The sequence below is a fragment of the Aquarana catesbeiana genome, linkage group LG13 (genome assembly GCF_042186555.1).
Source record: "Aquarana catesbeiana isolate 2022-GZ linkage group LG13, ASM4218655v1, whole genome shotgun sequence".
Taxonomy (NCBI): Eukaryota; Metazoa; Chordata; class Amphibia; order Anura; family Ranidae; genus Aquarana; species Aquarana catesbeiana.
Genome location: NC_133336.1, coordinates 96,047,467 through 96,335,824, shown reverse-complemented (window position 1 = coordinate 96,335,824; position 288,358 = coordinate 96,047,467). Strand labels below are relative to the sequence as shown.

At 43.5% G+C, this 288,358-nt stretch overlaps 3 protein-coding genes across 7 annotated transcripts in view; 2 read left to right on the top strand and 1 right to left on the bottom strand.

Annotated features, from left to right (window-relative positions):
- Positions 1 to 32,737, bottom strand: part of SRP54 (signal recognition particle 54) — a 39,993-nt gene extending 7,256 nt beyond the window's left edge. Inside the window, exons 1-13 of the mRNA XM_073610650.1 lie at positions 32,538 to 32,737; positions 16,317 to 16,423; positions 13,511 to 13,602; positions 12,849 to 12,933; positions 12,075 to 12,179; positions 11,871 to 11,937; positions 10,306 to 10,363; positions 6,751 to 6,901; positions 4,460 to 4,608; positions 3,071 to 3,171; positions 2,830 to 2,916; positions 2,251 to 2,324; positions 1,627 to 1,735 (exon numbers count right to left, since the gene is read on the bottom strand). Of these exons, the coding sequence (XP_073466751.1) occupies positions 1,627 to 1,735; positions 2,251 to 2,324; positions 2,830 to 2,916; positions 3,071 to 3,171; positions 4,460 to 4,608; positions 6,751 to 6,901; positions 10,306 to 10,363; positions 11,871 to 11,937; positions 12,075 to 12,179; positions 12,849 to 12,933; positions 13,511 to 13,602; positions 16,317 to 16,394 (1,156 nt within the window). The 5' untranslated portion in view covers positions 16,395 to 16,423; positions 32,538 to 32,737. The remainder of the gene's footprint in view (positions 1 to 1,626; positions 1,736 to 2,250; positions 2,325 to 2,829; positions 2,917 to 3,070; positions 3,172 to 4,459; positions 4,609 to 6,750; positions 6,902 to 10,305; positions 10,364 to 11,870; positions 11,938 to 12,074; positions 12,180 to 12,848; positions 12,934 to 13,510; positions 13,603 to 16,316; positions 16,424 to 32,537) is intronic.
- Positions 32,738 to 32,760: 23 nt separating this feature from the next.
- On the top strand, positions 32,761 to 101,955 carry LOC141117682 (uncharacterized). 5 transcript variants are annotated; one of them, XM_073610653.1, is made up of 8 exons: positions 32,762 to 32,976; positions 55,247 to 55,368; positions 55,564 to 55,741; positions 61,179 to 61,300; positions 74,290 to 74,400; positions 79,171 to 79,277; positions 94,291 to 94,381; positions 94,683 to 94,834. In XM_073610653.1, exons 1-8 carry the CDS (start codon positions 32,880 to 32,882, stop codon positions 94,743 to 94,745), a joined length of 891 nt encoding a protein of 296 aa, XP_073466754.1. In that variant the 5' UTR covers positions 32,762 to 32,879; the 3' UTR covers positions 94,746 to 94,834. The 5 variants fall into 5 exon arrangements, with proteins under 5 accessions (XP_073466756.1, XP_073466754.1, XP_073466757.1 ...); XM_073610651.1 differs by lacking the exon at positions 94,683 to 94,834 and adding an exon at positions 100,798 to 101,955 and having other exon boundaries at positions 32,763 to 32,976; XM_073610652.1 differs by lacking the exon at positions 94,683 to 94,834 and adding an exon at positions 100,798 to 101,955 and having other exon boundaries at positions 32,766 to 32,976; positions 55,564 to 55,702.
- A 36,168-nt stretch (positions 101,956 to 138,123) lies between these two features.
- BAZ1A (bromodomain adjacent to zinc finger domain 1A) lies at positions 138,124 to 264,878 on the top strand. The gene is made up of 28 exons (XM_073609139.1): positions 138,124 to 138,296; positions 138,401 to 138,517; positions 150,679 to 150,957; positions 154,636 to 154,767; positions 156,628 to 156,729; positions 157,690 to 157,777; positions 157,873 to 157,980; positions 161,535 to 161,625; positions 178,296 to 178,462; positions 181,445 to 181,540; positions 185,099 to 185,237; positions 185,486 to 185,632; positions 189,146 to 189,241; positions 191,595 to 191,819; positions 198,596 to 198,761; positions 207,819 to 207,920; positions 208,119 to 208,234; positions 212,399 to 212,947; positions 219,085 to 219,248; positions 223,384 to 223,529; positions 227,264 to 227,412; positions 228,519 to 228,611; positions 236,426 to 236,673; positions 241,795 to 241,979; positions 246,650 to 247,116; positions 252,899 to 253,044; positions 260,733 to 260,820; positions 263,793 to 264,878. Exons 2-28 carry the CDS (start codon positions 138,405 to 138,407, stop codon positions 263,981 to 263,983), a joined length of 4,593 nt encoding a protein of 1,530 aa, XP_073465240.1. The 5' UTR covers positions 138,124 to 138,296; positions 138,401 to 138,404; the 3' UTR covers positions 263,984 to 264,878.
- Positions 264,879 to 288,358: the final 23,480 nt, after the last annotated feature.

Below are 288,358 nucleotides of genomic sequence, written 5' to 3'. Positions count from 1 at the left end.
ACCCATACTAGACTGAAGGGGAGGGGGGAACCCATGTCGTTTTTTTATTTGGCGTGGAGTTCCCCTTCAAGATTATCAGAGCACAAGTCGCATGCTAAAGTCAGATCAGTTAAGACGGCGATCTGACTTCAGTAATATTCAATGGGCCCCCCGATGAAGTATTTGGTCAGTTTCAAAAAAACGGATGTTGACGGATGCGGATGTAAACTGATGTAAATGAATGATCATCCATTTACATCCGTTTTTCCATAGAAAAGCAACCCAGGTTTTATTATCAAAATGTAATTGATCAAGCTGAATTTAGAAGCCGATTGGCTACCATGCACAGCTACACCAGATTTTGCACTCCAGTTTTACTAAATCAAAATGATAGAGACAGCTAGACTGGTACATAATAAGATAAGTTTTGCTATAGTGCACAGTTGTATAGGTGATCACATAGGTTCTGTTTTATTTATATTCATATTTTGGACTTTTCCTTTCAACATCCTCTTGCCTAATAAATAAGACTTACAGGCTGTAGTCTTTTCCTCTGTTTGTCGGTCTTATAGCTGCACCATCTCTGCCCCCCCCCCCCCCGTCCATGTTTGTTTACATATAAATTTGTCTGCCTGTACCTCTGGAAACACGGACCATAATGACCGGCAGTTTCTTCAGCAGCTAATCTCTGCTTATGCTTAGTTTCATCATATGCTCAATCTGATCCAGGTACAGTTTGTAAACAGGTCTACTTTAAAAGTGGAGTTCCACCCAAAAATGGAACTTCCGCTTTAAGTGCAGTGACCCCCCCGACATGCCACATATGGCATGTCATTTTTTTGGGGGGAGCCCGTTTTTAGAGGCACCCAGCTCCCACTTCCTCCCCTGGCGCTGGAAGATCACCTCTCCCCCCCTGCAATCTTCTAGGACACGTCACAGGTCCCAGAAGATTGCCCGGCCATTCACAGCGCGGCTCGTGTGTGTGCAGTGCGCGCCCGGCTGTGAAGCTACAGCCGGGCGCCAACAGTTAGAATGCCGGCACCGAGGAGGGGGAGAGGAGCGAGGCTTGCTGGACCATGGGACAGGTGATTGTCTGACTTTCAAAAGGGATGGAACTCCGCTCTAAGCTCCAGTGTTATCTACAGATGTTCCTGTTAACTGACTCCAAATAGATTGAATTTCTTTTTTAAATGACCCTGTCACACTGTAGCTAGAGCACAGAAAAGTCAAGTATTTTAAATGCTTGCAGTATTTTTTCCATTAGTTATTCACTTACGAACGTGCCATGAGAAACTGCAAGAAAATCTTACTAATCCAGAAAGAGTCATTCTTTTTCACAGCAGCTTCACAGAGAACCAGAAGCCATTAACCCCTGCAGCTCCATAAGTTCACCAGCAGGAAGAGTACCAGGCATCCCTGCACAGAAGATTTCTATAGGATCCAGCTGCCTGCACAACGTGGGACATACTTTATTACAGATAAAGTAGCTCACTAAAGCCATAGGGGTTTTTATGGCTAAACCTCAGCTTTAAAAACATGAAGTGTTCATAAAATACTGTTTGGCTACACAAACTACATTACTGTTCGTGTAAGTAACTGCATATTTACTATATATGTTAACAATAACAAAGGCTAATGAGGACTTACCCTGGTCATTCATGCTGTCCATTATGGTCATAAGCTTCTTCAGACGAGCCATTGACTCCTGCTCATTGCCCTTACTCATAAAATCTTGTCCAAAGCCAGGAATCATTCCCTGTCAACACAAATGAGAGATCTTTTTGAATACCACCATTAAGTACAACCAATGTGTATCTACTATCCTACAATAATAAATTCAAAATAACCATCATGGGGCATAGCCATCTTTACCTAAAGACGAAAAACACACAAGAATTTTATGGAGTAAGCAGTTCAGACACTCTAAAGCAGTGGTTCTCAACCCCTGTCCTCAGGACCCACTAACAGGCCAGGTTTGCAAGATAACTAAAATATCAGATGATATCATTTGCTGCTCAGTGATTGCAGTATTCTAGTCTGCATCTCCCCAAGGTAATACTTAAAATCTGTCCTGTTAGTGGTTCCCGAGGACAGGAGTTGAGAACCACTGCTGTGAAGGCTTATTCACATTGCAGCAGTTTTGACTCCCAGCCTACCAGGGTATATATACTGCATATTGCAGTAAATGTATAAGTAATGGAAAGAACATGTATTGTTACTCTTCATTCACAGAAAGTAGTATGTAAATCCGTGTAGGCATAACACACTTACCAATATCTGGCTAAAAGGACCCATTTTCATGATATTCTGAAACTGCTCATACATATCTCTCAGTGTGAACTGACCTTAATTGTAAAAAAAATAAAATAAAGTACACATCAAATATAATTCAGATTTACATAACTTTATACCAAAATGCAACAACACTCTTTTGCTACGTATAATTAATACTGCATTAATATTGCAAACTTTCACTATTAATTCATAAGAATAACTTTCTACAGAACATGCATGAACTTCTACAGTGAGAGGCATCATGGAGATATATTACAAGGTTACAGCCCCAAACCCTTGCCTTGGCTGCAACTGAATTAAACCTGATCCCGACCATTTATTTTGGCATGTTTAGAGTGTAACTTTACTTCTCATCAAATCTGTCTTTGGACTTTGCAAACTGTCACACTTGGTTTCCCAGAAATACAGGTCTATAAGCCTGGCTCAGACTTGGCTTAGGAGATGCAACCCGATTTGCAACTACCTGTGTTGCTAATTTGTTTGATACATTTCCCTCATGATGTATATAGATCCCAGATAAAAAAAGCCTCCATGTTAACATGCACATGTACTTACCATGTTTTAATTTCTCTATAAGAGCTTCATTGTCATCCAGTTTCAACTCATTCACTTTATCGATCAGCCCTTCAATGTCTCCCATTCCTAAAAAACATACGCAGATTGATCATTTCTAAGCCAATAAGAAAAATCTGAACAGATGTAGGACATATTACAATTTCATTAAAACACGTTAGACAGCTTAATGTACAAAGTTTACAGATTGTGTATAAACACTCATTTTGCAGTTAGCACTTACCCAGGAGTTTGCTGATAAAAGGCTGTGTTTTAAATGGTTCAAAATCATCTATGTGTTCTCCAGTTCCAATGAAAATGATGGGACTCTTTGTTGCAGCAACCCTGTGGATAGTTGATTATATAAGTTTTAAGATGACACAAATGTAATGTTTATTTAGTAATGTCATTTTGTAGTCATGTGTTCACTAGAATTTAGTATGGTTCTAAGCAAAGTCTCTTCTAAAAGAACTGATGTAAATGGGAAATTTAAAAGAGAAGTATGGGTTAAATAAATAAATAAATTTACCTAGATAGATGCAGCATCTATCTGATGATGCATCTGTTTCTGTCCCCAGCTGCTTCTAAGACTGATAACTAAGCGATCAAAGACCGTTGATCAGCGAGTTCTCAGCCTTCAGTGAGCAGAGAGCCAGTCACTGTCAGTCACCAGCTCCCTGCCCCTCTAGCACTCACAGGAGCGCCAGTCTGTGGAGGGGCGGGAGCGGATGGCTCAGTTGAGAGGCAGATCCAGCTGCCGATCCAGGCATCTGGGTGGATCCTGACTGTAAAGTCAGGATCCATCAAGAGCCAGGACCGGCTGAGCGACATCAGCCGGCAGCATGTTTCAGCCTGCTGTTGGCTGAAAACGGATCACAGGATTGCAGAACAAACTGCACTCCTGTGATCTCCAGAACTACAGCCAAAATAGCTTTGGCTATAGTTCTCTTTTAACATTCTCAGTGTAGGAAAATAGAATGATCTTTTTTCTCTATGTATATTACCATTATTAGTTGAACTGAGTACATTCATTTCAGTCATTGCTAAAACTTTCAAAATGATTCTGAAAAGGTTGTAACATCAGATTGCCCAGCAGATGGAGCTGGAAGGAACGCTAAATGTGTGACTCCTCATTTTCCAAAAACAAGAAGTGACATCTTAAGCCGGCTCAACAGGGACCGGTCAAGATTCAATCTATAGGCAGACTGGGTGTACTAAAGTTGATCCCTCGATTAACTTCAGCCCAACCAGCCTGTCAGATATTTTGCATGTCATCATTGCTGGCGGCTATAGCAGCTGACAGTGATCATAGCGTTCTACCGGCAGGGAAAAAAAAAACCCCACTGGCATAATACAATAGCGCAGCAGGAGGGATTCCTCCATCAACACAGTCAATCACACAATTTTCTTTCCTTCCACCTGTGGTGGAAGGAAGTAAAATCGTATAATCCATGGTTTGTTTTAAACAGTAGTGATGCACTGTAAAAATTTGCAATCTAAGCACTAATGAGTTTAGCTTGTAAAAACAGGGTAAATTTTAGGTAGACTTCATATATTTTTGTGACATCTATGCCATTTCACACAGGCCATTGGATGGGTGTGTGTACAGTTATGATATAAACAGCATACTTACGCACTAAGAGCTCCTCCTCCTTTTGCATGACCATCCAACTTGGTTACAATGACTGATGCTACATCTACTTTATCCTTAAAGGCTTTAGCTTGGGATTCACAGGCTTGACCAATGGATGCATCCATGACATAGACAATATTATCTGGTTGCTGAAATGCAAATATAAAATTATGTACACATAGATGTTGAAAATAGATTCCTTTATTTTCTTCACCTCCTCTTCTTAACATATACGTAATTGTCCTTCTTTCTTCCCTCCACGACAATACTCTTGACTGGCCTGATTATGACACTGCGCATTTTTGTCTGACTAACCATAATCCTTTTTTATTTCCTGTACAACATTCACTGTTAAAGATATTTATATACATACCTGTACCATCATTGTAATTGTTTTATACCTTGACCTTTTACATAATAAAAATTGTTTATAAACAAGAAAATAGATTTCTTACCCTAACTTTATACCATAAAACAAGAATGCGCACAGGCAACCTCGTACACATGTCTGACCTCCCTCCATTGTCCAGCACAAGTTTTAGGTTTGGTTCACACTGGTGCGCTGTGTGATATCGCATGTTATTCGCACGGCACTGCAAATCACATGTGATGTCTGTGCGATGCAATTTCAGCCATACAGATAGTACGGCTAAATTTGCATCGCATTCGGACCAAACTCGCACAGGACAATTTTTTTTGGTCAGCACCAGATTCAGATTGCATGGGTGTTCACACCCATGTGATTTGATTCAGGTCCCAACTGACAGTTTGCACTGCGATATGTGAACCGATCTGGGGGTGTCATTAACGTTCTATTGACAGCGGTTCGCATAAGGCAGTATAAACTGCCTTGCGAGTCAGATGTGATGCGGGAACACGCAGTGGATTCGCAGGGTTCCTGCATCGCACCAGTGTGAACCGAGCCTCAAAGTGGAGGAAGACCTAAGGGCAGCTACTCACTCAGTTTGTATACAGATATGAACATAAACATGTGTTTTATAACACATATGGTCACATGTGTACGTGCATAGGAGACAGCATTGTTCCCAACTTGGGGAAAGCAAAAGTATTAACAACCACCTTCCTACCGGCCACTGTATGTATATATGTGTATATATATATATATATATATATATATATATATATATATATATATATATATATATATATATATATATATACATATACACATACACACACACACACACACACACACACACCCTGGTAGGAAAGTGGTTGTACCGGGATTATGGTTGAGGCTACAACCATGATCCCGGTGTCATTTTTTACAGCCAGTGATTCTTTTTCATTTAAAAAGTATTCCCAATCGGCTGGGCAGCCACTGGGATACTTTTACACCACCGCCACCACGCTCTCCGGAGCAATGTGACTGGTGGCATCCATACAGTGAGAGGAACTGGAGCTGTTCCTCCCACTGTGTGACACAAGAACCGGCGAGCGTCGACCATGTCGTCACTTCCGGTTGCAGGCTGTTTTATTGTCCGCATAGCGGCCAGTAAAGCAGCCGATCAGACCGATCTGTGTCTGATCGGCTGCACTGGAGCCCAAAGGAGAGATGGGAAGGTCCAATTCACTGAGAGGTGGATGGTGGAGGTTTATTTGCACATCCATTGATTTGTGGCACGGAATGTATCACATACTTGCAAGAGTGAGGGACATTCACTAATTTTTGAATCATCACAAGTGTTGGACTTTTATTCACTATATTTTATTGGTTGGAGTTTTTGATGATACTCACTTTTATGTCATAATATTTCTGCCTTAGTTGTTTAGACAGATTATTTATATATCATACGATTCATTTACTGCTGAATAAGCGCACCATTATTTGCATATTTTATTTTTAGGAGTGTGAGTTCATTGAATGGTAGCAGCTGTTCTACTTTGTTCACATTAATTTTCTCATAGCAGCGCACAAGATCTTTATCATATGTTAGGTATCTATTTACTCGGCATAACATCATCATTTACATTATACAAAAAATGGGCTAACTTTAAACATTTTTTGACCCTCCTCCGAAGGCCTATTGGCCCGAGGCGATTTACTGAGAACAAAAAGAATCCATACACCAATGCTATTTGATCCTGTCAAAATTGGCAATATAAGTGATTATTTAATAACTAATACGTACACCGAAAAAAAAAAAAAAAAAAAAAAAGGAAGGAGCATAGTGCTGAGCTTTGGTTTACCTTGTAAGAAGCCCCGCACTGACTACATGCCTAGTATACAATAATGCGCTAATAATGATGGGTAAGGAAGGCTTGCTTACTATAGCATTAGAAACTTGAAGCATTTCTTCAAACAATGAATCTTCCTGCTTGTGTCGACCACTTGTGTCTACAATAATGATTTCAAAGTTTTCATTCTTAAATTTCTCAACACCTTCATATGCAATGTTCACAGGATCCATCTCTGTGTAGCTGTATGAGAAGACATTTCAAACACATAAAATGTTACACACACACACACAAGAAAACGCAGAGTCCAGAGCACAAATTAGCATTCCATATAAATAAAGTAACAGCTAAAATGCCTACTAACACGTATCCCAGCTTCAGAATTTAAGATGAAAGTGCTCATGGACAACAAACCGTTTAGCCAATAGAAATAATAGTACTTAAAGTGGTTGTATTGTCCGCTTGGTGATTTTTACCCACAGGGGCAAATATTAAGTAAAAAATTAATATCTCCTAAACCTGCACGATTTAGGAAATAATTACCCTGCATGCAGCTGCTGACATCAGTGGCGCATGCACTCTGAAGGTCCGGCGTATCGTGCCTGAACTTTAGAGCTCCTTGCCGGAACAGAGGGCTCCAACGCACATGCGTAGGAGTGACGTCATTACGGCTCCGGCCACTCACGTCAGCGCCTGCGAACCCGGAAGAATGCGCCAAGGGAACATGTCAGCTCCCTCAGCGGTGACTGGGCGCCGCTGTGGGGGCTTCGTTCTAAGGTATTTCATAATGTGCTAGTCTTCTTTCTAAGGTATTTCATAATATGCTAGTATGTGATGCATACTAGCACATTATGCTATTGTCTTGTTTTTTTTTTTTTTCAGCGGTTTACTAGGGCTTTAAGAGAAATTATGTATTTACAAATGGGCAACAAATAATCAGGAATTGACAAATCTTAGGAGTCAGGAAAAGCCAATCTGCCAAAGAGAATTACATTGGTCAGCTAAAATTTATTTATTTATTAAGTATTTTTTATTCCTAGTGGTATGTGTTCTCTGGTTATTTTAGAACTGGAATAGCTGGCCAGCTGCACTCACAGACTCGGTTGTCAAACAATTAATTTCAACAAAAAAGAAGTATCCCGTAGAATTATATGTACTTTTATTGTATTTTATGCATGTTATTAACCTGTAAAGCCTCCCTTGTGTAGACATCTAAAAGCCCCAAGATTACTGCTGCTAGCGCTGCCATCTTGGATGTGATGCAATAGTATTCCTCTTCACTACTACCCCAGCAGGGAGGGTGGTAAGGAAGTGAAGGGCCTCCTTTTAAACCTGCTGCTGTTTACGATTAACATCTAGTATGTAATTAACTGCACTGACAAACTACGGTTGTGTTCTTTCCCTGCTTCCTGTATGAAACCCAAGCATTTTGTATTGTCTTAGTCAATCTGTATGCTTTGTCTTGCTCGTTTTGACAATAAAGCACCTTTGTACAAAAAAAAAAAAAAAAAAAAAAAAAAAAAGGAAGTGAAGGGCAGAGGAGCAGGGCTAACACAGATAATAGTTAGATACTCCCAGAAAAAGAGAGGGTTATGATGTGCATGGAGGGGGAGGGTTGTACTAGGGAATTGACTCTTCCTGGGAGTAGCTACATTTTGTGGCGAGTACACATGAACAGTTAGACCCCTTTCACACTGAGCCGCCCGGGCGTCGGCATTAAATCGAGGCTATTCTTACCATCGCTTTACCGTCGTTTTAGCAGCGCTATTCGGCCGGTAGCGGGACGGTTTTAACCCCTGCTAGCGGCCGAAGGGGTTAAAGCCGCCCACAAAACGCAGCTGCGTCGGCGAATTGCCGGCGGTATAGCAGCGCTGCCCCATTGTTTTCAATGGGCAGGAGCGGTGGAGGAGTGGAGTATTCACCGCTGCAAAGAAGCTGCTGGCAGGACTTTTTGTGACGCCCTGCCAGCGCAGCACCCCAGTATGAAAGCACTCGGGCTTCCACAATGGGTTTGCAGCTGAGGCTTTTTTTAGGCGCTATTTTTAGCGCTGTAGCGCCTGAAAAACGCCTCAGTGTGAAAGGGGTCTTAATAGAAATTCATTTATGGAAAGGAAAACATTGCAAGTAAGTAAGAAGTTTGTGATAGGGTCCCTTCAACTACATTCACGTATCTAAGCCATGGAGAACTTTCCTAAATTCTACAAGCCATAACATATATATAAAAACACCAATCATTGTTTGAACACTCACCACAAGTATGGAAAAATCAATAGAGCAGCTTATCCTTGATGGTCTTATATCTATGCACTCATCTTTTTAGAAAAATATAGTCAAACTCAAGTTGTGAGTCTTTACACTACGAATTCCCAAAGCACTCTTTGAATAGCATATCTTTTAGGCCTCATTCAAGCATCCGATTAGGAGCCAGGTGTGGCAAATATCGCCGTAAATCTGCAGGGGGGGGGGGAATCATAGGTGTGGGTGATCTGCTGTGGCCAGGAAGTCATCATACTTGCTGTACCACGGCCCACCATGTGAATGAGGCCTGTATCTACTCTTATGCCGCGTACACACGAGCGGACTTTACGGCAGACTTTGCCCGGCGGACTTTTCGAAGGACTTTCTGAATGAACGGACTTGCCTACACACAATCAACCAAAGTCTGTCGAATTCGTACGTGATGACAGTAGCCAATAGCTGCCCTAGCGTGGCTTTTTGTCCGTCGAACTAGCATACACACGAGCTGACTTTTCGACCGGACTCGAGTCCGTCGGATAGATTTGAAACATGTTTCAAATCTAAGTCCGTCCAACTTTTGAGAAAAAGTCCGCTGGAGCCCACACACGGTTGAATTGTCAGACGAAATCCCGTCCGCCGGGCAAAGTCTGCCGTAAAGTCCACTCGTGTGTACGCGGCATTAGTCTTTCTGGAACTTGGTTTTCAACTTGACTACCTGCAAAATCACTGGTTGTAACATGTATCTGATTAACCTGCCACAGATTATCTGGCTAGAAAATGACCAAAGACATATCATACCTGGCTTCTGAAAGTAAGGCTGGTATCAACACCAAAATAAGATTCCATGAATTGGAGTAGATTACTAGAAGTCTTTAGTCAAATAAGCACCTTACAGCAGCAAACGCTATGACGCTTGGTCATAGGGCTATAATTATTGAGCCTTATGACCAAGCATTGCCATAAGGTGGGCAAAAGCTGGTGAGTCAGAACTAAGGTAGTGTGGATGAAGGCTGATATGCAGGAAGCAGCACTGTGCATTTGTGTAAATTGGCATAAAGTTCCATCAATCATCAGGTCTTCAACTTATAATTAAAACTGAACTAGTATTACTAGGGGAACTCAGGAAAGCTGTTACATTGAACATGTGACTACAAGTTTATACATATTTCTGAAGTATAGGCTGTGCCCTATGAGCTGAGCTTTGTTACACAGGATATCTGGAGATTGTGACTGCACAGCCAAGAATCGCCCCTGCTCTCCATTGGCCAACTAGTGTTTTTTCAACAATTAACTACTACACTGGAAGTTAGGTGTAATATATTCCCAATTTGCACTGTTCACTACAGTCCTAAAAGATGTTTTACAGATTTTACTACTGAATGATGCAAAGCATATAGGAAACACCATACCTGCCATAGAATGGTATTCTGGCTTTTGTAGCATTCTGTTTCAATTGATCGAAGGCTCCTGTAAATGCACAACAATGTACAGGTTAGGTTTACCAACAGAGCTGTGTATTAGGGCTGGTTCACACCAAGAATCACACATGAAGAAGCTGTGCATTCCTGTACGATTCACATGCAGTTCTGTACAGTGTGATTTCAGCCCATTCATTTTGAATGGCGTTTAAAATTGCAACACACTGTACCATGCGATCCATTAGAGGGCCATATTGATCTGTTTGTGAACTACGCTGGAGGTACCATTAACTTAATATTGACACCCGTTGCAGTGCGCTCTGAACGCAGTGCAGAAAATGCGCACGGAATGCAGTTTTTCATCACCACGTTCTGGTGTGAACTGGCCCTTAAATAATGTAGCTACAAATGTTAATGAACATATAGAAGACTTATTATGTCTATTTAATGTTAACACTATCTTCAGGGAGCTGCGGTTTTCTGCACTGGATAAACACAGGTCACCCACTGGGACACATGGAAAATAGTTTTCCATGTGCCCCATGCACATTCCAATACTGGTGGACTGCAGTATGGGGAAAAACAGCAGGTCTGCAATTTTTCACAGCACACTGGATGGCACCATATGTTACCGCACAGCAGCGCAACACACCGCCTAGCTGTGCAAAGACATGAATGAAGTGTCACTATGTAATAGTTAATAAAGTTAAAAAAACAAGTAAGCATTGTGATGTTCCAAGACGAGCACTGGACCACTCCTAGCCAGAGCGGACATGGATAGTAGCCAGTTGCAGGCTATTGTGAACCTATCCAAAGCCAACATTTTTGCAAGTGTTAGAGCCCAGTTACATTTTGTTGGTGCTTTAACATGCATTACTTTTTTTTTTAATCAGATTTTATTCTTGAATGTTTTAATATAACAAATTACAGACAGGACAGATATTAAACAACAAGAACAAAAAAAGAAAAAGAAAATCTACAATATTTTAATAATAAATTCCCTTTTCCTTCTCTCTTCCTTCCCTTTAAGCAAACATATCAGCAACATTATATTTCTTGAAAACCATACATGTCACAAAATGTGAATCACAACACACTGTAATGCACTATGGTAAGTTGCAGCATGTTGCAACCCATATGCATTCAAAATTAATGGCCGTTGTTGCACACTACCGCAACACGATCAGGTAAATGGGCCCCTATGGAAACAGAGGAAGTGGTAAAACCCCTGTCGGGTTATTACTTCTGTGTCCCTACTGGGAAGAGCGATGGTGAATCTAACATTCTGCAGTTGTCACTAAAAGAGGTAAGGATAACTCTTCCAATAAGGACACCCTTTTAAAAGAAGATTTCCCCTATATTTTCTGCTATATTTGTAGGACTGGAAGTATAGGGGGTTTTAAACATTTTGCTATGCTATCCAAAACGGGAAAATAAATAAATAAAATGTTCTGGCTTAAGCTGTATATATTACAATACAATTACAAGCCCATTCTAATCTTCTTCACCAGTGAGAAGGATTGATGTGGTATATAATCTTCTTTACAGACACTTACCAGCTCTAAATGTGTCAGCACAAATTAAACATGTTTTCCATCCTTTCCTCTGATAATAGTAGGCCAGCTGTAACAAAATAAAGGCAATGTGTTTGTCTGTGTTAGTCTAATATAAAACATGTCCACATTACACAGTGCAGATATCAGTAGGAATGATTAGCTGCACTTAAGCCAGGAGGGCCAAAGCAGTACATTCTACATTACCTTTGAACAGGTGGTTGTTTTCCCACTTCCTTGTAACCCTACAAACATTATGACATTTGGCTTTCCTTTAGTAGGTGTCCATGCCTTTACTCCTGGATCCACCAGCTGCAGGAGACAGAAAATTGGCCATAAGCATATCATCATTTCAATGTACATTTTAGTTTAGTAAAACAACATCAGCATAAATGGTCAGCAGATCTAAAGCAGTGAAAAAATTTGAATCACTGAGTATAAGTATAGAGGTGAGGACATATTCTGATCTGCATACTTGTTCTTGGTCCATGATAAAGTGGGTGGGTTAGTACAAGAGCATTACTAGCAGTCTAGGGAGGTGGTCAGAAATGGCAACCCTTCAAATTCTCTCATTACAGGTTTACTTTAAATCTGAAGTTTTATCTGCTTAGATTTGTACTTACCTGGTTCCTCCACTCTCCTTTATCAACATGCCAATTCAATTTTTGGCTTCCTGAAAACAGCAGACTGCCCTAGGTTAAGCCCACATATGACCCAGAGCTTCCAGGATCAAAAGAACTGAAATTAAAATTAATAAAAGGGGTGAAGCAAGGACCAATCATATATGGAGGGAAAAGCTAGGATGCTGGATGTCCTTTAGCCTGGAAATGAGACGGGCTTTGTCTGAGATGCTACAGCTTGAAATGCACACTTGTAAAGCTCACAGTGTGCAGGGACAATGGAGGAATTAGGAGCCTGTACAGCTGTGTAAGAATGACAGCAAGGCTGAAGTTCAACTTTAAAGCAAAAACACCAACATACCTTGACCAGCTCCTTGAAGACAGCATGCTGAATCATTTTTCTCTTATTGAGACCAGATGCCATTTCTTCCAGATCAATTGCAGACCTGCAGAAAAAAAAAAAAAAAAAAAAAAACACACACACATGGTTTTGCTTTAATATATGCTCCCTTTATTGCATGATATCAAAGGGGAAGGTATATTGTTTTTTGGGCAATTTCTGCTATCTTTTATTCCAATAGAGAGGATTTTTCTCACTTCCTTTTGGGGCGATAGTGATCACAGACAAAGGATCTAAGCAGAAATCTTGCCAACAGTGACAGGAAAAGCAATATGAACAGTTTTATTAGACAGGGAAAGACTTAGAAATGTTATTAGGTTTTCTTTTTGTCTGCATCTTTTCACATCCTGTCCCATAGATTGTGGTCTACCACACTGGAAATGAGGAAAACCCTTCCCAATTGGGATATAGACAGCAATTCTTTTCCAGTCTAGATTAGAAATTAAATAAATGTTTTGGGTGAAGATTTGTTTAGAATCAGTTTTATATAACGATTTTGTTCGTATAAAATCTTCACAGTACAATAATATTATAATAAGATGGCTTCCATGACACTCATCTTGCACAGTATGTTTGGTATAAAGCAGAACAAAGTTCCTTGTCTGTGTTAAGAACACACTTACTTGACATTTTCTCTTAGTTGCTTTACAAGCTTAATGTTGACATCTGCTTCTAGTAGGGCTGTACATACTTCTTTCAGCATAGCACTGAGCACCTGCAAAGAAAACAGACAAAAATGGTCCTTATAAATGCCAGCTCACATTGCCTACTGGAACAAGGCTGCAAATAGCTGATCGACTCACACTCTATGCAAGTCATATAATACCTCTTTCAGAGGAATATTGGGAGAGGAGGATTAATGGTTGCAAACCTCAGACACAAAATATGAACAAAGTATATCCCTCTATAGTGTAGTGTATAGTCCCAATTAAGAGCACTAAGTGTCATTTCTGTCCACTGCTTTGTTCCTCTGCTATCAGCATGAGTCACTTCTGACAAATTTTCCTGGCACCAAGAGAAAAATGGTGACGAGAGGGACCTCCAGCAGATTGACAGCCTCAGCTCTGTTCCTGTGTGAATGGGGACGTGTCTCTTCCTTCCAATCAGCTCTCAGAGCTCTCCTCATTGAGCTCTGCAGAGTGTAACTTCAACTCTCCGCCACCTTTTTCCTGAACTCTCAGACAAGCTTATAAATTCAGCACTTTGAACGGATGAAGAAAACAGAGGGCTGCAGATAGACAGGTACAACATACATAGGAGGATTTGTTTCATTTCTGTGTATCACATGAGGATAGTGCCTTCACTGGGTATATGTAGGGGTTTACAACCACTTTAAGGTGAATTTGAACTGCCTAAAACATTTCCAAGGTGAAGTGAGGACACTACACCTGTGATAGTCTTCAACTTAGGCCACATGTCCCTTTTGGAGCCCTTTCAATCTCTGGCCAAGGTTGTGCATTGGGCTTCATTCGCTGCTCAAGTAAAAATTAGGGCCATACCTTTTTTATCCAATGGCAAAACTTCAACAGTAAGACTATGCCCTGGCATTTGACAGTTAAAGAGGAAGTAAACTCCCATGCATAGTTTGTACCTATAGGTGAGCCTATAAAATGGCTTACCTATAGGTACTGTAAATATCTCCTAAACATACATTGTTTAGGAGCTACTTACTATATATGCAGCCAATCAGGTCATCGAGGCATGCGTTCTGAAGGAACGGCCACCCATCACGCAGCTGGAGTCCATGGACCCGGAAGGAAAATGGGTGAAGATGGATTCTGCCTCCAGCTTGGTTTTCAGGTAAGTTTCACATAATGTGCTAGTATGCGATGCATACTAGCACGTTATGCCTTTACCTTGCAGGTCCGAAAAAAACCCCCTAAACAAACAACTAGCGGTTTACAACGGCTTTAAACAACATGATTTGGGTTCAGTGGTTGGAAGGGACAGAACTTAACCTCCACTTGAGCAGAAGTCAAGTCCCCATTTGTATAGTCTGGGCCCAGGACCCATGGGACCCTACAGGGATAAAGGCATCCATCCTGCAACTTACATAGGAACTTGATGGAACCAAAGGGCCTGCACTTCAGCACTGTTGTCAAGCTTGGAATAACTTTAGGCTAGTCTGGTTCGCTTCAAAATGTTCAGGGTCTTAGAACCATATTCTGAACAAGAACTGTTCCATTTATGCACTTATATATGAGTAGTTAATCAGTTTTGACAAGAATATCTATCAAAACAGTTTAGAAGATACAGAAGATACAAATGTACAAAAGCATTTTGTTAAAGGATAAGTTCACCTTTGGGAACATGTAACATGTTCCCGCTGCTCTCTGATCACCACCCCCCAGTTAAATGATTCTTCCTGTCATTGTATAATTGCCTGCCCAAATGAGCAGACAGCTTACACTGACAGTCTGCAGGAGCACTGCACTGCACTAGCTATCTTCTGATCATGGATGCAATACATTCCAGGCTCCTACAAAAAATAAAAAAATACATTTTTTTTTTTTTTTGCAGGTAAAAAAAAAATGGAAAAGTGCATTTATTATTTATTTGGTAAAGTGAACCTATCCTTTAATCCAGTGAGCAAATAAACCAGTGATAATAATCGGGGTATTTACCCCACTAAACAGTCAAATTCCTTGTTGCCGCAGCTTACCGTGGAATAAAAGACAAAACCTAACTGGTTACTTTTTTTTTTTACCTTATTCTCTTCCTCAATTCTTTTATATTTTCAGTGTAACCAATCAGAGCTCACTCAGCTGAAGCCAAAACCATACATGATAGGTTCTGATTGGTTGCTATGAGCTCCTGCACTAAAGAATTCACACTCTTAATGGTGGTATAAGACCATCCAACAGGAAATGTTAGTAAGGATGGGCAAACAAACGCAGACACAGAAGACAATTACTTCATTTAATGTATTAGAAGAGTAAAAAATCCAGCACCAGTGCAGCTTGAAATATACACTTTTACTTTATTTCAACCATTTAAATATAAAAAGGAACCATTCCTGTTACAGGAATTGATTTACTTTATTTCATCCATCAAAACAAAAAACAAATCAATTCCAAGAACAGGAATTGATTCCCTTTTATGTTTCGATTGATAAATAAAGTAACAGTTTTTATTTCAAGATGCCCTGGTGCCGGATTTTTTACTTTTCTATTGAATATTTGGACATCTAGTACTACGCGAGTCCGAGCACAGATGTCTTGATCTCATCCTGCTAACCTTCACGGAATTTTGCGACTGTAGCACTTTCCCACTTATTAAATTGAATGTACGTACTTTAATTTGCTGCATTAATAAAAGGCTAAAACCTGCTGGGTACACCAACTACTGTGCCTGGTTACTGGGGTTTTCTGGCAATGAAGAAAAATACCAAAACTCTAGAGGACAAATATTATTTTAGGAAAATCTTACCTCCTCATTAATGATTGTGGCATTGCTCAAAGAGCGTAGCGCCGATGTGATCTTCCGTCCAAGGTCGGCTAAAACCATTTTGGCTCTTTTCTGTAACGCACTTTACCCTAGAACAAAAATACACAAGGCAAAAATAAGTATACTGGGGCTTTCCATAGGATCACACAATTTCCAATGTAAGGGTCAGAGTAATTCATCTGCTGTTACATTTTACCAACCCTTGCATGGAAGAACCGCTTAGTGAGTCATTGACCCAGGACAAGCATGTGCATGTTCAGTGCACTCACCGGCCAGTAAAAGAGGGAGAACAATAATAGCAATGCAGATAGTACCTTCACAAATAAGTCAGCAATGGACTCTATAGATCAGTGGTTCTCAACCTGGGGGTCAAATGACAATTTGCCAGGGGTCACCAAATCCTGGGCTGTTCCTGAAGCCTGCACCACTCTCCCAGCCGTTTCGCAGCCACCCAGCAGCCTTGCCATGGAGCCTGTGGAAGCCCAGCTGGGCCGTTCCTGGAGCCCGCGGCCGGCCGCCCACTCAGCCTTTTTACCAGCCATTAATTCAGTTCATGGCATGCCTTGGGGAGCAGAGACAGGAGGTCAGCTGAAAGGTGAGAAATGTGAAGTGGGAGGGGCTGGAGGAGACCCTATCTCCTGATTTCTGCATAGGTGTCACTGCTGCGAGACACCACAGAGCTGGAGACACAGTGAGTCACACTACCTGTGATTAGAGTTGCCATTAAAAGTCCCCACTACAGTTCTCAGATCAGCAGATGACCTTGATCAAGAGCACCTAAGTTGGCTGATCAGAACTCCCCGCCAGCACTGCCACTCATCCCAATTCCCATCACCTCCCAAGGTGTAAGAGAAGGAATAAAAATAGAGAATACATGAAAAGGAAAGGAAAAGAGGGCGAGGAACAAAGAAAAAGGGAGAGAAAGAATAAGAAAAAGACAGCTAGAGAGAGGAATGGGGGGAAAAAAAAACAAGAAATTAGGATAGAGAGAGATAAAAAGGAAAGAAAGGAGAACACAGAAAGAGTGGTACATCCTTAAATTGTACCATAAGGGGTTTTAATACTGTACAAGTGGAAAGGACTCAGGAAGCGCTAAATGTCCGTGGGTTAGGGTCACAAATTCGTTGTCTTGCCTTGGGTACTGACAACCCACGCTACGAAAATAATTTTACTGTTAGGGGTCCCCACAACTTGGGAAATGTTATCAAGGGGTCACGGCACTAGAAAGGTTGAGAACCACTGCTAGAGAGTCTTTTCACCTATCTTCCTATGACTTGTGTGGGCTTGGAAAAGTTTATCTGATGCAGCCATGACCTTCTGCCTTAGCTGCAATTGTTAGGGTGGGTATGTCACACTAGAAACGTTGTAGCAGCTACAAGTGTCCATTTTCTCTGGTGATTTGTAGCAGTATACAGAGTTGCTGCTATACAATTGGCTACAATGCTTCTCTGGGTAGCTACAGATCACTGGTCTATCAGTCATGAGATTTTGTGATACTGAAGCTGGTCATTCTGTAGCTTGCTCCAAATGCTTCATGAAGTCAATCATCCTGTGATCAGATGTTCCAAGTGATTCATTACCTAGTAAATGATTTTGACTGCAATTGATTTGTAGCAAATAAATAAATAAATAATAAAAAAAAAAAATCTGCCCTCCTTTTCTCACTGAGAATAGAATGATTTGTGATTGGCCACCAACTAATTATTGTTCTAGATAATATCTGCAATCAATCCGGCATTCTTACTTTCTCCCCTCTACAACCTCTTTTTCTCAAGCAATGCTAGAATCAGTTACACAGCATAAGTCAGAAACTGCAGGGCTAGAATAAAAGCAATCATACTGTACAGGATATTTCCAAGTGATAAAACAGATTTGGGCACCACCTAAAGTATATAGTGTATGCTTAAAGTGGTTGTAAACCTTTACAGACCACTTTAACCTACAGGTAAGCCTAGATTAAGGCTTACCTGTAGGTGCAAGAAATATCTCCTTAACCTACACGGTTAAGGAGACATTTTCCTAAAAACGGGCACGGCGCAGGCGCACTGAGCTAGTGAAGGTGATCATGCCGTCACTGGCGGCGCATGCGCCGGAGTGACATCATTGTTGCTCCGGCCAGTCAAAGCAGCGATACCCGGAAGTCACTCCGGGTATCATGGCGGTGACGGAGGGGTTGAACGAGGGTCGCTTCGGGGGCTTCGATCTCAGGTAAGTAATTCATAATGAGCTACTATGCTATGCATACTAGTTCATTATGCCTTTGTCCTGCAGGGTGTGTTTTTTTTTTTTTAGAGAGGGTTTACTTCCTCTTTAAGGCCCCATGTACAGGGGGGACGATGCTAAACGCATGTTCAGAGGCAGTTGGACGCTTTTTTCAACTGCCCTGAACTCATTCAATGTTATCCTATGTGACCATGTACACAGTCTTGTTTATTGCCGTTTCTTCGAAAGCGAAAAAATGGGTTCAGATGCTGAAGTTTCCGACGTTTCAGGCGCCAAATGCATCTAAATGCGACAACCCGCGTTTTGTTTATAGGCCTTTTTCGCCATTTAAAAAAAAAAATTAGAAACGCTTCTAAACGCGGCTAAACGCCACTAAACGCAGCATGTAAACGCGGCAAAACGGACGTTTTAAACGTGGGTTACTATCTGTCAAGTTAACTCGTTCAGGAGAGGTTAAAAAAATGTCCCGTGTACATTACGCCTTATGCCCCGTACACACAATCCGATTATCGTACGTCAGATCGTCTGACTTTTGTTGCATAGAAATAATATCGAATACAACAGTGCAAAATGTGCTCTATTTAGTTACGATTTTTGACCTACGATTCCGGAAAAACCTTCCGGTGTGCGTAGCTACGTATCAGAAATTATATCAAATACGTGTGACCCTAAAATATTCTGCAAGCTTTATTATTAATAATATTATTCCTATTTTCAAGGAATATCCTGATAAATAATTAACTACAATATTATCATCTGATTGATTCTTGACGAATATTATGATCGACTACAGGCGAGTTTCTGTTCCTATATAGGAGTATTTTCGCAGTACAAACATTGTTTACGGTCACCCATCTCCTTCCGGGTTATTTTCGTGTTTCCGATCATGCGTGGTGTTTGTCTATCGACTTTTAGCGGACACATACTGTACTGATTACACGATTGTCATAGGATGGGCTGTCGTCCGAGCAAAGTTTTCGTGTTTGTCCCTTAGGATTTGGTTGAACGGACTGGCGTAATCGTCTGTCGAAAGTAGGGCTGGGAGATTTTCTTAGAAAAAAAATCTTCGATTCCCTTAAAAAAAAAAAAATTCGATTCACGATTCGAATCGATTTTTTTTTTTTCCTTTGGAAACCGCGCCGGTCCTGAGGCGCTGCGGGCATGAGCTTTTAGGCAAGGCCGCAGCTTCGGCCTAGTCCGTGGCGTCCGGCCTCGCGGACTAGGCCGAAGCCGTGGCCTCACCTAAAAACTCCTTGCCCGCAGCTCTTCAGGCCCGGCGCGGTGTCAGCGCCAGTCCGGAGGCGCTGCGGGCATGAGTTTTTAAGCGAGGCCGCGGCTTCGGCCTAGTCCGTGGCGTCCAGCCGTAGCCGCGGCCTCGCCTAAAAACTCGTGCCCGCAACGCCTCGGGACCGGCGCACTGAAAAAAGAAAAATCTAAAAAAATCGATTTGCTTACATTTTGAATCGATTTGACCTTTTTTTTTTTTTTTTTTTTTTTTTTTATTGAAAGAATGAATACAACAGTATATACTGAGTAAAAAATACAACTACAAAACAGAAACAATCTGTGACACGGTAATAACAGAGGAATGTTGGGATTTTTTACAAACTACTACTTGTACTAAAATAGAATTTTTATAACAGCTTACCTGTAAAATCCTTTTCTTGGAGTACATTATGGGACACAGAGCCTTAAGTATTACTTAATGGGTTATGGGCCACCTTTAGGTGTTGACACTGGTATACCCAATCAAGGAAGTTTACTCCCTATATAACCCCTCCTCCTTCCAGGAGCACATAAGATTTGTAGCAAAGCAATATACTTAAATCCTAAAAAAGGGAGGAGGGAATTCTGTGTCCCATGATGTACTCCAAGAAAAGGATTTTTTACAGGTAAGCTGTTATAAAAATCCTATTTTCTTTATCGTACATCATGGGATACAGAGCCTTAAAGCAGGGTTCCCATTTAAAAAAATAAAATAAAAGTCAGCAGCTACAAATACAGCAGCTGCTGACTTTTAATCGGACACTCACCTGTCCAGCGATGCGGGGGATCGAAGCCCCGCTAGTCCCCCCCCTCCGCTTGGCGGCGCCAGCATTTTAACTGTGGGTGCACAGCTGTGGCTTCACAGCCAGGCACTCACTGCGCATGCGTGAGCTACGCCACACGCTGTCACTGGCCCCGCAATCATCTGGGACCGGTCACGTGTCCCAGATGATTGACAAGAGGGAGGGTGGAGAGGCGATCTCCCTTCCTGCACCGAGGGAAGTGACGTCAGGAGCCCAGGCACCGAAGGAGGCAGACTACGAGGGACCCCCTAGCAATAGGCATTTAGAGGTGAGTAAAAAAAAAAAAAAAAATTTTCTCCAAATGTTTTTTTGACATTTTTTTTAAGCACATTACTAATTTTTTTTTTTTTTTTTTTTGGGGTGGAACTCCACTTTAAGGAATTACTTAATGGGACGTCCCATAGCAATGCTACTTGAGGGGAGGGAGACACAACCCGCAGGGTACCTCCAGACTTGAGGATCTATACTGCCTACAGCACACTGCGCCGAAGGCGAAATCCTCATACCTCCTTACATTCACCTGATAAAATTTTGTGAATGTATGCACTGAAGACCAAGTTGCAGCCTTACAGATCTGAGCCATGGAGGCCTGGTGACGCACTGCCCAAAAAGCATTAACTGACCTGCTAGAGTGCGCCTTAACTTCAAAAGGGGGAATCTTACCCCTTAAATCATAAGTTTGAATTATAACTTGTCGAATCCACTTAGCAACAGTGGATTTTGATGCTGCCTGTCCTTTTTTAGGACCCTCTGGCGGAATAAATAAGATATCAGTCTTACAAATCTGAGCAGTTGCCTTTAAAAAGATTTTCACTGCTCTCACCACATCAAGACAATGTAATGACCTTTCTTCCCTGGGACATGGTTTTGGAAAAAACGATGGCAGGACAATATCCTGGTTCAGGTGAAAACCTGAGACCACTTTTGGCACAAAGCCTGGACGAGGGCTTAAAGCAGTTGTATAGTCTTTTTTTTAACTTTTACCTACAGGTAAGCCTATAATAAGGCTTACCTGTAGGTAAAAAAAATATCTCCTAAATCTGTACGGTTTAGGAGATATTCCCCTTGCTATGAGCCGCTGACTGCAGCGGCGCATGCGCACAGGGGATTCTCGGCTGAAGGCCCGGCAACTGCCGGACCTTGCCGGGAAAGAAATCTCCTGCGCGCACGCGCGGGAGTGATGACATCGCGGCTCCAGCCACTCACAGCGCTGGAACCGCTATACCCGGAAGACACGACGAGGCAGCATGTCAGCTACCTCGGCGTGGACCAGGTAAGATACCGACGCCTCGTTTTAAGGTAAGTATTTCATAATGAGCTAGTATGCGGTGCATACTAGCTCATTATGCCTTTTGCTTTACAGGGGTAAAGAAAAAAAAAAAAAATTTTCAGCGGGTATACAACCGCTTTAACACCACTCTGTATTCATGAAAAATCAAATATGGCTATTTACAAGAAAGAGCAGCCAATTCCGAAACCCTCCTTGCTAAGGATATAGCAACCAAAAATACCAACTTCCTTGTCAAAAGGACTAATGCCGTGTACACGCGGTCGGACTTTTCGACTACAAAAGTCCGACAGCCCGTCCGACAGATTTTCGGCGGACTTTCAACAGACTTTCTAACGACCGGACTTGCCTACACACGATCACACAAAAGTCCGACGGATTCGTACGTGATGACGCACACCGGACTACAATAAGGAAGTTGATAGCCAGTAGCCAATAGCTGCCCTAGTGTCGGTTTTTGTCCGTCGGACTAGCATACAGACGAGCGGATTTCTGGGTCCGGCGGAGTTACAACCTAAAGATTTGAAGCATGTTCCAAATCTAAAGTCCGTCAGATTTGTGGCTGGAAAAGTCCGCTGAAAGTCCGGGGAAGCCCACACACGATCGGATTGTCCGTCGGACTTTTGTAGCCGAAAAGTCCGACCGTGTGTACGCGGCATAAGGGAATATGTTGTATCGGTTCAAATGGCTGTTTTTGTAACACAGACAAAACTAAGTTTAGGACCCAAGGGTTCAAGTGAGGTTTGACGGGCAGATTAAGCCGCGTTACCCCTTGTATAAAACCCCAGACTAAAGAATGAGTAGCAAGTGGTCTTTTAAAAAAAAGACTGATAAACCTGAGACTTGGCCTTTAATAGTACTCAAGGCCAATTTCATTTCTACCCCTAATTGTTGAAAGGCAAGAATTCTGCCTATGATATATCTCTGACGGTGCCAACCCTTGGATTCACACCAGGAAACATAAGCCCTCCAGACTCTATAATATATAGTTCTGGAAGTTGGCTTCCTTGCATTAATCAGGGTAGAGAGAACTGACCCGGAAAGCCCACGTTTCTTCAGAATGTGGGTTTCAATAGCCAAGCCGTTAGAGACCGTAAGGAAGGAAGGATGGAATATCGGTGCCTGAGAGAGCAGATCTGGCCATAGTGGGAGGGACCATGGGCCCGCCACTGCCATCTTTATGATTTCTGCATACCATGAGCTTCTGGGCCATGCTGGTGCCACCAGAATTACTGGCTTTCTTTCCAGCCTGATCCTGCAAAGAAGTCGTGGCAGCAACTGAACAGGGGGGAATGAATAGATCAGTGAGAACTCATCCCTTCGGGTCACCAACACATCCGTTCCACATGCGAATGGATCCCTTGTTCTGGCCACAAAATTGACTAACTTCATGTTGAACCTGGACGCTAGAAGATCTAAGTCCGGAGTCCCCCATCTTTAGCAAAGAGCCTGAAATATGTCAGGGTGAAGAGACCATTTCCCTGGGAATAACTGCTGGTGACTTAAGTAGTCTGCCTGCCAATTCTCTACTCCCGGAATGAAGACTGCCAAAAGGCACGGAACATTCCTTTCTGTCCAAGTTAGAATATGGTTCACCTCTCTCTGCGCTGAGAGACTTTTGGTGCCCCCCTGGTGATTGATATAGGCCACAGCTGTGGCATTGTCGGATTGAATCCTGACAGGACAATCCCGTAACCTGAAAGTCCAGGCCTTTAGAGCCAGACGTACTGTCCGAATCTCTAGAATATTGAAGGGCAGGGTTCTTTCGGTTCTTGACCACTGTCCCTGGACAGTTGTCTTTTCTAGTACTGCTCCCCAGCCTGAAAGGCTAGCATCCGTTGTTACCACTTTCCAGATGACTGGTCTGAAGTATTTTCCTTTCAGCAGATTCTGGGTTAGTAACCACCAAGTGAGGCTTTGGGACACTCTTGGGGACAGCTGCATTGGCAAGTCTAAAGCTTGAATTGTTTTGTTCCAAGCAGACAGGATACTGTTTTGCAACAGTCTTGAATGAAACTGGGCATAGGGAACTGCTTCGAATGAAGCCACCATGGTTCCTAGCAACCTCATGCAAAGGCGAATGGAGGGATCGCCATTTGACCTGACCATCTGCACCAGCTCTCTTATGGAGTTGATCTTTGCCGGAGGCAAGAACATCCTTTCCTGGGCTGTGTCTAGGATCAGACCCAAGTACTGCGGTATTAAGGAAGATTTCTCTAGGTTGAGAATGCAACCCAAACTTTTCAGATAGTTGGTTGTAGTGCGAACCCTTTGCTCCAAATGAGCCACTGACTGATCTATTAGCAATAGATTGTCTAGGTACGCTACGACTGTTATGCTCTGTGCCCTTAACCTGGCTAGAGGTGAAGCCAGCACTTTGGTGAAAACCCGGGGTGCTGTGGCTAGCTCGAAGGGCAGGGCTACAAACTGGAAATGCTGCTGTACTAACTCGAACAGCAGAAACTTTTGATGAGTGGGAAATATAGGGAAATGCAGATATGCATCCCTAATGTCGATTGATGCCAGAAGATCTCCTCCTTGAAGGATAGAAACTACTGACCTGATCATCTCCATGCGAAAGGAGCGGATCTTTAGGAACCGATTTAGATTTCTTAGATCTAGAATGGGTCGGACGTCTCCATTTGGTTTTGGTACCATGAAAAGATTTGAATAAAACCCCAGACCTTGCTCTTTTGTGGGGATCTGTATGATCACCCTTTGAGATCTTAATCGGTCTAGTGCCTGAAACAGGGATTGTCTCTTCTCTGGATCTTTGGGAACGCTGGACCTCAGGAAGCAAGACGGTGGAAAGTCCCGAAATTCCAGCTTGTACCCCAGCGTTACCGTGGAGATGACCCATCTGTCATGAATGTACTCTTTCCAGACTTCTGAAAACTGCAGAAGTCTTCCCCCCAATTTGGTGAGGGGGGGTTGCCTCTTCATGATGAGGCTTTAGGATTCTGCTTTGCAGGTTTCCGACCCCAGGACTTCTTTTGAGCCTAGGTTTGACCCTGAGGTTTTCGTCTAGAGTCTGACAGCAGAAGCCGTTGCCACTGCCTAGAGGCGGAAGCCCCTGGCGCAGGGGAAAGAGCCGTTTAAATGAAGGGCGTTTATACTTTTTTTGACTGGCAAAAGAGTACTTTTCCCACTAGAAATTGTTTGGATATATTTATCAAAGTCTTCTCCAAATAGAAGTTCCACATGAAAGGGGAACCCAGTTAGGAGGTTTTTACATGGTGCTTCAGCTGACCAATTTTTTAACCACAGGATTCTACGCATATGCACGAGCATAAGCGTAAGGCGGGACGCCTGGTGAATAGAATCTTTAATGGCATCTATGGCAAAGCATAATGCTTTTGGAGGTTCAGCCAAATCCCAAGCTTGTTGTGCAGGAAGCTCTCTAAGGGCCTGTTTAAATTGGTCCTTTAGGGATTGGCAGACACTTATTGCAGCGACTGCAGGCTGAGTAACGGCAAATGCCAAGGAAAAGGCAGACTTTAGCAGGGATTCCAACTTTTTAGCTGTTGGATCCTTAAGCATCTGTGCATTGTCTACAGGACAAGTTAGGCTATTATTCACATTGGAAATCGCAGCGTCAATTGCTGGTACTTTCCATCTTTTGGAGAATTTCTCCTCCAGAGGATAGAGAATTTAAAATCTCTTAGGAGGGAAAAAATGCTTATCCGGGTGATCCCATTCAGCAAAAATAAGCTGTTCTAGTAATGCATGTGCAGGAAACGCATGCAAAGGATGAGATGGTTTTAAGGAACCCAAGGAAGAAGCCGAGCTTTCAGGAGACTCCGTTAGGGGTAGCATGAAAGTAGAACGAACCACCTCTGTAAGAGTTTGTATCAGCAATTTCTCAGATTGAGAGACTGAAAAAGGTTCATCTACCGTTGTTTCCTCCGCAGAGGAATCATCGGTTTGCTTTTCCTGCTGATCGACTGAGGGTAACACCTCATCCTGTGCCCACTGTTCCCCTTGAAAAGGTTCTGAAGTGGGGGAATGGGATCTAGCATGCTTCCTATCCATTTGAATGGAGGATGCAATTAAAGCCGCTAATCTTTCTTCCATACCCTGCAGGGAGGAGGAAAGGGCATCTTCAGTCATGTATACAGGGGCTGAGATGTGAGAAGCAGCTGCACCATCAATTTGTTCCAATGGCTCACCCTGGCTTGCCATAACTGGTAATTCAGGAGAGGATGACAGCGTGGAAATGCAACTCGAGATCCTAACACCTGGGGGTGAAACCTTTAGTATCTTTTTGGTTTTTGTAGGGTCTGTTTTGGCAGGCATAGTCCTAAGTACAAAAACAGAGGCACTATACAAATTTGCACTTAATTGCTGAAAATAGTCATGACTTTTAAAGCCACTATAAAGTTGAGCCTAGTGCTGGGAAAAAGGTGTCGTTCCTGTATTAGGAATTCCAGTTTTGCAACCCATACGTGTCCCACAGCTCCTGTGTCCCTGTGTTGCAGGCTGCTTGTCTCTTCCTCATCAGTCGAGGAGAGACTGTAACAGCTGTGGTATTTATCTGTTTTTAGCCTGCCGTGTGTCCTCGTGGACGTTCACGTTTAGGCCCCGCCCCCTCTGAGAAAAAATTCTGCCCCTTTTTCTATTTAAAATGTTCTCGCACCTGTGCGCTGTGTTTTTCGGATTCCAGACCTAACATGGGGGGGGGGGTCGTCTTATACGCCGGGTATGAAGCGGGGGTCGTCTTATACACCAGCCGCCGGATGCTCACTGAATGTGCGGTAATAGTGTATACATACACTCGCGGTAATAGTGCATACATGACTGCCCGGTGACCCTGCCCCAGGCCAATATAAGTAGTGGCATACCGCGCACCCGGCATTAGATCGGGAGAGAGCGTCGAGTCAACATCAGAAGAACAGGAGGGAGAAGACAGTGAAGACCCAGCAAAAGAGCTAGAAGATAGCGGAGAAGACAGCAGACAGAGGGAGAAGAACTGGAGAGGGCTAGAAGACATCAGCGGAGAAGACCTGCAGAGGGGGGAAGAACCAGCAGAGCCAGAAGACGTCAGTGGAGGAGGCAGAAGAGCCGGAGAGGGATGAAGAGATCGGAAGAGATGACAACACTGTCTTAATAAATTAATTTAAAAACCTATGTAATGTGTTTTATTTTTGACATTTTTTTTTTTTTTTAGGTGAATGGGTAGGGGTACAATGTACCCCATACTCATTCACATATGGTGGGGGGCCAGAATCTGGGGGCCCCCTTGTTAAAGGGGACTTCCAGATTCCGATAAGCCCCTGCCCACAAACCCCAATAGCCAGGGTTGTCGGGAAGAGGCCCTGGTCCTCATCAACATGGGGACAGGGTGCTTTGGGGTGGGGGGCGCCCCAAAGCACCCACCCCCCATCTTGAGGGCATGCGGCCTGGTACGGTTCGGGGGGGGGGGCGCTCGCTTGTCCCCACCCACTTTCCTGACCTGCCGGGCTGCGTGCTCGGATAAGGGTCTGGATTCTGAGGGGCCGTTTTTTCGGCGTGGGGGTTCCCCTGAAAATCCATACCAGACCAAAGGATCTGGTATGCCCTTGGAGGGGGAACCCATGCTGGTTATTTTTTTTTAAATTTGGCGTGGAGTTCCTATTCAAGATCCTCAGAGCACAAGTCGCATGCCAAAGTCGGGTCAGTTAAGACAGTGATCCGACTTCAGTGATATTCAATGGGCTGAAGTAGGATCAAAGTCGGACCAAAGTAGTGCAGGGAGCATTTTCAAAGTCGGACCAACTTGTCGGACCAGTCAGACTTGTCGACTGCCGGACCAGTTAAGACGGCTCCCATAGGGAAACATTGATTTTCATACGTCATGAGCTCCCAATATCAGAGCGTTTGTCGTACTAGTGTGAACCCGGGCCTAAGGCCGGGTACACACTGGTACGTCACGACTGTTGTACGAGTGTTATCCTACTTTGCCCTGCGACATCGCTCCAACATCGGTCCTACTTCCATCCTACTTGAATGAACAAGATAAGATTTTGCTCCGACTTTGAGATAGCACGACTTGTCCTTTGACCAGTCAAAACAATCCCAGTGAGACATATATTCCTTTTACTGCTGCTGTAATCACCATGTCGGATGTCACAAGTCAGATGGTAAGGATAAGGATCTTACTTTGATCTGACTTCAATGATATTCAATGGGCTAAAGTAGGATCAAAGTCGGAACAAAGTAGTGCAGGGAGCATTTTCAAAGTCGGACCAACTTGTGTCAGACCAGTTAAGACTTCTCTCATAGGGAAAGATTGATTTTCACGCATCATGCGACATGAGCTCCCAATGTTGGAGCGTTTGTCGTACAAGTGTGAACCTGGCCTTTGGCCCCTTTCACACGAGCTTTCGGATCACGTCTGCCTGTCAGTTTTTCAGGCGGAACTGAACGGACACTCCATTCACCCATATGGGGCAACGGATGTCAGCTGTGACTCTGACAGGTCCCTCTCAGCACAGTGGGCGGAGAGGGACCTGTCATCTGCCTGCTCAGCGGATCGATGCCCCGCTGAGCAAGGGGAGTTCACCAAATGAACAAGTCCGTGTGAAAGGACCCCAAAGCCTGGTACATACGTTAAGCTTTCTTTCATTTAACCCAGCGAGCTGAATGAAAAAAACTGAGAGGTCACCATACTAACTATGCAAAGTTAGTACAGCGGTCTCCCCCACTGTGCTATTGTGTTCTGACAGGAGTACCAACAGGAATACCAACCCCCACGAGAACACAACAGTCAGCGCTTAAGTGAGGCTAGTCACTTATGGTGCCCTCCGACTGTACACAGATTGCACACTTTTTTTTAAAGTTAGCCATATACATTAGATTTTTTTTACAATCTGGCTTTCAGACATACAAAAACAATGTAATACGAAGGCCTTCTTAAACAGCCCAATCAGCAAGGCTCTTGAGATACAGAATTGTTGGTGGAAGGCAAAGGGAGATTGTACAGTTAGACTGAGGTCACTTTGCCTACAGACACCAAGAAATAGATATAATCTCTATCTATATATATATATCTCCATTCCCTGCCTGGAGAAGAGTTCGCCGTTTGCTGATCACCACTCCCCACCTGAAAGATGCTGCTGTCAAGAGATCTTCTCCCTATAGACATGTACTGTATGTATTTTAGAATCACAAGCTTCCAGTAGAAGTACCGTACATACTTGAGTATAAGTCATTCCGAGTATAAGTCGAGGCCCTAATTTACCACAAAAAAAAAAAAAAAAAAATGGGAAAAACGTATCGACCCGAGTATAAGACGAGGGTGAGAAATGCACAGCTACTGAAAGTGGAAAAGAGGGTCAACAATGCCCATTTGCAGCCTCCCTGTGCCCATTTGCATGCCTCACTGTGCCCATTTGCAGCCATAGGTCCCCCGAACTTCAAACTCGGTAGTTAAGGGTTCCTAGATGCCCCCTAGCTTCAGCCAAAATTTGGGGTCTCTGAACCCAAAGGGTCCCAAAATGACATTGCTGCAGATGGACACAGTTGACCGAATTTGGGGCCCCGTATCTTGGGGCCACTTAGTGCTAAGAACCCCAATTTGGTGTGCAAACCCAGTGGAACTAGCACCATAAAATATCCAAAGCTGGGGTTTCTAGCACCAAGTGGCCCCGAGATACAGGGCTCCAAAAATCGGTTCAGAAAATGTCAAGCACTTTTCTGCAGCAGAGAATGACATTTTCCGAACCGATTTTGGGGCCCCGTATCTCGGGGCCACTTAGTGCTAGGAACTTCATCTTTGGATATTTTGTGGTACCAGTTCCACTGGGTTTGCACACCAAATTTGGGGTTCCTAGCATTTTTTGCTGCAGAAAAGTGCTTGACTCGAGTATAAGTCGAGGGGGGCACTTTCAGCACAAAAAAATGTGCTGAAAAACTCGACTTATACTCGAGTATATACGGTACTGTGTGTGATCTGGGAGACACATGCTCTGTTTATCTTGCCCTGTCTGCCATGTATGATCAGCCTAAAAATATATCGAAAGCCAAAACTTATTTTGTTTTAGATTAGGGAAGGGTTAGAGCCTCTGCCGAGTTTTTATTTCTTGCTGTGAAGATTCATACTTCTATTTGTCCCAGTAAGAGGAAATTTAAACATTCTGAGCTGTCATCAGAGCAAGGAGAAAGGGAAAAATCTTCCAATGGGGACACATGCTCCTGTGATAACTTTGTAAGATGGGAATTTACTTTGAGAGTAACTGCAGTCCCCTTGATTCTGGTCCCCCCCCCAGGGCCCAGGATCTTCTTAAAGGAGAAGTACAGCCAAAGCTCATTTGGCTGTAATCCTATGGATCACAGGAGTGTAGTTCGTTCTGCACTCCTGTGACCCATTTTCAGCAGACTGAAGTCCGTGTCTACTAATGTCACAGAGCCGGTCCAGGCTTGGGTAAGACAACATGGAGTCGGGATCCGCCAGGTGCCTGGACCAGCAACCAGCTCAGCCTCTCATCGAGCCGATGAGAACCTGAGCCGGCTGCTCCCGCCCCCTCAACAGCCCAGCACTCCAGTGAGTGAGGAGGGGCAGAGCAGAGAGCCAGAGACTGACAGTCACCAGCTCTCTGCTCATGGAGCTCTGAGAACCGAGCGATCAGCGGTGTTAGATCACTCGGCTCTCAGTGTTGGAGTCCACGGGGGACTGATGCTGCATCCACCCAGGCAAGTATGATTCTGAAAAAAAAGTCCCATAATCTCTTTAAACCGCTTGCCGACCGGCTCACGCTGCTATACGTTGGCAGAAGGGCACGTACAGGCAGATTAACGTACCTGTACGTTGCCCTTTAAGAAGTGGTTTGCAGCGGCGAGCGCGCGGTCCCGCGGACCCAATGTCTGCGGGGATACCCGCGATCATCTCATGGAGAGGAGGAACGGGGAAATGCTAATGTAAACAAGCATTTCCCCATTCTGCCTATGGACAGGACACTGATCACAGCTCTCTGTAATCAGGAGCAGAGATCAGTGTCGTGTCACACATAGCCACACCCCCCAGTTAGAATCACTCCCTAGGACACACTTAACCCCTTCACTGCCAGTCACATTTACACAGTAATCAATGCATTTTTAATTGCACTGATCGCTGTATAAATGTGAATGGTCCCAAAATCGCACCAAAAGTGTCCGCCATATTGTCGTAGTCACAAAAAAAAAAACGCTGAACGCCGACAATACTGGTAAAAAAAAAAAAATAATATTAATAAAAATGCCATAAAACTATCCTCTATTTTGTAGACGCTATAACTTTTGCGAAAACCAATCAATAAACGCTTATTGCAATTTTTTTACCAAAAATATGTAGAATAAACTGAGGGAAAAAAAAAATTTATATATTTTTTGGGGATATTTATTATAGCAAAAAGTAAAAAATAATGTGTTTTTTCCAAAATTGGCACTATTTTTTGGTTTATAGCGCAAAAAATAAAAACCGCAGAGGTGATCAAATACCACCAAAAGAAAGCTCTATTTGTGGGGAAAAAAAGGACGTCAATTCTGTTTGGGAGCCACGTTGCACGACTGCACAATTGTCAGTTAAGGCAACGCAGTGCCGAATCACAAAAAGTGCTCTGGTCTTTGGCCAGCCAAATGGTCCGGGGCTTAAGTGGTTAAATGTGATTATTGTGCATGCATGAGGGAAAATTGGCACATCTGCAGATAAGCCAAAGGTCTCTGCTGGGTCCCAAAAGAAAGAGCCCTTCAGCACAAGTGGAATTTAGTGCAACAGCATTCTTGCCTAGGTGAGTAAGGAGGAAGAGCTATAGGAAGTAGGATGAAATATCCTCCAGCAGGACAGACAACACAAGATAATAAGATGGGGGGGCTAACTCTTTCATACGCAAAAGGGAAAAATAAAAAAAAAATATAAAAGTTTTGCCTTTACTGCACTTTAAAATATATCTAGAACCAAAATGTTTAGTTTTGGATAGGGTAGTGTGGGGTTTCAGTAAAACTCAAAACAGAATTTTTTTTTTTCGTGGTTGGAACCCCTGTTAGATTTTATTGCGGTCTGTGTCGCTGTTAGGAAGAGTCATTCTATCTGTTATAACTAAAAGTGAAAGAAAATCCGACATTTGGAGTTGTCATCAGCACAGGACTAGAAGGGACATTTTTCCAATGGGGGAAACAATTTTTCCCTTCTCACTTCCTGATTTGGCTATGAGGCAGGAAGTGAAGGGAAGTCTCTCCAATGGGACAAAGATGGTAAAAAACATGACAGTGGTCATAGCCTTCCCTTACCCTATCCAAAATAAAAAAAAAGTTTTGGCTTTAGTTCCACTTAAAAAAGCCCTGCCAAGCTTTTGCTGTCTGTATTCCACAAACAGCATAGAAAGTGAGAGGAAATCAATTGCCATCCTATTCTTGCTGTGGTGACAACGATAAAAGTCTGGCTGACCAATCCCTCTGTCTCTGATCACCAGGAGAAATGAGGGGAGGGTGAGACTACTAGAACCCTTCACAGAACCTCTCTCACCACTCCACAGATTAGGGTTGGGGTACAGGAGGCTGCTGGTCCCAGTCTCATAGGGGAGTGCAGACATGATGCTCTCCAGGGTCCTCTGAGACTCGAGGTTCCTCAGCAGCTGGGAATGATTAGGCGGTCAGGACGGTCCATATTACCCGGAGAAGTCTCTTCAGCCCCGGGCGGGACCGCTCAGTCCGGCGCCTCTCCTCCCTCCTCCAATGGGGAAATCCGGAGACCCCCTTCTACAGAACCCCCAACACAGCCGAGCTTTCCAGCAACAGCAACTTCCGCTCCCTAGGAAACGTCACCATTTCCAGGTGACCTCTGACCCCATGCTGCTTTCTCTTTCCGGAACCGCGTCTATACCATAGAAAGCCTAGTGACTGGCCAGAGGGCGGTCCTTCCTTCGATAGTCTCGATGGTGAGGACGCCATCTTGGTACACCCAGAGTGGGAAACTGTTGGTACACCCAGAGTGGGAAACGCGAAAGGTGGGAGATGGACCTGGATCAGGCTCAGCGAGCTGTACTCAACGTGCTGGCTCAGGTGTCTGCGGATGTCCTACCCAGGGTTATCCAGTGGATGAGACATAGCAGTAAGCTGACACAGTGCCCAATCATTGCTGGGAGAGCCATGTGTTTATGTTGTGTTTTCGTATTTCTTCTCTTATTATTGCAGTGTTTCACTTAGGGCTCTTCCAACGCAATCTCTGCGTCCGCTGTGCATTTCTGCACATTTATTTACTTTACTACGTTGTGTTTTCACACGTGCATGCATGTATGCAGTACATCTGTGTGCGTTTATATGTGTTTATCGGTTTATGTGTTAATTTTGTTGACTAATACATTTCCATCTTCTATTAATACTATTTTAGTCGACTAAAATACAACCAAAACTAAAACAATTGAGATGACTAAAATATGACTAAAACTAAAATGTCATTTTAGTCAAAAGAGTATGACTAAAACTAAATTAAAATTTGACGTCAAAATTAACACTGGTCTGCAGTGCATGTCCAAGTCTTTATATAATAAATAACATATTCGATTTTTCACTCTAGGAGTATATAATGAGTTTGGAAATTGAAGAGAAATGCTTAAATAATGCATTACAATTTAATTACACCCATTAAATGTTAGTCGACTAAAATTACTTTAGTCGACTAAAATGTACTGGAGATCTAGTCAACTAAATACGACTAAAACAATTGCAGAAGACTAAAATGCGACTAAAACTAAAATGCCATTTTAGTCAAAAGACTAAAACTAAATCGAAATTTGCTGCCAAAATTAACACTGGTGGTGCGTTCCAGTGCAGAAAAGTGCAGCATGCTGATGCTTTTTTTTTTTAAATGCACATGAATGCACTGCAGTGGTGTAAACGCAGCTTATTTGAATATGTTCATTCGTCTTGCATATGCGTTCATTCTGCATTTAAAAATGCATCTGACTGACTGCATCTGGTGTAGATGTGCCCTAAGTGCTGGGTAACACCAGCCACTGCATTGAAGTGCGATCCGGATGAGATCAGCACAGTGAAGATGCTCTGAGCTTGGCGGATCACACTGTTTCCTGTTTTTTTTTTTTTTAATCTAAGCAAACTTTATTGAGATGTCACAAAGATATATCATAAAGTTTAATTGCCAGCCGTGCAGCGCGAGGCAGTGGATTGCCTCTCATTGCACTGTGCAGATAAAGACCTTTGCTCAGCGCACCGTGCCCACACATCACCGCAGTTCAGTGGTGTGAACCGGCACATGTGAGACCAGGCATTTTGCCTTGTCCATGCAGTGGCACTGTGCTGGAATAACAGCCCATTGCAGTCACACCGCATCTGGTGTAATAAAATATACTCTTAAGGCTCGTACACAAGATCGGATTATCGACAGACAAAACTTCTGACTTTTGTCCAAAGGGCGTTGGCCAGGATCTTGTCTTGCATACAAATGGCAAGGAATTGTCGGCCAACAAACACGAACGTAGTGACGTACTACATGGTTTTTCAGCTCTTTAGCGCCACCCTTTTGGCTTCTTCTGCTTATTACGTTTTAGAAGAAGTTTGGTGGGTGTTGATTCACGCTTTTCATTTCGTGCTTTTCAGTTTGCGCTTTTCAGTTCGTTTCTGAACGGCGTTCGTCAACCAGACATGTTGCGGAATTGGAGGAGATAACGTGTTATTTATTATTGGCCTTGGAGTTATTGTTTTGACTCAAGTCCAGTCCAGGAACAGGAGGAGGAGGAGGATTTCTTGGACCAAAAATTGGTTGCTTTATTAATCGTGACCAATTATGTCATATGCCTTTGCTGCGGGAGCTCCAGGAGAATAATCCAGATGATTTTCGGAATTATCTCCGGATGTCGGACCCCTGCTTTCACCAACTCTTCGCATTGCTGACCCCCTATATTAAGAAGCAGGACACATGCATGAGGCTTTTATTTTATTTTTTGGTTGAATAATAATGATTTGATTTGGTATATTTTCTATATTTTTGGATGCATAGAATGCACTTTTTGGTTAAATTCTATTGGCAGATAGCGTGTCTAATTTTATTTGTTTTCTTTTTTTAATGCACAATAAAAATATTGTGTAGAATAATACTTGGCTATGTGTTTTACTTCAAATGACAGTTTGGGAGTAGGCAGTTACATTTTAAAAAATACGTATGTAAAATTGACAAGGGACACCAACATAGTTGTATCTTTGTTCTTAAAAACTACGGGATAATAGTGTTGTAACTTGCACCAAATAATAATGCTATTCTTGATATCACTAGAAAAAAAAAACCTTTGAAAATTTGTTTGTAATAACTCCATCAGTATCACCAGCAAAGCAGCTTCATTATTATCCCATTAAAGAAGAAAAGAATTGTGCGCTGCATTTCGAGATTGTATAATTTGCCACGTCACAAATGTTAATTCTCCATAATGAACGCTAGTTTACAAGACCGACAGCTTCTGCTTCCGAGCATGCGTGTTTGTACTTTGGACTTTTGTCCGACAGACTTGTGTACACACGCTTGGAAAATCCGACAACAGACATTTGTCCACAGAAAATTTTAAAGCCTGCCATCCAACATTTGTCTGCAGAAAATCCATCAACAATTGTCCGATGGAGCGTACAAGCGCTCGGATTTTCCGCCAACAGCCTGTCATCACACAATTCCCTTCGGAAGCAGGTTTACACCAAGAGGAGGTTTACACCAGTTTGCTGCAGTTTGGGTGAAGGATGTGTTTTACACGCATTTTTTTGACACATTTTTCTGCACCCCAGTTCCTATGTTTGCACACTTAGTTGAGTCTCTTAACCTTGTTTCCATGTCCTATGCACGAAAACATAGGAACTGGAGTGCAGAAAAATTGCAGCAGGTGCTCTTGAATGATGAGTCAAAATTAGAATTATTTGGCTGTAGCAGGGGGCAGTTTGTTTGCGAAAGACTGGAGAGCAGTATATTAATAAGTGTCTGCTGGCAACAGTGAAGCATGGTGGAGGTTCCTTGCAAGTTTGGGGCTGCATTTCTGCAAATGCAATTGGAGATTTGGTCAGGATCAATGGTGTCTTCAATGCTGAGAAATACAGGCAGATACTTATCCATCATGCCATATAATCAGGGAGGTGTGTGACCATTCTGCTGCAGGACAATGACACCAAACATGCAGCCAATGCCATTAAGAACTATCTTCAGTGTAAAGAACAACAAGGAGACCTGGAAGTGATGGTTTGGCCCTCACAGAGCCCTGATCTCAACATTGAGTCTGCCTGGGATCAAATGAAGAGACAGAAGGATTTGAGGCAGCATACATCCACAGATCTGTGGTTAGTTCTCCAAGATGTTTGGAACAACCTACCTGCCGAGTTTCTTCAAAAACTGTGTGCGAATGTACCAAGAAGAATTGATGCTCTTTTGAAAGCAAGGAAGGTCACGCTAAATATTGATTTGATTTGGATTTTGCTTCTGTTCATTTACTTTCCGTTTTGGTAGTTGATAAAAAATAAACTTAACATTTCTATTTCTGAAATCATTCTTAATTCACAGCAATTTTTCAGACCTGCATAAAACCTTTACACAATACTGTACTTGAAGTAATTGTAAAGCGATCAGGCACATCGTGGGTAAGGCTGCATTGGAAGGGATCACGGTCGGAGGAAGCCTACAGAGGGAATGGATGTAGTCACTGACAGCAGCGGTGTGGGACACAGGGAGCCGCTGTGAAGCCGGCGTTGTCAGCATGTAAAGACGGCGAACCCGGAAGTGATGTCATCCGCTGAGCGGCTCTGTAACCAGCCTGAACCGCAAGCAAACAGCCAGAGAGGGGATGTGATGTCATCAATAAGGGACGCGTTTCGGAACCGTCAATCGTTCCTTTTTCTTTTTTTTTTTTTCAAATATAAAGTTTATTAACCTCCAAACATGGGCGGAGATCCCACCGATACAAGCAATTATACAGAGAAAAACCATGTTACAATTGTGGTATATAGAAGAAAAGTATGCATTTCGAACGCCAAGTAGGTTTACAAAACTTAAAGTACATAAACAGATGGCTTGTCTACCGTTAAGGTACATTCTATGGAAATTCTCATCTCGTATTGGGCTTAAAGTCATCTATTTATGGTGGTCCGCCCCCAATTTCCACTTTACTCTAAAAAGAAACTAAAGTATCCGAAGGTTAGCAAGAAGATGTAGAAAGAGCGAAAAAGGAGAGGTGTGTAAGGGGGGTGAAGTGGGGAGGGGAGAGAACAAGGGAGAAAGGGGAGGAAAAGGGAGGGGGGGACAAAGACATGACGGTAGATAGGTCTACTCTTAAAATCTGGCTAAGAAGACGAGGTCCACCTATTCAACTCAAGAGTCGTTGACCTTCATCCGAGAATATGAACATATTCCAATTGTCCCATGTCTGTTTAAACGTCTCTTGCTTATGTTGTTCTGTCAAAATCAAGTCCTCCATCCGCTTAATTTCCTCCACTCTTTGGAGCCAGAGTTTTATAGGGGGAGGGAGGGTCTGCTTCCAGAAAATGGGGATGCATCCCTTTGCTGCATTGAGTAGATGTCGCACAAGTGATTTTTTATATGTCTTAATGGGTACCGAGGAGAGGTGGAGAAGGAAAAAGGCGGGGTCTTCTGGGACTATGTACTCAGTAAATTTTTGTGTAATTCTCCTAACTTCACCCCAGAAAGGCTGTATCTTAGGGCATGTCCAAAAGACATGGATCAGAGTTCCCTCCTCCTCTTCACATCGCCAGCATAACCCAGAGGAGTCCGGGAAGCATTTTTTTAGTCTAGATGGTGTCATGTACCACCTAGTGAGCAGTTTAAAGTTGGATTCTTGTATCTTGGCGCATAGCGAGGATTTGAGGGAGAGGGTAATGATCCGAGCCCTTTGTGAGGGTGAAAAGGTACAGTGTAGGTCTTTTTCCCAACTGGTAAGACAAGTCAAATGCGGTTGCTTCGTTGGTGTATTTAGGAGGGAGTACGTTTGTGATAAAATATGGGCCAATGGGGTGTCCTCAGAACATAGTGCCTCAAATGGTGTTAGGTCTCGGGTAAAGTTATGCGGGTCTGGGAGTGAGCGGAGAAAGTGGTGTAGTTGCAGTGCTTTCCAGAAAGAGAGACGGTACATACCCGTTGGGTTAGAGAGTTCTGCTAGAGTCGGCCATTTCCCACCGCTAATGAATTTGATTGCGCAATCCCTCCCTGTTTCTCCAAGAGACGTTATTTCCCTTGCTTCCATACCTGGTTCAAATTTTGGGTTGCCCAAAACTGGAAATAGGGGTGAGGTCTTTGATGTGAGAGCTGTGTGGAAGGCAATTTGGTGACTGTTCCTCAGGGTGGTTCCTATAAGAGGGTGAGTTTTCAGAGTGTTTGGGAGATCGCCTACACACCACAGTGCCCCCCCAAGAGGCACACTCGACTGTGATTGTTCGAGGTTGATCCATAATTTGGAGGTACTATTTCTCCTCCAGTCGAGTATACGACCCAGGTGCGAGGCCATGCAGTACAAGCGAATATCGGGCATTGCCAATCCCCCATGTTGTTTGGGTAGGGTTAGCTGTAGGCGGCGTAAGCGAGGTCTTTTGTGTGCCCATATGAATCTTGTAAAGAGTGCGTGGGTCTGTTTAAAGAAAGAGGACGGGATATGAATTGGTAAGGCTTGAATAAGGTAAATGAATTTCGGTAAAATACTCATTTTGAGCAAATTGCATCTCCCGAACCAGGAGCGGAAGCCCGAATGCCATCTATCTAACAATGCCCGGGTCTTTGCCAATAGTGGAGGAAAGTTTAGATCAAATGTTCTTGTTACATCTGGAGGGATGAGTGTGCCCAGATACTTTAGTGCTGATGAGGTCCATTTAAATTTAAAGTTTGACTGGAGGTCAGTTAGTATGCTGGGGGGGGACTGAAACACCCATAGCTTCAGATTTAGTGAAGTTTATTTTTAAATTTGAGATTTCCCCATATGTTTTGAACTCTCGCATTAGATTGGGGAGGGAAATTTTAGGATTTGTTAGGGAGAACAAAAGATCATCAGCGTAAGCTGAGATCTTGTAGTGTGTGTTACCTACTTGAAGTCCTGTTATGTCCGGGTGCGACCTAATTCTGCATAGGAAGGGCTCAAGGGAAAGGGCAAATATTCCTAATGGGGAAGGGGCGTGAGAGTACACCATTGGCCTTCACTTGTGCTGATGGAATCGAGTAGATGCTACCAATCCATTTCATCATTCTGTCTCCTAAGCCGACCTGACGGAGCACCGAGAACATATAGTTCCAGTGCACCCTGTCGAAGGCCTTTTCTGCGTCGGTACTAACAAAAATGCTGGGGATTTTCTTAGTCTTAGCTACATGGACAAGGTTAAGGACCTTAATGGTATTATCCCTGGCCTCTCTGGTAGGGATAAATCCCACTTGATCTAGGTGGATCAGGGAATTGAGATGTGACGCCAATCTAGTTGCTATGATTTTAGAGAATAATTTAAGGTCGATGTTTAGAAGAGATATGGGTCGATAGCTCCCACATGAGCATGGATCTTTCCCCTCTTTGTGAATTAGAGAAATATGAGCTTTAAGAGTATCGTTAGGGAAGTTAGAACTCGTCCCTAGTGTGTTGAAAAATGTCACGAGTCGTGGGCCTAATACCGATAAGAAAGTCTTGTAGTATTGGACTATATAGCCGTCCGGACCTGGTGCTTTACCTATTTTCATGGATTTGACTGCCGTTTGTAATTCTTGTAATGTGATTGGTTCCTCTAACAGGGACTGGGTTTCCTCAGGTAGTGAGGGCACTCGGGCTTCCGAAATGTATTTTTCAATATCCGCTAGACTGGAGGGAGGAGAGGGGAGATTGTATAGGTCAGAATAAAAGGTTTCAAAGCCCTGTGCGATTTGCTTTGGCAAGGTGGCCTTTCTACCATTTGGTAATGTTATCTGCGGAATGTACGAGGCTGCCTTAATTTCCTTTACCGATCTGGCCAACAGCTTACCACATTTCTCCCCCGACTCATAAGACCTCTTGCGGCAAAACTGCAGAGCAGCTTTTGCTTTATAGAGAAGTAGGTCTGTAATTTGTGCTCGCAAAGTCCCCAATTTCAGTTCAAGGTCTCGATTGGGCAACTGTTTATGTTGCAATTCCAATGCAGATAGGTCAGAGAGTAACTTGGTAAGCCGTGCGTTCCTCTCTTTTTTGATAGTGGCCCCATGTTTAATGAGTATACCCCGTATCACACACTTGTGCGCTTCCCACAAAATACCGGGGTCACAGTCCTGGGAATCGTTTTCCTGAAAATATGTATCTATGGCTTTGGACACATCTCCCAGCACCTCCGGAATCTGCAGCAAGCTCTCATTTAAGCGCCAGAAGAGAGACCTCGGGGATGGACTCTCGGTGAGTGTGTATGTGAGGTGGATTGGCGCATGGTCTGACCATGTAATCTGACCAATTGTGGATGTTTCCACCAGGTGTAGTTGGTCATGTGGCAGCAGGAATAGATCTATTCTGGAGTATACTTTGTGAGGGGAGGAGAAGAAGGTGTAATCCCTCTCTCCCGAATGTTGGAGTCTCCAAATATCAATTAGATGGGCCTCGTGCATAGATTGTTTAATACATTTTCGGTGAGACTGTGACAAAGAGGAAGTGCCAGAAGACGTGTCCACTGAGGGATCTAGGGGTGCATTAAAATCTCCCCCCAGGATCAGCTGACCTGCTTTGTATTCCATCAGTTTCTTGATTGTTTTCCTAATAAAGCTTGCCTGCTGCTCATTGGGGGCATAAAGGGTGGCCAGCGTAAACTGAGCCTCTCCCACATGTCCCTTTAGGAATAGGTAGCGACCCTCGGGGTCTGCTAACTTCTCCTGGAGTCGCCAAGGCAGCCTACTAGAGACTAAGATCGACACCCCCCTGGATTTGGCATTGCAGTTTGTAGAGTGATAGACATATGGGAAGGTCCTATTCTGGAGTGCAGGGGATTTATTTGTTTTGAAGTGGGTCTCCTGAATAAGCGCAATGTCTGTGTGCGCTTTTTTAAGATCATGTAGTAATATGCGTCTCTTTTCCGGGGTGTTGAGGCCTTTAGCATTAAGACAGGTTACATTAAAAGTGTCCACCGCCATGTCTTCGGGGAAGGTAAAGGGAAGGATTAACAATCGTTCCTTTTTCAACCTATGTTGGGGCATTAAAATTGTTTATCTTCTGCACTTAGAGGCGCCTTTGTTTGTTTTTTGTGTCATTATAGATCCTGCTTCAGTCTTTTAAAGCTGCAGCCCTTTTTGCTGAAGATCACCATCCCACCATCCTCATCATCCTTACCAACACTCTCCTTTTTATTTTGGACTGCCGATCTCTAATAGAGACATTATCTGGACTACGTTAGTCCTGTGCGCCCTATACACTTTTCTACTTCCATGTTATACTTACCTCCTCTGTGTAAGGGTTTTGCGCAGAGTGGCCACGATCCTCCTTTTCTTGGGTCCCCCCACGGTGCTCCTGGCTCCTCCTCTTCTCGAGTGCCCCCACAGAGAGCCGTTTTCCATGGGGGCACTCGTGCGGGCGCGCATCCGAGTCCTGCTGCTGCGTCCATTGACACAGACAGCAGGAGTTGGCCCCGCCCCCAGCTCCCGTGTCACTGGATTTGATTGAGAGCAGTGGGAGCCAATGGCAGTGGGTGGGGGGAAGTACTGGAATATGTTATATGTTACACCCAAATATGGGGTTAACATGCAACATGGTTAAAAGGTGAGCTTAGACTTTAAATAATCCCAGGCAACCTAAGAAAAGGAAAAATGCAGCTGTTCCTGGTGGCAACCAGTTTGCTATTTATCTTTTAACCTTCATTAGGTAAATGATAGCTGGAATATTTTTGCTCTGCATGCACTTCTAATTTAAAATGCACTTGTGCCCAGACTATAGATATTACATTATAAATCCCTTCATGAGCAAAAAAAAAGTCTAATAAATGTACCTGCATACCTTACATCACCATTGTTTGCCTTCCCTTTTTTGTGCAATCTTTACAGTATAATCAGTATTTGAAATCTAGTGTGTGGAGTTTCTGCCTATAGGCTGCATGTACACTGGGCAGTTTTAAAGAGGAACTACAGTCTGCTGACATTATTTGTAATAAAAGCATCTTTGCCATTCTGAAGCTTCCCTCCAACCACTTTGCATATTATTTTATATATACTGTGATTCTGTACTTGCCAAACATGCTGCAGAAATCTCCCTCCACTGAGTCTGAATGCATCCATTTTAACTGTGGGCAGCTGAAACTGCTGCCTGTTCACTTACTGGATTTACACAGAGGCACACCTCCAGCTCTGCAGTCCTTCAGCTCTCATTGGCACTCTTATGACTCATCAATCCCTTCCCTTCCTGGCAAACTCTCACGAGAGTGAGAGAGAGAGCTGTACATGTTGTCACAAGATTAGAACAGAGTCGTGCATAATATTAACACAAAGATCTAGCCATAAAACCTCTCAGCATGTGCATCAATTTGTCCAATGTTACAAGTCCTCCATATTGGAAAAGAGGTTTACAAAAACATATATAACGTAAATATCTAGTATAGCACAGTCCTGTATGGAGAGGAAAAAAGGGGGTGCAATACCAGAGTGAACAAAGACAAGAGTATCACGATTTTAGACTTTTAGTCCGTATGCAGCCTCTTATGCCGCGTACCCACGAGCAGACTTTTCGACCTGAACCGAATCCGGCGGACAATCCGACCGTGTGTGGGCTCCATCGGACCTGCAGTGGACTTTTTCGGTCGAAAATCTGACGGACTTTAGATTTGGAACATGTTTCAAATTTGTCAGATGGACTCGAGCCCAGTCAAAAAATCAGCTCGTCTGTATGCTAGTCCAACGGACAAAAACCGACGCTAGGGCAGCTATTGGCTACTGGCTATCAACTTCCTTATTTTAGTTTGGGTGTACGTCATCACGTACGAATCCGTCGGCTTTTGGTGTGATCGTGTGTAGGCAAGTCCGTTTGTTAGAAAGTCCGTTGAAAGTCCGTCGTAACTCCGTGGAAAGACTGTCGGACCTTTTGATGCCGAAAAGTCCGCCTGTGTGTACAGGGCATTAGGCACACTCTAATCTCTTTGAGTCCTTTGTATTGTTGACACCATATGTGACCACCACTGGCAGTAAGGAATACCTGCTTACCAGATGCACTGGGCCTATAAAAAGGTCAGTGACGCTTGTGGCTGATTACCCTGCCAGGGCCTTTAGACTGTGATCTGGTCGGCGATCAGTGGTCCTGCAGTCTCGATCTCTCATACCAGCTGTCCCGAGGTGTCCCGCTGAGGCCTGGACACGGCGCTACATTAGAGTTGCTACTGTTTTACTTGTGATTTATCTCAATTTTAATTGTTTGGAAGCGCGTTTTTTCCCCCATATACATGATGTCATAAGCCTAGGCTAGTGACCAGACAAGAAACAGGAAATGGCTGTATAAGGGTATTTACTGCCAGAAAAAAAATGTTTTACTATCCAAAGTTAAAACAACAAGGGCAGAAGATTTAATAAATGGAAAGATGAAAAAATGACTGAAGGTCCGCGTTAACTCGGCTCTTAGGGGTGTCTGGTGTTTTTTTTTTTCTGCCTTTAAACACCCCTGCATGTTAGCCTGTGTGTCCATGCACATGAGCGTTTAGAGTATTTAAGAGGCAGGGGTGTTTAGAGGCAGAAAAACAACACACTGCCAGGGCGTCCAGGAGCAGTGGCATTTAAAAAAAAAAAAAAAAAAACTTCCACTAGGAAGGCAATCCGAGCGGCACTGGGAGCAGGTACCTGTCAAAACCAGATCCCCGCTCCCCCCCAAAAAAACCCCATAAATATGTGCACATCTGCCACATCTTTACCAACGCAAATCTGCCACATCTGTCTGTGATTATCTGCCACATCTGGCCCAGTGCACCTCTGCACACATCTGTTTCAGTGCACATCTGCACACATCTGTCCGTGATCATCTGCCACATCTGTCCGTGATCATCTGCCCAGTGCACATCTGCACACATTTGTCCCAGTGCACATCTGCACACATCTGTCTGTGATCATTTGCCACATCTGTCCCAGTGCACATCTGCACATCGGTCCCTGATCATCTGCTACATCTGTCCCAGTGCACATCTGCACACATCTGTCCGTCATCATCTGTCACATTAGTCCCAGTGCACATCTGCACACATCTGTCCGTGATCATCTGCTACATCTGTCCCAGTGCACATCTGCCCATGATCATCTGCAAAAATCTGTCCCAGTGATCAATATCTGTCACACATCTGACACATCTGTCTCACTAATCTGTTAACATGGCTAAAAAATTATTCAGCAGCGAGGAGGTTTTTCATATACTCCAGAGTAGGTTGGACTAGAGTAGCGGGGAACTCTCTTTGTCAGATTCGGATAGCAACTATGAGCCAGTAGAAAGCAGTGGCTCTGAAATGGAATCTGAGGAGGACAGAATCCTAACAAAAAGGTTCAGGAGCCTTCAAAAATGTGATAGGTAGTCAGGAAATTAAATATATAATTTATGCCTTTAGAATGCCTGATGGTGCTACTTGAATGTTGGGCCTCTGTATGTGGCCAGGCTGTGGAAAAGTCTCATGCATGTGGTATTGCCATACTCAGGAGGAGTAGCAGAATGTATTTTGGGGTGTAAATTTTGCTATGTACATGCTATGTGATAGAAATATCTTATAAATTGACAACTTTGTGTAAAAAAATAAGTTTTCATTTTTTTACCACATTTTCCAAAAACTTGTGGAAAAAAAGACATGTTCAAAAAACTAATTATGCCTCATAGAATATACATTGCTTGCTTTTCGAAATGGGGTCATTTTGTGGGTAATTCCACTGTCCTGGTGCTCCAGGGCCTTCAAAAATATGATAGGTAGTCAGGAAACTAAATGTGTAATTTATGCTCCTAGAACACCTGACGGGGCTCCCTGCATGTTGGGCCTCTGTATGTGGCCAGGCTGTAGAAAAGTCTCACACATGTGGTATCGCCATACTCAGGAGGAGTAGCAGAATATATTTTGGGGTGTAATTGCAAGTTTACCTATGCCATGTGTAAGAAATAACCTAAAATATAATCTTAATTTTCCAAACAATTGTGGGCAAAAAATTGCATCTTCAAAAAACTCACTCTGCCTCCTACTCAATACCTTGGACTGTCATCTTTACAAAAAGGGGTCATTTGGGGGGGGGGGGGGGGGGGGTATTTGTACTGTCCTGACATTTTAGGGCCTCAGGAAATGAGATAGGCCGTCAGTACATCAGGATTGATCAATTTTCAGTGATACATAGCATAGCATAACTTTCTTTTTTTTTTTTATTGGGAAAACAAACTTTATTGAAATTAGGCAGAATTTATACAGCAAATTTGAGGTCTATATGTAAGTACATACAATACAGTCACAAGTGGTACGTTTACATACATTAGCACCTTGTGAGGCTGGCATTACATAACAAAGGCATACCAATTGTTATTAATCAGGTAAAGATCTTACAGTCGGGTCTGGGTTACTTAATATATGGTTGTGTTTTTAGTTGCTGGGTGCTGATAGACTTATTTTCACGCATTACTATACACATATCTCCCCGTCTCCCAACCACCCATCCCAAATCCTTGAGTATTTGTGGCTGTTTCCCCTGTGTTTGTAAATCAGTGGTTTGTATGGGAGGGAATTATTAACATCTCTCTTCCAACTTGCTATGGTGGGGGTTACGTTCTGCATCCAAGTTTTGGCAATTACTTTTCTGGCCAAAAATAGAACTTCAGATATAAATATGGCTTGGTATTTATCAATATCCGCGTCCGGAAGGAGACCCAGTATACAAAGCTTTGGATCTAGTACTACAGGGGAGCCATTTGGTCGTGTAAGAACTTAATCACTTGACTCCAGTATGTTTGAAGGATAGTGCATTCCCAAATTAAGTGATAGAAACTACCCACCTCGCCCAAACAGTGAGGACACAATATATTGCGTGTGGGTTGAAACTTCCTTAGTTTGTTGGGTGTCAGGTACGCTTGATGAATTATATATATCTGCGTTAATCTATCAGACAGTTTTGGAGATGTTGTTTTTACATTTTCTAGTATTTCCTCCCAATCTGAGTCACTAACGGCTCCTATATCACTTTCCCACCTTATTTTGGCTTTTTGTACCACTTCTTTGATTCTGGGTATCCTTATAGAGTAATACAGATTAGATATCAGTTTTTGTGATTCGGCTCCCATTATTATATCTAAGATTTGGGGATATTCCAGGTTACAACTTTCATTCCTAAATTGAGAGCGTAAGGCATGCCGGAGTTGTAAATACTTGAACAATAATTGTTGCGGAATGGAGTATTCTTCCTTAACCACTTGCCGACCGCCTAACGTATATATACGTCGGCAGAATGGCACGGGCAGGCAGAATCACGTACCTGTACGTGATCTGCCTCCCGCGGGCGGGGGGTCCGATCGGACCCCCCCCCCCGGTGCCAGCGGCGGTCGGCATTTGACTGGGAGCGTCGGGAGGCGAGGGGGAGACCATCCGATCGTGGCCCCCCCCTTGCGATCGCTCCCAGCCAATCGGAATCCTCCCCTGCCTGTGTGTAGTTTCACACAGGCAGAGGATGTGATGTCATCTCTCCTCGGCTTGGCAGTTTCCGTCCCAGCGCCGAGGAGAGAAGACATGTAAGTGCACAACACACACACACACAGTAGAACATGCCAGGCATACTTTACACCCCCGATCCCCCCCCAATCACCCCCCCCCCGTCACAAACTGACAGCAAGCAGTATTTTTTTTTTTTTTTTTTCTGATTACTGCATGGTGTCAGTTTGTGACAGTTACAGTGTTAGGGCAGTGAGTATTACCCCCCTGTAGGTCTAGGATACCCCCCTAACCCCCCCTAATAAAGTTTTAACCCCTTGATCACCCCCTGTCACCAGTGTCACTAAGCGATCATTTTTCTGATCGCTGTATTAGTGTCGCTGGTGACGCTAGTTAGGAACGTAAATATTTAGGTTCGCCGTCAGCGTTTTATAGTGACAGGGACCCCCATACACTATCTAATAAATGTTTTAACCCCTTGATTGCCCCCTAGTTAACCCTTTCACCACTGATCACCGTATAACCGTTACGGGTGACGCTGGTTAGTTCGTTTATTTTTTATAGTGTCAGGGGACCCGCCGTTTATTACCTAATAAAGGTTTAGCCCCTGATCGCCCGGCGGTGATATGCGTCGCCCCAGGCAGCGTCAGATTAGCGCCAGTACCGCTAACACCCACGCACGCAGCATACGCCTCCCTTAGTGGTATAGTATCTGTACGGATCAATATCTGATCCGATCAGATCTATACTAGTGTCCCCAGCAGTTTAGGGTTCCCAAAAACGCAGTGTTAGCGGGATAAGCCCAGATACCCGCTAGCACCTGCGTTCTTCCCCTCCGCCCGGCCCAGCCCAAGTGCAATATCGATCGATCACTGACACTTACAAAACACTAAACGCATAACTGCAGCGTTCGCAGAGTCAGGCCTGATCCCTGCGATCGCTAACAGTTTTTTTGGTAGCGTTTTGGTGAACTGGCAAGCACCAGCCCCAGGCAGCGTCAGGTTAGCGCCAGTACCGCTAACACCCACGCACGCACCGTACACCTCCCTTAGTGGTATAGTATCTGATCGGATCAATATCTGATCTGATCAGATCTATACTAGCGTCCCCAGCAGTTTAGGGTTCCCACAAACGCAGTGTTAGCGGGATCAGCCCAGATACCTGCTAGCACCTGCGTTTTGCCCCTCCGCCCGGCCCAGCCCAGCCCACCCAAGTGCAGTATCGATCGATCACTGTCACTTACAAAACACTAAATGCATAACTGCAGCGTTCTCAGAGTCAGGCCTGATCCCTGCGATCGCTAACAGTTTTTTTGGTAGCGTTTTGGTGAACTGGCAAGCGCCAGCGGCCTAGTACACCCCGGTCGTAGTCAAACCAGCACTGCAGTAACACTTGGTGACGTGGCGAGTCCCATAAGTGCAGTTCAAGCTGGTCAGGTGGCAAGCACAAGTAGTGTCCCGCTGCCACCAAGAAGACAAACACAGGCCCGTCGTGTCCATAGTGCCCTTCCTGCTGCATTCGCCAATCCTAATTGGGAACCCACCGCTTCTGCAGCGCCCGTACTTCCCCCATTCACATCCCCAACCAAATGCAGTCGGCTGCATGAGAGGCATTTTCTTTATGTCCTCCCGAGTACCCCTACCCAGCGAACCCCCCCAAAAAAGATGTTGTGTCTGCAGCAAGCACGGATATAGGCGTGACACCCGCTATTATTGTCTCTCCTGTCCTGACAATCCTGGTCTTTGCATTGGTGAATGTTTTGAACGCTACCATTCACTAGTTGAGTATTAGCGTAGGGTACAGCATTGCACAGACTAGGCACACTTTCACAGGGTCTCCCAAGATGCCATCGCATTTTGAGAGACCCGAACCTGGAACCGGTTACAGTTATAAAAGTTAGTTACAAAAAAAAGTGTAAAAAAAAAAAAAAAAAACACAAACAAAAATATAAAATAAAAAAAAAAATAGTTGTCGTTTTATTGTTCTCTCTCTCTCTATTCTCTCTCTATTGTTCTGCTCTTTTTTACTGTATTCTATTCTGCAATGTTTTATTGTTGTTATGTTTTATCATGCTTGCTTTTCAGATATGCAATTTTTTATACCTTACCGTTTACTGTGCTTTATTGTTAACCATTTTTTTGTCTTCAGGTACGCCATTCACGACTTTGAGTGGTTATACCAGAATGATGCCTGCAGGTTTAGGTATCATCTTGGTATCATTCTTTTCAGCCAGCGATTGGCTTTCATGTAAAAGCAATCCTAGCAGCTAATTAGCCTCTAGACTGCTTTTACAAGCAGTGGGAGGGAATGCCCCCCCCCCCCCCCCAACGTCTTCCGTGTTTTTCTCTGGCTCTCCTGTCTCAACAGGGAACCTGAGAATGCAGCCGGTGATTCAGCCAGCTGACCATAGAGCTGATCAGAGACCAGAGTGGCTCCAAACATCTCTATGGCCTAAGAAACCGGAAGCTACGAGCATTTTATGACTTAGATTTAGCCGGATGTAAACAGCGCCATTGGGAAATTGGGAAGGCATTTTATCACACGATCTTGGTGTGGTCAGATGCTTTGAGGGCAGAGGAGAAATCTAGGGTCTAATAGACCCCAATTTTTGCAAAAAAGAGTACCTGTCACTACCTATTGCTATGATAGGGGATATTTACATTCCCTGAGAACAATAAAAATGATTTAAAAAAAAAAAATGAAAGGAACAGTTTAAAAATAAGATAAAAAAATAATAATAATAAAGAAAAAAAAAAAAAAAAAAAAAGCACCCCTGTCCCCCCTGCTCTTGCGCTAAGGCGAACGCAAGCGTCGGTCTGGCGTCAAATGTAAACAGCAATTGCACCATGCATGTGAGGTATCACCGCGAACGTCAGATCGAGGGCAGTAATTTTAGCAGTAGACCTCCTCTGTAAATCTAAAGTGGTAACCTGTAAAGGCTTTTAAAGGCTTTTAAAAATGTATTTAGTTTGTCGCCACTGCACGTTTGTGCGCAATTTTAAAGCATGTCATGTTTGGTATCCATGTACTAGGCCTAAGATCATCTTTTTTATTTCATCAAACATTTGGGCAATATAGTGTGTTTTAGTGCATTAAAATTTTAAAAAGTGTGTTTTTTTCCCCAAAAAATGCGTTTAAAAAATCGCTGCGCAAATACTGTGTGAAAAAAAAAATGAAACACCCACCATTTTAATCTGTAGGGCATTTGCTTTAAAAAAATATATAATGTTTGGGGGTTCAAAGTAATTTTCTTGCAAAAAAAAAATATTTTTTTATGTAATCAAAAAGTGTCAGAAAGGGCTTTGTCTTCAAGTGGTTAGAAGAGTGGGTGATGTGTGACATAAGCTTCTAGATGTTGTGCATAAAATGCCAGGACAGTTCAAACCCCCCCCAAATGACCCCATTTTGGAAAGTAGACACCCCAAGCTATTTGCTGAGAGGCATGTCGAGTCCATGGAATATTTTATATTGTGACACAAGTTGCGGGAAAGAGACAATTTTTTATTTTTTTTATTTTTTTTTGCGCAAAGTTGTCACTAAATGATATATTGCTCAAATATGCCATGGGAATATGTGAAATTACACCCCAAAATACATTCTGTTGCTTCTCCTGAGTACGGGGATACCACATGTGTGAGACTTTTTGGGAGCCTAGCCGCGTACGGGACCCCGAAAACCAAGCACCGCCTTCAGGCTTTCTAAGGCCGTAAATTTTTGATTTCACTCTTCACTGCCTATCACAGTCTCGGAGGCCATGGAATGCCCAGGTGGCAAAAAACCCCCCCAAATGACCCAATTTTGGAAAGTAGATGAGAGGTATAGTGAGTATTTTGCACTATCATTATTCAAAAAAAATGAATATTCAATGGGCTCAACATGCCTCTCAGCAAATTCCTTGGGGTGTCTACTTTCCAAAATGGGGTCATTTGTGGGGGTTTTGTACTGCCCTGCCATTTTAGCACCTCAAGAAACGACATAGGCAGTCATAAATTAAAGGCTGTGTAAATTCCAGAAAATGTACCCTAGTTTGTAGGCGCTATAACTTTTGCGCAAACCAATAAATATACACTTATTGACATTTTTTCTACCAAAGACATGTGGCCGAATACATTTTGGCCTAAATGTATGACTAAAATTGAGTTTATTGGATTTTTTTTAGAACAAAAAGTAGAAAATATCATTTTTTTTCAAAATTTTCGGTCTTTTTCCGTGTATAGTGCAAAAAATAAAAACGGCAGAGGTGATCAAATACCATCAAAAGAAAGCTCTATTTGTGGGAAGAAAAGGACGCAAATTTCGTTTGGGTACAGCATTGCATGACCGCGCAATTAGCAGTTAAAGCGACGCAGTGCCGAATTGTAAAAAGTGCTCTGGTCAGGAAGGGGGTAAAACCTTCCGGGGCTGAAGTGGTTAAGAGTTTGAAATGCTTTAGGCCTAGAATCTGTCATTACTTGGTGTAGGTATATAATTCCATATTTAGCCCATAAATTAGGGTCTGGTATTTTTTTAAGCTCCGCTAACTGGTTGTTGGCCCATAAAGGAGTGTGGGAGTGGATGTACCCTATTCTAAGTTTTTTCTGGGCTATTCCCCATATTTTTTGGTGATGATTGAGTACCCCGTCGTTAAATTGTGGACCTTTCCTATTAACCTGACCTCCCCGTAGTATAACTTGAAGTGGGGTAGTTAAGGGGCTGTCTGGGATACTAGATACTAGTGTACTATACCGCTGTTTTTCATTGTTATGGTAGTGGTGCATGTGTGACAGCTGTGCCGCTATATAATATTCCTGCAGATCCGGTAGAGATGTTCCCCCCATGTCTGCAGGGTTTTTAAGGACATGCCAAGCTACCTTATGTCTTTGATGTCCCCAAACAAAGGTGTTCAAAATAGATTCCATTTTTTAAAATATCCCAGTAGGTACATATAGTGGGGCGTGCCATACCATGTATAGGATCTTGGGCAGGATAATCATTTTTATGATGTTTATCCTCCCCATTACTCCCAGTGGTAGTTTGGACCAGGCTTGCGTTTTTGTTTTTATCATGGCAAACAGAGGTTCTATGTTGTTGTGTACTCGCGTAGGTCCCTTGTAACTAGTACCCCTAGATATTTAATAGTGTTTACCCTGACTAATGGTAGGTCTGGATGTATATTGGTTGGAGGAAACTGGTCTATGGGGAGTATCTGTGATTTTTCCCAATTTATACGTAGGCCTGAGAATTTTCCCATTTTATCTATAGTGTCCAAAGCCGCTTGTAGCGACGGGCCTTGATCAGCTAGATAGAGTATCGTGTCATCTGCGTATAGTCCGATCTTTTCGATGTAGTTACCTAATCTTAGTCCAACTATGTCAGTGTCACCTCTTATGGCTATGGCCAATGGCTCGGCTGCCAGGGCATATAGCAGTGGGGAAAGGGGACATCCCTGGCGTGTGCCTCTTTCAAGAGGAAATTGCCCTGACATGCAGCCATTAACGAAGACCCGTGCTTTTGGTGATTGATAGAGAATTTGTACCCACTGTATAAAATTTGGACCAAACCCATATTCTCGTAGGCACTCCCATAAAAAAGACCATTCCACTGAATCAAAGGCCTTTGCTGTGTCTAGGGCCACCACTACTCTGGTACCTGGATTGTCGTGCTGCGCTTGGAGATTTAAAAAAAAGTCTTCTTATATTCATGGCCGTATTTTTTCCGGGCATAAAGCCTGTCTGGTCAGGGTGAATTAGTGATAGTATGACTTTATTTAGACGGGATGCTAGGATTTTGGCCAATATTTTAATATCTACTTGAAGTAGCGAGATTGGACGGTAGGACTCGGGATATCTAGGGTCTTTTCCTGGTTTGGGTAGAACTATTATCTGTGCTTCTTGCATTGATGGAGGGAGTGTTTTATGTTTAAATATTTGTTGATAGAATTTTTGCAATTTCGGGATTAGAATGTCAGGGAATGCAGTGTAGAATTCTAGTGGTAGGCCATCCAGACCAGGTGCCTTAGATTTAGCTAGCTGGGATAGTGCTTCAGATATATCCTCTTAGCTAATGGGGGCGTCCAGTAGCTTGACCTGTTCTGTGGTGAGTCTAGGAAACTGAATACTGTGTAAGTGATTTTTAATTTCTTGCGTGGAGTGTGTACTCTGAGTTTTGTATAAATTCCTATAAAAGTTTAGGAAGATGTCTGTTACTTGGTGTGGGTCGGTCACCGAGTCTCCCTGTTGGGTAGCCAGGGACACCACCACTGGGGATTTTTCATTTAAATGAGCTAAATATGCCAGTAGTCTACCTGCTTGCTCACCGTGTTCAAAAATTCTTTGTTTTTTGAAAAAAACCTGTTGTTTGGCTTTCTCTGTATGCATTTGGGTTACTGCTCTGGATTGCAATTGTACTTTATGAAGATTGTCAGTACTGGGATCTTGTGCGTATACCTGTTCTAATTCCTGCAGTTTGTCAGAGGTCATTTGTAATAACAGTTTAGAGGAACTTTTGAATCTGTTTATTCTTGATGATATTAGTCTACTAGCTTGATTTTTAAAGTTATCCCAGACTGCAGTGTCTGAATCTGTAAATCTTAAGTTGCTTAGGATATATTGTAGCTCTTGCCCTATACTCTCGAGATCAGGCAGGACCGACAACCAGAATGGATTCAGCCTCCAAGTAGAGGTGGGTGTTGCTTTTAATAGAGATGCTGTTATCCAGCAGGGTGAATGGTCTGATAGAGCTCTTAGAGCCATACCCGACCCTGTAATTTTGGGCAGTAGTGAGTTTGAGACCAATATAAAATCAATTCTGGACATCGTATCACAGCCTACCGAGTGACATGTGTATGCTTTTTTAGTCGGGTTTTGCCATCTCCATACGTCTGTGAGGGCAAATTCTGTAAATAGTCTACAGAGCCTGGTTTGGTGAGGTAGAACCCCGGGTGTATCCCCCTGGCCTGGTCTGTCCATGTTTGGACTCATGGTTTGGTTAAAGTCACCCATCCAAACCGCTGGAACTGATGGGTTCTGGGCCATGAATGCCAGTCCCTTCAACACCACTTCAATCGAAAAAGGGGGGGGGGGGGGGTGTAACACGCCAAAATCAATAGGGAGTTGCCTCCCATGGTAGCATGCAGGAAGATATATCTTCCTAATCTATCCGATTCTAGTGTGATTAACTCAAAGGGCACTCTTTTGGCGATCAATATCGATACCCCCCTTGATTGATTCATAGCATAACTTTCACACAAACCAATTATCATACACTTATCGGGATTTTTTTTTTTACCAAAGACATGTAGCAGAATACATTCTGGCCTAAATTTATGACGAAATTAGATTTTATTGGATTTCTTTTAAAACAGAAAATACAAAATATTGTTTTTTTTTTCAAAAGTTTTGCTCTTTTTTCGCTAAATATATATCGCAAAAAATGAAAAACCCAGTGGTGAATTGGTGTGTAAAAATGTAATTTGGGTACAGTGTAGCATGACTGAGTAATTGTCATTCAAAGTGCAAGAGCACAGAAAGCTGCAAATTGGTCTGGGAAGGAAGAGGGTGAAAGTGTCCAGTATTGAGGTAGTTAAATCAAGACCTCACTGGCCTCTCTAGCTGCTTATACTGTAAAATAATTCAATCTTAAAAATTCAAAAAGAATACAGAAACGTTAGCTCTAGTAATAGAATGAGCATGTAGATCTGTTTAGTAGCAGTTCTGGTTAACCACTTGCCGACCGTGTCACGCAGATATACTGCAGCACAGTGGCTCTCCTGGGCGAAATCCTGTACGGGTACGTCCTACCCTTTTTCAGCCACCAAAGGGAACGTGCGCACCGCCGCATGGCAGGGGACCCGATGCGTGTGGCCAGCAGGAGCTCGCATGCACGAGCGTCAGCACGGGGATTTGTGTGTGTAAACACACAAATCCCTGTGCTGTCAGAGGAGAGGAGCCATATTGTTTGTTCCTACTAAGTAGGGAAAATTATATGGCTCCTCTCCTAGTCAATTCTATCCCCATACAGTTAGAACACAGTGAGGGAACACACAATTAACCCCTTGATCGCCCCTAGTGTTAACCCCTTCCCTGCCAGTTACATTTACACAGTAATCAGTGCATTTTTATAGCACTGATTGCTGTATAAATGCCAATGGTCCCAAAAAAAGTGTCAAAAGTCTACGATCTGTCCATCGTAGTACTGCTAAATATCGCAGATCACCACCATTACTAGTAAAAAAAAAAAATATAATAATAATAATGCCATAAATCTTTCCCATAGTTTACAGACACTATAACTTTTCCGCAAACCAATCAATATACGCTTATTGCGATTTTCTTTACCAAAAAATGTAGAAGAATATATATTGGCCTAAACTGATAAAGAAATTTGTTTTTTTTTTAAAGTTTTGGGGATATTTATTATAGCAAAAAGTAAAAAATATTGTTTTTGTTTTCAAAATTGTCGCTCTTTTTTTTGTTTATAGCGCAAAAAATAAAAACCGCAGAGGTGATCAAATACCACCAAAAGAAAGCTCTATTTGTGGGAAAAAAAGGACACAAATTTGTTTTGGGTACAGCGTTGAACGACTGCGCGATTTTCAATTAAAGCGACGCAGTGCCAAATTGTAAAACGTGCTCTGGTCAGGAAGGGGGTAAAATTTTCTGGGGTTGAAGCGGTTAATGTAGATTCAACAAAGAGCGAAAAAAAAAGTTGCTGTTAACATATTGAAAGAGCTTTTATACTTGTAAGCCTCTTTTGAGCGATGAGTGAAATTAATATTTTAAATTGTATTGTAGGTGAAATAGAAGATTTACTCAGAAGTAACGCTGATGTGCTTCTAAACTGTATTGCTGATGACTTACGAAGCATTCTGCCACTGGAAGCCATGGTTGGATCAGAGAACCAAGTGATAGACATTGTGAGATTTCTAGACATTCAGATCTTCTTTATGACTGTATCTGATTGGCTACTGTGTGTAAATACAGATAATCTCTAGAAGATGCATGCATCTCCTCCATTTATCATTTGGGTTATTTTAATGACCCTATCCATATCCATCCATCCATTCTCCCCGACCTTACATGCACTAATTATCTTCTGTGTTTATTTACAGATTCAGAGTCTTCAGAGGCCAACCCTTCATGTAGATGCTTTCCTTTATGATGATGATACTGTTGATGCATTATGTGAGGAGGGGAAGATGAGTCGTAATTACTGTATGTCATGTGGATCCAGAAAAACTGCTCCTTTAGGTGAGCCCTACACTAAACACATTTCACGATTTCCTCCAGGTATTTTCTTTTTTTTAACCCACTAAATGTATGACCTAATCAAAGTCCGTAAATAAAAATAATCACTGCTTAAAAAAATTTATAAAATTCGTTAACAATCCCAAAAGCATAAACTGTAAACGCACTCCTGTTTGTAATGATGCATGTACATGAGTGTTAAAACACAGTAACTGCTGCAACAGTTACAAACGTATCTGTTAGTGCTACACAGGAATAAGGCTGCATTCGCATGGGTGACTAACATCCATGTGAATGACTATGGCAGGAATCTGCTGATTCCTGCAGCCATTTTTGGCACCTGTAAGTGGCTGTTTGTGGCTAATCACAGTCACACTTTGTGCGCATCCAGCAACAATCACCGCAGGTAATCACTGTCCCTCCAAACAGCAATAGATAGCTGTGGTCACCACCAACCTGTCATTAGTATGTATGAGCTCAGCAGCTGCAGATATTTACTCACAGCTGTAGAAATCAGTAGATTCCCGCTGCTGTAATTTGCACCGGTGCTAGTTGTCCATGCGAATGTAGCTTGGGGCTAGGTACACACAGGGCGAACATCGCCCGAAAACAGCGGTTGCGCAGGAATCGTTCTGTTGAACAAGCATGCTGGAAAACCGCCATCCGATCAGCACTTACAGCCAATGGTTGTGAGCAATGATCAGTGTGTTTTGGCAGGGGGGCAGTCCACCTGTCAGAACACAATAGCCCAGCGGGGAGATTGCCACACTAACATCGCTTGTGTTAGTACGGTGATCTGTAAGTTTTTTTTTTTTTTCGTTCAGTCTGCTGGGTTGTGTGTACCTGGCTTGAATGTAGAAAACTCACCCACTTGCTATCAATTTCTTGATCACGATTAAGGCCCCTTTCACACTTATTCGACTTGTCCCACGATTTTGTACTGCAAAATCGTATGACAAGTCATTCTCCATGATTTTCAATGACTACCATTCATATTGGCACGACTTTAAGTCGTGCCGACTTCAGAGTCGTCCCTGCACTACTTTGGTCCAACTTCCATGCGAGTTGATGTTCATAGACCTCAATGTTAAACCCTCAAGTAGCATGCAAATCATACTTGAATAATATAGACACGATTTCAGTACGACTTTGTAAGCACAAGCTGTAAGCACATGCAGCTTTTGTAAACCCCAACCCTGTAAAGTCGTACAAAGTAGTACTGATCCCAAAGCGCGGCAAAATCATGCAAAATCACGGTAAAATCATGGCAAAATCACGGCCACTAAATCATGGTAAAATCGTGCGACTTTGAAGTCGCACAAGTGTGAAAGGGGCCTAATGCCGCGTACACACGGGCGTACTTTTCGACCGGACTACGACGGGATGAATCCGTTGGACAATCCGACCGTGTGTGGGCTTCATCGGACCTGCAGCGGACTTTTTTGGTCGAAAATCAGACGGACTTTAGATTTGGAACATGTTTCAAATCTTTCTGAATCCGCTCGTCTATATGTTAGTCCGACGGACGAAAACTGACGCTAGGGCAGCTATTGGCTACTGGCTATGCGCTTCCTTATTTTAGTCCGGTCGTACGTCATCACGTTCAAATCCGTCGGACTTTGGTGCGATCGTGTGTGTGCAAGTCCGTTCGTTCGAAAGTCCGTCGGAAAGACCGTCGGACCTTTGATGCCGAAAAGTTTGCCTGTGTGTACACGGCATAAGGCCGGGTTCACACTGATACGACACGACTGTTGTATGACTATCATCCTACTTTGCCCTGCTACATCTGTCCTACATCGGTCATACTTCAGTCCTACTTCCATACGACTTGAATGAACAAGATACGATTTTGCTCCTACCTTGAGGTAGTACGACTTGTCCTTTGACCAATCAAAACAATCCCAGAGTGACATAAATTCCTTTTACTGCTGTTGTAATCACCATGTTGGATGTCACAAGTCAGATGGTAAGGACAAGGATCCTACTTTGATCCAACTTCAATGATATTCAATAGGCTAAAGTAGGATCAAAGTCGGACCAAAGTAGTGCAGGGAGCATTTTCAAAGTCGGACCGACTTGTGTCGGACCAGTTAAGACGGCTCTCATAGTGAATCATTGTTTTACACACGTCATGCGACATGAGCTCCCAATGTTGTTGTACCAGTGTGAACCTGGCCTAATAGTATCCATTATTTTATTTGGCTGAAAAACTAGATACTGTTTGAACAAGAGATGGACAGCAGCATGTTTGTTACATTCATTCTTGTGTAGCACTACCAGATAGATCAGTGGTTCTCAACCATTCTAGTGTCGTGACCCCTTGATAAAATTCCCCAAGTTGTGGGGACCCCTAACAGTAAAATTATTTTCATAGCGTGGGTTGTCGGCACCCAAGGCAAGACAAGTGATTTGCGCCCCTAACCCATGGACATTTAGCGCTCCCTGGGTCCCTTCCGCTCGTACAGTATTAAAACCCCTTATGGTACATTTAAGAATGTACCACTCTTTCTCTTTGTTCTCCTTTCTTTCCCTTTTATGTCTTCCTATCCCAATTTCTTGATTTTTTTTTTCCTTTTCCCTCTCTCTAGCCGTCGTTCTTGTTCTCTTATTCTTTCTCTCCCTTTTCTTTGTTCCTCCCCCTCTTTTCCTCTCCATTCCATGTATTCTCTATTTTTATTCCTTCTCTTACTCCTTGGGATGGGATGAGTGGCAGTGCTGGCGGGGAGTTGAACGAGTGTCAGTGCTGGTGGGTGATGGCATCAGTGGCAGTGCTGGGGGGAGTTCTGATCAGCCAACTTAGGTTCTCTTGATCAAGGTCATCTGCTGATCTGAGAACTGTAGTGGGGACTTTTAATGGCAACTATAATCACAGGTAGTGTTACTCACTGTGTCTCCAACTTTGTGGTTACTCGCAGCAGTGACACTCTTGCTGAAATCAGGATATAAGGTCTCCTCCAGCCTCTCCCACTTCACATTCCCCACCAGTCAGCTGACCTTTAGTCTCTGCCCCCCAGCCATGCTGTGAACTGAATGGGCGGCTGTGAAGAGGCTGAGTGGGCGGTGACGGGCTCCAGGAACCACTCAGCTATGCGGCCACGAAAAGGCTGGGAGAGCGGTGCGGGATTCAGGAACAGCCCAGGATTCGGTGACCCCTGGCAAATCGTCATTTGACCCCCGGGGGGGTCCCGACCCCCAGGTTGAGAACCACTGAGATAGATAGTTTTGTAACTGGTACAGTGTTTACTGCATTTTAACATTCATATGCATGCATCATTACAATAGGAGTGAATTTAAAAATTGATGCTTTTGGGATTAATGGGTAAATGTATGCATTTTTTGTGAGCACTAATTGAATTTTACATACTTGTCCAATTCAGTGCAACTCCTGCAATCTTGCTTTCAGAGTTTTGTTCCTCTTTCTTGTGCTGTAGGAATATTATTTTTTTTATCTGCTAATTAAAGACAGTATGTAGTGACATTTAATGATGTATCATAGCCCCAACCTTTGTAGGCGGTAGGAAGAGTGCTCTTTGTAGCCTCTTATGGTAGCCATACACATAGCAATTTGTGATTGATCTAGGAAAAAGCAAGGAATTGATTGATCTAGGAAAAGTGATCTGTCATTGAGTAAAAATATCAAACAATGTATCTTGTAAAAGAAAAATATCAAACAATGTAACACACACAATATTGTTCGGCACTTTACGATCAAATTAAAATATGATCTATCAGTCATAAATTTATTCCAAACAATTTTTTACAATGTTTATTATGTTCAGTTCTCCAATACACATGGAGCTATTTATTTGATCAGTCAGCAGGGCGTCTTGTCGCAGTGCCCAGGGGCCCCAGGTGCAGTTTACCCCCATAGTTTTCAGTGCTTTGCATGGGTTAAGGGAGAACCCCAAAGCAGAACAACTTACTAATGTCGCTGCTTGTGTGGACAGCATGTGTACAGCTCCGATTCCTGCCGACCCTCCTTTCCTATTCATCCCATGTGATCAGAGCAGTACAGATCCTGCCTACACAAGCAGCTGCAGTACTATGCATTCTTCCTTAAAGAGGTTGTAAACCCTCAAGACTTTTCACCTTAATGCATAGTATGCATTAAGGTGAAAAACCTCCTGTGATGCAGCAGTTCCCCAGAGCCCCCCTTTTACTTACCTGAACCCAGTCTTTCCAGCGACGGGGACGAGCACACCAGCTCCAGTAAGTGTCTTGTGTCCTGTTTGGATAGACTGATAGCAGCACAGTCATTAGCACAGTCATTAGCTCCTGCTGCTGTCAATCAAATCCAGTGACGCGGGGGGGCGGGGCTGAGTCCTGCTGTCTGTGTCAATGCACGCAGCAGCAGGACACGGGAGTGCGCCTGCACGAGTGCCCCAAGGGAGAGCGGCTTTTCAATGGGGCACTCGAGAAGAGGAGGAGCCAGGAGCACTGCTGAGGGACCGCAGAAGAATATTGTTTGGATATTTGTGTTGATTGGTCTTTTTGATTTATGGAATTTTTTCTTATTGTTTAAAACCAATTTTAGAGAAAATACAAATAAATGTATGTTTAATTCTACCAACTGCGTTGATAGGGGCAGGCTGGTAGGGGCCCCAGTGCATTAATTTACCCAGGGGTCCATGATGCTATTAAGATGCCCCTGTCAGTCAGAAGCAATAATTAAAACTCTGCTGTGGTTGATGGAGTTGGCGGAGTTGAAATCTATTGAATAGAGGGTCTCAGGTTTGCAACACTTATTTACTTTGATCAGTTTAATCACATTGTATGATCATGTTGAAGTGTGTGGCTACCATTAGAGTTCGAAACCTGAGGCAAGGCTTATATTTATCTCACCACAGGAACTGGCATTATAGGCAATATATGATAAAACTGTCCTCACATGTGTTTGATTTTAAGATCAACTGCAACCAATTACTTTTTTCTAGTTTTGGGAATCAAGAAGAATTGTTAGAACTTCTGTTCTGTTTATGTTGTGTAGATTGTGGGAGAGATTTTTCTATGCTTTTTTTTAGTGCTTTCTTTGCCCCATCAAGAAAATTGACCTGAATCATTATACAACGTAGTTTTCCTTTATCGGTCAGAGACATTTCTGTCATTCACATTGGGATATGGCCTGACTGATGGGGCTATATACCCTAGGTTTAGGAGGTTGTTCCCTCTTATGGGCTGTACCCCAGCACATTCAGAGACAATGAATTTGCATAAAGCAAAATGCAGCATTTGTTGTATAACTGTAGGTTAGTAGCAGGACTTCCATCTTGTTGATCTCAGTACTGAAGTCCTGGATTTGAAGAAGATCTTGCTATTATCATTAGCATGCCACATCCCATATTATTCTGTATGTACAGTGTATGGAGGAATAGGAGTTTACTTGATGACAGACTCTTGTGAGAGCAAGCATGCTCTAGTAAATTGCATAAATTCAGGATTTCGTTGGCCATTGTCTTTTTTGTTTTGTTTTTGTTTACAGACTTTATTTCACATTCTTTTTCTCTCGTGGAACTCAAGTTTCTATTCCAGAAAATGTTGCCTGATCTGAGTGGGAAAACACTAGTAGATGTGGGTTCCAGACTTGGAGCTGTTCTGTATGCGGTAAAACAGAGTTGCATATATTTTTTTAAGCATGATATTGTGTCTTCATCAACCAAGGCTAAAGAAAGTTTGAGATCGCTTACTTTGTATATGAGAAAATTGCCGATTGAAAAGCATCCACAGATGTGAAATTGTTGTTCAAAACAGCCTGATTGGGTGACTTCCTTTTTGTGTGTGTATAGGGTAGCTATCCTGGGAGGCTTAGGTGCACAACCCTTCTGGTGCAGTGTATTTATTTGCACCATTGATTGGCTAAGTAAAAAAATTTCAAGCCTCTGATCACCCCAACTACAAAATCCAGGATGCTTTACATGCAGAGAGATGTGCACCTAAGGGATGCCATTTGTTCAGAATGATCTGCAGTTGTGTGCAAACCCAAGCTTATTCTGAAACATACTACTTAAAACAGGTTAATAACATTAAAGCAGATTTCTGACAGTACATACAGTGGGGCAAAAAAGTATTTAGTCAGCCACCAATTGTGCAAGTTCTCCCATTTGAAAAGATGAGAGAGGCCTGTAATTGTCATCATAGGTATACCTCAACTATGAGAGACAAAATGTGGAAACAAATCCAGACAATCACATGTCTGATTTTTGAAAGAATTTATTTGCAAATTATGGTGGAAAATAAGTATTTGGTCAATATCAAAAGTTCATCTCAATACTTTGTTATATATCCTTTGTTGGCAATGACAGAGGTCAAACGTTTTCTGTAAGTCTTAACAAGGTTGTCACACACTGTTGCTGGTATGTTGGCCCATTCCTCCATGCAGATCTCCTCTAGAGCAGTGATGTTTTGGGGCTGTCGCTGGGCAACACGGACTTTCAACTCCCTCCAAAGGTTTTCTATGGTGTTGAGATCTGGAGACTGGCTAGGCCACTCCAGGACCTTGAAATGCTTCTTACGGAGCCACTCCTTCATTGCCCGGGCTGTGTTTGGGATCATTGTCATGCTGAAAGACCCAGCCACGTTTCATCTTCAATGCCCTTGCTGATGGGAGGAGGTTTGCATTCAAAATCTCACGATACATGGCCCCATTCATTCTTTCATGTACACGGATCAGTCGTCCTGTTCCCTTTGCAGAGAAACAGCCCCAAAGCATGATGTTGCCACCCCCATGCTTCACAGTAGGTATGGTGTTCTTTGGTTGCAACTCAGCATTCTCTCTCCTCCAAACACGACGAGTTGTGTTTCTACCAAACAGTTCTACTTTGGTTTCATCTGACCATATGACATTCTCCCAATCCTCTTCTGGATCATCCAAATGCTCTCTAGCAAACCTCAGTCGGGCCCAGACATGTACTGGCTTAAGCAGGAGGACACGTGTGGCACTGCAGGATCTGAGTCCCTGGCGGCGTAGTGTGTTACTGATGGTAGCCTTTGTTACGTTGGTCCCAGCTCTCTGCAGGTCATTCACTAGGACCCCCCGTGTGGTTCTGGGATTTTTGCTCACCGTTCTTGTGATCATTTTGACCCCACGGGGTGAGATCTTGCGTGGAGCCCCAGATCGAGGGAGATTATCAGTGGTCTTGTATGTCTTCCTTATTCTAATTATAGGCTGCTTGCCTATTGCAGATTCAGTCTTCCCAGCCTGGTGCAGGTCTACAATTTTGTTTCTGGTGTTCTTCGACAGCTCTTTGGTCTTCACCATAGTGGAGTTTGGAGTGTGACTGTTTGAGGTTGTGGACAGGTGTCTTTTATACTGATAACCAGGGGCGTTGCTAGGTCTGCAAAAGATCTGGGGCTAGAGCCCATAGCAGCAGTCACCAACCTTTTTGTAGGCCCGGGGGAGGGGGGGCTGGTGGCAAGCAATTTTATGCGGGCAAAGGCTGGTGTTGGCGTTTCAATCATCATGACACCATGGTTGATATGTGGTCGGGGTGATAGAGGTGCATTGTTTCTATTGTTACATTCTAATATATAATAAAGTGGTTCAACTCACCATAATGCAGAATCAGTGGGAGCCCTGGGTTTGTCACTTGCCACATCTCCTGCCACCAGATGCATCATGTTACTTCCCACCATCGCCTGTCAGCAGATGCAGCTTTTTAACTTGCTACCATCACCTGCCACTAGATGTGGATTGTCGCTTGCCATGTCGCCTGCCACCAGATGTGGATTGTCACTTGTCACATCACCTGCCACAATTTGCAGATTGACACTTGCCACGTCACCTGCCACCATTTGCAGATTGTCACTTGCCACGTCACCTGCCACCATTTGCAGATTGTCACTTGCCACCATTTGCAGATTGTCACTTGCTTTGTCACCTGCCACCTGATGCGGATTGTCGCTTGCCACGTCACTTGCCACCATTTGCAGACTGTCACTTGCCACGTCACCTGCCACTAGATGTGGGTTGCCACTTGCCAACTGATGTGGATTGACACTTGCCATGCCAGCCAGTGCCACCAAATGTGCATTGTCGCTGCATTGGTGGCAGGCTGGCAGCACTGGTCCATTTAGTGAGGGCAGGAGAGCGGTGATGCGGGGCGGGCAGTGAGAGATAATGTAATCTCTCTGATCCCCGCCGCACCTCTGACATTGAAGAGGTCTGTGCTGTGAGGGCGGAAGAGCGCTGATGTGTGGCGGGCAGTGGGAGATGATGTCATCTGTCTGCTCCCCGCCGCACATCGCTCCCACATTGAAGTGGCCTGGCTGTAAGGGTGGAGGAGCGGTGGAGCGGGCGGAGAGAGATGATGTCATCTCTGCCCATCCGCCTGCTCATTTCTCTCCTCCACCTCTAATGCAGTCCGCCGCAGCCACGACCCTGTGGCATACCTCCCAACTTTTGAACTTCAGAATGAGGGACACTTGAGGGAGGAAGCAACCAGTGGCACGCTACGTGAACACGCTATGCGCACTACAGCATAAGTGGGTGTGGTCAAACTTAACAGTGGGAGGGGCTTAATGGACATGGTTAAACAAAAGGTTAATGCAAAAGTTGACCCCCCTACTACCACCTGCCACTTCCACCGCATGCCAAAATACTCCAAGTGGCTAAAGAATAATTTCAGATCTTTATTTAGATATTGAGAGGATCATTCAAAAGAATTTGGAGGAACAGTATGTCAAAATGTGGACAGATTCTCCAAAATCTTTTGACTACTCTGGAGCAGGGGTAGGCAACAGATCAATCTGAACAAAATGAAAAAGATCACCGGGGTTTGGTGCCCTTTTTTTTTTTTTTTTTTTTTAGAAATTACCCAGCAAGGCCTAAAATAGGGAAAAAAATATAATAAAACAAAATATCATGGTTAAAATATAAAGTTAGCCTACCATAAAGGACAGTGTCAGAAGGGGAGAGGACGGTGTCAGTAGGGCAGTGGACGGTGTCAGTAGGGCAGAGGACGGGGTCAGTAGGGCAGTGGACGGTGTCAGTAGGGCAGTGGACGGTGTCAGTAGGGCAGTGGACGGTGTCAGTAGGGCAGTGGACGGTGTCAGTAGGGCAGTGGACGGTGTCAGTAGGGCAGTGGACGGTGTCAGTAGGGCAGTGGACGGTGTCAGTAGGGCAGTGGACGGTGTCAGTAGGGCAGTGGACGGTGTCAGTAGGGCAGAGGACGGTGTCAGTAGGGCAGAGGACGGTGTCAGTAGGGCAGAGGACGGTGTCAGTAGGGCAGTGGACGGTGTCAGTAGGGCAGTGGAGTAGGGCAGAGGACGGTGTCAGTAGGGCAGAGGACGGTGTCAGTAGGGCAGTGGACGGTGTCAGTAGGGCAGAGGACGGTGTCAGTAGGGCAGAGGACGGTGTCAGTAGGGCAGAGGACGGTGTCAGTAGGGCAGAGGACGGTGTCAGTAGGGCAGTGGACGGTGTCAGTAGGGCAGTGGACGGTGTCAGTAGGGCAGAGGACGGTGTCAGTAGGGCAGAGGACGGTGTCAGTAGGGCAGAGGACGGTGTCAGTAGGGCAGAGGACGGTGTCAGTAGGGCAGAGGACGGTGTCAGTAGGGCAGAGGACGGTGTCAGTAGGGCAGAGGACGGTGTCAGTAGGGCAGTGGACGGTGTCAGTAGGGCAGTGAACGGTGTCAGTAGGGCAGAGGTTGGAGGTAGGCAAGTGTACACAGACACAAATCCGTTTACATCTGCAGCTCCATAGAAGTGAATGGAGGGTGCGATTGGGTCCACCTGAAAAACAGACAGGCGGACCCGATTGGACTGATCGTATGAAAAGGGCCTAAGGCTGCTTTCACATTGATGCACTGTGATTGACACACACCGTGGGTGCAGCGCAGTGTACCGGTGGCTTTCCTGCAGGTTAGTTGCCATAGAATTCTATTATATACTGCAGATGTGATGGATGCACTTTGTGAAAGCGCACCAAACCTGCAGGTAATAACAGAAGTCTATGGCTCAGTGCAGGCAACCCGCAGCTGCACCTGTGGATGAGTTTGAAAGCAGCCCAGTGTAGAAAACAGACATGTCCATTGCTATTTGATTTTATAAAAAACTGACCTTAATCTTCATGGCTGCTGCTGTCCTCCAGGGCGGGTATGGCTGGCGGCTGCTGCTGTCCTCCAGGGCGGGTATGGCTGGTGGCTGCTGCGGTCCCCCAGGGCGGGTATGGCTGGTGGCTGCTGCTGTCCCCCAGGGCGGGTATGCCTGGCGGCTGCTGCTGCTGTCCCCCAGGGCGGGTATGGCTGGCGGCAGCTGCTGCTGTCCCCCAGGGCGGGTATGGCTGGCGGCAGCTGCTGCTGTCCCCCAGGGCGGGTATGGCTGGCAGGAGCTGCTGCTGTCCCCAGGGCGGGTATGGCTGGCGCATGCTGCTGTCCCCCGGGCGGGTATGGCTGGTGCATGCTGCTGTCCCCCAGGGCGGGTATGGCTGGCGCATGCTGCTGTCCCCCAGGGCGGGTATGGCTGGCGCATGCTGCTGTCCCCCAGGGCGGGTATGGCTGGCGCATGCTGCTGTCCCCCAGGGCGGGTATGGCTGGCGGCTGCTGCTGTCCCCCAGGGCGGGTATGGCTGGCGGCTGCTGCTGTCCCCCAGGGCGGGTATGGCTGGCGGCTGCTGCTGTCCCCCAGGGCGGGTATGGCTGGCGGCTGCTGCTGTCCCCCAGGGCGGGTATGGCTGGCGGCTGCTGCTGTCCCCCAGGGCGGGTATGGCTGGCGGCTGCTGCTGTCCCCCAGGGCGGGTATGGCTGGCTGTCCTCCAGGGCAGGTATGGCTGGTGGCTGCTGCTGTCCCCCAGGGCGGGTATGGCTGGCGGCTGCTGCTGTCCCCCAGGCAGTTATAACCACCCTGGGGGACAGCAAGCCAGCCAGCTATACCCACATGTGGCCCGCGGGCCAGCAGCTGAGCACCCCTAACATAATGTGACAGGGAGGTGGAACAGGCTCCTGGAGCATGGGCCCAGCATTATGCCATTATGTCCACAGAAGTCCGACTGCTGCCTGCACACTACAAGTCCCAGCATGTTCAGAACTTATCCCTTCCACATGCTGGCTCCTGTCACTCCAGGGGCAATCCAGGGAAGTCTCAGTCCTCCTCACTTTTAATAGAAGCCCCCAGCCCTGTCAGTTTCCTGGACAGTAGAATGTACTCAGTCACCCCAATCCTCTGCTCTCACCATAAACATGCTTGCTTGTAGAATCTACTGCACCCGCTTAGAGAGCATTTCCCCCGGCCGGACCCTTGCCATTACTGAGGACAGGTGGGGGGTGAGAGGGAAAGAACAAAGCCAGGAGAGATCAGCAGGGAATGAATTGGAGCGAAAAGTGAGGAGACCAGCGAGAAGGCAGGACCAGCTCACGGAGGGGGCGGGGCCAAATCACGGAGGGGCGTGGCCAATTCACGGAGGTGCATGGATAGGGAGGACAGGTGGTTGGGAGGCAGTGTCATTCTAATCAAGAGAACAGCACCTTAGCAGATGACCCGCCTCCTCCACTCAGCAGCGTTCCAATGGCACTTGTGTGCAGGAGAGGGGAGTGGTCTGTCCTATGACATACTGACCCTCATGCGAGCCCGCTACCCACACACACAGCAGTGACATAAAACCAAATGTAACAGGGAGCCATACAGCTCCCCTGAAGCATGGGCGGGGTCACAGTTGCAGCTCCTCACGCTACGCCCTTTGTCCCAGCCATCAATGTATGAATGCCGCTTCTCCACTGGTTGGATGACAGAGGGGCGGGTCTGGGTAGCAGTCCCGCCCATACCTGACATCACACTCTCAGTTTGACAGGTGAAGTCTTCCTTTCTGACTGCACAGTGTACATCCAGACAGCTTGTCCATCAATCCCTGGCTGTGCTGGATGATCACACTGCTGCAGGTCCTACTGAGCCAAAACCTATCACATAATCAACAAACTTATGCGGACAATGCACCTGCAGGGTGGGACAGAGACTCGGGGCTATGGGCTCCAGATTCAGGGCTCCAGCCTCGATAGCCACCCCCTGGCGACGCCTATGCTGATAACAAGTTCAAATAGGTGCCATTAATACAGGTAATGAGTGCAGGACAGAGGAGCCTCTTAAAGAAGAAGATACAGGTCTGTGAGAGACAGAAATCTTGCTTGTTTGTAGGTGACCAAATACTTATTTTCCACCATAATTTGCAAATAAATTCTTTCAAAAATCAGACAATGTGATTGTCTGGATTTGTTTCCACATTTTGTCTCTCATAGTTGAGCTATACCTATTATGACCATTACAGGCCTCTCTCATCTTTTTAAGTGTGGGAACTTGCACAATTGGTGGCTGACTAAATACTTTTTTGCCCCACAGTATTTCTTTATTCTGTATTGAAAATTGTCAAAAGTTTTTATTATTTATGAGGTCAATACAAAATTATGCAATAAGCCCTGGTTCACATTTGTGCAATTTGACATGCGATTTAACATGTTAAATCACATGTCAAATCAGTGGCAATTGCTGGCAGTGGCACAGTCCTAATCGGTGCGACGTCGCAATTGTGGCACCACACCGATTTCAAAAAGTGGTTTCTGTACTACTTTTTGCGATTTCGGGGTGCGATTTCCATTGACATCTGTGCAGAAACCTGCACAGATGTCTGTGAAATCACAGCCAAAATCGAGACTGAAATGCGGGAGAGAAATCGTGCGAGTTCAGCTGAACTCGCACGGCTTCATTCCTGCAGCTCAGTGTGAACCTGGGCTAACTGTGGAACCTAAGATTGGTTCCTACAACCGTGCAATTAGTGACTTAATCCAAATGTGAAACAAACTTACAGTATAGCCTTAATGGCTAGTGCTGTGTCCAAAACATCAAGAAAAAAATGTGGTAAATAAATAATATTCAGATAGTTACGGAGCTGCCCGTTATAAGATGTAGCAACTACCTAGAAAATTGGAAATATTAACGGTAACTGCGCTTCCACTTAATGATATAACATATAGCATCTGCAAACCTATGCCGAGTTACAGTTCGGTCCATATACGTATTTATCGGCGTATAACACGCACTTTTTTCTCCTTAAAATCAGGGGAAAATCGTGGATGCGTGTTATACACCGATCCCCGCCGATTGTGAGGAGAGGAGCGAGTGGAGCCGACATACACAAAGCCGAGTGTACTTCGGCTGGACTCGGCTCCTCTCACAGTCCCGCCCCTGACTGTGAGCAGAGCCGAGTCTAGCCGAAGTACACTCGGCTTTGTGTATCTTGATCAGCACCAATTTTAAAAGACACGAGGCTGCAATGACACAGGAAAGGCTGCAATGACACAGGAAAGGCTGCAATACACAGGCTGCAATGAAACAGGGAAGGCTGCAGATGGACACTGATAACGCTGCATTGATGGGCATTTAAATGTAAGTTTTTTTTCCTTAAACTTCCCTCCTAAAAGTTTTTTTCCTTAAAATTCCCTCCAAAACTTGGGGTGCGTGTTATACGCAGGCGCGAGTTATACGCCGATAAATACGGTATTTACACACAGGCACAATAGTTTTCTCAGGTATTTACCATAACATATTCAAGCTATAGTTATATAATAGATATGAGATGAAAGTGCACACTCTCAGGTTTAATTTGAGGGTATGTACATCCAAATCAGAGGAAGGGTTTAGGAATTATAGCTCTTAAGAATAGCCACCCCCCTCCTTTTTTCAAGGGACCAAAAGTAATTGGACAATTGAATCAAAAGCTGTTTGATGGCCAGGTGTGGGCTACTCCTTTTGTTATTACTTCATCAATTAAGCGGGTAAAAGGTCTGGAGTTGATTCTGTGATATTTGCATTTGGAATCTATTGCTGTGAACCTACATCATTCGTTCAAGGATCTGTCCATGCAAGTGAAACAGGCCATTGTTAAGGCCCGTACACACGATCGGACTTTTTGACAACAAACATGCAAATTAGCTGTTTTGGAGCAAAGTCTGACCGTGTGTACGCTCCATCGGACAAACTTTTTCTGTTTCCATCGGACTTTTGTTGGCTGTGCGAACGCACAAACATTCCGGCAACAAAAGTCAGATGGAGCAAAGTCCGATTGTGTGTACACAAAACCATCGGACTTTTGTACAAACTACAGTACGCAGCCGCGAGACTGTTTCCAGCGCGATCCCATCGCGCTGGTTCTCGGCGACAGGGTACTGTACATCTTGCGCTGGCTGCAATAGGAAAAACACATTTTCCTACTGCGGCAGGCGCGAGAGGGAATTCCCCTCTGGGGGAATACCAGGCCCTGCGGCCCCCCCACCCCAAAGCACCTTGTCCCCATGTTGATCAGGACAAGGGCCTCTTCCCGACAACCCTGGCCGTTGATTGTCAGGGTCTGCGGGCAAGGGGCTTATCAGAATCCGGGAGCCCCCTTTAATAAGGGGGCCCCCAGATCCCGGCCCCCCACCCTATGTGAATGAGTATGGGGTACATCGTACCCCTACCCATTCACCTAGGGAAAAAAGTGTCAATAAAAAAAACACACTACACAGGTTTTTAAAGTAATTTATTAGACAGCTCTGGGGTTCTTCTTTCGACTTCGGGGGTCTCTCCAGCCTCTTCTCCCGGTGTCCAGTTCTTCTCCGCTCTCTCCGGCCTCTTCTCCCGGTGTTCGGCCTCTTCTCCAGCTGTCCGGTTCTTCTGCCGGGCTCCTCCGCTATCTTCTGCTCTTTTGCCGCTCTTTTGCTAGCGGTGGCCTGGTCTTCTGCATCTTCTTCCGATGTTGACACGACGCTCTCTCCCGCTTTAATGCTGTGTGCGCGCCTCGCAATGACTTATATAGGCATGCCCCGGGACTGTGACGTCATAAGGGGGCGGGATCACCGGATGAAATCACCCGGTGACCACGCCCTATGCCTATATAAGTCATTGTGCGGCGCTCACACAGCATTACAGCGGGAGAGAGCGTTGTGTCAACATCGGAAGAAGATGACGCAGAAGACTGGGCCACTGCTAGCAAAAGAGCGGCAAAAGAGCAGAAGATAGCGGAGGAGCCCGGCAGAAGAACCGGACGGTGGGAGAAGAGGCCGAACACCGGGAGAAGAGGCCGGAGAGAGCGGAGAAGAACCGGACACCGGGAGAAGAGGCCAGAGAGACCCCCGAAGTCGGAAGAAGACCCCCGGAGCTGCCTAATAAATTACTTTAAAAACCTGTGTAATGTGTTTTTTTATTGACACTTTTTTCCCTAGGTGAATGGGTAGGGGTACGATGTACCCCATACTCATTCACACCCCCCACCTGTATACTTCACACCCCCACCCCCACCTGTATACTGCACACCCCCCACCTGTATACTGCACACCCCCCACCTGTATACTGCACACCCCCACCCCCCACCTATATACTGCATACCCCCAGCTGTAAATTTCACACCCACCCCCACCTGTATACTGCACCCCCACCTGTATACTGCACCCCCCCACCTGTATACTGCATACCCCCACCTGTATACTGCATACCCCCACCTGTATACTGCACACCCCCCACCTGTATACTGCACCCCCCCCCACCTGTATACTTCACACCCCCCACCTGTATACTGCACCCCCCCACCTGTATACTGCATACCCCCAGCTGTAAATTTCACCCCCACCCCCACCTGTATACTGCACCCCCACCTGTATACTGCACCCCCACCTGTATACTGCACACTCCCACCCCCTACCTGTATACTGCATACCCCCACCTGTATACTGCATACCCCCACCTGTATACTGCATACCCCCCACCTGTATACTGCACACCCCCCACCTATATACTGCACACCCCCTACCTGTATACTGCACACCCCCACCTGTATACTGCACACCCCCACCTGTATACTGCACACCCCCTACCTGTATACTGCACACCCCCACCTGTATACTGCACACCTCCACCCCCACCTGTATACTGCACCCCCACCTGTATACTGCACCCCCACCTGTATACTGCACACTCCCACCCCCTACCTGTATACTGCATACCCCCACCTGTATACTGCACACCCCCCACCTGTATACTGCACACCCCCACCTGTATACTGCACACCCCCCCACCTATATACTGCACACCCCCCACCTGTATACTGCACACCCCCACCTGTATACTGCACACCTCCACCCCCACCTGTATACTGCACACCCCCCCACCTGTATACTGCACACCTCCAGCCCCCACCTGTATACTGCACACCTCCAGCCCCCACCTGTATACTGCACACCCCCCACCTGTATACTGCACACCACCACCTGTATACTCCTGCCCCCATCTGTATACTGTACATTGGGGGCATTACACAGGGGGCTTACATTGGGGGTATTGCACTGAGGTGATTACATTTGGGGGATTACAGAAAATCGCTACCTCCACCGTATACATGGGCAGGGCAAAGGGGGTGGAGTCGGAGCGGAGTTGGGGCGGAGCCAAGGGGGCGGCAAAATGAGGTTTCGCCTAGGGTGTCAAAAATCCTTGCACCAGCCCTGTATAAATATTCTGTAGCCTTTTATCCTGCCATTAGGTTGATCTTCAGTCTCCTTTTTTCACTATTAACCTGATTACTTTTCATTTGGATAGAAAATGCCCCTTGCTTACAAAACTAAAATGGGTCAGAACATTGATTCATTCCTTGTAAGGGGGCTATGAGATTTCCATCAAAGGGAGTTGCTGGGCAAACTTAGTTTGCTGTGCTGTCAATTTAGATAACCCATGTTGCTCTGGTAACCCTTTTCACATTTATTTGATTCTTGTTAACAAGGACTGTATACAAATATTGGGGGGAAAACACTTCAAAACCATTTTTATAGTTAAAAAACAACCGTTCTTCAATGAAATGTCTCAAATTAGACAGCCTCTATGCTTACAGAAGTGTGCATGCATTGAGGCTGACTAGTACTGGCTGACCACCTTTCTGGGATCACAGGTAGCCGAGACCCTGATAAAGCTTCCATGTTATTGGCTGGTGACCACTGTCTTATGTAAACAGCAGTTTCAGGATGGGCTTTTGCCTTGTGCTTTTTACTAAGAAAACCCCACAAGATATCTGTTGTATATAAGAACATAATTCCCCGTCACTGCTCTCCAGATACAGTGAGAGTAAATGTGTTCTATACTTTGCCTAAGAACAACATGATATTGATTTTTAGCCTTGAGATGCTCTATTTCATATGGCTGATTAAGGGGCAGTTCACACTACATGCAGTCCAATGTGTTTTTTTTCTGCATCAAAAATGCATGGAAAGTAGGTTATATGGTTTCCAATGGCATAGTTCACACCGGTGCAGTCAGTTCCAGGGCTTTCCAGTTCCAGAAAAAAAAAAGTAGAACATGCTGCATTTTTCCTACACTGGACTGTACTGGAATGCAGTAAAACGCATCAAAAACGCACTGTAATGCACTTGAACGCATCAAAAACGCACTGGACCCTAGTATAGTAAAAAATTAGCAGGGAAAAAAAAAGAAGAAAAGCACCTGGAATGCATCACGAAACACACCAGAAACAAACTGAAACGCGTCAAAAACGCTCATGCAGAAACGCTTCCGGAACGGATCTGGAGCAGTCTTAGCAGTATAAAAAATTTGTCAGATTGTTTCTTTTGTATCAGGCCAATACTGAAAGTAGATTATTTAAAGTGGTATTAAAACCAAAAATGTAATATATTGCAGCTTACCAATCCTTAGATGTGCTGGCTGCACACAGCTCCTTTTTTAGAGTGCGCCCACTCTGGATGAAGGAGCACAGGGGCACCTTTGGAATGCAGCATTGTTAGTCTGAGGGGGAGGGGAATGTTTAGACATACTAGCAGATTTAGATACACTAACAAATTGAAGCCAAACCCCATCTCACGCTGCAGTTACACAAGCAGTTACAGCAATAGTTATTTTTTTCTTTTGGCCCCTTTCACACAGATTTTTCCTGCGACTTTGGACACAAGAGTCACATGCCAAGACGTACCCCATGATTCCCAATGATAACCATTCATATCTGTGCGACTTTAAGTCGCATCGACTTCAAAGTAGTCCTTGTACTACTTTGGTCTGACTTTGATGCGAGTTGAGGTCCATAGACCTCATGTTTACACAGGCATTCCTTAAAATTGTGGCAAAAACGCGCGACTTTCAAGTCGTGGCAGTGTGAAAGGGGCCTTTGGGATAAAGGTTTTACATGAATAAATAAAAGCTGACCATTGTAAGCACCCCTGTCAGTGGTAACTGGTTTATCTCAACACTAACTGCTACGTTTGCAGGAAAGCTAGTTCTGTTGAAAAACAACAGACTTACTGGCCAGATCACCAGGTAAAAATAAAGGAAACATAAGCTAAAAAAGAAAACTAATGCAGCCAATACATCTAAGAATTGGTAAGCTGCAATATACTGTTTGGTTTTGGGTTTAATACTGCTTTAAGAGAGGCCAGTTTTAGTCTTCCAAACTACAATATTACCTTTTATGGACCTTTTCATAGCTGTAAATTGGATTGTTCATGCATTCTTAATTCAGCTATTTAACTAAATATGAATCGGGCAGTTTGGGGACCTCTAAGAAAACCAAAAAATGTTTGTATGGATTTAAAAGTCCTGTATTAGAGATGTATAAAATCCTTTTGTCTTTGTTTGCTTTAATATAGGGTTGTGTGTACAGTTCAGCTAGTAAATTACAAGGTGTGGAAATCAATGCAGAATTCTGCCAGTTACAAGAAAAGATCATAAAGAAGTATGACTTCACAGCCAGAATTCAGGTATGGCATGTTTGTTATGCCTTGTGTACAATTAAAGGATTTATAGAGTTTAAGACCGAGATGCAGAAACTTTTGGTAAGTGTCTGGAAATGAAGAGATCACACTAATGCCCCGTACACACGGTCGGATTTTCCGATGGAAAATGTGTGATAGGACCTTGTTGTCGGAAATTCCAACTGTGTGTAGGCTCCATCACACATTTTTCATCGGAATTTCCGACACACATAGTTTGAGAGCTTGCTATAAAATTTTTCAACAACAAAATCCGTTGTCGGAAATTCCGTTCGTGTGTACACAAATCTGACACACAAAGTGCCACGCATGCTCAGAATAAATTAAGAGACGAAAGCTATTGGCTACTGCCCCGTTTATAGTCCCGACGTACGTGTTTTATGTCACTGTGTTCAGAACGATCGGATTTTCCGACAGCTTTGTGTGACCGTGTGTACAGGGCATAAGACTAAAAATCAGAGGTAATTTACATACACCTAACAAGCGTGTGAAATGTTATATTATATTATAGCTGCTTTTGTAATTTGCCAATTTGCCAGAAGATGACGGTGTAGTCAAACACTAGTTAATATGTTAATGGAAATGGTCACCATGAGTAAGGATATGTGAAACCATCCCTTTTGGATGGAAGTATTACTTGAAATGTAATAGTTATACGTACACATTGGCTTGATAGGTTATATACTAATGTAAGGACAGACACCCAAATAATCTTTAAATACTTTGTCTGCTACAAATATGTGTACCATTTGTGGAATATTATCAACCCACAGATATCATTGGACGTGAACCATAGTGGACATTGAACCACTTTATCATCATATGTTGGTGTTGTGTTTACCCTAAATACTTGTATTTGATTGTACATTCCTTTTGTATGATTGTCATGTGAAGATAGCTTAATATATACTGTACATTGATTAGCCATAACTTTGTGACCACCCACCTAATATTAAGTAGGTTCCCCTTTTGCCGCCAAAACAGCCCTGACCTGTCAAGGCATGAACGCCACCAGACTTCTGAAGGTATGTTGAGGTACCTGGCACCAAACTGTCAGTAGCAGATCCTTTAAGTCCTGTAAACTACGTAGTGGGGCCTCCATGAATCAGAGTTGTTTTTCTAGCACATCCACAGATGCTTGATTGTATTGAGATCTGGAGAATCTGAAGGCCAAGACCTCAACTCATTTTTTTCCCTCAAACCATTCTTGAACAATTTTTGCAGATTGGCTGGGTGCATTATCCTGCTAAATAAGGCCACTGCCATCAGGGAATATAGTTTCCTTGCAGGGGGGTACTTAGTCAGAAACAAGGTAGGTGGTACGAGTCATGTAACATCCACATGAACGGCAGGACCAGGGTTTCCTAGTAGAACATTGCCCAGAGCATCACACTGCCTCCTGGTGTCATGTCTTCCCCAGGTAAGCGATGAACCCACACGATGTAAAAGTGAAAACCTGACTCGTCAAACCAGAGGGTGGTTATCAAAATGTGTGGGGATTGGAAGTAAACTTTTCCTCCAAGATTCAGATTCCAGTCTCTGTTGCAATTGGGAAAGGGGAGTGAAGCCAGAGATTACACAACATCTCCAGGGGTGGAGAAGTGGTGTTGGGACCTAGAAGGGGAAGTTATCCTACCTGAGAACATGATTCTTTTCCCTGCTATTGCTGTGGAGGAGGGGATGTGGATCCAAAGACTGCATTATTACTTACATGGCAACAAGGGGAGATGGAGAAATTGTTTAAAGACCTAGGAGTGGAAGTCTTCTTTTCTGAAACTATGATTCTTCTATCTATCCTTGCTGTGGAGGGAGGACAGGAACCAATGAACCTCATTACTTTCATGGTCATAAGCAAGATAGGGAAGCAGTGTCAAAATCTAGAGGAAAAGAGGGTCTCTTTCCATCTGGGGTCACAGTTCCTTTCTCTGCTGTGGCTGTGAAAATAACAATTTTGTACTTAGGCAGGCCATACATTATACAATTTTCTTATTTATTTATTTCAGGTACTTGTATAGCGCCGTCAGTGTACGCAGCGCTTTACACATATATATTGCATGTTCACATCAGTCCCTGCCCTCAAGAAACTTACAATCTAAGGTCCCTAACTCACATTCATACATACACATACTAGGGCCAATTTAGACAGGAGCCAATTAACCTACCAGCATGTCTTTGGAGTGTGTGAGAAAACCGGCATACCCAGAGGAAACCCACACAGGCACAGGGTTCAATTTCCTTTAGCTTTACCTTCAACTATGTAGTACAAGGGCCTGCCTGATTGCATACAAATTGAAAGTGTTTAGGTTTGACCTCATATTATATGGTTTGGATAAATCTAAAGGAAAATTGTATAATTTATGGCCAGCCTTACTGTAAAATCATTTTCCCAATGAGGGACACAAGGATTCTGATATTAGTCAGGTTATACTGCTGCCTACAGGAGGTTGGGACACTGGCAAACAGACACATTGCACGCCACTCCTTGTATAATCCCTCCTTTACCCATCATGCCTCAGTTTTGTGGGAAAGCTGTTCCAATGGACAGCAAAAAACAGGGGGAGATTTTACAGTAAGTACAAAAATCTTATTTTCTTTCTAGTCCATTTAAGGACACTGGAATTCTGATACAGTTGGGATGTCCAAAAGCAGTCCAACTGATGGGTGGGCAACAGCCACTGACATATCCAAGAAAGGATTGGGACCATCTGCAGCTCAAGACCATCTGAAAGATCTACGCTCACATCTAAGCAGGATGAGGAAAAGTGCTCTGTAACATTGGGGAATTGTTAAGCGAGGCATCAGATGATCAACAGATGGAGGCAACAGATGATAGACCAGGACAGAAGAGAAGGCAGCCAAGGAAATGCCCAACTATGTCCTTTCCACCCAGGGCATAGTTCATAGAAGCTCCATTTATAAGAGTCATACGACCGCCTCTGAATGACATGTGATTATGATTGGAGGACAGACACATGATTATAATGTCCCCTCAATTCACAGATCACTTTTCATTCATAGAAGCTATAGTACTGCTTCTGTCAGTGGAGCAGCTGGGCAGAAAGGACAGGCATAATCATGCACTCTTGATGAGAAGCCTGTGGCAGCTTCCATAGTTCCTGTTAACCCCCTCAGCAATGGTACGGAGGGGGGGGGGGGGCATGGACAGAGGTGGATTTTACCTAACTGAAGAGCCATCAGCACAAGTGACACTGCAAAATAGGTCCCTTGTGCTGATTTTTGTGTTTTATACTTTAGCTGCACTTAGGCTTTAGGTGAGTTATCAGATGGGGGCATGCCTGGGATTGTGACATGGCTCTGGACTTAAAAAGCAGTTTGTTGCTATCTAATACAGTACACTAAGCCCCTGTTCACACCAGTGCGACTTGTCATGCAATTTGACAGTTCCAAATCGCATGACAAGTTGCACCCCATTGCCAGCAATTGAACCGTTCATATCGCCGCGACTCATGTCACAGCGATTATGAAAAAGGTTACTGTACTACTTTTTGCCTATTTCATTGTGACTTGCATAGACTTCTGTTAAATGAAGTCACAAGCTGCAATGAAATCGGCAGTACAAATCGCACTAATGTGTTGCTTTTAAATCGCAATGAAGTAGCGCGATTTAAAAGCTGCACCAGTGTGAATGGGGGCAAAGGACTGGAAAGCACCACAATGCTTAGCCCAGCATCTGAAGGTCACATTGCAGCCTAGCAATGTCCAGTCCAACGGGGTCCGGGTATAACCTCCAAGGCTCAAGCATACAGTCACTTCCAGCGCTATGAGTTGCTCTGTGGTTGGATGCAAAAGAACAAGCAAATCCAAATGCTTGGCGGATGCAACCCTATTCAGACAGGGTAATCCAAAGTACAAGCTACAAGACAAAGGACAAGAAGACACAAGCATCTAGTGCATCACCAAAACATTTATTGGCGATATAAAAAAACTGCTACAAATAGATACTTACAAAGTAGCAACTGGTAAAAGCCAATGATCCACAAGATGCCATACAGTGTGGATGCATGTACTCCAATTACACCAAGTAGGGGTGTAAAGTTGACACGTTTCGGGGGTGCACCCCCTTCCTCAGAGCTAGGCTATCTCCAAGGGTGTTATCAAGGATACTACGATCTGGGAAGCTGCTATGCAGAAACCAGCTCAAGCACTGGTGTAGTGAGGAATCTTGATTGAAGGCACCAAAGAAAAAAAATCCACAAAGCCGAAAAAGGCTAGCATAAAATAGTTAGACTTTGTGCAGCAAAGCTAAAGAAAAAGTGTCCAATCTCCTAGTACACTAACACAAACTGAGGCATGCTGGGTAGAGGGGTTATACAGGGTTAGCAATTGTTCTGCTTGTCAGTGTCCCAACCTCCTGCATGCAGCAATATAACCCAGCTGTATCAGAATTCCTATATCCTCAAAGGACAAAAAAAAGAGATTTTTTTTTTCTTTGGATAAAAGCTAGATAACATTGCTCCTATAGGTTGGTGAAGCAGCAATGTCAGTACCTAAAGGGGATGCCATGCTTATTTTGTGATTCTTCTCCCAAATATTGCTGTGAAAATAGAGTGCAGCCAGCAATGATACCACTGCTCTCATGATGAAGATGGAAAGCTGGATCATGTACATGGGTAGATTATAGTTTTGTTTAGCTACAGAATCATCATAAATAACATTATTTTATTTCCTGTGGTGTGTAGAAGAGTGTCTGTGCAATATACCTGTCCCGGTTATCAATTATTCTGTATTTCCTCACAGGTTTACCATTCAGATATTTGCTGTCAGCCATCCTTACTGCACTATGCTGATGTGGTAGTTCTACATAACGTATTTGAATACTTCCTGGACAAAGAGAAGCAAATAAAGTAATGTATATCTCTGATTCCTGTGACGTAGTGGCAACAATACTTAGTCAGACCTGGGCAAATTGTAGCCCCCGGGTTACATCCAGCCCTTTGGCTGTCCCTATCTGGCCCTCGATGCTTTCACTGACAGTGTTCCCCTCTGAGTCTGTCAGCTTCCGCACCTGGGGGGGTTCCTTAAAAACTCTGCTCAGCCCCCATTCCCCACCCCCCCCCCGACTGCTCGTCTTCAAGAGACATTTTTCATGAACAGTTCACATATACTGGTAATGCCCCATACACACAGTCGGACTTTGTTCGGACATTCCGACAACAAAATCCTAGGATTTTTTCAGACAGATGTTGGCTCAAACTTGTCTTGCATACACACGGTCACACAAAGTTGTCAGAAAATCCGATCATTCTGAACGCGGTGACGTAAAACACGTACGTCGGGACTATAAACGAGGCAGTAGCCAATAGCTTTCATCTCTTTATTTATTCTGAGCATGCGTGGCACTTTGTGCGTCGGATTTGTGTACACACGATCGGAAATTCCGACAACGGATTTTGTTGTTGGAAAATTTTATAGCAAGCTCTCAAACTTTGTGTGTCGGAAAATCCGATGGAAAATGTGTGATGGAGCCCACACACGGTCGGAATTTCCGACAACAAGGTCCTATCACACATTTTCTGTCGGTAAATCCGACCGTGTGTACGGGGCATAATTCTTAGCACCTGGTGTTTGTTTTTTTATATGTTTATGTACTTGTGGACCTTCCCAAGTCCAAAATTAATATTTGAGCAAAATTTTGTTTGGCCCTCAACAGTCCTAATTTCTCATGTGGCCCCTTCAAAAAATGAATTGCCCACCCCTGGGGGATCAAGCATGACATAGTAAATGTTTTTATGTTGAGTGCATGCATACTATGCAAGTAATGTGTAACACTTCCAGGTTAGAGAGATCACAGTACTGCCCCTGACAACGCCTACATCCATTTTTTAAATTAGATGGTGCTATCTTTTTTTCAAGAATCAGCCAGAGTCAGAATCTATTTCATGGATTGAGATGCCACCTCTTAAATTACACAATCGCATATATCCTAATGCCTGTGCAGTTTTTTGATTGTGTTCACAAATGTCTTAACACATATCAGTATCAGCTCACTGCTTCAGCCTCACACCTTGTGACTTGCTACAATGTTGCAGTCAGATCACTAGGGGAGAGAAGAAATGCCTCCCCTCCTGCCCAGTGTTAATTTTGTCGAATAAAACGACTAAAACATTTTAGTCAACTAAATGAATGCTATTTTAGTCGACTAAAATATGACTAAAACGAAAACAATTGAGATGACTAAAATATGACTAAAGTTAAATGGCATTTTAGGCAAAAGACTAATGCCCTGTACACACGGTCGGACTTTCCGACGGAATATGTGCGATCGGAGCTTGTTGTCGGAAATTCCGACTGTGTGGGGCTCCATCGGACTTTTTCCATCAGAATTTCCAACACACAAAGTTTGAGAGCAGGCTATAAAATTTTCCGACAACAAAATACGTTCCCGTAAATTCCAACCATGTGTGGACAATTCCAACGCACAAAGTGCCACGCATGCTCAGAATAAATTAAGAGATGAAAGCTATTGGCTACTGCCCCGTTTATAGTCCTGACTTACGTGTTTTACGTCACCGCGTTCAGAACGATCGGATTTTCCGACAACTTTGTGCGACAGTGTGTATGCAAAACAAGTTTGAACCAACATCCGTCGGAAAAAAATCGATGGATTTTGTTGTCGGAATGTCCGATCAATGTCCGATTGTGTGTACAGGGCCATGTGTATGCAAGACAAGTTTGAGCCAACATCCGTCAGAAATAAATCCAGGATTTTGTTGTCGGAATGTCCGATCGTGTGTACGCGGCATAAGACTAAAACTGAATCGAAATTTGCTGCCAAAATTAACACTGCTCCTGCCTGCAGCAGACTGATCACATCTTTCCAGCCCAAAGTTGACTGAAGCTGAAGGAGTGTTGAATAATATACATGTTCTTAAAAAAAATGGAATTGTTGCTGTATTTTGTACCATGTCAGAAACGTGTTCATGCAAACTTGCAGTTACTGAAAGTTCCAACTTCATGTCTTAAGCTGGATACACACTATACAATTTTCTTTAGGTTTTTTTTCCTTTAGATTTACCAAAACCATATAACATGAGGTCAAACCTAAACACTTTCAATTTGTATGCAATCAGGCAGGCCCTTGTACTACAAAGGTGAAGGTTAAGCTAAAGGAAATTGAACAACAAAAGTTGTATAGTGTGTATCTAGCACTTCCGGACCGCCCGCTATCGTTATACGTCGGTACTTTGACGCTGAGTACCATGGTTATGGCAGCAGATAGCGGTCCGCTTTCGGATAAAAGTGGTCTCTGCACCTCATTCACCACAAGATCACATTTATCGGCAGCGGGAGAGGTGCCCACCAACCTCCCGCCGCGTCCCGATCATCCCCGCTGCTTACCGTAGCCGTCGGTAGCTGCGGAGACGATTCGATCCTTTCCCCTCAGAGGCATGAAGTCGAGTGAGGGAATGATGGCCCTCACTCGACTCCATACCATTGGATGAAGGAAGCAACGTCAAACGTCACATCCGTCCAATGGTCTTAAAGGGGAAATTTTTTTTTTACTGAAAAAAAAAAAAAAAAAAAAAAAAGACTATTTTTTTAATTACATTTAAGTGTAAATATGAGATTTGAGGTCTTTTTGACCCCAGATCTCACGTTAAAGAGGTACTGTCATGCTTTTTTTCTATTACAAGGGATGTTTACATTCCTTGTAATAGGAATAAAAGTGATCCAAATTTTTTTTTTTTTTTTTAAAGGGACAGTGTAAAAAAAAAAAAAAAAAATTAAATAAATAAAAAAAAAATTCAAAGCGCTCGTCCCACCGTGGTCACGCCCAGAAGCAAACGCATATGTAAGTCGCGCCTGTATATGTAAACGGTTTTCAAACCACACATGTGAGGTATCGACACAATCGTTACAGCGAGCGCAATTATTCTAGCAAAAGACCTCTGCAAGAGTCAGAGTTTGTCATAATTCCACGAGGGGCTGCAATTTTGAAGCATAACATGTTGGGTATCAATTTACTCAGCATAACATTATCTTTCATAATATAAAAAATAAAAATTGGGCTAACTTTATGGTTCTCTTGTGTATTTTTCTCCCCAAAAATTGCATTTGTAAGACCGCTGCGCAAATACGGTGTGAAATAAAGTATTGCAACGACCGCCATTTTATTCTCTAGGGTGTCTGAAAAAATATATATATAATGTTTGGGGGTCTAAGTAATTTTCCTGACAGGCTCCATGGCAGCATACGTGTGGGTTGACCCCGCCTCCATAACTACCCAATAGGACCCCTCCCTATAAATTTCAGCTGTGGGCTCTCAGCCGTGTTCCTTTTTTGTCCTCCTCCGTAGGACCTTATGTTTGGTTCTCCTACCTGAATACGATGTCCTGCGATCGTATCGGCCGACCGATGTGATGTCTCATCCCTCCAATAAGCCTTGACTGTTAGCAGGGTATGGAGTGTATTGCAGAGTAAGCGCTGAAGAGCTGGAGTCATTTGGAATGAAAAGCGCGCACAGGCCGATCGCCTAGCAGTATGCAGGTGGCCATTATCTGCCAAAAAGCCGGTGTGTGTGTATGGTCGTTTCCGGCCGAGTCGATCGTAGGTGGTGGTGAGCATGTATCGCCTTCATGGCAGCAGTGTGTATATTTGTTGTTGTTTGTTTTTTCTCTCTATGTGCCCCTTGTTAAAATTGCCTATGCAGCGGCTGGTTCCCTGTGCGTTCCAGCCGCCGCTCCCTCTACTTCCGGGTTCCGTCTGCGTTCTGCGCAGGCGCAGTCCCGGATCGAAAGCGAGGCCTGGTTTCGCGCATGCGCACGAGGACCGTGGGCCTGGCGCGGCCGTGACGTCACGCGGCGCCAATTTTAAAAGCCTGGGGAGGCTTGCAGAGCTCGGGAATGATCGTGGGCATAGCGGCGACTTCCCTGAGCACCTGCAGAGCCTTCCCCAGGTAAGTGCAGTACAGATGGGTCTGTGCTTGCTGTTTTGCTTTCTGGTATATCTGATGTACTCTGTGTTCACCTGCAGTGATTCCCAGCATCAGCCATGGACTCTTCACTGCCTCCTGGTGGCCAGTCCTCTCGCAGCAGGTAGGATTTGAAAGTATTTTTCTTTACTTGCCTGCTGGGGGGAAGAGAGCGGAGTGTAGGGCATTATTCTGACTTTGTGCCTTTCTCTTTCTCTATTCCTGTCTTCCTTCTTTCCTTAGCCCTTCTAGGTCTGACCAAAGACAAAGTAGTTCCCGCAGAAGGAGCGGGTCGTCTAAATCACACCACCGGCATTCCTCCTCTGGCTCTAGACACCATGGTTCATCCTCTAAGTCTAAAGACCACAGTAGAGGCTCTCCTCACCCCCCCTCATCTCATAATAGGGGACCGGAGAAAACATGTTGGGGATGCAGGGCCCCAGTTCCTGCCAGCAAGTCTCTCTGTGACCGCTGTTTCTCTAAAGCAGCTAATGAGAGGGAAGGTGCAGACCAACACCTGGAAACACTAATCAAGCGAGTCGTGAAAGAATCGCTGCAGGAGAGAGACGCTGCAAAGCCTCATGATTCTCCTCCAGATCCACTGATTCCCCTGTCAGAAGAGGGTCCAGTCCATTAAACGTGGGAGTCTTCTCAACCTAGTCACCAGTCAGCTCCTCCTTCAGATAGTGGGTCAGAAGCAGATGATCCTGGGATGGACTTTGAGTATGCCCTGGTTCCTTCTCTGGTGAAAGCTGTTAAAGACGCTTTGGTTTGGGAAGACCCAGTTATTTCTCCTGCTAAACAGAGAAAGTTTTTCAAACAACTCAGCAAGGAGCGTCATTATTTTCCTTTCCTCACGGAAGTAGGAGCTATAATATTTGAAGAATGGGGCAAGATGGATAGAAAAAGCTCTATGCAGTCTAAAGTCTCAAAACTATACCCTTTCAAGGAAGAAGAGGTTAAACACCTTGAGTCAGCTCCCTTGGTAGATGCTGCATTAATGAGGCTTGTGAGGTATGTGACTCTGCCTCTTGAAGATACAGTCTCATTTAAAGATCTGCTGGAGAGACGGATCGATGCCGACCTAAAAAGGATTTATCTGACAGCAGGCACAGTGTGCAAACCCGCTCTGGCCTTAGCAGCAGTCTCTAAAGCTTTAGAGGCATGGTCAGACAATGTGAATGATTCTCTTAGAGGTATCTCTGAAGAAGCGGCTAAGAGCTCCCCTATTCAGGAAATCAGGCTTGCCTCTGCCTTTCTGGGGGAGGTCTCTATTGACATTATTCGCCTAGTGGCTCGGGTGATGTTGTCATCGGTCACCGCCCGTCGGGCCTTGTGGCTGCGACCCTGGTTGGCGGATCCAGCCTCTAAGCAGGCTTGGTGCCGTATTCCATTTGAGGGTTCATCCCTCTTCGGCAACAAGCTTGATAGCGCCATTACCCGGACTACGGGTGGTAAATCGGGTTCCTCCCTCAAGACAGGCGTTTACAGATCCAAAAACGCACCTTTTCAAGATCGCAGAACACCGACCGTGCAAGGGAAGCACGTAGTTATAGGCCTGGTCGGGAATTTTCTAGATCCTGGAAATCCAGGCAGTCCTCTTTTAAAAAGCCCACAAAAGGGGCTTCTACTAGTAACCAGGACCCCACTAAGTCCTTTTGAAATTGGGCCCGCTCAAACATGTCAGGTGGGGGCTCGTCTGCTCCACTTCAGACATGTTTGGGCGGCCTCAATTCGGGATTTCTGGACGGTCAAAACAGTGTCCTCAGGCCACACCTGGGTCTTCAACAGCACTCCCAGACTAAGATTCATACCAACAAATCTTCCAAGTTCAGGGGAGAAGAGGCAAGTTCTTTTAGCTTACATAAGCTCTTTATTAACTCAAAACGCAGCCATTCCTGTTCCAGATGGCGAACATGGAGAAGGCATGTATTCCCCTCTGTTTCTAGTACAGAAGAAGAACGGCACATGGAGGCCTGTTATAGACCTGACTCATCTCAACCGGTTTATCCGAAAGGAAAAATTCAAGATGGAGTCACTATTAACGATTCAACAATCGGTTCATCTAGGAGACTGGTTGGTGTCAATAGACTTGAAAGACGCCTACTTTCATGTCCTAGTGGCAGCAGACTTCCAAAAGTTCCTTCGCTTTGCTGTAGGCGATCAACACTTACAGTTTACCTGCCTTCCATTTGGTCTCACGACATCACCTCGGGTGTTTTCCAAGGTTCTGCTGGCTATTGTTGCTCTGCTCCGAGTCAAAGGAGTTCGTCTACACCACTATCTAGACGACCTCCTCCTTCTAGCCCAAGATGGGTCAGCTTCTAGAGCACAGGAGTCTAGTAATTGCCACTCTCCAAGAGTTTGGGTGGCTCCTGAATTTGGAGAAAAGTCACAGTCTCTTATATTTCTAGGTGCCCATTTCAACACACTAGAAGGCACCATCTCGCTACCCGAGGAGAAGATTGTGGTGATCCGGGACAGGATCCGTTCAACACTTCCTTCATCTCACCTATCCGCTCTTCAATGTCTGAAGGTGATTGGCACAATGCCAGTCACCATTCCCATGGTGAAGTGGGCTCAATGGCACACTCACCCATTCCAGAAAGGGTTTCTCCAACAATGGGATTCTCCCAGCAAGAATCAGCGCATCCTCCTCACTCCATCCATGAGAGAGTCTCTCCTTTGGTGGCTCCAAGGGAAGAATCTCCGCAATTGCCATTCAATTCTCCCCATCACATGGGTCACAGTGACCTCAGATGCCAGCAATCGGGGCTGGGGTGCTCATTGCCTGTCAGAAGTGGCTCAGGGCAGATGGAACTCTCCATCTCAGAAGACTGTATCCAACATTCTGGAACTTCGAGCGGCCTTTCAGGCGCTCAGATCCTTCTACCATCTGATAAAGAACTCCTCAGTGATGCTCCGGTTGGACAACACAACCGCTGTGGCCTATATAAGGAAACAAGGTGGGACTCGCAGCCGGTCCCTCCTACGGGAGGTGGAGCCAATCGTGAACTGGGCTCAGAAGAATCTGTCCAACATTTCGGCAGTCTACATTCCGGGGGTCCAGAATGTTCAGGCGGACTATCTGTCCCGTGTTCAAATGGACAACAACGAGTGGTCCCTGCACAAAGAGGTGTTCGAGTGGCTCCTGACACTGGGAGTGTCTCCAGAAGTGGATCTGTTTGCATCCCCATGCAATTACAAACTCACCAAGTATTACTCGAGGTTCCGGGATCCCCAAGCATATGGGGTAGATGCCCTCACGGATCGGTGGAGGTTCAACAAGGCGTATGCCTTCCCTCCGGTACCTGTGATACTCCAGTTTCTCCACAGGCTCAGAACAGAGGAAGCGGAAGTCATGGAAGTAATACAGTTTTGGCCCAACAGGCCATGGTTTCCCCTCTTAACTCTCCTCAGTTATCGGGAGTCAATCCCTCTACCTCTCAGGGCGGATTTTCTGTCCCAAGGTTCTATCCTGCATCCATGCCCTGCTCATCTACATCTCAGGGTTTGGTTTTTGAGAGTGGAAGGCTTGAAGCCTTAGGTTGTCCAGAAGAAGCCATCCCGACGCTTCTGAATGCCAGACGGAAGAGCACTAATAGAGTTTATGAACGTATCTGGTCCAAGTTCACAGAGCACATGGCCTCTAGACCTAATCCTTGTGGTTCTCCAAAAGTCCAGGATATCCTCAGCTTTCTGCAAACAGGGTTGGATTTGCCTCTGGCAGTAAGTTCCCTTTGTGTGCAAATATCAGCCATCTCGGCATTTACAGGAATTTCATGGGCTAACCACGCCCTGGTTCGCCAATTCTTCAAGGGTGCTATCAGGCTAAGACCTCAAAGGAAACCGAGATTCCCTAAATGGGATCTTCCCCTTGTTCTAGATTTTCTTTCCACGCTTGGAACAGATCCTGCAAATCCTCTATCAGTTAAAGACCTCACACACTCAAGACCGTCTTCCTGGTGGCAGTAACTTCAGCCAAAAGAGTGTCTGAAATCAGGAACTTAGGTTCCAAAGAGCCTTTCCTGACCTTTTTTCCGGATAGAGCAGTATTAATTTCCATGTTGGGCTCAAACCCTAAAGTGACATCTATTTTTCATGAAAATCAGGAAATTGTGTTGCCTACCTTTAGCACAACAGAAGGTCAAGATGTCCATCCCCTTGATGTGGGACATACTTTGAGTCAATACTTGGAAGCTACAGAATCGTTTAGACAGACGGATTTTCTTTTCATTCTTCTACAGGGAAAAAATAGAGGAAAACGGGCCTCAATCAGATCCATCGCTGCTTGGATAGTACAGACCATTCAAAGGGCTTATAAAGCGAAGGGCTTGGCTCCTCCAGAGGCAGTGACGGCACACTCAACTCGGAGTATTTCAACCTCGTGGGCGGCTTCTCTTCATGTCGCACCCGTTATATGTAGAGCGGCTTCTTGGTCATCTATCAATACGTTTGTTTCCCACTATTGCGTTGAACCAGCCGCTTTGTCATCCATTAATTTTGGTTTGAAGGTGCTGTCAGTGGACAGTGTTAAATAAATTTATTTACTTGCTCAGCATTGTGCCCACCCGGGTGTGTTTGGCGAGTTATTTCCCACACGTATGCTGCCATGGAGCCTGTCAGGAAAACAGAAAATTTATATCAAATACTTACCGTAATTTTCCTTTCCTGATAGGCTCCATGGCAGCAGGAGTCCCTCCCAATGCTTGGAGTAGGCTAGTTACGAAACACGGCTGAGAGCCCACAGCTGAAATTTATAGGGAGGGGTCCTATTGGGTAGTTATGGAGGCGGGGTCAACCCACACGTATGCTGCCATGGAGCCTATCAGGAAAGGAAAATTACGGTAAGTATTTGATATAAATTTTCCGTTTTCTAGCAAAAAAAATGATTTTAACTTGTAAACACCAATTGTAAAAAATAGGCCCGGTTCTTAAGTGGTTTTAACCCCTTCCTGACCAGAGCACTTTTGACAATTTGGCACTGTGTAATTTTAACTGGTAATTGCGCGGTCATGGAATATTGTACCCAAACTAAATTTGCGTCCTTTTTTTCCCCACAAATAGAGCTTTCTTTTGGTGCTATTTGATCACATCTGTGGTTTTTATTTTTTGCGCTATAAACAAAAAAGAGCGACAATTTATATATCCTCAAAAATATCCCAAAAATGTTTTTAAAAAAACTTTCTTCATCAGTTTAGGCCAATATATATTCTTCTACAAATTTTTGGTATAAAAAAAAAAAAAAAAAAAATCGCAATAAGCATATACAGTCATGGCCGAAATTGTTGGCACCCCAGAAATTTTTCCAGAAAAAAAAAAAGTATTTCTCACAGAAAAGTATTGCAGTAACACATGTTTTGCTATACACGTTTATTCCCTTTGTGTGTATTGGAACAAAACAAAAAAGGGAGGAAAAAAGCAAATTGGACATAATGTCACACAAAATTCCAAAAATGGGCTGGTCAAAATTCTTGGCACCCTTTCAAAATTGTGGATAAATAAGATTGTTTCAAGCATGTGATTCTCCTTTAAACTCACCTGGGGCAAGTAACAGGTGTGGGCAATATAAAAATCACACCTGAAAGCAGATAAAAGCAGTCTTTGCATTGTGTGTCTCACACTAAGCATGGACAACAGGAAGAGGAGAAGAGAACTGTCTGAGGACTTGAGAACCAAAATTGTGGAAAAATATCAACAATCTCAAGGTTACAAGTCCATCTCCAGAGATCTAGATTTGCCTTCGTCCACAGTGCGCAACATTATCAAGAAGTATGCAACCCATGGCACTGTAGCTAATCTGTAGCTCTCTGGGCGTGGACGGAAGAGAAAAATTGATGAAAGGTTGCAACGCAGGTTAGTCCGGATGGTGCATAAGCAGCCCCAAACAAGTTTCAAAGAAATTAAAGTTGTCCTGCAGGCCCAGGGAGCATAATTTTCAGCACGAACTATCCTTCGACATTTAAATGAAATGAAACGCTATGGCAGGAGACCCAGGAGGACCCCACTGTTGTCACAGAGACATAAAAAAGAAAGACTACAGTTTGCCAAAAAGTACTTGAGTAAGCCAAAATCCTTCTGGGAAAATATCTTGTGGACAGATGAGACCAAGATAGAGCTTTCTGATAAAGCACATCATTCTATTGTTTACCGAAAACGGAATGAGGTCTACAAAGAAAAGAACACAGTACCTACAGTAAAATATGGTGGAGGTTCAATGATGTTTTGGGGTTGTTTTGCTGCCTCTGGCACTGGGTTCCTTGAATCTGTGCAAGGCATCATGAAATCTGAGGATTACCAAAGGATTTTGGGTCGCACTGTAGAGCCCAGTGTCAGAAAGCTGTGTTTGCGTCCGAGATCTTGGGTCTTACAGCAGGACAATGACCCTAAACATACGTCAAAAACCACCCAGAAATGGATGGTAACAAAGCGCTGGAGAGTTCTAAAGTGGCCAGCAATGAGTCCAAATCTAAATCCCATTGAACACTTGTGGAGAGATCTTAAAATTGCTGTTGGGAAAAGGCGCCCTTCCAATAAGAGAGACCTGGAGCAGTTTGCAAAGGAAGAGTGGTCCAAAATTCCGAGTGAAAGGTGTAAGAAGCCTATTGATGGTTAAAGGAAGCGACTGATTTCAGTTATTTTTTCCAAAGGGTGTGCAACCAAATATTAAGTTAAGGGTGCCAAGAATTTTGACCAGCCCATTTCTGGAGTTTTGTGTGACATTATGTCCAATTTGCTTTTTTTGTTTTGTTCCAATACACACAAAGGGAATAAGGGAAATGCTTGATTTTCTGGAAAAATTTCTGGGGTGCCAACAATTTCGGCCATGACTGTATTGATTAGTTTGCGCAAAAGTTATAGCGTCTACAAAGTATGGGAATGATTTATGGCATTTTTATGGCATTTTTTTTTTTTTTAACTAGTAATGGCGGTGAGTTGCGATTTTTAGCGGTATTGCGACATTGTCACGGACAGATCGGACACTTTTGACATATTTTTGGGACCATTGACATTTATACAGCAATCAGTGCTATAAAAATGCACTGATTACTGAGTAAATGTCACTGGTAGGGAAGGGGTTAACACTAGGGGGCAATCAACAGGGCTAAATGTGTGTTCTAACTGTATGGGGATACGAGTAGGAGAGGAGGCATATCGCTGTTCCTACTTACTAGGAACAAACGACATGTCTCCTCTCCTCTGACAGCAAAGGGATTTCTGTGTTTACACACAGAAATCCCCATGCCAGCCACGCTCATCGGGTCCTCGCCATGCAGCGTGCGTGCGCCCTCTGGCGGCTCTTAAAGGAAGCCCACTTTGGGTACGGGGTTTAGCACAGGGGTGCCATTCTGCCCCCGTTAATAGACGTGAGCCGGTCAGGAACTGAGCAGGGATTAATAGGATAAGTCCACTTGTACTGCCCTTTTTTACTGATTTAACACATCTAGGGCAGTTAATTATGAAAACCCTTGTTACCAGAGGTGGCACTGTCCAGCCGATGTAATGCCTTCTGTCTTGGTCATATACAGTGTATCCAGAAACTAATCACAGCGCTTCACCTTTTCCACATTATGTTATGTTACAGCCTTATTCTAAAATGGATTAAATTCATTATTTTCCTCAAAATTCTACAAACAATACCCCATAATGACAACGTGAAAGAAGTTTGTTTGAAATCTTTTCAAAATAAAAAAATCCCATGTACATAAGTATTCACAGCCTTTGTCATGACACTCAAAAATGAGCTCAGGTGCATCCTGTTTCCACTGATCATCCTTGATATGTTTCTACAACTTGATTGGAAATTCAGTTGGTTGGACATGATTTGGAAAGGAATACCACTAAGGTCCCACTGTTAACAGTGCATGTCAGAGCACAAACCAAGCCATGAAGTCCAAGGAATTGTCTGTAGACCTCCGAGACAGGATTGTATTGAGGCACAGATATGGAGAAGGGTACAGAAAAATTTCTGCAGCATTGAAGGTCCCAATGAGCACAGTGGCCTCCATCATCTGTAACCACCAGGACTCTTCCTAGAACGGGCCGCCCAGCCAAACTGAGCGATCGGGGAAGAAGGGCCTTAGTCAGGGAGGTGATCAAGAACTCGATGGTCACTCTGAGCTCCAACGTTTCTCTGTGGAGAGAGGAGAACCTTCCAAAAGAACAACCACCTCTGCAGCACTCCACCAATCAGGCCTGTATGGTAGAGTGGCCAGATGGAAGACACTCCTTAGTAAAAGGCACATGACAGCCCATGCTGTGGGGATGATTTTCAGCGGCAGGAACTGGGAGACTAGTCAGGATTAAGGGAAAGATGAATGCAGCAATGTACAGAGACATCTATGAGGAAAACTTGCTTTAGAGCACTCTGGACCTCAGACTGGGGTGAAGGTTTTATCTTCCAACAGGACAAATGACCCTAAGCACACAGCCAAGATAACAGAGTGGCTATGGGACAACTCTGTGACTGTCCTTGAGTGTCCCAGCCAGAGCCCAGACTTGAACACGATTGAACATGTCTGGAGAGATCTGAAAATGTCTGTGCACCGACGCTCCTCATCCAACCTGATGGTGCTTGAAAGGTCCTGCAAAGAAGAATGGGGGAAGTGCCCAAAAATAGGCATGCCAATCTTGTAGCATCATACTCAAAAAAACTTGAGGCTGCAATTGGTGCCAAAGGTGGTTCAACAAAGTATTGAGCAGTGGCGGCCCACCCATAGGGGGTGCAGGGGCGCCACCGTCCTAAAGCTACTCATCATAAAAAAATAAAATAATAATAATAATACTGGCCTTTTATATGTGTGCGTGATGCCGGACACACAGGTATATAGGAAACATGACGTGCTGCAATCACCAATTGAAAAAAAAAAAAAATGACTTTTTGAGTGTGTGCAGGACACACAGCTGCTATGGGAAGCATGACATGTTTGCAGTCACGTTATTACAAACAAGAAGCTCTATTGGCTTCCTTTAGAAAGTCCTTGGGGCGCTGAACTCTGCGCCCTGAACACTCCATCTATCATTGTTCCCTGCTGTGGTGTATGATTGGCGGGTCCTGTGCCTTCACTTCCAGTTTTTTTGACTCATCCCGGTTGGTCCGACGGTAGATGGAGATGAACTTGCTGTGAGTACGAGGGGGGGAGAGGGGGGACATCTGATGTAAAGGAGGACTGTGATGGGGATATCTAATGTAAAAGAGAAATTTGATGGTGACATCTAATGTAAAAGAGGACTCTGATGGGACATCTAATGTAAGGGAGGACTCTGATGGGGACATCTAATGTAAAGGAGGACTCTGATGGGGACATCTAATGTAAAGGAGGACTCTGATGGTGATAGCTAATGTAAAGGGGGGGCTCTGATGGGGACATCTAATGTAAAGGGGGGCTCTGATGGGGACACCTGATGTAAAGGAGGACTCTGATGTGGACACGTGATGTAAAGGAGGACTCTGATGGGAACACCTGATGTAAAGAGGAACTCTGGCAAAAACACCTTATATATAGGGGGATGCTGATGGGGACACCTGTTGTAAAGGGGGACTCTGAATAGGACACCTGATGTAAAGGGGGGCACCTGCTGTAAAGGGGGACTCTGATTGGGACACCTGATTTATAGGGGGACTCTGATGGGGACACCTGATTTATAGGGGGGTGCTGATGGGGACACCTGTTGTAAAGGGGAACTATGATTGGGACACCTGATGTAAAGGAGGACTCCGATGTGGACACGTGATATAAAGGAGGACTCTGATGGGAACACCTGATGTAAAGAAGAACTCTGGCAAAAACACCTCATATATAGGGGGATGCTGATGGGGACACCTGTTGTAAAGGGGGACTCTGATTAGGACACCTGATGTAAAGGGGGGCATCTGCTGTAAAGGGGGACTCAGATTGTGACATCTAATGTAAAGAAGGACTCTGATGGTGACAGCTAATGTAAGGGAGGACTCTGATGGGGACATCTAATGTAAGGGAGGACTCTGATGGGGACATCTAATGTAAGGGGGGACTCTGATGGGGACATCTAATGTAAGGGAGGACTCTGATGGGGACATCTAATGTAAAGGAGGACCCTGATAGGGACACCTAATGTAAAGGAGGACCCTGATAGGGACATCTGATGTAAAGGGGGACTCTGATGGGGACATCTGATGTAAAGGGGGACATCTGATGTAAAGAAGGACATCTGAAGGGGACACCTGATGTAAAGAGGAACTCTGATGAAAACACCTGATATATAGGGGGATGCTGATGGGGACACCTGTTGTAAAGGGGGGCACCTGCTGTAAAGGGGGACTCTGATTGGGACACCTGATGTATAGGGGGATGCTGATGGGGACACCTGTTGTAAAGGGTTACTCTGATTGGGACACCTGATGTAAAAGGGGGCTCTGATGAGGACACCTTATGTTAAGTGATTTTATTTTATCATACTTGAAATGTGGATGTGATTGGCCTACTGTGACGAGCACAGCAAGGCTGCATATGATGGGCACAGTGAGGCTGCATTTGATGGGCACAGTTTTATCAAGCAGTAATGATAAATAATCACCTGATAAATGGCTATTTACAGTCCTGCATTACTAACAGTTAAGTTTTTCAGTTTGTTTCCACCTCCCTCAAAAATTTTGAGCACTAGCCGCCACTGGTATTGAGCAAAGACTGTGAATACTTATGTACATGTGATTTTTTTTTTTTTTTGTTTTTTTATTTTTAATACATTTGCAAAAATCTCAAACAAACTTCTTTCACATTGTGATTATGGGGTATTGTTTTTCGAATTTTGAAAATAATGAATTTAAATCTATTTTGGAATAGGGCTGTAACATAACAAAATGTGAAAAAAGTGAAGCACTGTAAATACTTCCCAGATGCATTATATATTTTACTGTATATGTGTAAATTTGTTTTGGTATTTTTAAATATTCCATTGTATTTTAGAGCCTGGACAATTGTAATGGAAAACGTAAGGAAGACAGGAAGCCTCGTAGTTGCTGTACCAAGCCTAGAGGAATCATTAGACAAACTTCAGGTCAGTATTTTTACCCACTTTAATTGATCATCCATAATAGGAAAGTATTTGAATTAGAGCAGTGGTTCTCAACCCTGTCCTCAAGAACCCCCAACAGGCCATGTTTGTAGATTTTCCTTTATCTTGCACAGGTGCTTTAAACCAGAGACAATGGCTTGGTATTTTGGACAGCTATTTTATCTAAGAGAAATTCCCAAAACATGGCCTGTTGGGGGTACTTGAGGACTGAGGCTGAGAACCGCTGCATTGGAGAAAACAATAAATATCTATGCATTTTTTATTTTATTTTTTTGTCAAACAGCCTCTACAGTCCAAGTACTGTATCCTTGATAACCCAACTCACACATCTAGTGTAGAATTTTAGAGCCAGGTGTTCCTTGGAAGAACTACATGGAATATGGGGACAGCAAAGGTGAAAGTTTGCCACTGGAGTCAAGAGAGGTTGCTGTCAGTAAAAGATGTTTAAGGGAAAAAAAAATCAGTGCAGCTGAATAAGCTTCATATGTATGATTGCCACACAAATCATTTTGCAGTTTTATGTTATTAAAATTACTTTTCAATTTCTATCTGTAGCCACTGTGACTCTCTAAAACCCCTTCCACATGGGGTGGACTACATTGGATTCCACCTGCTCAGCGGGGAGTCTGTCCATTGACCTTCGCTGAGCAGGCGAATGGCTGGCCCCTCTCCGCTCTGTCTATCCCAAGCGGCCACAGCATGCTCTCCTCTATGGGCAGTAAGATGTAAACGGATTGTCTGTCTGTTTTATAGCTGACTGCCATCTGATCGAAATCGCCAGATGGATGGGGAACTGATCCCCATCCATCTGTTTTTATTGGATCGGATGTCAGCGGACACATGTCCGTTGACACCCACTGCTCCATAGAGGAGACTGTAGGGTCTGATCTGTCCTCCTGTGTAAAAGGGTTCTAAAAGTGTCAAATCAGTTTTGCTTTGTTTCAGCTTGGCAAACTGGAGAAGTTCTATACAGTGTTTTTGGAACAAATTCCCCAGAAATCTTATTACCTGCTTGTGCGACTGCTCATTGCTTTTCTCAGAAGTCTGCACTGAGCTATAAGCCAAATGTGTCCTAAGACTTTTACACAGTTAAAGGGATGCAGATGATACTTTCTTTTTATTACAGCACTGAGACTGCTCAAATGGTGATATTGAAGGCAGATCCTCTCACACAGTTTGATAAAAGGACATTTTTGTTGAGATACATTACATTCTGTTGCTCATCCAGACCTAAAGCAATGCAGATATGGTGGACTTTCAAATAATAGGATTGTTTACGTGGTGGCAGAATACAGCCATGTCAGAACCTTCCATTTACAAATGATTTTGAGAGAATACATGGTAACATAAGCAGCAGTTCCCTCGGAACATACAACCTCCATTTTTCAGAGTACAAACCAGGTGTGCTACTGTGACCTGGCAAAGTGTGTGACTCTCACAGCCTCTTTTGAAAAATGGTTAGTCCAAAAACAAAACATATCTCTGAATAAAAGCGGTATAGCATCCCACTCACAGTCCCCCAACTAGTGCCACCATTGGCTGAAACAGTAGGTGGCAAGCTGTAATGCTCTGTGAGTGGGAGCAGCACATAGACTCTGGACAGTAGCTGTAGGTTGTATACCATGGCAGTTTATACAACATACCTGTTCCCCATGTTTAGGTTCTTAACTTTAGCTTCTTTTAAAAGAGAAATATGGGAATCGCAAAAACAAAAAAATTTTACTCGTCTAGATGGCTACAGCACCAATCTGCCCTCGCTCCCTGGCAGCTGTGCCCTGCCGCCTCTAAGACTGAGAACTGAACCATCAAACACCGCTGATCGCTCAGCTCTCAGGTCCTCGGCCTGAGTCACAAGCTCTCTGCTCTGCCCCTCCAGCTCTTACTGGAGTGCAGAGCTGTGGAGGAGGTGGGAGTGGCTGGCTCAGGCTTTCAGCAGGTCACTGCGAGGCTGAGCCAGGTTTTGGTCCAGGTTTTAGGTGGATCCCCACCATATGGTCAGGATCTTTTCAGAGCCTGGACTGGCTCTGTGACATCAGCTGACAGCGGGCTTAACAGGTCACAGGAGTGCAGAACTAACTGCATTCCTGTGACCCACAGGAGAAGTTAGGCCAAAAATGCTTTGGCCATACTTCTCCTTTGAGATTTTAAATCTGTCTGCTGTAAAGGGAAAATATAATGCTTTGGATCAGTTTTATTTATTTAAAATTTAAGGTTTTAAGCTGATGTTTTGTCAAGCATGCCTGTAGCTGGGGGGGGGTTCAATCAAGCAGCAATTAGGCAAATCCTCACTGACCATTGTTGTAGCTGCGGGCACCTTGGAGCAATTAAAGTGATTGTAAGGTCCCGTGTTTTTCTTTTTCCTACAAAAATAACAAACATGTTATACTTACCTCATCTGTGCAGTGGATTTGCACTGAGAAGCCTGAATCCTCCTCTTCTCGGGTGCCTCTTTTGTGCTCCTGACCCCTCCCTCTTGCTGAGTGCCCCCACAGCAAGCAGCTTGCTATGGGGGCACCCGAGCCGAGACACAGCTCCCTGTGTCCATTCAGACATGGATCTGTGGCCCGGCCTGCCCCTCTCTCTCTCCTGATTGGCTAGCCGACTTCGATTGACAGCAGCGGGAGCCAATGGCACCGCTGCTGTGTCTCAGCCAATCTTGGATGGCTGAGACACTCGTGGACATCACTGGACAGAGATGGGGTTTAGGTAAGTATTAGGGGGGCCGCTGCACACAGAAGGCTTTTTATCTTAATGCATAGAATGCATTAAGATAATAAACCTTCTGACTTTACAACCCGTTTCATTTTCAAAGTACAACAGATGCACTGAAGTTCTTAAGTTATTTTCTCAGCAGCTTAGCTCACTCTGCTTCTGTCTACCAGCAGTGACTCACATTGTTCCCTCACACCTCCCAGCAGTGACTCAGCTCACCCTGCTACTCCATCCCAGAAGCAATTCTGTTTTCCCTGCTCCCGCTAGCAGCAGTGACTGAGCAGCCTTCCAAGCTCTTAGGTTGATTTACTAAAACTGTAGAGTGCAAAATCTGGTGCAGCTCTGCATAGAAACCAATCAGCTTCCAAGTTTTTTTGTCAAAGCTTAAATGAACAAGTTAGAAGCTGATTGGCTACCATGCACAGCTGCACCAGATTTTGCACTCTCCTGTTTTAATAAATCAACCCATTATGTCTGTCCTACTTTAAAGTTTCATACCTGTCTGTCCACACTTACATAGAGTTGCACACATTCAGCTCATTGTACAATTTTGGTATCTACCAAGATGAATGAACTCCTGCGCATGCAAGATCAGAAATCCAGAAGAAGACCAGTCAAAGATGGCTGTGGCCGCGAAGACACCCTGGAGCACCACATATAGTATATTATCAAAAGTATTGGGACACCCACCTTTACACGCACATGAACTTTAATGGCATCCCAGTCTTAGTCTGTAGGGTTCAATATTGAGTTGGCCCACCCTTTGCAGCTATAACAGCTTCAACGCTTCTGGGAAGGCTGTCCACAATGTTTAGGAGTGTGCCTATGGGAACATTTGACCATTCTTCCTGTCAGAAACCATGAATCAGACTGAGACAGAAGTACAGTTAAATCTCACTTGTTTAATAATAATAAAAAAAGGTAAACAGAGTAAAAGTAGTCAAAATATAGCCAGAGTTCAGGAACCGGAACGGATAGTCAGACAAGCCAAAACGTCAGAGAGCCAGAGATAGGCGTAGTAAAACAGCAAACAGGATCTGGAGCCAGAAGTAATGTCAGCCAAGCAAGTCTTTAACAGCAACATAGGTGAGCGTCTCTAGAGATGTAACTAAGGCAAAGGCAGAGATCATCTGGGCTGGATGGCTTAAGTAGGCAGGACTGACGAGCAGGATATCATCAACAGGTGAGTCACTGTGGAGAGATAGGGGCTGGCAATTAGCCGACAGCTGAGCGGCCAGCTCAGAGAAGTAAGGGCTGAGCCCAGCCCTGACATTTCCAGAAGCGCATTTGTGAGGTCAGGCACTTATGTTGGACGAGAAGGCCTGGCTCGCAGTCTCTGCTCTTTTCGCTCTTGATTGCTCTTTTAAAGATTTTTTTCAATTGGTCGGTGACGATTTCGATCAGCGAACGCTGTTTCATTGGTCGTTCCTGCTATAAGACTGGAGACTGCAAAATATGGTGCAGCTGTGCGTGGTAGCCAATCGGCTTCTAATTTCAGCTTGTTCAATTAAGGTTTGGCAATGAAACCTGGAAGCTGATTGGTTTCTATGCAGAGCTGCACCAGATTTTGCACTTTCCAGTTTTAGTAATTCAACCTCACTGTTGGTTAGACTATAGCTATGTGCCAGAATCTCAATCCAAAGAATAAATCTATCCTGTTGCAAGAAGACAAAAAGCTCAAATATCGGGTTATGGCCGGGTTCACACTGGTGCGACAAACGCTCCGACATTGGCAGCTCATATCTCATAACGTGTGAAAATCAATGTTTCCCTATGGGAGCCGTCTTAACTGGTCCGACACAAGTCGTTCGGACTTTGGAAATGCTTCCTGTACTACTTTGGTCTGACTTTGATCCTACTTCAGCCCATTGACTATCATTGAAGTCGGATCAAAGTCGGATCGCCGTCTTGCATGATCCGACTTTGGCATGCGACTTGTGCTCTGATGATTTTGAGGGGGAACTCCACGCCAAAGTTTAAATAAAAAACCGGCATGGGTTCCCTCTCCAAGAGCATACCAGGCCATTCGGTCTGGTATGGATTTTAAGGGGCACCCCCTATGCTGACAAAACGACGTGGGGGTCCCCCCAAAATCCATGCCAGACCCTTACTCAAGCACGCAGCCCGGAACGTCAGGAAAAGGGGTGGGGCCTCTTCCTGACAACCCTGGCCGTTGGTTGTAGGGGTCTGCGGGCAGGGGGCTTATCGGAATCCGGGAGCCCCCTTTAATAAGGGGGGGCCCAAATCCCGGCCCCCCACACTATGTGAATGAATATGGGGTACATTGTACCCCTACCCATTCACCTTAAAAAAAAAAATAAAACACATTACATAGGTTTTTAAATTAATTTATTAAGGCAGTGTTGTCATCTCTTCCGATCTCTTCATCCCTCTCCGGCTCTTCTGCCTCCTCCACTGACCCATTCACCTAGGAAAAAAAAAGTGTCAATAAAAAAAACACACTAGACAGGTTTTTAAAGTAATTTATTAGGCAGCTCCCGGGGTCTCTTCCTTCTTCTCTGTACTCTCCAGCCTCTTCTCCACGCTCTCCGGTTCTTCTCCCGCTTTCCGGTATCTCCTGCCGGGCTCCTCCGGTGACTCCGCCCCTTATGACCTCACCACTCGTGGCATGATGGGACGGTGATGTCATACGGGGCGGAGTCATCGGATGACATCACCCGTTACCACGCCCCATGCCTATATAAGTCGTTGCGCACCGTGCACACTGCATTACAGCGGGAGAGAGCATTGTGTCAACATCGGAAGAAGAGAAGAGGGAAGAAGACGACAGTGAAGACCGGGCCACTGCTAGCAAAAGAGCAGAAGATAGTGAAGGAGCCCGGCAGAAGATACCGGAGAGCGGGAGAAGAACCGGAGAGAGCAGAGAAGAAGTCGGGAAAAGACCCCGGAGCTGCCTAATAAATTACTTTAAAAACCTGTCTAGTGTGTTTTTTTATTGACACTTTTTTCCTAGGTGAATGGGTAGGGGTACGATGTACCCCATGCTCATTCACATAGGGTGGGGGCCCGGGATCTGGGGGCCCCCTTATTAAAGGGGGCTCCTGGATTCCGATAAGCCCCCCGCCCGCAAACCCCGACAACCAACGGCCAGGGTTGTCGGGAAGAGGCCCTTGTCCTCATCAACATGGGGACAAGGTGCTTTGGGTGGGGGGGGGCGCAGTGCGCCCCCCTGCCCCAAAGCACCCACCTCCCCATGTTGAGGGCATGCGGCCTGGTACGGTTCAGGAGGGGGGGCGCTCGTCCCCATCCCTTTTCCTGACCGGCCGGGCTGCGTGCTCAGATAAGGGCCTGGTATGCTCTTGGAGGGGGAACCCATGCCGTTTTTTTTTATTTAAAATTTGACGTGGAGTTTCCCCTCAAGATTCATACCAAACACAGTGCCTGGTATTGGCGGGACCTAAGTCAGGTCCCCGTTCACTGAAAGTCTGACGTATGTCAGCTTCAAGTCGCAGGGCAAAGTCGGATCCAAAGTAGGACGGCTGTCGTGTCGCACCAGTGTGAACCCGGCCTTAGATCAATTCCAGTATTAAACACTAGAAAACAAATGTACATTTTTAATCGTAAATTGTTTTTCCAGCATGAAATTTAAAGAAAACAATAGTCCTTTTGCTGTGAATATGAATTTTCCATGCCAAGCCTACTAGAATTATGCTTCTTTTCTCCAGATGAATATACAACTCGATAAATGGGTGGAAAAAGTCAAGCTCAATCCAGACATCTACACTGGGTCAGAAACTGATGAAGAGACTATTCGTCAAATCCATTTGTACAGAGTTCTGTAGAAGAATCCACAATGAGTTTCTTAAATTCATTTTCCACGTTGCATGATGAAGAATTTATTATTATTTTTAGAAGCAGCCTGGTCATGTGACTGTCAGGCTTTGCTCAAAGTAGCATCTCATCAGATATAGTAGGAAAGAACTATCTCTTCTTTTTATTTATTGGTTTGATACCTAGCTATATATTTTATTTTATGTATTTAACTTGCTGATACTTTTAAAAAAAAATAATACAAAAAAAATAAAATAAATAAAACAGCTTTGAAAACACCCCCAGAAATGAGGAGGTACTTAATTATTAGATTTGCATGAGGCAGATTTCAGTTCTTTATACCACAAGGTCTTTTTTAGGATGCATGCACACATTTGTTTTCATATGTTTAAAACACGAGGAGTTAAGCACTTCAGCTCCGGAAGATTTTTCCCCTTTCATAACCAGGCTGTTTGTTATTCAGCACTGTACTACTTTAACTGGAAATTGCACGGTCATGCAACATTATACTCAAACAAAATTTATATCATTTTTTTACCCAAAAAATAGAGCTTTCATTTGGTGATATTTGATCACCACTGGGTTTTTTATTATATAAACGTAAAAAAAAAAAAAAAAACAACAATATTTTTTACTGTCTGCTATAAAACATATCCAATAAATAAATAAAAAAATTCTTCATGAATTTAGGCCAAAGTGTTTTCTGCTACGTGCCTTTGGTAAATTAAAAAAAAAAAAAATTGCAGTTATCTGTAGAGAGCCCTCTGTTGTTTACCAACAGAGGACTCTCTTCAGTCATTCGCTCAGCCGATCAGTGGGTGCCAGCCAATGGGTGAGTTTGAAAGGTGGTGCCACCTGTTAAACTTGGTAAGCTAAGTTAAATTGGCTAATGCGCAGATCTCTTCAAATGCCATATCCACTTGTAGGTGGGCAGTTTGGGGGATCAACGACTTGTTTTTGCCATCCTCTGACTTATCTGTGTGAAAGAGGCCTATAGGACTTTATGATTTTTTTTTCTTTTTTTCAATAAATGGCTATGCTTTTTGTTTTTATGTCTTTTGAATTTTATTTGTGCATTGCTGTTAAGGGACCATTCACAAAGTGTTAGGGTTATGCATGGTAAATAGTGCATTTCACCCCAGAATATGTTAACTCAAAATACAATTTTGCATAGCTGTTCCATTTTATTAGCAGCCTAAGGCTACTTTCACACTGGGGTGGGTGGGCGCCGGCGCTGCAGCGGCACTTTGCCGGCGGGTTTGCAGCGCTGCCCCATTGTTTTCAATGGGAAGGGGTGCTTTAGGAGCGGTGAATACACCGCTCCTATAGCGCTGCAAAGATGCGGCTTGCAGGACTTTTTTGACCGTCCTGCAAGTGCACCGCTCAAGTGTGAAAGCCCACTTTGGAGTGAATTGAGCGGCTCTTTCCAGGCACTTTGCAGGCGCTATTTTTAGCACTTTAGCGCCTGCAAAGCGCATCAGTGTGAAAGTAGCCTAATATTCAGTAGCGGCCAATGCACCTGCAGTAAAACTCAAATGCTTTTTCAGCCTAATCAGAATGTATAGGCTGACTTTACACAGTGCACCTTTCCGCTTGTTAATGCAATATGTGTGGATTGGCCCAGCAGGTTCACTGCAGACGAGAATTATTCTGGGTGTCTGGTATAGGAGATCAATTAATTTGTGTATTAACAGCCCTTTCAGTTTCTGAAACTGGAGCAACATTTATAAGGCTTTGAATAGAGATCTAGACATCCTAATCCCAAACTGATCCTTCCATCCTAAAAAATTTCATTAAAGACAGTAGGGTCCAGATATTGCAAGTAATGAGTTAACGCAGCTGCTGATACCCCAGCCCCTGATGTGATGAAGTAGACTTGCAGCTATTGTTCCTGCTTGGACCAAAGCCAAGGCTCTGCACATCACAAACCAAATCCCGTTCTGCAAAACAATAGTAAAATATAGAGAGACTACTGTCATGCTGTAAAGAAGATTCTATAAAGCAAACAGGGACTGATGGTAGATAACAAAATAAAATGGATTTTAGATAAATACTAAATTCAGGGGAAAAAAATGTAAATTTGACCAAAAAGCGGATCATTTTACGTTACATCTTTCCAAAATGTCCCACAGCAGTAAAATGTTTGAACTATAAACTAGGATATTTGCTGAATGAACCACTTGTTTTGGCAGGCACAGTTCAGTATCTTTGCACAAGTTGAATACATTGATGTAGGAGGTCTGTATGTGATTAATACAGTTAACACTTAAAGCTCACTGTATGGAAAAAAAGGTTCATTATAAACTACATAACTATTTAAGCTTGTTACTGGGAATTTGACTGGGCCATTCTAACACATGAACATGCTTTGATCCAAACTATTTCATTGTAGCTCTGGATGTACGTTTAGGGTCGTTGTTATGCTGGAAGGTGAACCTCCGCCCCCGTTTCGAGTCCTTTTCAGACTCTAATGCCGTGTACACACGACCGGACTTTCCGGCAGAAAAGGTCAGACGAAAAACAAATCAGTCGGACATTCCGATCGTGTGTGGGCTTCATTGGACCTTTTCTGTCGAAAAATCTGACGGACCTTAGAAATAAAACATGTTTCAAATCTTTCCGACGGACTCGATTCCTATCGAACAAAACGTTCGTCTGTATGTTAGTCAGACGGACCGAAAACGACGCAAGGGCAGCTATTGGCTACTGGCTATTGAACTTTCTTTTCTAGTCCGGTCATATGTCATCACATTCGAAACTATCGGATTTTGGTGGGATCGTGTGTAGGCAAGTCTGTTTTGTCGGAACTCCGTTGAAAAGTCCTTCGGAGTTCAGTCCGACGAGAAGTCCGCTCGTGTGTACGCGGCATAACAGGTCTTCTTCTAATGCCGCGTACAAACGGCCGCACTTCCCGACAGAAAAAGTCCAATGGGAGCTTTGGTTCGGACATTCCGACCGTGTGTATGCCCCATCTGACTTTTTCTGTCGGCATTTCCGAAGGACTCAGATATAGAACATGTTCTAAATCTTTCCGTCGGAAATGCCGACAGATTTTAGCCCGTTGGCAAGTCCGGCCGTGTGTAAGATTGCCCTGTATTTGGCTCTGTTTATCTTCCCATCAACTCTGACCAGCTTCCCTGTCCCTGCTGAAGAAAAGCATCCCCACAACATGATGCGCAGTGTTAGTTTTCCGCCACACATGGGGTTTTGCTTCTCATCTGACCAGAGCACCTTCTTCCACATGTTTGCTGTGTCCCCCACATGGCTTCTCACAAACTGCAAATGGGGCTTCTTATGGCTTTCCTCTTGCCACTGTTCCATAAAGACCAGATTTGTGAAGTGCCTAATAGTTGTCCTGTGGACAGATTCTCCCACCTGAGCTGTGGATCTCTGCAGCTTCTCCAGAGTTACCATGGGCCTCTTGGCTGCTTTTCTAATTAATGCTCTTCTCGCCCGGCCTGTCAGTTTAGGTGGACGGCCATGTCTTGGTAGGTTTGCAGTTGTGCCGTACTCTTTCCATTTTTGGATGATGGATTGAACAGTGCTCTGTGAGATGTTCAAAGCTTGTGATATATTTTTATAATCTAACCCTGCTTTAAACTTCTCCACAACTTTATCCCTGACCTGTCTAGTGCATTCCTTGGCCTTCATGATGCTGTTTATTCACTAAGGTTCTCTAACAAACCTCTGAGGGCTTCCCAGAACAGCTGCATTTATACTGAGATTAATTTACACACAGGTGGACTCTAATTACTGATTAGGTGACTTCTGAAGGCAATTTGTTCCACTAGATTTTAGTATCAGAGTAAAGGGGGCTGAATACAAATGCACGCCACACTTTTCAGATATTTATTTGTAAAAAAAAAATTTTTAAAAACCATTTATCATTTTTCTTCCACTTCACAATTATGTGCCTCTTTGTGTTGGTCTATCACATACAGTGCCTTGCAAAAGTATTCCCCCCCCCCCCGGCATTTTTCGTGTTTTGTTGCCTCACAACCTGGAATTAACATGGATTGTTATTGACGATTTGCATCATTTAATTTACAGCACATGCCCAACTTTGAAGATTTTTTTTTCATTGTGAAGCAAACAAATAGGACAAATTAACAGAAAAAGTCAATGTGCATAACTATTCACCCCTAAAGTCAGTACTTTGTAGGGCCACCTTTTGCGGCTATCACAGCTCCTCCAAGTCGCTTTGCATAAATCTCTATGAGCTTGCCACATCTTACCACTGGGATTTTTGCCCATTCCTCCTTGCAAAACTGCTCCAGCTCCTTCAAGTTGGATGGTTTGCGCTTGTGAACAGCAATCTTTAAGTCTGACCACAGATTTTCTATTGGATTGAAGTCTGGGCTTTGACTATGCCATTCCAACACATTTACATGTTTCCCCTTAAACCACTCAAGTGTTGCTTTAGCAGTGTGTTTGGGGTCATTGCCCTGCTGGAAGGTGAACCTCTGTCCTAGCCTCAAATCACACACAGAGTGGTACAGGTTTTGCTCAAGAATATCCCTGTATTTAGCACCATCCATCTTTCCTTCAACTCTGACCAGTTTCCCAGTCCTGACTGCTGAAAAACATCCCCACAGCATGATACTGCCACCACCATGTTTCACTGTGGGGATGGTGTTCTTTGGGTGATGTGTTGGGTTTGCTCCAGGCATAGCATTTTCTTTGATGGCCAAAAAGTTCAATTTTAGTTGCATCAGACCACACCACCGTCCTCCATACATTTTGGGAGTCTCCCACATGCCTTTTCACAAACCCAAAACGTGCCATTTTGTTTTTTGCTGAAAGTAATGACTTTCTTCTAGCCACTCTGCCATAAAGCCCAACTCTATGGAGCGTACGGCTTATTGTCATCCTATGTACAGATACTCCAGTCTCTGCTGTGGAACTCTGCAGCTCCTCCAGGATTACCGTAGGTCTCTGTGCTGCCTCTCTGATTAATGCCCTCCTTGCCCGGTCCGTGAGTTTTGGTGTGCGGCCGTCTCTTGGCAGGTTTGCTGTTGTGCCATATTCTTTCCATTTGGTTATGATAGGTTTGATGGTGCTCCTAGGGATCATCAAAGATTTGGATATTTTTTTATAACCTATCCCTGACTTGTACTTCTCAACAACATTGTCCCTTACTTGTTTGGAGAGTTCCTTGGTCTTCATGGCAGTGTTTGGTTAGTGGTGCCTCCTGCTTAGGTGTTGCAGCCTCTGGGGCCTTTCAAAATGGTGTGCATATGTAATGACAGATCATGTGACACTTAGATTGCACACAGGTGGACATCATTTCACTAATTATGTGACTTCTGAAGGTAATTGGTTGCACCAGAGCTTTTTATGGGCTTCATAACAAAGAGGGTGAATACATACGCACATGACAATTATCAGTTTTTTATTTCTGAAAAATAGTTTTATGTATACATTTTTCTAATTTTACTTCACCAACTAAGACTATTGTGTTCTGCTCCATCACATATAATTCAGATTAACCACTTGCTTACTAGGCACTTAAACCCCCCTCCTATCCAGACCAATTTTCAGCTTTCAGTGCTCTCACACTTTGAATGACAATTACTCAGTCATGCAACACTGTACCCAAATGATTTTTTTGTCCTTTTTTTCATACAAATAGAGCTTTATTTTGGTGGTATTTGATCACCTCTGGGTTTTTTATTTTTTGCGCTATAAATGAAAAAAGACCGAAAATTTTGAAAAAAAGCACATTTTTCCTAATTTCTGTGATAAAATTTTGCAAATTCGTAATTTTTCTTCATAAATTTTGGCCACAATTTATACTGCTACATATCTTTGGTAAAAATAACCAAAAATTTGTGGAAATTATTTGGTCTGTGTGAAAGTTTTAGAGTCTACAAGCTATGATGCAAATCATAAAAAAATTATCACATCTGATGTACTGAGGCCTATCTCATTTCCTGAGACCCTAACAAGCCAGGAAAGTACAAATGCCCCCCAAATAACCCCCTTTTTGGAAAGTAGACATTTCAATGTATTTAGTTAGAGGCATGGTGAGTTATTTGAAGTTGTATTTTTTTCCCACAATTCTTTGCAAAATTGAGATTTTTTTTTTTCCCCACAAAATTGTCATTGTAATAGCTTATTTCTCTCACATGGCATGTGTATACCACAAATGACACCCCAAAATACATTCTGCTACTCCTCCTGAGTATTACGATACCACATGTGTGGGACTTTTTCACTGCCTGGCCACATACAGAGGCCCAACATGCATGGAGCACCATCAGGTGTTCTAGGAGCATAAATTACACATCACATTTCTCAACCACCTATTACACTTTTGAAGGCCCTGGAGCACCGGGACAATGGAAACACCCACAAAATGACCCCATTTTGGAAAGCTAACACCCCAACGTATATTCTACGAGGCATAATGAGTCTTTTGAACGGTTCATTTTTTTCCAGAAGTTTTTGAAAAATGTGGAAAAAAAATGAAAACGCATTTTTTTTTACACAAAGTTGTCCGTTTATAAGATATTTCCAACACATAGCATTTGGATAGCAAAAATGACACCCCAAAATACATTCTGCTATTCCTCCTGAGTATGGCGATACCACATGTGTGAGACTTCTACATAGCCTGGCCACATACAGAGATCCAACATGCAAGGAACACCGTTAGGTGTTCCAGGGACACATAGCATGCACATACCAAGAATTACACCCCAAAATACATTATGCTGAGCAAAGCGTAAACAAAAAAGATTACCTATAGTTGTAGTAGCGCAGTTGTACACAGGAGGATAGCACTGGTCCAGGCAGCAGGCAGGGACTTGGTCAGCAGCGGCGAACACAATTGTCCAGGCAGCAGGCAGGGTTACTGTCCATATAAAGTCCAGGGTCAGTGCAGGCAGAGATATTGTCCGCAGTGCCAAAAATATTGGTCCTGGTAGTAGGCAGGTCCATGTGGTGTGGTCAGTGCAACAGGCAGAGGCATGAGGGCAGTAAGTCCTACAGGCAGAAGTAGGGCCTCGTTCAGGACAGAATGGGGACAGGGGTAGAGGCTTCTCCCACCCAAATCTCTTTGAAGCCTCTGAGTCTCCAGACCCTAATCTAGGATTCAGAAAACAAAAAAAATAGTTTTCTTCATCCAGAAAAACAATTCTGGAGCCCCTCACATATGTGAGACCCCTGTGTTGAATCCCACTAGTCCAGTTGCAGGGTACAAGATCAGTCCAAGAGGCAGGCAAATATCATGGTCAAACAGTCCAAGGTCAGTTCCAGATCAGGCAGAGGTATGTACAGAATCGTTGGGCAGAAGCATGGTCGAATAACAGTCCAGGGTCAGTTCCAGATCAGGCAGAGGTATGTGCAGAATCGTTAGACAGAAGCGTGGTCAAATAACAAGCCAATGTCAGTTACAGAGGAGGCAGTGGCATAAGGGGTGTGAGGGTAAATTGCAGGAACGTAGGCTTACGTTTACCATACTTCACTAATAATTTTGTGAAGTATGGTAACGACAAAAACATTCACCTACGCAGAGGCCTGGTTCAGAAGGACATTGTGCACAATAATAAGATGTGTCTCTTCTGAATCCAGCTCTGGTACACACCTTACATTTTTTTTGCCGTCGTTGGCCTATTGGTTTGGGGGGATCTTATCTGGAAAGTGGCGTTCGGAGAGTCGACTTAGAACATCAGATCAGATATTTTCTGGGGGGCCGTTCGGGAATGTAAGGGCAGTGAAAACTTCCTCCTGGTAGCCAAGGAAGCGTTTGGGGTTTTGGGTGGAGTTATGATAAATGACATAAGAATTGTAGATGGCCAAATGAAAAAAATAATTTGCGACTTTCTTACACCAATAGTATGTCCGTCTTGTAGCAAGGTACGGTTCCTGCATCTGGTCATTCAAGTCGACTCCCCCCATAAACAAATTATAGTCAAAGATGCATTTAGGTTTCTGTATGGGGCCATTTCTTCTGGGGATTTCCATGAAGGTATCATCGTGGATTGAAGACAACATGTACACATCTCTTTTGTCTCTCCACTTTACTGCCAAAATCTCGTTGTTTCGTAGACTCGCCGTTTCTCCTTTTCTCAATTTTTTATTGACCAGACTTTGAGGAAAGCCCTTCCGGTTATTCTTGATGGTACCACATGCAGGCGTCTTCTTCCGATGCAGGTTGTGGAACAGGGGCAGAGATGTGTAGAAGTTATCTACGTACAGGTGGTAGCTTTTCTCCAGTAGGGGGTATGTGAGATCCCAAACAATTTTCCCACTTGATCCCAAGTAGTCTGGGCAATTAGGGGGTTGCAGCTGGGTGTCCTTCCCTTCATACACTTTGAAGGCATACAAGTAACCTGTGACTCGGTCACATAATTTGTATACCTTCACCCCGTAACGGGCCCTTTTACTGGGAATATATTGCTTTATTTTAAGCCTGCCACTAAACTTAAGAAGGGACTCATCCACACATATGTTTTTGTCTGGGGTAAACAGCAGGGGGAATAGTGCAGAAAAATAATTTAAAAGTGGCCAAATTTTGAAAAGTCTATCATAGTTTGGGTCATTTCGGGGAGGGCACTGGGTATTGTCGTTGAAATGAAGAAACCTCAATATCATGAGGTATCTGTTTCTGGGCATTACCTTGGAGTATACTGGCATGTGTTGGAGGGGGTGGGTTGACCAATAGGACAGCAAAGTGTTTTTTTTCGTGAGTCCCATGTTAAATGTGAGCCCTAAAAAAACCTTCAACTCCTCCACCGTTAGGTCTCTCCATTCGTAGGGACGGGCATAGTAGGACGTTGGATTATTCGCAATGAATTGCTGTGCATAAAGGTTGCACTGGGCCACAATACTTGACAGCATGTCCTCGGTAAAAATTAAATAAAAAAAATCTATTGGGGAAAAATTCTCCGTGTTCACCTGGACTCCTGGCTGGGCAGTGAAAGGGGGAATGTTGGCTTCTCCTGAATTAGGAGGAAGCCACAAGGGGTTCTGCAGGGCATAGGGAAGGCTGGCATGGGTCCTTGGCCTTTCTTGCCGAGGCACTGCGGTGCTGGCGGAACGGGACTGCCGTGCTGGTGGACGGGACTGCCGTGCTGGTGGATGGGACTGCGGTGCTGGTAGATGCCACTGCCTCCCCACCAGAACGCCTTCGTTTGGCGGGCCGAATCTCTTCCTCCTCTGAGTCACTCAGTGTTTCACTACTGAGGACTGGCTCATAATTTATGTCCGACTCGGAATCGGAAAGGGAATCTGAAAAAGAGAGCTCCCCGTTGCTCTCGTCGGCCTGGGACAGTATTTGGTACGCCTCCTCGGCGGAAAAGCTTCTTTTGGCCATGGTTGCTAAGCCTGCACTGATGGGCACTGATGAGCACAGATGGGCACTGAGGTGGCACAGAGGGGCACTGATGAGGTGGAACAGATGTGCACTGATGAGGTGGAACAGATGTGCACTAATGAGGTGGAACAGATGTGCAGATGTGCACTGATGAGGTGGCACAGGTGGGCACTGATGAGGTGGCACAGGTGGGCACTGATGAGGCGGCACTGATGAGGCGGCACAGGTGGGCACTGATGAGGTGGAACAGATGTGCACTGAGATTGCACAGATGTGCACTTATGAGGTGGCACAGCTGGGCACTGATGGGACGGCACAGATGGGGCGGCACAGATGGGGCGGCACAGATGGGCACTGATGAGGCGGCACAGATGTGCACTGAGGCGGCACAGATGTGCACTGAGGCAGCACAGATGGGCACTGATTGGCACAGGTGGGCACTGATGAGGTGGCACAGGTGGGCACAGATGGGGCGGCACAGATGGGGCGGCACAGATGGGGCGGCACAGATGGGGCGGCACAGATTGAGCGGCACAGATGGGGCGGCACAGATGTGCACTGAGGCAGCACAGATGTGCACTGAGGCAGCACAGATGGGCACTGATTGGCACAGGTGGGCACTGATTGGCACAGGTGGGCACTGATGAGGTGGCACAGGTGGGCACTGATGAGGTGGCACAGGTGGGCACTGATTGTGCAGATGTGCAGCTGGACACTGATCACCGCTGGGCAGACAGGTGGGCACCGATTGGCACAGGTGGGCACCGATTGGCACTGTACTGATGGGGCACTGTATTGATGGGGCACTGTGGGCACTGTAGGCACAGTAAATAACAAACGAACACTCACAGAAGGCTGACAGATCTCTCTCTCCTCACACGCTGTCTCTGTGTGAGGAGAGAGAGCCGGCAATGAGAGATGATCTCAATTGTTTACATTTCAGATCATCTCTCATTGGAGGCAGCGATCGCGCTGTAAACGGCCACTGTGATTGGCCGTTTACAGCGATCTGTGATTGGCTGTGTCCAAGGGAGCGAGGAAAGGGGAGGCTGTCATATGATGGCCTCCCGGGAATTGACATCCGCGCTGAAGCCGTCATTCGGCTACGGCCGGATGTCAGGAGGTTAAAAAATACATTGAACTAAAGGCTGCAATGTAACAAAATAGGTAAAAAGCCAAGGAGGGTGAATACTTTTGAAAGGCACTGTAAAATGCCAATAAAATACATTTACATTTTTGGCTGTAACATGATAAAATGTGGAAAATATCAAGGGAAAGAAAAATGATTAATGCGCTACCTTAAAAAAGACCAAAAAGCTGCTACAAACCATGTGACCAAAATGTGTACCAATATTCAATAAATTGTAGCGCTAAAGAACACGTGTCATAAAAACAAAATGTCTCTGTAAACATAAACTAGTGTCCCAATAGTGACATATAGTCAAAGAAAAAGCGTGATAATCCGCAGTAGATAAATGTGAACGGTGTAACAGTCCCTTCTGCTTCCCAAATCTCAGATGTCATCAAACTCATGAAAGGATGGGGTACGCTTACCGGAACTGTTGGATTCTACTGCCATAAGCATAGAATCAATTGAGCTGTGTGCCACCCTGGGCAGGTGAGTGAAGTAGTTGAAGGCAGATGGAGCCTCTATGAGGCCTGGATGTCACCTCAGGATACACGAGAAATGGGCCAAAACCTGGTTCCAAGGTTGAAGATGTTTTCTCAATTCCCGAAGATATATGGAAAAGAAGAGGGATGCCTCCACATGGTGTAAATCAGGCTATTTTATTTACTAAAAAACCGCTATACATAAAAGTGATCACAAGTATAAAAAAGGCAGTGTACAGGGTATAAAAACTGCCCTACGCGTTTCGATCAAAAGACCTTCAACAGGGGCCGCCCTCTTCTCCCACCACTGTCTTCTCCCTCTGCTGTCTTCTTCCTTGCCGCCGGTTACCCGCAAAAAAAAAAAAGCCTCTGTTGCTCTGTGGCTGTCTTCCTCCGTTGTGTTGTCGCTCGCTGTCTGACATCTGTTATATAGACATGGGGCGTGGCCATCAGATGACATCACCCAGAGAGCCCGCCCTTGTGACATCACAAGGGTCGGGCTCTCCAGGTGACGTCATCTGATGGGCACGCCCCATGGCTATACAACAGATGTCAGACAGTGAGCGACAACACAACGGAGGCAGCAGCAGGCTTCCCGGCCCGCTCCTTAGCAACCAGCTATATACAGTGTGTTTAACCACTTGACGACCGCCTCACGCCGATTTACGTCGGCAAGGTGGCACGGACAGGCAAAATCACGTACATATACGTGATTTGCCTTCCGCGGGTGGGGGGTCCGATCGGACCCCCCCCGGTGCCCGAGGCGGTCATCTTTTGTCCCACGGCGATCGGAGATGAGGGGGAGGCCATCCGTTCGTGGCCCCTCCCTCGCGATCGCCGCCGGCCAATCACATCATTCCTTTGCTGCTGTATGCTAAACAGCAGCAAAGGAAATGATGTCATCTCTCCTCGGCTCGGTAATTTCCGTTCCGGCCCGAGGAGAGAAGACAGGTATGTGAGTGCACAACACTACACACACAGAGTAGAACATGCCAGGCACACAAAACACCCCGATCCCCCCCCCCCCGATCGCCCCCCGATCCCCCCCCAATCACCCCCCCCCCCTGTCACAAACTGACACCAGCAGTTTTTTTTTTTTCTGATTACTGCATTGGTGTCAGTTTGTGACAGTTACAGTGTTGGGACAGTGAGTATTACCCCCCTGTAGGTCTAGGATACCCCCCTAACCCCCCCTAATAAAGTTTTAACCCCTTGATCACCCCCTGTCACCAGTGTCGCTAAGCGATCATTTTTCTGATCGCTGTATTAGTGTCGCTGGTGACGCTAGTTAGGGACCTAAATATTTAGGTTCGCCGTCAGCGTTTTATAGCGACAGGGACCCCCATATACTACCGAATAAATGTTTTAACCCCTTGATGGCCCCCTAGTTAACCCTTTCACCACTGATCACCATATAACTGTTACGGGTGACGCTGGTTAGTTTGTTTATTTTTTATAGTGTCAGGGCACCCACCGTTTATTACCGAATAAAGGTTTAGCCCCATGATCGCCCGGCGGTGATATGCGTCGCCCCAGGCAGCGTCAGATTAGCGCCAGTACCGCTAACACCCACGCACGTAGCATACGCCTCCCTTAGTGGTATAGTATCTGATCGGATCAATATCTGATCCGATCAGATCTATACTAGCGTCCCCAGCAGTTTAGGGTTCCCAAAAACACAGTGTTAGCGGGATCAGCCCAGATACCTGCTAGCACCTGCGTTTTGCCCCTCCGCCCGGCCCAGCCCAAGTGCAGTATCGATCGATCACTGTCACTTACAAAACACTAAACGCATAACTGCAGCGTTCGCAGAGTCAGGCCTGATCCCTGCGATCGCTAACAGTTTTTTTTGGTAGTATTTTGGTGAACTGGCAAGCACCAGCCCCAGGCAGCGTCAGGTTAGCGCCAGTAGCGCTAACACCCACGCACGCACCGTACAGCTCCCTTAGTGGTATAGTATCTGATCGGATCAATATCTGATCCGATCAGATCTATACTAGCGTCCCCAGCAGTTTAGGGTTCCCAAAAACGCAGTGTTAGCGGGATCAGCCCAGATACCTGCTAGCACCTGCGTTTTGCCCCTCCGCCCGGCCCAGCCCAGCCCACCCAAGTGCAGCATCGATCGATCACTGACACTTACAAAACACTAAATGCATAACTGCAGCGTTCGCAGAGTCAGGCCTGATCCCTGCGATCACTAACAGTTTTTTTTGGTAGTATTTTGGTGAACTGGCAAACACCAGCCCCAAGCAGCGTCAGATTAGCGCCAGTACCGCTAACACCCACGCACGCACCGTACACCTCCCTTAGTGGTATAGTATCTGAACGGATCAATATCTGATCCGATCAGATCTATACTGGCGTCCCCAGCAGTTTAGGGTTCCCAAAAACGCAGTGTTAGCGGGATCAGCCCAGATACCTGCTAGCACCTGCATTTTGTCCCTCCGCCCGGCCCAGCCCACCCAAGTGCAGTATCGATCGATCACTGTCACTTACAAAACACTTAACGCATAACTGCAGCATTCGCAGAGTCAGGCCTGATCCCTGCGATCGCTAACAGTTTTTTTGGTAGCTTTTTATTGAACTGGCAAGCGCCAGCGGCCTAGTACACCCCGGTCGTAGTCAAACCAGCACTGCAGTAACACTTGGTGACGTGGCGAGTCCCATAAGTGCAGTTCAAGCTGGTGAGGTGGCAAGCACAAGTAGTGTCCCGCTGCCACCAAGAAGACAAACACAGGCCCGTCATGCCCATAATGCCCTTCCTGCAGCATTCGCCAATCCTAATTGGGAACCCACCGCTTCTGCAGCGCCCGTACTTCCCCCATTCACATCCCCAACCAAATGCAGTCGGCTGCATGAGAGGCATTTTCTTTATGTCCTCCCGAGTACCCCTACCCAACGAACCCCCAAAAAAGATGTCGTGTCTGCAGCAAGCGCGAATATAGGCGTGACACCCTCTATTATTGTCCCTCCTGTCCTGACAATCCTGGTCTTTGCATTGGTGAATGTTTTGAACGCTACCATTCATTAGTTGAGTATTAGCGTAGGGTACAGCATTGCACAGACTAGGCACACTTTCACAGGGTCTCCCAAGATGCCATCACATTTTGAGAGACCCGAACCTGGAACCGGTTACCGTTATAAAAGTTAGTTACAAAAAAAGTGTAAAAAAAAAAGAAATATATAAAATAAAAAAAAATAGTTGTCGTTTTATTGTTCTCTCTCTCTCTATTCTCTCTCTCTTGTTCTGCTCTTTTTTACTGTATTCTATTCTGCAATGTTTTATTGTTATTATGTTTTATCATGTTTGCTTTTCAGGTATGCAATTTTTTATACTTTACCGTTTACTGTGCTTTATTGTTAACCATTTTTCTGTCTTCAGGTACGCCATTCACGACTTTGAATGGTTATACCAGAATGATGCCTACAGGTTTAGGTATCATCTTGGTATCATTCTTTTCAGCCAGCGGTCGGCTTTCATGTAAAAGCAATCCTAGTGGCTAATTAGCCTCTAGACTGCTTTTACAAGCCGTGGGAGGGAATGCCCCCCCCCCACCGTCTTCCGTGTTTTTCTCTGGCTCTCCTGTCTCAACAGGGAACCTGAGAATGCAGCCGGTGATTCAGCCAGCTGTTCATAGAGCTGATCAGAGACCAGAGTGGCTCCAAACATCTCTATGGCCTAAGAAACCGGAAGCTACGAGCATTTTATGACTTAGATTTCGCCGGATGTAAATAGCGCCATTGGGAAATTGGGGAAGCATTTTATCACACCGATCTTGGTGTCATCAGATGCTTTGAGGGCAGAGGAGAGATCTAGGGTCTAATAGACCCCAATTTTTTCAAAAAAAGAGTACCTGTCACTACCTATTGCTATCATAGGGGATATTTACATTCCCCGACAATAAAAATGATTAAAAAAAAATAAAAAATAAAAGGAACAGTTTAAAAATAAGATAAAAAAGCAAAAAAATAATAAAGAAAAAAAAAAAAAAAAAAAACACCCCTGTCGCCCCCTGCTCTCGCGCTAAGGCGAACGCAAGCGGCGGTCTGTCGTCAAACGTAAACAGCAATTGCACCATGCATGTGAGGTATCGCCGCGAAGGTCAGATCGAGGGCAGTAATTTTTGCAGTAGACCTCCTCTGTAAATCTAAAGTGGTAACCTGTAAAGGCTTTTAAAAATGTATTTATTTTGTTGCCACTGCACGTTTGTGCGCAATTTTAAAGCATGTCATGTTTGGTATCCATGTACTTGGCCTAAGATCATCTTTTTTATTTCATCAAACATTTGGGCAATATAGTGTGTTTTAGTGCATTAAAATTTAAAAAAGTGTGTTTTTTCCCCAAAAAATGCGTTTGAAAAATCGCTGCGCAAATACTGTGTGAAAAAAAAAAAATGAAACACCCACCATTTTAATCTGTAGGGCATTTGCTTTAAAAAAATATATAATGTTTGGGGGTTCAAAGTAATTTTTTTGCAAAAAAAAATAACTTTTTCATGTAAACAATGAGTGTCAGAAAGGGCTTTGTCTTCAAGTGGTTAGAAGAGTTGGTGATGTGTGACATAAGCTTCTAAATGTTGTGCATAAAATGCCAGGACAGTTCAAAACCCCCCCAAATGACCCCATTTTGGAAAGTAGACACCCCAAGCTATTTGCTGAGAGGCATGTCGAGTCCATGGAATATTTTATATTGCGACACAAGTTGCGGGAAAGAGACAAATTTTTTTTTTTTTTTTGCACAAAGTTGTCACTAAATGATATATTGCTCAAACATGTCATGGGAATATGTGAAATTACACCCCAAAATACATTCTGCTGCTTCTCCTGAGTACGGAGATACCACATGTGTGAGACTTTTTGGGAGCCTAGCCGCGTACGGGACCCCGAAAACCAAGCACCGCCTTCAGGCTTTCTAAGGGCGTGAATTTTTGATTTCACTCTTCACTGCCTATCACAGTTTCGGAGGCCATGGAATGCCCAGGTGGCACAAACCCCCCCCCCCAAATGACCCCATTTTGGAAAGTAGACACCCAAAGCTATTTGCTGAGAGGTATAGTGAGTATTTTGCAGACCTCACTTTTTGTCACAAAGTTTTGAAAATTGAAAAAAGAAAAAAAAAAAAGTTTTTTCTTGTCTTTCTTCATTTTCAAAAACAAATGAGAGCTGCAAAATACTCACCATGCCTCTCAGCAAATAGCTTGGGGTGTCTACTTTCCAAAATGGGGTCATTTGGGGGGGTTTTGTGCCACCTGGGCATTTCATGGCCTCCGAAACTGTGATAGGCAGTGAAGAGTGAAATCAAAAATTTTTTTTTTGCGCAAACCAATAAATATATGCTTATTGACATTTTTTTTACCAAAGACATGTGGCCGAATACATTTTGGCCTAAATGTATGACTAAAATTTAGTTTATTGGATTTTTTTTATAACAAAAAGTAGAAAATATCATTTTTTTTCAAAATTTTCGGTCTTTTTCCGTTTATAGCGCAAAAAATAAAAACTGCAGAGGTGATCAAATACCATCAAAAGAAAGCTCTATTTGTGGGAAAAAAAGGACGCAAATTTCGTTTGGGTACAGCATTGCATGACCGCGCAATTAGCAGTTAAAGCGACGCAGTGCCAAATTGGAAAAAGACCTCTGGTCCTTAGGCAGCATAATGGTCCGGGACTCAAGTGGTTAATGAGGGGGAAAAAAAAGGGTTTAAAAAACGAATGTTAGTGGATCGTCTGCTAACATCCCTTTTTCGTCCGTTCCGTTTTTTTTAATGGGAGAAAAATAGGGTTTTCTTTTGTCTTAAAAAACGGAGCTTAGCGGAGACGGATGTCAGCGGATGATCATCTGCTAACGTCCGATATCCCATAGAGATACATGTATGTCCGTTTTTCATCAGTCAACCGATGGAGGAAAAACTGACATACGGGACACCCGTGTGAAAGGACCCTTATATTGTAGTAATTCGTTAACACTTTGTAAGACATTGAAAGTAAACACCCGTGATAGGAGAAATATTCCAAAATCGTGTTCCACTCTGCCTTCCCCACATGCAGTGCAGACTCACCAGAAGGCATGTGCTTCCATACAATATGCAGCTAACACACACAGTACAGATGGATGGATCATTGAGCAATACACCGTATCCTCTGTTAGGGATACGGTGTGTTGCTTAAATTTTGAAGCGGGAGTGTTTACAACTATGGGCTGAAGGAATGAGTCAATATATTCCCCCACTCTCACTGTAAGGGACCCAATCCCTCTAATTATGGGTCCCTATTTTTCTATTCAAAACTTATTAAAAGCAGAGTTTCACCGAAAAGGGGAAGCTCAGCTTTAATGCCTCGCCCCCCCCCGCTCCTTTTTAACAAATGGCACATTTGGGCGAGCAGGTACTGGCTTTTGACAGTTACCCACTGCCACTTTCGTTCGAATTGTCTAAGTCCCCCCCCCCCACCACCACCACCACTTCCTGCAGTTTTCTGAGACACGTCCCAGAAGACTGCAGGATCATTCACAATGAGCAGCTTACACATGCGCAGTGGGTAGCTGGCTGAGAAGCCACAAGCTGTCACAGACGGGTTCCCAAAGTTAAGATGCCAGCACCAGGGACTGAAGACCGGTGGAAGAAACGGCTCATGTGAGCACAGGGCTGGATCCTGGGACAGGTGAGTGTTTGTTCTACTCAAAGTCAACAGCTACAGTTTTTGTAGCTGCTGACTTTTAATTTTTAGAAATATGACTTGAGCTACTCTTTAATATCTGAGAAAACCTTTTTCTTAGCCAAGCTAAGAGGAGCTTCCTTCATTTTACTAGCACGTTTGAGGATCTTCGATGCAATATACCCTCATCTATTGTCCTTACTTTATAAACTTCCTATTGCCCCACCAGAGGATTATGTACCACATTTTTATCTGGAAATGTGAGTCCAATATGCAAACTAATTTCACCAAAGCCCACCTGGAGGTGCTTGAATCCATCAGCACATTTTTTGGCACTGCCCACAAATTTGTCCATTTTGGACCCAAGTTAGTAAAATCTGTTCACTCTATGTGTGACGCACAGAAGCAAGAGCGTGCATTCCCACTACGCAAAGTGAATGGGGCCTTACATAAAGCTATGTTTGTTCTGCACAGACCACTAAATTAGAGATAGAAGAGATAGCTTCATATTTCCTGAACTGTAAAAGGTCTTCTGACTCCTCTGAACATCCCTTAAACCTCTTCCCACTACAGATCTTGTACCAGATCTACCTACCTGTAGAGGGGGCCAGAACAAAAATCAGGAAAACAGTATCAAAACATTTAGAGGGTTGAGGCTTGCTCTCTAACCCCTCTGTTCTAAGCTTACTGACCTAAAAATACCTTGCGATAACTACAGCATATGTATGGTAACTGTATACAGTATGGTTGACAATGAGCTACTGTAGCTGCTGACTTTTAAAACTCGGGTACTTACCAGTGTCTGGAGTCCAGCTCTGCCTTCCCACAGCTGGCTCTTTTCATTCCTGCGGGTCCCTGGCACAGACATCTTGGATTTGAGAGCAGGCTGTGAGGCTATGTTCACACTGGCATTAAAGCAGGCGTTTTAGAGGCGTTAAAAATGCCCCTCAAACGCCTATGCAAATGATACAATGGACAGCACACAGTGCTGTTCACGCTATCAAAACATGAAGCGTTAGCATTGCGTCGCTTCAAAATTGAAGCCTCATGTCGAGGCAGTCTGGCAGGCGGTTGGGGAGAGTTAAGATTCGTTTATTTCCTGTAAAGGAATATGTATTTGTGGAGCAGTTTTAACGCACCTGAACGCTCATCAAATGCTTCAAAACTGCCGCTAAAGCATTTGGGGAGCATTTCCACTAGTAAAACCCCAGTCTAACACCCATACAGTACTAAAGCTCATTAACGCGAGTCTAACGCCCATACTAACGCTATAGGAGCGTTTGTTATGCGTTAGAAATTTAGTGTGAAAGTGTGAACAGGCCCTGACTCCCCACCGTGCACGCATGAGATTACACAGTGATGTTGGACTTGTGTGCAGCCTCACCGCCCTTAACACAAAAGTGGGTCAGGGGAAGGGTGGAAGGATTCCAGCACTTTTGCATGAAGGTCCACTTTAAATCACCCACCTTTTATTATCATATAAGGGGGCTTTGCATCCTGACACAGGTCTATAAAAGATGCAATACCCACTTGAAGCCTATACAGGTCAAAAGGAGGTGAGCTGCAGGTTCAATGCTCCTGTCAGTGAATTCTGCATGATCTCATATATGTCCCAAAACGATACCATCGACACAGGTCTGATGACACTCATGATCATGAGGGAATTAAGAAAGGGTGGTGTATGCATAAAGCCTGCACTACTTGTGTAAACTGAGAAAATGGAGCAGATCCTGCCTCTAATTAACAGAAGAAACCCCAGCCCCTTCGGTAATTAGAAGCGATTTGCCTAATTTTCTGTGACAGAATAAAGTGCAGGAGAGTTTAACCACTTGCCAACCAGCCGCCGTCATTATACAGCGGCAGGTCGGCACATTCCCGCGAATCATTGTAGCTGTACGTCAGCCCTTTAACCACTTCAATACCAGGCACTTTCGCCCCTTCCTACCCAGGACAATTTTCAGCTTTCAGCTCTGTCGGACTTTGAATGACAATTGCGCGGTCATGCTACACTGTACCCAAACAAAATTTACAATTTTGTTACCACAAATAGAGCTTTCTTTTGGTGGTATTTGATCACCTCTGTGGTTTTTATTTTTTGCTAAACTAAAAAAGAACAAAATTTTTGAAAAAAAAAAAGTTTTTCTTTGTTTCGGTTATAAAATTTTGTTTTCTCCTTCACTGATGGGCACTGATGAGGCGGCATTGATGAGCACTGATGAGTTGGCACTGATGAGGATGCACTGATATGTAGAATTGATGGGCACTGATATGCAGCACTGATGGGCAGCACTGATGTTGAGGTACTAACAGGTTTTACTGCTGGGCACTGAGATGAGCACTGATTAGCACTGATATGGGCACTGATTGGCACTTTGATGGGCACTGTGAGCTGTGATTTTATGAAGCACTGACCGACAGCTTATGGGCACATTTTAAAAGGTGTTGTGGCACATCTGAGGGTGCTGTGCTGATAATCAATGTGCTGATCATAAGCACAGACACCCCCTCTGACAGGGAGAGCCGCCGATCGGCTCTCCCTGTCAGCGCGAACTGAGAAATGCCGTTTACCGGCACTTCCTGGTTAACACGATGATCAGCTGTGATTGGTCACAGCTGATCACATGGTAAGAAGCCTCTGACAGAGGCTTCTTATCACGATCGGAGATGCGAGTGTCAGACTGAAATGCCACACTCGTGATCGCCGCGCTGTGTGCCCCCACGGGCACGCGCCGGCATGTTATCCTGCTGGACGTCATATGATGTACAGTCAGGATAACAGAGCCACTTCCCGGCCGCCATTCTGCAAACGGCGGGCGGGAAGTGGTTAAACAGCTCCAGCAGGCACCCCTGCGTCCGCTGCACGGCGGGGGACACTATGTGCGATGTTCGCTGGGCACGAGAGCCAGAACCCCATTCTGTCGGGAGAAGAGAGACAGATCATGTGTTCCTACTAAGTAGGAACAGCGATCTGGCTCCTCCTCTAGTAAGTTCCATCCCCACACAGTTAGAAACACTTAGCAGGGAACACATTTAACCCCTTGATCACCCCTAGTGTTAACCCCTTCCCTGCCAGTGACATATACACAGAAATCAGTGCATTTTTAAAGCACTGATGGCTATATAACTGTCAATGGTCCCAAAACTTGTGTCACAAGTGTCCGATCTGTCTGACGCAATGTCGCAGTCCCGATAAAGGAGGAAGGAGCATTTCCTGTATCAGGGTCACATGGCCGCATTGCACAGCCGCTCACCTATACTCTACCAAGCATCCAGAAGCACAATACAGCTGTAGCTTAGTAGGAGACAATATACAGCCACAGTGCAGGTGAATCGCTCGACATGGATACCCACGTGTAGATCCTTGGCTACAATACCCGGAATCAACCACCGGGGTTCCAAGACCACCAACAACAACAAACAGACGACCCTATATGTATACACCATTCCTACGGTGCTGAGGGTTCCAAGACCACCAACAACATACAGACGACCCTATATGTATACACCATTCCTACGGTGCTGAGAGTGCTGTGATGTAGAAAGATAACTCCTACAGGGAAAGAGAATCCCCCCGCAAAACTATACCACCTATGTAGTGTTACACTACCATCCAGCCTCTTCTATCTATTTTTATACATTTTAAAACACAGATTAGATTTGGCTCTCTAAGGCTCTGATGAAGAGGAAAACCCTTGAAACGCGTTATCCAATCACTTGAGTATCCCTTGTGTGGATAACACCATATATCAATATACCAAGTGTCCAACATTGTTTTTTATTCATATATATGAATATGTAGTATCTTCTTGTATATACTCATTTTGTTTATAATAAACTCCTTGTTTCAATGATTCATGCATCAGTCCATGCGCCTTTCTTTTCCTGCTTTACATAACATTTTGGACTTCCTCTAGTCGGCATAGGCAGCGGGGCTTGCATGATCTCTTCACGTATACACCATTAATAAATGCTACCACCCTTACTAAGGCCCTCTGCACCAGCGCAGGAGAATATCTTTTCTGTTTATACATTTACTGTCTGCAGCAATGTGGCAGTCCCGATAAAAATCGCAGATCGCTGCCATTACTAGTAAAAAAAAAAAATAATAATAATAAAAATGCCATAAATCTATTCCATATTTTGTAGACGCTATAACTTTTGCACAAACCAATCAATATACGCTTATTGCAATTTTTTTACCAATATATCGGCCTAAATTGAGGAAAAAATGAGTTTATTTGATATCTTTTGGGGGGATATTTATTATAGCAAAAAGTAAAAAATATTGCTTTTTTTTTTTAAATGGTCGCTCTTTTTTTGTTTATAGCGCAAAAAATAAAAAACGCAGAGATGATCAAATGCCACCAAAAGAAAGCTCTATTTATGGGGAAAAAAGGACATCAATTTTGTTTGGGCACAGCGTCGCATGACAGCGCAATTGTCAGTTAAAACGATCGCAAAAAATGGCCTGGTCATTAAGGGGGAAATTCTTCCGGTCCTTAAGTGGTTAATTTTATGAATTGAGCCTTTTGTTTTGATGCACCCGGAATGTATTTAGCTCATTTGAATTGAAAGTTCAGTGGGGGGTTTTTTAAGTATAATTAAGGCCCCTTTCACACTTGTGCGACCTGAAATTCACGTGATTTTGATATGACTTGAAGCATCTCTATCCCAGATAGTATGAGAAGGGATATTATATGATGGAGCTTGTGCTCAGGTCACAGTGTGGAGAGGGGAAATCAAGTGGACTGGCCTATGTCGTAGTAAGATACAGGAAGAGGAAAAGCCGGAATAGGAAACGATAGAGAACAGAGGTAGCCGAGAGGAGAAGGGGAAGAGGGGTTCTAGAGCAGTGGTTCTCAACCTCAATCCTCAAGTACCCCCAACAGACCATATTTGCAGGTTTTCCTTTATCTTGCACAGGTGCTTTAAATCCGAGTCAATGGCTTGCTTTTTGGACAGTTACTTTATCTAAGGGCTCTTTTACACGGTCCTGTGCGTGTACGTACTCCGCTTTGCTCAGCGAGGGAACGCTCCGCCGATCACTGCTGAGCAGGCAGATGACAGGTCTGTCTCTGCACACTGTGCAGGGACCGACCTGTCAGAGTGCTGCTCTCCTCTATGGGGGATCGGATGAAGACGGACCGTAGAGTCCATTTTTATCCGATGTCGGAGGGAAAAGTAGGGTTTTCCTCCATCACACTTTAGCGCAGGGGTCCTCAAACTTTTTAAACAGGGGGCCAGTTCACTGTCCCTCAGACCTTTAGAGGGCCGGATTATAGTTTAAAATAAAAAAAAAAACTTTGAACAAATTCCTATGCAAATTGATAGTGTCGACACAAATTGTATTCTTTGAACACTGACACTATATTCTGGCATATGAGACACACAGCTCTTTCCTTGTACTGCATGAAAAAGTAATCAAAAATCCACTGTTCTTTGAATATCCTACACTCAGAGTCAATTTTTCTTTTTCTTGACATCATTGTTTCCTAGGGTTTCCAAACATCTATTAGTAAAATACCAATATATATATATATATATATATATATATATATATATATATATATATATATATATATATATATATATATATATATATATACAGTGCTACAAAAACAATATACCAGCAATAACTTTGCCCACACAGAGACATACAGACTGCACTGCCCATCAATGCAGTCTGATCAGTGCCCATCAATGCTCACCAATGCAGCCCAATCAGTGCCTGCCTCACCATCAGTGCAAGCACCCCCCTCACCATCATTGCAAGCCCCCCTCACAGCCTTACTGTGCCAAACAATGTCTCACCAGTCAGTGTGTGTGCACATCGAGCATCTCCTGCTGCTGTGTCACGGCTCACTGTGAAAAGTTTGGGCGCGCTGTGATAAAAGTCCCGCCTTCCTCTTACCTAAACCAGCCCGTGTGATAGACAGAACACTGCCATTATCACACAAGCTGGTCTAGGTGGAGGGCGGGACTTTTATCACAGCGTGCCCAAACTTTTAACAGTGAGCTCCGTGACAGAGCAGTCTCCTGCTGTGTTACAACCAGCCCGGCCTGTCGGGAATCCGGCCCTGGGTGAGGTGGGCCAGATAAATGTCCTCGGCGGGCCGCAGTTTGATGACCCCTGCTTTAGCAGATCGGAGCAGGTCGGATGTCAGCGGACATGTCACCGCTGAATCCGTCGCTCCATAGACCTGTATGGAGTGTCCGTTCAGGTCCGCCTAAAAAACTGACAGCCGGACCTAAACGGTCCGCCCGTGTGAAAGGGGCCTAAGAGAAATTCCCAAAACATGGCCTGTTGGGGGTACTTGAGGACTAAGGTTGAGAACCACTGCTCTAGAGGGATCTTCTTTCCTACAAAGCCAAACCTGTGTGGCGAAGGGTTTGGGAAAGCAGTGCAGGCAGTCCCCTAGTTACAAACATCCGACTTACAAACGACTCCTACTTACAAACGGAGGGAGACAACAGGAAGTGAGAGGAAATCTACCCCTAGGAAGGGAAATTCACTCCTGTAAGAGTTATTACGGGAAAAAGGTGTCTCCACAGATGCTTTATCACCAAGGCTTCCACAACAACCCAAAATTTTCAAAATCCAATTGTCATTGGGACAGAAAGTGAGGTGAAATCTTCTGAACAGGGGCACAGACATAAAAACAAACATTACAGGGGTGATAACCCTTCCTTATGCTATCCAAAAAGCTTAAAAATATTTTTTTTGGCTGGAGCTACACTTAAAAAATTTTTACCTGTTCCAACTTACAAACAGATTCAACAAACCTACAGTCCCTATCTTGTTTGTAACCCGGGGACCGCCTGTACAGAGATGGTTTCCTAGTGGTTACAATCAGGTTGAGAGTAAAAAATGGGGGGAAACTGCTGCGCCCACGTGATATATTAAGCAGCCAATCTTTTTATAATCAGGTTGAGAGGACATGATAGGTGTCATCTCCCGTAGGTATGTCTCCAAAGACTTAAACTATACTCTTTGCATCCAGGTGGTTTGGAATTTTTTTTCAGTGTTTTAAACATGGCCATTACGTCTTTCATTTCGTGATTATTGTTTATCAATTTGAACCAAAGTTGTTTGGTTGTGGTGCAGGCCTGCCTCCATAACAGTGAGATGCTTGTTCTTCCACATTGAGAAGGTGGGTGTTTAACCACTTGCCGCCCGCCCACCCTCAAATGATAGAGGGACTCGTTCTGGATGGACATCATATGATCGTACCCCAGAGTGGCTGCTGGCGCGCAGTTGCCTCGCCGTGTTGCTAGGACACGGCGCGACTCCAATCTCTGTAAAGAGCTGCGTACGCGGCTCTTTAACCATGTGATAAGCTGTGTCCAATCACAGTCGGTCACATGTAAATACGGAAGTGCTGCAAATTGGCTCTCCTCGCCTCACATTGACAGAGTGTGTGGCGAGGAGTGCCGATCAGCGGTATCTCCTTGCAGGGGAAACCTGGGCCGGTAATCAAGACACTGATCATCAGTGCCCTGATTCCAGGAAAGCCCCAGCAGTGCCACCAATCAGTGCCTATAAGTGATGCCAATAAGTGCAGCCTATCAGTGCCCACCACTGCCACCTATCAGTGCTGCATATCAGTCCCACCTATCAGTGTGGCATATTAGTGCCTCCTCATCAGTGCCACCTAATCAGTGCCGTCTCATCAGTGCAGCCTATCAGTGCCCATCAGTGCCACCTCATCAGTGCACATCGGTGAAGGAGAAAAATTACTCATTTACAAAATTTGCTGTCAGAAACTAAGAAAAACCAAGTTAGACTTACCGGTAACTTGTTTTCCAGAAGTCTTTCAGGACAGCACCTGAGAGATAGCGACTCCACCCACCGGAACAGGAAACACCTTCTTCCTCCAAACTTTAAAGGGAGGCGCCTCCCCACCATACCTCAGTTGTAGTAGAGAAGACCTCCGGCCCCGGCTGGAACACATAAACACATACGTTAGTCACAGCATAGTATATACAATACAATAGGGCGGGATGTTGCTGTCCTGAAAGACTTCTGGAAAACAAGTTACCGGTAAGTCTAACTTGGTTTTTCCCAAGGCGTCTTTCAGGACAGCACCTGAGAGGATAACAGAGACTTACCCCCTTAGGGCGGGACAACAGCTTGCAGGACCTTTCTGCCAAACGCCTGATCATTAGCAGATGTGAGGTCCAGCCTGTAATGTTTCACGAATGTGTGAAAACTCGACCATGTTGCCGCCTTGCAGATTTGTTCAGGGGTGGCACCAGCTCTCTCTGCCCAAGTGGCCGCTAATGCTCTTGTTGAGTGTGCAGAAATTCCTGCTGGAGGAGACACACCTGCATGCGAATAAGCCTCTGAAATGGCTAACTTCAGCCACCTTGCTAAAGAGATTTTAGAAGCCTGGCAACCTTTCCTGTTGCCCGAAAATAGCACAAAGAGAGAATCTGAACGTCTAAAGAGCTTTGTCCTTTCCAAGTAACATAACAAAACTCTTCTAGAAAACAAGTCTCCTTCTCCCCTACTGGGTTGGGGCAGAAGGTCGGAAGTACAATGTCCTGAACACGATTTTGTACTGAAGCTACCTTTGGTAAGAATTTCTGATCTGTTCTAAGTATAACCCTATCTGGGAAGATAAATAGGGTTCCTTAACTGATAAAGCATTAAGCTCACTGATCCTTCGTGCAGAGACCATGGCAATCAGAAACACAGACTTAAAAGTGAGATATCTAAGTGGCGCTTCTTCCAAAGGTTCAAAAGGACTCCTTGTTAGAGCCTGGAGGACTATCGACAGATCCCATTTCGGAAACAACTTAAGTGGTGCTGGTCTGGATCTCGTAAGGGATCTGAAAAATCTGGTTACCAACGGATCTGAGGCCACCGATTTTTCTAGGAACACTGCTATCGCAGCTACCTGCACCTTCAAGGTACTAACTGCTAGTCCCTTGTCAGCACCAACCTGTAAAAATTCCAGAATGGAAACAAGACTCCCTGGGTCATGGTCAGATGAATTACACCATGTATTGTAAACCTTCCAGACCTTGGAATAGATATTTCTAGTCACCCTTTTCCTACTGGATAATAGCATAGAGATTAACCGGTTGGAAAAACCTTTGCTCCTTAAGAGCTGCTCTTCAGATACCAGGCTGTGAGCGCCAAAGTGGCTACCTCTGGGTGATTTACTGGCCCCTGAAATAGTAAATCGTGCCTGAGGGGCAGATGCCAACAAGGCCTGACCGCCATTTTCAGAACGGTTGAAAACCAAGCCCTTCTTGGCCAAAAAGGCGTGATTAGGATAACCGGTACTGTTTCCCCCTGAATCTTTCTTAAAACTAAGGGAATTAACTGGAATGGGGGGAAAGCGTAGCAGAGATGGAATCTCCATGGATACGCCAAGGCATCTGTTCCTAGTGACCCATCGTGATTGCTTAGGGAAAAAAATTGCGGAACCAAGGCATTCTCCTTTGAGGCGAACAGGTCCACCTCTGGCAGCCCCCACTTCTCGACAATCATGGCGAAAACCTCTGGGTTCAGCGACCATTCTGCTTCCCGAATGGGGTTTCTGCTCAGGAAATCCGCTACCCCGTTCAGGGATCCCTTTAGATGGACTGCTGATAAAGACAGCAGGTGTCCTTCTGCCCAACGGAGAGTGCTCATGGCTAGTACTTGCAGCGATTTGCTCCTTGTACCTCCTTGCCTGTTTATGTAAGCCACGGCCGTGGCATTGTCTGTTAGTATTTGAACATGCTGGGCCCGAAGCCCCTGAGCAAATGACTTCAGAGCCAAGTCGATCGCCTTGAGCTCTCTCCAGTTTGAGGACTTGGTCGCCTCTTTCCTGGACCAGTTTCCCTGAGTGAAACCCTTTTCTAGGTGGGCTCCCCAACCCCAGGAACTGGCATCGGTTGTCAGCCTTTTTTCGATTGGAAAGGCCCAGACTAACCCCTCCGATAGGATATCCTGCCTTTTCCACCACCATAGTGACCTCTTCACTTGGGTTGGAACTCTTACCTCTGAATCTAGGGATTCCAAATTGTGATCCCAAGATCTCAGAAGAAAGGCCTGCAGATGTCTGAAGTGCAGTCTTGCCCACTGAACAGCTGGCATTGACGAAGTCAGAACACCCAGGGCTGACATGACCAACCTTACCGTCAGCTGCTGGTTGGTCTGCAAAAAGGACACTGTATCCTGGATTTTTCCTTTCTTCTCTAAAGGAAGAAAAATTCTTTGGCTTACCGAATTTATTATATACCCTAGAAAGCGAATCTCCTGAGATGGTTCCAGGGAAGATTTTTGGAGATTTAGGATCCAACCTAGAGACTCCAGATGGCTGCATGCTCTGCTTAAATTGCTCCTCAACTCCTCTCTTGAGGGGGCGAAAAATAGCAGATCGTCTAAGTAAGGAATTACTGCGATTCCCTGAAGACGCAGCGGAGCTAGAGCTTCTGCCATTATTTTGGTAAAAATTCGGGGTGCGGATGATAGCCCGAAGGGGAGGGCTCTGAATTGCAGATGCTGAATTCTGCCTTCCAACCTTACCGCCAACCTGAGAAACCTCTGGGACTGGGATGAGATTGGAATATGCAGGTATGCATCCTTAAAAACCACTGACGCCATGAAACAACCTGGAGTCAGAAGATTTCTGGCGGTGAAAATTGAGTCCATCTTGAACCTTCTGTATTTGATGGCTCTGTTTAGTGGCTTTAAATTTAGAATTAAACGAAATCTTCCTGTTGGTTTTTTTACCAGGAAGACATGAGAATAGAAACCCTCGTGCCATTCCTCTGGTGGCACCGGGATTACTACACCCTGTTGCATCAGTTCCTCCAGAGAGGATTTCATGGCCAGGGCCCTTAATGGATCTCGAGGAGCATTTGTTACCAGAAACCTTCTTGGGGGGCTTCTGGAAAACTCGAGAGTATAACCCTGCGAGAGAGTGGTCAGAATAAACTGATTTGTAGTTATCACTGACCACTGCGGAAGAAACTCTCGTAATCTTCCACCGACCCGCAGAGATGCGTCATAGTGAGTTTTCGGCCTGTGAAGGAGGACGGAAGAGAATTCCGCCTTTGCCCTTCGCCTTTTGCGCGGACCAATTTTTTCTCCTGCCCTGAAACTTATTTTCCTGCTGTTGCTGTTGAGTTTTTTGAGGTCGAAAAAGACGTTTTGGGGGTCTGCTTTTTCTTTTTGACCGGAAAGGACTTCTTCTTATCGGCAGTTCTGTCTAGGATATTATCTAGATCAGGGCCAAAAAGAAGGTCACCTGAAAAGGGAATACCACAAAGTTTACTCTTTGAAGCTGTATCACCTGGCCAGGTTTTTAGCCATAAAGCTCTTCTCGCAGCATTTGCTAAAGCTGCAGACCTAGCTGACATTTTGATAGCTTCAGCCGAAGCATCAGCAATATAAGCAACAGCAGAAATCAGGGTAGGAAAGGAATCTAAGATCTCCTGCTTGGGGGAATCTGCCACTATATGAGATCTAAGTTGGTTCACCCAGTATTCCAGATTCCTGGCTACACAGGTTGTGGCCATTGCTGGTTTTAAATTGCTCATGATTGATTGCCATGATCTCTTGAGCAAAAGATCCATGCGTTTGTCCATTGGATCCCTTAGAACACCCATGTCTTCAAAAGACAGGTCTGTGGATCTTGAGACCTGTGAAAAGGCCGCATCCAACCTGGGCACCTTATTCCACACCGCAGAAGGGTCCTCCTCAAAAGGGAATCGCCTTTTGTGGGCTCTGGAAAAAAAGGGCTTTTTCTCTGGATCTTGCCATTCCTTAGTAATGGCGTCAGAAATGACCGAATGAACCGGAAATGTTCGCCCCTTAGGCTCATTTAACCCTGCATACATGCGGTCATGAAGAGATAACTCCTTCTTTTCCTCACTTAAGCCAAGTGTAACATGGATAGCCTTAAGGAGTCCGTCTACCTCCTCTAGGGAAAGCTTAAATTTGGAAGGAGCCACCTCCGCTTCCTCACCCTCCTCCTCCGAATCTTTAACGGAAGGAGTAGGGGACTGCTCTTCCCTGATAGAGGGGCCTTCAGGTAAAGCTTCTACCATGGGGAAAGAAAAAGAACCCTGGGAAGCCTCAGAAGTGGATGGCTGACTAGCAGCTGGATTAACTAAAGAGTCACGAAAAGTCTGAATCGTGGCGTATAGTTCCTTCTTTACAGAGGCAACCAGATCATCACAAACCGAAGCTGATTCCTCCTTAACTAAAGAAGTGATGCATGTACTGCATAAGGCTTTTTTCCAATTTTCTCCCATTTTGGCCCTGCAAGAAGGACATCTCTTTTTTGGGTCAGAGCTTTTAGCCTGTGAGAGAAAAAACAAAAAAGGGAAAAAAACCAGGGGACCTTTTAGTGAGACCCGGTCTCAGCTACACAAGAATCACCCACAGGTGCACTAAGAAGAAACCAGTCAGCCTCTAGTGCCCAGACAGGCCCCTTGCCACTAGGGGGTAAGAAAAAAGAAAATAGACCAAACCCAGGAAAGGAAGAAAGGCAGACTTAAACTGCTGCTCCTACCTGAGCTTTACTGGCGCCTGTGCCTGTCCCCACCGCTGCAGACGCTGAGTCCTCCATCTCTGGTGTGCAGCTCCTCACTTGTGGCTTTATAAGCCGCTTCCGGACTCCCATAGTGCATCTGCACCGGACCGGAAGCGGAAGTAGGCGCCAGTTCCTGTCCTCCCTCCTCCCCCTTGCATCCACGCCGGAAATGACGCTTCTGCTGACCCAGCGACCCCGCCATGTCACTTCCGCCGCGCCTGCCGGCCAAAAAACATGGCGGCGGCGCACGCGCACCGCCGCCCTATGACCGCGCGGATCACCGGGTCTACGGCTCTCACCGAGCACCAGGAGGGGAAGAGGAGCCCGTTTGCTACCACTGCCGAGGCTTGGGTAGGCCGGGAGGACAGCGGGTCCCTGAAGGAGGAAAAAAAGAAAGGAAGCCCCGTCTCCCAGGAGCACCTGAGAGAACCTGCTCCCCCTCAAAAGATGTTCCCTCCAGGCCGGAGGAAACACAAAAACTGAGGTATGGTGGGGAGGCGCCTCCCTTTAAAGTTTGGAGGAAGAAGGTGTTTCCTGTTCCGGTGGGTGGAGTCGCTATCTCTCAGGTGCTGTCCTGAAAGACGCCTTGGGAAAAACTGTATTTTTTCCAAACATTTTGGTCTTTCTTTTTTTTTTTTGTAAAAAATCAAAAAATCCCAGCAGTAATTAAATACCACCAAAAGAATGTGTGAAGAAAAAGATAAACAAATTAATTTGGGTACAGTGTTGTTTGACCGCACAATTGTCATTCAAAGTGCAACAGCGCTGAAAAATGGCCTGGGCAGGAAGGGGGTGAAAGTACCCTGTATTGAGGTGGTTAAGGAATAGAGGTGAGCTTGGATGTGTTTGAGTGCTCTTTCAAACCCATGTGGCTGAGCTTTCAAGAAAGCGGTCTCCTATAATGGGCGAAACATCAGCCGCCAAGGCATTACACTCCCTGCATCTGCAGCACAACACCTCTTGTATATGCGCGGATGCCGGCCTGGGAATGCCCCTGCAGCAGATGATTGGTCCATTATAGGCGACAGGTTCCTGGTGGGCTTGGCCACGTGGGATCAGAAGTACCGAGTACGCCCAAGCTCATCTTTTACTGGGAGATGGGCCTGCCTCTCATATGAAGTAAGCATAAGGCCAGGTTATGTGCCAGGTACACCATTGTAAACTGGTTATCTATGGAATGTACTGTATCCCAGAAAAGTCTTATTCTGGCACCAAGAAAAATTTTTTAGTGGTGAATGAAACGCAGTTAAGCCCCTTTTACACATGGGAACCGTTCAGGTCTGCCTGTCAGTTTTTTAGGCGGACCTGAACGGGCGCTTCACACAGTTCTATGGAGCGACGGATGTCAGCGGTGACATGTCCGCTGACATCCGATCCGCTAAATCTAGACGGACGGAAACCCTATTTTCCATCAGTCTGGTGGATCGGATGAAAATGGACAGGCGGATCCGTTTTCATCTGATCCCCCATAGCGGAGATCTGACAGGTCTGTCTCTCCACAGTGAGCAGAGACGGACCTGTCATCTGCCGGCTCAGCGGAGATCAACAGAGCAATCCCTGCTGAGCAAGAAGAGTCCATCAAAAACGGACATTATGTGTGAAAGAGCCCTTTACACAGAAAGATTGTGGACTTTGTAATGTTGTATTTATTTGTAGCACACATTTCAACTTTAGTGCTAGCTGTGAATGTGGATAAAATAGAACAGACTTGTATAGAACACCTATTCTGACTAACCTGTGTAAGAAAGAAAAGACTTGTATACTTACCTATTTTCAGGTTGCTCTGGTTCGGTTGTGTGTTCCTCTGTATCACCCAGTGCTGGCTCCAGGGGAGAGGACAGAGAGCTCCGACAACGGCTAGTATTGCCTGCAGTGGTGAAGAGCTGTTGAGAGCTCTTGTAGTTCACAGAGGTGTCCGTTTATGAAGCAGTGAAATCTATTCACTGCTTCGTTCTCCGGCATTCACAGTGAAGATTTTTCTCCTCTGTGTGCCAGTTTATGAAGCTTTGTAGATCGCTTCACCTTTGGAGGAGTGAAGAGATCTACAAATGCTTTCAACAGTGGAGAACGGCCCCTGATACTGGAATCTCGTGAGACTTTACGAGATTACAGCACCAGAAATACAGAGATGTCAGTTTATTAAGCAGTGATAAATTATCACCGCTCAATACACGGACGATTAATGTTAATAAAATAATGAGTCCCCCTACATTATATACATATGTATACACACACACACACACATTATATATACATGTATATACACATACATTATATATATATACATATACACATTATATGTATATATGTATATATATGTATACACATAAATATGACAGGGGGACATGGTTACAGTGTTGGGGGGTCTGAACGAGGCATAAGGAAGTTAAAAATCTTCCTCCTTCCCCCTCAGATCCCCCCAGATTTCCTCTTCACTTCCCGATTCACCACCTCTGAGCTGGTGAACCTGGGAGTGTGAATTCTGACTCAGATCGCCAGTGAAGCGGTGAGATCACCGCTTCATAAACTGGCCCTTTCTGTGTCATTCATGAGGATTCTCCGTGTGTAGAGATAATCAGCGGGAGAACAAGTTCAAACATGTTCTCCCCCGATTATCACTGTTTCATAAACTGTTTATGGACTGTGATCAGCGGCGATCCTCTGGATCACCGCTGATCACTGCTTCATAAACGGACACCTGAGTCTTCCTGTCAGTGTGTAAATGCTTGCCTGTAACCGAGGAATGGGCAGACAGCTATAATGACAGTCTGCAGGACTGTGGCATTACACAATCTTCTGATCATGGGTGCAATGCTTTAAAAGGTAAAATACATATTTTTTACCTGCAAAAAAATTTGCATTATTTTTTTTTTTTTTTCGGAAAGGTGAACTTATCCTTTAGGAGCAGGTTTTTAGCAGGTGGTGAAAAGGTGATGTTTTGCAACAGGGGGTTTAATTCCTGCTGCAGAGTGTGTACTTCTCCAATTGCTGCCTTTGCAGCTTAACCACTTGCTGCCCACCCACCATCAAACGATGGCGGGGCAGCTCTTGTTCTGGTTGCACATCATATATTGGCGCACCAGAACGGCCGTTCTCACACGCCCACAGCCCGGCGATCGCAGTCGCACCGTGTTGCTAGGACACGGCACAACCCCAGTCTCTGTAAAGAGCTGCTGATGCGGCTCTTTGACCATGTGATCGGCCATGTCCATCACAGCCGGTCACATGTAAATGCGGACATGCTGTAAATTGGCTCTCCTCACCTCACACTGACAGCGGCATCTCCTCACAGGGGAATCAGTGCCCTGATTACAGTAAAGCTGCAGCAGTGCCACCAATCAGTGCCAATAAATGCCACCAATCAGTGCCCATTACTGGTGCAAGTCAGTGCTGCCTTTTAGTGCCCATTAGTGCCTGCTCATCAGTGCTGCCTATCAGTGCCCACCAGTGCAGCCGATCAGTGCCCACCAGTGCAGCCGATCAGTGCCCACCAGTGCAGCCGATCAGTGCCCACCAGTGCAGCCGATCAGTGCGGCATAATAGTGCCTCCTCATCAGTGCTACAAGTGCCGCCTCATCAGTGCCACCTCATCAGTGTAGCCTATCAGTGCCCATCAGAAGGAAACAAGGAGAACCCCCCTAGGTGGGACTTTGAATGGCAACTGCACTACAAATTGTATTAAAATTAATATTTATTGAAAAATAAGATAAAAATCGATCACACATGTGATGATAATTAAGACATACATCAGGAATCTTCAAACGACGGCTCTCCAGCTGTTGCGGAACTACACATCCCATGAGGCATTGTAAAACTCTGACATTCACAGACATGACTAGGCATGATGGGAATTGTAGTTCCTGAACAACTGGAGAGCCGTAGTTTGAAGACCCCTGACATACATGAACAATTAACAATCAGTGCCGCATCATCAGTGCACATCAGTGAAGGAGAAAAAGTATTTGTTTAAAAAATTTACTGACAGAAACTAAGAAAACTTTTTTTTTTTTCCATATTTTCGGTCTTTTTTCTTTAGTAAAAAACAAAAAACCCAGCAGTGATTAAATACCATCTAAAGAAAGCTCTATTTGTGTGAAGAAAATTATTAAAAATTAATTTGGGTACAGCGTTGCATGATCGCGCAATTGTCATTCAAAGTGCGACAGGGGGTGAAAGGGCCCTGTATTGAGGTGGTTAAGGGGGAGCGGTTGGAGGTGGTAAAAATACAGCTCAGCTGTGTGGTTTTTTTTTACCTCCTCCTAACCCCAAGTCAGGTGTAAATGAACCCTTAGATTTACCAAAATCAAGTAACATGAAGGACTACCTGAACAGCCAAATGAGTCTGAATGCCGTCAGGCAGGCCTATACATTCCAAAGCTGTTGATAGATCTATAGCAGATGTGTGGACTTGTGTCTGTTGTGTTGCAGCGGTGGGACAATACAACACAAGGCATTGTTTAGTTTTGTGAACTTTATTGAAATATCAGTTCCATTTTCTGAATTGCTATGCACTGCTGCTGTGGTGTGAAAAGGGACAGTTCTCCTCAGGTGAACTCCAGGGAGCGATGTGGGGGAACTCCGGAGTGATGTGGGGAACTCCAGGGAGCGATGTGGGGAACTCCAGGGAGAGATTGTGGGTGAACTCCGGAGCGATGTGGGGGAACTCCATGGACCGATGTGGGGGAACTCCGGAGTGATGTGGGGAACTCCAGGGAGCGATGTGGGGAACTCCAGGGAGAGATTGTGGGTGAACTCCGGAGCGATGTGGGGGAACTCCATGGACCGATGTGGGTGAACTCCGGAGAGATGTGGGTGAACTCCGGAGCGATGTGGGTGAACTCCAGGGAGCGATGTGGGTGAACTCCAGGGAGCGATGTGGGTGAACTCCAGGGAGCGATGTGGGTGAACTCCAGGGAGCGATGTGGGTGAACTCCAGGGAGCGATGTGGGTGAACTCCAGGGAGCGATGTGGGTGAACTCCAGGGAGCGATGTGGGTGAACTCCGGAGAGATGTGGGGAACTCCAGGGAGCGATGTGGGTGAACTCCGGAGAGATGTGTGTGAACTCCAGGGAGAGATTGTGGGTGAACTCCGGAGCGATGTGGGTGAACTCCGGAGAGATGTGTGTGAACTCCAGGGAGAGATTGTGGGTGAACTCCGGAGCGATGTGGGTGAACTCCGGAGCGATGTGGGTGAACTCCGGAGCGATGTGGGTGAACTCCAGGGAGAGATTGTGGGTGAACTCCGGAGAGATGTGTGTGAACTCCAGGGAGAGATTGTGGGTGAACTCCGGAGCGATGTGGGTGAACTCCGGAGCGATGTGGGGGAACTCCAGGGAGCGATGTGGGGGAACTCCAGGGAGCGATGTGGGGGAACTCCAGGGAGCGATGTGGGGGAACTCCAGGGAGCGATGTGGGGGAACTCCAGGGAGCGATGTGGGGGAACTCCAGGGAGCGATGTGGGGGAACTCCAGGGAGAGATTGTGGGTGAACTCCAGGGAGAGATTGTGGGTGAACTCCGGAGCGATGTGGGTGAACTCCGGAGCGATGTAGGTGAACTCCGGAGCGATGTAGGTGAACTCCGGAGCGATGTAGGTGAACTCCGGAGCGATGTAGGTGAACTCCAGGGAGCGATGTGGGTGAACTCCGGAGAGATTGTGGGTGAACTCCGGAGCGATGTGGGTGAACTCCGGAGCGATGTAGGTGAACTCCGGAGCGATGTAGGTGAACTCCGGAGCGATGTAGGTGAACTCCAGGGAGCGATGTGGGTGAACTCCGGAGAGATTGTGGGTGAACTCCAGGGAGAGATTGTGGGTGAACTCCGGAGCGATGTGGGTGAACTCCGGAGCGATGTAGGTGAACTCCGGAGCGATGTAGGTGAACTCCGGAGCGATGTAGGTGAACTCCGGAGCGATGTGGGTGAACTCCGGAGCGATGTGGGTGAACTCTGGAGAGATGTGGGTGAACTCCAGAGAGATGTGGGTGAATGAAGCGTGTCTGTAGTTTTCCACAACGCACTGCGTCAGGGTTGCCAACCTTCCACAGCATTTTTTACTGACAAAATGTAGAAAATTTACTGCCAGAACACAATTTTTCTTGAAAAATGACAGAACTCCTATTAAAAACGAGGGCAATCAATATTTAAACAGTATAAACACAATATGGAAACCCTGACAATACACATAGCAAATCATTTGCCTGATTAAGACCTCTTTCACACCGAGGGCGTTTTGCAGGCGCTATAGCATTAAAAATAGCGCCTGCAATCCGCCCTCAAACAGCTGCAGCACTGTCTCCAGTGTGAACGCCCGAGGGCTTTCACACCGGAGTGCTGCGCTGGCAGGACGTCAGGAAAAGTCCTGTCAGCAGCTTCTTTGGAGCGGTATGTTTACCTCCACCGCTGTTCTCCATTGAAATCAATGGGGCAGCGCTGGGATACCGCCGGCAAAACGCTGCTATTGTGGGCAGTTTTAACCCTTTCTCGGCCACTAGCGGGGGGTAAAAGGCGTTTTATAGGCTCGGTGTGAAAGGGGTCTTACACTTACAAAAGTCAACAGAGCACCACAAAATAGCTGCTGACAGTCAGAAAAGTTACTGATTTTTACAAACTGTCTGTAAATTTACTGACAGTTGGCAGCCTTGCACTGCGGCCCACCTGAGGGCAGCGTTGTTTTACATTGGCTTTGTATGTCACCTTGTGGAGATTGGTGAAGGATGCCAGTCACCACATACAGTGTGAACAGGCCTGAGGTGGAGGGGAATCCCATGGAACAAAAATAAAAGAAATGTCATGCAATGTTTTTGGTGTAAAACTTCAACTGAACAGTTTGATTTGCATTGTGGAAGATCTAAAGCAATCATGTGATCTTATAAATGAATGTCTATAGAATACTATAGTCATGACCACATAGAAAGAATATAGATCAGCCTGAGTGCAGTAACCCATAGCAACCAATTAAAATCCACGTGGCGTCTATCTGCAACGAACAGAGGCTCCCGGTTGGTTGCTATGGGTTACAGCACTCATGGATGAGGCCTCAGGCAGAGCCACCAATCGGAGAGGGCCGTGCTGTCAGCACACAATAGGGGAAGATCCGGATCAGCTTTCCTCTCCCGCCAGCGGCAACCGAAACAACAACACAGCCCGCCACCTCCATCTATTCCCGCCTACCGGACCTCCTCCAGCTGCTCGCTACCGGAAGTGCCCGGCGGGACTGGCTCAGCGCGATCCCCGGCGAGCTTTCTAACAGAACGAGGACTACCGGAGATCACATGGGTACCGAGCTTTTATCACACCGGAGCACCGCCCTCGTGGCGGCCTGCTCCTCCCGGTGGTCGCCATGATAAGTTGTGTAATTGTGTGTTGTTGTGTCTCCTCAGTGCCATGCCGCTACTACACCGGAAACCGTTCACCCGGACCCCGCTACCTGCCGACCTGGACCCGACCGAGAGACTCTTCTACTGCCGGGTCACCAACGAGGTGTTCAGGGACTACGAGTGAGTGAGAGGCCGGCCCCGGGCTTTGTTGTCCGGCCATTGTATTCTTCCCCCGGCACATGTCACTGTGTGAGGGGACCGACCAGTCTGTGTACTCCCCCATATAATATACAGACTGTGTACTCCCCTCATATAATATACACTCTGTGTACTCCCCCCATATAATATACACTCTGTGTACTCCCCCCATATAATATACACTCTGTGTACTCCCCCCATATAATATACACTCTGTGTACTCCCCCCATATACTATACACTCTGTGTACTCCCCCCATATAATATACACTCTGTGTACTCCCCCCATATAATATACACTCTGTGTACTCCCCCCATATAATATACACTCTGTGTACTCCCCCCATATAATATACACTCTGTGTACCCCCCCCATATAATATACAGACTGTGTACTCCCCCCATATAAATATACACTCTGTGTACTCCCCCCATATAATATACACTCTGTGTACTCCCCCCATATAATATACAGACTGTGTACTCCCCCCATATAAATATACACTCTGTGTACTCCCCCCATATAATATACACTCTGTGTACTCCCCCCATATAATATACACTCTGTGTACTCCCCCCATATAATATACACTCTGTGTACCCCCCCCATATAATATACACTCTGTGTACTCCCCCCATATAATATACACTCTGTGTACTCCCCCCCATATAATATACACTCTGTGTACTCCCCCCCATATAATATACACTCTGTGTACTCCCCCCCCATATAATATACACTCTGTGTACTCCCCCCATATAATATACACTCTGTGTACTCCCCCCATATAATATACACTCTGTGTACTCCCCCCATATAATATACAGACTGTGTACTCCCCCCATATAATATACACTCTGTGTACTCCCCCCCCCCATATAATATACACTCTGTGTACTCCCCCCCCCCATATAATATACACTCTGTGTACTCCCCCCCCCATATAATATACACTCTGTGTACTCCCCCCCCCATATAATATACACTCTGTGTACTCCCACCCCATATAATATACACTCTGTGTACTCCCCCCCCATATAATATACACTCTGTGTACTCCCCCCCCCCCCCATATAATATACACTCTGTGTACTCCCCCCATATAATATACAGACTGTGTACCCCCCCCATATAATAGACTGTATACTCCCCCCATGTAATATACAGTCTGTGTACCCCCCCCATATAATAGACTGTATACTCCCCCCCCATGTAATATACAGTCTGTGTACTCCCCCCACATAATATACACTCTGTGTACTCCCCCCCCCCATATAATATACACTCTGTGTACTCCCCCCCATATAATATACACTCTGTGTACTCCCCCCCCATATAATATACACCCCCAATAATGTACAGTTTGCGTACTTTACCCCCCCATAGTATATAGTCTGTGCACTCCCCCCCCCCCCCTTAGTAATACAGTCTGTGTACTCCTCCCCCCCAATAGTATACAGTCTGTGTACTCCCCCATATAATATACAGTCTGTGTACTTCCCTCCCCATAGCACCATAGCATACAGTCTGTGTACCCCACCCCCCATAATATACAATCTGTGTACCTCCCACATATCTATAGTATACAGTCTGTGTACCCCACCCCTCATAATATACAGTCTGTGATCTCCACCCATAGTATACAGTCTGCGTACTCACTCCCCATATCTATAATATACAGTCTGTGTATTCCCCCCCCCATATGTATACAGTCTGTGTATTCCCCCCCCATATGTATACAGTCTGTGTATTCCCCCCCCCATATGTATACAGTCTGTGTATTCCCCCCCCCATATGTATACAGTCTGTGTATTCCCCCCCCACATATGTATACAGTCTGTGTATTCCCCCCCCCCATATGTATACAGTCTGTGTATCCCCCCCCCATATGTATACAGTCTGTGTATTCCCCCCCATATGTATACAGTCTGTGTATTCCCCCCCCCCATATGTATACAGTCTGTGTATTCCCCCCCCCCATATGTATACAGTCTGTGTATTCCCCCCCCCATATGTATACAGTCTGTGTATTCCCCCCCCCATATGTATACAGTCTGTGTATTCCCCCCCCCATATGTATACAGTCTGTGTATTCCCCCCCCCCCCATATGTATACAGTCTGTGTATTCCCCCCCCATATGTATACAGTCTGTGTATTCCCCCCCCCCCCCATATGTATACAGTCTGTGTATTCCCCCCCCCCCCCATATGTATACAGTTTGTGTATTCCCCCCCCCCCCATATGTATACAGTTTGTGTATTCCCCCCCCCCCATATGTATACAGTTTGTGTATTCCCCCCCCCATATGTATACAGTCTGTGTATTCCCCCCCCCCCCATATTTATACAGTCTGTGTATTCCCCCCCCCATATGTATACAGTCTGTGTATTCCCCCCCCCATATGTATACAGTCTGTGTATTTCCCCCCCCCCATATGTATACAGTCTGTGTATTTCCCCCCCCCCATATGTATACAGTCTGTGTATTTCCCCCCCCCCATATGTATACAGTCTGTGTATTCCCCCCCCCCATATGTATACAGTCTGTGTATTCCCCCCCCCCATATGTATACAGTCTGTGTATTCCCCCCCCCCCCCATATGTATACAGTCTGTGTATTCCCCCCCCCATATGTATACAGTCTGTGTATCCCCCCCCCATATGTATACAGTCTGTGTACTTCCCACCCCCCCCATTGTATACAGTCTGTGTACCCCCCCATAGTATACAGTCTGTACTCCCGCCCCCCCCCCCCCCATATTATACAGCCTGTGTTTGTGTACCCCCCCCCATAGCATACGGTCTGTGTATAATGCTAACATGCATTATAACCCTGCTGACATGCATTTAGGTGCTTTTCCATTGATTTAATTTGGAGGATGCATGGGGGGAAACTTATAGATGAGTATCCAGCTTTAGTGAGGGGGAAATCTCTCTGTGCCTCAGCTAGAAGTAAAAACCCATCTGGTGGTTTAATTCTTTCACACTTTGTCGATTCAAAACTAAAATAAATGCTAAGACATGCTTTTAGTAAAGGACAGATTTTCACACGGGAATGTAAACAAAACAAAAGAGCTTGGGACCATCATTTCTTCTTGCTGTTACTAGATCTTCTAATGTAATATGCTAGAATAAGCTCAAAGTGGATCTGTCATAAAAAGAAAATGTTAGTTGACTGGCTGTTATGACATTAGTGGGACTGGATGGGATTGATCTGTCATTATTGTAATTGAAAAATCCCAAGTATGCTGCTGACAATGAAAACAGTACGCTATGCAACTCTATTGATTAGGGAGCTATGGATGATTGGGTAACATTAGGAGGCCAAGTGGGTGCAAACAATGAACAAAGTACAGCAGGAAATTGCAATTTGACATCTTTTGCGTACTTGTGTGAGATGAGGGAGGATTAATCTGTCTTTACTGTACTTTAAAAATGCAAAGTATAGCTCTAAAGTGCAGCATTCTAAAAAAGCCAATAGATCTAATTGGTGGGATATGCAAACAATGCACAAAGTATGACCATGAAGTGTGCCTTGATAACACAGCATTTAGATATGACAGGCAGGATGACAACAATTTTTTTCATGGTTATTATGTAGATACTCATTTCTTCTTGCTGTTACTAAATCTTCTAATGTAATATGCTAGAATAAGCTCAAAGTGGATCTGTCATAAAAAGAAAATGTTAGTTGACTGGCTGTTATGATGACCAGGGGCAAGTATGGATGTCAGAACAGTCAGAGGTCGTCATCTGCGCATTAGGATCGGTTCAGTGACTCGGGGTAAGGAACCAAGGGGGCTAGTATGACATTTAGGATTTTCCAGAAAGAGAGGACAACAGTTGTAGCCTTTGACAGGTTTCTTATGTCAGTGCTGTGGGACTTGATGGCAAGGTGGTTGTCATCAGCTGTTGCTTGAAGTCCAGTAGAGTTTGAAATTTCTTTGTTCTTGTTTTTCATTGGCTTCAGTTGTCTGATTTGCAGTCTCTGTAAAGTTTGTCATTGTGCACCTTCATAAAACCACAGCTTGGTAGGCATTGTACCTTCCCTGTTCTCATTCACGCATGCGGCTAAACATTTGTTTTTGTACTTTATATCTTTCGTTGGCGACTTCTTTCTGTAGTTGTTTTTTTTTTCTTTAATGCTCAGTCAGATAATAAATTGCTGGATGTAACTTTTTAGAGTTTGCAATCCTGTGTGATTTCATTCTAGCCATCTTCTTCCTCTTTGTTTTCAGCAGCTTTTGTGTGAGACAGACACAATTCCATGACTGTTGTTCCCTTTGAGGACGGCAGACATGCAGAGAGCCTGGTGCAGCTGAGTTGTTGGTTGCAGTGAAATGCATCTGAAGACACAAAGCCTGTGTGTAATCTGAGAGCTTGGCGATATGTATTGTACAACTGAAAGTTATTGTTCTGGGAGCAATCTACCCACATGTGCTTTTTCTAAGTTAAAACTTTATCATATCCATGTTTAGATATTTTTACTGCTGATTTGCTACAATCTTACAATCCCAAGTAAAAATCGTTTTGGACTTTTTGGTAGAAAATGTTAAGCTTTGCAATTTGTTTTTTGCATACCTTTTAATTTATGGTTGTAGCTCGCGTAGTGTTTAATTGTTAAATGTAGAGGTCCCAATTTAACAGAGAACTAAGCCACATGTAGACAACTAGCTCTCTTGTAAATCTTACATGGTCAGACAAGGGTTTTTATGTTGTACTCCAGCCAAAACTTCCAAGTTTTGGGGAAAAAGTTAGTAATTATATAAGATCTTTTATTGCTTTTTCGTTTGCATTGAGGGATTTCTTTTCACTTCCTGTGTGGTCAATGGGGTGTAAAGAGTATAGAAAGGATTATTTATTTTTGCCTGGAGTACCATCTTATTTCTGCTGTTTTTGGCCTCATTCACACAGGCTTCCTTTGTTTTTCAACCCCATTTCCAAAAGGTTGGGGTGCTGTGTAAACTCTACATAAACCTAATGCAATGATTTGTCATATGTCATAACCCCATATTTTATTCAGAATGGAAAACTTCTCAAATGTTTAAAAAGAAAGTTGTACCTATTTAAGAAAAGAAAAAAAATAAGGTTGTTTTGAAATTGATGGCAGCAACAGAAAGAGTTGGGACAGAGTAACAAAAAGCTGGCAAAGTGGTACTAACAAGGAAGAGCTGGAACAACATTTTGCAACTAATTTGGTTAATTGGCACCAGGTCAGTAACATAATGGGTATAAAAAGAGCATCCTAGAGAGTCTCAGAAGCTGGGCAGAGGTTCATTAGTCTGTGAAAAGCTGCGTCTAAAAATTGTCAGTTTCAGAGTAATGTTCCATGATATTAAAGTCTTTGCAATTTTACATTATCAAACGTTTCTGAGAATCTGGAGAAATCTGTGTGCAAGGGACAAGGCTGAAATGCAATATTTGTTGCCTGTGATCATCAGGCCCTTAGATGGCACTGCATAAAAACCAGGCATTATTCTGGGAGACACATCACTGCATGGGCCCAGGAGTACTACCAAAAATCACTGTCTGTGAACTGTTTGCCGTGTTATCCAAAAAATGTAAATTAAAGCTCTGTCATGCAAAAGACATGCTGGTAGGTTAATTGGATCCTGTCTAAATTGGCCCTAGTATAGGTATGAATGTGAGTTAGGGACCTTAGATTGTAAGCTCCTTGAGGGTATAGGGACTGATGTGAATGTATAATTATATATATATGTAAAGCGCTGCATAAATTGATGGCGCTATATAAGTACCTGAAATAAAATAATAAATAAGAAGCAATATCTGAGCATGATCCAGAAACACTGCCATCTTCTCAGGGCCAAGACCCTTTAAAATTTTTTTTTTTTTTTTTTTTTTTTGCGAAGTGGAAAACTTTGCTGTGGTCAGATGAACCCAAATTTGACATTCTCTTTGGCAACCATGGGTTCCGCGTCTTCCGGACTAAAGAGGAGAGGGATCTTCTGGCTTGTTATCAGCGCTCCAGTTCAAAAGTCTGCAGCTGATGGTATGGGGGGCATTACTGTGTACGGAATGGGCGGCTTGCACATCTGCAAAGGCGCCATCAATGCTGAAAGATGTATCCAGGTTTTAGAGCAGCAGCTCCCATCCAAATGGCGTCTTTTTCATACAGATTTCAGTACAATGCTAAACTGCATACTGCATCTGTGACAACAGCATGGCTTCATAGTAGAAGAGTCCAGGCGCTTAACTGGCCTGCCTGCAGTCCAGACCTTTCACCAATTGAAAATATTTGGCACATCTTGTCAAAGACCACCCAAGACTGCTGAGCAGTTAGAATCCTATGTCGGGTAAGAATGGAACAACATCCTCTCCCAAAATTCCAGTAACTGGTCTCCTCAGTTCCCAGACGTTTAGAGTGTTGTTAAAAGAAGACTGGATGCTACCCCGTGGTAAACATGGCCCTGTTCCAACTTTTTTGAGTCGTGTTGCTACCATCAATTTTAAAATTACCTTATTATTTTATTAATATAGTTCATTTTCATAGTTTAAACTTTTGAGGTTTTCTGATGTGAAAAAAAATATGGGTTTGTGAGATATGAAAATCATTGCATTCCATTTTTATGTAGATTTCTCACAGCATCCCAACTTTTTTGGAGTTGAGCTTGTATTCAAACACCGGAGAAATTGATCTGAAGTGGTATACTTTTTGTTTTGCATTTATACTTATCCGTCCAAACTCATGTGTTTACATGCATATAGAGCATTCAATCTGCTTCTGAACGCACAGATTTCTATTTTTTTCTAAACAAGATTTGACTAACTTTTGAATGCAAGAAACTGTGCATTCTACCATATCAAATCATTACATGCATATACAGTATCTCACAAAAGTGAGTACACAACTCACATTTTTGTAATTATTTTATTATCTTTTCATGTGACAACTGAAGAAATTACACTTTGCTACAATGTAAAGTAGTGAGTGTACAGCTTGTATAACAGTGTATGTTTACTGCCCCCTCAAAATAACTCAACACACAGCCATTAATGTCTAAACCACTGGCAACAAAGGTGAATGCACACCTAAGTGAAAATGTCCAAATTGGGCCCCATGTGTCAATATTTTGTGTGGCCACCATTAGTTTCCAGCACTGCCTTAACCCTCTTGGGCATGGAGTTCACCAGAGCATCACAGGTTGCCACTGGAGTCCTCATCCACTCCTCCATGACGACATAGTTACATAGTAGGTGAGGTTGAAAAAAGACACAAGTCCATCAAGTCCAACCTATGTGTGTGACATCACGAAACTGGTGGATGTTAGAGACCTTGCGCTCCTCCACCTTCTATTTGAGGATGCCCCACAGATGCTCCATAGGGTTTAGGTCTGGAGACATGCTTGGCCAGTCCATCACCTTTACCCTCAGCTTCTTTAGCAAGGCAGTGGTCGTCTTGGAGGTGTGTTTGGGGTCGTCGTCATGTTGGAATACTGCCCTGCGGCCCCGTCTCCGAAGGGTGGGGATCATGCTCTGCTTCAGTATGTCACAGTACATGTTGGCATTCATGGCTCCCTCAATGAACTGTAGCTCCCCAGTGCCGGCAGCACTCATGCAGCCCCAGACCATGACACTCCCACCACCATGCTTGTTTGTAGGCAAGACACACTTGTCTTTGTACTCCTCACCTGGTTGCCGCCACACACGCTTGACACCATCCGAACCAAATAAGTTTATCTTGGTCTCATCAGACCACAGGACATGGTTCCAGTAATCCATGTCCTTAGTCTGCTTGTCTTCAGCAAACTGTGGGCTTTCTTGTGCATCATCTTTATAAGAGGCTTCCTTCTGGGACGACAGCCATGCAGACCAATTTGATGCAGTGTGCAGCGTATGGTCTGAGCACTGACAGATTTTCAAACAGAACTGTAATATATTATATGCTGGCCATACAAAAACAATGTCTTCCTTTAAAATAAAAAAATTTACTTTTAAGAACGTTTGTTCGATTTTTGAATTGTTAGTGGGGTCAAATCGACATTCGTTTTCAACCACAGTGATAGGAAATTAATTTTAAAACAATGTTAAAAGCAAGTGAAAATTTCAATCAACATTCTTTCATTTAGCGAATGTACAGAGATTTTTCATATGAATATTCTCATCTGAAAAGTTATCCGTGTGGCCAGCGTAAGGCTCGGTACACACCTATGCAGTTTGCTTTTGATCTGTTTTTACAATGCTATTTGCTGTGCGTTAAGTACAGTATAGAGTGCCCCAATAGCAAGCTAAAGAAACCTTCTGCCTTTATAACCGCTCACTTCCTGCCCAGGACTACATGTCTCATGAGGCATTGCTCCTCACACATTCACAAGTTCTCAGGCACTTACTGACATGTATGGACGGTGTACTGAGCTGTATGTGTGCTACACTGTATTTTCTGATATGTAAACAAATAATGCATTCTGTATGCAGGCAAACTAATCGGCTGGCCGATTGATTATAAAAACAGTAATCGATTCATTTCATAATCGATTAGTTGTTTCAGCCCTAGTCTTGGCCACCATGCTGCAGCTCAGTTTCAGGGTAATGTAGAGCAAAATTCTTTTTTTCAGATCCCCAGAGATTTCTTTGCCATGAGGTGCCATGTTGAACTTCCAGTGACCAGTATGAGAGAGTGAGAACGATAACGCCAAATTTAACACACCTGCTCCCCATTCACACCTGAGACCTTGTAACACTAACAAGTCACATGGCACAGTGGAGGGAAAATGGCTAATTGGGCCCATTTTGGACATTTCCACTTAGGTGTGTACTCACTTTTGTTGCCAGCGGTTTAGATATTAATGGCTGTGTGAGTTATTTTGAAGAGACAGCAAATGTACACTGTTATACAAGCAGTACGCTCACTATTTTACATTGTAGCAAAGTGTCATTTCTTCAGTGTTGTCACATGAAAAGATATAATAAAATATTTACAAAAGTGTGAGGGGTGTACTCACTTTTGTGAGATACTGTACATATATAAAATAAGGCAAAGTGAGCGCTTAAGAGGGGAAGCTGCTAGCACAAGGGTGACAACCCTATGATCCAAATCAGTAGTATACAAAAAGTGCAGCGCTGCACTTTTTGTATACTACTGACATATACATCTTTTTAGAATTGGAAGAAAAATGATAAATGGTTTTCAAAATGTTCTGCAAATATCTAAAAAGTGTGGCGTGCATTTGTATTCAGCCCCCTTTACTCTGATACCCCTAACTAAACTCTAGTGGAACCAATTGCCTTCAGAAGTCACCTAATTAGTAAATAGAGTCCACCTGTGTGAAATTTAAGCTCAGTATAAATACAGCTGTTCTGTGGAGCCCTCAGAGGTTTGTTAGAGAACCTTGGTGAACAAACAGCATCATGAAGGCCAAGGAACACACCAGACAGGTCAGGGATAAAGTTGTGAAGAAGTTTAATGCAGGGTTAGGTTATTAAAAAAAAAGTGAAAAAAATATCCCAAGCTTTGAACATTCACAAAGCACTGTTCAATCCATCATTTGAAAATGGAAAGAGTATGACACAACTGCAAAGCTACTAAGGCATGGCCGTCCACTGACAGGCCAGGCAAGGAGAGCATTAATCAGAGAAATAGTCAAGAGGCCCATAGTAACTGGAGGAGCTGCAGAGATCTGCAGCTCAGGTGGGAGAATGTGTTCACAGCACAACTATTAGTTTTGCACTCCACAAATCTGGCCTTTATGGAAGAGTGGCAAGAAGAAAGCCATTGTTGAAAGAAAGCCATAAGAAGCCCCGTTTGCAGTTTGCGAGAAGACATGTGCAGTACAGAGCAAACATGTGGAAGAAGACGCTCTGGTATGAGACCAAAATGTAACTTTTTAGCCTAAAACCAAAACGCTGTGTGTGGCGGAAAAACGAAAGCCTCGTACACCTGATTGGACTTTCCGATGGGAAATGTTTGACAGGCTGTTGCCGGAAAAATCGCACCGTGTGTATGCTCCATCAGACGATTGTCGAATTTTCCTCGGACAAATGTTGGCTAGCATGTTTTAAAATTTTCTGCAAACAAATGTCTGTTGTTGGATTTTCCGAGCGTGTGTACACAAGTCAGTCGGACAAAAGTAAGGACGAGCCAGAAGCGGTCGGTCTTGTAAATTAGCGTTCATAATGGAGAGTTAACATTTGTGACTTGGCAAATTATGAAATCTCGAAATGCAGCGCACATTCTCTTCTTATATAATGGGATAATAATGAGGCTGCTCAACTGGTGATACTGATGGAGTTATTGCAAGCAAATTTTCAAAGGCTTTTTTTTTTTTTTTTGTTGGTGTCCCTTGTCAATTTTACATTTGTTTTTTTTTTTTAAATGTGACTTCCTACTCCAAAACTGTCATTTGAAGTCAAACACATAGCCAAGTATTATTCTACACACTTATTTTATTGTGCATTAAAAAAATAAAACAAATAAAATTAGACATGCTATCTGCCAATAGAACTTAACCAAAAAGTGCATTCTATGCATATAATACAAAAACACTGCGTTTACTAAGATGACAATAACGGAAAAGCGGCTACATACGTTTTGACAAAAAAACAATAAAGGGAAAAAGTGTAAATGCAGCGCTAGGTGAAAAAAATGGAAAAAATTAACAACAATTATTATCAAGTCCACATATCTTTGGATACAATAGTGCGTGAAATGTTAAATAAATCATGAAGTCTCAAAGTGAGGGATTGTGAAATGTGTCCAATAGTATCAGAACACGGAAGGGGTCAATTCTTAATGGTAGATGGCAGGCGTGGGCTGGCAAAGTGGTATGAATCCGTGGAGGAAACCGACATCAATAGTACTCAATAACGGTGAATGAGAAAAGATGGGTACTCTTACCGGATAGGGATGACTCCCCTGTCAGCGACATGGAGTCAATCAGGCGGTAAGCCCGGCTGGGCAAAGGAAAGGATTTCCGGAGGGGAGAGCTGTTGGGATGAACTTCAAACGAATCTCCAGGGGTCATCAACCGAACCTCAAGGAATCTTCCAGGTAGGTCATCCAAGTGAGGGTTCCGAACTCCAGGTTCCAGAGGCAGGGTATGCCACAAATGGCCCAAAATCGCTCACATCCAGGTAGGTATGTAAGAAAAAATTTAAAACTACCGCATAGTGCAGGTAAAAAAAGAGAGGTTTTTTATTTATTAAAAAACTCTACACGTAAAATCGTGATCACATAGAGAACAAAGAGCTCTTTGTTCTCTATGTTATCTATGTGAGCTTCTACGGAGCCCGCCTCATTCCGTCGGCTCAGCGGGAGATCTCTCCGTTGATCTCCGCTGAGCCGGCGGATGACAGGTCCCTCTCTGCTCACTGAGCGGGGAGGGGCTTGTCAGGCGCCGCTGCTGCCTATGGAGAGATCGGATGAAAACGGACAGCATGTCTGTTTTTCATCAGATTTCACCCGATCCGCCAGCGACTGATCCGGACGTAGGGCCATCCGTCTGCTTTTTGAGGATTGGACCGGGTCGGATGTCAGCGGACATGTCTCCGCTGACATCCGTCGCTCCATAGGCTAACATGGAGCGCCCGTTCAGGTCCGCCGTCAAAACTGACAGGCAGACCTGAACGGTCCGATTGTGTGAAAGGGGCCTTAGTGAAGTTAATAGTTTGTTTTGACTATCTTGGTCTAAACAAACTATTTAAAGTTCACAAAAATCTGGAGATCGGCTTTAAAATCCTAACTTCAGTAAACCGTTTTTAAGCAGTTACAAGCAACATTTGTTTTTTGTTTTTTGGGATAAAGATTTTAACTATTCTTATGAATAAAAGCTGACCATTGTAAGCACTCCTGTCAGTTTTTTTAAATGGTTTGTCGCAATCCTCTAACGTCCACATTTGCTGGAAAGCTTGGTCTGTTAAAGTTGAAAAAAAAGATTGACTGGCCAGGTTATCAGGAAATAAAACTGTTACAAGGCAATATGGAAAAACAAAAAAAAGGCTACGGTGTTAATGCTAGTGACAGACTGTTCCACTTTAAACATATTACTGTGTGAGCAAGAATGTCTATTGTCAAACATCTGGTATAACTGGCTTATCTTATTTGATGTTTTAGCTTTAATGTTTTCTATATTTCCAGACCTCATATACAGAAAGTTTAAACATTTTCCCCCCTTCTCTTTTTAACACAGTGAGTTTTTTGAGCGCACTATCCTGTGCAACAGCCTTGTATGGAGCTGCTCCTTCACTGGAAAGTCTGGGCTTACCTATCAAGAAGCGCTTGAATCTGAGAAGAAAGTAAAGAAGAGTTTGCAGAATTTCCCCGAGTCCGTGGCGGTTCCAGTGCTCTATTTGTCTACACTTGCCAGCCATCAGAAATTATCAGACCTGTGCGATGATGTATATGAGTATGTGAAGGATCGCTTCTTTGTTGGTGAAACTGTTACCGTTGTGAGAAACAGCGGTGCAAGGTAATTTCTATAGATTATGGTACAGGCGCGTTTAGTCGCGTCCGCGTCTAGGAGCGTTTATTTAAGATAACATCATAAGACCCTCCCAAAGCACAAAAAACAGTATTATTTAACTATTTCAGCCATTTTGTGAGACCAGAGTGAGTAGCAGCAGCTGAGAGAGCAGCAGTGTACTTGTATCTACTTAAATTTCTGTACTTTTACTATGGATCCCATAATGAGCATATGTGAGGAAATTAAAAAAGCCAGATATTAAATTTCATGCAACTATGTTTGATCAAGTGGGGGGGTCAAGCTCAATGGTGGGGGTCATCTAGTTCAAATTTAACAACATATAGTTCAAATTCCAATTCTACTTTGGCTAACAGCAATGCTAGTGGTGTATTGGATTGGATCATGGGCTCATTAGGGGTATATAAATGTTCTATGAAGCATTGCAAGCAATTACAATTTTTTAAATATTTTTTTTTTAGTGGTTTTTTATCATTTGCTATCATTTTTAAGTTTTGTAATGTAAAAAAAAATAGGCAACTTTAACCACTTGCCGCCCGCCTTATAGCAAAATTACGTCGGCAAAGTGGTTGTGTTATCCTGACATGACGTCTTTGAGAAAAACAAGTTGCTGCGCGCCCCCAGGGGCGTGCATCACGGCGATCGTTGTGGTCTGTCAGTCTGACACACCGAAACTCCGATCTAGGTAAAGAGTCTCTGGCGGAGACTCTTTACCACGTGATCAGCTGTGTCCAATCACAGCTGATAACAATGTAAACAGGAAGAGCCGTTGATCGGCTTTTCCTCACTCGCGTCTGTTTTTAGATGCGAGTAGAGGAGAACCGATCAGCTGCTCTTCTGACGGAGGGGGGTCCTGTGCTGATTATCAGCGCAGCCACCCCTGAGGATGCCACCAGGACCATCAGGGATGCCCATCACTAGTCACCACCAGGTATGCCACCCATGGCCACCAAGATGCCAATCAGTGCCCACAATGGGCATCACTGATTGGCAGGCATTGTTTGGCACTGATTGGCATCCATCGGTACCATCCTTTAGTGTACATCAGTGCCCATCCATGCCAACTATCAGTGCCGCCTATATGTGCATATCAGTGCCACCTCATTGGTGACAGTCAGTGCCCATCAGTGAAGGAGAAAACTTACTTATTTGCAAAGTTTTGTACCAGAAACGAAAGAAAGTTTTTTTTTTTTTTCCAAAATTTTCTGTCTTTTTTTTTTTTTTGTTATTTAGTAGCAAATAAAAATCCCAGAGGTGATTAAATACCACCAAAAGAAAGCTCTATTTGTGGGAACAAAATAATAAAAAGTTTGTTTGGGTACAGTGTAGCACGACCACACAATTGTCATTCAAAGTGCGACAGCTGACAATTGGTCTGGGCAGGAAGGTGTATAAGTGCCCAGTATTGAAGTGGTTAAAAACGCTTCTAAACCTAAATGCCGGTACCGCGTTTAGCCGTGTTTGCCGTCTGAACTAATTTTTTTGCCTTCAAAGAAAAGCCTCTAAACGCAACTGCCTAAAAACGACATTAAATGAACCTGTGTACATGTACACATAAGATAACATTGGATGAGTTCAGGGGCAGCTGAAAAAAAGCATCCAACTGCCTCTGAACGTCCAGTGTACATGAGGCCTAGTACTCCTAAGGGTTCATGCACACGAGACGCCAGTGCAAACTCTGCTGAACACATGTTTTTAAAAGCTGAAACCAGTGTTTAGAAACATCCGTTTTACCGCGTTTGCGTCTAGAAGCGTTTAGTTAAGATAACACAGACCCTCCCCAAGCTCATAAATTTTAACTGCTGCAGAGCAGAGAATGACATTTTGCGAACCGAATTTGGAGCGCCGTATCTCAGAGCCACTTGCTGCTAGGAACCCCAACTTTGGATGTGTTGTAGTGCTAGTTCAAAAATGTCATTCTCTGCTGCAGAAAAGTACTGTATTTATCGACGTATAACACACGCCTGCGTATAACACGCACCCCAAGTTTAGGAGGGAATTTTAAGGAAAAAAACTTACATTTAAATGCCCATCAATGCAGCGTTATCATTGTCCATCTGCAGCCTTTCCTGCGTCATTGCAGCCTCGTTTCTCTTAAAATTGGCGCCGATCGAGATACACAAAGCCGAGTGTACTGTGGCTAGACTCGGCTCTGCTCACAGTCAGGGGCGGGACTGCGAGAGGAGAGAAACGAGCGCTGCCGACATTCACAAAGCCGAGTGTACTTCGGCTAGACTTGGCTCTGCTCACAGTCAGTCACTGCGAGAGGAGCCGAGTCCAGCCGAAGTACACTCGGCTTTGTGTATGTCGGCGGCGCTCGCCTCTCTCCTTTCGCAATCAGTGGAGATGGGCGGGACTGCAAGAGGAGCCGAGCCCAGCCAAAGTACACTCGGATTTGTGTATGTCGGCTCCGCTCGCTCCTCTCCTCACAATCAGCGGGGATCGGCGTAAACACGCACCCACTATTTTCCCCTGATTTTAACGGGAAAAAAGTGCGTGTTATACGCCGATAAATAAGGTACTTGACATTTTGCGACCCGACTTTGGTGCCTCGTATCTCGGGGACACTTGGTGCTAGGAACCCCAACTTTGGTTGTAGTGCTAGTCCCACTGTGTTTGCACACCAAATTTGGGGTTCCTAGCACCAAGTGGCACTGAGATATGGGGCCCCAAAGTCAGGTCACAAAATGTAATTCTCTGCTGCAGTTTACCATCATATTTCTGTGTTTTCTTGTCCAAAAATAGGGTTCCTTTAAAAACCCTTATAAACGCAAACGAGGCTAAACGCGGTACCGGCGTTTAGCGTGTGAAACGTGGAAAACTTTTGCGTCTGAACCCATTTTTTGCTTCTGGAAGAACGAGGTTAAACGCAACTGCCTAAAAACGCCAAAAAACTAGACTGTGTACATGGACACATAGGATAATATTGAATGAGTTCGGGGGCAGTTGAAAAAAGTGTCTAACTGCCTCTGAACGCGCGTTTAACAGCGTCTTGTGTGCATGAGGCCTAAAAGCTACTAAAACACTACTACAAGCTGGCACAAAAATCATATTATCAGCATTTTTCATCTAGTGTTTTTTTCTAGCATTTTTTTGAGCTTATAAAAAACACCAGTGTATAAACTGAGGGCTTTGGAGCCATAGGCTGTTGCTGCTATCAGCCAAACTCCTGTGAGGAGGGAGTAGGGGCTTGGCTTACTGGTGCTGTGTGCATCCGTACATGCATGGGACGGCACACAGACTGGAGCCTCCTCAACAGCACCTGCAGGGACTGGCAGAAAAGGGGGGGGGGGGAGGATGCCTTTCTGTGAAACATAGTTGTATGGAGCAGTTAAGTACAGTATAACCTTTTTTAATTAAATTTGTACTAAAGGTATTTTTTTTAAGGTATAAGTCTCTTTAAGGCAGTTTATGTGTATGTAATAATAATAAAAATAATGTATAATTGGCTCAGTAATTTTTTCTAAAATGTTTGCTCTTTTCTATGAAAAGAAGCCTTTGTCCTTGGCTTTGCTGATTGACAGATGGAAGACAATGGAAGGATCTGCAGCTTGATTTGAAGTGTGTTTTGTTAGTTTGAATATATCTTTTAAAGCAGTATCAGCATGTACAAACTTGTATATCCTTCGTGTGATTATATGTGCCTTTCTTTATATTTTGTATCAGGTTGGAGTGCACAGTTTTGGAGATCAAAGCTCCTCCACAACAGAATGGCATGACGAATGGTAATAACATTGACAATGACACAATTGTCATCAGTGATAGTGATGATGACGAGCCTCCTGTACCAGATAGCTGGTAAGCAGAACGTAAAAAATTAAATCTTTTGTTTTTTGCATATTTGTTAAAACCCTAGCTTATTCTGCATCGTCTGTGTTAAAGCTGAACTCCATGTATAGGTTTCATTGAATAGTTACATTAGTCCAGCATGGAAGTCTTCTCCCTGTCTGTTAAGAAATGTTCCTTTTTGTATCTTTGACTCCCTCAGACTTCTCAAAGAATCACTCCAAGCTTGTCTGCCTATCCACCCACAAGTGTCCATCTAGCACACAGTCTGCCAAATCCTCAGACAAGCCTTCCTCTGCGTCAAGGTGCACCCTCACTTTTCAAATTGGGAGGCATTTGTTAACCTTTGTGTATACTTGAACAGCTTGCTTATGACATTTGGATGCAGGAGGGGGTATCCCAGGGATTCAAATTGGAATTCACTCCCTTACCCCTTCAAATTTTGTGTCACTACTCAGATTAGCAGGTCTCCATCAATCTCTGTTGGGTCATTTTGGATCAAGATATCATTCCCCTGGTTCTTGTGGTAGAGAAGTTCCAGGGGTTTTAATGCAATCTGCTCACTGTTCCCAAGCCCAAAGACATTCACCCCATTCTGGATCTCAAAGTTCCTGAATGTTTAAAATCTGCTACAAAAATCGCTCAGGGAATCCCTGTCATCGCCTTCCTTCGCCAGGGAGATCTTCTGGTTTCTGTCGACATTAAAGATGCTTACCTACATGTCCTTATCGTGCCAGGATATCAATGATTCATTCCTAAGCTTTGCTGTGGGTGTATGTTGACTTGGTAAGGCTTCTAGGGGAAGGGCACTGCCAGATCTTCAAGATCTTTTGCACCAAGGACCAAGTTGCCATCGCGCTTCACGATTTCTGGCTATAATGGTATAACTGTTGAATCCCAGTTTCTTTAAGTCCTTTTCCTATGATAATAAGAGTTAGGCAGTCTACTTGCCTACAAGGTCTATTGTACATTCAAGTTATATTTCACTTCTTGTGAGTCTGAGGGCTACCACTCCAGGGCTTAATCTGTGGGACAAAATCTCTTTCCTGCGGAGTCTGGAGCAGTGTTTGGTTCTCTGCACAATCAAGTGATAGGTTTCTTCTGCCCGTTCTATCCTAGTTTCAGAGACCATTGGCCTCTCAAAGACCTTTGTACAAGGAGTATCACATGGCTACCTATATAGTTTAGAAATGTTTTACATTTTACATCCCATGATTAGAAGCGGTTACAAAACTTCAAATGTTATAAATGTTGGAAAACCGCTTTCCTTCAGTGCTTTTTGGTGTGTGTGTGTGTGTGTGTGTGTGTGTGTGTGTGTGTGTGTGTGTGAGATGTTGTGACTTGGTAACTGAAAGCAAAGTAAGATAATTTCTGTAGAGCAGGGACCTTGAAGTGCCTGCTGCTACCTTCACCATGCTCCCCAGAAATCATACACAACATCCTTACATTGGTATGTACATACAGCTACTCAAACCTCCTTATGTGACTGCTCTCTGCCTGGCAATAGGTTGCTTAGTCACTGAGCAGTGATTGCGACACGTGGAGGCATTGTGCACATATGTCCTGTAGCTGCATGTTTGGGTTATTTGTTGGGCCTCCAGTGGTGATATAATCCAGTAGATCATTGCAAATGTGTGAGTATAAAAATTAAACCTCTTGTTAAGCTAAGTATGACTCAAGTTCTGATTTTCAGCCAGTATTGCTCATCTGTATGACTACATTTGTGGTTCACCCATTTGTTGAGAGTTTAGTGAAAATTGTCAAGCACTTATGCACTACACATTTTTACAATCTAAATACTGTCTGGTTTACGATTTTTAGGCGAAAAGGAATTGGCCTCATTTGCACCTTTTTTAAATTTGTCTCCTCTAGGAAGAAAATAGAACCAATCGACCCAACTTTATTCAAGTACAAAGTGAAGCCTGTTGTAGAAGCAATGTACGAATCTGTTACCGTTCGTCAGTGCCAAGTCAGGTATGCATAGGAACTATGGCTCTTGCAAAGCAACAAGAATAATGCAGCATTAGGTAAGACAATGATTCAGTGGAATTTTGGAAAAAAGCTGCAGGACTGGTGCTTTTATTTGCAGTGTAACTGAAAGGGCAGCACAGTGGTGTAGTGGTTAGCACTTTCACTTAGCAGTAAAAAGGGTCGCTGGTTCGAATCCTGACCATGACACCATCTGCCTGGAGTTTGCATGTTCTCCCTGTGCCTGCGTGGGTTTCCTCCGGGTCCTCCGTTTTACTCCCACACTCTAAAAACATGCTGGTGGGTTAATTGGATCCTGTCTACCATGGCTCTAGTATGTATGAATGTGAGTTAGGGACCTTAGGTTGCAAGCTCCTTGAGGGCAGGGACTGATGTGAATGTACAATGTATATGTAAAGTGCTGCGTAAATTGACAGTGCTATATAAGTACCTAAAATAAAAATAAAAAAGGGAGGCAACTGTCAGAACATGTAATTGCCTTTTTGTTTCTGTATCAATATAAAGTGTAACTACTGAAATCTTAAATCCCCACTTCCACTCCCCAATTTAATTACTTAAAGTAGACCTCCAGCCACATTTGTTTCTTCCTTTGATTAGAGTGGGGGTATGCTAGAAATCTTTCATTATCCCCTCATCTTATAACATTAGTGTGTGTGTGGTTGTTGGGGGTTTTTGTTTTTTTTTTTTTTTTTTTTTTTTTGTCTTATGTACATTTTTAAACACTAGTACAGTACGCACTTTTATATCACTATTTGAATCAAGAAAGATTAGCATCATATCTCGTGTTTTTGGAGGCTTTATGGATCTGGCTATCAGAATTAAAGATGCACTAATCCTTTTAGATGGCCTTTTTATTTATTTTAGGAAAACTTATCTTGGCTAGCTTGGCATACACAACACAGTTTAGTGGATTGACCTTTGACCATCTTCTTTATCTTTCTCTAGTCGAAAGTCTTCCATATTTTCTAAAGACAGACTGAAATATTTCTTGAAGCTGCACTGTGAAATACAGAATGGTTTTGTTAAAGCTAAGGTAAAGAGGGCTGGAAATGTGTATATTAGAGGACATGTAAATCTAGACAACATGATTCCACTAACTCCACTTTTTTTCCTCCTTTTAATTTTAAGGCAAGTACAATTTCAAAGTACCAGATCTTGGAAAAGAATTATTTCCGTTATTTTCCTGATGAGCCTCCTAGGTTTGAGCCTTCAGCAGACAGAAAACCTGTGCTAAGGGTACGTTACAACACACATCTGGACAAAGGGTGTTGGAGAGTTGCACTGACATCCTGGAGTGTTGCTCCATCTGAATCTGTAAGCCTAATGTTGTATTGGATTGTGTAGAAGAGGAAATGAGATGAAATCATCTCAGTAATTGTAACATAGGCAAGAAAAACAAATTTCTAGTAAATCACAGAAGTTTTTAGAACCTCCTGGAAATTGTATTGTTGGTTTTCAAATGATGGAGATTTTGTCTTCAGGTGTGGGTGTCAGAACAGGGAGGGAGTAAACATCTCCTGTCTAGTTTTTAAAAGCTTTCCCTCCATAGAGGAGATCTAACCAATTATACACTATGCAAAACTAAAGATGGTCTGGAGTTGGGCTTTCAAGCACAGCTAGCACAAAAAGTTTTCTTTTTATGTTTATTGATGGACACAGCTCTTCTATTCTTGACCATAGAGTTATATCACCACCTAAAACAGTAGGACACTAAGCAAAAAAAAAAAATAGCACTGCCTGTGGGTAGTTACCCCCCTTTCTGCACTTTCTGCTGTAGGCAAGCCAGTTATATCTGCCTAGTGTTTCAGAAGTGAGAACTTGGTTTCCCTCTGGGACCTGTAGTTCCATAGCTTTTTTTTTTTTTTTTTTTTTTTTGCCGTTTCTTGGGATTTTTCCCTGCGTAGACCAGCCGGGCTGGATAGTTTAGATCCATTGGTCACCCAGTCTGGCCAACGAGTGCAGGCAGGCCTTTAGCTATGCGCTGGGTCGGCTTAGACAGACCCATCCTGGAACAGGGCGGCCAGCGGACATCTCACGGGGACGCATAATTGGGTGCCTGCAGTCCGTGTCAGTGTTACCCTGGCAGCCCCCACTTCAGTGGAGAGGAGAATCTGTCATGGGCGCCTTATCTGCATGCTAAACTGATTTGGTAAGTAGATGTCCCCTCCCTGGATGTGGTGTGGGATGCAGGTACTCCCTGGGGTGGTTGGTCCTGTGGGGTTCTCCACCTACAGGCCCAGGCTCCTGTACCTGACCCCCCTCCTTCCCCTTTGGGGCCAGAGTACCTTCATGTGTCAGGTAGCCCTACCTGTTTTCCCGGGCAGTTCAGTGCCCCCCTTGGTTTCCGCCAGAGGAGGTCTGCCAGTGTCTTGGTGACTGGTGGGCGTTGGGCTGTCCTGGACCCCTTACCCCCCCACATGGCCAGGTAGGGGAGTCCAGTACAGCCCCCCCACCCAGCAAGTGGCAAAAAGTAAATTAAATCTCACCAAGCGCTAGGAAAGCGCTACTAGAACAGCTGAACTTTATTTGGGGTTAATAAGAGGCATGTTAAAGTGATTGTAAACCCTCTGGGACCACTTTTACCTACAGGTAAGCCTAGATTAAGGCTTACCTGTAGGTGCAACAAATATCTCCTAAACCTACACGGTTTAGGAGATGTTTGCAAAAGACTGACAACGATGTCTACGGCGTATGCGCCGTAGACAACAGCGCGCAGGCGCACTGAGCATGCCGCTGCTAACGGCGATCATGCTGTTAGTGGTGGCTCCCTCGCGCATGCGCGGGAGTGACGTCATCGCGGCTCCGGCCAGTCACATCGCCGGAGCCGCGATACCCGGAAGTCACTCCGGGATAGATGGCGGCGATGAAGGAGGGTCGCTTCGGGGGCTTCCATCTCAGGTAAGTTATTCATAATGAGCTATACTAGCTTAGCATACTAGCTCATTATGCCTTTGCCTTACAGGGTGTGTGTTTTTTTTTTTTTTTTCCTGCCTTTACTTCCTCTTTAAATGATAGGTGTGTACGGACTCCTATTTAACATGCGTTTGAATGTGATCGCTTCATTTTGAACACCGCTACATCCCCCGGAATAAGGGGGTGTGCACACTTATGCAACCACATTATTTTAGTTTTTTTATTTTAAACCCCCCTAAAAGATTTCAGTTTGTTTTTCAATCGAGTTGTACAGTTTATAGATCACATTAAAGGTGGAAAAACTTCTGAAATTATTTATCTTTGTCTCTTTTTTTTACATCACAGAAATTTGACATTTTAACAAGGGTGTGTAGACTTTTTATATCTACTGTATTTGCTGGCCGTTGTGCTGCCATCGTTCCCGCATAGGAATAAGCACTGGTAGCTGTTCCATGTAAGGTGGTGCTGGGAACATTACTGATTATAGTTCTGGGGTGGCCGTGGCTGTCCCCTATGGTGCCCACATGCTGGCTTGCTCAGCCCTGCGTACCTTGATAAAATCATCTACAAGAATAGCCAAAACGTCCTTTCATGGTCCCTTTACGTTTTTTGATACGTTACACCTTGAGGAGGTTTCTGTTGTGGTGAAATGGGTCCAAAACTTTGAGTACATCGCTACAGCAATTAGCAACATTTTGGAGCTTTGCAGGACCCCTTCATCGGGCAAGATGAAAGGGTCCTGCGAGGCTCTGAAACTTTGCTATTTGTGTAAACGATGTGATCAAAGCTTTGGACTCCCTTTGGAGATTCTATTGTGTGCTGGTGACATTCTCTTGCTCTGACTATTCACGGTACCAGCCGGTGGTCGCTTCAGCACCCACTTTGTATGCACAGCCATTTCTACAGGAACACGTGAGTTGGAATCGGATTGCAAGGTGGCTACCTGATCGTCTGTGCATACCTTTCCCTTACAAAGTTGATATGTCTGCATTTTCGGATGCTTGTTTGGCCACAAACATTCGAGAGCTGTTTGAAAAAAAGTTTATTATCAGACAAAGAGAATTACAAACCATGTCAAAGATCAATTCACATAAGGTACATCAGTAGTAAATATACAAAATGCCAGGATTAACGCCAACGTCTTCTATACATGAAATAAACCCTACAGGTATTTCTCCGTCAAAAGCAGACTAGACGCCCTATCCCTCTGAGTCTGATATACAGCTTATGCAGCCGAGAACAGAGGGAATGTTATCACTTATAAAAAAAGATAAATTTTTTATTTATTTTTTTTTAATCCAAACACGTTTTGTCTTCTATTTTAAACTGAATTGGTTGTTTGACAAGGTGATTGTTTACAATCACTTTAATGTTTTTTGTCCCTTCTTTGGGGGGGAAGGGGTTTGTGTGGGATGTTTGAGTCCATCCCTCATTGTGGCACTGCTTTGGGATGTCGCTATGGTCAAGAATAGGAGAGCTGTGTCCATCAATGAACATAAGAGAAAAATCCCTTTCTCTGAGTTCATTGACTGACATGGCACCCTTCCCTCTTCTTGGGTGTTTTTTTTTCTATCATTTTTACACTGCTGTGTGAATAACCGGCTTGCCTATGGCAGAGAAGGTGTTTATACTAGCTAGGACTGCCGATAGGCAGCTCTGTGCTCTTTTTCTGGCTAGTGTCCTACTCCTGTGCATGGTGATATAACCCTATGGTCCATAATAGAAGGGCTGTCGATTAACTCAGAGAAACGGATTTTACAGTGAGTAACAAAAAAATCCCATTTTTCTTGTCCTTATTTTCTAACTTTGTTAATGTTTAGAAATGTCCCTCATCAAATTTGTAATATTTTTGCTAATGTAGCTGATTACTGTTGTAGGAAAACGGGCTCACACCCAGACAAAGCCTGCTCGCTGCTGCAAAGGAAAGGGAGAGAATCGAGCAGCACAGGAGAGAGCTCAGAGCAATGGGTAAGATCATTTTGAACTGGAGGAACAGTGGGGGGATTTCGTTGTAGTATCATTGTTTCTCTGTTGTTCATTAAGAGTTGCAGCTTTGGTTGATCAAACAGAACTAGTGGGTATCTACATTAAAGCAGAGTTCCAGCCGAAATATGACTTTTAAGATAAAAATACCCCTAGAATACTCATGCCTCGTGCAATGTAACAAAGGTATGCTGTAAACCAGAAATATGCAATTAGTGGACCTCCAGCAGTTGCAGAACTACAAGTCCCTTCATGCTCTGCCTCTGAGTGTCATCTTGTGGCTGTCAGTCTTGCTATGCCTCATGGGACTTGTAGTTCTGCAACAGCTGGAGGCCCGCTAATTGCATATCCCTGCTGTAAACTATGCCCAGTTTTCTATCTGTGAAGCATTGTTTTCCTTCTTTGTGAGTGAAGTTTCTGCACAGTGCGGCCATCTCCAGTGTGGGAATCTGAAGTCAGTGTCCTCCTTCCTGGATTCTCTGCATACTGGCTACCCAGCATGCACCTACCGAACTCGTGCACATGCATTGCGGTGCAGTTTTGGTCAGCTTAGCATGGCACAGCCAAGCTGACCTAGATTTTTCATAGACGCCAATGTTAAATATTATTGAAGCCGTGCAATGTCAAGCTGGCCAAGAATTTCCTTAGACGCCATGCCAAGCTGACCAAGATCTCCCAGGAGCCAATACAAAACCAGAAATGACGTCCGCAGCCCCCTAAAGGAGGAAGTGAAATTAGATATAGGCATAAATCAGGCAAGTGAACAGAAAAAAAATAAATAAATTGCCAATTCATTTTAAGGATGCACATTATTGCTGCATGGTGAGGAGTGAAAAATGTGGGTGGAACTTCGCTTTAAGTGCTTATATAAAACTACTGTCCTGTGACTTAAAGGAGAAGTTCATCTTTTATAACATGTTACTTACAGTGCAGTAGGAAAGTATTCACAGTACTTCACTTTTTACGCATTTTATGTAACAGCCTTATTCCAAAATGGATTAAATTCATTATTATCCTCAAAATTCTACAAACAATACCCCATAATGACAACGTGAAAGTTGTTTGTTTGAAATCTTTGCAAATTTATTCACAGCCTTTGCTCAATACTTTTGTTGAAGCACCTTTGGCACCAATTACAGCCTCAAGTCTTTTTGAGCATTTTGCTACAAGCTTGGCAAACCTATTTTTGGGGAGTTTCTCCCATTCTTCTTTGCAGGACCTCTCAAGCTCCATCAGGTTGTATGGGGAGCGTCGGTGCACAGCCATTTTCAGATCTCTGGGCTCTGGCTGGGCCACTCAAGGATATTCACAGAGTTATCCCATAGCCACTCCTTTTTGTTATCTTGGCTGTGTGCTTAAGGTCGTTGTACTGTTGGAAGATTAACCTTCACCCCAGTCTGAGGTCCAGAGCTCTCTGGAGCAGGTTATCATCAAGTATGTCTCAGTACATTAATGCATTCATCTTTCCCTCGATCCAGACTAGTCTCCCAGTTCCTGCGCTGAAAAACATCCCCACAGCATGATGCTGCCACCAACATGCTTCACTGTAGGCATGGTATTGGCCCGGTGATGAGCACTCTGTGAATCTAAATCTGCTGCAACAACCCTGCCTTTGTGTTTTGCATTCGGTAGAAGTAAGGCATGGGATAGATGTTCTCAGTCAGATCTTAATCACTTCAGCCCTGGAAGATTTGGCCACTGAATGACCAGGCCATTTTTTGCGATTCGGCATTGTGTCGCTTTAAGTGACAATTGCACGGTCATGCGACGCTGCACCTAAACAAAATGTCCTTTTTTCCCCCCACAAATAGAGCTTTCTATTGGTGGTATTTGATCGCCTACCGTTTGTATTCTTGATCCCAAACGGTTGCCAAGACTACATGTTTCGGAGGCGTGGCCTCCTTCAGGTCCTGATTCAGGACCTGAAACATGTAGTCTTGGCAACCGTTTTTTGTTAGCTAAAGAGGAGACATCTCACTCACCTTGTCCTTCCTCTCCGGCCGCAAGTAACTTCAGTTGTTTGTTTCCTCTGGTGGGAGGACACTGTGGACAGACATTGGACAAGGCAGTAGCCTCTCTCCAAAACAATCAGCAGGTCTCTATAAGGTCAGCAATGTCAACTCTGGGTCTGCTAACGTCAACCATCCCAGCAGTTCAGTGGGCAGGGCTACATTTTCGTCCCCTGCAAGCCTTTGTCCTAAAAGTGTGGGATCACAGCCAGGAGTTGTTAGATACCTTACTATGCGTTCCACCTCAGGTAAAAAGATCCATCTGGTGGTTGAGAAAAATGGTAAACCTGTCGCAGGGGTGTCTGTGGCTTATACCGGTCTCCAGGGTGGTAACCACGGACACAAACGGCAAAGGCGCACACTTGGAAACCCTACTGGCACAGGGCACCTGGAGGGACGAGGAGCTCAAAAGGTCATCCATATGGAAGGAACTAAAAGCCATTCGGTTGGCCGTTCAAGGCCTTCAGGAGGGAACTTCAGGGCCACCATATTCAAGTGCGCTCAGACAACTCCGTCGTCGCTTATGTAAACAAGCAAGGCGGCACAAGGAGCAGAATCCTGTTGGCCCTAGCAACAGAAGTCCTGAGCTGGGCAGAGGCCAACGCACTCTCCCTATCGGCTATGTTTCTAAAAGGGGAAAAGAATGTGGTGGTGGACTTTCTCAGCAGAAAGCGATTGGGTCCTCAACCAGGAAGTCTTTAGCCTTATATCCAAAAGATTGGTACCCACGGAGGTGGACCTCTTTGCATCAAAGGACGTTGCAAAAAACACCTGTCTTTTTTTTTTTCTCTAAACAGGTGGGAAAACGCTCTAGGGGTAGATGCGCTAACGCAGAGCTGGCGTTTCAAAAAATGCTATGCCTTCCCGCCCCCAGTCTTGCTTCTGGCTGTGGTGAGAATTTCAGACAGAGAACACCTCTCTAATCTTGGTTGCACCACATTGGCCCAAAAGGGCTTGGTTCTCGATCTTCAAACAGTTAGCAGTAGAACCTCCTTGGTTCCTACCACTTTGGGAGGATCTCCTTTCACAGGGCCCGGTCCTCTGTCCCCAAGTGCACCGTTGGAACTTAGCAGCCTGGCTACTGAGACTGGAATATTAAAAACCAAGGGATTTTCAGAAAGGCTGATGGCCACTCTCCTCAATAGCAGAAAGGAGGAGATGCGCCGGATCTACAAAAAGGTCTGGGTTCGCTTTAACGAGTGGTGCATAGGAAACTCCAATGTGCAGAGCCCCATAACAGTTTTGGTATTTTTGCAGTGCAGGGCAGATAAAGGGTTAGCCATCAGTACCCTTAAGAGCCAGGTATCAGCGCTTAGCGCATATTTGGTAAAACCTCTGGCCACCGACCCTTGGGTGGTCAGATTGCTGACCAGCCGCCATATAATGACCGTGGCTGGTCGGCAAGTGGTTAAATGATGCTCAATTGGTACTATGGGGCCAAAAGTGTGCCAAGAAAATATCCCCCACACCATTATACCACCAGCCTGAACCGTTGATACAAATCAGGATGGATTCTTGCTTTCTTGTTTACACCAAATTCTGACCCTACCATCTGAATGTCACAGCTGAAAGCGAGACTCGACTCGTTTTTCCAATCTTCTATTGTCCAATTTTGAGGCTGTGCAAATTGTAGCCTCAGTTTCCTGTTCTTAGCTGACAGGAATGGCACCCGGTGTGGTCTTTTGCTGCTGTAGCCCATCTGCATCAAGGTACGATGTGTTGTGCGTTCAGAGATGGTAGTCTGCATACCCTGGTTGTAACTAGTGGTTACTTGAGTTACTGTTGCCTTTCTACCATCTCGAACCAGTCTGCCCATTCTCCTCTGACCTCAGACATCAACAAGGCATTTTCGTCCACACAACTGCTGCTCACTGGATATTTTCTTTTATTCTCTGTAAACCCTAGAGATTGTTGTGTGTGAAAATCCCAGTAGATCAGCAGTTTTTGAAATGCTCACACCAGCTTGTGTGGTACCAACAACCATGCCATGTTTAACCACCTCAATACAGGGCACTTACACCCCCTTCCTGCCCAAGCCATTTTTCAGTTTTCAGCGCTGTCGCACTTTGAATGACAATTGCGCGGTCGTGTTACACTGCACCTTAATTAAATTTTAATCATTTTTTTCCCACAAATAGAGCTTTCTTTTGGTGGTATTTGATCACCTCTGCGGTTTTTATTTCTTGCGCTATAAACAAAAGAAGAGGGACAATTTTGAAAAAACACAATATTTTTTACTTTTTGCTATAATAAATATCCAATTTTTTTTTTTTTTTAACAAATTTTTTCCTCAGTTTAGGCCGATACGTATTCTTCTACATATTTTTGGTAAAAAAAAATTGCGATAAGCGTATATTGATTGATTGGTTTGCGCAAAAGTTATAGCGTCTACAAAATACGGGATAGATTTATAGCATTTTTATTATTTATTTATTTTTTACTAGTAATGGCGGCGATCTGCAATTTTTATTGTGACTGAGATATTGCGGCGGACACATCGGACACTTTTGACACATTTTTGGGACCATTCACATTTATACAGCGATCAATGCTATAAAATTGCATTGATTACTGTGTAAATGTGACTGGGGTTAATGTATTACCTAAGGAGGTGATTCTAACTGTGGGGGGAGGGGACTGACTGGGGGAGGTGACCGATCGCTGTCCCTATGTACAAGGGACACGCCATCGGTCTCCTCTCCTCTCTGACAGGACGTGGATCTGTGTTTACATGCACAGATCCACGCTCCTGCTGTGTTACCCGGCAATCGCGGGTGCCCGGCGGACATCGCGGCCGCCGGGCACGCGCACCGGGTCCCGAGTGACACAGCGGGCGCGCGCGCGCCCCCTAGTGGCTCGGGAAGGCGAGGACGTCATATGACGTCCTCCCAGAATAACAGAAGCCTCGTCCAGCCGTCATATGACGGTGGGCGGTGGCTTAGTGGTTAAAGTCACTTACAGTGGGGGAAAATAATAATTATTTGATCCCCTGCAGATTTTGTAAGTTTGCCCACTTAAAAAGAAATGAAGGGTCTATAATTTTTGTCATAGATGTATTTTAAATTCTAGAGACAGAGTATCAATCAAAAATCCAGAAAAACACATGATACAAATGTTATAAATTGATTTGTGGTTCAATGAGTAAAAAAGGGTATTTGATCGCCTACCAACAAACAATAATTCTGGCTCCCACAGACTGGCTACAGTATGTGCTCATGTGGTACACAGATTAGTCCTGTCAATTTAGGAAGGTGCTCCTAACGACTCACTCTGCGTATAAAAGACACCTGTCCACAGAATCTTGCTACAGGATTGTAGACCTGCACAAGGCTGGAATAGGCTACAAGACCATCAGCAAGAAGCTTGGTGAGGAGACAACTGTGGGATCAATTATTCGCAAATGGACGAAATACAAAATAACCATCAATTGCCCTTGGTCTGGAGCTCGATGCAAGATTTCACCTCATTGGGTAAGGATGATCATGAGAAAAATGAGGGATCAGCCTAGAACTACACGAGAGGAGCTTGTGAGTGATCTCAAGGCAGTTGGGACCACAGTCACCAAACAAACCATTGGTAACACAATACACTCCATGGATTGAAATCCTGCTGCGCCCCCAAGGTCCCTTCCTCAAGAAAGCACATGTAAAGGTCCGTCTGAAGTTTACCAATGAACATCTAAATGATTCAGAGAAGGATTGGGAGAAAGTGCTGTGGTCAGATGAGACCAGAATTTAGCTCTTTGGCATTAACTCGACTTGGGGGCCATGTATTGTAAAATCTTGGATAAGAACCTTCTTCCCTCAGCCAGAACACTGAAGATGGGTCGTAAATACGTCTTCCAACATGACAATGACCCAAAACATACTGCCAGGGCAACAAAGAAGTGGCTTCAGAAGAAGCACATTAAGGCCATGGAGTGGCCTAGCCATTCTCCAGACCTTAATCCTATAGAAAATGTAAGGAGGGAGCTGATACTTTGAGTTGCCAAGCGACAGCCAAGAAACCTTAAGGATTTAGAGACGATCTGTAAAGAGTGCTAACCTTCAGACCCTTAATATCTGAGTTCGTACGTACAGAGTGTAATAAAGGCTCCAGTACCAAGGAAGAAAGGGGGCACCCTTGTCTCGTGCCATTCCTGTGTGAGAATCGGGAGGAAAGAACCCAATTTACCTGAACCTGCGCACTAGGAGTGAAATATAAGGCCATAATTGATGTCAACATACGTGGTCCTACCCCAGGGCCTCTAGCACCGCTCACAGGTAGACCAATCAACACGGTCTAATGCTTTTTCTGCATCCCTTGATAAAATTTATATAAAGCCGAGGATCCTGACAGTTACGGGCCCAGAGAATAAGTTGGATCTCTCTAATAGTTATCTCTACTTCCCTTCTTGTTTCAACCTGTTTGCTAAAATTTTTGCCATCATTTTAATGTCTACGTTAAGGAGGGATATGGGGCGATAACTTTGGGGGGACAGTAGGGTCCTTGCCTTCCTTTGGAAGTACAGAGATATGTGCCATCAGCACCTCTGGGGGAATAGTGTTGCCCCCAGCTATGGAGTTAACATAACTACATAACTACACACAGGTTTCACCAAGAGGGAGAGAAAAAACTTTTCATTTGAAGTGTGCATGTATATGTATGTATGTGATATATGTATGTATGTGTTAAATAGGACGGAAAGTATTCAGACCCCCTTAAATTTTTCACTCTTTGTTATATTGCAGCCATTTGCTAAAATCGTTTAAGTTCTATATTTCCTCATTCATGTACACACAGCACCCCATGTTGACATTTTTGCAGATTTATTAAAAAAGAAAAACTGAAATATCACATGGTCCTAAGTATTCAGACCCTTTGATGTGACACTCATATATTTAACTCAGGTGCTGTCCATTTCTTCTGATCATCCTTAACCACTTCAGCCCCGGAAGGATTTACCCCCTTCCTGACCAGAGCACTTTTTACAATTTGGCACTGCGTCGCTTTAACTGCTAATTGCGCGGTCACGGAAAAAGACCGAAAATTTTGAAAAAAAAATGATATTTTCTACTTTTTGTTCTAAAAAAAATCCAATAAACTCAATTTTAGTCCTACATTTAGGCCAAAATGTATTCGGCCATATGTCTTTGGTAAAAAAAAATGTCAATAAGTGTATATTTATTGGTTTGCGCAAAAGTGATAGCGCCTACAAACTAGGGTACATTTTCTGGAATTTACACAGCTTTTAGTTTATGACTGCCTATGTCGTTTCTTGAGGTGCTAAAATGGCAGGGCAGTACAAAACCCCCACAAATGACCCCATTTTGGAAAGTAGACACCCCAAGGAAATTGCTGAGAGGCATGTTGAGCCCATTGAATATTCATTTTTTTTGTCCCAAGTGATTAATGACAAAAAAAAAAAAAAAAAAATTACAAAAAGTTGTCACTAAATGATATATTGCTCACACAGGCCATGGGCATATGTGGAATTGCACCCCAAAATACATTTAGCTGCTTCTCCTGGGTATGGGGATACCACATGTGTGGGACTTTTTAGGAGCCTAGCCGCGTACGGGGCCCCGAAAACCAATCACCGCCTTTAGGATTTCTAAGGGTGTAAATTTTTGATTTCACTCTTCACTGCCTATCACAGTTTCGGAGGCCATGGAATGCCCAGGTGGCACAACCCCCCCCCCCCCCCCCCCAAATGACCCCATTTTGGAAAGTAGACACCCCAAGCTATTTGCTGAGAGGCATGGTGAGTATTTTGCAGCTCTCATTTGTTTTTGAAAATGAAGAAAGACAAGAAAAAAAAAAATTTTTTTTTTCAAAACTTTGTGACAAAAAGTGAGGTCTGCAAAATACTCACTATACCGCTCAGCAAATAGCTTGGGGTGTCTACTTTCCAAAAGTGCTTGGTTTTCAGGGTCCCGTGCGCGGCTAGGCTCCCAAAAAGTCCCACACATGTGGTATCCCCATACTCAGGAGAAGCAACAGAATGTATTTTGGGGTGTAATTTCACATATTCCCATGGCATGTTTGAGCAATATATCATTTAGTGACAACTTTGTGCAAAAAAAAAAAAAAAAAAAAATTGTCTCTTTCCCGCAACTTGTGTCACAATATAAAATATTCCATGGACTCGACATGCATCTCAGCAAATAGCTTGGGGTGTCTACTTTCCAAAATGGGGTCATTTGGGGGGGGTTTTGAACTGTCCTGGCATTTTATGCACAACATTTAGAAGCTTATGTCACACATCACCCACTCTTCTAACCACTTGAAGACAAAGCCCTTTCAGACACTTTTTGATTACATGAAAAAATTATTTTTTTTTGCAAGAAAATTACTTTGAACCCCCAAACATTATATATTTTTTTAAAGCAAATGCCCTACAGATTAAAATGGTGGGGTTTTTCTTTTTTTTTTTTTTTTCACACAGTATTTGCGCAGCGATTTTTCAAACGCATTTTTTGGGGAAAAAACACACTTTTTAAAATTTTAATGCACTAAAACACACTATATTGCCCAAATGTTTCATGAAATAAAAAAGATGATCTTAGGCCGAGTACATGGATACCAAACATGACATGCTTTACAATTGCGCACAAACGTGCAGTGGCAACAAAATTAATACATTTTTAAAAGCCTTTACAGGTTACCACTTTAGATCTACAGAGGAGGTCTACTGCTAAAATTACTGCCCTCGATCTGACCTTCGCGGTGATACCTCACATGCATGGTGCAATTGCTGTTTACATTTGACGCCAGACCGACGCTTGCGTTCGCCTTAGCGCGAGAGCAGGGGGGACAGGGGTGCTTTTTTTTTTTTTTCTCTTTATTATTTTTTTGCTTTTATCTTATTTTTAAACTGTTCCTTTCATTTTTTTTTTAAATCATTTTTATTGTTATCTCAAGGAATGTAAATATCCCCTATGATAGCAATAGGTAGTGACAGGTACTCTTTTTTTGAAAAAATTGGGGTCTATTAGACCCTAGATTTCTCCTCTGCCCTCAAAGCATCTGACCACACCAATTTCCCAATGGCGCTGTTTACATCCGGCGAAATCTAAGTCATAAAATGCTCGTAGCTTCCGGTTTCTTAGGCCATAGAGATGTTTGGAGCCACTCTGGTCTCTGACCAGCTCTATGGTCAGCTGGCTGAATCACCGGCTGCATTCTCAGGTTCCCTGTTGAGACAGGAGAGCCAGAGAAAAACACGGAAGACGGTTGGGGGGGGGGGCATTCCCTCCCACTGCTTGTAAAAGCAGTCTAGAGGCTAATTAGCGGCTAGGATTGCTTTAACATGAAAGCCGACTGTTGGCTGAAAAGAATGATACCAAGATGATACCTAAACCTGCAGGCATCATTCTGGTATAACCACTCAAATTCGTGAATGGCGTACCTGAAGACAAAAAAAATGGTTAACAATAAAGCACAGTAAACGGTAAAGTATAAAAAATTGCATACCTGAAAAGCAAACATGATAAAACATAATAACAATAAAACATTGCAGAATAGAATACAGTAAAAAAGAGCAGAACAATAGAGAGAGAGAGAGAGAACAATAAAACGACAACTATTTTTTTTTATTTTATATTTTTGTTTGTGTTGTTTTTTGTTTTTTTTTTTTTTTTTTTTACACTTTTTTTTGTAACTGTAACTTTTATAACTGTAACCGGTTCCAGGTGGAACCTTGGGAGACCCTGTGAAAGTGTGCCTAGTCTGTGCAATGCTGTACCCTACGCTTGGGAGATGGCATCTTGGGAGACCCTGTGAAAGTGTGCCTAGTCTGTGCAATGCTGTACCCTACGCTAATACTCAACTAGTGTATGGTAGCGTTCAAAACATTCACCAATGCAAAGACCAGGATTGTCAGGACAGGAGGGACAATAATAGCGGGTGTCACACCTATATCCACGCTTGCTGCAGACACAACATCTTTTTTGAGGGGGTTTGTTGGGTAGGGGTACTCGGAGGACATAAAGAAAATGCCTCTCATGCAGCCGACTGCATTTGGTTGGGGATGTGAATGGGGGAAGTACGGGCGCTGCAGAAGTGGTGGGTTCCCAATTAGGATTGGCGAATGCAGCAGGAAGGGCATTATGGGCACCATGGGCCTGTGTTTGTCTTCTTCTTGGTGGCAGCGGGACACTAATTGTGCTTGCCACCTCACCAGCTTGAACTGCACTTATGGAACTCGCCACGTCACCAAGTGTTACTGCAGTGCTGGTTTCACTAAGACCGGGGTGTACTAGGCCGCTGGTGCTTGCCAGTTCACCAAAACGCTACCAAAAAAACTGTTAGCGATCGCAGGGATCAGGCCTGACTCTGCGAACACTGCAGTTATGTGTTTAGTGTTTTGTAAGTGACAGTGCATTTTTGGGAACCCTAAACTGCTGGGGACGCCAGTATAGATCTGATCGGATCAGATATTGATCTGTTCAGATACTATACCACTAAGGGAGGTGTACGCTGCGTGCGTGGGTGTTAGCGGTACTGGCACTAACCTGACACTGCCTGGGGCTGGTGCTTGCCAGTTCACCAAAACGCTACCAAAAAAACTGTTAGCGATCGCAGGGATCAGGCCTGACTCTGCGAACGCTGCAGTTATGCGTTTAGTGTTTTGTAAGTGACAGTGATCGATCGATACTGCACTTGGGTGGGCTGGGCTGGGCCGGGCGGAGGGGCAAAAAGCAGGTGCTAGCAGGTATCTGGGCTGATCCCGCTAACACTGCGTTTTTGGGAACCCTAAACTGCTGGGGATGCTAGTATAGATCTGATCGGATCAGATATTGATGCTTTCAGATACTATACCACTAAAGGAGGCATATGCTGCGTGCATGGGTGTTAGCGATACTGGCGCTAATCTGACGCTGCCTGGGGCGACGCATATCACCGCCGGGCGATCAGGGGGCTAAACCTTTATTAGGTAATAAACGGCGGGTACCCTGACACTATAAAAAATAAACGAACTAACCAGCGTCACCCGTAACGGTTATACGGTGATCAGTGGTGAAAGGGTTAACTAGGGGGCAATCAAGGGGTTAAAACATTTATTAGATAGTATATTGGGGTCCCTGTCGCTATAAAACGCTGACGGCGAACCTAAATATTTACGTCCCTAACTAGCGTCGCCAGTGACACTAATACAGCGATCAGAAAAATGATCGCTTAGCGACACTGGTGACGGGGGGTGATCAAGGGGTTAAAACTTTATTAGGGGGGGGGGTAGGAGGGTATCCTAGACCTACAGGGGGCTAATACTAACTGCCCTAACACTTCTAACTGTCACAAACTGACACCATGCAGTAATCAGAAAAAAAAATAAAATACTGCTTGGTGTCAGTGTGACATAGGGGGGGGGAGGGGTGATGGGGGGTGATCGGGGGGTGGATTGGGGGTGTTATGTGTGGCTGGCATGTTCTACACTATGTGTGTGTTCACTCACTGTGAAGTCTTCTCTCCTCGGCGCCGGAACGGAAACTGCCGAGCCGAGGAGAGATGACATCACATCCTCTGCCTGTGTGTACAGGCAGAGGGGATGTTTCTCATTGGCTGGGAGCGATCGCGAGGTGGGGGGGGGCCACGATCGGATGGCCTCCCCCTCGCCTCTCAACGCTCCCAGACAAATGCCAACCGCCGCTGGCACCGGGGGCGTGTCTGATAGGACCCCCTGCCCGCGGGAAGGCAATCACGTACCAGGTACGTGATTTTGCCTGCCCGTGTCATTCTGCTCACGTATATAGGCGTGAGGCGGTCGGCAAGTGGTTAAGATGGTTCTACACCTTCATTTGTGTCCAGCTGTGTTTGATTATACTGATTGGACTTGATTAGGAAAGCTGCACACCTGTCTATATAAGACCTTACAGCTCACAAGGCATGTCAGAGCAAATGAGAATCAGGAGGTCGAAGGAACTGCCTGAAGAGCTCAGAGACAGAATTGTGGCAGGGCACAGATCTGGCCAAGGTTACAAAAAAAATTCTGCTGCACTTAAGGTTCCTAAGAGCACAGTGGCCTCCATAAACCTTAAATGGAAGATGTTTGGGACGACCAGAACCCTTCCTAGAGCTGGCCGTCCAGCCAAACTGAGCTGTCGGGAGAGAAGAGCCTTGGTGAGAGAGGTAAAGAAGAACCCAAAGATCACTGTGGCTGAGCTCCAGAGATGCAGTCGGGAGATGGGAGAAAGTTGTAGAAAGCCAAACATCACTGCAGCCCTCCACCAGTCGGGGCTTTATGGCAGAGTGGCCCGACGGAAGCCTCTCCTCAGTGCAAGACACATGTAAGCCTGCATGGAGTTTCCTAAAAAAAAAAACACCTGAAGGACTCCAAGATGGTGAGAAATAAGATTCTTTGGTCTGATGAGACCGAGAGAACTTTTTGGCCTTAATTGTAAGCGGTATGTGTGGAGAAAACCAGGCACTGCTCATCACCTGTCCAATACAGTCCCAACAGTGAAGCATGGTGGTGGCAGCATCATGCTGTGGGGGTGTTTTTCAGGTGCAGGGACAGGACTACTGGTTTCAATCGAGGGAAAGATGAATGCGGCCAAGTACAGGGATATCCTGGATGAATACCTTCTCCAGAGTGCTTAGGACCTCAGACTGGGTCGAAGGTTTACCTTCCAACAAGATAATGACCCTAAGCACATAGCTAAAATAAGGAAGGAGTGGCTTCACAACAACTCCGTGACTGTTCTTGAATGGCCCAGCCAGAGCCCTGACTTAAACCCAATTGAGCATCTCTGGAGAGACCTAAAAATGGCTGTCCACCAGCGTTTACCATCCAACCTAACAGAACTGGAGAGGATCTGCAAGGAGGAATGCAGAGGATCCCCAAATCTAGGTGTGAAAAACTTGTTGCATCTTTCCCAAAAAGACTCATGGCTGTATTAGATCAAAAGGGTGCTTCTACTAAATACTGAGCAAAGGGTCTGAATACTTAGGACCATGTGATATTTCAGTTTTTCTTTTTTAATAAATCTGCAAAAATGTCAACAATTCTGTGTTTTTCTGTCAATATGGGGTGCTGTGTGTACATTAATGAGGAAAAAAAATGAACTTAAATGATTTTAGCAAATGGCTGCAATATAACAGAGTGAAAAATTTAAGGGGGTCTGAATACTTTCCGTCCCCACTGTGTGTATATATGTATGTGTGTTGCATTGAACTGCGCACATAAATGCATGAAGGGCAAGAATACTTGTATACCTGCATGTTTGGGTATAGTACCTGTGTACTTCCATACCTAATGGAGATGCATGGTGGTAGACCAACGTAGTTTTAGGCCTGCATCCTTGGGGGACTACGTATTATTATATTATATATATTGCTAATATAGTTGCTATAGATTTACCTGTAATTCCAGCTTAAATGACTGTAAAAGGGAGAGGCAGCCGGGGGAGGCAGGTCCACCCCTTTCAGGTTCAGTGAAATGTGGGAGTTATTTTCCTTTCTCCAATCAGGAAGGGAAGTGAGATTGGCCTTAAGTAACATTAAGGGTCAGATTCATCCCTAGCCATTTTTTTTTCTAGGGGCTGTTGTTTCTCACTCCTTGATTCATACTTCATACAGGGTGTAACACAGACAGTCCTGCCTGTCAGCCCACCCTTGTGTCCTTGGGACTTGCATTTGCCCTTGACTGTCCTTGCAGAGGCCACCTTTTGAACCAGAGGCCACCTTTTTTAACTTTTTCCTTTGACTCGGAAGGTGGCTTCTTTGGTTGCTATCACTTCAGCAAGTGGAGTGTCAGAGCTGGTGGCTCTTTTTTGTAAGGAGCCGTTCTTGGTCTTGCATCATTTGGCACTTTTTTGCTGGTGCCGCTTCTTCCCTTCCTTTGAGAGCGTCAAAAGTGTGGTTTCTTGCAAGCCCTTTTGAGCCAAGTTCCATCCTCGGGGGAGGTGGTTGATGATTGTGGAGACCTTTGGATCATCCAACAGTTTTTTTAAAAATTCTGGTTATAGGATCATTCATTCCATTCTTCAGCAGTAAATATAGCACTATTATGCAAATGCCTAACTGCTCCTAAACGTCCGTTTTACCAGTAGCAGTGTACATGAGGCCTAAATCCTTCTCTGGTGGCAGCTTTCTGTGATGTCTCCCTCCTCTCAAGGGCATTGCTTTAGGACATCCCAAATAGTTATGAATATAACCGGTTCTGTGTCCTGTGATGTACGATAAAGAAAATTGGATTTTTCCTACATCTTAAATCCTTTTCTTCGAGTACATCACAGGACACCAAGGTCCCTCCCCTCTTTTTGTGAATTTATTGCTTGTTACAAAACTGAAGTACTTCCTTTTATAGGAGTGGTTATATAGGGGAGGACTTCCTTTTTGATCTACCAGTGTCCATTTACCTATAGGTGGCGTATAACCCAAATAGTTATGAATATACCGTATGTCTTTGTCCTGTGATGTACTCCAAGAAAAGGATTTTACAAGTAAGATGTAGGAAAAATCCAAATTTCTCCTCTGGGCTGGAAGTAGTTAATTAGGAACTGGGCCACTGGTTGGAGGGAGGCCTGTGTTCAGTAAATACCTCACAACAGTCAGTGAGCAGGTATAAAAAAAAGTTTTTAGTGCAAACAAATTTTTTATTTTTCCTATAATTTATTACTTAATCACTGCTGCAACACTACCACTGCAGTACCTTTGGTTAGGGGTGTCTTAGTAAAAATGCCTTTTTACTGCCTGGGAGCTGGTTGGTATCTTTTTTTTTTTTTTTTGGTGCACATAGCTTATGTGTTGTGTTAGTCACTGCTGCACACTTGGTACACTGTGTCACCTGTTAGCCAAATATTGGACACAAAACAAGGTCTGATCTTTTTACCAGTGCTTGACCTGATTAGGCATAGTGCTTTTTGAGCATGCACTAGTTGTCATGTAAAATATCAGTGTATTCTTACAGTCGAGTAGTTCCTCATTTGTGTAGATGGAGTATTCTGTTTTGTTTGTGGCGTAGAAGAAGGCCTTAGAGCCAGCCTTCACTACACGGAATGGTAACGGAGCAATGTGTTTGCAGACGACCTCCTGACAAAGTGGGCTACCCTTTGGATTGTGGACCCACCTGCTTGGAAGCTAGACAAGACAACAGTCATTCCAGAGAAAAAGGTCCTTCCTTTATGGAATCGACTAATGGGCAAAAGCAGTCAGTATTATGATTCTTATCCTGTCTGTTTTCCAGTTAAAGCCAGTTTTGGCTTTAGCCTTGCTGTCCTAGACAATTTGTGGCAGGCTAGGGTTTTGAACTAGTCATGAAATGGTCTCCTTTGGGCCAGATTGATCTGATAGGTTAGATGGTACTTAAGCGTTTTGGGGCTTTAGGAGCAAGACCTCCAAGAAGACCATGGCTAATCTTACCTTTTTGAGAATTTACCTTTTTGGCACAATTCTGTACAAGATCATAAAGAACATTATTGGGAGCAAGAGTAGTTTTTTTTACTTTGGGGCCCCTTGATTGGTGCAGTTACTATCTGCAAGGTAGATCCATAGTCAGGCTGACGTCGGGTAGATCATATGCTTTACTAGCCATGTCCCCTCGAGAGTCTGCCTCCAGCAACATGGTGCCGTGCTATCCCCTGCCGCCTACGTCACCGGTAGGCAACAACAGGCACAGAGGAAGTGACGCGCACCGCGCCTCTTCCTCCTGCCTGGAACGCAAACACACTGGCGTGCGTTCCAGCACGGATACAATACCCGGAAATGATTGGCGAGCCGCTCGCATATACAGAGATCGGACACTGAAGGTACAGTGTCCATTTGCATACGCTAGCCCGCTAACCATATGGCTCTTTTCCCTTTTAACAGGTGTACATAGCCCATGCCACTCTGCACCTTTCTGTGCTCAACATTTTATCATCTATCACTGTGTGTATGTCATGTTCACCCATGGTTAGCCCTTGTCTTCGGTAGCATTCAACCACACTGATACCCATATATATTCTGTATTCATCTATATTCATTCATTCATTTATTTATTTTCTACTAATTTTTATATATCCACTTGTACAAGTGAGGAGCCTAGGAGGGAGGGATCCACTGAGGGGGAGGGGCCCCATGTGCCCTCCCTAACCCATTGACTGTGCCTTTTGGCACACTTTATATACAGGGACCACTGAAGGAGGGTTCACTGCTGAGCTCTGATGAAGAAGGGACGTGCCCTTTGAAATGCGTTAGCTGGTAGTGATGCCTGTATGTTCCTCTAAGACCTTTGGAAGGCTTCGCTCATCATTATAACCGCTTGCTGCCAGTCGGCGTTTGAGTTTTACGGCACCTGGTTTACAACTGCTTGTGAGTAATTTCTTTGATCATTTTATTCCATAAATATTTTACAAAGGATAATGCACATGGCCAGTGCGCCCCTCTCTCTTTTTATTTCCTCGTACTGTAAGCATAAGGATGTCAAATGGAAGCTTATGCATTTTGTTAGTACATATTGCGTTTTAAATGCAAAATATGCAACACAAGATTTTTGTGTGTTGTGATTTTTTTTTATTTCCCCCCTGCCTAGGGGGTGCGGTGGTTTCCTCCTTTGATCTTTATCAGGAGATTGTGCTTCCTCTGTTTTCTTTTCCTATCGATCAAAGGCTATTTCTCTTAGTGAACTCAGAGAAAATAATGTTACAACAATTCTATTTATGGTGTGTTTCTTTTTTCCTTTAGAGCTAGAAAAAGAGAGAATAAGACGTATACGTGCTGAACGTATAAAATCCAGAGCCAGAGAAAGACAAGAACAAATACATCAAAAAGAGGAAGTCAAGAAGATTGCTGAAGTTGAAAGACTTAAAAAAAGAGAAGAGCGAGAAAGCATTAAGTTAGAAAGAGACAAGGTAATTGTTTTGCTGAGGCTGGGACATTGTATCTGATGTCATGTAGGCCAGTTATTTTGGCTTGGCTATGTGCAATTTTATGAAATTAATTTACCACAAAATATCGGCTTCCAACAAAAGTTGTTTTATTTAAAAAAAACTTAATTTTGTTATACTCTTACTTTGTAATGTGAAGCAATTGCCTGAGCAAATAGAGAGGGTGAATCTTTATAACAGTGTCGCACAGCAAAAACCAGACAGGGGCTTGTTACTCTTCCTTACTCTTTTAACTTTAAAAACATTTTGGCATTATTTATGAAGGTGAATATTGTGTTATATCGTATTGATTTTGTTTTTTTTTTGCTTTTAAATAGAGCAAGGGAGGGTTATAACCACTGTAAGGTTTATTTTTGACGTGTCCCATTGGGCAGACTTCCCTTCACTTCCTGTCCCATAGCCCAAACAGGAAGTTAGAGAAGTCGTCACCAAAACTAGCATCCCCATTGGGAAATATCCCCACTATTCCTGTTCTGGGGACAACCCAAAACGTGATATTTTTGTTTACTTTCACTTTCTTTGACAATAGTAAACAGGACTAATAGAGCAGGTGAATCTCTCTCTCTCTCTCTCTCTCTCTCTCTCTGTCTCTCTCTCTCTCTCTCTCTGTCTCTGTCTCTCTCTCTCTCTCTGTCTCTGTCTCTCTCTGTCTCTCTCTCTCTCTCGTGTTTTTTTGCTTTTAGTTCTACTTTAAGTAATTGCTCATGGTGACAGCTGCGATTCATAATTGCTCTATAAGTTGAAAGGTGAAACCTGATTGATTCAATAAATTTAATTATGTGTTTCTGTTTTTTTTTTTTTTTTCTCCAGTTTTAATACATCAGACCCCTTAAAAACAAGTTAAAATTAAATCTAAAATACTTCTAATTTGCATATTCATATTAAACCTAGAGAGAGTTGGGTGGGTTGAGCTGTGAGAATAGATCAGGAAAGATATAAGAAAAGCATTTGTGCTGTTTATTAGCAGCTGCCTATATTTGTTGTTTAGGCATCTATATACAGCTTGGCCTGTCTCTGGATATTCCATACTGGTGTTTTTTTTTTTTTTTCTTTTTACATTTTTCTTATTTTAAATCAATATCCAGCTTTTTAATTAAACCAGACATTTTGAGTAAATATTTCACATACACCTTCAGTCTCCTTGGGGTTTATAGCGGCAACCTCCAGTGTACTTGGGTCTTGAAAATGTAATTTGTGTTAAAATTCATTAAAATAAGTATCAATTATACATCACACCAGATACATAATGCTGTTGTGTTATAGACCTTGGTTCATGCATTGTTTGTTTTTACTTGCTTGACTACCCACTCAAGTTTAAAGTGACACTAAACACAATTATTTTTTTAATATCAATTGTTCTAAAATTCTAAATAAAAACTCTGCGCTTAGTGTAACAAATTGTACTTAAATTTTAAAAGGACAGAAGCATTGAATAATTGCCAAATTACAGCAGCTAGATGAAAATAGATTAAAATAGTTGCACTGTCCCTTTTTAAAAGTCAACCAAAAAAGATTGTGAATGATTGAACCACCATAAAACCTTAATCAAAGTGCAACAAATATGTGAAATTAAAGTGTTGTCCAATAACTGTTCCACCTTTTTTATATAAATTTCAAGTGACTTAAATAAAACATAAAGGGGGTGAAGATGTGATAATCAAACTGTACTGACTGAACTCATGGTTGAGACATGAAAGGTTATGAGAACTACACTGGTAGACTATATCTACTTTATCTTTTCCTTTAGTTACTTGTTAGGTTAATTCAATACGACTCAATAATAGAGACACTGAACGGTGTAAGTTTGTACTTTAATGCATAAGGGAATGTTCCATGCTTTATGTTCATTTTTTTTCTTTCTCTTTTTGGACACATTCCTGTACACTGTATGTTTTATTTTATGTACTGTGCAAGACAAAAATACAATTTTTCTGATTTAAAAAATAAAATAAAACCTAAAACAAATAAAGTGCAGCCACTATAAAGTCCACATATCCTGTGACCAAAAAACAACTGCACCATCTCTTTGAACAATAGCAATATCTCAATGATAATAAATATGAAAGTGTTACTAAAGGAATTTTTAATTTTTTTATTAAAATAATAAACATGTTATACTTACCTGCTCTTTTTAAAAGTTTTGCACAGAGCAGCCGGTATCCTCCTCATCAGCGATCTTTGCTGCTCCACTTCTTCATGTGCCTTCATAGTAAGCCGCTTGCTATGGTGGTGGTGGGGGGACACACAGTGCATGCTCGCTCCCGAGCAGTGTGCGTCTATGGAACTGTGCTTCATTGACACACTTACAATGGGGATTAGCCCCACACCCTGCTTCCTCCCCACTGTATTTGATTGACAGCAGCAGGAGCTAATGACTTCTGCTGCTGCCTGAGTAGGTGTGAAGAGGAAGAGAGGGGAGAAGAGATGCAGCCATGCACAGTGCTGGATCTCTTTTCCCCTTCACAAAGGGAAGAGGATGGACAGTAAGCTATAAAACATTTCTTACCCTAATGCAGGGTATGCATTAAGGTCAATTTTTTGGCTTTAGAACCACTTTAAATATATAAAAACAACATTAGTGAAAATAAATGCAGTAAACTTAACTGAAACATTTAGAAGCATAGTACATGTGTTGAGAGAAATTCAAGTGTTAATAATGTCCAATCGTCATCCTCCTTCATAGCAAGGAAGGATTTCTCAATGCTGTGCTATTGTATTCTAACTGCGGGACTCCTCTGGCCGAATACACTGATCAGGGCTGCCACTGCTGATTGAATGAAATTATTAGATTGACTTCGGTTGAGCAGGAATGGCCATAGATGTGTTAAAATTTGTCTGTTCCCTGCTGAACCAGCCGAATTTCGATCCATTTATGACCAGTCTAACTCAGGATAAGTCCCAGTGCAGATGGATGTAGTGAATCATTTTTGTTGGTCTATATTTTAGGAGAGGGAGAAAATTCGTGAAGAGAAACGAAAATATGCAGAACGCTTAAAAATGTGGAGTAAACGACGGGAGGATATGGAGTGTGATGACCTTAAGGTCAGTATGTTACTGGAAGTGCTAGACTGCTTGTTGCATGGGTAAATAATACAGGGAATATGTACTGGTTTTGTATTTTTTTTTTTTTTCTTTTTTTAAATTCTGATTGGAATAGAAAGTTTTTTTGATAATATGAAATATAGCATGTGAATATCATCACATAGTCTTTAATCCAGCCAGCTGGTAAGGCTATTTTTTTTGCTCTTCTACCACCTGCTGAAAATTGCCTATTGTTTACAGAAATTGAAGTGACATCTTCACTCAGAACTAGATGAGTTAATACAATTATATAGAAAGTAAATCAGTGCGATAGTGCTAAATATAATTCAGCAGCTGAACACCAGGGTCAAAAATCGAATCCCTAAAGCAATATTATAAACAGATGGTGCAGCGCTAATAGGAGACAGATTAGTATATAATCAATATATACAGAGCACTGTAATTATCAAATATCTCAAAGTTCATAAAAACGTAGAAAAGTCCATGATGATCCAATACTCGTGTATGATCTAACAGCATGCTGAAAAGGGTGACAAATCGATGAGCCCACCACCAATATTCAGAATGGCCTCTCACCTGATGAAATGGACCCTTTAATTACAGAGGGTCATTAAAGGCATTCCCTTAGGGTCAGTTGGATATAAACGATTCAGCATACACAGACTTCCGTCAGAACACTGGGTCAGGATACTCGGACAATGCAGTGCATATGAAATAAAAAATGGCAAAAAATAGTGCTCTCTGTATCGATAACCATTTAATGTGAAAAGAGGTTAAAATACAACACTTACAGACGGAGCACTCAACCAGTGCTAGTATACAAGCTCGAACGGTAAATGCGAAGCAGTGAGAATGCGCGATGGTCACGGGTGACGTCACGACGTATCCTCATTCTGGACGCGTAGCGTCCCAGTGGGCGGGGACTTCTTCAGCAGAATTCAGAAGTCCCCGCCCACTGCGACGCGTCCAGAATGAGGATACGTCGTGACGTCACCCGCGGCCATCGCGCATCCTCACTGCTTCGCATTTACCGTTCGAGCTTGTATACTAGCACTGGTTGAGTGCTCTGTCTGTAAGTGTTGTATTTTAACCTCTTTTCACATTAAATGGTTATCGATACAGAGAGCACTATTTTTTGCCATTTTTTATTTCATATGCACTGCATTGTCTGAGTATCCTGACCCAGTGTTCTGACGGAAGTCTGTGTATGCTGAATCGTTGATATCCAACTGACCCTAAGGGAATGCCTTTAATGACCCTCTGTAATTAAAGGGTCCATTTCATCAGGTGAGAGGCCATTCTGAATATTGGTGGTGGGCTCATCGATTTGTCACCCTTTTCAGCATGCTGTTTGATCATACACGAGTATTGGATTATCTATGGACTTTTCTACGTTTTTATGAACTTTGAGATATTTGATTATTACTGTGCTCTGTATATATTGATTATATACTAATCTGTCTCCTATTAGCGCTGCACCATCTGTTTATAATATTGCTTTAGGGAGTTAATACAATTACTCATCTCTTATTAGACATTGCAAGCTTCATTGGGAGATGTGTCTGAAACAGTGCTATTTGTGCTTTTCTGTCTCTTTAGCTAACCCATTGTGATCTGGGAATCCTTTTGTTATACATTTAATATGTATTTGTAAAGCTGACTATACATCAGAAATTCAGTTCAGTAGGGACTGGCCCAATTTCCATCCTTGTATTGGCAGGCTGGTTGTACACAAGTCAAGCTATCAATTTGACTTGTGTGAAACCAGCCTGTCAGGTTTTTTTTCCTCAAATGTTCAGTGACATTCGCTAAAGCCAGCAATGCCAATCTTTGTTTTCTGACAGCGGGGAAGGCTTCCAGCTGTCACAAATCAATACTAAAGTGGGAAGGCGTCTCCCATCCACATCGAATGTGTGGATGGTGGGAATCAGATAATTTTTTTTTTTTTTAGTTTAACCCACTGGTTAAAAAAAAAGTAAATGTGTAGGCTGGCTAAATTTCACTTGTCTTTTTCTCACCCTACCTGCTTGTTCTGTTCAGATGGGCTTTTCAAGGTTCAGTTCGAGATAGTCCAGCCTTGCTTCTGCCGTACTATCTTTTGAGATTTCATAATTTCTGTGGGAGTCCCATGTCAAAGGTGTATCCAGTATTAAATGTTTATAGTAGAAATTAGATTTTAAATACATGGTAAAAAAAGTCACCTATTGTGCTGAGACTCCTTTTGTCCTCTTAAATGTGTATTTCTAAAATATAAATTGTATATGGATAGTAAAAAACAGTTAAAACTTCGGTTTAAAAAGTAAATTTAAAGCTGTACTCCAGGAAATCCCTAATTAGACTGATAAAAATACATATAAGGACGTTTTTACCTGTCCAATTATATGTATTTCTGTTTATCCAGTCCTGCAATTTATACAGCTGTGCCAGATATCCCTGACTGGTGGGAAGGGAGGCAGGGTTTTTTTCTCAGCTGTAGTATAGTAATACATATAGGTCACCCCCACCCTGTGACTGGAAAGTGAAGGGTAAGGGCTGAGTGAAATAGCAGACAGATGAGCTAATCTTTAACTCTGCCCTCTCCTTCCATCAGCATTCTCCTTGCACTGCAGCACAACTATTTCCTTGTGCTGGTTCTTCATCTCTTAGTTTGAGCTCTGCTAGACAGGGACTGCAAGAGTCTGGTACCAAGTCAAATTCCGGTACTTATATGGCTTGCCTTTTAAAAAATTAATACATTTTTTGAATGTATTAACTAATACAGGGCTACATGTATTTGTCTTTATATCTGCCTGCAGTTCAGCTTTATCCACTTGCCTACTGGACACTTTTACCCCCTTCCTACCCAGGCCAATTTTCACATTTCAGTGCTGTCACACTTTGAATGACTTGCACGGTCATGCAACACTTACCCAAACGAAATGTGTACCTTTTTTTTGAGATCGAACTTTCTTTTGGTGGTATTTGATCACCACTGGGTTTTTTATTTTCTGCTAAACAAATAAAAAAGAACAACAATTTTGAAAATAAATAGTTTTTTCTTAGTTTCTGTTATAAAACTTTGTAAATAAATGTTTTCTCCTTCACTGATGTGCGCTGATGCAGCTGCACTTTTAGGTGGCACTGTTGGGGCTGCACGGATTATCCGTGTAGACTGCCAATATAACCGGCAAATCCTGTTTACACAGCGATCAGCTGTGATTGGACACAGCTGATCACGTGGTAAAGAGCCGCTGTGATTGGCTCTTTACCATGATCTGTGATCAGCTGTGTCCCAAGGACACAGCGATCATAGATACCTGTGGATACGCAAGAAGTGTAATCACGTGAGGACACCATTAGCTGCCCTCCCTGCAATGTGCCTCTGCGCTGTAGCCGTTATTCGGCTATAGCACGGTCGTGAAGAAGTTAAAGATGGCCTAGAGTGATTTTGTGTTTTTTTTTGTTTGTTTGTTTGTTTGTTTTATATGGTAATTGTGTAAATTGTGTAAAATTTTCAGTTTAGTAGGTATTGGTTATTTTGGAGCTTTTACTAAACAATAATAATCATGTCTGTTTTAGGAGCTTCCTGCAGCCACGCCTGTAAAAACCAGACTTCCCCCTGAGTGCTTTGGGGATGCTCTTATGGTTTCAGAGTTCCTTCATGCATTTGGGGACCTGTTTGACCTTAAGGATGAGTTTCCAGAGGGAATGTCCTTTGGTATGTGTGTGTCTTTTTGATTTATTTTTATTGCTGCTATAAAATGCTCACACTGTATAAATGTGTGGGCTTCATTTTCCAGCAGTGTTTGATGTCATACCCGTGTGTGTATATATATATATATATATATATATATATATATATATATATATATATATATATATATATATATATATATATATATATATATATATATATATATATATATATTAAATATTAAATAATTACAAATTTTTAATTTTTTTCAGACATGCTTGAAGATGCTTTGGTTGGCAGTGACCCGGAAGGCCCACTGTGTGAACTGCTTTTCTTTTTCTTAAGTGCGATTTTCCAGGCCATGTGTGAAGAAGAGGAAGAAGCGGCAAAAGATCAGATAACAGAGGCTGAAGCCAAAAGTTGGTTTTCCTTTTTAAAATAAAAAGTTATTTTAGGGCTATACAATTGATTGTGTAGCTTTCAAACTGCGTATGATGAATTAATGCCATGGAGAAACTTAATTTTTATTTAAAGAGATGAGACTGGTTGGAAAGTATTTTTTTTTTTTTATTTGTTTTTCTCTTTACCTGTGGTGCATCAGAAGCTAATTGAAATGATTTAGTGCCTGGCTTCTCGCTAGCAAAAATAAGTAGATGTACCAAATCAGATGTACTGTACCTGTTGCTTATACAGGGAAAAGTGACAGTGTCTCTACATGGGCCCCTTTAAATCGCCTTGCCTGCACTCCTTTGGCTGTCTGAGCAGCTAGCGCTGAAATCAGTAGTGTTGGCAACCATGGGTAGTGTCATCTTCATGATTATGTGGTGTTAACCCTAGTGATTGGTTGCCAGGCCTGAACACTATCACAGGAGAGGATGTTACATGCTCTCCCATACAACAAGATTTGGTGAAGGATAGCAGGCAAGATGAGTTAGCAGGGGGGCTATTCCAGCTAGTCTCACCGCAAGAAAAGGCAAAATACCTGTGTCCTTTGTGCTCAGTTCACATGACCAGCAGACCATACTTTTTTTTTCAGTGTGGCACAGTGTAAGGCAGACCACTGCTTTGCATGACACAGCTTAATGAAATGTCTCTGTGTGACACTTCAGCTTTTTTTTTTTTATGCTTTTTATTGAAAAGTTTCAACTTTTACAAAACGCACATAAAAGTAAGAAAAGAGGGAGAAAAAAAGTATACATAGAATATCCGTGACATTTCAATAAAGTTGGCTTTTGAAATAAATATTTGAACAGTGTGATGTTCCACAATCGGTGCACCTGCAGTGATCTTACTGAATCACACCGCACACCAGCCCTAAGGGCCTTGTTCACACCAGCAGACACACATTATGTTGAATGTGTTTTTATTAGGTTTTAAACAGTATCAGACAATATAGAATATAAACATGAGTGCGTCAGCTCAATTTCAGTAGATGCACAAGTATACATTAAAATCATATTAGGTAAATTATCACATGTATATGATAAGACATAGGACACTAAGGCATGGTAAAAGGAGCATAGTAACTGCAGAGAAATTAAATCAACCAGTAGACCATCAGGAGCCGAGTTGTAACAACAAAAATGCTCCACAAATACGGCATGAAAATGTAATGGTGCTACAGTTAGAATAACCATAACCTCATGTTCATAGAAGTGAAAGAAGGTTAGAGGGGAGAGCAAGAAACAAACCGAAAAGGGGGGGGGGGTTGGAAGAGGGATAAGGGAGAGTAAAGGAAGGATAAAGCTAAAATGAGGGAGGGAAGGGGAGGAGGTAGCAATCTATAAATGGGAGGGCCCCGGAGAGGCATTATTGAACCTATCTGCTACAAGAACATCAAAATCAGAGGAAAACCGGAAGTGCAACCATACGGTCCACATAATGGTGTGGGATTCACTCTTATCAGCATCCCATAGTATCATCTGTCCACTTCACTAGCCCAGTCCGCCAAAGAAGGGACCGCAGATTGGTGCCAGGATCTAGCGATAACAGAACTAACAGCGTTCAGAAAATGACAAACTAAGCTCTTCTTTATTTGCTTATGGGAGCCTGGCAACATAGATAATATAGTTATGCGAGGTTCGTTTGGAAATTTGTCCCCAACTAATTTGTCATAGAGATGGAGAATTTTATCCCAGATTGGGGTAATTCGCAGGCATGTACCCCATATGTGCGTCATGGTGCCAGGGGCATCTCCAGCACGTGTCTGGTACTTTAGTAACAATCTTATGTAAAATAGTAGGGCATCAATACCACCTAGACACAATTTGCTGATTTCTTTGGTGGGCATTGGATGAAATAGACAGTTTAAAGGACAGTGTCAGTGTTTTGCTCCATTCCATAACATCATGGGATATGTTCATTTCCTGTTCCCAATCTGAAATGAATGGTGGTGGATCTGGGTATGAGACATGAACCAAAATCTGATAGATTTGGGATAGCGAGTGCTGCGGTCTGCCAGACTGGGATAACAATGACAAAGGCTGTCTGTGGTCTATTCAATTCGTCAATGCTCGGTAATTTGTTCAGAAAGTGTGTCAATTGAGCATGTTCAAGCCAGAAGGGTTATGGCAGGTGGAAAGTATGCGGGATAAGGGAAGGAGTTTTCCAGCAGTTTTCTATGCATTAAGGTGAAAAACCTTTTGTGCTGCAGCAGAACACCCCCCCACCCCCACCCCCACCTTTGCTTACCTGAGCCCGATCGTTCCAGCGAGAGGGACGAGCACAGCAGCTCCAGACGCTGTCTCGATAGATTCTCATTGGATAGATTGATAGCAACAGGAGCCAATGGCTCCCACTGCGGTCAATCAAATCCAGTAACACTGGGGGCGAGTCCGAGTCCTGCAGTCTGTGTCAATGGACACAGCAGCATGATTTGGGAGCGCGCCCGCACGAGTGCCCCCATGGAAAGCATCTCTCTGTGGGGGCACTCAAAGAGGAGGAGCCAGGAGCGCCGCGGGGGGACCCCAGAAAAGGAGGATCAGGGCCACTGTGCAGAACCCTTGCACAGAGGAGGTAAGTATAACTTGTTTGATATTTAAAATAAAAAACAAAGCTTTACAATCACTTTAACTGACATTTGTGTGGCTGTGCAACACTGTACCAAAATAAAATTTGACATTTTTTTACCCACAAATAGAGCTTTCTTTTGGTGGTATTTGATCACCACTTTTTTTTTTTTGAGCTATAAACTTTTGATAAAAAATTTGATTAAAAAAACAATATTTTTTACTGCTATAAAACACATCCAAATTTAAAAAAATCTAATTTCTTAATAAATTTAGGCCAATATGTATTCTGCTACGTTTTTTGAAAAAAAAAAAAAAAAACCCAATAAGTGTATATTGATTGGTTTACGCTAACGTTATAGCGTCTACAAACTATAGGCTATATTTATGGAAGTTTTATTTATTTCATTTTTTTTTTTTTTTTTATACTGGTTATGGCAGTGATCGGTGCGGGACTGTGATATTGCGGCAGACTCGGAACATTAATACTTTTGACACTGCGGGAACCAGTGACACTAATACAGTGATCAGTGCTAAAAAATATACACCGTCACTGTACTAAAGACACTGGCTGGGAAGGAGTTAAACATCTAGGGCGATCAAAGGGTTAACTGTGTGCCTAGCCAGTGTTTTGTGTACACAGTGTGGTGCTTTCACTAGGGGAAGATATTGATTCTAGTCTCTGCTAGACACAGGATCGTCGTTCCCCCCCCCCCCCGTCAGAGCTGAGATGAGCATGGTTTAATTAGGCATATCTGTTCTCCGTGTTTTTTTAATGATTGGCGGGTGCTGGAGGACATCAAACCCCCCCGGGACCCACAGATCAGCATCTGTTGTAAATTATTACGGCAAGTGGTTTAACATGTTTGGATAACAGTGAAATGAATTGATTAGTTTTACAATGCTTATAATTTTGTTTTACAGGATTGAAAGAAGCTTTAGGTGAAGGTACAGACTCGGCAAATTATGCCCTCTTTGCTGTAGCCTCTTTGGCAGCAGCTTGGCCACAGTTAAATCATGGTATGATTTTATTTGTATTTATGGGTGTATGAGTGAGATTATTACATTTTGAAAACCCTGCTGGTGTTTGGAAGTGGCGTGTAATTAGTGAGCATGATGAACTTTGATTGCACATGTTACCTGAGTTTGCATGGCATTGAAACTCAGAAGAAAGTTCTGTGAAGCCTTGTTTGTCTATTCAATTGAATTCAGAGTTTTTAAAGTTGAGAAGTACAGTGCATCCGGAAAGTATTCGCAGCTTTTCACTTTTTCCACATTGTTATGTTACAGCCTTATTCCAAAATGGATTCATTTAATTATTTCCCCCAAAAATCTACAAGCAATACCCCATGACAGCGTAAAAGAAGTTTGTTTGAAATCTTTGCAAATTTTTTAAAAGATAAACGAAAAAATTACATGTACATAAGTATTCACAGCCTTTGCCATGACACTCAAAGTTGAGCTCAGGTGCATCCTGTTTACACCTATCACCCTTGAGCTGTTTCTACAACTTGATTGGAGTCCACCTGTGGTAAATTCAGTTGATTGGACACGATTTGGAAAGGCACACACCTGTCTATATATAGGTCACAGTTAACAGTGCATATCAGAGCACAAACCAAGCCATGAATTCCAAGGAATTGTCTGTAGACCTCCAAGACAGGATTGTATCAAGGCACAGATCTGGGGAAGGGTACAGAAAAGTTTTTGTAGCATTGAAGGCCCCAATGAGCACAGTGGCCTCCATCATCCGTAAATAGAAGAAGTTTGTAACCACCGGGACTCTTCCTAGAGCGGGCCGCCTGGCCAAACTGAGTGATCTGGGGACAAGGGCCTTAGTCGGGGAGGTGGACAAGCACCCCGATGGTCACTGACCGAGCTCCAGCGTTTCTCTGTGGAGAGAGGAGAACCTTCCAGATGAACAACCATCTCTGCAGCACTCCACCAATCAGGCCTGTATGGTAGAGTGGCCAGACAGAAGCCACTAAAATGACAGCCTGCCTGGAGTTTGCCAAAGGGCACCTGAAGGACTCTGACCATGATAAACAAAATTCTCTGGTCGGATGAAACAAAGATTGAACTCTGACCTGAATGGCAAGCGTCATGTCTGGAGGAAACCAGGCACCGCTCATCACCTGGCCGATACCGTCCCTTCAGTGAAGCATGGTGGTGGCAGCGTCATGCTGCGGGGATGTTCAGCGGCAGGAACTGGGATACTAGTTGGGATCAATGGAAAGATGAATGCAGCAATGTACAGAGACATCCTTGATGAAAACCTGCTCCAGAGCACTCTGGACCTCAGACTGGGGCGAAGGTTTATCTTCCAACAGGACAATGACCCTAAGCGCACAGCCAAGATAACAAAGGAGTGGCTACTTGACAACTCTGAATGTCCTTGAGTGGCCCAGACTGGAAAATCTCTGAAGAGATCTGAAAATGTCCGTGCACCGATGCTCCCATCCAACCTGATGGCGTTTGAGAGGTCCTGCAAAGAAGAATGGGAGATGCTGGCCAAAAATAGGTGTGCCAAGCTTGTAGCAACATACTCGCAAAGACTTGAGGCTGTATTGAGCAGACTGTGAATACTTATGCACATGTGATTTTTTTTTTTTTTTTTTTTTTTTTTTAAGTTGCAGAAAATTTCAAACCAACTTCTTTCATATTATCATTATGGGGTATTGTTTGTAGAATTTTGAGGAAAATAATGAATTTAATCAATTTTGGAATAAGGCTGTAACATAAAATGTGAAAAAAGTGATGCACTGAATACTTTCCGGATGCATTGTACATCTGGGCAGTGAGCAACTGCGTTTGTTGATTACTCTGTGACAGATTAATGGTTCTCTTCATTCTCGCGCTTTCTCTCACTCTTGTTCTCACGCTTTCTCTCATTCTCGCTCTTTTTTCGCTTGCTCTCTCCCTCGTTCTCTCGCTCGCTCTCTCGTTTATTATCTCTCTCTTGTTTGTTCGTTCGCCATCTCTCTCTCGTTTGTTCGCATTTGCAGCCCATTCATTTTGAACCGCACTGCACCAAAAGTAGTGTGTGCACTACTTTTGGAATCTCTGCAACCAGATCACACAGTACTTCTGTACCATGTTATCCGGTGTGGACAGGAACACTGCGTTTGGGTGTTGGTAACTTAATATTGACATCTGCTGCAGAATGCAACTGTAGTGCGTTTTGAACTTGGTACAAAAAATGTGCACGGAACAAGCGTTTCCGGCACAACATTCTAGTGTGAATGAGCCCTTAGGCTCTATAAGCAAAGGTCTTCTTTCAGCAAAGATGAAGAGCAGCAGAGTACAACGCTTAACATGTTGAAAGGCAGGGCTTGGGTATGTAGTTGATTATCTGTTGTCTGTTTTCTTGCAGGCTGCAGTCTGAAGGAGCTAAATCTGGATAGCTGCACTCTTTCAGAGATTCTTCGTCTTCATATTTTGTCTTCGGGAGCTGACTCAAACTCAGCCAGTGCCAAATATCGATATCAAAAACAGGGAGGCTTTGTAGCCACGGATGATGCTTGTATGGAGCTTCGTCTCAATCACCCTGCAATCCTGAAGAAATTGACTACTACTTCTGTATATTCCTTGTCCCCTGGTAAGAAAAGCTAATTCGGACACCATATGAATGTAAAAATCCTACCCAGCAAATGTTTTACTATAACATATATATCGTTAACCACATACAGAGATGAAGAAATCGCTTGTTTAAACTTATGAAATTCCTTTAAAGGAAACTTGTCAAGTTCATTAACTTTCTAACCAAATAACCAGACATAAAAAATGTGCAAGCGGATACCTCCCTTATTAGCCAAATTGTTTCTGAAAGAAACTTTCACTAGAACAGAATGGAATGATCCATCCCAGCAAATATCCTACCTCTGTACCATGTTGCTCTGTTGTCTGCAGATCCTCTGATATTCTGGGTTTAGTTGGGGCTTTGTACCATGTGACACTCTGTATATCCTGCTGATAGACTTTGTCCCTTCCACAGCCACTTCCTGCAGCAGCTGGAATATGTACACTTCCCTTTGTAGTCTTTCAGACTCTGCAAATGATGTAACTTCCTTCACAGCTCTGATGGTGGGTGGGATTGAATACATCTCAATGAGCATTTAATCCCGCCCAGTCACACTTGCAGGAAGAGTCCAAACCTCCCAAGTCTCGCCTCACGGATCACAGCATTATTCAATAAGGAAACCCCTTCGTATAGTATAGCTGTGCTGCTGCTAGGCAGGATTGAACGGATCACAATTAGTATTCAATCCTGCCCAGTAAAATATGCTGACCAGTGTGAACAGGGAGAGACCCACCCCTCAGATCCTGCCCTCCCAGAGCCCTGCTCTCTGTGAAGTGATTAATTTACATATAAAGGAAACACCTTCATAATAACCTCCTATAGCCCTTCTTCTGTAGTCTTGCAGTAAGCCATTATTCTTTGGCATGCTGCAAGAAACAAACGACACAGGAGGAGGTATGAAACCTTTCACCACCCACATGAAGGTGACAGTAACCCTAGGACCCACCCACATCAACTCCCAGAACTGGTACAAGTGACTCCCATAGCCCGCCCTGAAACTACAGAGGCTCAAAGGATAATGGGTCATGTAGTATCAGGGCTGGAAAAGGAAGCAAATAGGAAGTTAGAGAACTTAGAAATTCAGCCAGGAGGAGGACGTGACATCAGACACAGAATCCTGCTGTATACAGCTAATAGAAGTAAGTTATACACAAAGTGACAGCGGGGTTGTGACTCATTTACATGCACAATGCATCTTTTGTTTTGAGGACAAAAAGCTAGAGTTTTACTTTAAACACTTGATCCTGGGAGCACTCTAAAGTGAAACCTCAATTTCCTAAACGTCTTTCAGGACAGCACCTGAGAGAGTGGCTCTTCCCACTTTGCAACAGGAAACACCACTTCCGCCAAAGTTTATAAGGAGGCTTCTCCCCACTGGGATGTTTTTTGTATTTTTTTTTGGTCGTTTTTGGCAAGCTAAGAGCTCTGACCAGGCAGTTAAAAAAAATAGTGTCCTTCATGTAAAACTTACCTGAAGGATGGAAGAAGACTTTGTGTCAAACGTGCATTGACTCCCTGGTTAAGGAAGAAGCTTCTTCTGCATGCAGCAATTTATTCTTAAGAAAGCGCTGGATGCTACCATTTTAATCTTTTCGCTCTTCTTACGAATCCATCCCTGAGTCAGCCATCTACCTCAGGATCCTCTCAGGGCTCACAGCTAATTCCGACGGTGGAGGCTGAGGTTGGTCCTCCTACTCAAAGGGAACATTCCCCCCCTCACTCCAAAGAGGATTCGGAGGAGGAAGGGGCAGAAGATGCACCCTCAAAATACAAACTGTCTTTAGAACAAGTAGATGGTCTGTTAAAGGCAGTTTATGGCACATTGGGTTTAGGCGAAGAGAAAAAAGATTTGTGAGCCAAAAAGTCCCACTTTTCCAGTACATTCAGTAATCTCTGAGGCCATTAAAAAAGAATGGGCAGAACCAGAGAGCCTTTTTTCCCTAAAGCACATAAAAGGCGTTTTTCCTTTTTGATGATGACCCAGCGGCACTTTGGGATAAGGTAATTAAACTGGATGCAGCCTTTTCCCAAGTATCCAGATCAACTGACCCGGCATTTGAGGACATGGGAATACTAAAAAGATGACAAAAGGATAGATCAACAACTTAGAAGGGCTTGGCAATCCTTCATGAGCAATCTTAAACCAGCTATGGCTATTACTTACGTATCTTGAAAAATGGAGTACTGGGTAAACCAGCTAAAAGCCCACATTATACCGTTTTCACCCAAGCAAGAAATCCTTGATTCTTTCTCATCCCTGTCAGTGGCTGTAGCTTACATTGCAGATGCATCTGCAGAACTGATAAGGATGACAGGAAGATCTGCAGCCTTAACTAACACAGCCAGGAGAGCCATGTGGTTGAAGACCTGGCCAGGGGATGTGACATCCAAGAGTAAACTGTGTGATATTCCGTTTATGGGAGATCTTTTATTCGGTCCTGATCTAGATTCGGTTCTAGATAGGACAGCTGACAAAAAGATCTTTTCCCATTAAGAAGGAAAAGCAACCAGATAAACGTCTTTTTCAACCTAAAAGGGCTCAGGAACAAGGCAGTAAGCCACAGGAGAAAATAAATTGGTCAGCGCAGAAGAGCAAAGTTAGAGGGAATGTCCTTTCCCATTCTCCTGCGCCAGCCAATAAAACGCAATGGCGCTTCATTGCCAGTGGGAGGAATGCTTCGAGAATTCCTGCCTCACTGGGCAAGTGTTACAGAAAACCAATATATTCTAGGCATGCTGTCCCAAGGATACAAAATAGTTATCAGATCCTCCTTTCGGATACTTTGCAATAAACCTATCAAGGGACATAACAAAAGCCCTAGCTATGAAAAACCTGTTAAAGGATCTGATGCAACGGGGGTTGTGATTCATTGATCTCCAGAGGAACGTCATCAGGGTTTCTATTACCTTATTTTTCTGGTAAAGAAACCATCTGGAAGCTTCCGTCTCATTCTCAACTTGAAACCATTAAACAAGTCAGTCCTATACAGAAGATTTCACATGGACTCGATCTTCACGGGTCATAAATCTGTTAACCAAGGAATGCTTCATAGCATCAATCGATTTAGGAGATGCATATCTGCATGTTCCTATAGCCTCTCAGTCCCAAAAGTTCCTCAGGCTGGCAGTAAATATGGGGAAAGGAGGTGCTGCATCTACAATTCAAGGCCCTCCCTTTTTGGTCTTTCATCCGCCCCACGATTGTTTACAAAAATAATGGCGGAAGCCCTCGCCCATCTCCGTCTTCAGGAAATTGTGGTAATCCCTGACCCCCTCTTCTTTGCCCCTTTCAGGGAGAAATTGCAGGAAGACCTGGGCAAGGCCCGCAGTCATTTGAAAGCTTTGGGTTGGGTTGTGAACCTTCAAAAATCAAACTTCAATCCGGCTCAGCAGGTTCAATTTCTAGGTTACCAAATAAATTTAGTAGAGCAAAGAATCTTTATTCCAGAAGAGAAGAAAAACAAGGTCAGAAATGTAGCAGCTATGCTACAGACAAATCAGGAGGTATCTATCGGAAAGGTTATGTCAGCCCTGGGAACCTTAACCTCAACAATGCTGGTCATTCAATGGGCGAGGCTCCATTTCAGGCCTCAAGAGTTTTCTCTTAAGAGTTTGGGACCACAGTCCAGAAACCTTAGACACAAAAGTAAAGCCCCCCCACCAGGGTCAAGAGGACCCTTTGGTGGTGGAAAAGTCAGTCAATTTTGTCAAAAGGCTTACTATGTTCTTTTCCGACCGAAAGAAGAGTGACGACAGATGCCAGCAGTTGGGGATCAGCATGTAGCACAAGGCGTTTGTTCTCAAACCGAGGCAGGAAAGTCCTAAAACTGGAGGGAATTAAAGGCAGTCACCTTAGCATTGGCTGCCTTCTCTCCAAACCTCCACGGGTCCCATGTGCAGATTTTATCAGACAACGCCACTACCGTAGCATACCTGAACTAACAGAAGGACACAAGAAGCAAGTGTCTTCAGTTGCTGTCAGTAGAAATCCTGGAGTGGGCAGAGAACCATTTATTAACCTCAAAGGCACACTAAACTAAGTAGCAGACTTTTTGAGCAGACAGCAAATTCAGGAAGCAGAGTGGAGCTTGAATCCAGAAGTTTTTTAATCGATCACCAAGTTGTGGGGGCATCCACAAGTGGACCTGTTTGCATTGAAATAAAATGCACAGCTCCCTCAGTTCTTTTCTCTTCACAGAGATAGCGGGTCTCTAGGGATAGATGCCTTAGCACATCCCTTGAACTTTCAGCTGGGCTATGCCTTTCCCCCCTTTCCAGCTAATTCCATTGGTATTAAGGAAAATACAAAATGAAAGAGTATTACAAAAAAGAAGAGGAATTAAAATTTGGGACTTTAAATGAGGAAATGGCCTGGTAAGGTCAAATACCTCCATCCCTGTCGCTGTGAAAGAAATTGGGGGGGGATCCCCCCCTTTCCCCCCCTTTTCCCCCCCTTTTCCCCCCAAAACGAAACAGTGTCGATAATTCTGTCCGAAAAGAGCTTGCTTCTCCACCATTCTACAAATGGCAGTCAAACTGTTCTGGCAGCTTCCTCTCAAACAGGATTTACTGGTTCAAGGCTCAGTGTATTTCCCGGATGTAGCCAGGTTAAGCCTCATCGCCTGGTATCTGAGGAGCAGCTATTAAGCAACAAGGGATTGTCGGAACCTCTAGTAACCACTTTACTCTTTAGTAGGAAGAAAGTGACTAGAGCTATTTACGCTAAGGTTTGGAGGGTATACAATACTTGGTGTCGTTCGACAAACCGAACCTTTGAAGACATTATGTCCATTTTGGAATTCCTACAAAGTGGCGCAGACAAAGGTCTTGCAATTAGCACTCTTATGCACGACACACGATCAGACATTGATCAGACATTCCGACAACAAAATCCATGGATTTTTTTCTGACGGATGTTGGCTAAAACTTGTCTTGCATGCACACGGTCACACAAAGTTGGTTGGAAATTCCAAACGTCAAGAACGCGGTGACGTACAACACGTACGACGAGCCGAGAAAAATGACGTTGAATAGCCAGTGCGGCTCTTCTGCTTGATTCCGAGGATGCGTGGAACTTTGTGCGTCAGAATTGTGTACACACGATCGGAATTTCCGGCAACGGATCTGAAATTTTGTGTGACGGAAATTCCTATGGAAAATGTGTGATGGAGCCTACACACGGTCGGAATTTCCGACAACAAGGTCCCATCGAACATTTTCCGTAGGAAAATCCGACCTTGTGTAAGGTGCAAGTGGCTACCCTGGGAGTATACCTAGAGAGACCAATTTCCTCAGTATCTTTGGTTGCAAGATTTTTTAAGGCACTTGCTAGACCTAGATCAGCTCCTACTAAACATTTTCCTAGGTGGGATTTTCTGTTAAGAAATCTAACTCTCAAGACAGTGTTTTTAGTTTACATCCACAAGAAGAATCCGTGAACTGTACACTCTATCACTAAAATAACCTTTTTTGTCAGTTTACCCAAATAGGATCATACTAAAAACAGATCCAGGCTTTTTGGCCAAAAGTAGCAGCAATTTATAACCGGTCGCAGGAAATTATCCTGCCAACTTTTTGTTCAAACCCTTCTGGGAAAGAGGGAGAGTCTATTTCACAATTTGGATGTGAGAAGAATTCTGTTGCATTACCTGGAAAGTAACAAGGGACTTTAGGTCTTCGGACTCTTTGTTCTTTTTTTTTTTTCTGGCAACAAGAAGGGCTGCCAAGCATCAAAGGTGTCAATTGCTAGATGGCTAAAAGCAGCTATTTTGGAAGCTTGCTCCCAGATGGGTTTGTCTCCCCCCGCTGGGAATTCAAGCACACTCTACTAGAGCTCTGGCCACTACATGGGCAGAAAAAGCTGGTACCACCCCAGATCAAATTTGTAAGGCGGCTACGTGGTCAAGTTATCTAACATTTTTCCATCATTAGACTGGATATTCTGTCAGCAGGTGATGAGGAATTTGGCAGGAAGGTATTGCAGGCTGTTGTCCCTCCCTAGTTGGTAAGTCTCGTTTATCCTCTCAGGTGCTGTCGTGAAAGACGTTTAACGAAAATTCAAGTTAGACTAGCAGGTAACTTGTTTTCCAAGAGTCTTTCAGGACAGCAATGACCCGCCCTTGTTTTATGCTATGGCTAACAATATTTTGTTTATGTGTTCCAGCTTGGGCCGGAGGTACTCTGCTACAACTGATGAGCTGTGGGGAGAAGCCTCCTTTTAAACTTTGGTGAAAGTGGTGTTTCCTGTTGCGAAGTGGGAGGAGCCACTTTCTCAGGTGCTTTCCTGAAAGACTCTTGGAAAACAAGTTACCAGTAAGTCTAACTTAAATTTTCAGCTCTTCTCGACTCAGCCTTACATTTCCCAGTGAGCGTGCCATGGTAGCCAATAACGACCCCTTTTGGGTGTGTGAGAGGTGTGGCAGGGCTCCTAGGTGATAAGTTGGGACAAGTAAGGACTTGGTGGTATTTAGGATGCACTCAGGATTGTGAACTGTGTGCAGTAAAATAGGTAATGGCCAAAACATGTGGTGCCTGCTCTTTATTGTAGTGAATAGGATACAACAAACCAATTTCAGGTCCCTTTTATCCCCCCCCCCCAAAAAAAAAAAAAAATATCCAGCTTCAAAATTGCTTGTTTGGGACTCATTACTCTTGCAACTGAGAGTCTCAAAAAGAGAAATGAAAGCTGTTCTGTAATTTGCATGCTGGGATTTATTCTTCTCATCTCAGCATGAGAATAATGGGGGTGTACAGGTAATTTAACCTTGGTGCCTTATCTTTCACTGTGCCTTTAGATGAGAAGCTGAAGATTCTTCATGCCCTATGCGGCAAGCTGCTCACACTAGTGTCCACGAGAGACTACATTGAAGATTCTGTGGAAGAGCTGAGACAAGCAAAGCAAGAGTTCAGAGAGCTGAAAGCCGGACAAAACCGCAAAGAGCGTGAAGAGGCTGCTGCCAGGTTTGTATATAATTCTCTAACAAAACTTCACATTTGTATAAAAAAGATCTTAATGTTCATGGATAAATCAGTAGATTTGTGAGTTAATCAGGACTGAATACATGTAAAATAACATAGTTGGAAGCAATTCTTCTCGGAACATGCAGTAAATTCTGATAGTTTTATAAACATCAGATGTATACTGTATTTCATTGGGTCTCACAGCAGAGTCTGAGGGTGTACGCTTTGCCAGCAGGCTTTGGGACTTTAAGGTTTTCTTGTTTTAGAGAAATCTTAGCCATTGTACTAGGCTGGCATGGCACTAGGCGTCTGTCCTCATTTAGGGTCGTTTTGAGACTTTATGACTAAGCCCCGGTCATGGGTTAAAATGAGTCAGTGGTGTGGTCTGTGGAGCAGCGTTGGCAGAGGCTGCTACATATGTACAGTGACACAGATCGGGCTGGGTGCGTGGCGGTTCCTTTATCTGACACTTCTGAAAAGGTGATTTGTTACATCCCCACTTCTGAGCACCAGTGACAACACAGTTCACTCCTGCTTAGAGCGGCTCTAGAACTCAAACGCAGGTTCTTCTGAGATGGATTCAATTTATTTTTTTTTTCTTTTCCTTGGCAACAAGACATAAATATTGTTTAATTATTTTGCGGATCTTTTTATGGTTCAATAAGATTTTATTGTTTTCAACAAATATTTAAACATATAAAAACAGAAGGAAAAAGTATAGACAGTGCCAGTTGCCTGACAACAGGCCTCCTGGTATACAGATAGTTTATACAAATGCTGAAATAGTGCAATCGTGTACAAGTGCAAAGGTCACTTTAAATAAAGCTTTACGTTAAACCCGTAAACGTGTGTCTGTTGACATGTAAACATTATTTACCCTGGTCTTGGGTGCCCCATTGGGAACCTGCTGCACCCAGAGGCTCAGAGAATCTGGAAAGTTAAACTAAAACATAAATTGTCAGGAGTATTTTCAGTGACAAGATTCCTGAACTCTATTAAGGAGAAATCTTGTGAGGTGTATTGCATCTAAGGGAAGACATAGGAGACATAGAAGAAGAAGAAGATGAAAATAACAGAGTAGAAGAGGGGAGAATAAGTGTAGGGTAGATTGTAGAAGAATAGGAGGGAGGGGGAGGGGGTAGGGAGACAGCGAACCTCAGTCTATAGATATGACCATAGCTCAAGGCTATGGTCCGGTGGGTGGGATATTTTTAGCTCTTAAGTGGAATTCTTCCCCAAGAGTCTCTGTTTGAGTTTGTCTGAAGTAGAGTAATTCCTCCAGATACTCCAGACAAAAGAAAACTTAGCTTGTTTGTCCAGGGCTTTGGCCTGCATTTCTTCCATGAGCATAATATTGTTTACCTCACTTACCCATTCTATTAGAGAGGGGGGTGTAGTGATTTTCCAATGCCTGGGTATGAGTTGCCTTCCTGCACTAACAAAAAATTTCAGTAGGCTATTTTTTTTGCGACTTGATGGTCCCTGGTAAGATGGATAGGAGGGCAATGGAGGGTGATGGCATCAGTGGCTTATCATAAATGTCTGTATAGATCTGGAAGATTTGTGTCCAAAATGGGAGAAGCACATCGCATTCCCACCAGATATGGATATATGTACCTTTCATTGAGTTGCATCTCCAGCACGTGTCTGAATTGGACGGAAACATGACCCTGAGGGTTGTTGGGACCCGATACCACCTTGATAAGAGTTTATAGTTTTTTTCCTGTGTGTAGCTTGAAATGGAGGTCTTGTTCGTAAAAAGAAAAGCTTTACTCCACTCTGCCTCAGTTATCTCTTTCCCAACCTCCAGTGACCATTTTGTAGTATAGTTAGGTAGGGCTTCGTGAGTGTGGTCTAAGATTGATTTATATATCAGTGATAAGGTGTGTCGTGGAGTCTCAGAGAGTATGCATAGTTGTTTGAACTTGGTCAGGGGTCAGTGAATTTGTCTAGAGTTGTGAAGTTTCTTGCAATAAGAATTCAGGTGTCCACGAGTGAGCCACGTCACCTTGGAAGTAACGTCTGTTGGGGTGGATATGAATGTGCCTAGGGTGTTGTCAACAAATTGATGTGCCGTGGGCCAGAAGTCTCTGTTATAGATGTCTATAGAGTGGGTTGAGTGGCCTTCTGGGAAATTTGGATTATCAAACAAAGGGGTGAGGGGGCTAGGTTCAGAGGATAATGAGTGGCTATCTCTCCTATGGTACCAGATCGCCAGGGCGTCTCTAGTAAGGGGGGACAGTGTTGATAGTGATTTGTATGACTTATCGTAGCCCCAAAGAAGCGCTCGTAGATCATGTGTAGATAGGTCTTGTTCCACGTACGTGGTGGCTTTGGTGGCTTTGGTCACAGGGCGAGAGAACCACTCAAGGATATGAGATACGACTGCCGACGTGTGATATAGCTCAAAGTCAGGTAGGCCTAACCCGCCCTTTGTGATAGGAGAGCATAAGAGTTTATGTTTCAGTCTCGGGTGGTTGCCCCTCCAAACAAATCTGATAGCCATAGATCGAAGGGTGCGGAAATACGCAGAAGGAAGGGCGATGGGTAGGGCCTGGAATAGGTATAGTAGCTTAGGGAGTATATCCATTTTTAATGTGTTAATACGTCCTACCCAGGACAAAGGCAAATCTATCCGTTCCTCCGTCAAGTGTCTGAGTTTTTGGAGTAGGGGGCTAAAATTCGGGGGATATATATCTGAGGTTTGTTTAGGTATGGCCGTACCTAGATAAGAGATAGAATTCGGTCGCCATTGAAATGAAAAGTTGTATTGAAGGGAGGAGAGTGTAGTGTGTGATAGCGAAAGGTTTAGGGCTTCCGTTTTAGAGATATTTAGTTTATAATTACTAAAACGACCGAATCTGTCTATCTCTGCCAGTATAGAGGGTATGCTAATTACGTAAAGGAGGAGATCGTCTGCGTATAAGGAGAGTTTACAGTGGGATGATGGGGGCCTGTATGCCCTGTATGTTGGGATTGGATCTATTGGCTTGGGCCAGATGTTCAATTACCAGGGCGAACAGGAGAGGGGAGAGAGGACAGCCCTGCCTGGTGCCATTAGTGATCATAAATTTTTCTGATTGAATGCCATTTACCAGAAACGTGGCAGAGGGCGCGGTGTAGAGAGACATAATACGCGTCAACATTCTTGGGCCGAGACCTAATTGGGAGAGGGTGGCTTGGAGAAAAGACCAGCTGACCCTATCAAAAGCCTTCTCTGCATCACAGGAGAGAAGGCAGACTGGTATATGATGGCAGTGAGCATATGTGATTTAAGTGTATGGTCTTGGTGGTGTCTCTGGCCTCGCGGCCAGGAACAAAGCCCACCTGGTCTTTATGTATGGTTTGTGGTAGCAGAGGGGAGAGACGGTTCGCGAGGATCTTAGCGTACAGCTTTAGATCTATATTTAGAAGGGATATCGGTCTGTAGTTGGGGCAAATGGAGGGGTCTTTACCAGATTTGGGGATGACAACTATTTGGGCTTGGAGTATAGAAGAGGAAAGGGCAATGTTCTCATCAATGGCATTAAAGGCCCTCACTAGCAGTGGGGAAAGTTGTGGTGCGAACATTTTGTAAAAGCGGGGAGAAAATCCATCTGGACCTGGGCTCTTGCCATTTTTGAGATTTTTTTATAGCGGTTAGGAATTCCGCTTCAGACAGAGAGGCCTCCAGATCTTCCGTTCCATTTCGTAAGTGGGTTAGTGGTGTCGTAGGCATGATCCGAAACAAAGTGTTTAATGGTCTGTATAATGTCCTGAGAGCATACTGAATCAGATAATAAATTATCGTTTAGCCTCCAAGAAGAGTTCCGTTTATGTGTAGGGATATGTCCTAAGCTCATGTGTATGGGGGCATGGTCTGACCAAAGAGTGAGACCAATAGAGGCGGAAGGTGAGTAATCTAATAGTGATTGGGAAACAAGGAGGTAGTCCAGTCTGCTGTAAGAGGTATGTGCGGGGGAATAAAAAGTATAGTCCTTAGTGTTAGGATGTAGTATCCTCCATATATCCACAAGGGATAAATCAGATATGAGTGTTCTCATTTTGGTCAGGGAGGTCGGGGAAATCGAGGACTTACCAGTGGAAGAAACAAGACGAGGTATCAAGGTGGCATTAAGGTCCCCTCCCAGGATCATGTTGATTGTGCAGAATCTTTTCAGACGGGAGATCACAGAGGAGAGGAATTGTTGTTGGTTCTGGTTAGGAGAATATATGTTAATAACAGTGTAAATGACATTCAGGTAAGACAATTTAAGAAAGAGATACCTGCCTAAAGGGTCGATATAAGTATCAAGGACATCTGGAGTAAATGATGCGTGACATGCTATAGAAACCCCTTTAGATTTTGCAGAGGGATTGGTACTATGAAACCAAACAGGGTATTGTTTATGAAGAAATTGTGGACATTTGTCAGTTCTAAAGTGAGTTTCCTGCAGAAGAAGGATTTGGGTCTGCAATTTGTGAAAATGATATAGTATTTGCCGTCTCTTCTCTGGGACGTTAAGACCCCTGCAATTCAGCGAGGAGACTCTTAAGGAGGTTTGTACTGCCAAATGAAGACAGGTTTATTTTGCGTATGAGAATAGACACAAGGGAGGTTCGCTGATTCAAAAGTATGGGAGGAGGGGGAGAAGGAGTGAGAGGAGGGACCTCTAGTGGTGGGATGAGAAAAGGAAAGTATGTGAAGAAATGAGAAAGAAAAACAGAAGTAGAGAGAGGAGATCAAGGCCGAAACAGCCTCACTAGTAGTGTTGTGAACAACATTTCAGCTAAGACCGCTATGGGCGCTGAAGAGCCTAAGTGGGGGGACAGTGGTCAATGCACAGAGGAGCCCGCGCACGCCGGGCAACAACTATTGAGAAAACAAAATTTGAAAACTATGAACATAACATCTCAGAGCTCCGCTATGCTGTGTGGGTGATAAATTGCTACACATATTATCCTGAAAGGGTATATCTCAAAAGACATCCCAAGATATGAACAGCCTGCAGAGCTTTTTTACCCAGCAACAAGTCATCAACATTTTTGATAGGGGATGAAGAGGGGGAGGGGAGGGATGGGATGAGACAAGGTTAGGGATAAGCGAGCAATCAAGATGTATGTTGCCTGTATTACAAGCAGTCATGCATCAAAAGGATGAAACATTAATATAAATCCTGTATTAAGGAAATAAGAAAATGGGTTAGTAATATAATGTCCCAACAGAACTGCAATCGGGGACGTCTCCGCTGGTCAGGAACCTGAGAGAAAAAGAAATAGTGGTCAAATGTCAAAAGGCGGGGTTCAGCTATCCATTGCAGTGGAGAAGTCTGACTTGGATCGTTTGTTCATCTTCGTTCGTTTCTGCCATCCTGTTGCAGCCTTGAAGCCAGGAGTGGCTGCATGAAGTGGCCAGTCTGGAATGGAGATCTGTGGCAGTCCAAAAGTCCCGAGGAACTTGGGGAGATCGCCTAGAGTGCGAAACGTCGCCGACTTCCCTTCATGCGATGCAAACAGATAAAAGGGGAAACCCCAGCGTTACTTGATCTGTTTTGCTTGGAGGGCTCCAGTCAGGGGTTTTAGGGCACGCCGCATGTCCAGAGTCATTTTGGAGATGTCAGGAATCAGAGATACAGCGGTGCCATTGAAGTATATGGCAGATTGAGAGCGTGCAGCTTGCATGATGGCGTCTTTGACTGCATAGAAGTGTACCCTGCAGATCACATCTCTAGGGTGTTCTAAATTCGGATTCTTTGGTTTCAACAGATTCAGGGAGGCTGCGTATGCGTATATTGTTACGTCTGGCCCTGTTTTCCTGGTCGTTCTGATGGTACATCAGTTGCTGGATCTGGAGGGTGTGTTCGTGCAAAATAGTGTCATGCGCTTGCAGGGTGGACGCAGTCTCCTCCATGTTATGTTCCGCATGTGTGCCTGGGGTCCGGGCCAGCGCCATCTTGGACCGGGGGGGGGGGGGGGGGTCGGAGCGATTATGGCCCAGATGGGTGAAAAAACGATCTATATCCCCTGCAGGGTGTGGATCGGGGGTACAGTGTCTGTCTCCCCCACCTCTTCTCCCCATAACAGACCTTAATTCCTGTGCTGGGAAGCGCTAAGAGCTTTGGTAGGTCCGGCGTGTGTGGGAGCTCCGGGAGAGATGTATGTATTATAATAAAACCTTTGCTTTAGGTTTGCATGTTATAGAGGACACTTGCAGTGAGAGTGCTTGTTTTAGTGTATGCTTATGGTAAGAGAGCTATTAAGGTGGGATTAGAAGAGACAGCACAGGATAGTAGTAATCAGTATGGTGATGATCCCAATTAGTCCAGAGATCAGACCGATGATAGGAGTGGACAGTCTGTGGAATTTCAGCCTCAGAAATGTTCTTGTGTTATGCCATGAAGCACAGCATGGATAGATGGCAAGAGTACAGTATCTCAAAAGTGAGTACACCCCTCACATTTTTGTAAATATTTTATTATATTTTTTCATGTGACAACACTGAAGAAATTACACTTTGCTACAATGTAAAGTAGTGAGTGTACAGCTTGTATAACAGTGTAAATTTGCTGTCCCCTCTAAATAACTCAACACAAAGCCATTAATGTCTAAACCGCTGGCAACAAAAATGAGTACACCCCTAAGTGGAAATGTTTAAATTGGGCCCAATTAGCCATTTTCCCTCCCTGGTGTCATGTGACTCATTAGTGTTACAAGGTCTCAGGTGTGAATGGGGAGCAGGTGTGTTAAATTTGGTGTTTATCGCTCTCACTCTCTCATACTGATCACTGAAGTTCAACATGGCACCTCATGGCAAAGAACTCTGAGGATCTAAGAAAAATAATTTTTGCTTTATATAAAGATGGCCTAGGTTATAAGAAGATTGCCAAGACCCTGAAACTAAGCTGCAGCACGGTGGCCAAGACCATACAGTGTTTTAACAAGACAGGTTCCACTCAGAACAGGCCTCGCCATGGTCGACCAAAGAAGTTGAGTTATTTTGAGGTGACCACAAATTTACACAGTTATACAAGCTGTACACTCACTACTTTACATAGTAGCAAAGTGTGTCACATGAAAAGATATAATAAAATATTTACTTCACTTTTGTGAGATACTGTATATTTGTTTGCAAAGGTTTTTAGCGTGTAAAATTATTCCAATGTGTGTTTCAGCTTTGTTTTTCACTTTAGTTTCTCCTAAAGTGATTGTAAAGGTTATTTTTTATTTTATACAAATACAAATACAAATAGAGCTTTCTTTTGTTGGTATTTGATCACCTTAGCCTTTTTTTTTATTTGTGCTATAAACAAAAAACAGACAATTTTGAAAACAAAAACTTTTTTATTTTCTGCTATAAAATCTATCAAAAAAAAAATTTAAAAAATAAAATGTATTCATCAATTTGGGCCAATATGTATTCTGCTACATATTTTTGATTTAAAAAAATCCCAAAAAACGTTTGGTTTGCACAAAAGTCTTCAAACTATGGGTTATTCTCTTCTTTTTTTTTTTTTTTTTTTTTTACTAGTATTGGTGGCGATCAGCGACCTTTAGCGAGGCTGCTATATTGCAGTGGACATGCAAACACTAACTGACACTTTTTGGAGACCAGTGACACTAATACAGTGATCAGTGCTAAAAATATGTGCTATCATTGTACTAATGACACTCGCTGGGAAGTGGTTAACATAAGGGGCATTCAAAGGGTTAACTATGTGCCTAGCTAGTGTGTTTGTGTACTGTGGGAGGTTTTTTTACTAGGGGAAGGCACAGATTCATGTCCCTGCTTTGCAGGATCAGTGCCTTCCCTACTGACAATGGCGATCTGCCTTGTTTACATAGGCAGATCACTGTTATGGCTCTCTGCCGAACGATCAACGGGTGCCAGCAGACATAGTCTGCAGTACCAGTAGATCAGCTCCCGCTGTGTATAAACACAAAGGGAGCAGATCGCTGGTAGTGCACATGCACGCCCCAGAACCGGAAGTGTCAGATCACGTACTTGGTACGTGATGCAGTGCAGCAGTTGCCACCTTGCCATAGTATAAGTATGTTATACTGGCGACAAGTGGTTTAACATGGTATGCTTACCTGCTCTGTGCAATGGTATTACACAGAGTGGCCCCGAACCTCCTTTTCTCAAGTTCCCCATCGACGATCCTTGGTCTGCCTCTTCTAGGTGGGCCCCATAGAAAGCTGCTTTCTATGGGGGGCCCACCTGTAGGCTCACTCTGGAGTAGCTCGGCCCTCCTTCCTCGACACAGGATTTGACTGACAGCAGCAGAGGCCAATGGCTCCAGCTGCTGCTCTTGTCATCTATGAAAGTAGGAGGAGAGGAGAGCGGGGCTTCAAATGGTGACAGCGCTGGATTGAGTGGTGTCGGGTAAGTGTTTGGGGTGAAAGGGAGAGAGAATGCACATACAAAGGATTTTTACCATATCGCAGAGAGCACATTAAAGTGGAATTACACTTCACCTGCGCACCACAAACCCAAAAGCGATATTTAATTATTTTTTAATATTTAGCACAAACTCCCCCACCCATCCATGTCTCTATGCTTTTTGTTCAGAAATTACTTTGAAAAACACTCCTCGTATTTCTGACCGTGGATTTGTGTAGCATTTACTTCCTGGAATCTTCCTGCCCTTGGCTCAGGCATGCAAGCAAAAGGGGGTATGCTTAGTTGAGAGAGCCCCCCCCTCCCCTACTGTAGTCTCCTGGGATGTATGACATAATTTGCCTAGGCGTGGAAACCAGAAAGTACCTGAAGAAATGTAGGGAAAAAAAGTTTTAAATAAGAAAATATGATCTACTTTCTTATCCATTTGCTAATGTTAGCAGCAGAAGGATTAAAAATAGTCCATGTTGATTGAGGGAGGGAAGTTCTGCTTTAGGATAAAACATTTTTTTGCCTTACATCCACTTTGGCCCTTAAAAGGTTAAAATATTTTTGTATGATGGTATATATGCAATTAGATAATGTACAGTTTCAGGAAGTATATGCAGTTCTGTAAATGCGATTGGAACCATTCACTTAGAGGATTTTCTTTTCCCTGCCTGTGTTATGGTAAAATCCAGGATCCGTAAACGAAAAGAGGAGAAGCTGAAGGAACAAGAGCTGAAGATGAAAGATAAAGAAGATCAACTGAGAGAAGATAATGATGTGCCTAAAGCAGCAGGGTAGAATGTTGTGTTTTTTTTTTTTTTTTTTTTTTTTTTTTTTTTTTTAATACTAACTGGACTATAACAGCTGGTGTGATAGAAGCTCAGTATAGGTTTTATGTTTTGGTATGACTGTATACTTGTTACTGTATTCCTGTTACCTCACCATATTAGGCTCTCTTCAGTTATTCATATGTGCTTGCCACATATTTTCAGAAATGAAGAGCAGGAGAATTTGCAGGTCGGGAATGAGAATAAGGATACTGAGCAGAAAGAGCAGGATGCTGCCGCTGAAGATGAAGAGATGCCGCCTCCTAGCAAGAAAAGGAGAGGTACCTGTTGTAATGTGAACTTCTGATATTCATATTTTTTTTTTTTTACCCCAATGAAACCTCAAAACCAAACTTTGATTGTGCATGAGTGTATATAATGCAAGCGATTTGGTATATTCAAATGTAAGCTGAAGTATGGGCATTACAAACATTTTGCAAAAAAATTTAAAGCGGGACTCCACCCAAAAATGGAACTTCCGCTTTAAGGCATGTCATTTTTTTGGGGGGGGTCCCAGCTTCCGCTTCCCACTTCCTGCCGGCACACCGTAGCACCGGAAGGGAGATCACCTCTCCCCCCTCCCTCTCGGCAATCATCTGGGACAGGTCACAGTCCCAGATGATTGCCCAGCCAGTCACGGTGCGGCTCGCGCATGTGCAGTGGGTGCCCGGCTGTGCAGCCACAGCCGGGCGCCCACACTTACAATGCCGGTGCCGCAGAGAGGAGGGTGAGACGAGCGGTGCTAAGCTCCCCCGTATCGCTGGACCCTGGGACATGTAAGTGTCTGATTTATTAAAAGTCAGCAGCTGCAGTATTTGTAGCTGCTAACTTTTATTTTTTTATTTTTTTTTTTAGCAGAACTTCGCTTTAAGTATACATTTTTTTTTTTTTTTTTTTTTTTCCTGGAGTGATCACCACCTACTCATCTGGTGGTGGTGTTCCTTACATCAGCACAGTACAGTACTTACAGCTCACATAATCACAACTGCACTTAGACCAAGTGGCCAGAATCAGCCTGAGGACATTTTGATGCATAAAAACAGTAGCTTCAGCCGAATGACGGCTACAGCGCGGACCTTCTTTGCCAGGAGTACATCAATAGACATCTTCCCATGCCCGAGCGGCCTGCACTCCCCCTGCAGGGTGCGCGTGGCGCGCTCTGTGATCAGCGAGTCTATCAATCCTCACCCCTTACCACGTGATCAGCTGTCAGCCAATGACAGCTGATCATGTGATATAAACACAGCTGGTAATCGGCTATTTTTTCTCCTCGCACTGATAGCGTGAGGAGAAAAAAAAAGCCGTTCACAGGTGTCTCTCATCGGTCCCAATCAAGGAGGGGTGCCGCCTACCAATGCCCACAGTGCCACCTATCAGTGCCTCATCAACAGTGCTGCCCATCAGTCTCACCTACCATTGCCCCTCATCAGTGCCATCTTATCTGTGGCCATCAGTGCCGCCTTATCTGTGCCTATCAGTTCCCATCAGTGCCGCCTCCTCAGCGCATATCAATAAAGGAGAAAAATTATCTGTTTGCAAAATTTTATAACAAGCTATAAAACATGATGATTTTTTTTTTTTCAGAATTTTCCATCTTTTTTTGTTTAGCAAAAAATAAAAGCCCCAGCTGTGATTAAATACCACCGAAAGAAAGCTCTATTTGTGTGAAAAAAATGATAAAAATTTAATTTGCGTACAGCGTTGTATGACTGTGCAATTATCATTCAAAGTGCGTCAGCTTTGAAAATTGGTCTGGGCAGAAGGGGGGGTTTAAGTGCCCAGTAAGCAAGGCGAGTATTGCAGCAAATGCTTTTTTTTTTATTTAGTGGGATACAATATTTTTGTAAGGCTAGGTGTCGGTTTTAAAGTTTATGTCAAGGCAACAAAGTGTGTGCATATTTCCCCATTTTTATCTCTTTAATGACCCTGCAAACAGACAAATGCCTAATAATCTGCCATAAATGCACTCCTCTCCACTTCTGTTGTGGCCAGGAACACACAGCATTTTGTTGACCAGTTGCTGTCAGCCCTACCCAATTTTCTTTAAACCCTAAACTAGGGATCGACCAATAATGCTTTTTTTCGGTGCTGATACGATACCGATATTTCGGCCACCTCTCAGGCCGATAGCTGATATTGTGTGCCAATATTCTGTACATTTAAAAAATGTATTTTTTAAGCTTTTTTTTTTTCTTTTAATCACTGTTATTGCTGTCACAAGGGATGTAAACATCCCTTGTGGCAGTGACAGGTACTCTTTTGGAGGGATCGGGGGTTTTAAAACTGGCACCTTTAAGATGCCTGTAATCCGTGAAGTGATGTAAGTGTTGTTATTACAATAAAGCCGTCCGTCCGCTCTAAAGAACGGTACCGGGGTGATTGGGTACGTTTTTACCCGATACGTAAAAAAAAAAGTGAATATCGGCCACCGATAATCGGTCGATTCCCTACTCTAAACCCCTCTCCTAATCTTATTTTCCACACCTTAAAGACTAAAGCTGGCCATACATTATAGAATGCTTTTTTTCTCTTACGTTCATTGACGAACACAGCTGTTTCTTCTTTATCCATGACCAAACAGGGTTTTATAGTCCCACCTACAGGAGTAGGACACTAGGCAAACAAAAACTCGGCACCTCCTATGGGTAGTCCTCTCTGGGCATAAAACCCCTTCTACTATAGGCCTCCAGTCATTCTGCCTAGTGTCTTCAGGAGTATGGACATGTTTTTATGCTGGGACTTATGTTCCCATAGCTTTTTTTTCTCTTCTCTTCTTTTTCCCAGGGATTTTTGCATTTTTCCTGCGATCTTCTATCAATAGTCGAGCTGGGCGACGGACTAGATAATCTAGATCCAGTGGTCAGCCTAGTCTGACCAGCGAGCGCGCACAAGCCAGTAGCTCCGCGCTAGGTCGGCCGCGACAATGCCCTATCCTGGACCGTGGCAGCCAGCGAATTAAACATCTTGCATGGACACACACGACCGGGCTGTCAGCTGGGTTGGCGGCCCCTGGGTTTTTACTAGGGGGTCCGCTGATACTGGGGTACACCTGTTAGTCAGTTTTCCCCTTTTCCAAACCTGAGTGTGCCTGGCAGTCGTCGGGGGTAGGGTGTATGAGCACGTTTGCTCGTCTCCCTAGGGCTGTGCCTGTATGATGCCTGACAGTTGCACTGCCTCAGGTAGCGGGATGATTGGGTTACACTTGCTGCCTGAGTGGGACTTGCTTGGTGAGCAGTGTTTGCAGAGCAGTCTGGCTTGCATTGGGCTGGCTTGCTCGCGGCTCTGGCAGCCAGGTGCTGGGCAGCCTGTAATGCCGCTCTCCTGCCTTCGGGCGTCATTCAAAAAAAAAAATAGTACCTCACTGTGACTGCACTCTGTGGGGGAGATAGGCATATTGCTGTGCCCACTGTCGCCTTCATGAGGGGGGGGGGTTGCTCCATCTACTGCTTCAGTGGGCAATGTGACAGTGTAGTGGCCTGTTCTATTTCCTGAGGCACCATCTTGCTGGTGCCTCCCTTCCATAGTGGGCTTCTCGGGGGGGGGGGGGGGGGGGGGGGCTGGCTGGCTATCATAAGGGGTGACCAAGCCCCTTATAATAGCTTTAGGCAGTGACAGCAACGACCTGAAACTGGTAATATTAAAATTCTTGCCTTCTTGCACATGAAAGGGGAACTTCAGTTCCCCCTAATTATTTTTTTATTTTTTATTTAACTTTCGCTTACCTGTTATGCAGAGTTTTCCAGGTTAAGGCAGCTGGTCCACGTTGACACATGCCATGTTTGCTGCTTGGTGTCTCTACTCCTGCAGCCTCCTGAGATATGTGACTAGGTTATCCAAGGAGGCTGCAGGAATGGAGAAATGTCATTTTTCCTTAGGAAACTGAGCAAAAAAAAAAAAAAAAAAAAAAAAAGCTGTTTTATATTGTGGAGGGGAGGAGTGCAGGAACCTTAAGTCACCCAGGAGAGTGAAGGCATTATTTTTTCTAAGCTTTTTCCATTTTTTTACCTGGTGACCCTTCCAGTAATACTTTTTTTTTTTTATCTTGGAGTGACCATGCTTCCTCACCCAACTGTATCTACTAAGGAGTAGCATTGTCACTCTAGGCTGCTGTTATGATTTGGACTGCAAACACTCTTCTATCTCCTTATCTTTTACATAGGCCGTGTTGTGAAGTTCACAGAAAATGGCTGGAAAGGCAGATAACTTGATTGTTTGAGATTTTAGTTCACTCCACAGGAGGTTACAAGAACACGTGATTTCTGGCAGGATCAACTGATTTTTCTGTCCTTGCAGAAAATGTTTTTAGCTTAAATAAAGGAAACTAATGCAGCTACCACATCTAAGGACTGCTAAGCTGCTATATACTACATTTTTGTTCTTTGCTTTATATACGCTCTAAATGTGTGTTGGAAATTGGTTTGAATTTTGTAATTTCTATTACATAGGCATGAGAAGGCAGAATGGCTCCAAAGACAACATAAATAATCTGGATAATAAGGAAACAGACCCCGTAGATGAGGAAGAACGGAAACAGAAACAGAAAAATGAGCAACGAGAGCAAGAGTTAATAGAGAAGATCCAGCAAGTCACAGCCTGCACGAACATCATCCCTCTAGGCCGAGACCGCTGGTACAGGCGGTTCTGGACTTTTTTTTCTATTCCGGGACTGTTTGTGGAAGAGGACTATTCTGGGATTACTGAAGACATGCTGCAGCCTCGTCCTGCCTCACATCGAGAACCAGAAACAAAACCTATAGTCAATGGCCATGATGATTCTGTGGAGGATATAAAGGAGGAATCAGAGGCCTCTAAACCTGTGAACAAACCAAATCGCTGGTGTTACTACAGCTCCGTGGAACAGCTGGAACAGCTGATTGGTAGTTTGAACACACGGGGATACAGAGAGAGCACGTTAAAGGAAGCATTAGTACAGGAGAAATCAAGAATATGCCAAAAACTGAATAATTTTCCTGCTGAATGCTTCAATGTTTCAGGTATTTCCTAAAAATATGTTAGATGATGTGGTACGGTTTGGGTGCAGTGCGATTGCGCATTTTACCCGTGGTTTTAGGTGCTATATCTTTGATTTCTGTTCATTTTCATTAAAGTGCATCAAAGTCCTGTATGCAGCATCCTTGATGCGCTTTCAGAAAACGCACGGTCTAATATAAGTTAATGGGATCGCACCTAAAGCCATGTGTAAACCGTGCATACTGGTACACCGTGCCCTTATCGCAGTACGCTAGTGTGAACCCGCTCTTAAACATTACAATCCTACAACGTTCGGTTTTCTACAGATGCCATTTAAATGGTTAATTTAAAATTAAGGGTATACCCAGGCCTGGACGCTCCCAGGAGCCTGGTAACCAGTGCCCCTAAAGTTATAATAACATTACCCTTGCATTTCATGGGAGAGTCCTTGCCAATTTTTGTCTAGCGTATTATTAAAAAACTGTTTTACTAGCTTATCCCTCGATCTCCCAGCAGCTTTCGCTCTCCTCCTGTGACACTCTGGGTTGTGGGCGGGCCTGCTGCTGCTCATGCTCTGTACAAAATAACGTTTGAGTGCCTGTGACCATCCGACACTGAAGAGAAGTGGCCCTGGGGAACCAGTCATGTGGAGTTAAGAGAGCCGAGTGTTAAAGCGGAGTTCTGCCTGCACAAAAAAAAAATTAAGTCAACAGCTACAAATACTGCAGCTGTGACTTTTAAAATAAGGACACTTACCTGTCCGGGGCGCCCCCAATGTCCACCCAAAGCTGACCCATCCCTTGGCTCTGGGTGAAGGCGCCGGCAGGGGGGGAGGAACTGGATAACTGGATAAGTTCCATTACTGGGTGGAACCCTGCTTTAAGTAAAAGTGCTGTACAGAACAGGAGACATATATAGTCATAGAACAGCTATATATTCATAGACACTGGGTTATAGGGTGCTACCTTCCGGCGATTGGACACGCCCCCTTCCGGCATACCCCCATAACCAGCCCTATTTCTTGCTGGTGTCCTATAGGTGATGGGCCACATCACTCTTATGAATTTGTTTCTATACTTAACTAGTTCTTCTTTACTTCAAATACTTTACCACTTCCATACCGGGCTTATTTTGGTACTCCTCTCCTACATGTAAATATCATTATTTTTTTGCTAGAAAATTACTCAGAACCCTCAAACATTATTATATATATATATATATATATATATATATATATATATATATATATATATATATATATATATATATATATATATATATATATATATATATATATATATATATTTTTTAGCAGACACCCTAGGGAATAAAATGGCGGTCGTTGCAGCTTTTTATGTCGCACGATATTTGCACAACAATTTTTCATATTTTTCAAATGCGTTTTTTGGGAAAAAAGCTTTCATGAATTAAAAATAACAAAACAGTAGAGTTAGACCAGTTTTTTGTATAATGTGAAAGATGATGTTACGCCGAGTAAATCGATACCCAACATATCACGCTTTAAAATTGCGCACACTCGTGGAATGGCACCAAACTTTGGTACTTAAAAATCTCCATAGGTGACGCTTTAATTTTTTTTACAGGTTACCAGTTTAGAGTTACAGAGGAAGTCTAGTGCAAGAATTGTTGTTCTCACTCTAACGCACGTGGCGATAATTTGCATGTGTGGTTTGAATGCCGCTTGCATATGTGGGCGCGACTTGCATGTGCGTTTGCTTCTGTGCGCAAGCACTCGGGGATGGGGGCACTTAAAAAGAAAAAAATGTATTGTTTTACCTAATTTTTTTTTAAATTATACGCTTTCTCTTAAATTGTTTTTTGATCACTTTTATTCCTATTACAAGGAATGTAAACATCTCTTGTAATAGGAATGGTGTATGACAGGTCCTCTTTATGGAGAGATATGGGGTCTATAAGACCTCACATCTCTCCTCCAGGCTGGAAAGCATCAGATCAAAAAAAAAAAAACACTCCCATGCTTTCCAGGCGAGATCGTAGCTGTTTACAACCGCGGCCCAGACGTGGAGTCATAGCGTTGCACCCGGGCCTCCGACAGTCATAGAGATGGTCATCAGAAATCTCTATGCTCTTCATCCGGCGGCAGCAGATTCTTTCTCTGGGTCCCCGATGGCACGGGAGAGCCCGGAGAAGCACCGGATGGCGGCGGGGGGGGGGGGGCTGGGTTAAGATCAAAGCATTTAATGTGGAATATCCTCCTTTTTGTGACAGTTTAGCTCTAATCACTGGTAGAAGGGATTTTCACTCTCAATACATTTTTTGAAAAAAATTGAGATACAAAGTTATCCAGGTAATTTTGCGGCAGTCCCGAAAAACAATAAGCAGATCAGAACATCAACTTTCGTCTAGCAGTAAGAAGGGTCGCTGGTTCGAATCCCAACCACAACACTACCTGCCCTGGAGTTTGCATGTTCTCCCTGTGCCTGCGTGGGTTTTCTCTGGGTACTCCGGTTTCCTCCCACACTCCAAAGACATGCTGGTAGGTTAATTGGATCATGTCTAAATTGTCCCTAGTATGTATGAATGTGAGTTAGGGACCTTAGATTGTAAGCTCCTTGAGGGTAGAGACTGATGTGACTGTACAATGTATATGTAAAGCGCTGCGTAAATTGACGGCGCTATATAAGTACCTAAAATAAATAAATAATAAGTGTGAACAAACAACATGATCTGCAGCAAATAAGAGAGAAGGAAAGAGAAAGGAAGGATGTCCACAGTAGGAAGGTGGGATGGGGGAGGGGGGGGTGTAGTAAACGTTAAGAATGGCCAAAACTGGACTGCTATAATGAAGTATAGCTCTCCATGGGCAGTGATGGATGGGCGTGTTGTATCTATGGGGTCCATATCTGAGAAAATGTGTCTTGCGTGTTCAGCAGGATGCTGGTCAGTTTCTCATTGAAGAACCCGTCAACCTGCGAACTAACTTTCTTAAAGGAGACAAGGCTTTGGCAATAGTCTGTTTAATAACAAAATGTAGGCTGCCAGTATGACTTGGGGTTTAGTAAAATCAGGGGGTTTAAGGTATAATAAGACATACCAAAGATTTCTGAGGAAAGGACGGTTGAACACGGAATGTATGAGCTTTCAGCTTTAAGACCTTGATCCATGGCACATGTGCACCATGTATGTAAAATGTCACCCAGCAGCCACGAAAGTGTAGGCCAGTATGCGAGGGCTGTAGATGGGCTACATGTGATGGGACCCGGTACCATCTGGTAACTGTTTTGAATGCAGACTCGATTTGTGTTTACATTAATAGAGCCAGTAGCCTATCGTGGCCCAGATTTGAAACCAGTCTTCCCTATTTCTGGCGTGCTGGAGATCTGTCTCCCACTTGGAAACGTAAGCTTGATCGTTTACATCTGGGTCCCCAGAGAGCCTCCCCCTTACATCAGGGTCCCCAGAGAGCCCTCCCCCTTACATCAGGGTCCCCAGAGAGCCCTCCCCCTTACATCAGGGTCCCCAGAGAGCCCTCCCCCTTACATCAGGGTCCCCAGAGAGCCCTCCCCCTTACATCAGGGTCCCCAGAGAGCCCTCCCCCTTACATCAGGGTCCCCAGAGAGCCCTCCCCCTTACATCAGGGTCCCCAGAGAGCCCTCCCCCTTACATCAGGGTCCCCAGAGAGATATAATGAAAACTCTCTGCTGCCCGCAGCTGCATAGTGACGGCGGAACAGCTGGGATGCAGTGCGGGTGGTGAGAGATGTCATCTCTCTGCTTTCTCGCCCGCCCGCCGTTTAGCCGACTCTCCTGTGCTGCCTGTCTGCTTTCCAGGGCAGACTGGACATAAAAAGCCAGCCCTGGAAAAAATTATTACACTAGCCCAACAGCAAACGTCATTATTTTCTTGTTCATAAAAGGGAAAACCATACATTTTAAAGCACAGAGATCACCTACCGCAGAAAGAATACACTACGGTAAGGGGGTGGGGTGGGGTTACTGATATAAGGGGGAAACCTTTATATCCGTGCCCCCTTACATTATTGTATTCACTCCCCCTTACACCGTGCAGGGATCAGTCAGATGGCTCCAGGTTGGCGACTCTGGATTTTATCCTAAAGTCAACTCTCCACAGTCCATACATGGCTGACTTCTCCCATGACCCCCATCCTGGTGGCACTCCCACTCTTGACTCCTCTCCAGACTCCCTCAGAGACTGCAGACGTGATACAGGAGATAGTCAGAGACTGTGGACATGATGCAGGAGATGGTCAGAGACTGCGGACATACTACAAGAGATGGTTAGACTGCAGACATGGAAACGGAGATGGTCAGAGACTGCCCATCAAATCAATTGAATCAGTGTTTCGTCTATCACAATTTAGGAGGCGGGGCTCTGTTACAGTGAGTGGATGACCGCCGAACAGTTCAGACCCCAGCTCCATGAAAACAGGAGATACCCGCTGTGTGTGATTACAAAAGCGGAGGGAGAGGACCTCTCCCGTTCTGCCTGTCAGCTCTCCCGTGCCGCCCATTGTTTGGCCGGCTCTCTCGTGCAGCTTGTCCGCTCTCCAGTGCTGCCTGTTCTGCCTGCCGGCTCTGTCATGTGGCCCAGCTGCAGAGAGGTTGGGGGCCCCAGATTCTGGGCTATAGCCCCAGTAGCCACACCCGAGCAACGCCACTGACATGCACATTTGCTGACAAGAATTATGCTGATAGGAGAATATAGAATGAGCTAAAGGATGAGCTCTTTTAACACCTGGCCTATAGTAAAATGACTACCAGGTGGGAGCACTGTTCTGGGACGACGTCATATTGGGCTGTACGATCTGTCGCTGGCTGTGTCCCCCAGACACAGCCGATGACTGATCACTGCCCTGGCCTGCTGCCAGTGTCATGTGATTGCTGTGACCAATCACAGCAGGTGACATGACAATTGTAAACAATCAGTGGCTTCCTTTCATTCCATCCATTGTATACAATTGTGTTGCTAGCTGTGATTGGTCACAGTGATCACATGGTACAGACGGGGCCAATTTGCTTTGCCCAATCACAGCTAATCACAAAACACTGAACCAGTTTCATTTATTAAAAATGGTTGCTTGTACCAATGAAATTCATTGGTATATGCAATCATAATGTGTAAAGAAAAAGAAAAAAATCCTTATCACTTACCCAGAGTGGTAACACTGTATTGCTCTGGTCACAGTCTGAAAAAAATCAAGTTATTTTAAATTGTTATTTTTTGTCACAATCATTTGAAAAATGAAGAAATAAATAAAAAATAAAAAAACACACTTTTTTTTACGTACTGTCACCAGTGGCCACACCAGTTATATGATAACTCTGTACTGCAGTGGTGACCGTATGTTAAAAACTTTTTTTTTTTTTTTTGATTTATTCATTTTTTTAAATAATTGTGCCAAAAAAATTACAACTTCAAAAAACGCGCTATGCCTCCTTACTAAATACCTCGGACTGTCTACTTTACAAAAAGGGGTTATTTGGAGGTATTTGTACTGTCCTGGCATTTTCAGGCCTTAAGAAATGCGATAGGGTACATCAGGATTGATCAATTTTCAGACAGATACCATAGTTTGTGGACTCTCTAACTTTCACCAAATGTAGCAGAATACATTTTCACCTACGTTTATGAAGAAAGAATATTTGCTAAATTGTATAACTGAAAAGAAGAAAAATGTGTGTTTTTTTTCTAAATTTACTGACTTTATTTTATTTAGCAAAAAATAAAAAACCCAGTAGTGATTAAATATTACCAAAGGAAAGCTCTATTTGTGTGAAAAAAAAATATTTCTTATGGGTACAGTGTTGCATGACCGTGCAATTGTCATTTATCAGCATTGAAAGCTGAAAATTGGCCTGGGCAGGAAGTGGATAAAAGTGGCCAGCATTGAAGTGGTTAATGTGCTGCTAATTATTTGCCCAGTTGCTGGCTGTATGTCCTAAAGCTGTATTGCTTAATGGCAGTAGATAAAAATCGGGGTCACAATCTAACTGTGCTGTGTGGCAGGAATGTGCAAATCTCAGAAGTGAATTGACAAATATTGACATACTTTGGCAGGTGTATTTAGCGGTTTGTCTGCAGTTCAGATTTTACGTTCCTGTAAACTTGTATACACTATAGTACTGTTAAATCTCAAGACCATATATTGTTTACATAGAAAATCCACCATCCCCTGAAGAAACAAAACCTGGACGGGGAAGATCATTAAATGCACTTGGTTCCACCCCAATCTCAGGAGAGAAGCAGCTAGAACTGCGGCTGTGTGAGCTTTTGCTGGACATTGAAGATCGCATCTACCAAGGCAGTCTTGGTACTGTAAAGGTATGTAGTCAGAGCCTGAAGATAAAGCCTTCAGGCATTACCACAGCACTGTATACTGCACTCTGGCTGCTTAGAATAGATATTCTGTCATTTGGTGATTGAATATATTTGTATAGGGATGAGCTGTAAATCAGTAGATGTGGTCATAGTCTATATTATGTGTCTGCTTTCTCATGTGCCTGCGGGTCTCTGGTAACATCTGTTCATTTTTGTAACGGACAGCCCACTATAACATCCTAATTTGATCTTATCACTTGGTTTTAAAAAATATATATATTTTTTTATAGTGTAGCACCTGTTGCTTTTTTTGAATTGGTTGCTGCATGCTCTAAATGGTTATCAGAGATGAGCCATTAATTCCTCGTCTCTACTTCCAGGTCTGTGACTTTTTTGAAAGTATTTAAGTGTAGCATCAACATGACGTACAGTTGCCATTCTCAGAAATGACAATTTACATGATTATTTATTGATAGGTGCTCTTTAACCACAGTAAAGCATAATGGTTGTGTAGCACTGTATATGTCATGAGCAAATATGGCTGTCCCATGTGCATTCATAATTGTGTTATTTTTTTTTTTTTAATAAGTTTATTTACAAAAATGTAATACTTCCTAAAGCAGATGTCCTGTAGAGTTGGTAGTTTACACATTTCTTTAGTTGAACTATGCTTGTGTAACTGTTTTCAAACTGATATTTTCCATGTAAAATACACTAAAATTAATCTTAGTGCACACAAACAATAGAAGTGAAAGGGCGACTTTGCAGCTGCATGATCACATCTACAGTACATAGCCTGCTGTTCAATTTTAGGTTTAATATGTATTTTATTAATTTTCATCAGAAAAAAAAAAAAAAGAAGAAATCGCAACAATTCAGGGGACAGAAACAGGAAAAAAAAAGGGGGGGGGGGGGTGTAAAGATTTTCATCATAGTGCAATATGGTTTCACAATTTACAATGGAAAGGAAATCCAAATAAAAGGCTCTATTCGTGAACCATCACACAGTTAAAATGCAAGTGAGAGAAGTAAAAAGTGGAAAGGGAAGAAGAAAAAAAGAGAAGACTGATTAAACCAGATTAAAATTAAATCAAGACTGAATCCTTACGGTGTAAATAGCAGAAAACATATTATTTCTCGATAGCAATTCTGTATAAAGGAGATCCAAGAAGTCAAGAAAGGACAGAAGGGAAGGCTTCATGAGGAAGTACAATCTATTTGTAAAGTTTCTACAGAACTTATCAGAAGTTGAGTAATGTATCCATATGTACCACAATTTATTATGTTCTGTCCATTTCTTAGGCTTGCTTTCTCTCCATAAGCATGAAGTCATTCATGAGGTCCACCCAAGCGTTTTGAGAAGGGGAAACTGTAATCTCCCAGAATCAGGGAATGAGCTGCCTAGCAGTTGATAGGAAAAATCATCGAAGATTCGATTTTTGGGACCTAATCGATTCTGGAAGGATAGATAGGAGTGCTATCTTAGGAGAAGGGGTTAGAGAATCATTGTACATTTCGCTATGTTTGGAAGACCCGTTTCCAACATGAGCGGTTACAGTCACACTCCCAGACCCGCCAGATATGCAGATGTGCCCCTTGCTCCGTTGCAGCACCAGCATAGATCCGAAGAATTAGGAAAGATCTGACTTATGCCGCATACACACGATCAGAATTTCCGACAACAAATGTTCGATGTGAGGTTGCTGTCGGAAGTTCCGATTGTCTGTAGGCTCCATCGGACATTTCCAGTCGGAATTTCTGACAACAGATATTTGAGAGCTGGATCTCAAATTTTCCGACAACAAACAAAATCCGTTGTCGTAAATTCAGAGCGTGTGTACACAATTCCGACGCACCAAATTCCACGCATGCTCGGAATCAAGCAGAAGAGCCGGACTGGCCATTGGACTTCATTTTTCTTGGCTTGTCGTACGTGTTGTATGTCACTGCGTTCTTGACGTTCGGAATTTCCGACATTATTTGTGCGACCATGTGTATGCAAGACAAGTTTCAGCCAACATCCGTCGGAAATAAATCCACGGTTTGGTTGTTGGAAATTCCGATCGTCTGTACACGGCATTAGAGTGACGGGGTCACGGTATCATCTGGAAAATATTTTGAAGTTTTTCCTCTGAGTATAGCAGGAGATTGAGGATTTGTATGAGCATGAAAGCAGTATACCATTCCTCAGGGGATATCTCCATCTCCAGTTCCCTTGCCCACACCTTTTGTATACGTAGGTAGCGCGCATGTGTGTGAGATAGAATCTCTTTATCGATTTGGGATAATGTATGGCGAGGAACCCTCTGAACAATGCACATTCCCTCAAAAGCATTCAAGGGCATATGTGTGTGCCCAGAAGCGTGTAACGTGTTACAGTATTTTGTCAAACTCAGGGCAGTTAGCCAATCTGTAGGAGCTATTGTATCAGTCGTGCGTGCCTGAAAGAGGCCAGATGTGGGATGTATAAACTTATGGGCAGTGGGCCAGGAGGATCTTCCATAGGTGGCAAAAGTCAAGGAATGACTACCATCCGGATGGATCTGTTTATATAGGGATGTCGGTAAAATTCCATTCTCTCACTGATCAGTCAACTCCGGTCATGTTGATTAGAAGACAGATTTATTACAAATGTACCGGTACATAGGGATGAGCTCTGTACATAGCAAGTAGATTCAACAGAGTCACACAGAACCCTTTTACACATGTCATTTTATAACAGTATTTGGCAAGCTACCATTGGCTAAGGCACACTGGTGACTCATGGTGCATCGTCAGCTTTATTGTCAAAAACAGTGTCCTTTACACAATATGCCCTAATATGGTAAACTTTTGCTAGTTCTTTAAATATTGTTGTAGGTGTTGGTCGGAACTAAGCAGATTGCATAAACAATAAGTCAGCACCATTTTAGCTAGGAAAAAAGCATATAAGGAACAAGGCAAATATCGATATCACTTGTAATTCTTTGCATATTTCTTATCAAGGGACCAAGCAGACCAAATGACTGAGAGAAGTTGGGGAAATAGAATTGCTGTTTCGCTGGTGTTGGCAGTGCCTGCTCCAGCTTTTTCCTTTTCATCACCTCTTCATAGTATTGCTGTGAACACATGGGTCTCTTGGGCATTTATGTTTAGGCTGCATCTACAGCCATCTAGAGATAATACTATAGTGTTTGGACATCCAGCTGTTCTCTGATGTCTGTGGGCAGCTTTGGAGACTGAGCTCTGCATTGAAAATTCAGTTGTAACTAGTTGGCTCTTTACTTAAAATGTATATATGGCATCTCCCCAATCCCAAGATGTAGTGGCTTCATATGTTTTTCTTTTTTAGGCTTTTTCCCTTTATTTTTACTTGATCTGACCAAAAAGACCTATTCTGTCTTAGCCTCAGTCCTCACCGGTTCGGCTTTGAAAACACACTACTTCAACGCAATTTCAAGACCGCACATTGGTGCGATTTGCACTGCTGATTTCATTAATTTATTGCAATGGGTAAAAAGTAGTGCAGGAACCTTTTTTCATAATTGCTTCAACATGAGTCACAGCAATATGAACAGTTCCATTGCCAGCAATGGCATGCGACCTATGTAATTTGGAACTGTCAAATCGCATGACAAGTCGCACTCATGTGAACCGGGACGGTTGGTACAATGGAGACAACTTTGGACAGCAGCATTTACAGTGTAGAGAGAGTAGCGTTAGATGCGCTAGTAAATTTAGATAGATTTGACTAATAAATGAAATCCGATCTCCAGCTAACATTTTTACAGAAGTTACAGCAACATTTTTGCTTTTGGGATAAAGATTTTACATGAATAAAAGCTGATCATTGTAAGCACCCTGTTGGTGTTATATGGTTGGTCACATTCCTCTACCTAGCAGTTTTGCTAGACAACATTGATTTGTTAAAGGAAGTTGAAAAATAATGCTTACTGACCAAATCAACCTGTGAAAATAAAGGAGAAATAAAGCTTAAAATAGAGAATACAAATGCAACCACCACATCCAAGAATTGATAAGCTGCAATATATTACATGTAGGGTTTAATACTGCTTTAGATTGGCGCTGATATGACTGTGGTGCTTTAATTTTGTGTTGTAGATAAATTGGTCATTGATTGCTTGATTCTTGTGTACAGGTGCCAGACAGGCAGTTGTGGAGGGCAGCACTGGAGAACGGTTCTTATGAACTCTTGGGTGATGAACCGAAGGACAAATCCCTGAAATTAGAAGACAATGATGTGGAGGAGATGGAAGTCGATGGCAATCAAAGCTTTGAAGATGGGTTAGTTATATACTTTTTGGTTGTTGGTGTATTTGTACATTAACCTTTAGTAACTTCTATAGAATCTATGCTTTGCATAATTGTCTGTAATACTACTTTATATTAAATCCCTATAGTCTATCTCAGGGCAACATACAATGGGTATAGAAAAGAATCGCCCCCTTTTAAAATCAAATTTTTTTGCTTAGCAGTCTTTAATGAAGACACACAGTTTTTGTTTTATCCAGCTGTATTTAGTCAGTGCAATTCAAAGACAGAATGGCTAAGTTGGAAAGAGGATCACCCCCCTTTTGTCACTATATAGGGGGTGGTTTCCAGATTTCAATAAGCCCCCTGCCCACAACCACCCGCCAGGGTTGTGGGGAAGAGGCACTTATCCTCATGTTGAGGAGTGTGTGTGTGTGGGGGGGGTTTGACAGCTGATGAATCATTTGTTAAAGATGCGGCGGCCAGCTTCTCGGCCCGCTCCTTAACATCCAGCTAATGTTAAAGACGCTGGTGGCAGCCGGCTCCATAAATTTTCATCTAAATCGCAGCTGAACAGCTGCTTAGGAAATTTGCAGTGAAAACAGAGGGGAAATTCACACCGGACATGTGTGAACCTAGCCTTAAGGAGACCAAACACTGGCAAATGTGAATGTATTGCAGGGATTTACAGACTATTTATTTTCTTCCAATCAATTCCAGAGCCATCACATGAGGTCTTCATTTATCTTTTAACTGCATTCCAGTTGTCTCTGCCACTGCCCAATGGTGTGTGCGCTACAGTAACTAAGAGTACTATTTATTTGATGGAGAGCATACTAGATTTACAGTGCTCAGCATAAATGAGTATATTCCAACATATTTGTCAGAAAACCTTTACTTTTCTCTCAGAATCAACGTTTTCTATGGGACACTATCCTACAAAATACTCCCACAAATGCAGGCCATTGATTGCAACCAAGATTTGTTAAATTGCACACACAAAGTATTTTTCCTAACAAATTCATTCAAGACCTTGATACAAAAATGAATACACTCCCAATGAAAGTCTTATGAGCAAAGCTAAATTTTAGACAACAAAATTCTAATTAACAAGAATTCAACTACAGGTGAGTCTAATTATTCATTAAGCAGGTGTCCAGCAGACAGTTAATTATAAAAGGACATTCCTTAAATAAAACCTCTTCCCGTTTCATGCTGTCAGCAATGGAAGAGAAAAGTCCCAAGGCCTGAGAAAGAAAATAATTTCTTTACACAAGAAAGGTGAAGGCTACAAGAAGGTCAGCAAAGCTTTATCATTCAGAATACTGTAGCAAAAGTAATACAAAAATTTAACAAAGATGGAACTGCAACCATCTCACAGACGTCCAGGCCGTCCATGGACGTTAACACCTCGACTTGAGCGTCTTCTGATAAGGGTTGAATAAAATTGCCATGCAAGTTTACTGCACTTGGCTAAAGAAGTAGAAAGCCAAGCTGGGGTGATTGTTTCCCGTGACATAATACGGCATACACTGCAGAGTAATGGTATGCATGGGTGTCATCCACGAAGGAAGCCTCTCCTAAAGCCCATGCACAAAAAGCCTGACTAGAATTTAACAGGGTCCATGCTGAAAAAGACTACTGGGACTCTATATTCTGGAGTGACGAGACCAAGATAAATGTTTTTGGAACTGATGACTTCAAAACTGTATGGTGTCCCAAAGGTGAGGAGTACAGAGAAAAATGTATGGTGCCTACAGTGAAACATGGTGGTGGCAGTGTCCTTCTGTTGGGCTGCATGAGTGCTGCTGGTGTCGGGAGCTGCATTTCATAGATGTATCATGAATTCAGATATAATGCTCAATTTCGAAAGAGAAGATGCTACCATCACTCCGTGCCCTTGGTCGTTGTGTACTTTAGCTTTTTTTAATTTATTTTTATGTTGGAAAAACTATGCAGATTTTCTCCACTGTGCATCAGGGACTATTTTGTACAGATAGTGGCATGTAGTAAGAAATACATTTTTCATGTAATTCATCTTCTGAACAAAAACACAAATCATTTGATTAAAAGGATAAGTTCATCTTTTATATACCAGAATAATAAATACACTTATTTTTGCAGGAAATAAGTACCGTCTGCTGGTTTGGCAGGAAACTGTGAATGAATGACACGACTGTGTGTTTGAGAAGAGCCCTACACAGCTGCACTGTTTTTGAAAAGCGACAGTGGGTGCAGGGTGCTGTCAAAAGGATTGTGAAGCAGGGGGAGATTAGGCAGGGGCTGGAATATGTTACCCCCAAATACATGAATCCTAAATATGGATGGAACATGTAACATGTTTCAAAGGTGAACTTAGTCTTTAAATCTACCTTAATTGTAGATTGTAACATCTACTAAACATAGCTCTCTCTGTCTAGTTCGATCTCATCTGTCCTTCTTTTTGATCTAGAATAGGGGTCTCCAAACTTTTAAGTACAAGAGCCACGTAATTTATTTTCTGAATATTAAAGGGCTGAAAATAATAATTTTATAAACTATGGTATAACATTTAAATGATACGTAGACTGGTGCATCCACTGCCAGCCAGTTGGGTTGCTGCTGTCAGGTTACATTCTTGCAGTGAGCTGGTTTTGGATAACGGGTGGTGAAGAGGACTTGCTGTTTTTAACCAGTAATTTTCTGTGTATTCTTTTTGTTCTATGTAACTGAACTATGGCAGGGGTCAGTCATTTGCCTGCATAACATGTGTCCATTTTTCCATCTCAGAAAGTTGGGAGGTTTACTACGAAGTGTGAAAAAGTCCAGGGGAGGTGAATACATATGTAATGTACAGTAAATGGCTTTGCCACTAGAGGCTGCAAGAAAGTTATTTCAGCAATGCAATCAATACCATTTGCCCTTAGTGAATAGTTATAGTTGCTGGAGATGCCTACAGGGGGGTTTTTATCAGCTTAATTTAATGGTGTTGCTAATGTGCTGTAGTGGACAAAAAATAGCCTCCATTTTTTTGCCATTAGGAAAGAAATCTGGGAGAAGAGCAGCCCTGTAGAAAATTCCAAAGGTTTCTTAGAATTATTCTTTTTGGCAGCCTAAATTCTGCAGTACCAGCCACAGCCACACTGGGGCAGACATTTTTGCATTTGTTAAAGTGATTGTAAAGTCTCGTTTTTTTCAATAAAAATAACAAACGTGTTATACTTACCTGCTCTGTGCAGTGGATTTGGACAGAGCAGCCCAGATCCTCCTCTTCTCGGGTCCATCTTCTGTGCTCCTTGGCCCCTTCCTCCTGTTGAGTGCCCCCACAGCAAGCAGCTTGCTATGGCGGCACCCGAGCCGAGTCACAGCTCTGAGTGTCTATTCGAAAATGGATCTGCGGCCCGGCTCCGCACCCTCTCTCCTGATTGTCTGACTTTGACAGCAGCGAGACCCAATGGTGCCACTGCTGTATCTTACCCAATCAGGAGGAAGAGTCTCGGACGGCTGAGACACACGTGGAAATCGTTGGACACAGATGGGGCTCAGGTAAGTATTAGGAGGGATGCTGCACACAGAAGGCTTTTTATCTTGATGCACAGTAAGATAAAAAAAACCTTCTGATTTTACAACTCCTTTAAACTAATGTGTGATGTTTTGTGCAACCCAAATGTCAATGGACCAATTCCTTACAGACAACATTCTTCTGTGTAGCAATAAGTTATAGCCTAACCCAAAGTCTGATCAGCAACTTTTATCTGTTTATAATTGTTTTACATCTTTTCTTGTAGGTTACAAGGTGTGAAAACTGAGGAGCCAAGTGTTCCATCCACAAACGCCAGCACCCCTCAGCCAGTAGCTACTTCATTACAGTATCTTGCCCGAGCATTACTACAGATAGAGCAAGGCGTGGAACGCAAGTACTTAAAGGCTCCACTTGGTAAGAGGGTTTTGGCAAAAATAGGCAGCTAGCAATGCAGATCGCAATGGCAGATAGCAATACATTTTAAAGTTATTGTTAACAACTGTGTGGTATTGCAATTTGGTGATGTCTTGCATATCAGTACTGCCAGTTTTGTATAGTGACAATAGTGAAAAGCTAACCACTAAGTACTATTTAAAGTGCCCACTGATGCCTCATCCTTAACATTTACATCTTAGCATTACGGGGTCTTTTTCAGCTGATGCATGTTTGTGGGTTTTTTTTGTTTTTTTGTTTAGGATGGATCAAAGACAGTTATATATTGTATCTGCCAAGCTAAGCCTATTTTTTGTCATATAATAGCAACAACATTCCACACATCTTTAGCCTAGGTTCACATTGCTGCAGGTTAGAAATCATGTGAGTTCAGCTGAACTCGCACAATTTCAACACTGCAATGTAGTCCAACTTCAGAGGCGATTTGACAAACATCTGTGCTAGTTCCTGCACAGATGTCTATACTGTTGGGAATCGGTGCGGCGCCGTACCGATTCAGAGGGTGCCATTATTGGCAATAGACACTGATTTGACATGTCAAATCGTATGCCAAATCGCTCCAATGTGAACCTGGGCTTAACCTACCTTTCATATAGCTGTCTAGCCTTTATCAGTGACCATGGGGATTGCACATGACTTCTCTTTATGTCAGCTAACCATTAGCGCATGGATCGTGCGGCTACTGCAATACTCAGTTGATACTGAGATCAGAATGCACTTTCAAGAAACAAAACTTTCTATCTGTAAAACATGCCTAAGAATTACCATGTATGATGGCCTGAGAGAGAAATGCTTAGGTGTCAGGACCCGCTACAAAGTACTCTCTGATTTGGGTGACAAACAAATGCAGTATGTTTAATTTGCAAGACTCCTGGATTAGTTAAGATTTTTTTTTAATGTGTGAAACAACTTTATCATGGCTATTTTGTTAACCCCTATATTACTTTTTTTGACAGACACAAAGTTTGATTCTGTTTCATGGCTTTTAAAGGAGTGTACATAATCCCCCCCATCCCCAGCTAATCTAGAAACGTTCCACTCTTATACTATTTTGTTATTTTTAATAGGGGATGCAGAAGATACTAAAAACTCAAAATCGGACAAGAAAAAGAAGGAAGAGAGGAAAAAGAAAGATGATGATCAAATTAGTGAAAAAGATGGTATGTGAATATTTCATTCCCTGCCCATTTATCAGCATGCGTTTACGGCAGTTGTACTTATTAAGTCCTTTTAAGATATTCCCAACCTAACCTATGAAGGTCGGTCTGCTTTAATACACTAGCTAGAGGCAAGAGCCAGGGTAGTAGCACAAGTCATCAGAAAAAATGCTTCGCTGGAAACTGCCCCCCCCCCCCATGTAAACGCTCTTCTGCCTCTCCACCCCCTTCACACATTGCAGGCTGAACTGCCTAGTTAACTTCCATTTGCAGAATGTAAGGGGGATGAATTTTCACCACCTTTCATGCTACTGTTCATTTCAGTGCATTCTAGCCCCCAGACTAGTTTAGTCTAGTACTCCCCCCCCCCCCCCCCCCAACATATTCTTCTGAGTGTGAAAAAAGAAGGCAAGTCCTTTTGCCTATTCTTGATCAAGCTGACTAGACTTGTATAATTAATGGCCCTACTTGGAGGTTAATCCCTCCTGATAAGTCTGATGCCTGGTACTCCATGGAAGGGATACTGGGCATCAAAATTATTCATTTTCATTCAAATTTTCCATAGTTGTTGTTGCACCCTAAAAGTTTCTATTTCTACCCATGGAAGGGGAGGTGAGGGGATGGACTGTTTATACTGTGACCCACGCCTATTCTTGCTCTAAATAATCCCCCTTTTACGGATTCAGTTGATGGGTATTTGGAAAGTCTTTTGAAGTCCTCCTTTGTCTTGGCCGGTCCAGCCCTGCAGCTGACTTTTGCCACTTTGTCGATTTTCTCAGACCATGGCAAACTGGACCGAAGAAATAGTGATTTTTATGCAGTTTATGGATGGTTCTAATCTTGTTGCAAGATTACAACTCTTGCCCTCAGCACTGCTCTCCTGTGTAAAATGTTCTTGCTTTTTGTGAATATGCGTAGATCTTATGGCTTAAAGCCTGGTCTGCAGAATATCTTTGTGAAAGGTGCCCTTTTCACATGCCATTCGAAAGTAGGCTCCTCTTTGGAAGTTCTTGAGGAATACTTTAGGTGGCTACTGAATGAAGAGGGTTCCTACCCCACTAACCTCAGTGATGCTTCCCTATTCAGTGGGACTCCTTTTACATACAGACATGATGGGGTTGATTTTACTAAAACTAGAGGGTGCAAAATTTGGTGAAGCTGTGCATGGTAGCCAATTGGCTTTTAACTTCGGCTTTTTCAGTTAAGCTTGACAAAAAAAACTGGAAGCTGACCGAACTGCACCAGATTCTGCACTCCAGTTTTAGTAAATCAACCCATATCTGTTCCCCCACTCAGTCCTCATTTACTGCAGGTCCTTCACCTCATGGCAGACCCCTCGTAGTTAAGCCCACTGGACCTGCTCAGAACCTTTTTCGCTTTGTTACCCCCCTACCCTTGACTGGGAAGTGGGGGGGAGACATCTATTGACAGTTGCTCCACATTAGAGCAGAAACATCAGGCCTTTCACACTGTCCTTTTGGAGAGGTAAACAAAGTCTCTGTTCTCTCTGTTGCTTTTTCTCTGTTGCACGTTCTTCTGCTTCACAAGCAGCCCACACCTGCTTGTAGTTTATAATCACTGGGTAGCTATCTTCCCTATTTGGGAAGATAACAAGGACTTTTCAAAATCATGCACATGGACCTCAGTTATGCACATCCCATCATGCGCTTTAACAGAAAATCTATTTTAATATGTGCAGTAACCAGCCTCCTGTAGACTTGTCATAGTCAATGCAGCAGCATGGCTTCTGCCTAGTTTTCTGTAGATTTACCATTAAAGTTATAGTCTAGTTGAAAAAAGACACAAGTCCATTTAGTTCAACCAAGAAAAGGGAGAAAAACAAAATCATACAACTCCATATACACAATCCTATACCCACAGTTGATTCAGAGGAAGGCAAAAAACCCCAGCAAAGCATGATCCAATTTGCTCCAGAAGGGGAAAAAATACCTTCCTGATCCCCCGAGAGGCAATCGTGTGTGTGTGTGTGTGTCTCTCTCTCTCCATATCTCTCATATCCATACCTCTTTTAATACAAGAAAGGATTTTGCTTGCTTTGGGAACTGCAGCTTGGCACTGCATGGCCCTCCTAACCCTATTGTATTGTTTCTGTGTTGTCTCCCTTTTATATTGTAAAGCGCTTTTTATGAGCATTGGTAATAAGTCAATTTCCAGGTAGTTAAAATCCCCCATTATCACTGTTTCAGCCCTTTCTATCAGTGCAAGGAGCTGAGTCTCCACCTCCTCATTAACACTGGGAGGTCTATAACAAACTCCAATGATTACTTTTGTAGTACGCACACCCTTGTGCAGTTCCACCCATAATGCATCAGCCTCATCATATTCTTCATCAACTAGGTACTCATTTACACTCGCTTTGAGATCACTTCTCACATAGAGATAGACACCACTACCCCTCCTTTTTTACCCTCTCTTTCCGAAAGAGGGCATAGTAAGTAATATTAATAGCCCGGTTGTATGAAGAATGAAGCCAAGATTCAGCAATGCCAATGAAATCACAGTTCTCTTTTATGCACCAAAGCTTCCAACTCGCCTATTTTGCTTGGCAGACTTCTAGCATTGGTCAACTTTAAGTCATTGCCACATTTTGCACACGTATTTTGCATATTTTTTTTTTTTAGTACAAATAGTACCATTTTGAATTGTTGTTTGTAACATGGGAACCTTCTTATCACCTGCCATAGCATTTTTTCCCCATTCCACCCACCAGTAGACTGTCTGACCTGTCTGCTCCATTGTAATCTAATTCTCCCACCCCCCTCAATACTCGTTTAAGTACTCCTCCAGCCTTCCCATAAACTTCTCCCCCAGCATAGCAGACCCCCCTTCCATTTAGGCGCAAACCAGCTTTAGCATATAGGTTGTACCCCAATGAAAAGTCAGCCTAATGCTCTACAAACCCAAATCCCTCCTTCTTACACCAGGTCTTTAGCCATGCGTTCAGTTCTCAAATCTCCCTTTGTCTTTCCTGTGTGTTGCGCATGGCACAGGCAATATTTCAGGCAATATCACCTTGGAGGTCTTTCCCTTCAACTGGCAGCCTAGTTCTTTAAAGCAAGGAGCCTCCACCTTCAATATATTGTCATTGCTTCCAATGTGGAACCAATGACAATATTTTGGTTCAGATATTACAGTCTAGGAGACTCCTATTATAATCGCCGTTTTTTAACTTGCCACTTAGTCAAATTTCCCACTTTGTCTACGTTCCAGCAAACAAAAAGGTGGGCAAGCTCAAGGAAGAGCAAGCTCAGAAATGAGTTCTACGGAAAGTTATAAAGTTCCAGTAGCACCTGTGATCAATTAAACAACCCCCCCCTTAATTTGAGTCAAGGAAAGAAGAAAATTTAAAAATGACAGAAAAAGTGTTTAAAAAGCTGCAAATAAAGACCCCAAAGAAACTAAAAGTGCGAATTGCAGCAATCACCAACAGTCAAAAGCAAAACTGTTTTTCACTCTCCACTCAAATGTCCCCACACTTGCAACCAGCAAAATGTGGCAAAAGATCAGAGATCTTCTCTTTTATTAGCGTGTGCGAGATGTTTTACTTCCCGTCTAATTAGGCCCCTTTCACACGAGCGGACCGATTTAGGTCCGCCTGTCAATTTTTCAGGTGGGCTCGATCGGACCCCCCCTCTAAGGAACTACAAGAAAAAAAGAAATGGAAGGAGCGCACAACTAGTGCATTACCAAAGATAATTTAATAATAAAATGTTTTATATAAAAGTGGGTACTCACAAAATGCAACTGGCAAAAGGCCATAAAAACAATGCAGGGACTTGCACAGAACACAGGGTACAGCTAACGCGTTTCGGGGGCGCACCCCCTTAGAGCTCATTTTTTTATTAAATTATCTTTGGTAATGCAATAGGTGCGCGCCTTCAATTTCTGTTTTTTTTTGCAGTTCCTTTTGGATTACCCCATCTGAGGAAGGCAGCATCCACCCAGTTTTGGATACCATATATACCTTTCACACCAGCATTTTATTTGCTATCTGTTACTCCTCACCTTAGATGACCTATTAGCGCTGGAAGTAACTGTGTTTTTTGGACCCCCCCTCTATGGAGCTGCATGTGTAAACGGACATGTGTCCATTTACATTCGCTGACGTCCAGTCGGATCCCCTAAAAATAGAAGTATGGGGATCCATTCCCCATCCATCTAGCGGATCGGATGGCAGTCGGGTGTATACGAACAGGCGGTCCGTTTATATCCGACCAACCATAGAGCAGAGTGGGCTGTGTCTTTGTCCGCTTTGCATAAGCGGACACGAACCAGCCATCCGCCTGCTCAGCGGGGATCAGAGGACATACTCCTGGCAGAGTCTGCTCCATGTGGAAGGGCCCTTATACTTCAGTGAACACCTCCCACTTTGTGGCGTTATATTGTATCATAGAATTTCACTCTGGTTCTACTGGTGTACTCCTTTGAGACAGACAATTACAAGGTTCTCCACTCTAGGCCACTGGAACCCTACTCGTGCAGAGGTTAGCTTCATTACACGGACCCGCTTTTTTTCTGCACAGACTTTTCTAGCCTACAAACCTTAAAGAGGAAGTAAACCCTCCTACTCTGATGCTGCTTTTCATTTAGTCCATTATAATAAGTAATTATCAAACTATAGCCACTGTAATCCAGCCCAAATCGCATATTACTGTTTAAAGAAACTTTAAAAAACTTGTTTCCAAGGGGTAAGGCAGCGCCATCTTAAGTATTGTTTTCTGAGTCCACAGTAGAGTGTATTTATGCCCTTACATTGAGCATTTCCTGTACTGTTAACCAAGCCTCCTTCTCAATCCAACGTTTCTATGGCAACCCTGCTTCCCTGCTCATAGTATTTACTTGTGCCTATTATCTATTGTTTGCCTGTGTCAGTCTTATTAATGCTGTCCGTTGTCCAAGTTTACTCCATGTGATGTCACATGGTCACATGGGGTGTAGTAGGAAGCTCTGAGTGATTATGCAGTCTCGTGGGATGTCAGTGTTGTGCTGTAGGAAGATCTGATAAGACAGAAAAGTACACAGAGTGTGCCGTAAATCAGGGGAGATCTGGGCATGCTCAGTGAAGTCATTTTAAAGAACAAAAAGGGTTACAGCAATACTAAGCAAGTAAGGAGATATCTACAAGCAGTGTTCATTAGGGTTTTTTATGCTGATTTACATGGGACAAAGTTGTCGAGGAGAGTTTACAACCACTTTAAGCCTCATACGTGTGGTACGATTGTTGGCCAACTGAGCATCTGATTTTTGTCTTAAGAGCGTGTGCCAGGATCTTGTCTTGCATACTAACGTTACACAATTGTCATGCCACAAACACGAACGTAGTGACGTACTACGAGGAATTTCAGCTCTTGAGCGCCACCCTTTGGGCCCCTTCTGCTAATTTTGTGTTTGGGGAGCATTGATTCTGAGCATGCGTGTTTGTACTTTCAACTTTTGTGTGACAGATTTGTGTACTGGCCATACGAAAATCTGACATCAAACCGGTGTTCGCCGAAAATTTACTAGCCTGCAATCCAGCATTTGTTGGCCGAAAGTTGGACAATTGTCAAAAGGAGCTTACTAACAGTAAGATTTTAGGACAACAGTCTGTCAACAGACAATCCCCTGCCAACAATCGTACCGTGTGTACGAGGCTTTAGGCTCTGCCCTGAGTTTTGAGATGTGCTCCCTGTATCAGGGTCAAAGATCATGTGGCTATCTATTTTGTGAACTCAGAGGTCCTTCCATTCTCATTTCCTCATAAGAACGTGCCTTGGCACCAGTCAGCTTCTATGTATTTATGTATTTGTTTTCCCTTTGCGTACAGTCAGTAGGTACCTTGGCACTTGCCTGCCCATCTCACGAGACGTCTGTTATGTCTACAGACTCCCACCCATGGATTTCCCAGCATCTCTAATTCCCTGATGATCATCATTTGGGCACATTCCAACCTTCCTAACACTTTGATTTTGCACTTCTTGTGCACTCCCCTTTTCAAGAAATTGCTGCTCTTTGTTGCCAATGTGACTTGCTGGGCCACCTTGGGGCCTTCCTTATGTGCTGTTGCCCCCTGCAGAGCCCTCTTTGTGCTCAGATTGGTTTCTCTCTTATAAGGGACTCTGTCAAAAAAAAAACACCTTCTCTGTAGTTCTGCCTTGGCTCCCACTGTGTTCTTCATGGTAGGGCCCCCTCCTTTTTTTTTTTTTTTTTTTTTTACACAAATTGTTGATGAGGTATCCTGAAAGCTAGCCCCACTTCTGTCTTCCCCTGGGCTCTTATTATCATCTTACGGGGAATGTCATTCTCCCTCATGTGTCCTGCCTTGAAGGCATGTCAAAAACTTACAGTTCACCTTATGGGTGGAGTCAGGTGTGCCCTAGAGCTGCACGATTCTGGTCAAAATGAGAATCGCGATTTTTTTGGCTTAGAATAAAAAGATCACGATTCTCGTGATGTAAAATCTTTCACATTATACAAAAAAAAAAAAAAAATGAGCTAACTTTACTGGTTAGATTTTTTTTTTTTTTAATTCATTAAAGTAATTTTTTCCAAAAAAATTTCATTTGAAAGACCGCTGCGCAAATAGTGTGGCATAAAATATTGCAGCAACCACTATTTTAATCTCTGGGGTGTCAACTAAAAAAATATATATATGTTTTGGGGTTCTAAGTAATTTTCTAGCAAAAAAAATGATTTTAACTTGAAACCAACAAATGTCAGAAAAAGGTTTAGTGTTTAAGTGGTTAAACGTTTTTCATTTACACAGGAAGTCTATTCCATTGGCAAATTGTTACAATGTTTATACTTAAGTTCAACTGATAAAGAATGTTTTGGTTCTTGGCAGACTGCCTGATTTTTCTCTTCCTTTCTTTTGAGGGCTGTGGCTTCAGAAGAGCAGAGAAAGAATTGTGAAACACTTTAGTCAAGATCGCGATAACGATTCTTGACGATTAATCACGATAACGACTCTTGATGATTAATTGTGCAGCTCTAGTGTGTCCTCTTTGGCTGTATAAAATGAAGAAATGGTCGCACTCTGAATTTCCAAAAAAATTGCTTGATGTACCTTTATTGTCTCAAGTGTATCAGACAAACGCAGGACAAGCAGTCCTCTTTGGCTGCCTAGCCAATTGACCACTCTTTTTCATTCCGTACAGGACAGTCCCTCCATGAGATTCCTCCCTCCGCTTTCACCCGGCTGGGTGGTTGTTTTGCTTTTGTTCCAGGGCTTCTGTTCTCAGTGAACAAATCCCACCTGTCCTACCTGAACACATTTCCCCTAGAGGTTGGGGTTATTGGGCTCTTTACAGCATCTAGCATTGATGCTTCTAAAGGGCCGCAAAGCCACCACTTGTTTTTCTCTTTCCATTTTTTGATTGGTGGATTTTGAGCCTCTGCGGAGCCCTGCTTCGGCTGTCAACTCTGGCCCTTCTTGTTCTTACTGTGGGCCTGTTGCCCTCCTTTTTATTGCATGGGTGATGTCCAATGGCCTATACTGTATGATTAAGATGATGGGAAATTTTAAGTACCTGTAAATTCCATATCTTGGAGTACGGGATAAGGGTCCCTCTCCTCTCCCTTTTTTTTTTTTTCTGATCTCCTTCCGAAAAAGAAAACTGAAGCTTCATGGAGTAAGCGGAGTTATATGGATACTGTGTGGAATGGTCCCAGCAAAGTGTTTGCCAGTGTCCAATCACCGGATGGTAGTGGCATATAACCCATGATCTAAGAGATATTTCCTGTGTCCTGTACTGCAAGATATGGAATCTACAGATGCATCATAAATCCTTTTTTCCTTTTTTGTCTTCTCACCATAGATACTAATGAAAGTGGTCGCATGCAAAGGACAGTCGTGGATCGATGGCGTGAATCATTACAGTCATCTGGTAGCTTTTCACAGATCTTCCTTCATTTGTCCACCTTGGACCGCAGCATCTTGTGGTCACGGTCCATTCTGAACTTCAGGTGTAAGGTGTGCCGTAAGAAAGGAGATAGCGAGAGTATGCTCCTGTGTGATGGCTGCGAGAGAGTTCACCATATCTACTGTGTACGACCCAAACTGAAGGTGAGTTCTTTTGAGGCCTTTTGACAAAAATCTTTTCATTGTGTTCTTTACTGTTATTTTCAGGGACTGTATTGATACACAGATTGGTTGTTTTTTTTCTTTTTTTAAGTTGGGTAATGTTTATTGAAAAATTTTCTTCCAACAATTGCAGTTAGAAAATTACGAACAATGGAAAAGAGGTGTCTTGGTTTAGAAGAGAGACACAATATAAACAAGATGGTATAAAAGATATACAGAACAATTATTGTGCATACAATAATTCTACATAATTTGTGACAATTACCAACTGTGTACAGCAAGAGGCATACCCATAACCTTCAACAGATCACCAATGCAATGTCCTATTTAATATTCCAGGAGTAATTGAATGGAATTGATGGAATACTACATGCAATTGGCAGTGCAGTCACCACCCTCCCCTATTCATTTGTTGTGGATGAAGAGGGGTGTGTGGACTGGTTAGAGGATAACCACAGGGCCCACGTTTTTTTATTTTTTTTATTTCTTAGGACATTCCTTATATTTATAGGTAATCTGTTCTCTCCGTAAATACAGCACTTCACACCACTGTAAAAATTTTGGGGTGAGGGCGAGTTTACAGGCCAGGAACAAGGACCTTGCCCACATTAAATGCATTTCCGCAGGAAGAGTTTCTTCCAGGATTATGCATAGGAGAGCACATTTAGGATCTAAAGACACATGGGTTGAACAAACCGTGCTAAGTGTTTTTGAAAATAGACATCCAATATCGATGAAGTTTGAGGCAGCGCCATAACATGTAAATAAGTGTCTCAATGGCCATAGTAAATTTGGGGCAAATTGGAGATGCTGCCCTCCCACAAGAGTGTAGTTTCTGCGGAGTATAGTGCACTCTGCGAAAAATAAACATTTGGGTAAATTTTTGCGGGGGGGGGGGGGGGGGGGGGGTAGAGAGAAAATACTCTGGTTATAATTTTCAAAGCCTGAGTCCTTTCATTGTCTATTGAATCGAAGTCCTGTCGCCAGAGATGGAGGTTATTTACTTGTGTTTGAGCACTAACCGCTACCTGTAATGCGGCATAAAGGTCCCTTATTAACCCTATTTTGGGGCTAGAAGTAGTGACCGCCATAGTTAGTAATGTAGAGGGATTCAATTTTAACTGGAAAGTCATGGCCTGACACTTTAAAGCATGGCGCAACTGTAAGTGCTAATAAAATAGCTTATTAGGGAGCTGGTAATGCCCTGCCAATGCATTAAAAGGGAAGAAAACATCCTTATCATACGACTGGTGAAGGAATGATGCCTGCTCTTTTCCAGAACTCAAACCCCTCTAACTTTGCCAATTCCGGTAATTGCAGGTTATTCCAAATAGGCATAAATTGTGTGTACCCTACATGAGATGTAAGGATTCTAGTGGATTCCCATAGCTTGTGAAACAAGACATGCTTGTAGGTTAATTGGCTTCTGTCCAAAAAATCAGCCCTAGTATTTGAATGTGAGTTGGGGACCTTGGATTGTGGGCTCCTTGAGGGTAGGTATCGATGTGAGCGTGCGATGTATGTGTGGAGCGCTGCGTGAATTGCGCTATATATGGGTACCTTAAATAATAGATGAGCATCTTAATGAGACACAATGTATAGGAATAGGGACAATTGTAGACACACACCCACGCTCAGGTTGAACTGGATGGACTGGTGTCTTTATTCAACCTTACTAACTATGTAACTATATAAGAGGAAAGTAGGAAAACAATACTTGTGATAGAAACTAGTAGCTGCTACCAATTGTACCGGGGCGACTTTGGAGAATTGAGAGAGTCAGCTGTTAAAGGCCAAGTTCATCTTTGGAACATGTTACATGCTCTACCCGTATACATCATTAGTTGATAAGGACTGGTCAGACTGCCTGCCCAACTTTCAGTTTGGGTGGCAAAAGTACAGATAACATCATAAGAGGCGATAATCACGAGGAGGTGTGGGATGTAAAGCAATGGCGTCTTTCTCCTCTCTGTACACAGGCGTTAACAGCAGGAACCCTTTCATTATTGGACTGTACAGGGCTTGATTTATCCCCCTCTATCTCCTCTCCAGGCTGCTCCTGTCCCAGAAGCAGGAAATGTGGGTGGGGGTGGTAATCAAACCCTGTATAGTCCTATAATTAAAAGAATATAATGCCACATCCCTCTATATTAGCAGATACAAAGAAGGGGGGGGGGGGGGCCTCGCCGATCTGGGTATACAGGTCGGGCTCGCCGATCTGGGTATACAGGTCGGCCTCGCCGATCTGGGTATACAGCTCCACAGGTCAGGGAATACAGCTCGGTGGCTCTGACAGTACCCCCTCCCCCCCTTCCTGTTCGAGGCTCTGACAGCACCCACCGTCCAGCAGGGCTCGCAGCTCTGACAGCTAAACCCCCCCCCCCAAGCCGGATTTGCAGCTCCGACAGCTAACCCCCTCAAGTGGGATTTGCAGCTCTGACCGCTTACCCCCCTGCGGGAGGTCAGTGCTTACCGCCGGGCTGTGGTGTCCTCTCTGAGTACTCCTGATTGTATCTCCTCCAGAGCAGTGGCGGCAGAGGTGTCCTCCTTTGAGTCCAGCGTGTGTCTTCTGCTGGTGCCTCCTCTTCCTATGTGCCAGGTGTCCAATAGGATCGCCTGGCGCTTTAGCCAATCGGGAAACGGGTCTCACTGACCTACCTCCTGATTGGCGGGGAGGAAAGGGTGTGAAAATGGTGAAAATGTATTTGCTATCGTCACACAATTTGGTGGGATTAGGGTGCACTCTCTGCACCCAGAGCCCACCCTATTTTGAAGCCTATTAGAGCCTCTGGCTCTAATCGGGTGCTTAAAAAAAAACAACCCCTCCCACTCCCGCCATAGGAGTCCATGCGTCCTGAAAGGGGCCGGGCGCATGGATAGGGGCTGGGCGGCAGGGCTGGGGGGGCACCTGTGTGCCCTCAATGCACGGGCTGCCACTTCCTGGTATATAGGTTATTAGGGTAACACCCCTGGGCACACAAAGGATGGGGGAAATAAAGGGCCCATGGGTCAGAACCAGCTAAGAGAAAGCAGCAACAGGCCCAGCCGCACCTCCCCCATGGGAATCCCCAGTCGGTTCCCAATCATAGTTATGTAATTAGCTAATGCATAAATGTTAAAAAACCCTTTACAAAAAACAGAATTAAAAAACACAAAGCAACATTAAAAAGTTTGTACCTTATTTAAACCTATGTGTTTTCTCCCAATGGCCTCATGCACAAAAGAGATATTCAACAATACTTAAAGGGAGTATCAACAAGAAAACTGTAATATTAACCACTTCCGGACCGCCCACCGTCGTTATACGTTGGTACTTGCTAGCTGCCATAACCCCGGTATCCTCTTCTTCAGTGAGCGGTCCGGTTTAAGCCCTCCCGCCGTGATCTGGTGCTCTCTGCCGCGATCCGGAGCCGTCGGCAGCGGCGGAGGCGATCGTATCCTTCCTGTGGCCTGATGTGGAGACGAGTGAGGGGAAGATGGCCCCCACCCGTCTCCATATCATTGCAGGGCGGAAACAACGTCAAAAAGCCATTTCCGCCCATAGCTCTTAAAGGGCTTTTTTTTTTTTTCTTTTTTTTAAAATGACAATTTTTTTTGCATTTTAGTGTAAATATGAGATCTGAGGTCTTTTTTACCCCAATCTCATATTTAAGAGATCCTGTCATGCTTTTTTTCTATTACAAGGGATGTTTACATTCCTTGTAATAGGAATAAAAGTGACATAATTATTTTATTTTATTTTTTTTAAGAAACAGTGTAAAAATAAAAAACATTTTTTTAAACGTGCTCCGTCCCGACGAGCTCGCGTGCAGAAGCGAATGCATACGTGAGTAACGCCCACATATGTAAACGATGTTCAAACCACACATGTGAGGCATCGCCGCGATCGGTAGAACGAGAGCAATAATTCTAGACCTAGACCTCTGTAACTTAAAACATGCAACCTGTAGAATTTTTTTTTAAGCCACCTATGGAGATTTTTAAGGGTAAAAGTTTGTCGCCATTCCACGAGCAGGCGCAATTTTGAAGCGTGACATGTTGGTTATCAATTTACTCGGCGTAACATTATCTTTCACAATATAAAAAAAAAAATTTGGACTAACCTTACTATTTGTCTTATTTTTTAATTTAAAAAAAGTGTATTTTTTTCCAAAAAAAGTGTGCTTGTAAGACTGCTACGCAAATACGATGTGACAAAGTATTGCAACGACCGCCATTTTATTCTCTAGGGTGTTAGAAAAAAAAATGTACAATGTTTGGGGGTAATTCTCTAGCAAAAACTGTTTTTAAACAACAAATCTCAGAAAGAGGCTTGGTCCTTAAGTGGTTAAAAGAGGAATAGTGATATATTATATTACATATAAATATTTGTACAAATGTAAAGTCTCCATAACCTGTACAGTCATGATCTTATAGTTATGTGCTATCTGCTGCATACAGACAGGAGGGAGAGGGGGCTTGGTGGGGTGGGGGGGTTCCCGGTTGGCCAAAACGTCAGGCGATCCTATTGGACGCCTAGCATCAGGAGGTGGAGAGAGGAAACACAGCAGAAGCTGTTCCAGGAGAGGACACCGGAGCAGCTTTCCCCAAGCTCGCCACACTCTCAACGCCCACATCCAAGGTAAGGACAGTGGGGGGTGGTGGGAGAGTGTGTTAGTGACGGAGGGGAGGGGCTGTGGGATAGTGCTGCTCTACCAGCGGCCGGGGGGTTGTTTGCGGCTCCCCCCAAAAAAAACCTCACTAGCCACCACTGCTTAATACCCCAACGCACCCAACAATTGCATGTACATTCGCTCCCACAAAAAAGTTTGGTACCGCAGTACCATGAATTTTGGTGGGCGCTATTTAAAAATCATCCCAGCCCCATTTTTGTGTGTTTTTCACGAGCATAAAGCAGACTATTTATTGAACAAGCCCTCAAACTGGTGTGCTCCGGGATTGTGCGCAATTCTGAATGGTGCACTGACTGAAAAAAAGGTTGATTAACGCTGACCTAGATGAATATATTTTTGGAGAGATGCTGATACAGAAATGCAAAAAGAGCTCATAGATACCTCAACTAAGGTCCTGAATTCTGAAAAGAACTTTGTGTGTTTCTTACAGTTTATTCCTGATGGCGAATGGTTCTGTGCTGTGTGCCGACCTAGACGACGAGGCCGCAAACCTGGTCGACAAAAGCCCTCTGTGGATAGTGATGTGGAAGAGGAGGATTTTGCAGAAGAGGAGGCGTTGCAGAGAGATGCTGAGAAGGAGGAGGAAGAGGAGACAATCGTGTATGAGGAAGAGAGGTAGGCAAGGGAAAGTGAGGGGATTCACAGCAGTAGGAAACATGTCATGAGAGAAACATGGGAGGTAGCCACTGCTGACCCCTGTCTGAAAATGATAGTCTCCTAGCTGTTGCCCTGACTCTCTATTCTTGATAACACAGCCCCAAAAAAAAATCTTTTTTTTTTCTTGGTGCCTTGCTTTTTAGAATTTGTTCTTGTTGTTTGAAGTGCTGATTCACAAAATTGCATTGGCTAGACTGCATCGATTTTAGTGTCCTAGATATGGTCAAATTCATAAAAAATTTTAGTCGGCTTTTGAATGAAAAGATCTTGCTGATCAACTTTTTCTTTTTGTGTTTCCTAGTCTCTGTTTTTTGCGTACAAGTTAGCATATATATAGTGAGTGTGTTTTAGGTACTTCCAACTGTTCTCTTACATCAGAAACATTGGGTTCTAAAGTGCAAGTTAACTATATTATAGTTATGATCATATAGGAGATGTGTGAATATTGCCACTCCTATTGTTTCTTTTTTGCAGATGGAGCACCATAGAGGTTATGGCTGCTTCACTATGGTGCTGCCTAAATCATCCCAATGTCTTTTACTATATTTATATCCTGACTTTTGACAGGTGACTAGAGTGAAGAGTGGTATATGGCATTTATGCTGTATCTCAAAAACTAGAGCTGATGGGGAAAAGTGCCATTTTTGGAATCAGCAGATCAAATATACCCATGAACAGGTCTAACAGTCGAGGCACTAAAATGTGTGTTGATGTGTCTAATTAGTTACTGTTCTGGACAAGTATTCAGATCGGGAAAATCCTGGCCTGTGTGTCTGTTCCAGGCTAGTGACTTCAGATATTAAAGCTTGGAAGAGGCAATATAGCGTACTTGCTGTTTCTACAGTAGCCTGTGTGTGGAAGTGCTGCTTATTTGCTGTTCCCTGCTGGGTTTGTCAAACTCTTGTTGATTCTACTGCACACTGGTACTTGCTGTAGTAATGTTATCTGGGTGTGTAGAATACCTGCTTCCTCCTACAAAACATTTGTCAGAGAAGCAGATACTCTTCATACCAAAAGGTATGGAATACAGCCAACTAGGGTTGCACCGATACTAGTATCGGTATCTGTGCCAATACTGAGTATTTGCACAAGTATCGGTAGTCGTGCAAATGCACCCATACCTGAAACCGATACTTTCAGGCTCGGTTCTTTGAGCTGTCAGTGGGGATGAACAAATGTTCCTCTGTTTAACTCCCTATTCTCCTCCATTTAATTATTATTTTCCTGTGTTTTTTTTTTTTTTTTTTTGTTCACGTCTATTTTATAAACGATAAACAATTAACTTTTTTTTGTTTGTTTCTGTTAGTGAATGTTTTCACACGTATATATTAACATATATTTACACATTTCACATTAAAAAGCGCACAATTAAAAAACAAAATTAATTTATTTCATTTGTAAATTACTTTTCAATGCTTTGTACCATTGCTGACAGCTGAAGTGGAAACAAAACAGTTGCGGTAGGTATCGGTAATTGGTATCCGCGAGAATTTAAAAAAAAATGTATCGGTACTCGTAAAAAAAAAATGGTATCGGTGCATCCCTACAGCCAACGGCTGGGGAGCAGCAAAGCGGCAGCATTTCAATACACAGGCTGGCTAAAGGAAAGTATGATTTATCACCAGCTTATGTTTTGTATCGGTGACCCCTGTTACAACAGCGTCACGTTAATGTTTATTGCTGGGACGGTATTAGTAGAACCTAACGATTTTGTAGCTTGCCAGGACAGACACAGATCATGTTTTATTGAAAGCTATTAAAATTGTAAATACTAGGGGATTGAAAGCTATTAAAATGGTAAATACGAGGGGAAAACTGAAGTTAGAAGGTTTTTACCTTACAACTGTTCAGTTTCAGCAGTGTTGCATTTACTAGTGTGAGAGATTAACCTTTGTCAACCATTGTGTTTTGGTTTGGAGATGTGTTATTTATAAAGACACCATGTAGTACAGGGACCCCTGGAGCAAAGCTGCCAATTTAACTTTAACCCCTTGTGCTAAGTAAAGCATGTAGACCAGGGGTAGGCAACCTGGGGCCCTCCAGCTGTTGCACGACTACAAGTCCCATCATGTCTCTGGGAGTAATTGTAACTGCCAGCCTTGCAATGCCTCATGGGAAATGTAGTTCCACAACAGCTGGAGGGCTGCTGGTTGCCTTCCCCTGATGTAGACATACAAAAAGAATAATTGACTCAGTAAAAGTTAGCGGTACATTTAGCTTAATGCTTTGGAGACAACGTTAAAGGGATACTTTTTTTTTTTTTTTTTTTTTTTTTTTTTTTTTGCTAAAACCGTAACCTTAGCCAGGTCAACAATTTACATTGCACAGGTTTTAGCAAACTTTATTGCAGAGTCTCTTCTGCCACTAAACAAACAACAAAAGTTTCCTGGGCATCAACCCAATCGAAGGGATGACAGACCACTGGTTGAACCCGTAAGGGTCAGTAATGTAGAGAGGCCCCCAATGGACCGGGCAGAGGACTCCAAACTGCCGGTTGGTGCAGTTGTTGTAGTCAGGCAGTGCGCCGGATGTGACGTCCCCAGCACGGAGTAATGTCGGACCGACTCACCACAACGATTCTTGGAATGGAAAGCAAATGATGTAGTAGAGAATATGGAAGGCTGTCAGCAGGCTGTAGTTGTGACAACAGCCTTCCATCTGCTCTACTACCGCATCTACGTTCCATCCCAAGCCTCGTTGTGGTGAGTGTTGCCCTACTACACCAGCTGCACCATCCGGCAGTTTGGAGTCCTCTGCCCGATCCGTTGGGGGCCTCTATACATCACTGACCCTTACGGGTTCAACCAGTGGTCTGTCATCCCTTCGATTGGGTGGATGCCCATGCGACATCTAGTGCCTACACACCTTTTGGCCACCCCCAGCACCGGCCCTGATATGCCTGAGTTAGCCTGCCAAGGTTTGGGTGAGATTGAGGTTCATAATCAAGCACGATGTTTAACCGCTAGCCGACCAGCTGCTGCAGTTATACTGCGGCAGGTTAGCACGGCTGCGCGAATCGCCATAGCTGTACGTCGCTTCTTTAACACGTTGTAGCAGGCGCGTGCCCGCCGCTTGTCCCCAGAGCCGATGCGTGGGCCTGGCAGGCGTGATGACCGCCCGGGACCCGCGATCTCTCGTGACAGAGCGAGAACCTGGATCTGTGTGTGTAAACACACAAATCCCGGTTCTCTCAGGGGAGAGGAGACAGATCATGTGTTCATACTAAGTATGAACACTGATCGGTTTCCTCCCCTAGTCAGACCCACCTCCCCACAGTTAGAACCCACCTAGGGAACACAGTTAACCCCTTGATCACCCCCTAGTGTTAACCCCTTCTTTGCCAGTGACATTTATACAGAGATTAGTGGTTATTTTTAGCTCTGATCACTGTATAAATGTCAGTGGTCCCAAAATAGTGTCAAAAGTGTCCGATCTGTCTGCCGCAGTCCTGATTAAAAATCGCAGATCACCGCCATAATAAAAATTACATAAATCTATCCACTATTTTGCAGACGCTATAACTTTTGCGCAAACCAACCAATATACACGTATTGCAAAATTTTTTTTACCAAAAATATGTAGAAGAATATATATCGGCCTAAATTGATGAAGAAATTTGTTTTTATTTTATTTTTTGGGATATTTATTATAGCAAAAAGTACAAAATTTTTTTTTTTTTTTCAAAATTGTCGGTCATTTCTTGTTTAAAGCGCAACAAAAAAAAAAGCAGAGGTGATCAAATACCACCAAAAGAAAGCCCTATTTGTGGGGAAAAAAAAGGACATAAATTTTGTTTGGGTGCAACGGCGCACAACCGCGCAATTGTCAGTTAAAACGATGCTGTGCCGTAGCGCAAAAAATGGCCTGGTCTGGGGCTGAAGTGGTTAACATTGATTGTCGGACATATATTAACCCTGTTCGTTCTTGGAATCCTTTGTCTTTGCTTTTACAAAAAATCTTCTAATCACAAACCGTAGCATTTTAAAAACTTTTCTGAGATATACCTCAAGTGAATTGTAGCCATCACCCCCCCCCCCCCCCCCCCCCCCCACCATGCTAGATTAAGTAAGAGGAATCTTTTGTTTTTTTGCACAACCATCCCTGGTGTTTTGGTTCCCCTCTAGCTGCAGAGGGCTAACATTTATTACACAGACTGCCATATGTTGGTTCTCCAAACAGGAGAACATTTGTGTTTTTTCTTCTGCCCGCTGTCTTGTAGATACACACTGGGTGATCTGGAGTACCTGATGTTATAAATAAGTTCCAATGTTGTAATATGGGGAAACCATACTTATCCAGAACTCAAGTAGACATACGTGTTCCCAGTATATCAATAGTGATCAAAAGATCCTTGCAGTAAAAGTGCTGGGAATGTTTGGAAATTTACATTAAACTCTGGTCAACATTTTAGGAAATGTAGTAAGCCAATCCCATGAGCAGGCAGTGGGATTTCTGAAGCATTCTGTGTACAGACCACTGCTATTGGAATTCCACAGTTGTAAAGAATGCTAGTTGGCTGCAGATTAAAATAGGTTTAGATTACAAGTTTGTTTTAGTGAAAGTGGAATTTTGATTTAAATGTGAATATTTTGGTCTTGCTTTACACTTTACTACCTTTGTTCTTTTAGTACAAAAAAGAAAAACAAAGCCAAAGTACAATTACCTTTAAAGATAAAAGGAGGCAAATCTACTGGAAAGCCTGGACCTAAGAAACAGTCTGGGAAATCACCGAAAAGTCAGCAAGGAACTCCAAAAATCACTCCACCTGCTTCAAAGGGCAGAGGAAGAAAAGTCCATTCTGCTCCTCCACAAGAAAAGAAAGGTGGAGCTCGTCATTCTGTGCACACTCCACAGCCCAGTGCTGAAGGTCATGAGACATCTCTTGTAGAGTTGGTATCCGCACCAGGCCATGGTCGGGGTAGAGGGAGAGGAAAAAAGATTAAATCTGTTGATAATACCCCGGATTTCAGCCCCTTTGCCTTTCGTCCATTTACTTTGGAAAACCTTAAACAGATACCTATTGGACAAGAGGAACAGTTTGATCTCTTTACACCTACTCGGAAAGGCAGAGGAAGGGGCAAAAAGCGATTATCAGGTGAGTCATCTTCCGAGAACAGAGAGAAAAGTGGCGCACTGAAAGGGGGAGGGAGACCAGTAACAAAAGCAGTAAAAAAATAAGTCCAGAGTTTAGTCCATGTATACATCCAGATACACTGTACAAATGGCTTCTAGCTGAAAGAGTAGGAAGCAATTCTGCAAGATAAACCATAACGGAGAAACACTGTGCCATCTGAGTGTAGTAAATCGGTATAAACAACATTAAAAGATTGGCAACTTACATTGAGAAAAGTGTGTATACATCAGGACTGATAAAGGAGCATGCATGCTCCGAACGCGCACCACAACCCCCTTCCGCGGCTTCTGGGATCATGCTCTAGCTGTCAGTGGAGTGTCAACAAGGGAAATCGTGTTAGCCCAGGAGAACTGGAATCCACCAGCACAGCCAAAGCTACCTACCACCGAATGCACACTGCAGGGCTGTTACCATCTATTGCAGAAGGACTTATTGTTGACACACAGTATACAAGCTTTTCTCAATGTGAGTTGCCAATCTTTTGACTAAAGTTGTTTTAACTGATTTTCTACCCTCAGATGGTGCTGCTTGTTTCTCCGTTTTGATCTTTTTTTTGCATTCATCCTTTTGGTATCACAAATTACCCAAATATATTAGACAAGATAAAGTTGGTCAGAGAGAATCTCAAAGGCACCGCATCCCAAAATAATATAGAATATGACACATTGGGGATGCTCTCATATAAGAGCTGGGATTTTTTAGGTGCCAATAACTACAGTCATAATCCCATATTAAAATTCAAGCAATTTTTCGAGTATGTTAATAAAAATGACATACTGCAGACACAATTCATGTTTGATATACACCTCGTTAATTCATTGCAATTGTTTATCATGGTGTAGCAATTCCGACATGTTTCACCATTTGATAGGTTTCCTCAGGGGATATATGCTACTACATGTGGACTGATAGATAAAAATAAACGTGTATGTATATACATGGTGATAATAGTACATCCTAGATTCATAGTTGTATTTATATAATACAAAACTTTGGTTGTGCAAAGGTATCAAAATCCAAAAAAATCAACAATTAAATAACATTCAGAACACAGAGATTATTGAAGGGCATCTAACATAAAGGACAGTTAATTGCAGTTGACATTGAATCCACAGGAATTTTTCAAATAAAAATGAGTGTCCAATGTGCCAGGGAGAAGGGAGAAGAGATGGCGTCCTTCCCAGTATGCCAGGATAAAAGCTGTTGTTTAATCATATGCAGAAGGGATAATCTGACAAAGGATAACTGAAAAGTGAAAGTAAATTCCATAGGGCTTTTTAGTATGAAGTATCCTTGCATAACTAAAGATGTAAGTGTGAAGGTAAACCAGCAATTGTGAGCATCCAAGAAATATAAGTATGTACCTGTTAATATGGCCTGCCCACAGACGAAACAAAGAACATAGAAATCATTCATTTGGAGACACAACATTTGTATAGAAAAAAATATTGAAATTAAAAATGTTTTATTAGAATACAGTCACTTAAATCAATAGTGGCTAAAATTGTAAGATTCTGCACCTGGCTGAAACATTGAAGTTAAATGATGGAAAATCAAAATATTGATAGGATGGAAATCCAGGTAGGACTTGAACAGGTAGGACTTGAAACTTACATTTGTTTAGTCCTGGAGGTTTAGTGGCCTGTAATGTAAAAATCCATTTACTTTTGTGTTTTAGGAGTCGTAAACGTCTCCTCCCCTTTCATCGATGGGTGCATGTTCTAATGCGAAAAAATGAATATGGGATCATTCAAAATTGTGGTACAGTCCCACGTCGTCTAATGGGCGAGGTGTCCTTTTTCCGTGAGAGAAGTTAATCTACCACCTTGCAAACATATTGACTTTGCACCAATTGATCCTTTAACCACTTAAGCCCTGGACCATTTGGCTGGTAAAAGACCAGAGCGTTTTTTGCGATTTGGCACTGCGTCGCTTTAACTGACAATTGCGCAGTCGTGCGACGTGGCTCACAAACAAAATTGACGTCCTTTTTTCCCCACAAATAGAACTTTCTTTTGGTGGTGTTTTATCACCTCTGTAGTTTTTATTTTTTTCGCTATAAACAAAAAAATAGCGACAATTTTGAAAAAAACGCATTATTTTTTACTTTTTGCTATAATAAATATCCCCAAAAAATATATAAAAAAACTTTTTTTTTTTCCACAGTTTAGGCCGATACGTATTCTTCATATTTTTGGTAAAAAAAATCGCAATAAGCGTTTGGTTTGCGCAAAAGTTATAGTGTCTACAAAATAGGGGATAGTTTTATGGCATTTTTAATTTATTAATTTTTTTACTAGTAATGGCAGCGATCTGCGATTTTTATCGGGACTGCGACATTATGGTGGACACATGAGACATTTTTTACACATTTTTGGGACCATTGTTATATATACAGCAATCAGTGCTACAGCAGTGAAGGGGTTAACCACTAGGGGGCAGTGAAAGGGGATAAGTGTGTCCTAGGGAGTGATTCTAACTGGGGGGGTGTGGCTATGTGTGACACAACACTGATCACCGCTCCCCGATTACAGGGAGCGGTGATCAGTGTCCTGTCACTAAGCAGAATGGGGAAATGCTTGTTTACATTAGCATTTCCCCGTTCTTCCTCTCCGTGAGATGATCGCGGGTATCCCCACGGACATTGAGTCAGCGGGACCCGCGATCACACTCACGGAGGTCACGGCGGGCGCTAGCACGCGTCCGCAAACCGCTTCTTAAAGGGCAACGTACAGGTACGTTAATCTGCCTGTACGTGCCCTTCTGCTGACGTATATCGGCGTGAGCCGGTTGGCAAGCGGTTAAAGATATTTAGCTCTCCTAAATGTAATTTCAGGCCGCTGGCCTATGCGTTTGGATACTGTTGTCAGCTTGTAATAGATAACAGTATTTAAAATCTGGCGTACAGTGTGATGTTGGCCCGTCAATCCAGTAATCTGTTGGTAGATGGACCACTCTGCGTTTTCACCTGATGTATTAACGGAGATCTATCGCTGTTTTTGACCCAATTGTACGCCTTCTTTAGACAGGATTTACTGTAACCTCTCTGTTGTAAGCGACTTTGTAATGCTTTAGCCTCCCTTTCAAAATCGAGGGATTGGTACAGTTGCGTTTTTAGCCTAAGATATTGACTATAGGGGATACTGGAAATTAATGGTTGAGGATGCAAACTCGTCGCATGAAGCATTGTATTGCCCCTGCAGTAAATTCTTCCAGAAGCGCATTTGTGAGGTCAGGCACTGATCTGGACGAGAAGCCTGGCTCGCAGTCTCCACTCTAATTCATCCCAAAGGTGTTCTGTCGGGTTGAGGTCAGGGCTCTGTGCAGGCCAGTCAAGTTCCTCCACCCTAAACTTTCTCATTCATGTCTTTATGGACCTTGCTTTGTGCACTGGTCCAAATTATTTGGTGTAGGGGGATTATGGTGTGGGGTTGTTTCTTAGGGGTTGGACTTGGCCCCTTAGTTCCAGTGAAGGGAACACTTAAGGTGTCGGCATACCAAGACATTTTGGACAATTTCATGCTCCCAACTTTGTGGGAACAGTTTGGGGATGCCCCTTCCTGTTCCAACATGACAGAACGCCAGTGCACAAAGCAAGGTTCAGCCCTCAACCTGATAGAACACCTTTGGGATGAATTAGAGTGGAGACTGTGAGCCAGGCCTTCTCCTCCACATTTGTGCCTGACCTCACAAATGCGCTTCTGCAAGAATGGTCAAACATTCCCATAGACCTTCTTAAACCTTGTGGATAGCCTTCCCAGAAGAGTTGTAGCTGCAAAGGGTGGGCCAACTCAATATTGAGCCCTATGGACTAAGACTGGGATGCCATTAAAGTTCATGTGCGTGTAAAGGCAAGCGTCCTAATACTTTTGGTAAAATCGTGTATATAATACACCTTAAGATCTATAAAACATAAAAATGCAGAGATTCGAAAAAAAATTATGTACAAACACCCAAGTGAATTAAGATCAGTGTCCATAAATCATAATGACTGAAATAATCATAGGAATCATTACCAGTAAAGTCCAAAAAGCCCTCAGTGAAAAATAAATGTGATTCCAAAGTGTAGTGATCCTCAATCAGGCTTCGTTCAATCCTTCACCGTAATAAAAAAAATCCACAGTGCCGTGCTTCCACCAATAGTACCTTTCTATAGCGTGTTTCTACTATTGGTGGAGGCATGGCACATGGATCAAGCAGAGAAAATATTTTGTCGCACTTTCCTGTTCTGCACACTTGTTTTGGTCAATAGTCACAAAATATTGATGCCAGTAAGCTGTCATGACAGCCAAGTCACTAATATTCACAGAAGGAGGTCCGCAGTTGCAGTCTTGCATTTCTTCATGACAGGTTTACTTTAAACCCTCTTTTGGTTTCAAATTGTCATCTCTCATCTGCTTGTAAAAACAATGATGAATTCCCTATCTTTTACATATCTGCTCTGTTATACCAGCAGATGAGGTTCTGGATTTTATTGTCAGATGTTAACTGCCATTGCAGTTTCTCCTGTATAAGAAAGTGACTTGCTTCTAGAAGTCAATGATTCACACTCAGCAGATACTGATCATCAGAGTGGCTATTAAGTAAGCACAAGGCAAATGCAGCTATAGTATCCAAGAAAAAACTCAGCATGAGTAAGCACATTGGTTTGTTGAAGTTTTCTTGGCCCCTGAATGTTGCTGTATTTGCACTGTGATTACCGAATAGAACATTCTGTTAATTCCCCCTAGTGTTTGCCATTTTCTGTAAAGAAGAACTTGGCAGGTTTTTCCCTATGGAGTGCATGCATCAGTTTTACACACCTTTTGGCTGGTAACTGTTAAATCAATGTTTTAGTTTTAAGTTAAGCTGTTTGACAATTTGTTGAGAAATATGGTTGCTAAATGCTAATTTTGTGGCTGTCATGTTATGTTGATATGGGTTTTTTTTGTTTTTTGGAGAGGCCAGCAACAGAAAACAAGAAAGTTGTCTAAGTGAAACAGACCAAAAAGGGTGTCTTAGCCACCATTGTAATATACATTTTTGTAATAGAGGAAATATGAGCAGCTACTGTTTATTTTGAAGACTTATGTTAGGGAGGCTGTTTAATATTAGAGGAAAGAAACTGGGAACAAATTAAAGTTGTTTCCGCGGTGATCAATCAGATCACTTGTTTAATTTTATGGGACATTAAAAGATTAATCTTGATTAGTCATTATGGGTAACAGTTCTGTTTGATTCCTATTATCTACGATGTCAGCCTTAATGTTATCTCCGTGCAGGTGTTCCTTAGGGGCTGTCTGTCAAAGGCCCATTGTAGAATACTTGCAAGTCCCTATACCAGGGTAACTTTCTTATGGTGGGGCATAAACTACTGCTGGAAATTTTATTTTCCGGGAAGTTTGTGTATTAATAAAAGCAGCTATGCCCAGATTTTCATGCAATGGTTACCTTTGCATACTACTTGGTAAAATAATTTCCCTTTGGGATTAATAAAGTAATCTGAAAACCGGGAAGTAGAGGAGACCTCCGTCGACATCTTTGCCAAAAGACCAGCTTCAAAAATGGTGAGCTGCTCTGACTCACGTGCATATATATAGAGCTGAAGATTCAATGGAAGACCGGAGAACATGCCCCTTTTTCCCACAGACTTCATTAGACTCATTTGTGCAGTGTCAGTCAAGTCATATCTAAATAGTGAGTTGCTCTAGGAAATACCTTTACAGCTTTTATTAACAAGATATTTTTTTTGCTTGCCTCCTAGAAATCTCTACAAGCGATCAAGGAAACAGGAGAAGTTCTGGTCGACATCAAGGTGTGCATGAGTTATCTGCTTGTGAACAGTTGGTGGTAGATTTGGTGAGGCACGATGACAGCTGGCCTTTCATGAGACTGGTTTCCAAAGCCCAGGTAATCTAAAAAGATGTGTTGTCATGGCTATACTTATATATAGCACTACCAGTTACCTGTCAGATTGACTCTGAAATTCAGTTTGATTCTTTTTTTTTTTTTTATTGCCGTCTCTTATTTTTTTTCCTTTTTAAATTAATAATTTGATTTAGTATGTCCGATAAATGAGGACTATATAATGTAACTATTCATTTGAAATAGGCAGCATGAATGGGCAAAGAAAAAAGTAGAAACCTCAAGTTAGGAAAAGAGGACCCACAGAACCAAAGACCAGCCCTATAAACATATGTACATAAAAAATGACTACATGTGTTAATATACATATGCATGAATATAGAACACAACCAAACAGAACAGAAAATGGTTGAGATACCTAAGGGATGGGAAAAAAGCAAGAGTAAAAGACCATCTGAAGATCCGTGTTGTCATGGACCCTGTACTTTCAACCATTGTTATAATGGGCACAGAGGGTACATGACAATCATTCCGATGGCCCCAATGTTAGTCAAAAAATGTGCCGAGATAGATATAATGTGTGTGTGTGTGTGTGTATATATATATATATATATATATGTATATGTGTCAACAGATACCAACAAAAAAAACCAACAAAATTATGCCTGATCTATATCCCATATTGGAAACAATTGAATGAGTCCATCCAATAAGATAGGCCGATAAATTAAAAACAATTGAATGGATCAATCAATGAGCTCGGTCGATATGTTTTGTAAATGTGTGTATAGGTACATTCGTCCATGAATAAGTTAATCCTTCATGACCCATCCGTGTCCACATCAACTGAAATGTCGAAGACAGGAATAAAAATGCATGTGCATGCAGGTCCACAAAACTAGCATATATGAATGGGTGAATACATAATGTTGAAAGGTTTCACCAAAATGGAATAAATCCATGGGTTATATATCGTCCACTAGAGAAGGTGTCGTGGTCATCATAGCAGGGGGTCACTGTTAACTACATACCTATGCTAATATCAGAATTTAGGGATAACCATGATGACTATATAGCGTAAGACCGGTGGATGGTATTGTTACCCTAAGAGCAAAGGTTAGGACATCGGTCAAAAAATGCTAATGACCATTAACCTAATCATAATAGTGAGAAACATCCCACTCAAAGTTTAACTCTGCCGGGATTCTGGTATGTAGGATGAATATCTTTTGCAAAGTGTTCGGAATCTATCACCCCCCTTTTTCAATGCCTTGTATTATAGATAAATTAGTTAAAATCTAGTGGGGTATAGGAGGCATTGCCCACATCCCTAATGTAAGACATAGAAAACAACAAAGAACCCTCTTGCGGTACTTTAGAGGGCAATGACTCCAGAAAAAAAGTATGCAAAATAGATAAAAGGTTACAAATCTAATAGTACAAAATGTAAAATAGACACAGCATATGCTGTATCGACCATTAACAAAATTATATTAGATATGACATGTTGTTCACAATGAGATCCAAAAAAAACACTCATTTACATCACTCATGTATAAATAGAGTGTTACTCAACGCGTTTCAAGGTCATGCATTCTTCCTCTTCATCAGGAGAAAGTGGTATGAGTATTTTATGGTATCTACAATTCATAAAGAAAAACAATAAGTAAAGGATATATACATGCATAGAGTTAAACAAAGGTATTATTTCCAGATAAGCAATATATAAATTTAAATACATTAGTCTACTGACCATATAGAAAGAGATGTCTTGATATATCACATCTGGGATTTTTGTATGGATAAAGGAGGGAGTACTACTCTACCTAATTGGGATAAATATCAACCAAAACTCTACGCCAACTGTAAAACAGAGGGCGTGGTATATCTACTTCTCTATGAGTGCTCCTGTTTCTATGTAGGCAAAACTAAAATGGAGTTCTGGCAACGGGCCTACAGACACAGTCATGCCATGAAAACTTGCAACCCTGATCTCCCTCTGGGGAGACATGTCACTGCTGTGCATGGAGGTTCTTTCCCAGGATATCGTTTTTGATCCTGGATCAGATTCACCCAGGACCACGTGGCGGTGCTTGGAATAAGATTCTGCTCCAACATGAGCAGAAATGGATATTCATTCTAAACGCCACGTCTCCCGGGACTGAACCAGTTTATCTCTTTCAGACCTTTTTTAGAAGGATTTAAGTCGGGGGTCTCCAGCGCGCGGCCCCGCCGCACATTCGCAGGCGAGTGGCCATGACGTGCACGGCGAAGAAGAGTTCACGAGGCACTTGCGCCCCGCCCACCAAAGGTGAGGCCACACCCTACGCAGGGCGGTGGAGACCCGCTTCATCTGCCCACCAGCGCATGTTGGTGCCAGAGAGGCCAGAAACAACCGGTCGCATGGCAACAAGTAATCAGAGGCTGGCATGATGACATCCGACGACCCCTGTGTGCTGGATGGCCGCCACAGGGACGCCAGAATCCAGACCCCATCTAGTGGGCTAAAGTGAGAAGGCAGGCACAGCCATAAAAGCAACAGAACAGGAAAAGACAAAGAACTTCAAAAGACATCATTGCTACTAAAAATCCAACAATGTTAGAAAACTACATAGCTGACAATGCTTATTCACTTTACATAAAATGAGTGTTTTTTTGGATCTCACTGTGAATAACATGTCATATCTAATATAATTTTGTTAATGGTTGATACAGCAAATGCTGTGTCTATTTTACATTTTATACTATTACATTTGTAACCTTTTTATCTATTTATTTTTGCATACGTTTTTTCTGGAGTCATTGCCCTTTAAAGTCCCGCAAGAGGGTTCTTTGTTTTCAATGCCTTGTATTGATAGACTAGCAATCCTTATTGTGGACCGCATTCCAATGTTTGGCTACATTAGTGGACTTGTTTTTCTCAATGTCATACAAGTGATTGTAAAGCCGATCTTTCAGCCGGCGTGTAATGCGACCTACTTATTGGATGTAGCATAGTTCACATGTAATGACATGATCAAAAACTTGGTATTACAATTGATAAATGATGAAATCTCAAAATTTCTACCAGTGACACTTGAACAGACGATCTGACCTCTTTTGATGTGGCGACAATAGTCGCATCTCCTCTTGCTGCATCTGTAGTTGCCCTAATACCTTTTGACAAAAGTTTACTGTATGCAGGGTCATTAAAGAGAATAGGTAAATATTTAGTAACTGTATTTTTAATCTTGTCAAATTCAATACCGTATGGTGTGGACAATACTGGAGCATCTCCCACAAAGGGAGAATGTCTCCTATCAGTGCGAGACTTTGGGTTTCTATCTGATAGTAGTGTGTTTCTAGGGACTTTGCTAGCCACATGACAGGCTCTGTTGAGAACTTTTTCAGGATATCCTCTATCCCTAAATCTGTGAGCCATGTCTTCTGCTTCCTTAGTAAAATCCATCACTACACAGACGTTTGAGTCTTAAGAACTGTCCAACCGAGACTCCTCTGATGGTGTGTCACGGATGACCAGAAACGGCTCTCAATAATGCTTTACCGGCTGTGGGTTTCCAGCACCATTTCTACCCGACAGCTGTACATTGAGAAATTCAATGGAAACCTCCTGGTGTCCAGTGAACCACAGTTTGAGATTATTATCATTCAGATAGTGGAGCCATACATTGAGATCAACCTTGTTTGATATAATGAAAAGCAGGTCATCAATATAGCCACAGAAAAAGACTGTGTCCATGCGAAGGGGGGGGGCTATCATGTCCAAAGATGCGGGTTCTCTCTCACCACCCCATATAGAGGTTGGCCAGGGAGAGCGAAACCCCCCCACCACCACCACCACAGAGGCACCGCATCTTTGGAGATAATGGCACCCGTCAAACATAAATAAGTTATGTGTAAGTAAAAAATCTAGACACAGCAAAATAATTTGATTTGATTCTATTGCCATCTCTTTATTTTCTTTCTCGAACATCACGGGACACAGAGCCACAGTAATTACTGATGGGTTATATAGGTATCACTGGTGATTGGACACTGGCACACCCTATCAGGAAGTTCAACCCCCTATATAATCCCTCCCCCTTGCAGGGATACCTCAGTTTTTACGCCAGTGTCTTAGGTGATGGACGTGTAAAGATGTCCTGTGCTGAGCTCCAAAGGGAATATCCTAAGATCCTATACTGGGGCAAGCCAGGCGAACCGGATCCATTCAAAGTGTCTTTTCATGGCCGAATTGAATGGTACCCGGGCCTCGTGTCCGAAGAAACGAGGTTTTACCCGTAATGCTTCTCTTTTTAGAGAGCTGGACCCCGCAGATCAGAAAATGGCTTTAAACTTCCTAATTTCTGGCGAGGTGCTTTACGGTCCCAGAACTGTTGGATCCCCCTACTGATGGGGGCCCCAGTCTCTGACGGTTTTTTCAAACGGAGCCCACCGTGAGAGGTGAAGATTGGGTCTGTGTAAACAGCACCCTGCGGCTGGATAAGGTAAGAGGAGATTCCACAGAATTTTTGAGTTCTAGTGGCTTTTCTCCTTTAAGGTAAATGCATGCTATGCCTATTGTGACCACCGGGGGCTGCCAAGAGCACAAACCTACACATGCTGACTCTGTCTCAGGTGTTGTAATCGCTGTTTATGTCCCAGCGTCTCAAGCAGGCTGCAAACAGGTAAGGTGGAAAGGGGGATTTTTCATGTTTGAATGTTCCCCCCCCCAGGCTAGAGAGGGGCCACAGGGGTCTAGAAAGTGGTTATACCACCCGGGCTCTGCGGCCTAATGGCCACCATCTCTCAAGATAGCCGTTCAGGCAGATCTTGTGGCTCTGCCTTTCGGGATAGCCACTGCACCTCGAGTGTTCACAAAGATCTTGGCTCCTCCTCTGGCCAGATTAAGGGCTCAGGGTATAGCTGTCATAGCATACCTAGACGACCTGCTCTTGATAGACCGGTCGATAGCCTCTTTGAATGGAAACTTGAGGACCACAGTCGGGTATCTAGAACACCTGGGTTGGATCCTCAACTTGGAAAAGTCTTTCCTAAAACCAGTAAGAAGACTGGAGTATTTAGGTCTGATTATAGATACAAGCCAGGAGAAAATATTTCTACCCCAGGCAAAGATCACTGCTTTGAGAGAGCTGATTCTGACAGTAAGGACCAAGAAGGGTCCCTCAGTCCGCCTTTGTATGAGGCTACTAGGGAAGATGGTGTCTTCATTCGAAGCAGTTCCCTATGCTCAGTTTCACTCAAGAATGCTGCAACACAGTATTCTGTCGACCTGGAACAAGAAGGTTCAGGCATTAGACTTTCCGATGCACCTGTCGCATGCGGTGCGTCAGAGCCTCAATTGGTGGCTCATACCCGAAAACCTGCAGAAGGGGAAATCCTTTCTACCGGTTACCTGGACGGTGGTAACAACAGATGCCAGTCTGTCAGGTTAGGGAGCAGTTCTGGAACAGGCTGCGGTCCAAGGGGTATGGTCCAAGACAGAGAGGACCTTACCCATCAACATTCTGGAGATCCGGGCGATACATCTAGCTCTAAAAGCCTGGACTATCAGGCTACAGGGTTGTCCGGTCAGGATCCAGTCCGACAATGCCACAGCAGTGGCTTATGTCAATCATCAGGGAGGCACCCGGAGCCGAGCTGCTCAAAAAGAGGTGAACCAGATCTTAGTCTGGGCAGAGATGCATGTGCCATGCATATCGGCAGTTTTCATCCCAGGAATAGAAAATTGGCAGGCGGACTATCTAAGTCGTCAGCAGTTACTTCCAGGGGAATGGTCTCTGCATCCCGACGTCTTTTGGGCCATATGCCAAAGATGGGGGGTTCCAGATGTAGATCTCTTTGCATCCCGATTCAACAAAAAGATAGACAGATTTGTGGCAAGGACAAAAGATCCTCTTGCATGCGGGACGGATGCGTTGGTGAGTCCGTGGCATCGGTTCTCACTGATTTACGCATTCCCGCCTATTCTGCTACTACCACGACTCCTTCGCAGGATCAGGCAGGAAAGGAAGTCGGTACTTCTGGTGGCCCCCGCTTGGCCCAGAAGGACTTGGTATGCAGAAATAGTAAGGATGACGGTGGGTTCCCCGTGGACCCTACCGGTACGCCCAGACCTGTTATCTCAATGTCCAGTGTTCCATCCTGCCTTACAAATGCTAAATTTGACGGTTTGGCTATTGAGACCCACGTTCTGAAGAGTCGTGGGCTCTCAGGTCCTGTCATATCTACCCTGATTAATGCAAGGAAGCCAGCTTCCAGGATGATTTATCATAGAGTCTGGAAGGCTTATATAACCTGGTGTGAATCCAGAGGTTGGCATCCCAGGAAATATGTCATAGGTAGAATCCTTGATTTTCTACAGATGGGATTAGAGATGAAGCTGGCCTTGAGTACCATCAAGGGCCAGGTCTCTGCTTTATCAGTATTATTTCAGCGGCCACTTGCTTCGCATTCTTTGGTCCGAAACTTTATGCAGGGGGTGATGCGTCTTAATCCTCCGGTTAAAGCGCCCCTAAATCCCTGGGACTTGAATTTGGTCCTGGCTGTGTTACAGAAACAGCCTTTTGAACCAATAAGTCAGATTCCTTTGGTCTTGTTGACAAGGAAATTAATTTTTCTGGTGGCCATCTCTTCTGCTAGAAGAGTATCAGAATTAGCAGCTCTTTCCTGTAAGGAGCCTTATTTGATTATACACAAGGATAGAGTGGTACTACGCCCTCATCCTAGTTTTTTACCGAAGGTGGTTTCTGATTTTCATTTAAACCAAGACATTGTTCTACCTTCCTTTTTTCCAGATCCCTGTTCTCCGGAAGAGAGATCTCTACATTTGTTGGATGTAGTAAGAGCAGTTAAGGCCTATCTAGGGGCAACTACTCAGATCCGCAAGACGGATGTTTTGTTTGTGCTGCCAGAGGGTCCCAATAGAGGACAGGCAGCGTCAAAAGCTACCATTTCTAAATGGATTCGACAGTTGATCATTCAAGCTTACGGTTTGAAACAGAAGATTCCTCCGTTTCAGATCAGGGCACATTCCACAAGGGCTATTGGTGCTTCTTGGGCAGTGCATCACCGGGCCTCTATGGCTCAAATCTGCAAGGCCGCAACCTGGTCTTCAGTTCATACATTCACCAGATTCTATCAGGTGGATGTGAGAAGGCATGAGGATATCGCCTTTGGGCGTAGTGTGCTGCAAGCAGCGGTACAGGGTCCTCAGGTCTGATTGCACCCTACTTGGTCGTGGTTCCCCCCCCTCAGGTAGCATTGCTCTGGGACATCCCATCAGTAATTACTGTGGCTCTGTGTCCCGTGATGTTCGAGAAAGAAAATAGGATCTTTTAAAACAGCTTACCTGTAAAATCCTTTTCTTTCGAAGGACATCACGGGACACAGAGGTCCCGCCCCTCTTCTAATACACTATATTGCTTGGCTACAAAACTGAGGTATCCCTGCAAGGGGGAGGGATTATATAGGGGGTTGAACTTCCTGATAGGGTGTGCCAGTGTCCAATCACCAGTGATACCTATATAACCCATCAGTAATTACTGTGGCTCTGTGTCCCGTGATGTCCTTCGAAAGAAAAGGATTTTACAGGTAAGCTGTTTTAAAAAATCCTATTTTTTTTTTCCTTTTTTTTTCTTTTGTGTAGGCTAGCTTTTATTAATTTGCATCTGAAATTGTCTTGATTTCTCAAAGAAGATAATTTTTTTCAAGCAGAATATTTTTTTTTCTAGGTTCCAGATTATTTTGACGTTATCCAGAAGCCCATTGCCTTAAATATAATCCGCGAGAAGGTGAACAAATGTGAATACAGTTCTGCAAGTAAGTAAACGTGATAGATCAGTTAAATGTGTCTTGAAATAGTTCTTTAACCGCTTGCCGACCAGCCGCCATCGTTATATGACAGCAGGTCGGCTCTCCTGCGCAAATCGTCGTAGCTGTACGGCGGCTCGTGCTGGCGGGCGCACATCGCTCTTGCGCACGCTGCAGGAACGTGCCCGCGTTTCTGGCGGACTCTGCCTGCCGGCAACCTGCAATCGCCTATTACAGAGGCAGAACGGGGAACTGCCTTTGTAAACCAGGTGATTCCCCGTTCTGACAGGTGACATGACAGAGATCCTCTGTTGCCAGTGATCTCTGTCATGTCCCTGGCAGCCCATCCACCCTACAGTTAGAACACACATGAGGGAACACAGTTAACCCCTTGATCGCGCCCTAGTGTTAATCCCTTCCCTGCCAGTGATATTTATACAGTAATCAGTGGCTATATATAGCACTGATTGCTGTATAAATGTCAATGGTCCCAAAAAAGTGTCCAATCTGTCCGCCGCAATGTCGCAGTCCCGCTAAAAATCGCAGATCCCTGCCATTACTAGTAAAAAAATAAACATAATAAAAATACCATAAATCTATCCCCTATTTTGTAGACACTATAGCTTTTGCGCAAACCAATCAATATACGCCTATGGCAATTTTTTCTTTTTTCTTTTTTTTTTTTTTTTTTTTTTTACCAAAAATATGTAGAAGAATATATAGCGGACTAAACTTTTTTCAAAATTGTCGCTCTTTGTTTATAGCACAAAAAATAAAAACTGCAGAAGTGATCAAATACCACCAAAAGAAAGCTCTATTAGTGGGGGAAAAAGGACATCAATTTTGTTTGGGTACAACGTCGCACGCCCACGCAATTGTCAGTTAAAGCAACGCAGTGCCGTATCGCACAAAAATGGTCTGGTCATTAAGGGGCAAATCCTTCCGGGGCTGAACTGGTTAAAAGCAAAGCATAGCATTGTTGTAAACATTTTGAAGAATAAAAAAAGACCTGCTTTATTGAACCCATAGGGCCCTTTCAAACGGTCGACGTTTGTGCCAGTTAGCAGGGGATCCATGAGCAGATCCCCTTCTGAATTGGAGTAAAACAGAACAAATGCCACTCTTGCGACATTTGTGTCTTTTTTCAGGTTTTTACCTATGGAAAAAAAATGCCCCATGTGATCTCTATGGGTGGGAGCGTGTAAATATACTTGCGTACACCTATAATCGCCAATTTTTGGGTAAAAGCCGACTCAAATGCAAAATTTTTTTATGTTTTGGTCCAGTGGATTTTGAGGTGGGTAGATCTAGGCGGACATAAGTCCACTTCCATATGCCCACCAAAATGGATGTATTGCTGTCCATTTTGATCCATGTAAACACGTGTCAGAAAATAGACGGGACCGCCTACGTGAAAAAGGCCTTGTGGATTTTCAGTTGGACAGCAGCAGTCAACAAGTGAGCAGTAAACACTAGGATTTATTCGAAAGGCCGGAAAACTCTGAAATAAAATCTCATGAAAGCATATTTTATGCAATGTTTGTAATGTAAGCGTTTTTTTACAAATGGTGAAAAAAATATAAAAAACTGTTTATATTCTGCTATTGGCTGTGCGGGATGTGGTTAATAAGAACAACGGCTGCAGCGGCTATCAGTTATACTGACTGGCGTCGTATGACGCCCCCTGGCGATTGGTGGTGCGGTGTGTCGTCCGACACACCGCATCTCTGATCTAGGTAAAGATCCTATGATGTAGGCCCTTTACCACATGATCAGCTGTGTCCAATCACAGCTGATCACATGGTAATGGGGAAGTGCCGTTTATCGGCTTTCCTCCAATCGCACTGACACAACGCGGGTAGAGGAGAGCCGATCATATTGATCATCAGTGCAGACCCATCAGCGATGCCCATTAGTGATGCCTATCAGTGCCCCACAAGTAATGCCAATCGGTGCCCACCTATACCCACTTGTGATGCCAATCAGTGCTGCATATTAGTGCCTCCCCATCAGTGCCACCTCATTTGTGCCCATCAGTGAAGGATTAAATGTACTTATTTACACAATTTTATAACAGAAACAAAGAAAACGTGCTTTTTTCCCCAAATTTTTGGTCTTTTCTTTTTATTTGTAGCGCAAAAAATTAAAAAGCTAGTGGTGATCAAATACCACCAAAAAGCTCTATTTGTGGGGGGAAAAAAAGAAAAATTATTTGTGTACAGTGTCGCATGACACTGCAATTGTCATTCATAGTGCGACAGCGCTGAAAATTTGCCTCGGCAGGAAGGGGGTGAAAGTGCCCTGTATTGAAGTGATTAAAGTATAAAGGTTTATACACACTATAAGAAAATTGTGCGAACATTTTCGTCCAAAGAATTTTCCCATAGTGTGTACACCTTTCGAAAGCCGATGACAAATTTTCTCATGAAATTTCCCTAAGGGGCAAACTCCAAAATTTTTCTCATATGGGAACAGAACCGAGCGATTTTCGATTTAATGTGTATCGTTTTCATACATGAAAAGTCAGAAAAAGACTGCGCAAGATCAGAAACAATAAACAAAAAAAAAAGCCTTTTTCGTAAGAATTTTCTTTCATCTCTTCTGATTTGCTGTGAATAAAATCGGACGAACGTTCATCACTTTAGGCAGTGAAATCTACCAAAAACTGATAGTTCATCTAAGAAGCTACCTGGCTGTTTGTTTTTTTTCTCTTTTCTTTCTTGCTGGCTTCTCAGTTGATTCTCGGAACTGGTGCTAGTTATTCTATGACTACAATTTTCCAGGGTGCATCTAATTACTCTTGATTTTGCTGCGATGCAGGTGCCAATTTTATTAAAGTGACTCCTTTCGCAGGGACAACTTGTATAGTAGAGAATTTAGCTGCAAAAATGGTCCTAAATAGTTTCTGCTTTAGATTTTACATAACAAAGGATTATGTCTAGTTCTGTCTTCTGACATGTGATTTGTATCTATGCTTTCAGCTGAATTTATAGAAGATGTTCAGTTAATGTTCTCCAACTGCTTTGAATATAACCAACCCGACAGCAATGAGGCCAATGCAGGACTCCGATTGCAATCCTTTTTCGTCAACGAGGCTCAGAAACTGGGCTTAGAAGTTCCTTTTAGCAAGCCGATTATTCCTTCTGGACCCACCAAAAAGTTGTGCATCTGATGTTCTCTGCTTTTGATCAGTGAGACTTTGTGGAGTCATGGTTTTGCAGTTTCTGTTTTCAGAAAAAGAATTTCCTGCTGAACTGAATCACCAACCATTACTCATCCGTGTAAAGCAATAAGTCCAGCCGTCTTCTAATGACCAAGCACTGATTTCCTACACCACATAGCACTCAGGGTGATTGCAGCAAATAACTGCTAATTGGGGTCCAACCACGTATGTGTATTTTATATAAGTATATATACTGTATATGTATATCAGATTTACAACTGTTTAACTACTGTTGAGCTGTCTTCTTTTTTTTCTGAGTTTAGTTGTTTTTTCTCGTTGATAGCTGGGAGAAAAATTTCTAGGCTAAAACTGACATTTCAGTTTTGGGTGGATGCAAGGAGATTGAATCACCCCCACCAGATGATCTCTTTGGCACAGATTTCTCTACAGCAAAATTTCTTTCTTTCATTCATGTGGATTCTCATTTTGTTTTCTTTTTAATGACAAAGAATGCAGCAGCAGGCGTGAGACCTTTACAATAAGGGCTAGCTTCTTAAGTAACTTGAGAACCAGAGAGAGACCAGAAAAAATAACAGTACCATTAAAAAAATATAGTTGAGTATACTTACCCCAAACAACACTACTTGAGTAAATTCATTGGGGTATATTTTTGTGGGGTAAATTCAAGCACCGAGAGTATTTTGACTATTCTAGATATTTATTTAGTATTCCAAGAAACTTGTGAATTTTTTTGGCTTGTATTTATGGAACTTTTGTACCTGAAGTTAAAGTATTTGTTAAGTAAAATGTTTTCCATGTCTTAAAAACAAAAAAACAGTTTCTACTTTTTTTCATGAGGCTGAAAGCTTACACAATTACATCTTCTTCTTTTTTTTTTTTTTTCACTTTTAGTTTCCTGTGTGAAAAGAAATAAAAGTGTTAAATAATTCTATTCAAAATGGGTGCTTGATTTTAAGATATATTTGTGGTTTGTTAAACATGGGAACAGCTTCTTGTAAGCCCCTCAGACTAAAAGTACAGGCAGTACTAGGAGCCAATCAGGTGTGCTTGCACCCACATGCACTGACAGGGTGGGGGGAGCAGAGAGTTGAACTTAGTCTGATGCTGCTCCTTCATTGTCCAGTCACAGGCTTTTGGCAGGGAAGTGACCTGTCTGTTTTGCTTAAAGTGGTAAAGGCTAAATGTTAATACTTACCTGTGCCCGATCTCGATCAAGCGATGTGCACGAGAGCAGCTGCTCTCCCTCCTTATTGGCCAAGACACAGCAGTGGAGTGGCAGTCATTGGCTCCCGCTGCTGTTAATCATAGCCATCAAGGAGGGGGCTGAGCCTTGCTCTGTGTGCCAATGGACACACAGTGCGGGACTCGAGAGTGAGTGCACACAAGTCTCCCTATACGAAGAGGCTTGCTATGCAGGCACTCAGTGGGGGGGCGGCGACAACTGGGGATACGAGGAGGAGAATTGGGGCTGCTCTGTGCAAAACTATTGCACAGGGCAGCTACATCAAACTTTTTGTTTTAAAAAAAAAAATCCTTTATTATCACTTTAAGTTAAATGAAGCCAAAGAAAATACCTGGGGTATAGTGGAGCATTGGACCAGGGATGTTGCACGGAGACAGTTCTCAATGTACTGTCAATGTACAATGACTAGAGCAACTTTGAGTCTATACAGAGCTTCCTTGCTTTTCAATGACTGTAAGCACTGCAGGAACATGAAAGGAAAATGGTAAGCATGTGCTGCTGGGGAGGGGGCATTCAATTGAAGGGGTTGCCATATTAGCAAAGCACAGGTTCAGCTAAACACCAGTTAAATACATTGTTCATATTTAGTTTTTGATATACAATGGATATAAAAAGTCTACACACCCCTATTAAAATGTCAGGTTTCTGTGATGTAAAAAAAATGAGACAAAGATAAATCATTTCGGAACATTTTCCACCTTTAATGTGCTATAAACCGTACAACTCAATTGAACCACAAACTGAAATCTTTTAGGTGGAGGAAAATTTAAAAAAAATAAAATTAATATGGCTGCAGAAGCGTGCACACATTTAAACTAATATTTTGTTGAAGCACCTAGGAAAATATAAAGAGGGAGACAAACCTCGCTCAGAAGAGTAGTGGGATTTTAAAGGGAGATGATGTATAAAAGATACAGTAAAATATCAATCAAGTTACATGATACGACATTGGAGAAACTTTCTCTATGAAATCAGTTGTATGAATATGCAGGAGCAGCCAACGTTTTTCGCATTTTGCGTCATCAGGGCGCTACAAGCATTACAGATTTCATCTAGATTGTATAAAAATATGAATCATTAATATAATCGTACATATCTAATAAATTTTAGAAACATCACTCGTTATACAAATAAAGAATGACTAGGTACAAAGAGTATCTTACACAAGCTCACCTGGTCTATTACAAACAGGAGGACCACTGAGAACACATTGTTAACAGACACATACCCCTGTGTGAACCACCTGGTGCTAATTAACCCATGGATGCCAGGTCCATATGGGTCAGGCCGGTAGGAGAATTGGACCGTGTTAGAGGAAAATCATGATCTGACAATGTTAAAAGAAATAATAATAGTAAATAAGTGATGAAACAATTACTTTACCATAATAATATAGCTGATATTGACTTATATGTAAGTCAACATCAGGTATCTATGAAGACAACGATAACATATGGTGCCTAGTGCCAGATATCATAGCCATATTTAGATAATATTAAAAATTTTTGATGCATGTATTGATAATATTACTGCCGGTTTTATATATGTTCATTTATTTTTATCATTCATCATTATGTATTGTATAAATAATAGATTAACTAGTATTTATTGTTAGCCTCCATGAAGTAAATTAACTAGATCAATCAAACTAAATTAATAAATTAAATTAATTTAATAGACTGAATCAACAAATTAGATTAGATTAAGCAAAGTGAAAAGTATATATAGTATAGGACGGTTACATGAATGATACCAAAAAATATATCTCTAATATAACTAATTAGCAGTAAATACTACCATCCAGAGAGCAACCAGCCATGGAAGACGCCCATAATAAGCACAGCGGGTCTTGCCTTATAGTTAGTATGAATTAATGTATCGAAGTCCTCTGGAGTGAAGCAGCGGTGTAGAAGTGATAACACCACTGCAAAGTAAAGATGCGTGTGTCGGACATAGAGCTGGCTTCCCCATCTTTTATGTACATCACATATGTGCATCACTTCCGGTCCGGGCGTCCCTGCTCATGTGCCCGCGCACTGATAGAGGACCAGTGCGAGTACACTGTCCATCCCACTCCAGAGCGTGGATGACATGTGAGGGCGGAAAGGGAGGAGGGAGGCTCCGCCCCCTTAGGGATGGCCGAATTCCCCTACCATTGGCTGACAGCAACCAGGTGGCTCGCAGGTGAATACTGGCTTGAAGGAATCAGTGGTCCCCTAAGAAAAATTACCCAAAACGTATAAATAAGAATAAGCTACAATAATGTATTGAAGATATGATTTAACCATGCTATATCCATAATAGGAGAACCAGGGGCATCGCCATGCATATAAAACTGCCGTGGTTATGCCAATACAAAAATTGCATTCTAGGCATAAACATTGCAGAAAAAAAACCCCAAATAGGGTATAATACGTGAATCATAAAAATGGCTTCTAAGATAGCGCAGTATTGAGGCCTGGTGGATAAGTAGCCTTTTGATTGAAAATCCACCTGGCCTCTTTTTGAAGGATTTTTTTAATCTATGTTACCGCCCCTTTCTAGTTCGGGGATAACTTCCAATGCGGTAAAGGAGATGTATGAGGGGTCGAAGCTGTGGTGAAGGCCCACATGCTTACATATAGGAGTGTAGAGTAATCCTGCGTCCAAGTAATATAAATTATCTTGGGTGCGTTTAGCAAAAGGGCGTTTGGTCTTGCCGATGTAAAATGCCCCACATTGGCATGTGGCAAGATAAACAATCCTAGTGGAACGGCAATCAGCATATCCTTTGTGAAAACCCCCTCTAGGCAAGGGACAACCAACGCCTTCCCTGATCCACGGGCAATGCTCACATTGCCCACAGCGAAAGGTGCCACTGCTGCCTACTGCTCCCAAAATGGGGAAAGGTGGCTGTGCACCAACCCGTCTCCTATATGTAATTTGTGGTACCGCAGCCACATATTTAGAAATAATGGGGTCCTCGGAGAGGAAATGCCAGTTATTATTGCTAATAAGTTTCCAGAAAATGGCTTGATGGGCAGTATAAGTCGTAATAAGTTTTGTAGTGGGATTTATGTCTCGAGCTTTGTTTTTAAAAATGAGTGATTCTCGTGTGTTTTGTTTTGCTCGCTGGTATGCCTTTTTGAGAACTTTTTTGCTATATCCTCCTAAAATTAATCTATGATAGAGGGTCTTAGCTTCCAGTTCGAAATCCTCGTCTCTTGCGCAGTTGCGTCACAGCCTTAGGTATTGACTAAAGGGTATGCTGCGAACGAGGGTGCGAACTCGAATAGTGCAGAATGGTGTTGCTGGCTGTCTCTTTTCTATAGAGGGTGCTATACATTGTGCCATCATCATTGAGAAAGAGACGCAAATCCAAGAAGGGAATAGTGGTGGTATCTGATTGAATAGTAAATTTTAAATTAAATTCGTTATGAGAAAGAAATATCATGAATTCGGAAAGTAATTCTGCTGAGCCAGTCCAGATGAGCAAAACGTCATCGATATACCTCCGCCAGAGGAGAATGTCGCGGAGGTATATCGAGGCGTTGTCATCGGAAAATAGGGTACGCTCCCACCCCCTCAGGTACAGGTTGCATACGATGGGGCACATGAAATCCCCATCGCAACCCCCTGTACCTGGAGGTAGGTGGAGCCATTGAATAAGAAAATATTGGTGGTCAAAATATGTTCCAGCAAGGTAGTAATTGACCCAGTTCCCAATTGTTGGTATCCTGTTCTTTTAGAAATGTGGAAACCACTGCTATAACTTGGGCATGCGGAATGCTAGAGTATAGCACCTCAATATCAATAGCCGCTTAGATTGCCCCTGATGGTATTGTAAGTCCTTCAATGACTTTTAATAATTCTAAAGTGTCCTTAAGATAGGAAGGCAAGCTCATGACATAAGGACGAAGATGACTGTCCACAAATTGACTAGCAGTCTCCGTATGGCTGCCTATCCCCCATACATTCGGGCGTCCGGGGGGGTTGGTGATACTTTTATGGACTTTTGGTATTGAGTAAAAAGTTGGAGTGACCACCCATTTAATCTCCAGATATTCACGCAGATCCTTGTCAATAAGGCATTGCTGATATGCCTGATCAATAATAATAATGTCTAATAATAGACAGGTATTGGGATCTAGCTTCGATTAATTTCTCAGGTGGGACAGGCTGGTACCAATCCTGGTTGTTGAGAATTTTATAACACATATTTATGTATGCACTTTTATCCATCACTACTACATTGCCACCTTTGTCGGATGGCTTAATAACGATGTCCTCATTTTGCATAATATTAGTGAGTTCTGCTGGTGACAAAATATTTTCAACATGTTTGGGAAATTCAATAGCATCAATTTGTTTTATAGTTTGCTTTAAAAAGGCTCAGACTGCCGGGCAGGTCTGTAGATTGGGAAATTTTTGGGACTTGGCCTTGAATTTGGGTGGTTCAGGGAGTGTTTCTATGTCAGGTTCTTCCTCTTCCGATGGGGAATCATGAGAATCCCCTTAGCCCTCATTTTCACCCAGAAGCTGGATTAGTGTCTTCAGGGCCCTAAAATTCTGGACCTTGAAGCCCTTGTATAGGTCTTCTCTTCTCACCAACTTCCCCCTATCATTGTCAAAAATATGTTTGTATGTAAGATTTTTTGCAAAGATGTGCAAATCCTTGACCAACGTGATTTTATCAATTTTCTGCAATGGGCAGAAACTGAGACCCAATCTTAACACCTTGGTTTCTATAGGTGATAGTTGGTAAGAAGAGAGATTTACAACATCTAATCTCGATTTAGAAGAGTCTGCTTGATAACGAACGGTTCCATCTTTCCCATTTGTAATTGTACCATTGGTGTGACTGGAGGAGTGGGGCCTAAAGGGGCCGAACCTGGGTTGGAATTGCGTGGTTGATTGGTTTTCGGTATAGCATCTGAATCATGTGGAGGTAATGGTTCATTATCCTTGTCGTCTGAGAACATTAATAGAGGGGTAACGACTCCTGAGATGGAGTCACCTTGGGCTCCCTCTATCAGTTCTGAATATGAATTACTCGGTGGATGTCTAGAAGGGGAAACAATACTTTTTTTGTGTGTACCTCCTTGGGACTGGTGATCGTTATTATTACCACGTTTTGGTAAACGTCTCCTACCCTGTTGACCTTGTGTGGATTTAGTAGAAGGCTTATGAGAGGAGACGGACGATGATGATATAGAGATCTCAGAGTCCGATTTATACGGTGTCATGAAATGCATATTTGGTCGATGTGGTCTACCTCGTTTGTTAGTGTGGCTTTTTTGCCGTTTGTATGCATATCCACTAGAAAAAGCCAGTTTATCCTTATAGAATTTTTGGTCTTTTTTTGTGACAATATTCTTATTGTAGTTTTCCAAGTACTGCAATAAGTCACCTTCCTTCTTCTTGAACTCAGTACTGGTGGAATGCTGACCACTACTTGCCCTTAATGATTCAGTTTCCTTATCCAACTCTGTCAGATCCCTACTACATTTCTCTTTAAGCATTGTAATCATGTATGCTGAACATTTGTTGAGATTTTGTTCCCATTCCTCCTTGAAAGGTACATACAATCTAGATGAAAATCTGTAATGCTTGTAGCGCCCTGATGAAGTAAAATGTCAAACATGTTGGCTGCTCCTGCATATTCATACAACTGATTTCATAGAGAAAGTTTCTCTATGGTCGTATCATGTAACTTGATTTGATATTTTACTGTATCTTTTATACTTGTGTGTTCAATTAAATTTATATTTTTATATTAACCGTTGTGTCATTGCTCACCTTTAAACAGACACATCATCTCCCTTTAAAATCCCACTACTCTTCTGAGGGAGCTTTGTCTCCCTCTTTATATTTTCCTATTCACCTCAGGGATTGGGAGTCATGTTTCTGGAAACTGTCCAATTATTTATATATTTGTTGAAGCACCTTTTTATTTTATTTCTGCACTCAGTCTTTTTTGGTACGAGTCTATCAGCATGGCATATCTTGACTTGGCAATATTTGCCCACTCTTATTTGTAAAAACACTCCAAATCTGTCAGATTGCGAGGTCATCTTGTGTCCACAGCCCTCTTCATATCACCCTACAGATTTTTTTTTCAGGTCTGGGCTCTGGCTGGGCCATTCCAAAACTTTAATCTTCTGGTGAAGCCATTCCTTTGTTGATTTGGATGTAAGCGTTGGGTGGTTGTCATGCTGAAAAATGAAGTTCATGTTCAGCTTTCTAGCAGAAGCCTGAACGTTTTGTGCCAATGTTGACTGGCATTTGGAAAGGTTCATAATTCCCTCTACCTTGACTAAGGCCCCTGTTCCAGCAGAAGAAAAACAGCTCCAAAGCATGATGCTTCCACCACCATGCTTCACTGTGGGTATGGTGTTCTTTTGTGCCAAACATATCTTTTGGAATTATGGCCAAAAAGTTGAACCATGGTTTCATCAGACCAGAACACATTTTCCCACATGCTTTTGGGAAACTTCAGATGTGTTTTTTGCAAAATTTAGCCAGGCCTGGATGTTTTTCCTTCATAGTAAAAGGCTTCCGTCTTGCCACTCTACCCCATAACTCAGACATATGAAGAATACGGGAGATTGTTGTCACAGTACCAAACAGCCAGTACTTGCTAGATATTCCTGCAGCTCCTTTAATGTTGCTTTAGGCCTCTTGGCAGCCTCCCTGACCAGTTTTCTTCTAGTCTTTTAATCAATTTCTGGGTGATGTCCAGTTCTTGGTAATGTCACTGTTGTGCCATATTTTCTCCTTGATGATTGTCTTCACTGTGTTCCATGGTATATCGAATGCCTTGAAAATTCTTTTGTACCCTTCTCATGACTGATTCCTTTTTTTTTTTTTTTTTTTTTTTTTTTTTTTTTTGCCACCTCAGAAAATTCCTAGAGAGACTAATTCAGCTTTCTCGCTCATATGTGTCTCTTCCCATCTCTTCATCACTGTGGCATATATTTTGTTTTCAACCGAAGGATACAACAGGGGTTTACAAGAAAAATTATTATATAAAGACTGACCTCGCCTAGTAAGGCTCAACCCTTAGTTCCCAAAGAAAAATAAAAAATTACTGCGCTTCCCTACACCCCCAAGCTGCAGTTCTAATTCTCAGGTAAAAGAATCAAATAAGTAAAGCAATTTAAAAGAACCGCGCAAAAAATTCCAAATATCTCAAATGATGTGATAAAATCAACGTGTTATATTAAATTCTGAACCCAAATGTCAACACAATATATATGTGATAATTTGAATAATCAAAAAATGTATTAAAAAACTTTATGCAAATAAAATATAAAAAGTGGCAAAAAAGATAAAGTCCGTGACTTTAAAAGTGACTTCGGATACCAACAGTCCTTAATGTAAATAATTCCACCAATAGTGATTGAAAACTTTAGTGAGTAGAAACATCTCGTGAAAAGGATCCACCACCTATGCAGATATATGTTTACCAGAGGTAAGCTGTAATGAAGCTTATGCCAGAAATCCACTCTGTGGGGACACCACCATCGGTCTCAGCATAGAGGGAGGATCGCCCGGAACTCACCGATAAGAAGGCCAAATATCTCAGCAATAGGAACCCAGGGAAATAAAAAACACATCCTCCATAGTGTGAATCCGCTTTAACAGTTTATTGAAAGGAGTAAAAATAGCGCACTTACTAGAAATGACGAATAAAACAGCATAAAATATAAATCAGCCGGCCAGCCTGCATGCACCCGTTCACAGTGGGATGGAAACGATGACGTCAGCTGAAGCGGATTCACACTATGGAGGATGTGTTTTTTATTTCCCTGGGTTCCTATTGCTGAGATATCAACCCTTAGTTCCCCTTCTCTAAAAATGTTATCTTTATTTATAAATCTCTCTGTTTTACGTATCTGTATAAAAAAAAAACATATATATATATATATAACCCCCCTCCTTCCCTTCTCCCTCCCTAACCCTTCTCCCTCCCTAACCCTTGTGCAATGCCTGTAATCTACTTGGTGGGTAGTTTAAATCCTAATTTTTTTCTGCATAACTCCATGTTTTTTTAAACTCCTTCCAACATTTCCATTTGTCTACTTCTATCTTTTCCTCTTTATAAAAAGAAAACTGCTCCATGGTATGGGTCTCTTCCACGGCATTTATCCAGTCCCACATCTCAGGGCTTTCTTTTCCCCACCAATTTTTAGGGATTAATCTTTTTGCTGCATTTAATAGATGTGGAACCAGAGATGTTCTATATTGTTTCACATTCCCTTCTATGCCGTGGAAGAGGACCACCCACGGATCCTCTTTCACCTCTATTTTTGTAATCTCCTTAATCGAGCCCAAGATTTTTTTCCAAAATTTTTTAACTATCGGGCAATTCCACCATAAGTGAGCCATAGTACCCACCCCTCCACAGCCCCGCCAACAATCAACAATGCCGGTTTCCCATGTTGGAATTTACTTATCCTATCTGGCGTTGCGTACCACCTTGCCATACATTTATAATTCATCTCGGCCGTTTTTATATCTACCGCTGAGCTATGGGCCAAAAATAACATTTTATTAATCGTACTCGTGTTTTTTTGTGTTCCCAATTCCTTTTCCCATTTTTTGATGAATGTGGGTACCTCTGCTTCTTCCTCTTTCAATAGTAGTTTATATAGCTTAGATATTGTGTTTTTTGTTTTTTCCGAACAACATAATTTTTCTAACGCTGTCAAATTTTCTCCTGATCTTATCGGTTGAGGTAAATTTTTCACGAAGCGGTCTAATTGCATGTACCTCCATTCATCTATCACCCATGTGTCAGTGTTTTGTTTCAATTCAGTAATTGTGACAATTTTCCCTTTTTTAAGTATTTCTCTAAGCTGTACTTTATCTTTTTTTATCCAGTTCCCACCTATATTTCTTTTCCCTGGTGCAAAATATTCATTCTCCTTTAATTCTATCAGGGGAGAATTATAAACCTTATCTAATTGCTTATATACTACATCCCATACCTTTAAAACTATTTTTGTCAAACAGTGTGTTTTCTCATCTACCGTTCTGTGGTTCGGAGGGTTCCAAATAATAGATCCTAAACGTGTTTTACTATAATATTTTTCTATATTCACCCATCTTTTTTCTTGGTTATCCCTAGCCCATTCTATTGCTCTTGATAAAATTATTGCTTTATAATATTTTAGGATATCCGGGACCGCAAGACCCCCTTTGTCTTTATCTTGTTTTAGGGTCTTAAGAGATATTCTTGATCTTTTATTTTTCCATATTATGTTGGAGATAATTGATTTCAGTTTTCTAATGTATTCCTGTTTAATAGGTAACATTTGGAATTTGTACGTAATCTTTGGGAGGAGGATCATTTTTATGGCGTTAATACGCCCCATCCATGAAAGAGGTTTTGTCTGGAGTTTTTTCCCTTCCCTCTTTATTTCATCCAAGAGATGGATATAGTTTTTTCTATATATCTTTTCCGGGGAATTCGCGAGCCTTATTCCCAAATATTTGATCTCTTTTTTCCAGCGGAATTGGAAATCTTTCTTCAATTTTTCCTCCTCCTATTTTACTCACATTTATCTTCAAAATTTCCGATTTCCCCATATTAATCTTAAAATTTGTTATTTCACCATATTGTTTTAGTATTTTAATCAATCTTGGCAATGTATTTCCGGGGTTGCTTATATAGAAGAGCACATCGTCCGCATATGCGGCCAATTTGTGCTCCTCTTCTCCCACCTTAAATCCTTCAATGTCAGGGTTATTTCTGATTGTTGCAAGGAGAGGTTCTAGAGCCAACACGAAGAGAAGGGGAGACGGGGCATCCCTGTCTTGTCCCTCTCTTCATCTCGAAAGGTGATGACAGGGTTCCGTTGATCTTAATGGCCGCCTTGGGTTTTCTGTAAAGTGCTTTAATCCGTCCTATCATCTTTGGGCCTATTCCTATTATTTCTAGGGTTCGAAACAGGAACTCCCAGTCTACCCTGTCAAACGCCTTTTTGGCATCACTTGACAGGAGCAGACCTGGGAGTCCCTCCTCCCTTCTCTTCTGGAGCAGCAATAGGGTTTTCACCCCATTATCTCTTCCCTCCCTTCCTGCTATAAAGCCTACTTGGTCCGGATGGATCACCCCATTCATCAATTCTTTCATCCTCGTAGCTAATACCTTTGAGTATATTTTCGTGTCTACGTTAAGCAATGATATCGGTCTGTAGCTAGCGCATAGAGTCCCATCTTTGGCCTCTTTGGGGATCACGGTGATTGTGGCGAAAAGCGCCTCACTACTTAATTCAAACTCGCTTCCCACCCCATTCATATACTTACACATTTTCGGTACTAGTATGTCTTTAAATTTCTTATAATAATATGTGGTGAACCCATCCGGACCCGGGCTTTTCCCCTGTGTACTGTCCGCTATTGCTCTATGTATCTCCTCCTCTGTTATTGGTTTCTCCAGGACCTCTCTAGAATTTTCTGTAATCTTGGTTAATTTGGCTAGGTTTAAAGAATTCCTTTATCTTCCTGTTTTTATTTTCCTCACTTATCTGGTCTACGTTCATCTCCTCCGTATATAGTTCACTGTAGTAGTTTTTAAATACTTCACCTATCTCTTTGGTTTCATATACCATCCTCCCCTGTTTGTCCTGTATCTTTCCTATAAAGTTTAGGGCTTTTTTTTTCCTAAGCATTCTGGCTAGATGTTTTCCCGACTTATTTCCCCACACATATCTTTCTTTAGCTATTTGGTTGAATTTTTCCTTTGTTTCTTGTTCCATCAACTTTTTTAGTTCGTCCCGTTTATTTATCAGTGCTAGGTATGTTGTTTGGTGGTGTCCTCTGTGTTTTTTATGTTCTTGTTCTAAATTAAAAATTTCTTTTATAACATTTCCCATTTTATTTTTCCTTTCCTTCTTTCTCCTTGCTCCCTCTTTTATTATTATTCCCCTTATGTAGGCTTTATGTGCTTCCCATATCACCGACCCCGATATATCTCCTGTTTCATTTGTTGTAAAATAATATTTTAGTTCTCTCTCTATTTTTTTGGAGATATCTTCGTTTTGCAACAGATCTTCATTTATTCTCCATAGTGACTGCCTTCCTTGAGCCCTAGAAATCTGCATCTCCATCTCAATAGGGGCATGGTCTGATATTGTGATTATTCCTATTTTTGAGCCTACTATCCTGTCTAAAAGTCTATGGTCTACTAAAATGTAATCGATCCTAGAGTACGTCCGGTGCACAGGGGAGTAAAACGTATAATCTCGTGTTTTACCATTCATGACCCTCCAAATGTCTACCAATTGATTTTTGTGTAGTTCCTGTTTTATCTTCCTCATCTGTCCGTTATTCGTCCCCTGTGCCCCGGACGTACTATCAATCTCTGGTTCTAAGCACATATTGAGGTCACCCATTACTATAAGTTCCCCATTCCTGAAATCCATTATTTTCTCCAATGTGTCCTTCAGAAGTTTTGTTGGGTTTTTATTTGGGGCATATATATTGGCGAGGGTGCATTCTATTTCTCCAAGTATTCCTTTGATGAATAGAAATCTCCCCCCTGGGTCCTGCATCATACCTCCTAATTTAAACTGTACCCCTTTAGCCAATCCTATCGCCACTCCCCTTGCTCTTTTCGATATTGCATCTCCATAAAACCAATTCGGGAATTCTCTTGATCTTAATCTAATATTTGATTCATATGTTAAATGGGTCTCCTTTAGAGACACCACCCCTGCCCCATAAGTCTGTAGTTCCCTCAAAATTTTGTGCCTTTTCACGCTTGAATTTAACCCTTTTACATTATAGGATAGGAATTTAAATGTTGTCATTTTTCTAAATTTGCTACCTTTTGTATCTCTGGCCTACCTTGAACTACCCCTTTTTCTATCAAAGCATTTGCACAATGTACCCCCCCCCTCCTCCCCATTCCCCTTCCTCCCACCACACCCCCCCCATCTACCCTCCCCCTTCCCCCCCTCTTCCCTCCTGGCCCCATATGGGCCCCTAGTTTGTTCGACGCCCCGAACATCAGGACGTCCAGCAAACCCATTTGTCCCAAGGTATGGGACCCAGTGTACCCTCTCACCCCTTCCTTAGATTGAAAATTTGAAGGGGTGTAGACCCGCTATCTTCTATTTCACGTGATCTGCGTGCCCTATATCTTCCTCTCCTCTCCCCCAATCAGAGAGCTTTCTTTCCCTTCTTTTCTTTTCCCCCTCCTCCCTCCTTTTTTTTTTTTTCTTCTTTTTTTTTTTTTCCCCCCTCCCCCCCCCCCCTAATCCCCCCCCCCTAATCCCCCCCCACCCAGCCCGGTATATCTGGCATCTACAAGTCTAGTTTTCCACAGAACCCTTCCAGATCTTCAGGGAAGCGCAGTTTCGCAGATCTCCCCTCTTTGTATCCTATCAGGCAGGCTGGGAACCCCCAGCTATATCTGATGTTTTGTTGCCTCATTTTTTCTAAGAGGGGTTTAAGATGTCTTCTTCTTGTTAAGGTTTCTTGAGACAGATCGGCGTACACCTGTAACTCCGCTCCTTCATATATCAGGGGTGGTTTTCCCCTTAGTTTTCCCCATATCTCCAACTTGTCTTCATAAAATCTAAATCTGATAACAATGTCCCGTGGTCTCTCTTCTGGATTTCGCCGGTATCCGACTCTATGTATTCTTTCTATTCTTAGAGGTTCTTCATCCTTTATCTATAAGGGGGCCTAATACTATTGAGCATATTTTCCTTAGATCTTCTCCCTCTTTTTCTGGGACTGATCGTAACCTTATATTCTGTCTTCTATTTCTATTTTCCTGGTCTTCCATTTTATAAAGGATTTCCTTCTGTGTTTGTTGTGCTGTTTTCATTTGCTGTTTAAGGGTTTCCAATTCTTTCTTTTGATTTTCTACTGTTTTTTCTGTTTCTTCTACCCTATCCAGGAGGCTTCCCAGATCTCCTCTCATCATGCTGATGTCTGCTTTAATCGACTTTTCTAGTCTCAGTAACATCTCACTCATCTCTCCCTTTGTGGGGGGGAGAGACTCGGATGGTCTCCCCTCTATCCTGCTACTTTCCAGCTCCCCTTCTGATGTAAAGTCTTCCCTGGAGTGTTCTGGGGTCTCACCCGCCTTCTTATCCGTCCCTTTTTTATTTTCCACCTTCGCTTTCCCCTGCTTCTCCACTTCCAAATTTCTTGGGCTAGCTCCTTGTGTCATGTACTGCTTCAATGTACTGACCCCTGGTTTATCTTTTGGGGATTTAGGGGCACCTCCTCTTGTCGTTTTATTTGTGCTTTTACTCATTTTTACCTTCTTTATCCCTCTTATCCGTTTACCCAGTCTTGTTTCCTTGCTCCCCCTTAGTTAGGGGGGAGCAATATGTCTGAATGTAAAGAGGGGCCACGAACGGTTTATAAGGGTGGGCAGTGGGGATGATGGGTGCGAGAGTTGCTCCAGGTTTACCCCTATCCAGGGGTACCCCGTATATCAGTCCTGTTTGTGTTTTTGTGGTAATCAGATGGCCCCCAGCTGGATATGTTTTAAAGTGTTATACTTCTGATGGTTTATTAGACTTTAACCGTTTGTCCTTTAAGTCAGTATATATTCCTTCAGGGTCCGCCTCTCAGATATTTTGTGCTGACAATACCAAAAACTGCTAGTGATCACATATATTCCTTTATGTCTCTCTGTCGTTTTTAAACACAGTCCCTTGACCTTCAGTCACATTACCAGCTTTCTTAATGATGTTCAGCTAAGTTATTTTCACTCAAAGTTAAAACTTCATTATTTCCATAATACACTTGGCTTCTGCCAACTTCACATACTGTTCATCCGTATCCCTCTCATCCATCCACGTCTTACCCTCTCCACTCCTTCAAGACTCTGTGTCTCAGATAACTTTCTTTTGCTTCCTCCAGTGTTTTATGGCTGTGGATCACTACGAATAGTAAATCTTCTGACCAGCCGCTCGGGAGACAGGGGAGAGGGGGGGGAGGAGGGGAAAAGTCGAGGCTTGCACCCGTTTCACAGATCACTCACAGTTCTCATCTCTCAATTACTTTGTGCTGACAACACTGAAAAATGCTGGTGATCACAAATATTCCTTTATTTCTCTCTGGCGTTTTTAACTACAGTCCCTTGACCTTCAGTCACATTATCAGCTTTCTCAGTTATGTATAGCTAATTTGTTTCCACTCAGAGTTAAAGCTTCATTATTGCCATAGTACACTTGGCTTCTATCAGCTTCAGCTGTTATTTATCCACATCCCTCTCATCCATCCACATCTTACCCTCTCCACTCTTTAAGGCTCCGTGTCTCAGCTTTCTTTTGCTTCCTCCGTTTTTTTTATGGCTGCAAATCACTGCAAACAGTTAATCTAACCAGCCGCTCGGGGGGCATGGGAGACGGGGTGGGGGGGAGAGGAGGGGAAGGGGGGGGACTGGGGATTGCAGCTGTTTCTCAGATCACTCACGGTTCTCGTCTTATCTTACTGCTCCGGCCGCTCCATTTTCCTCGCTGACAAGCTGGGGGCTGAAGATCTCCTCCTGTTGTATTGTGAACGCCGGCGGCTTCACAGAGCATTCCTCGAGGCGGCGTCTTGCTAGTACACTGGGATCCCTCCCTCTGTGACGGACGCTACGTTCTCACGTCCTCACCTCCCATTTCCCCCGTCCAAAAGTGATGACTGATTCCTTTTAACAATGAGATCCCTCTGATGCTTTGGAAGCTCTCTGCGGACCATGGTTTTTTCTTTACGATGGGACTGTCAGGAAAGACCTACTAGAACAGCTTAACTTTGGGGTTAATCAGAGGCACTTTAAATGATGACAGGTGTGTACTGGCTCCTAATTAACATGAGATTGAATGTAATTGCTTAAAGCAGAGTTCCACCCAAAAGTGGAACTTCCGCTCATTTGTCTCCTCTCCCCCTCTGGTTCCACAATTGGCACCTTTCAGGGGGGACGGAGGACAGGAAGGATACCTGTCGACAGGTATCCTGTTCCCACTTTCGGGAGTCCGGGTCGTGGCCCGTGACTCCCTCCTCTCCCTGTCGCCGGGCCAGTAGGAGAGAGAAGGGCCTCACGCATGCACAGTAGGGTTCCCGGCGTGAAGCCACAAGGCTACACTGCTGGGTATTTATATAAATTATTCCTGCGCTACCTCGGAAAAAATGGTGTACAATGGTGTACATGGACAGCTGCAAACACAGAGTGGGATCAAACAAGGCCCATAAGTAGTATAAAGCATAAAGAAAAAAGTGCTGCGCTGGTCCAATATAATGTGATTATGTGACAGTGCTTAAAAATACAAATGAAAGTAAAAAGGGGGTATACGGGTACTCTGTTTGTATGCACAGTATCCTGTGATGAAAAAACGTATAAAAGTGAGAAAATGTCCTGGATCAGCTTATGTAAGGACTGTAACGGCACCGTGCATGCAGGGAGCCGGTACAAGTAATCCTCATACACACCTGGTGCTAATATAACTTGTGCAAATAAACATTAAAGTGCTGTTGTGTCTGTGCAGCCCGTGTGAATAAATATGGTCATATACATGTACTTAGACAGTGAGCAATAAAGATAGTAAGTATCATAAACATAGCATCTGCAAACTACAATAGTATATAATAAATATAAAAAAGTGCAAACTATGCAAAATAAATATCCATGGAGGAAAAAGTGTAAACTATGCAAAAATAAATATTGTGCAAAAAACACATAAGTGCAAAAAGCAGGTGTATAGCGTCTCTCTATGAAATCCAAATAGAAAATGACATTACAAAATATATATTATGTTGCGTGAAGTCCAAACCAAGTCTTTAAATGTAATAAAACATATATGCCAGTGCAAGCTCAAAGAACATATTTAGTAATCCTTTAGCAATCCAACTGTGCAGCAAATAGCCGGTGGGGTGCCGAAAGAGAGAGGGTGTATATCCTTTTCGTGCTCAAACACACACAGGTGAGTAATGGCCCCTTATCTTGGGGCAATGGGACAACAGCATAGAAGGTAAATGGAGGAGATGGTCTCTCTTTGGGGGTCCCTGGACCGGAGCCGGTGGTCCCTGTACTTTTAATCCCTCAGTACCAGCATCAATAGTAGCAGAGCCAACATAAGGGAGAACAAAAAGGGTACCAGATAGTGTAGTATTTCGAACAAATCGGTATTTTTATTGAGGTTAAAAGCATGTACTCACATGAAGTAGGTGCATATCACATATAAATCCTACGAGCGGCGAGCTCATCAATCCAAATCTGTGTCAGTGCCTATCCCGTCCCTACGCGTGACGTCACCCAATCATGTGACTTCATCAGGGGATGACAGGGGAGGCACATTCATGTCTTTAAATAGTTTTCTCATTGTAGTCAATAGGCGGCCATTTTCTTGTGGCCCGGTGTAATGTTATGGCGGCCATGTTTGAAAGGGTCAGTCTCGAAACATGTGCGCGGCCATTTTTTTGGTTGGAAGGCACATTCCTAGTGCCATAGGCTTCTATGATGAATAGGCGGCCATTTTCCTGTGGCCTAATATAATATACCGGCGGCCATTTTTCAGGAGATTATGTCAGTAGATGTAAACTAGGTTAGAAGGCGCATCACTTATGTCATAGATGTCTGTGGCATAATATTAAATATATGTATGGCCGCAAATAGGACTATGAGGACTGATTGGTAAAGATAGTGCTCGCTATAAGGCGCTTAAAAGGTGGCGGCTCGGTGGACCTTAAATAATCGCAAGTAGTTCCCAAACCAACTGCAGATAATAATAAAAACAGTATAAAATACAGTATAAAAAAGGGGGGGGGGGGGTAGGGAGTGATGTAAACAGGGGGAATTGGGACTCAGCATTATGCTCTATAATAGTAATATACAGCATTTTGCACCGGCTCACATATGTACTTATCCAGTGTCCCTGATGGTGGATTTTCTATAGAAACACTCTGGTGTGGTATACATAAGGGCTCTGTCAGTGCGTATAGGACGGGACAGGCTCTGGCAGCTATAGATCTCAATCCTTGCGTACAAGAGCTAAATCATATATAAATAACGGTAATGTACTCCTCGGGTGTATTCACCCATGGTGCACATAAAAACCTAAAAAATTAAAATCTTAAAACAGGATCTATACATGGTAATACAAAACAAGGAAGGAAAAACAAAATATACAATATATGCTTATAAAAGGAGAGAAAATTACATAAGTGGGAGAGGATAGATAGTTACACGGGGAGGGAAACCTGTCCTACATAAAACTCAGATAAAAATGTGTAGGGGAAGAGAGAAACCAAGGGGTACGTTCAGAGAGTTAAAAATCGCTAATAAAACAGTTAAGATCAAATTCGATGTTAAAACCTCTGGGAGCAAAAGTATCTAAAGTATATATCCATTTCGACTCCAACTGGCTGAGGGTCCTCACCTTGTGCCCGCCCCGCCAGTGTCTAACATACGGTTCTATTCCCCAGAATCTTAAAGGGATTGTAAAGGTAAAAATTTTTGACAGTACCGCCGCCCCCAGGCCCCCCGTTTTACTTACCTGATGCCTCGAATCTTCGCTGCTCGTGCTCGTCATCTTCATTGCAGCTCAGCCTGGTCGCTGATTGGCTGCAGTGGATGGATTGAAAGCAGCGCAGCCATTGGCTCGCGCTGCTGTCAATCACATCCGATGACGCGGCGCGCCGGGGGGCGGGGCCGAGTGATACAGCGAGCGGCTATAGCCGCCGGCTGTATCACGGGAGCGCGCCCGCAAGCACTCACCACCGTGCGAGGGAGCTCGCATGAAGGTGGTAAATGCTTGCGGGGAGGAGCTGAAACAGCCGCCGAGGGACCCCAGAAGACCAGGTTCGGGGCCACTCTGTGCAGAACGAGCTGCACAGTGAAGGTAAGTATAACATGTTTGTTATTTAAAAAAAAAAAAAAAAAATAACTTTACAACCCCTTTGACTGAGTAGGGTCCTTGTTGTGGTGTAACAGAAAGTGTTTCGACACACTGCTTATCATATCCGTTAAGGATATTTTGCACGTGCTCTTTAATGCGCACTCTAAGGGGTCTTTTTGTGCGGCCTATATACTGTAGGCCGCAACTACATTCTAGAGCATAGACAGCTCCTTCCGTGTTGCAGCAAATAAAGTTGTTGACCTCATATGATTCTCCTGTGCTGCTGGACGTAAAATGGAATTTTTTCTCATTTGGACGTTTCGTTCTTAAACACGCAAAACATCTTCTGCAAGGGAAAAAACCCTTTCCCGTAAAAAAGGAAAAAGTTTTCTTCGGTGGGTCGACCACGCTCTTCACCACTTTATCCCTAATAGTAGGTGCTCTCTTGTATATGAACCTTGGATTGATAGGTAGGGTATTGTATAAATCTCTATCCGCCAGAAGGATGTGCCAATGTTTTTTCACTATTCTCTCAACCTTCTTGTACTGTACATTAAAATCCAGAATGACAGGGGTTACTGCCGGTGATGTCTCCTTTTTAACTTTCTCTTTTATTAACTTATTCCGATTCATTTCCGTCACCTCCGTGATTTTCTTCTTAATATACTTCCGGTCATAGCCCTTTGTGACAAATCTCTGACCTATTTTCTCTGCTTGATCTAGAAAGGTCTTAAAACGGGTGCAGTTGCGTCTTACCCTCATTAGTTGTCCCTTGGGTACATTAAAAAGCCAGTTTCTGTGGTGGCAACTATCTATTGGCAAATACATTCTTTTCACTTATTTCCCAAGATAGTCTAATGTTCCTGTCATTTTCGTTTAATCTTTCTAGGAAACAGGTCAGCTGTTCAGAGTCACCTTTCCATAGTATGAACACATCATCGATGTATCTTTTGTAAGTTATCAACTCCTGGGGTCTGTTGTTAAACATATATTCTTCCCACCGGGCCATAAATAGGCCTGCTACACTCGGGGCGAATTTTGCTCCCATCGCCACACCTGTCTGTTGATGGTAATAGTTCTTGTCGTACCAGAAGTAATTGTTCTTAAGGCAGAACTCTAGACATTTTATTATAAACTTTCTTTGTGTGCATGGGAGTGTGGTAAAAGATCTCAAGCCCCTCGACTCGACGTAAAGATCTGGTCATAAGACCAGCAGACAAGGGAAGGGGGTATTGTGATTTTACCAAAAGAACAATATCATGAGAGCATGATGAACATGCTGAGGGATGAAACCACTTACAACAAATTATTGAGCAATCCTATGTTTAAGTGCAGAAGAGCACTAGAAAAAGTTGTACAGTTAGGGGTAAAAAGAAATATTTTAAATAAGAAAGAAGCCCGTTTTTTAATACCAGATTCCTGTCGGACTCCTATTATATACTCATTACCGAAAATACACAAAAGTAAGACAGACCCACCGCCGAGACCGATAGTGAACGGAATAGATTCACTGACTGCCAGAATAGGTGAATATATAGATTTCTTCCTGCAACCAGCTGTTCAGAGCACGAAAGCGTATTTGAAGCACACTAAGGAAATGTTACGGATCCTAGAGGAGGTATCTGGAGAAGAAGGTCCATGGATTATGGCAACTGTGGATGTGTCATCTTTGTACACAATAATACTCCATTACCAAGCATGTGAGGCTGTTAAATGGGGCTTGAGATCTTTTACCACACTCCCATGCACACAAAGAAAGTTCATAATAAAATGTCTAGAGTTCTGCCTTAAGAACAATTACTTCTGGTACGACAAGAACTATTACCATCAACAGACAGGTGTGGCGATGGGAGCAAAATTCGCCCCGAGTGTAGCAGGCCTATTTATGGCCCGGTGGGAAGAAGAATATATGTTTAACAACAGACCCCAGGAGTTGATAACTTACAAAAGATACATCGATGATGTGTTCATACTATGGAAAGGTGACTCTGAACAGCTGACCTGTTTCCTAGAAAGATTAAACGAAAATGACAGGAACATCAGACTATCTTGGGAAATAAGTGAAAAGAATGTAACATTTCTAGATCTGGATATTATACAAGAAAACTCCAAATTATGGGCACAAACGCACTTTAAAAGTGTGGATAGGAATAGCTATTTGCCAATAGATAGTTGCCACCACAGAAACTGGCTTTTTAATGTACCCAAGGGACAACTAATGAGGGTAAGACGCAACTGCACCCGTTTTGAGACCTTTCTAGATCAAGCAGAGAAAATAGGTCAGAGATTTGTCACAAAGGGCTATGACCGGAAGTATATTAAGAAGAAAATCACGGAGGTGACGGAAATGAATCGGAATGAGTTAATAAAAGAGAAAGTTAAAAAAGGAGACATCACCGGCAGTAACCCCTATCATTCTGGATTTTAATGTACAGTACAAGAAGGTTGAGAAAATAGTGAAAAAACATTGGCACATCCTTCTGGCGGATAGAGATTTATACAATACCCTACCTATCAATCCAAGGTTCATATACAAGAGAGCACCTACTATTAGGGATAAAGTGGTGAAGAGCATGGTCGACCCACCGAAGAAAACTTTTTCCTTTTTTACGGGAAAGGGTTTTTTCCCTTGCAAAAGATGTTTTGCGTGTTTAAGAACGAAACGTCCAAATGAGAAAAAATTCCATTTTACGTCCAGCAGCACAGGAGAATCATATGAGGTCAACAACTTTATTTGCTGCAACACGGAAGGAGCTGTCTATGCTCTAGAACAGGGGTCCTCAAACTTTTTAGACAGGGGACCAGTTCATGGTCCCTCAGACTGTTGGGGGGCCACACTATAGTTTAAAAAAAAATATGAACTAATTCCTAAATTCCTATGCACACATCTTTTTTGTAGTGCAAAAGAATAAAAAAATGAATAATAAATAATAATATATATAGGGGATGGACAGGGGGACAGAGGGGATGGACAGGGGGACAGAGGGGATGGACAGGGGGATGGACAGGGGGAGAGTGGTATGGACAGGGGGAGAGTGGGATGGACAAGGGGACAGTGGGATGGACAAGGGGACAGTGGGATGGACAGGGGGACAGAGGGGGGGACAGGGGGGTGGACAGGGGGACAGAGGGGTGGACAGGGGGACAGAGGGGTGGACAGGGGGATGGACAGGGGGACAGAGGGGTGGACAGGGGGACAGTGGGGTGGACAGGGGGCAGAGGGATGGACAGGGGGACAGAGGGGGGGACAGTGGGGTGGACAGGGGGACAGTGGGATGGACAGGGGGACAGAGGGGGGGACAGGGGACAGAGGGGGGGACAGGGGGACAGAGGGGGGGACAGTGGGGTGGACAGGGGTCCTCACTTGTTAGGAGGCTGTTGCCTGAAGCCTCCGCTCTCGCTGTCACTCTTTGCGCCTCCTGTCTGCGTGAGGAAGACGTGAATCCGCGCGGGACTGTGCTGGAAACTACACTTCCCAACATGCAGCGCGGCACACGGAGCCCTCCATTACTGGGGTGGGGGAGGTGGCTTGAGCGGAGCGGATATGCTCCCTGCCGAAGCCGAGCCGACCTGGCCCCGGCCCGAGCCTGGCCTGTCGGGAATCCGGCCCTGGGTGGGGTGGGCCGGATAAGTGTCCTCGGCGGGCCGCATGTGGCCCGTGGGCCATAGTTTGAGGACCCCTGCTCTAGAATGTAGTTGCGGCCTACAGTATATAGGCCGCACAAAAAGACCCCTTAGAGTGCGCATTAAAGAGCACATGCAAAATATCCTTAACGGATATGATAAGCACAGTGTGTCGAAACACTTTCTGTTACACCACAAGGACCCTACTCAGTTAAGATTCTGGGGAATAGAACCGTATGTTAGACACTGGCGGGGCGGGCACAAGGTGAGGACCCTCAGCCAGTTGGAGTCGAAACGGATATATACTTTAGATACTTTTGCACCCAGAGGTTTGAACATCGAATTTGATCTTAACTGTTTTATTAGCGATTTTTAACTCTCTGAACGTACCCCTTGGTTTCTCTCTTCCCCTACACATTTTTAGCGTTTTTATCTGAGTTTTATGTAGGACGGGTTTCCCTCCCCATGTAACTATCTATCCTCTCCCACTTATGTAATTTTCTCTCCTTTTATAAGCGTAATTTTCTCTCCTTTTATAAGCATATATTGTATATTTTGTTTTTCCTTCCTTGTTTTGTATTACCATGTATAGATCCTGTTTTAAGATTTTAATTTTTTAGGTTTTTATGTGCACCATGGGTGAATACACCCGAGGAGTACATTACCGTTATTTATATATGATTTAGCTCTTGTACGCAAGGATTGAGATCTATAGCTGCCAGAGCCTGTCCCGTCCTATACGCACTGACAGAGCCCTTATGTATACCACACCGGAGTGTTTCTATAGAAAATCCACCATCAGGGACACTGGATAAGTACATATGTGAGCCAGTGCAAAATGCTGTATATTACTATTATAGAGCATTATGCTGAGTCCCAATTCCCCCTGTTTATATCACTCCCTACCCCCCCCCCCCCTTTTTTATACTGTATTTTATACTGTTTTTATTATTATCTGCAGTTGGTTTGGAAACTACCTGCGATTATTTAAGGTCCACCGAGCTGCCACCTTTTAGGCGCCTTATACCGAGCTCTATCTTTACCAATCAGTCCTCATAGTCCTATTTGCGGCCATACATATATTTAATATTATGCCACAGACATCTATGACATAAGTGATGCGCCTTCTAACCTAGTTTACATCTACTGACATAATCTCCTGAAAAATGGCCGCCGGTATATTATATTAGGCCACAGGAAAATGGCCGCCTATTCATCTCAGAAGCCTATGGCACTAGGAATGTGCCTTCCAACCAAAAAAATGGCCGTGCACATGTTTAGAGACTGACCCTTTCAAACATGGCCGCCATAACATTACACCGGGCCACAAGAAAATGGCCACCCATTGACTACAATGAGAAAACTATTTAAAGACATGAATGTGCCTCCCCTGTCATCCCCTGATGAAGTCACGTGATTGGGTGACGTCACGCGTAGGGACAGGATAGGCACTGACACAGATTTGGATTGACGAGCTCGCCGCTCGTAGGATTTATATGTGATATGCATCTGCTTCATGTGAGTACATGCTTTTAACCTCAATAAAAATACAGATTTGTTCGAAATACTACACTATCTGGTACCCTTTTTGTTCTCCCTTATGTTGGCTCTGCTACTATTGATGCTGGTACTGAGGGATTAAAAGTACAGGGACCACCGGCTCCG

Excerpts from the sequence above, each read along its gene's own strand:
- BAZ1A (XM_073609139.1), top strand. The coding sequence starts at position 138,405 with ATGCCGCTACTACACCGGAAACCGTTCACCCGGACCCCGCTACCTGCC. Across the intron at positions 236,674-241,794 it reads GTGTACGACCCAAACTGAAG|TTTATTCCTGATGGCGAATG; the intron begins GTGAGTTCTTTT and ends TGTTTCTTACAG. Across the intron at positions 253,045-260,732 it reads GACTGGTTTCCAAAGCCCAG|GTTCCAGATTATTTTGACGT; the intron begins GTAATCTAAAAA and ends TTTTTTTTCTAG.
- LOC141117682 (XM_073610651.1), top strand. The coding sequence starts at position 32,880 with ATGGACCTGGATCAGGCTCAGCGAGCTGTACTCAACGTGCTGGCTCAG. Across the intron at positions 61,301-74,289 it reads TTGGAGCTGTTCTGTATGCG|GGTTGTGTGTACAGTTCAGC; the intron begins GTAAAACAGAGT and ends GCTTTAATATAG. Across the intron at positions 79,278-94,290 it reads GACAAAGAGAAGCAAATAAA|AGCCTGGACAATTGTAATGG; the intron begins GTAATGTATATC and ends ATTGTATTTTAG.